The sequence below is a fragment of the Equus caballus genome, chromosome 8 (genome assembly GCF_041296265.1).
Source record: "Equus caballus isolate H_3958 breed thoroughbred chromosome 8, TB-T2T, whole genome shotgun sequence".
NCBI lineage: Eukaryota > Metazoa > Chordata > Mammalia > Perissodactyla > Equidae > Equus > Equus caballus.
Window position 1 is genome coordinate 48,174,167 of NC_091691.1, and position 243,966 is coordinate 48,418,132.

General features: G+C 38.8%; 1 protein-coding gene, 3 long non-coding RNA genes, 2 other non-coding genes and 1 pseudogene across 7 annotated transcripts; 5 read left to right on the top strand and 2 right to left on the bottom strand.

The window, feature by feature from the left end:
- Positions 1-45,729: 45,729 nt before the first annotated feature.
- On the bottom strand, positions 45,730-47,045 carry LOC100060104 (Y-box-binding protein 1 pseudogene; annotated as a pseudogene).
- A 36,944-nt stretch (positions 47,046-83,989) lies between these two features.
- Positions 83,990-225,064, bottom strand: MIB1 (MIB E3 ubiquitin protein ligase 1). Of its 2 annotated transcripts, none has more exons than XM_023647510.2 (21): positions 224,648-225,064; positions 208,964-209,135; positions 207,072-207,201; positions 194,155-194,259; positions 191,136-191,202; positions 189,598-189,802; positions 183,674-183,857; positions 176,934-177,078; positions 175,225-175,358; positions 165,366-165,473; positions 142,614-142,811; positions 139,886-140,037; positions 118,155-118,287; positions 115,268-115,354; positions 113,666-113,827; positions 110,940-111,121; positions 108,606-108,798; positions 103,956-104,034; positions 99,595-99,708; positions 91,688-91,788; positions 83,990-88,385 (listed from the first exon to the last, which is right to left on the bottom strand). In XM_023647510.2, the coding sequence occupies exons 1-21, from the start codon at positions 224,874-224,876 to the stop codon at positions 88,245-88,247; spliced, it is 3,021 nt and encodes a 1,006-aa protein (XP_023503278.1). In that variant the 5' UTR covers positions 224,877-225,064; the 3' UTR covers positions 83,990-88,244. The 2 variants fall into 2 exon arrangements, with proteins under 2 accessions (XP_023503278.1, XP_014583166.1); XM_014727680.3 differs by lacking the exon at positions 224,648-225,064 and adding an exon at positions 210,269-210,345.
- Positions 127,618-143,434, top strand: LOC102150314 (uncharacterized). The gene is made up of 4 exons (XR_002809857.2): positions 127,618-127,926; positions 128,412-128,586; positions 129,643-129,875; positions 142,607-143,434. It is a non-coding gene; the product is annotated as an uncharacterized lncRNA (long non-coding RNA).
- On the top strand, positions 130,016-130,093 carry MIR1-1 (microRNA mir-1-1). Its single transcript, NR_032875.1, has one exon. It is a non-coding gene; the product is annotated as a microRNA mir-1-1 (primary transcript).
- MIR133A (microRNA mir-133a) lies at positions 133,408-133,475 on the top strand. The gene has a single exon (NR_032878.1). It is a non-coding gene; the product is annotated as a microRNA mir-133a (primary transcript).
- On the top strand, positions 183,734-190,690 carry LOC138915263 (uncharacterized). Its single transcript, XR_011420952.1, has 3 exons — positions 183,734-183,888; positions 186,130-186,306; positions 187,546-190,690. It is a non-coding gene; the product is annotated as an uncharacterized lncRNA (long non-coding RNA).
- A 477-nt stretch (positions 225,065-225,541) lies between the features above and the next one.
- On the top strand, positions 225,542-227,888 carry LOC138915262 (uncharacterized). Its single transcript, XR_011420951.1, has 2 exons — positions 225,542-225,930; positions 227,593-227,888. It is a non-coding gene; the product is annotated as an uncharacterized lncRNA (long non-coding RNA).
- Positions 227,889-243,966: the final 16,078 nt, after the last annotated feature.

The window sequence follows — 243,966 nt, forward strand, 5'->3', positions numbered from 1 at the left end:
TTGCACTGGGTAGAATTCCCAACACTATGTTGAATGGAAGTGGTTGCAGTAAACATCCTTACCTTGTGCTCAATCTTATAGGGAAAATATTCAGTCTTTCCTTGTCAAATCTAATGTCAGCTGTAGGTATTTTATAAGTGTTCTTTACCAAGTTGAGAAAGTTCTCCTCTATTTCTATTTTTCTGAAAGTTTTTATCACAAATGAGTACAGAATTTTGTCAAATATGTCTCGATATAATCATGTTATTTTTCTTCTTCAGCTTATTAATTCAGTAGATTACAGTAGTTAATTTTGCAAATATTGAACTAGTATTGCATCCCTAAAATAAATACCACTTGGTCATGGTGTATAATTATTTTCATATATTGATGAATTCCATTTGCTAACATTTTTTTTTTAAGATTCTATTTTTCCTTTTTCTCCCCAAAACCCTGGGTACATAGTTGCATATTTTAGTTGTGGGTCCTTCTAGTTGTGGCATGTGGGATGCCGCCTCAGCATGGCTTGATGAGCGGTGCCATGTCAGCACCCAGGATCCAAACCTGTGAAACCCTGGGCTACTGAAGTGGAGCGCAAGGACCCAACCATTCCGCCACGGGGCCCATCCCTTATTAATTTTTTAATTTGTATTCATGAGGAATATTGGTCTGTAGTTTTCTTTTTTGTACTATCTTTCTTTGGTTTTGGCATCAGGGTGATACTAGCTTCAGAATATGAGTTGAGGGGGCCGGCCTGGTGGCGCAGCAGTTGGGTTTGCACCTTCCGCTTCTCAGGGGCCCGGGGTTCACAGGTTGGGATCCCGGGTGCAGACATGGCACTGCTTGGCAAAAGCCATGCTGTGGTGGGTGTCCCACGTATAGAGTAGAGGAGGATGGGCGTGGATGTTGGCTCAGGGCCGGTCTTCCTCAGCAGGGAGAGGAGGATTGGCAGTAGTTAGTTCAGGGCTAATCTTCCTCAAAAAAAAAAAAAAAATGAGTTGGGAAGGGTCCTCTCTTCTATTTTCTGGAAAAAATTGTTTAGAATTGGTGATAATTCTTTTTTTTTTTAATTTTTTTAACCCCACCCCCTCCCCCCCCCCCCCCCGCCCCCCGGTACATTGTTGTATATCTTAGTTGCAGGTCCTTCTAGCTGTGGGATGTGGGACGCCGCCTCAACGTGGCCCGATGAACGGTGCCATGTCGGCGCCCAGGATCCAAACCCTGGGCCGCCGCAGTGGAGTGCGCAAACTCAACCACTCGGCCACGGAGCCAGCCCCAATAATTCTTGTTTAAACATTCAATAGGATTCTCCAATGAAACCATCTGGGCCTAAATATTCTTTTTTGTGGGAGGACTAATTATAAATTCAATCCTGTAATAATTACAGGGCCATTGAAATGATCTGTTCTGTGATGAGTTGTGGTAGTTTGTGTTTTTCTAAGAATTAGTCATTTCATCTAAGTTGTCACAGATGTAAATTTGTGGATGTAGAATTGCTTATAGTATTCTCTATGGTCTTTTTGATGTCTTTAGGGTGTAGTGATAGCCCCTATTTCACGCCTGATACTGAAAAATTGTGTCTTCTCTCTTCTTTTCCTTGTATCTTATGCTAGAGGTTTTTCAACTTTATTGATCTTTGTAAGGAAACAGCTTTTTGTTTCATTGATTTTCTCTATTGTTTTTCTGTTTTCAATTTCATTGTTTTCTGCTCTTATGCTTACTATTTCCTTCCTTCTGTTTGTCATGGGTTTATTTTCTCTTTTTTTCCTAGTTTCTTGAGGTGGGAGCTTAGAGTATTGATTTAAGACTTTTCCTCTTTTCTAATGTAAGCATTTAATGCTATAAATTTCCCTCTCAGCACTGCTTTAGCTGTATCCCACAAATCTTGTTATATTGTATTTTCATTTTCATTCAGCTCAATATATTTTTTTATTTTCCTTGAGACTCCAAAAAAAGACTTAGCTCTTTTTGTTTGGTTTCCAAATGTTTAGAGATTCTCCTGCTACTTTTCTGGTCTTGATTCCTAGGTTGATTCCAATGTGGTCATAGACACTTTGTAGGATTTCAATTCTTTTAATTATATATATATATACTATAATATATATATATATTTATCTCTACATGTATCTTTCAATGCATCTTTACACCTATCTTCAAATGCTTCTTTACTGTATTATATATTTTGTAAATTGTGTTTACTTAAAGTGGTCTGCCAATATCCCTAAGAGCTTATTTGTGAGCATTTACAGCTTCCTATTTATCTGAAGACACTAGCCCCTTCAGACTTTTTATAAGATAAGGCTATTTTCCAGAGCAAGCAACAGAATCTTGGATGAAAAAGTCTTTTTAATCTGCTGTCTTGAAACAAAAAAAACCACCATCAGCTCTAAATGTCCATCGTTTGATGTCACATCTTCTTCTTGTACCAGGCTGCCCTCCAAATAAGAGAGAATTGGAAGGTGGCTAAGCAGAGGGATCCATGGGAAGGTTAGGGTCTTCACTTTGCTAAATATCAACCAAAGAGGGCCGTAACTCGTACCCCGACTTTCACTTCTCTATCAATCTTAAAGAGCCAAGCACAAGAAAGAACATTTAGGATCATTCTCCCAAAAAAAGCCACTAGTTTGTATGGAATGTAAAACTGAGGAAATGTCTTCCAAGAAAATTGGTTAGATCAAGGAGAGGGCTAGGGACAGGAAAAATTTCCCATTCCTTCAATTGGCTTTTCTAATTTTGGCTGCCACAATTCCATAACACAATCTGTTGAATCACTCTGGGCTCTGAAAATCCCTTGATTAAGTCTCAAGCCCAAGTGAGCCAGTCCTGCACCCCCTGTAATCTGTATTTCCAAAAGAACTTGTTTGTTAACTCCAATGAAAAACAGAAGCCTGTGCCCATACCCTTACTGGATTACTCAGAGAGAGAGGGGCACTGATTCACTTCCAAAGGCTCTGATGAGCAGGCCAGGGGTGTTTTCCCAGTAGAGACCCACCCCTCTGCCCACAGCCCCTCCCGCTTTTTCCCTCCCAGGATAAACACAAAGCAGAGACCAAGCTCCCAGCGGGATGACCTATAAGTGACCCTTGGACTGACCTAACACTCTGGTCACTCTCACCGACAGATTTGTTTATCTTGGAACCTCGGAGCCTGTGCACCCAAAAGCTTTGGCTATAGACTCCAAGTCCTCCCAAGCGAGCTGTCAGTCACAGCTTAAGTGCGCAGGACACTTGCATGATAGCCTGAGTTTATTTACCAAAACCTGATGTTTATGCTGTCCGGCAATGAGTAGGGGCCTTGGGCTGCTGAGTTTAGTAATTGGGGAGCCAACTAAACATCTCCATCAGGCATTAGCCCTCGCTCTACAGAATTATCAGTGGACCCTGATAGCACGTCCCTCCCTTGGAGACTAAAGGCCCCAGAGTGATCCAAATTTGGCATCTCCAAAGGAGGGGTCTGTGGTGAGGCCATTCCCCTAGAGCTCACTTTAGTGAAACATAAGAGGCACAGCCGCAGCTGAGGGAGAGAGGAGCTGGGGCTTCTAACCCCAGAGCATCACGCTGTGGCTTGTCTGATTGGACAACAGGCAAACTTCACTAATGATAGTGATATGATATTTCCCTAAAAAAATATCGGTGTTGTTCCTAGTTTGGGCACTGGATGGAGTGATGATCAATAAATCCAAAAACAAAGGTGTGCGTAAAAATTTTACTAAATTAGCTTTTTAAATAGACTTTATTTTTCCGGATACAATCACTTAAGGAACCCCAACTGACAGGCAGAATCCTGTACTCCTGTTCACATTTCAGCAGTAATCCCAAAAGGATTAAGCCTATTCAGAGGACTGAATTCGTTCTTACTCAGGCCCATCCCTACGGTTTCTTTAAGGACACCGTTTTCCAACGGTTAAGTAAGGCAAACACAGAGTTTAGATAAATGAAGCCAAACCAAGAAAGATGACTGGGTCGATTAGAGAAATGGGCTTTTTCTCCCTCCTGGCAGAAGATTTCAAATAGATCTGAATCTTCAAGGAATGCTTTTATTTGGTGGAGCCGATGAGGAGAGTGCGAACAGTCCCCTGAGAGGGCAGTGTAGAAAGAGGGCTCTCCTCCCCTCTCATCCCATTAAAGTCCCGCTGGTCAGTGACTGGTCAGGCCCCTCTATTATCAGCCTTGGCTTAAATAAACCTTCTGCTCTGCACCCAGCCGCCTCCCTCCAAGCTGCAGGTCCTATCCATCACTGTCACCTTTGCAGAGTGGCTGCCATGACAGTTCATGATCATTAACCAGCGCTGGTGTGCTTTGTGTTAAAGTTAAGACACATCAAACGCGGAAGCTCCGCAGTTCCCTAAAGTCACCCAAGACATGGATGCGCCAGGGCTGACTTCGGCCAACCTTGACACACAGCTTTGACAAAAGGTGAAAAGGAGCCCTGGGTAAGAATGCCTCAGTACCCCTTCTCACCAGCTCCCCAGCTCCACTCTCAGGAGCAGAAACCAGGCGCAACAGGAGCAGCGTGAGAATTGGGCTACAGAACCCGGAGGAAAAGAACGTGAGCAGAGGCGGCAGCCCCAGGGCTCCGTAAACCGCCCCCGGCCCCCCACCCCGACCCCGCGGAGAGGCTGCCCCTGCCTGCTCTCCCTACACTCTCGTCATCCGAACTGCTTCACAAACCTTCTCGCTCCTGGGCTCAGATCCCTGAAAGCCACCCAAGTGGAGCCGCATCTCTTTCCCTTTCACAAAGGTTTATCAGACACAAGTAAGCGTGCGGGGAAGGCTCTGGGGAATTCCGGGCATCTGCTGACTTTTCATGACTTCTCTCCAGGCCCACTGTTTAATTAAGACATTTGCTTTTCTTATCGTGACTTCTCTGCAACAAGGCCCAGCTTGGGGAAATGACCTTGAGAGGCAGTCTGACAAGAAAGGGGGAGCTGACTCTGCCAATCAGTATTTAAAAATTAAGCGACAAAAAGAGAGAGAAACAAACAAACCATAGCGGCCCTACTGTCAAAGCGGAGGAGTAAGCGTGCAGTTCCTGTCTCCCCTTATTCATTCGAATGGCATTTATTCAGTCCTTCCCAGGCGCCCAGCCCTGAGTTATGCCCCAGATCATAAAGAACAAAAAATGGGTTATAGCTTTTGAGGAGCTTAGTGTCTATAAAGATAGACAAATAAAATGGTTACAATGGAGACAGGCACTGGGGGAGCCAAAAATGGAGGGAGATCAGGACAAGATGCCTGAAGAAGGCCTTCCAGGGGATGTGGCTCATTGGCTGGGTCTTGAGGTATGAGCAGGAGTTCAACAGAAAAGGAGGAGGTGTGCCAGCATGTGCAAAGCACATTAATGATAGCTAGCACTGTTAAGCATGGGCTGAAATCCAGGCGGTATGCCCTGCATGCTCCAGGCCTTGCGGCAGTCAGGGGCCACAGTACTTGTAATGAGGCTGTTCTGAATTGAGATGTGCTGTAAGAGTAAAATACACAGAGGATTTCAACTGCCTAGCATGAAGAAAAGAGTGTAGAGCGTCTCAGTAGTCATCTTTATGTTGACTACATGTTAAAATGGTAATATGTTGGATGCAGTGGGTTAAATAAGATATCTTATTAAAATTAGTATTTCTTGTTCCTCTTGTTTTTTAAAGTGGTTACTGAAAAAATTTGAAATTACATACGTGGCTCCCCTTTTCTACCATCGAGGACCGACTCTCTTTAATCTTCCCAACAGCCATGTGAGTTGTGTCTCTTCATTTTTCGGATGGGAAAATGCAGCCCTGGTGAAGTTAACAGCACCTACAGCCACCGCTGGAACAGAGCAGGGAAGAGGACGTGTCCAAGGCTTCAGTCCACGTGGGCAGTTCCCAGGCTGCAGCGTGTGCTGTGGAGCTAGAAGGGCGGGGAAAGGAGCAAGAGCGAACACAGCAAAGCAGCCTCAGTGGATATATTTACATGTGTTTTTTGTTTAAAAATTCAAACAGTATCAAAGAATAGAGTGACATGTAAGGATCCTGCCACCCTGACTCATTTGCCACCATTTTCTTGGTTTCCCTGAGAGGGACTCAAGGCACAAGCATGTAGATGGTACTTGTATTATGTATATGTATGTATTACACACATAACAAGTATATATACATGTTCTTTTTACTTGTATAAAATCTCCCATCTTGTGCAAATGGTCTGGCTCCTTTTGTAACTATTTTATGTATGGAACTAATAAGATTTTGCTGAAAAAAAAGTTTCCTCTTCTTTAAAAACCCTTTTAGGGGTCAGCCTGGTGGCGTACTGGGTAAATTTGCAAGCTCCACTTTGGTGGCCTGGGGTTTGTGGGTTCGGATCCCGAGTGTGCACCTACACACCGCTCATCAAGCCATGCTGTGGCGGTGTCCCACATACAAAAATAGAGAAAGATTGGCACAAATGTTAGCTCAGCAACAATCTTCCTCACTAAAAAAAAAACTTTTAAAGCTACTTATTATATTGTCTCTGAGGCCCCTTTGTGCTCAAAACTCCTTTGACTTTGGAGTACAATTTTGTTGTTTGGTTCTGCTCTGCCAGCATATTGTTGGTCATCGGTTTGATTTATTTGATGTGAAATTCTCAGCCAAGAACAGGGCCCTTCACTCCAAGATGGCCCCCGTGGGAAAGCACGATTCCCTCTGCAGTGGGTCAGTTTAAGCTATGGAGTGGCTCCCTTGAGCATAAAATGCTCAGTTGCAGAGTTTTTCCCCTTTGTATTTATTAATACAATGGAAATCTAAACGAAATTATTTCTTTTTACTTAAAAAGAAGAATTAAGCTTCTTGCTGTTCAACCTCATGATGGCTTTTGCTTTACCCTGTGTGTTGATGCCTTTCAAATCCCAGCCCAGCCTCTTAATAGTTCAGGGGCCTTGGGTACATTCTTTAACTTTTCTCTTAGTTTCCTCACCTAGAACATGGGGATAATAATATCTGCCTCATGAGATGATGAGGAATAAGTGAAATAATAAGCGTAAAGATGCCTTGTTCAGCTCCCTGAGTAAAATAAACACCAAATAAATGTAATTTACTACAATTATTATTATTATTACTGTGCTTATATTTATTGACCTCTACTATGTGCATGACACGTAAAATGGGTAAATTTTATTGCCTATCTCATAGGACTATTTTATGGATTAAAGGAAATCATACAAATTAGGCCCTTCTGGTACCAGGGGCATGTAAGCATTCAGTATTATATTATATTCTAGTAACTTGCATCTTATAAACTATAAAAGCGTGACGTTATGTCATCCTGTATACTTACAGTATGAAATGTAAAAATGAATCATATTATCAAGCTTACATTCTTAATGTTCTTCTAAATTGTTGCTACTCTGTGGGAGTACTCTAGCACCATGTTTGACTTTTATGCTCATAAAGGTGATAGTTATATCAAATCAATTCTTCATATATCAAAGAATACACATTGCTTTCCCACGCCACTCAAAGTCCTCAAGCATAGCACCTCCTTAATTAAAACCGTCATCATAGCTGAGACCAGATCAACTCTAAACACTGTTTTACAGCAAGAGAAACCAAGGGTCTGGCTCATCTTGGGCATAATTTAGGAGTCCTTCAACAAGCTCCTCACCCCACACCTCCTTCACCACAGGCCTCTGGGCTTAGAAAAGTGGTTCTCAGACCCTGGTTCTAGTTTGTAATTGACTCTAAAACAGCCTGCTTGCGGCTGCAGTATGACAGGGCAGAAACTGGAGTAATTCAGGAAGCATCGGTGGGCCACACCAGGTCCAAGCAGGTCCTGAGAAGCCGCTGCACAGCTCGGGGGCCTGTGTATCAACCTTGCCAAGGGTCGTGTGGTGCAGAGTGGCGTTGATAACTACATCCAAAAAAAAATAATGTTTTTATTTACCAACAGGAAAACACATTACTGTATCTTCCATTCACTCTATTTTTAAAGGACAAAACTAGAGCCAAGAATCAACTGCTCCAGGTTGGGGCCTCCCCAGAGAGGGGCAGCAAGGCAGCACCACGCCTGCTGTCAGAGCCACAGGGGCTCGTGCTGGGAGGGGCCCAGGAGGACTTAGGCCCTCACCAAGGTCCAGGTGGAGTCAGTCAGCTGGGGGCCACTGGACAGTGGTTAGACAGCATTGAGGATGCTTGCCCGAAGATCTTAATAACATATTACCCTAAGAGAGGCCTAGCTCCATGGTAAGTACGACAAATGGACCTTGATGAAACTGGTAAAAGGTGGGACAAGGGGAAAGATTCTTTTCTTTTCTGTCCTCAGACTGCAGACGCAGCCAAATGAATGAACGGAGCTTCCAGCCGCAAGTGGCCGTGGGCTTGAAACTACACCCTGGGAAGTCTGAATCCAAAAGGAGAGATGCCAGGCTTCAGAATGAGTGACAAGTCTTTTCCTGACATTGTGACATCCTATTCTGGTGTCTTACCCAGTGCCATTATTTACGGAGCTGTACGTTTAAGTGTGGACTTACGTATGTTTGTACCTTTCATCCCAAAGGGATTTTCACAAATCCTAAGAGCATCCCCCTGAGGCAGGAGAGCAGAAGTGCTCATGCAGTGTCCAGTGTTAAGGTGCTGCGGTCGACCGCAGGGGCAGGGGGAGGGCAAAGGGGAGACAGTGCCCCTACTGTTGCCAAAGGGAAGCTCTGAACCTCTGCCCTTAGCAACCAGGACACAGAGGGGAGAGGTGAAAGGTCAGGAGGTGAGCATTACCTCTCCCTGGCCCCTGGTCACAGAACCATTCCTCCTACTGGGCCAGCTCAGGGAAAACGAAAGAAGCCACAAAAAGCCAGCCACGCTCACCATGACGCACTTTTGGTAGGTCTGGAAAGAGGTTTAACCATTTTGGAGGCAATTTGGCAAGGGGCTACCAGAATGTAAATATGCGTTTCTTTTGACTCAGCAGTTCTTCTGGGAATTCACTCTACTGGCATGCTCACCTAAGTGTATAAGAATATTCCCTACGGGGCCCGCCTGGTGGTGTAGTGGTTAAGTTTGCATGCTCTGCTTTGGCGTCCTGGGGTTCCCGGGTTCACATCCCGGGCGTGGCCCTACACACCGCTCTTCAGGCCACGCTGTGGCACATATGAAATAGAGGAAGATTGCCACAGCGACAGTCTTCCTCAAAAAAACAATTTTCCCTACAGCATTTTTATTTACTGTAGCATCTTTTTGTATGAGTAGAAACTAGAAACAGTCTAAACGCCTATCAATAAAAGAATAGAGTTAAATAAACTATGGTGCAGATAAATTTATGCAACTGTTACAAGGAATGGAAAAATCTGTATCGAGAGATAGGGGAAGATAATTGAGACTGTTCTAAAAACACATTCAAGACTAATAAGTCATACTCTACTACTCCTGCGGTTACACTATTTGCATGTTAATAGAAGGCAAGGGTGCCTGGAGCAAGAAGATGTGACCCTCGATGCATGGAATTTGCAGATGTCCTCAGGCAACAGGCAACAGAGAGGCAAGAAGCTGAGTGGGGATAAGACACTCCCACAGGAGGCAGGAATCCACGCAGGGGAAGGAGCCCTGCTCTGCTGACCCCTAAGTGAGGCTTCTTTGGCTTCTTTGGGGGTGTAGGACGCAAGGAGAAACTGCAGGAGCAGAGTACCAGATTAAGAATGAATTGTGATCCTGGTTCATAACACTCTCTCTTCATTGGTTCATGTACCTGCTGTTATTTGGTTAGCTATTTTTAACAATGTAATAAGCACCCTCAAACTCACCACCCAAAATAAAAGCAAGCAGCTGGACGACAACCCTCATCTAACCACATGACCCCATCCTTGCCCCTTCCTGCCCAACTGACTTCCCAATTCATGATGCCCTCACTCCCCTTTATAAATAGTTGTATTCACTCTATATGTATATTTTAGTTTATTTATTTATTTATTTATTTTTTGAGGAAGATCAGCCCTGAGTTAACATCTGCTGCCTATTCTCCTCTTTTTTTTGCCGAGGAAGACTGGCCCTGAGGTGACATCTGTGCCCATCTTCCTCTACTTTATATGTAGGGCGCCTGTCACAGCATGGCTTACCAAGCAGTGCCATGTCCGCACCTGGGATCCAAACTGGCAAACTCCGGGCTGCCGAAGCGGAACGTGGGCACTTAACTGCTGTGCCACTGGGCCGGCCCCTATATGTATATTTAAAAGTATACGCTTTTATTTTAGTTGTTTTTAATTATAAAAAAGGGTATTATGCTGTTTGTAATCTTTTGATACTTATTTCTTCCCTTAATATATGCAGATTAATTCACATCGTTATATATTGTTTATTTCATACATCTGACTGCTGTGTAACATTTATTCCTCCACCCTCCCGGTGTTTCCGGGTTTTTTCTGTTGTGAACAGTACTGTTTGATCATTTTTGTGCATACCTTTTATTGTTATTATTGTTGTGGTAGTTATTATCATGATGATGGTGATGATGAAAATGATGACAACAACAACAACAATGATGATAATGATGATGCAAGAATTACTATTTGGTCTATACCATAGAGTGGAACTGCTTGGTCATAAACTTTATAAATGTTCCCTTTTAGGAAGTAATGCCAATCAACTTTTCAAAGTGGTTGTACCAATTTACATTCTCATAGTTATGTGTTACCGATCCTTTCTTTAGATCTGCATTCTCTCCAACATTTGGTACAGTCAGACATTTTCATTTTTGCCAGTTGAAAGGATGTAAAATGGTGTCACATTGATTTGCATTTCATTGACTGCTGAGAATATGGGCTATCTCTTTATATGTATATTGGTCACATGCATTTTCGTTTCTGTGAAATGCCTGTTTTTGTCTTTTGCATACTCTTTTCGTGGGTTATTTGTGGTCTAAGTCAGTCTTGCTGGTGCCTGAAATGGAAATTCCAGGGCAAACATTTTTATTTTTATTATTTTATTTATTAACATTTCTTTTTGTCGAAGTATAATTGATATAATATTATATTAGTTTCTGGTGTACAAATAGTGATTTGATATTTTTATACATTATGAAATGATCATCATACTAAGTCCAGTTCCCATCTGTCACCATACAAAGCTATTACAATATTGTTGACTATGTTCCCTGTGCTGTGCATTACATCCCCATGATTTATTTATTTTATAACTGGAGGTTTTTACCTCTTGATCCCCTTCACCTATTTTGCCCACATGCTTACCTCCTTCCCCTCTGGCCACCATTAGTTTGTTCTCTGTATCTATGAGTGTTTCTATTTTACAATGTTTGCTCATTTTTGGCTTTTATATTCCACGTATAAGTGAAATCGTGTAGTATTTGTCTTTCTCTGTCTGACTTATTTCACTTAGCATAATACACTCTGGGTCCATCCATGTTGTTGCAAATGGCAGATTTTCATTCTTTTTCATGGCCGAGTAATATTCCAGTGTGTGTGTGTGTGTGTGTGTGTGTGTGTGTGTGTGTATAAATACCACATTTTCCTTTTTTTTCAGATTGGCACCTGGGCTAACAACTGTTGCCAATCTTTTTTTGGTTTTTTTTTTCTGCTTTATCTCCCCAAAACCCCCCTGTACACAGTTGTATATCTTAGTTGCAGGTCCTTCTAGTTGTGGGATGTGGGATGCCGCCTCAACATAGCCTGACAAGCAGTGCCATGTCCACGCCCAGGATCCAAACCCTGGGTCACTGCAGCGGAGCGTGCAAACTTAACCACTCGGCCATGGAGCCAGCCCCTAAATACCACATTTTCTTTATCCATTCGTCTATCAATGGATTCTTAGGTTGCTTCCATATCTTAGCTATTGTAAATAATGCTGAAATGAATATAGGGGTGCATATATCTCTTTGAATTACTGTTTTCATTTTCTTCAGACAAATGTCCAGAAATGGAATTGCTGGATTGTATGGTAGTTCTATTTTTAATTTTTTTAGGAACCTCCATACTGCTTTCACTAGTGGTTGTAACATTTTAAATTCCCACCAACAGTGCACAAAGCTTGCCTTTTCTCCACAGCCTTGCCAGCACTTGCTATTTCTTCTCTTTTTGATAATAGCCATTCTAACAGGTGAGAGGTGATCTTTCACTGTGGTTTTGATTTGCATTTCCCTGATGATTAGTGCTGTTGAGCATCTTTTCATGTGCCTGTTGGCCATCTGTATATCTTCTTCAGAAAAATATCTATTCAGGTCCTCTGACCTTTTTTTAATTGGATTGGTTTGTTTGTTTGTTTATTGTTTTTGGTTTTGCTGAAGAAGATTCACCCTGAGCTAACATTTGTGCCAATCTTCCTCTATTTTTTATGTGGGCCACCAGCACAGCATGGCCGCTAACAGAGTGGTGTCCACGCCCAGGAACTGAACCCAAGCCACCGAAGTGGAGGTGCCAAACTTAACCACTAGGCCATGGGGCTGGCCCAGATTGTTTGTTTTTTTGATATTGAGTTGTATGAGTTCTTCATATATTTTGGATATCAACCCCTTATTGGAGCTATCCTTTGCAAATATCTTCTCCCATTCAGTAGATTGCCTTTTCATTTTGTTGAAGGTTTCCTTCACTGTGCAAAAAGTAATAAATTTAACCAAGAAGGTGAAAGAGCTATACTCTGAAAACTATAAGACGCTGATGAAAGAAATTGAAGAAAGCACAAGCAAATGGAGAGATATACTATACTCATGGGCTGGAAGAATTAATATTATTAAAATGTCCATACTACCCAAAGCAATCTACAGATTCGATGCAATCCCTATCAAATTACCCATGGCATTTTTCACAGAACTAGAACAAATAATTCTAAAATTCATATGGAACCGCAAAAGACTCTGAATAGCCAAAGCAATCTTGAGAAAAAAGAACAAAGATGGAGGTATCACACTCCCTGATTTCACACTATATTACAAAGCTATAATAATCAAAACAGCATGGTACTGACACATAAGCAGACACATAGATCAATGGAACAGAATAGAGAGCCCAGAACTAAACCCATGTTCATATGGGAAATTAATCTACAACAAAGGAGGCAACAATATACAATGGGGAAAAGACAGTCTGTTCAATAAATGGTGTTGGGAAAACTGGACAGCTACATGCAAAAGAATGAAACTGGACCACTTTCTTACACCATAAACAAAAACAAACTCAAAATGGATTAAAGACTTAAATCATAAAACTCCTAGAAGAAAGCAAAGGCAGTAAGCTTGGACATTAGTGTAGCAATATATTTTAGATGTGTCTCCTCAGGCAAGGGCAACGGAGCCAAAGTAAACAAATGGGACTAATTAGACCAAAAAGGTTTGGCCGGGGAAACATTTTTAAACACAGCTCATTTTCACCTGCCAGGCGATGGGGCTGCAGGCACACACAGAATCCTGAGAGGCTGATTTTGATAGAGTTCGGCAAAACTCGGAGCGTGACATCCTAAGCAGCCAGAGACCCAGGAGGTGAGCAGGACCGGAGGGCAGGGACGGCCGGAAGGTTAGACCGGCTGTGTCAGACTCTTCCCCTTTCCTGCAAGTTCTTCCCCTTTCCTGCCTTGATACCTACAGCAGCAGCCAATCCCCGGCACCCTGTGCCAGGTGCTTCCCTGCACTTTCCACAGCACCCTGCCAGGAGCCCTCAGCACCTATGTGTTTGGTGTCATTTCCGGTGAAAGCAGAACAGCGAGTTCAGATTTCTACCCAAGTCATTTGGCAACCAAAGCAATAACTTTAGTTGTGCTCTCCAGCCATTAGGAAATGAATTTCTAGAGGTTTCTGAGTAGTGAGAGAAGAACAACGTACGCAGACACAAATTTTTCAATTCATACATAGGAAACTGCAGGCCCAGTTCTTTCAAGAAAATAGATGGAAATTCAAGAGGAGGTAAATAAACAGGAGCACGGATTGCACCACTCCCAAGAATGACAGCTTCCATCTCTGCTCTAGACTAAAACTTTTTTTTTGAGGAAGGTTAGCCCTGAGCTAACATCTGCTACCAATCCTCCTCTTTTTGCTGAGGAAGACTGGCCCTGAGCTAACATCCGTGCCCATCTTCCTCTACTTTATATGTGGGACGCCTACCATAGCATGCCTTGCCAAGTGGTGCCATGTCCGTACCCAGGATCCAAACCAGCAAACCCTAAGGCCGTCGAAACGGAACTGCACACTTAACCGCTGCGCCACCGGGCCGGCGCCTAGACTAAAATATTTTAAGCATCACAAATCACTCCTGCAGGCTCGTCTGCAGTTGCAGCTTATCCATGCTTCCAGGAGCCATGCAGAACCTCCCCAGAGCGGCCCTCTTTTGGATCTGAAGGGATCACTTCCTGTCCTTCCCAAGATCTCTTGTCGCAGTTGTGTCTACCAGTTGTGATCTTTCTTTTTTTTTTTTTTTTTTAGATTTTTTTTATTTTTTCGTTTTTCTCCCCAAAGCCCCCCCAGTACATAGTTGTGTATTCTTCGTTGTGAGTTCTTCCAGTTGTGGCATGTGGGACGCTGCCTCAGCGTGGTCTGATGAGCAGTGCCATGTCCGCGCCCAGGATTCGAACTAACGAAACTCTGGGCCGCCTGCAGCGGAGCGCGCGAACTTAACCACTCGGCCACGGGGCCAGCCCCCAGTTGTGATCTTTCTTTAATTATCAACTAATTTCTTCCTGATGACCTTATAGGGCTTTCTCCCCATCCCAGTCCCACAGACTCCCATTCCCATTGCTCCCCGTTTTGCCAACACCTCACATCGCCCCGTCTTCTCTGACCACAGGCAAGGTGAGGTCAGAGTGACCTGCCTTTGACTTAGCTCCTGCGCACTGGGTCACAGACAGCCTGGGAGGGACATGAACCACGGAAAGGCAAAGGGAAGGTGAGGCTGGAATTGACAAAGGAGTATTTGGTGTTCCTAACTTTAAATGGAAATCATAAAAGAAAGTGCTTTGAGTAGCAATGTGTGTGTGTATGTTTTTATTGTGGCAAAATATACATAACGTATAATTTACAATTTTAATCATTTTTAAGTGTACAGTTCCTTGGCATTAAGTACATTTACAATGTTGTGCAACCATCATCCATCTCTAGAAATTTTTCGTCATTCCAAACTGAAACTCTGTACCCATTAAACAACAACTACCCATTCTCCCGTCCCTTCAGCCCTGGCGGCCACCATTCCACTTTCTATCTCTATGAATTTGACCATTCTAGGTACCTCATATAAGTGGGATCATACAATGTCTGTCCCTCTGTGTCTGGCTTATTTCACTTAGCAAAATGTTTCCCAGAGTCACCTATGTTATAGCAGGAATGAGAACTTCATTCCTTTTTAAATCTGAATGATATCCCATTGTGCATCTATACCACATCTTGTTTTTCCATTCATCCATTGGTGGACATTTGGGTTGTTTCCACCTTTTGGCTATTGTGAACAATGCTGCTATGAACATGGGTGTACAACTATCTGTTTGATGAGTAGTATCTTTAAACATTTAAAATTATGTTTTTCTCCAATGCACAAGCTACCTTGTGCCTATCTGAAAAGCTAGTAAAAACTGACTAATGTCACCCTGTTACAATGAGATCAGTTTTAAGATAGGAGCCAAGAACTGTGCATTTTCTGGGTTCTGCATGGTTTCCATCGTGCTCAGCACCTGGGGTACATCCAGTTACTATGGTCTGCTGGGGACGCAGGCAACACACATATCACATGGGTCCCTGCCAAGGCTAGACCTCACAGATGGCCCGTGAGGCCCAGGTTATCAGTTCTTGCCATGGCCCAGCCTTATCAAAAGGTTATTTAGCCCTCATTTTGACTAGCCAAGTCCTTTATAATCATTTTTCAATAGATCTTTTCCATCATCAACAGTCATCCTCCAATATGTAGAAATGGAGCATTCGGATAAGGAAGGACCCAATACCACGTGGGGTTTATATGGAAATATGGGTGCAACCAGAGAGACCAAATTTACTTTGCTCTTTAGAAATAATGTTTCAATTTAGCTAAGCATAAATATTAAATTTGCTGTACTGTTAATGAAGCCATAGTCCCGAGGCTGGCGTGTGGCCCACTCTACCTGGGCATGGAGTTCAGAACCCACCATCCAAAAGGATGGCACAAAGATCCTGATGGCACATGAGCCTGCACAGAGTCCTCTCTCCACCCTCCTGAAACCTCCTTAGAGCTTAGAGCTCACAGTGGGAAAAGGACAATGCGGTGAGGAGTACGGCCCGTCACAGCTGATCCCCAAGAAGGTGAGCCCAGGTGACATAGCCGCTGCGCAACCTGCCATGATGACCTCATAAGACCATCCTGTCACTCAATAATGCCAACATGTGGGGCTTTCAAATTCCACTCCGCACTGCAAACTCCCAGCCTTTTACTGATCTCTGGCGTGTGAGATTATACAGAGTATTAAATTCCATTTTCTAAACTGAACATATGTTATATTTTAAGTGAAACAAATATAATACTTTGTTTAAATTTGAGTTCATAATGGTTTGCATCATTGTGAAATTTCAGTTGTACATTATTTCTTGTCTGTCACCACATAGGTGGTCCCCTTTACGCCGTGTGCCCACCCCCACCCCACTTCCCCTGGTAACCACTGAACTGTTTTCTTTGTCCATGTGCTTGAAACAAATGCAATACTTTTTAAAAGATTTTTTTTCCCTTTTTCTCCCAAAGTCTCCCAGTACATAGCTGTGTATTTTTAGTTGTGGGTCCTTCTAGTTGTGGCATGTGGGATGCCACCTCAGCATGGCTTGATGAGTGGTGCCATGTCCAAGCCCAAGATTCAAACTGGCGAAACCCTGGGACGCTGAAGCAGAGCACACGAACGCAACCACTCGGCCATGGGCCAGCCCCTGTAATACATTTTATTTGAATCATTTTTAACATATAAAAACCCCTTGCATTTGTGATCATATTAATTTTTACGCCACGTATATTACCTTATGCATTTTACATGTATAAACTATTTCACAAATTTAAGAATGAGTTTGCATGCATTAGCTGTACTGGTCCTCTTATTTTTCCATTTTTTGGCCACAATATTCCCATTACACATTTCCATATCATACATTGAACTAGTGAATTTTCTTGTTAATTCTATTTACACATCTCTGCCCTAAGGAACAAGGCAACAGAAGTTAGTAAGCAGGTGACAAAAAGTTCACTTATACAAAAATTATAACACATTCTTAATTCACTATCTGAAACAGAAACTGAAAAGACAATATAAGATTGTTACTTCGTAATGGAGAATCTGCACTTTGCAGATTATGAGTGACCAAATTTCAATAACCTCATTTAGTACACTCATTTTTTCGTTAAGCATCTATTCAGTGTCTTTTATGCATGAGGTCCTGAAGCTGCTGAGATGAGTAAGGACCCTGCCCCAAGGAATCTCACTGTCAAGTGATTCTATATGCCAGCAGTTGGCAAACTTCAGCCCACAGGCCAAATCCAGCTCGCATCTTGGTTTTGTAAATACATTTTATTGGAACTCGGTCATACTCATTAGTTTACATATTGTCTGTGATTCCTTTCCTGCTACAATGGCAGGGGAGAGTAGCTACAACAAAGACCATATGGCCCAGAAGCATAAAATATTTACTATCTAGCCCTTTACAAAAAATGTTTGCCAACCCTTGCTCTTGAGGAAGGAACCAACTATGGATACGCGAAATTTTAGAAAGTTCTGAGAAGACTTGGCCCCGCTCCCAAATGCTCTGAGAACTGAGAGAAGATGCTCTTTCTACTCAAAGTGTCGTCCACAGACTCAACTTCCTCTGGGAATTTAGAAATGCAGAATCTCAGGTGTCACTCCAGAACTACTGAATCAGAATCTGCAATTGAAAAAACTCCCATTTGGGATTCATCTATACATTAAACGATTCATATATACATGAAAGTTTGATCAGCACTGTTTGTGTTAGTCAGGGTTCTCCAGAGAAACAAGATCAACAGGATGTATGTATTTATAGAGAGAGAGATTTATTTTAAGGAATTGGCTCATGTGATTTTGTGGGCTGGCAAGTCTGAAATCTGCAGGCAGGCATGCTGGCAGGCTGGAAATTCCAGCAAGAGCCAATGTTGCAGTGTTGAGTTGAAGGCAGTCTGCAGACAGGATTCCTTCTTTTTCTAGGGACCTCAATCATTTCTCCTTAGGTTTTCAACTGATTGGATGAGGCCCACCAACATTATGGAGGGAAATCTGCTTAATTCAAAGCCTACTGATTCTAATGTTAATCACATCTAAAGAAAGTCTTCATAGCAACGTCTGGACTGGTGTTTGACCAAACAACTGGGCACCATACCCTAGCCGAGTTGACACATAAAATCAAGTAGCACACTTTTCTAGGTGGAAAACTTAAAGGTCAGAGAGAAACAGGGGTAGACTCATGACCAACATGTGAAATTGGTGAAAGTGGGTCTTCTGTAATTGTCAAATATCCTGTCTTAGAATCTACCTCAGGCATGCATGTCTCCTCCTAGGCCCCATACCAAGTACCTCATGAGGTAGAAAGAGATTAACTCTGAATCTACACCATCCAATACCATAGCCACCAACCACATGTGGCTATTGAGTGCTGGACATGTAGCTAGGCCAAAATGAGATGTGCTATAAGTATAAAATACACACCAAATTTAAAAGACAGTATTAAAAAAATCTCAACAATTTTTATATCAATTATATGCTGAAATGATAATATTTTAGGTATACTGGGTTAAATAAAATAGATTATTAACATTAATTTCACCGATTTCTTTTTTACTCTTTTTTATTGTTGCTGTTTTATTTTATTTATTTATTTTTTGGAAGATTAGCCCTGAGCTAATATCTGCTGCCAATCCTCCTCTTTTTGCTGAGGGAGATTGGTCCTGAGCTAACATCGTGCCCATCTTCCTCTGCTTTCCATGTGGGACGCCTACCACAGCATGGCTTGCCAAGTGGTGCCATGTCCGCACTCGGGATTCGAACCGGCAAACCCCAGGCCACCGAAGTAGAATGTGCGAACTTAAGCACTGCGCCACCAGGCCAGCCCCTCTTTTTTACTTTTTTTCATGTGACTACTGGAAATGTTTAAAGTATATACGTGATTCACGTGATATTTCTATGGCCAGAACTGCTCTAGACCCTTGCTACTTGTTACGGACTGAGTCGTGCCCCCCAATTCGTGTGTTGAAGCCCTGACCCCAGCATGGCTGTATTTGGAGACAGTGGCTGAAAGAACTGATTACAGTTAAATGAGATCAGATGGATGGGGCCCTGATTCAATAGAACTAGTGTTCTTAGAAGAAGAGGAAGAGACCTCAGGGACGTGGGTGCACAGAGAAAAGGCCATGTGAGGACACAGTGAGAAGACAGCTATACACAAGCCGAGGAGAGAGTTCTTACCAGAAACCAAACCCTGCCAACATGTTGATCTTGGACTTCCAGTGTCCAGAACCGTGAGAAAATACACTTCTGTTGTTTAAGCCACCCAGTCCATGGTATTTTGTTACAGCAACCCTAGCAGACTAATACACCCTCAAAGTGTGGTCCACGCATGGACCAGCAGCAGCAGCATCACCTGGGAGTTTGTTAGAAATGTGGAATCCCAAACCCCACCCAGACCACTGGCACCAGAATCTGCATCTTCACAAGGTCCCTGGGTGCTTTGAGGAGCCCTGCTCTGGAACACAGGCCAGCTTTCAAGACGATGGAGGACGTTTGTCAGGGATTTCTCAAAAGGAAGAAGAAAGGATATGGGAGAGGCGTATGGTGGGCTGGAGAAGTGGGAAAGCTTTGTCTGGTGGCCTCTATCTCCTCATCGGTAGCTCACATTGGGGAAGAGCCCTAGAATTCAAATATGCAGCCCAGGGAGCTTTTCTTTTCCTGATCCTAATGATTAGAATCACTGCTGTTTAGAGCTGGAGGTGAGCCTTCAGAATTACCTAGTTCACATCCTTGAGGGGGGCACTATGGCTGATCCAAGGCCATCAGTAGAGATGAGAATCAGGCCTACTCACTCCCGATCTAAAGCACTTTGCTACTGTTTAATTTAAGGCAGCATGAAAATCCTAACAGTCACAATTCCAAGAGCCCCACGGGTTGAGATATTTTTTTTTTCAATTCAGAGAAGCCAGTCCTGAGCTGGCCTTGGGAAAGGAGAGAAAACAAGCCAAGTCCCGTGGACCTGAGGGGTGATCGCACAGTCTAATATCAACCACATGTTCTCTGCATGTCTGATAGGGTTCCGCACTTCTCGCTGCAAGTTTTCTACTAAAGGTTACCATATGCCGTAGGAATGTTTCACCACCACGAACTGGCCATATAAGCTGAGAGCTTTAAATTACTGCATAGGCGGAGCGAGTTAATCTATGCCTTGATTATCTGCGTGTCTGGCTATCTAAAGACATCCCTGGCACGGAGTTGTAACTCATGACTGACTTGCTAATTTGAAATATAGATGCGTGCATCCCTTCAAACCCCCTCCTTGTACACACACACACTCAGAGATGCATTACCGTGGAGCTTGCAAATGGATTGAATGTAGTCTCAACTCTGTCCTCCATTAATTCCTATAGATATATTGCTGCCCCGGATGGGGAATAACCACACAGTTGAAAGTCACAGAGGGGAAGCTTGTAGAAGGGGAAAGAGGGTAGAGAAGATGTTGGAAAGGGGCAAATGAGAAGTAGGTGAAAAGTAAATAGCTATGGCTTCGGTGGAAGACTATTGCTGCCTCGAAGCTGGGCTGAAAGGAGGTTTTAGAGTGGGCACAATTAGATTCAGATCTCAGCTTTGCCTCTTGGTGAGTGAGTGAACCTGGGCGAATCATTTAATCTCTTAGTCTCAGTTTACTCACCTGTAAGAATAGGAATAAGACTTTTCTTGTGGATGTTTTTCAAGAATTAAATGAGAAGATATATAGAAAATGCACATGTTAGGGTCTCAGTCAATGTTGATTTTCTTTCTTTCCTTTCATCCTTCCTTCTCTTATCGAAACTGAGATGTTTTCCACACACAATGCTGGCAAGATGAGGTTCTTTTCTCCCGCCCAGTAAAAGGAGAGATTATGGACAGACACATACAACGAGATGGTCTTCAGGGACATTGATTGCTTTGCTTTGATTGTTTATTGAGCTACTCAATATTTTTCGGTCATCAGAGAACACAATTACCACAAGTAGTAAACAATGGAGATCTGTTAATAAAAAATAAAAGTAGCAAAGAGAACAATAATAATATAATCATTGCTTTACACCAAAAATGTAGCTAGTGATCTTTGTAGCTGAAAGTTTTGTGTACTTCATACGGACATCTCAAGGTCTGGCTATTTCTGTTGACATAAATCTAGAAGGTAGCACTTGCAGAGACCTTTAGAACAGGCAGGAATTGTTGTTGTTGTTTTGTGAGGGAGATTGTCGCTGAGCTAACATCTGGGCCATTCTTCCTCCATTTTGTATGTGGGACACTACCACACGTGGCTTGACGAGTGTGTAGGTCCATGCCAGGGGTCCAAACCTGTGAACCCCGTGATGCTGAAGCGGAGTGCACAAACTTAACTGCTGTGCCACCAGACCAGCCCCAGCAGCAGGAGATTTTTTTGAAATCTTAATATATTTTTAGACTGTCCTTGACAAACATGCTCTGTCCAGGTATAGCATATTCAAATATTGCTCTATTATTTCAGGTGTCAAGGACACTTAGATGAGAAATATAGTCCCTCCCTGCATGACCATGCTGGTTCTTGGTCAGCTTTGTGGCTCTCTGAGTGGAGGATAGTCCAACTGGACCAAGAGCCATAGCCAGGGCCAGAGGAGGAACGCTGGCCTGTCAGCCCACCCCTGGATTTTGGGGCCTGGGAATCCAGAGGCTTTCTCTGGGGAGCTGGAGACAATAAAGAACCCAACTGAAATCTACACATGCCTCTTTCCATCTGTTTCTGCCAATTTGTCTCTATATCATCAGAAAAGAAAAGTAATACTTACTATTTTTTGGGCCCTAAACTATGTGCCAGAAATATGTTAATTAATTCAACACTCAAAATAATCCTATGAGGTAGGAAATATGGTGTCCGTACATAGGTTAAAAATTGGGAGAGGTTAATTAACTTGCCCAAGTTCACCCAGGAGCAAATGGTGAACTGGGAATTGAATTCAAGTTTGGCAAGATGCTGCTGCTTCCCAGATCAGAGGCATTTCCTCAGCTCCTTAGAGTTTTAGTTTATACCTGTTTTACAAACTTATTATACTTTCCTGTTATCTCCTTTTCCTTCAGATAAGAAAACATCCAGGGTGCTTTTCAAAAAGGTGTCAACACCTTCACCTAAATCATAAATGACTACTCTCTTTTAGCTAAGAAACTTTGGTGATCACATTCCATTTTGTAAACATTCTTGCATTTTTTTAATACCTACATTTCATCCTCTTTCTTTCACTTCTCTAGTCTCACAAAGCTGCTGCCTTGGCCACCATCTGCCATAAATTTATTCATTTATTTGAATGTCCATTGAGGGTCTGCTCTGAATCAGGCACACTGTCCTTCTCCACAAAGACAAATGTTAATAAGTTCCCAGCCTCAAGGTGCTCCCAGTCTAGTGGGGACAACAGTCATGCAGGTAGCCACTATTATACACTTTTATGCACTTACAGTCAAAGCTGGAGAAACACAGAGGACCCAGCGATGGCATCAGCTTGGCAGCATTGGCCAGTGGCTAACATTTCAGTTGGTTCCTAATGGTTGAAAAGGTGATGGCCAGGTATACGGTAGGGAGCGTGCATTTCGGTAGGAGCAACAATGAAAAGGCATGATCGGGCCTGGTGTATTTCAAGAATTGCCTGTGGACTTTGGGATAGGGGAGCAGAGGTGCATAGGTGATGGGAGAGGAGTTAGGAGAAGAAGTCCGGGACAGGTATGGCAGGCCTCATGTCCTTCGCTCGGGAGTCTAGACTCTATACTGTGGGTGAGGAAGTACCACAGAGCTTTTACAAGGGGAGTAACTTGGTGAGATTCTTCTTTTAGGAAGATCCCCTGGCTGCAGGGAGAGCTCTTGCCAAGAAGAGAGAGACTCACGAGAGGGAAACTAATAACATGGCTAAGCAGCAGTCCAGATGCAAGAGGTGTTTGGTTAAAGGGAATGGAGATGGGGACCATGTTTGAACACATTTCTGAGTTAGCATTGACAGGATGGAGAGTAGCCTGAACGTGAAGGATTTGGGAGCTGAGCTCAGGCCGACTCTGACATGTCCTACTCGGGAGTCTGGTGGATGGTGACAATATTAAATGAAGTGAGGCATCCATAGGAAGAGAAAGTTTGAAGGATTGGGGAATAGGGTAAGGAGTGTAAAATATAAAAGAAAAAATTTAAGTATTGATGCCTGGGTCATACTCCCAGGATTCTGATTTAATTTGTCTCAGGTGTAGTGTAGACATTGGGATATGTTATTTAATCTCTCTAGGTAATTCTAATGAGAACCCAAGTTGAGAACCACTGTTATGAAGAGATAGGACTGAAAAAGAGAAGACAGAATTCTCAGAAACACCACAATTTAATTGGCAAGAAGGATAGCCCAAGTGTCTATTAATAGGGTATTGATCAAATGAACTGTGTGATTGAAAACTCAGCCCCAGGTTCCAGGTAGGACGCAATGAGTACACTCCACCCTGTCTCTCCCACTGAACGCAGCTGTAAACCTGGGCAGAAGGCACGGGGCAGCAACCGGAGGAGTCTGCAAAGTAAATAGTGGCAGATGGATTGGGAAGGAAGACTAGAGTTCAAAGTAGCTCTGAACCAACAGTGAGCTCACCTCATTGTTAGCTTCGGTGCGGCCCAGTCGAAACACAAAGTGGCCTGAAACTGGACGTGGACTCCAGGAGAAACCCTCGGGTTCTGGCTCAAAGGACAGGAAAGGGGTCTCCTATTGCTCAAAGAGAAAGGGAGAGATCTCCTGGGTTTTTTGTTTGTTTGTTTTTCTTCTCGATGGAGGACTGAAAAGGGGACCCCAGGAACCAGAAAGTGCCAGGGACATAGCAGCGAGGAAGGAGCTTGGGAAAGTGACCTGATAAAGGTGTCTATAAATCCCTAGGCTCACCCCTAAGTGGCACAGTGTGAATCTGACGCCAAACAGTATACCAAAAGCTCTGAGAGGGAACCACAAACTGTAGACCACCACCCACGTCCCACTCTGGCCACCAGGTGGCACACATGCAAGACAGATCTGAATAGTGTTGCAAAGACTTTGAAAGTAGAATGGGCCCTGAAACCACAACTCATAAAAGGCTGGTTGGAAGCTGCAGCCTGAACCCAACTGGGTCAACTGCTTACTAAAGCAAAAAATCAACATTTGCCATAGGATTTAAATAAGACCTAGAGACTCATGATCCAACAAGTAAGGACAAACTTTCTTTAAATGAATGGAAGATAGACAGTCGTAGCAAAGAAATAGAAAATATAAAGAAAAGTAAAACAGAAGTTTTACAACTGAAAAATACAGTAACTGAAATTTTGAAACTCACTGATGGCTCAGTGACAGGATAGAGATGTCAGAGGAAAGAATCATAGAACATGAAGATAGATCAATAGAATTCTCCAATCCAAACAACAGAAAGAATAAAGATTTGGGGAAAAAATAAATAAGCCTCAGGAACTTGAGGGACAATACCAAAAGACCTAACATTTGCATCATCAGAGTTGCAGAAGAAGAGAAGAAAAGGTGCAGTGCAGAAAAAAATTGAAGAAATAATGACTAAAAACTTTCCAAATTTGACAAAACACATAAAACTTACAGAGTTGAGAAGCTCAGCAAATCATAAACAGGATGAGCTCCAAAAAAATCCAGGTCCAGAACATTATCATCAAACTACTTAAAATTAAAGACAAAAATGAAATCTCACAGACAACCAGAGAGAAACATTCGACTTATAGGGAACAATGATCCAGACAACGGCAGGCATCTCATCAGGAATCGTGGAAGCCAGAAGGAAGCAGAACAGCATTTAAAGATACTGAAAGGACAGAATTGTCAACCCAGAATTCTATATCCAGCAAAAATATATTTGAGGAGTGCAGTGAAATAAAGTTCTTCTCAAAACAAAGAAAGTAAAATTTGTTGCCAGCAGACCTGTTCTAGAAGTAACTTCTTCAAACAGCAGGGCAACGTCTGCCAAGTTCCAGGCAGAAACTTGGAACACCAGGAATGAAGGAGGACTAACAGAGATGCTGAATGGATGGGCACATATCACAGCCCTTCTTCTCTGAAGTTCTTTAAACTCTGCTTGATGGCTGAAAACTGAAAATATAACACTGTTTGATACAATGTATGTAGGTGTAATACATAAGACAATTACAAATGAAGGTGGGAGAGTAAAGGCCCTTTGTGATAAGCTTTCTGCATTTTGCTTGAAGTGGTAAAATATCATGAAAAGGTAAAGATGTATTTTGTAATTCCTAGAGCAACCACTGAAGAGATACAGTAAAATAAATAAATAAATAAGTAAGTAAGTAAGTAAATAAATAAATAAATAAAATAGAATAGAATACTGAGAAGATTCAAATAACCCAAAAGAAAGCATGAGATGGGAAACAGAGGAATACAAAACAGAAGAACAAATAGAAAATAAAATGATAGGCTTAAATCCAAACATATAAATAATTACATTAAATGCAAATAGTCTAAACAAGTCAATTGAGATTGGCAGAATGGATTTTTTAAATGACCGAATTACATGCTGTTTTATAAGAAACTCACTTATAGCATACGAAGGTTGAATGTAAAAGGATGTAGCATCTATCCTGGAGAAATGAAAACTTATGTCCACGTGAAAACCTGTAAATGAATGGTGATAGCAGCATTATTCATAACAGCCCCGAACTGGAAACCCAAATGTCCTCCAAACAGTGAATGGTTAAACAAACTATGGTGCATCCATACTCGGCAAGTAAAAGGAATGAGCTATTGATACACGCAACAACTTGGATAGGTCTCAAGGGAAATGCGCTGAGTGAATAGAGCCAATCTCTAGAGGTTACATACTATACAATTTCATTTATAGAGCACTCTCGAAATGACAAAATTATAGAGATAGAGACAGATTAGTAGTAACCAGGGGTTAGGGAGTGGGATGCGAGAGAGGTGGCTTTGGCTATAAAAGAGTAGCATAAAGCATATTTGCGACGGAGCAGCTTTGTATCTTGACTGTGGTGGTCATTACATGAATCTGCATATGATAAAATTTCATGGAACATACACACACCCATATGAGTGCATTTTAAATGGTGAAATCTGAATAAGGTCAACAGATTATATCAATGTCAATTTTCCAGTTGTCATTGTACTATAGTAATGCAAGATTGCAGGATGTTACCATTGGGTGGAACTGGGTTAAGTTTATTAATTTGCTAGCTGCCATAACAAAGTGCCACAGACCAGGTGGCTTAAACAAAGGAAAATTAATGGCTCCTCATTCCAGAGGCTAGACATTGAAATCAAGATGCCAACAGAGTTGGTTCCTTCTGAGGGCTGTGAGGGAGAATCTGTCCCAGGTCTCTCTCCTTGGCTTATATGGCTGTCTTCTCTCTCTGTTGTTGCATCACCTTCCCTCTGTGTCCAGATTTCTCCCTTCTATAAGGACACCAGTCATGCTGGATGACCACTCTAATGATCTCACTTGAACTTGATTATTTCTGCAAAGATCCTATCTCTAGATCCTCACATTCTGTGGTACTGAGGGTTGGGACTTCAACATATGAATTTTGGAGGGGACACAATTCAACCCATAATAGGTATATGGATCTTTCTGTGCTATTTCTTACAACTGCATCTGAATCCACAATTATTTCAAAATAAAAAGGTTTTAAAAAGAGGAAAAAGATTGAAAGAACTGAATTCATACAAAGTGTTCTCTGACCATAATGGGCTTAGTCTAAAATCAATAACAGAAAAATAATAGAAAATCTACAAATGCTTGGAAATTAAAGAGTATACTCCTATATAACCCTTTGATCAAGAGGAAGTCTCAGGGAAAATAAAAAAATATATTGAACTGCCTGATAATAAACCTACAGTATATCAAATTTTGTGGGAGGCAACCAAAGCAGTGCTTAGAGGGAAATTTATAGCATTCAAGGCTTATATTAAATAAACTATGTTACATCTAAACTGTGGAATATCATCTAGATGTTAAAATACTGAAGATATAGAAGGAACTCTAGGATGTATTATTAGATGTGAAACTGTAAAAAATTATATATAGCATGCTATTTTTGGTGGGAAAAGAGGGAGAAAATCAGAATAACTCAATCTGCTTGTTTCCGCATAAAGAAACACTGGCAGGCTACACGATGAACTAATTAAAGTCATTATCTACATGGGCGGAGGAAGATGAGGCAGATGGGGCAGAGGGAGGAGTAAGATTTCTCAATGTACACCTTGTTAATTGCTTTCCCTTTTTAAAAAAATTGTGGTAAAATTCACATAACATAAAATTAACCATTTCAAAGTGTACAACTCGGTAGCATTTAGTACATTCATAATGTTATGCAACCATCACTTTATCAAATTCCAAAACTTTTCATCACCCCAAAAGAAAACCCTGTACCCATTAAGCAGTCACTCCCCGTACCCCCTTGCCTCCAGGCCCTGGTAACCACCAAACTGCTTTTATCTCAATGGATTTACCTATTCTGGATATTTAATGTAAGTGGAATCATACAATATTTGGTTTTTTTGTGTCTAGCTTCTTTCATTTAGCATAATGTTTTCAAGGTTCATCCACATTGTAGCATGTATCAATACTCCGTTCCTTTTTATGACCAAATGATATTCCGCTGTATGTATATATCACATTTTGTTTATCCATTCAGCTGTTAATGGCTCTTTTGGCTACTGGGAGTAACGCTGCCATGAACATTCATGTACAAGTATCTGTGTGAGTCCCTGCTCTCAATTCTTTTGAGTATAGATCTAGGAGTGGCATTGCAGGGTTGTATGGCAATTCTATGTTTAACACTTTGAGGAACCACCAAACTGTTGTTTTCCACAGTGGCTGCACCATTTTACATTCCCACATCAATGTACTAGTCTTCCAATTTCTCCATATCTTTGTCAGCACTTGTTATTTTCTGTATTTTTCATTACAGCCATCCTAGTAGGTGTAAAGTGCTATCTCGTGTTTTTGATTTGCATTTTGCTAATGACTCACAATGTTGAGCAGCTTCTCATGTGCTCATTGATCATCTGTATACCTCCTTAGGTATCTTTTTTTGTGTGTGTGTGAATCCTATGAATATGTTATCCATTTGAAACAAAAAAAAATCAATTTTACAAGGAAAAAGAGTCAAGATCAGAAAAGAAGGAGAAACTAGACCATTATGGTAGGTGGAATAATGGCCCCCAAAGATGTCCACATTCTAATTCCTGAAACCTGTGAATATGTTACCTTATGTGGCAGAAGGGACTTTGCAGACGTGATTAGGTTAAGGATCCTAAAATGCGGAGATTATCCTGGATTGTTGGTGGGCCTGATGTAACCACAAGGGACCTTACGAGAGTGAGGCAAGAGGTCAGAGTCAGAAAAGGAGATATGACGATGGAAGTAGAGATCAGAGAGAGACAGAGAGACTTGAAGATGCTATCCTGTGGGCCTTGAAGATGAAGGAAGGGATCCGTGAGCCAAGGAATGCAGGCAGCTTCGAGAAGCTGGAAAAGGCAAGGAAATAGATTCTCCCCTAGGGCCTGCAGAAGGAACACAGCCCTGCTGAGACCCTGATTTTAAGACTTCTAACTCCAGAATTATAAGATAATAAATCTGTGTCATTTCATGCCACTGAGTTTGTGGTAATTTGTTACAGCAGCAATAGGAAACTAACACAACCACAAAGGTCCTGTTCCCTCCAGAACAAAGTATTGCCTAATGACCTTCTCATCAGTGCTTCACTCTCAGGAAGCACAGCTGAGTCTCATATGTTTTCTAAATCCTAGAGGGGGGAAGCGAACCACAGAGGGCAAAGTTGCTTTGTCCTGTGAGGTGTGAAAGATGTTGGTGGCAAAGCACCCCAAGATCTGTCTCCTACACATCCTCAGAGGGAATGCTGAGCTCTAACTCTTGTTGGATAAATGTACATGACAGCAAGGACCCCAAAAGTCTTGTAAAAGATGTAAGAGATCATTACCCTTCACAGAGATTGAGCAAGATCTGCAGGAACCAAAGCCAAGGGACTTCTTTTTATCCCCAGTGGCAGTGTTATCACCTTCAGGTGGGAGCTGCAAGACTAAGAAGTTTGAAAGCAGCCCTCCGTTTCATTCCACCTCCCTACCCCTCTCCCAGAGCTCAGCTGTAACTGGCAGCACCTGCCCATCCACAGGTCATTCATCAGCTGAAATGTCTGCATGTGGTTTTGCTTCACGTCTATCCTCTTTCAAAACCCTAAATATGCTTCGCATCTAATGCATCTAATATGTTGGCTTCGTGCAGTTGGCCCACAGAGGTGACTCCGTGTGATAAATGACCCAATAGTGGGCTGGGTGGCAAGTCCAAATAGCTGATGGCCTATAAATTTCTTCCACCTCTTTCTTCTTCAGATGGATGAGGATACCACCGTCACTATTACCACCTTCACAGAAAAGACAGCTCTGGATCAAGGCCAGCTATGACCTAAAATCCACTTAAAACTCATTGAAGAAGCACTTGAAGAATGTGGATCTATGACCAGGGGATAGGCCTGAATAAAACAACGTAATATTTCTTAGAACCCAAAAAACAATGGTTACTATTTAAAGAGGGGAACTACTCAGTATAGCCCTAAGGAAACTTACTCTCCAGAGTGTGGAATTTCGTTATTGATAAAAACAATAAGACTATCTATTGGGCACCTGCTGCAGTAAACCTGTGGTTGTCTTGCTAGCATGAATTACACCTCCTTCCAGGCACGAAGTTTGGGTAGGATTTACCCAAATCTACCAAATTTACACCCGTAGCTCAAAGTGTGAGCCCTGATTGGTCAGAGCCAATCTGTTATTTCATGCCCCTTGTCACGGTGACAAGCACCCAATGCAGACCTGAGCCAATGAGCAAGTGGCATTTCACAGCCACTGGTTCAGGATGTGACAGCACATGACCAAATACAGCTTCCTTAGAAGGGAGCCCAGGAGTTTTGATCCGTGGTCGGGGGAGAGACATCCTCTCTTTCTTTCTGACTACGACAAACAGCATGCAGTCTGGCACAGCGAGGGTACCCATCTTGCAGGAAGGAGGGAGGCAGTCTGGCATGAGGCCAACATCTTGAAGGACCTTTGTGACATGATTGGGCAACTGGATTAAAACAACCCTGAAGGCTGCCCTCCGGGTTTTCAATGACCCAAAGCAATAAACTCCCTTGTTATTTAGACCAGTGCATGTCAGGGGTTTTTCTGTTTACAACTGACCGCATCTTAGCTCACGCACCCACTGTATGTCAGGTGCTGTGTGGGGCGCTTTCACATGTTCTGTCTCAATTAATCTTCACCATGGCCCCGTGATGGAGGTTTTACTGTCCCCTTTTTACAGATGTTGGGTGTGCTATCCAACTTCAAAGGGCTGATGAGTGGTGGAGCCAGGTCTGCCCATCCCCCAGACTTCTGCATTCCACCCCGCTCTCTTGGCTCCAGCCAGAAGACCTGCAGGCACAGGGCTTAGGGGAGACTCCCCAGCACCGCCCTCTGCAATAATTCTACAGATGAGCTCCAGAAGAGATTGTTCCTATTTTCACACCAGCAGCTGTATTTCATATCTGGCATCTTGTTTCAGTAGTTGAATATTTCTGATGAGTGTTGATGAATTACTGCAAAAATGGTAGTTAATACATCCTTCCTTACAGAGGCGCCACAGAAAGATCTAAAAGAGCTCTCAATGGCATTTTAGGGAGCAGAACCTAACTCCAAGATTCCCAAAGTAACCCTCTGTCTAATATGAGTGTATCCAACCTTAAATCTAGATCTGCTACATAAGAAGTCACTTAAAATTGTTTTCCCATTTGAAAGTTGGGAGTTAATGACATGACTCTACTTCAAACTCAGAAAGGTCGGTGAGTAGGAGCAGACTTTGAGAAAAGTAACTTGAATAGAAGCTAAGGGCTCTGTTCTTTGCAACATCAGACTCTGAAATAACACTACGTGCACGATGAGATGAGCACTTCTTCCAATGGGGCTGATCCTGTCCCTGGGTTGTTTAGCCAGAGTTCCCAATGGAAACACAAATAAACAAAAAATTCCCTCTGCAAAATGCACACATGTATGTATAATTCCTTGAATAACATTCAAGGGGCTTTTCAGCCTGAATGGGAAGGAAAGGGCTTCAGAGGCTGTTGATCCAAACCTAACGTCCACTGCTAAGACAGCCCGGCTCCCACGTGGCCACCTCCAGTGATGGGAGACACGCCGTATTCATGATGACCAATACTTCTGTCAGACATTTTCATCTGGTCCCAAGTGCTCCGTATGATGAACCCAAATCCGTATCTCCATAAGAAACAGGCTTTGAAGTTAGTCAGACCGGAGTTCAAATGACTGTTCACCAGTTCCTCCCGGGTGACCTGGGGCAGTTGCTCAATCCCTCCGAGCCCCAGGCTCCTCAGCTATAAAAATGGAGCTGGTAACGCCTACTTCCGATCATTAATATAAGGTTCAAAAGAGAGATGGTGCATAAAGCGCATGGCAACTTTTCCTGGCACAGAGGCAGCCTCCACAAGCTATAGCTATTATTAACTAGCACGGAGAGCACCCTGAGGCTATTGAGTGGGGTTGCCAGATGTAACAAACAGAAATACAGGAAACCCAATGAAATTTGAATTTCAGATAAACAACCAATAATTTTTTTATTTTAAGTGTGTTCCATGTAATATTTGGCAAATACTTACACTAAAATATTATTGTTCATCTGAAATTCAAATTTCACTGGACATCTGTTTATCTGGCAACCCTACTACTGAGCCAGTGGGACCATCGAGGTTGAAGCAGGGATGGGACAACGAGGGAAAAAATCATGACGTCAGAGAGGGGAGGATACAAAAGAACCAGGGATGTGGCAGCAAACCCATAAACTATGTGCAGAGGCACTCACCTGAGGGTACCTGTTGCCTGATGTGGAACCAGCCCCAGTTGCTTAAATGCACGCTCAGCCATATGTGGAAGTCCATAATTCACAATGGTTCATTTCCTCTCCCTTTGAAAATTTTTATTCTTTTTTTGAAGAAGAAGATTAGCCCTGAGCTAACATCTGCCACCAATCCTCCTCTTTTTGCTGGGGAAGACTGGCCCTGAGCTAACATACGTGCCCATCTTCCTCCACTTTATATGTGGGACACCCACCACAGCATGGCTTGCCAAGTGGTGCCATGTCCACACCTGGGATCTGAACCAGCAGACCCCAGGCCACCAAAGAGGAATGTGCAAACTTAACCGCTGCACCCCCAGGCCAGTCCCTAAAGATTTTTATTCTTGTAAAAAATCAACCTTAATTATCACCACTTATGTTGGATCACTATATAACTTACTATTTATAACTCTTATATTAAGGAAACTCCAGCACAAAAACTTATCAAGTGTCTACTTTTTCCAGATCCTTTCATCAAACCTTTCAAATATTTATCAGGCACATAACTCATCTCACCTATAGTGGTCATGGTGGAGGATACAGACTGAGGCTAAAACAGGACCTCCATGTTCAAGGGCTCCACTCATTGTCTACTGCAATGGTCTCCAACATTTTTTTTTTTAATCATTTTCCCCATCAGTTAAAAAAAAATTGAGCAGATGGGAGCATACCTCCCCCTTTGCTCCAATCCCAGTCTGGAAGCCATTGGGCTAGCAGATAAGAAAGATCTGTAAGCAAATAATTTGCAGACAATGTGGTAAGTCCTGTAACAGGATATAACTGGGATGTTAAAAGAACAGAGAAGAAGGAGTGGGGAGCTCTGCTGGAGGAGAAGGAGGAAGGCCCCATGAAGGAGGGGACCTCTGGGTGAGCCTTGAAGGGTGAGCAAGGCTTTGCCAGAAGACTTGGGGACAGGGGATGCTTTTCAGGCAAAGAAAACAGCCTTTTTGAAAACACATGAGTATGAAAAAGGATCATGTACTCAGAGGACCAGGAGCAGCTGGGTATGGTTTAAGCATAGAGTGTAGCTGGCAAAAGAAGAGTTAAATGCAGTGAGAAGAATGGGTTCCAGAGCATGCAGTGTAGACGAAGGCTAGGAAACAATGCAAACCTGGACTGTGAAACGATATGCTCACATCTACACATTAGAAGGATCGCTCTGATAGAGATGAGAAAATTCTAAATGAAATCTGAGAAAATGGAACTAAAACAGTATATTACATAATAGGTTATTATGTCCAAATAGCATGTATCCTAGGATTACTTAGATGGTTTAATATTCGAAAATTTATTAACATGGAAACAGATTACTTTTTAATAAAGAAATATTCACTGCAATAGATACTAAAAATCTGTTCAATAGATTTCCAACTTGGAAAACTAGGACACTCTTACACAATAAAGAGTATCTAGCATAAACACACAGCCAATATTATATTAAAAGTATTTCCATTAGGGGCCGGTCCTGTGGCGCAGTGGTTAAGTGTGCACTTTCCGCTTTGGTGGGCTGGGGTTCGCCGGTTCAGATCCCGTGTGTGGACGTGGCCCTGCTTGGCACACCATGCTGTGGTGGGTGTCCCACGTATAAAGTAGAGGAAGATGGGCACAGATGTTAGCTTAGGGCCAGTCTTCCTCAGCAAAAAGAGGAGGATTGGCCGCAGATGTTAGCTCAGGGCTAATCTTCCTCAAAAAAAATAAAAAACAAATTAAAAAAAGTATTTCCATTAAAGTCAGAAATAAAACAAAAATACCAAATAGTAGCATTAACATGTCACATTCTGCTAAAAATTCTAGTCGATGCAAACGACATTAAACAAAAACAAGGGCTCATAGCTCGTAAGTGGAAAAGCTGGGCCTTAAACTCAGAGTCTTCCCACCTAACCACTCCAGCCTGCCTCATAAATAGACCCACCCTAGGAGCTGTGAGGATGCAGAGAAGCTTAAGGCCATGGCCTCCAAAACTTAAAATACAGGTTGGGCAAATATGGACACATCAAAGGGTAAGAAACAGTACAGTTCACTGAATGCCACTAGGCGCTTAGCCTCACACCTGGTACCTTGAGAGCGCACATCCATCCATTCATTCACTCACCAACAAAGATTTCCTGAGCACCTACGATGTGCCAGGCATGGCGCTGGGCACTGGTGGAGAGTCTGAACAACATGGTCTCCACCATGTCATTGAGTCTGGGAAGGAGAATCAGACAGAAAACCTACATAGATAGAAACTAATTACAAATTGAAGTAATAGAGAGGGAAAGAACAGGATGTGATGAGAGAATGCGAGAGGGGATGTATTTTGGGCCCAGGCGATACAGGGATGTCAGGGGACTCCTCTCCGAGGTAGCTCCATTTGAGAAGGGAGTCCTAAAGGATGTGTGAGAGCCAGCCAAGGGAGGAGCAGGAGAGAGCAGAGGGGCCTGAGAGAAGGGGAGGAGCAGGAGAGTGCAGGGTCAAGGAAGGCAGGGAGAGAGGGGGTCAAAGGGCAAGAGACCAGCCTGCCAAATGTGCCACTCAGCTGGAGACTGGAGAGTGCCCCTAAATGTGGCCGCTCGGACGTCCCAGAGACTGGACTAGAGCAGTTTCAGAGGTGAAGCACGTCTGGAACTGGAGTTCCTGGCCTCATCAGAAAAGCTATTACAGGGGATACTGAAAGGAGGTGTGGAAACTCCAAAAAAGACAGCAGGAGCAGGGGGCACCCCTCGAGGAGGGGAGAGGGCGTCATGATTCAGATCAAGTAAGGTGACACCAGCTCAGCCCCATTCAGTGAACCCCGGCCATCCACCCCTGTCTTGGTCGCCTAGAGACCAAGTCCCAGGCCAAGACCTTTGGCGTGGGGCCTTGAAATAGGCATCTGAGTCTACACAGACAGAAAACTCTTCACAAGTCTTAACACATCAGTCAGACGGTCAGAAACCTAGAGTCTGCACCCTGATGTCTCCTGGCGATGACAGCACAGCATCAGGTGTTGCACCCCCGCACTTTTTTCAACCAGCTGCAGCAGTTGGCACTGTGCGAGAGGGCTCCAAACCCACCCCGTCCCCACCTCGGAGGCCCCATCTGGGCTCCATCCCACTCACTCCTGGGTAATTCTGAGTCCGTATTTGAAATCAATGTGGACTTCGTTGCGGGCATGGTCTGGGGCTTCAGTAACAATCTCTGGCAACAATTTGTGTTCTCTCCTGGTCCTCAATCCTGGAGTTGTGGAGACCTTTGGATTTCAATACCTTAAAGAGACCCAGCCTGTGTGCCCTTGAGCAAGATTCCTGTGTGAGGGGCCGGCCCAGAGGCAGAGCAGTTAAGTGCGCACATTCCTCTTCGGTGGCCCGGTTGGGATCCTGGGTGTGGACATGGCACCGCTTGGCAAGCCATGCTGTGGTAAGTGTCCCACATATAAAGTAGAGGAAGATGGGCACGGATGTCAGCTCAGGGCCAGTCTTCCTCAGCAAAAAGAGGAGGATTGGCAGCAGTTAGCTCAGGGCTAGTCTTCCTCAAAAAAAAAAAAAAAAAGATTCCTGTGTGAGAAACAGCCGCAGGATGTACCTTAAGAGAGGCAGTCACTACAGAAAAATACCCACCTCCTCCCCTCAGTAGCTGCACTTCACTGGGGCCAGAAGATCACCTTGACATTTCAGGTGGAGGAAGCGGGATGACGGGAGGCAGAACGATGAGCGATGAGCAGGCAAAGGAGGCCAGAAGCCACTGGAGAATGGCACTTATCTGCGATTTTGCACAGGTGATTAGGTTTGGGCCGGCTCTGTCTGCGTGGGTGTCGGATCCCAGTGCCAGACTCTCTCCTCTTGCAGGACAGTTGGAATAATGAATGAGCTGACACCTGGAGCCTTGGTGACAGCCCTTCAGAAGGAAGTAGGGGAAGCAGGCTGCCACCCGTAGAAAGGAGCCTGGGTGACAGACACCTTTTCAGAGAATTACCAGCACCAACGAGCGGTCAACCACCTTTCCCAGAGAAGGCCTCGAACCCTGGAACTGGGAGGCTGGGGAGAGGCAGGGAAACCGGAGGCCCCTCATGAATTACGAGCTGGAAAGGCTCCCCACTCCCCAGCCCTTTCCCCTTCAGACACTGGCCCCATTGTTAACCAGCCGTTTGGCAGTTACTCTAAAGTGGCTAAAATTTGGCACATCCTCCAAGGCCTTTCCTGGTCAGATCAGGTGACCGTTCCCCTCGACGTGCAGAGAAAGAAAGGATTACCTGCCACCTCCCCTCCCCCTCGGAGGCAGGTGAGAGTAAATCCAGTTAACTGACCAGGCTGTCAGTTAGTTTACAAATAAAACAGAAGCTATAAAAGCCACCTTTGTTCAACTGAGGCAGCCATCCTGGCGGGGAGGTCAGATTAGCAATTTGTCCTTTGTCAGAGGATCAGCAGAGCTTCATTGTTTTCATGTTTATTTATCAGTTTGCATCTTCTAGTAGTTTCAGCCTAACTCAAGGCCCAGCTCTGGTGTCCCGGCTCTTTTCATCTCCTCGGCCAACGGGCTGACAAAGCTGGATTAGAACACACCCACCATGAAACGCATGCGGACCCCCTACCTTTCCTTCTGCCCAGGTTCAAACCCCCTGGCCTTCCCTGGGCTGCGAAGCAGAAATTACAGCCCTGGCAGGGGAGAGAAGAGGTGGTTCATCCAGACAAAGGGGCCCTTCTCCTCACCTGTAAACGTGCCATGTCCGACACAGACCTCCACACTCCACTGACGCTGCATCGACGCTGCGGGATACATGCAGTCCTACTTTTGATGCCAGTTGGTCCTGGGGTGGTTGCACAGATCTCACCACGCCTGGGGGTTTCCTTTTGATTTTGCCGTGGTTATGAAGGATTTGAGAGGGGTGGGGATGACCTCCACAAAGCTGACAGTGTGCTGGACACAGTTATCTGGAGGGGCTGACCAACTGTTATCGCATTCCTCCCAGAAGAAGATGATGTATTAAGACCTAACAGTACACGATGCTCTACAGGGAGAACTATGCATCTCAGTACCTGCTTACCTAGGATACTTTGGCCTAAGACTTTAGCTCACTCCTTTGCTTTAAAAAATATATTTTATTTATTTTAAAGCTCTATTATTTTTTCAAAGGTGCAAAGTTATTTTTCCATATAAAAGCATATGTAGGGCCAAATTTCATGAAATAAAATAAGCAAACTGTTCTCTCACATTGACCACCCCCCCACCCCCACCCAGGGTATCACAGAGGAGTGCTCTGGCTCTGTGGGACACAGTTCGAAACTTCTGGATTAAATAAGGGGGTCTCCATGCCTTCCTCCAGCTCTCACAGGTCAGGCTAGTCCTTCCTCTGTCCATTTTCCCCACCTGCCACGCATCCCACCAGATAGCAATCCTGGTCTTCCTAACTCCTTCTTTAGATTTTCTAAGCATCACCAGACATTCCGGAAAGACTTCTTTCAAAATTTTCATCATGTCACCTCTCCACCTTTGGTAAGACATTCAAAGGCCCTCACAACTTGGCCTCACCTTATTATTTCAGTTTTGTCTTTCACTGACCCCTAAACAAAACTTTCGCCTCCTGCTGGTCTTAACCACTCACCTGCCTTAAGCGCACTTGCCGAGACCTACCTCCTTGTCTCTGTTCAGGGCCACCCTCACGCTGAGGACGTCGGCTTGTCCACTTGCCACCAGCCCCAGATCACTTCAGCATCTACAGCCCAGCCCACGGACTCCTCAGACTCTTGCTGCTCTGTGGCATTCCACAACCACTCTGTGTGCTGATGGTGGCTCACGGTGTAGCGCGTGTTTGGGGATCCGGGACTGTATATTCATATTCTGTGGGGCTTTATCTGTGGAATCCTGTGTTGATGGTATATCCCTCCAGATCCATTTTGCATTTGCTTCTCCCAAGTGCCCCACGGGTAATATCACTATTTTTGCATTAATCTGTTGGCTTGGTGGGGGAGGCTCCTGGGCCACATATTAATATCTGTTCAACCCCAAACCCTTGTGAAGGGCCTATTGTTATGGATTCTCACAAGACACAGCTGATTATACCCTGATTCAGGCCAAATTCCCCTGTCGTCTTACTTTGCTGGCAGGTTAATTCAATTCCTCTTCAATTCCCTCTTCAATTCCACCCTTTCACTGAGAGTGTGGCCCTTTGAGTGTCCCAGATCCATGTAGGTCTCGGATCCCCTCCAACCCTTGAGCATTAGAAGCCATGTTTTTAGGTTAGGGAGACCACCAGCCCCCTATCCCCAGGAGAGCCCAACATCAACTCAAATGTCCCCCACTTTGTCTTTCAGATTCCTCTTCTTTTTGGACCTTGGGAATTTCCTTTATGTTTTTATGAGCTCACTTATGCCATTTACAATATTTCTGTTATATTTTATCCAGAATTTTCAAGTGTTTTGTAGTGAGAGGGGGGCAGAATTCAGACTGTTAAATTTGCAATATTTGTGTGATTGTTTCTTCAACTGGAGTGTAAATTCCCACATTATTTTCTGTATTATACACATAGCATCTAAAACTGTGCCAAACGCATATCAAATGATCAACAAACATTTGATGAATGAATGACACTCATGCTATCCCTTTATAGAAAGATGGCTCTGCTATAGAGTCATCAGGATCAACCCTGACTCTCCTACTAACCAGCTGTATGATCTTGGGCAAATTACTTCTCTGAACCTCAGTTTTGTCATGTGCAAAATGGAGACAGTCCCTATCTTACATGGGAGTCAGGAGGATTAATGTATTTCATGCAAGTGCCTGGCCAGCACTCAGTTATAATGTGGGCCTGGAGGACACACTCTGAATGTTTCCTACTTAGTGATAAGGGTTAAGTCTGATACATAAAAAAATCCTTCTGGTATTCGTTGTAAAAGTCTTGCCAACACTTGTGGCTCTAGACTGGAACCAAAGAAACAAACACTTATGGAGGGCCTACTAAGAGCCATCATACATATTTTTAAATTCCCTCCAAAACCTGATCAATCAAGTGTTATTCTTTTTCTTTTCAGAGAACTTCAGTGGGGTAAATGACTTTCTAGGCTTGCCCAGTAAGGCAGAAAGGAGCGTGGAAGCCCAGATCACCACCAAATCTCCTGTGCCATCCGAAACTTCCCCCAACCCCAGGCAACCTAGCCTTCACAAAGGCCAGGCTCCCTGAGGCATCCAAGCATCCTGAAGATCTCGAAAGCTGTGGCTGAGATGTTGAGATGGTTGTCTCAGCTTGCACTTCTCTCCAAGATGTTGGCAAGGTATTTTGCCATCCATGATAGGAGACGAGAGGTTGTGGAAGCAGAAAAAAAAAAAATAGGGGTCTGAGTTTCCCTCCAAACCCAGATTAAAAAGAAAGTTAGCTACAAGAATTACTGTACCATATTTGTGATTAACCGCATTAATATGAGAAGACGTATTAGCAATCTGGTTAAGAGCAAGTCTTCAGATGCAGGCGACCCTGAGTTTGAATCCTGGCTCTACCACTTATTAGCAGAATTATCTAAGTGAGTTACTGAACCTTAGTTTCCTTACCTATAAAATGAGTCTAAGGATATTCATCTCACAAGGTTGTTGTAAGGATTTAAATAATAACATATGTGAGATGCTCTTACTAGTACCCAACACTTAGTAAGCATTCAATAAATGGTAGCTATAATACTGATAACAATAATAGATAACATAAGAAATTTAAAGAACTTTACATACACTAACTCATAAGTCACTATGAAACATCCCTATGAAATAAAGACTATTACCTCTGTTTTACAAATGAAATACTGAGGCACAGAGAGGTCAGGCAACTTTCCCAAGGTAACAAAACTAGTAAGCAGCAGAGATAGAATGTAAAGCCAGGTAGTCACCTGCAGAGTCCAGGCTATGCTGTGTTGCCTCTCAGTTCTCTTGTTGCTGTTATTATCATTGTCATTATCAGTGTTGATATCCTTCAATGGTGTTGAAACTGGGGAGGCAGAGACAGATATAAGCCAGCAAAGAAAACAAGAGCTCTAAGTCCATCCGCTGGGTGTCATCAGACTAAGCCAGGAGACCATAGTAATGGGATGAAAGTCTGGACACACCCAGCCAAGCCTCTCAGAGAGTTCAGAGCCTCTAAAGCTGGGAGGCCTCTACCCACCCATAAATTATATCTGTGCTCTAAAAAAGCTGAAACAGGCTCCAGACTTCAGGAAGACGGCAGAACAGTCCCCAAGTATTTGTGAGCAAATGTACGTGTTAGGTATTATGTTAAGTACCAAGTGAGGTTTCCAAAGGCATTTAACTAGAAGGAGAACCTTAGAGGGGAAACATGCCATCACCCGTGAAAAGTTAGTGCCTAGAGAGAACTTCTTGGCGAAGACAGGGTTAAGCTGGCATTCAGCACAGGGGGACAGCAGACCAGTAAGCATGTTCGGATGGGCGCTTGGTAGTTTCCTTTTGAGCTGCCATCTCATTGCTTCATTGGTTCACAGAATGGTCCACTCAAGGCAGCAGGAGAATTACCCAAGATCTGCCCTGGGTCAACAGAGTCACCTGGTCTGAGACACATCAAATTCCTCACTTCCTTAAGAACATCACTGGGAGACACTAAGGTGAAAGGTTGATTTGGAAATAACTACGTTCCTGGCCCTGGAGTTTTTTGACAAGATGGATTCAGGAAAAATAAATTAATCTGTGCAGCAGGGTCAGCTGTGGGACTACGAAAGAATGCTGGCCTTCATTGCAGGAAGGGAAAGTGCTCAAAAGCCACTCCAATGAGGGCTCAGGGCTTCAGGAAGCACTGTGTCTTGGCCTCTGCCCCTCCCCACCCCTGTCGTTAAACCGGGAGGGGCGGGAAGGTGGCCCCTTGGTTTTCTCTTCTGTACTGTGTTAGACAGTGAATATTCTTGTTTACTCGCATAAGGAAATCTTGGTCCTATTTTAGTGGAGAAAGAATTAAGATTGGAAATATTTTGTTTCAGTAGAACTGAATCCAAATACATCTTGGGAAATTCTAAAATTCAGCTTGGAGGAAATGGATTAAAATTATACTTGATTAAAGCAAGAAAGTCAAAAAAATAGTAATAATTTAAAGTCCAAGAACTAGCTCCTTTCCCTTTCCTCTGAACTGAGAAAGGTTCCAGGAAATGTGGGAAATGTTCATGTGCAACCAATGTATTTTTCTATGTTATAACTATGTTTTCACTCCTTTAGGACTGGGTTATTATCACCAGGTATTTTCAAACTCGACACTAGAAAACAGGAAGCATATTCAAGGAAAAAGCAAATCAACTGCTTCTCTGGAATCAAGATGTCCTCAGAACGCTTAGCCCTACAGCCAAAGGAACTGTGGGTAGGATGACCACGTTCTGTCGTCTGGCAGTGGGACAGAAGAGTGAAGCAATGTCATTGTCCTACCAGCTGCGTCTACACTTTTCCCTGGAATCTTCAGTAGAGACCAGAAACCCCAGAGAAAAGAAAGGAAACTCAGATGGAACAATTAAAAATGTTCTAAGCGAAGGGCTTGGAGAAGCTAACTCATTTTTTTTGGAAAAATCATTAGTACGCCAAGACAGAAAGTGTAATCCCTAAAATGCATCTGAATTATTAACTTAGTAGGATTAAAGAAAAAAATATTTATTTTGTTTCTCATTCAAATTTAGTAAATTACCCGTCAGATTACAAAGCAGGCTCCCGAACCTGAAGGAGTTGAGTGGATAAAAAGCTAGATGGGAGTGTGTGGGCTGTGTTTGAAAGGTTCTCTCAGCTGGCTAAATGTGCTGCTCCCCAGGGAAGGAGAGGACAGGAAGCCACAGCAACCCCGTGGCCCAGGATTTTCCCAAGTGTACAACACAGCTCAATGCGAATGACAGAGCGGGGCCGACAAGAAGCTGCAATTGCACCGATATATCTCATTGGTTCTTTTTTTCATTGAGATATAATTTACATACATTAAATTTACTCTTTTTGTGTACAGTTCTGTGACTTTTGCCAAATCTATATAGTCATATGACCATTCCCATAATAAAAAATATAGTACAGTTCCATCAATCCAAAATACTTCCCCAGACCCCCTTGTAGTCAACCACTCTTTCCTCCTCCCCAGCCTCTGGCAACCACTAATCTGTATTCTGTCCATATGTTTTACCCTTTTCAGATTGTCGGATCAATGGAATCATACAGCACACAGATTTTTTTTTTTTTTTTTTTTTTGGTGATTGGCACCTGAGCTAACATCTGTTGTCAATCTTCTTTTTTTTCTTCTTTCTCCCCAAAGCCCCCCAGGACATAGTTGTATATTCTACTTGGAGGTCCTTCTAGTTGTGCTATATGGGATGCCCCCTCAGTGTGGCTTGATGAGCAGTGCCATGTCCGCGCCCAAGATCTGAACTGGTGAAACCCTGGGCTGCTGAAGTGGAGCCCTCAAACTTAACCACTCAGCTGCCTGGCCGGCGCCAGGCACATAGCTTTTAAAGGCTGGCTTTTTTCACTTAGCATGAAGCTCTTGAAATTCATTCTGTTATTGCGCATATCAGGAGTTCATTTCTTTTTCTTGCTGAGGAGTATTCCATGGTATGGATGTACCACAGTCTGTATAACCATTCACCAGTTGAAGAACATTTGAGGTTTTTTTCAGTTCAGGGCAATCACAAATCAAGCTGTTATAAACATTTCCATAAAGATTTTGTGTGAACATAAGTTTTCACTTCACCCAGGTAAATACCTAGAAGTGTGATTGCTGGGTTGTATGGTAAACATAAGTTTCACTTTATGAGAAACTGCAAAACTGTTTCCCAAAGTGGCTGCATTGTTTTGCATTCTCCCCAGCGATGTATGAAAGTTCCAGTTGCCTTTGCATCCTCACCAGCAGTTGGTACTGTCAGGGTTTTTTGTTTTGTTTCGTTTTCTAATTTTAGCCATTAATAATAGGCGTGATATCTCATTGTGGTTTTAATTTGCATTTCCCTAATAACTAATGATGATGAGCATCTTTTCATGTGCTCATTCGCCATTGTGTATCTTCTTTGGTAAAGTGTTAAAATCTTTTGCCCATTTTTTAATTGGTTTGTTTGCTTGTTTTCTTATAATTGAATTTTGAGGCTTTGGAATATTCTGGATACAAGTCCTTTATCAGACATGTGACTAACAATATTTTTTCCCAGCCTGTGGCTTTTCTTTTTATTCTCTAAACTGTTGAACAAAGATCTTTTTAATTCAAGTTACACTAACTTATGATACAATTCATATAAGGTGTGTGGTTTGGGCTTGCTCTACTATGTTCATGACAAAGACTGGAAGAGTTGGTCAGCACAAGTGGCAGTGGCAAGTTGTTCTCTTTTGGGAGCACTGTCTTGCTCCCGTTACACCCTAAGAGGCAGCACACCCCCTGATACATAGTGGACACTCAACAAAGAGTTATTGAATGAATGATTGAACGAAGTATGGGGCCAACCTCGGGAGTGTAACGGGAGATAGAGGTGGAGAGGGAGGCAGGAGGCGGAACTTAATTACCAGGCTAAGAATTTTAAACCTTATCCTGTAGGCAGTTGGGAGACCCTGAAGGGTTTCAAACAAGGAAGTAATGAAATAGGATTTGCATGTTTTGAAATATCATACTGGAAGTAGCATAGAAAATGGATAAGAAGAAGAGTGACACTAGTAGTGAGACTAATGAGGAAATCACGGAAATTTTCCAAGTAAGAGATGATGAACAGCTGAAAACAGCAGAGACAGGCAGCAAGGGCAGACACAAGGGAGAGTGAATCAACGGGATTCATTTTGTCCCAACATGACATGAATTTGAAAACTTCTGACCAACTCATAGCATTATGAGAAAGAATGGAGGCCCAAATATGCATCATATAATTCTTCCTCCCAGACCCCATGAAAACTTAGACACACCGCCTCCTAATTATCCCCCCATTAGTCTTCACAGCCAAGTCGCCTTTCTAAAAAAGTGTCAACTTGCTTTTTCCACTTCCTCATCTTCATTTTACGCCTCTTGAACTTGATGTGTAAATAAATCAAAATTTACCTTGACTCAGAAGCCCAAGTATGTTCTGCTAGGATAACAATATTATTGAAATTAAGTAGGTAATTTAATGATCCATGTAGGATAGATTGAACACGAATAGATGAAACAAGAAATCCCCTCTTTTTACGCTGCCCAATCAAATCCTATAATCACTTCTCCCTGCCCTTATCGGCTTGCTCAACGATTGTTTAAATGCACACAAACCTTGACATTTGAAGTGTCAGGGCTCAGGGCACATGCGGTAGGGATGTTGCCTTGCAGATGTCAGCTCTCAGTGGACTCTAAGAAAGCAACAGAAAGTGTCAGGAAGTGGATATTGCTCATAAAATATCTTATGCTAGGACTGTAGGAAATCTTTAGGGGGACAATTATTGTATTTCCAATTTAAGTGTCTTTGAGCCAATGCCTTTGACACTAGTCTTTTTCTGCCAGCTGTTGAGACCTCGTTCACTATCAAGATAACAGCGAAGGAGTCTAGTCCTGGCTCTGCTATTCATAACTCTGAGAAGTTACTTAATCCCTCTGGCCCCAGTGTCCTCACCTACAGCTGGGATTAGAGTCGAACTAGATCATTGCTAAGGTTCCTGATTAAATGAGATTCTGGTTATAAACTTCGGAGGAAACACCCTAATTTATAACCATTGATCTTAGTGAATTGGGGCAATAAATGTCTCTCTAAAGATTTAAAAGAATGAATGCTCCTTTAATGTGCCAGTGGGGCAAATCAATACTTTTATTGATCCATTTACAACTAATCATCCAGAACAAAGAAAAAAAATCTGGTGTCTGTTAACAAAGTCACCATTTTAAATGTATATTTGTACATTTTAAATGTAAATGCATCCAAATGTATATTTGCCTGCCAGCCACAGCTAAACAGTTGCTACTTAAAAGCCAAACAAAAGAACACTATTTACTCTGAAATTCTCTTCAGCCATCATACCACCTCTATCACTTACTTAATAAAATTTCCAAAATCCCCTCTAAAAGAAACTTCAACACACACACACACACACATATACATACAACTGTTTTAGAACTTGGAGACATATAAACTATGTAACTTTTTTTCCTCACAATAATCTCCAATGAAGAATTGTTTTATAGGGTCTGTTAACTTTCCAGATTGTAGAGATATGATTTCTAGAGACATAATCATTAGAACAAAATCCCATTACAGCAACTCAGCTATAATTATGTAGATATAGATATCTAGATAGGTATAGTATATACAGATACAGTTGCGTAGACTTAGTAATAATAAGATTTCACCAGTCCTCGGCAGACAAAATCCAGGACCTGAACATTTATTTGACCTTAAAATGACATGGAGAAAAAAATTTAGTGTTATCAATGTCATACAGAGACATAAAACATTAAAAATTGTTATACATTCAAATCTGTTCACTTTTTTCTCCTTTATTATTTCCAGGTTTCCAAATTTCCTTTAAAAATTTTTCCCAACTTTAAAATTATATGTATATTCTACAAAATTTTCTTCTAATACTTTAATTTTTTAACTTTTTTTTTACAATTATTTAAGACCTTTATTAACAGGTGCTTGCAGTTTGTTGACTTTTTTGAAAAAATCAAGTTGTAAACTTTTATTGCAAATTAAAAATGAGGTTCTTAAAAATCTCAACTTGACTAGATATGAAACAATTTAAAAACCTTTGAAGGTGTATTGAGAAAAACCAGGCTTTTTTTAAAAAAAAAAAAAAAACACGTTTGTCATTACCAAAAAGAGACATCTTTAGGTAAAAATAATAAAAACCCCATGCTGCACAGATAATGCAGATAGTTCTCGTTATCTGGTCAACAGGCAAAAAGCAAGCACTTAAGGTCTTCAGCTCCAATCTTTTGTTCATTTCTTATTGCTGTAATTTCATATTCATTTCTTCTGCTTGGATGACTAAACCGGACGATGGTAGAGATGGTAAGCAGGCATTTACTCAGCCCCACCCTGCTCAGCCTGGGGAGCGGACGAATTCTCAACTGGTGGATCGGCTGCATTTGTCTCTTTGCCATCTTGTGGTTTAGGGTTTTCTGGGCGTCTGCGTCGGTAATTGAAGTTGCGGCGGTGCCAACGTTGAGGTGACTGCTGACCTTGGGTCTCATCTCCTTGATTTTCCTTATCTTCATTGCCAGCCTCTCTGGGCTGTCTTTGGCCAGGAGTGCCCCTGCGGAATCGTGGTCTATAACCCCGATACATATTCTGCCTCACTGGTCTACCTTGTTCTCCTGCACCCTGGTTGTCAGCACCCTCCATCACTTCTTGCATGGGAGGGTTGGAATACTGTGGTCGACGCCCATAGAGTCTCCGCATGTAGTAAGGTGGGAACCGTTGCCTGTGGTAGGGCCACCGCTGTTGGGCCTGGCCTTCGGGAGCGCTCTCCGATCCCTCATTCTTTTCCCCACTCTCACTATTCTGGTAATTCTGCTGGTAATTGCGTGGAGGACCCCTGCGACGTGGATAGCGTCTATAATGGTTACGGTCTGCTGCATATTTACTGCCTTGCACTGGAACTCCACCAGGGCCTGTAACATTTGCTGCCTCCGCACCCTTTTCTCCTTCAACAACATCAAACTCCACAGTCTTTCCATCTCCTACACTGCGAAGGTACTTCCTGGGGTTATTCTTCTTTACGGCAGTCTGCTGTACAAATACATCTTCCGTGGTGTCATTCCTGTTGATGAAACCATATCCGTTTCTTACATTGAACCATCTCACTGTTCCCAAAACCTTCGTTGCGATGACCTTCTTGTCCCCGCCGGCAGGCGCCGCCGATGTGAGGCCGCCCGGGCCGCCGCTCCCTGCGCCGCTGCTGGGGTGCCCGGCTTGGTGTCTGCAGCGCTGAGGCCGGGGGCGGCGGGAGGCCGCTGGGTCTCGGCCTCGCTGCTCACGGTTGCGGTGATGGCGACTGGGGCCGGCTGCGGCAGCTGCGGCTCCTCCCGGGGTGTGATGGTAACTAGGCCGGCGGCGGCAGTGGGGCTGCTCAGGGCTCTCTGGGGTCCGCTTTCCGCTCCCGCTACCGATCAAACTCTAACTTTTTTTTTAAGATTGGCACCTGAGCTAACAATTGTTGCCCATCTTTTTTTTTTTCTGCTTTTTCTCCCCAAATCCCCCCAGTACATAGTTGCATATTTTAGTTGTGGGCTCTTCTAGTTGTGGCATGTGGGATGCTGCCTCAGCATGGCCTGATGAGCAGTGCCATGTCCCCGCGCAGGATCAGAACAAGCGAAACCCTGGGCCACCAAGGCAGAGCACGCGAAATTAACCACTTGGTCACGGGGTCGGCCCCTAATTTCTTTTTTTACACTTAAATAATTGTATCTAGAGCTTATTTCTGTACATAATGTAAGAAAGAAGTATAACTTTTTTCCCATATGGAAATTGTTAGTATGCTAGCATTATTTATTAAGTAAATCACTGTTTCCCCACTGAATTGAAATATTACTTTTATGATGTATCAAGTTGCTGTATATTCTTTGGGCTATTTCTGAACTCTATCCATTGCAACTGAGCCAAATATATTTTTTGCAGTATTGCTTATATTTATAAGAACTAGAAAAAATTGGTAGAAGAGTGGATAAATAAATTATGGAACATCCGTATCACAGAATGTTATTTACCTAGGAAAAAGGATGAGTTTATAAATATTGGTCTGAACAGATAGCCATGCATACTATGCTTTCTTTTAATAAGCAATTTCCAGAGTAATGATTTGAGAGCCAGACCCCGCTATAATTGAATTTATTCGCCAGAAAAGTGTTTACATCAATCATTTCAGAGATTGATGATGGGGAAAAGAAAGAATATTAACTTTACAGATATCCGAATTGCTTAATTTGTTGAAATAAGCAAATGTGAACTTTTGTAATTTAAAAATCCAGTAACAAAATTTTTAAAAATCCTTGTTTGTCTATGTGTTACAGGCTTTCTTATTTATTTGCATCACTAAAATTAAGTAGAGGCACAAAACCCAGAGACAGCAGTTATTCTCAGGTGAACATGAGCCCACAGGAACAAATCACTAGACATCTGAGGTGAACTTCCTTAATTGACAAAGATTAAGCTAAATAGTATATACCATGCAAAGTAGAATTGAAGCAAGTGGATTGAGAATTTTAAATATGTGTTATATACAAGAAGATATTGAATTATGTTACAATCAAAAAGTAAGAATTAAAAGTCATAAGAAAACAAGCAGAAAAGTTAAATATGAAATACACAAAAACTGAAATAAGGAACATAATAGATAGAAAAAAATAACAGAAGAAGAAAATTAGAGGAAATTTACCAGCAGGCAACAGGAAAGGATGCAGACACATTAAAAGAAAAGCTAAGCTATTTGAGGGATAGACAGTACATCAGTGTCTAATAAGAGTCCCAGAAGGATGGAAGTTATTTTAATGAAAAGCAGGAAATATGTAGAGAAATGATGAAGATAAATACTAGAATTTTTTTTAAAAATTAACTCTCACCAATCAAAAGACAGAGATTCTAAGATCATATTTTAAAAATAAGATCAAAAAATATGTTGGCTATAAAAGAAACATTTAAAACAAAAAGACACAGAAACATTGAAAAATAAAAATGTAGAGGCACATATAAATTAAATATGAATCAAGAGAAAACTGAGGTAGCCATATTAATACTAAGAAAATACAATGTAAGGGAAAAAAAATCAGAAGAGAAAAAGGAGAGTAATATATACTGAAAACAAGGAGAAGGAAAAGAAGATATAACCACTAAAAACATAAACACACCTGACAATACAACCTTAAAATACATAAAGGAATAACTGACAGTACTGTAAGGAAGAATAGACAAATCAACAATTATAGTTGGAAATTTTAGCAGAGAACTCTCAGGAATTAATAGATGAAGCAAAAAGAAAATAGGAAGACATATGGAAGACTGGAATAGTAGAGTTACCAACTTCAAGCTATGAGATATATCAGAACTCTGCATTCAACAAACAGTAAAACGCATCTTTTTCTTTTTAAAAAAATTTTTTTTATTTGAGGTAACATTGGCTTATAACATTCTATAAATTTCAGGTGTCCACGATTATATTTTAATTTCTGTGTAGACTATGTCATGTTCACTACCCAAAGACTAATTACCATCCATCACAGTACCCATGTGCCCTTTTACTCCTTTTACCCTCCCCGCTTCCCCCTTCCCCTCTGGTAACCACTAATTTAATCTCTATATCTATGTGTTTCATTGTTGTTGTTATTGTTGTTGTTGTTTTTATCCTGCACTTATGAGTGAAATCATATGGTATTTGGCTTTCTCCATCTGACTTATTTCACTTAGCATGATACCCTCAAGCTCCATCCATGTTGTCACAAATGGCACAATTTCATTGTTTTTACGTCTTTATCCATTCATCCATTGATGGGCACTTAGGTTGTTTCCAAGTCTTGGAGAGATGAACATAGGGATGCAAATATCTCTTTGAATTGGTGTTTTCTGTTCTTTGGATAAATATCCAAGAATGGAATAGCTGGATCACATGGTAGTTCTGTTTTTAATTTTCTGAGCAATCTCCATACTGGTTTCCATAGTGGCTGCACCAGTTTCCATTCCCACCAGCAGTGGATGAGGGTTCTCTTTTCTCCACATCCTCTCCAACATTTGTTATTTCTTGTCTTGTTAATTATAGCCATTCTGACAGGCAGGAGGTGATATCTCATTGCAGTTTTTATTTGCATTTCCCTAATAATTAGTGATGTTGAATATCTTTTCATGTGCCTGTTAGCCATCTGTATATGTTGTTTGGAAAAATATCTGTTCAAATCCCTTGCCCATTTTTTAATTGGGTTGTCTGTTTTTTTGTTGTTGAGTTATATGAGTTCTTTATATATTTTGGATATTAACCCCTTATCAGATATATGATTTGCAAATATCTTTTCCCAATTGTTAGGTCATCTTTTCGTTTTGTTGATAGTTTCCTTTGCCTTGCAGCAGCTTTTTAGTTTGCTGTAGTCCTATTCATTTATTTTTTCTTTTGTTTCCCTTGCTTGAGGAGACATGGTATTCAAAAAGATACTGCTAGGGGGCTGGCCCCATGGTGTAGTGGTTAAACTTTGGCACACTCTGCTTTGATGGCCCGGATTCACAGGTTTGGATCCCAGGCAGGGACCTAACCCACTCATCAGCCATGCTGTGGTGATAATTCACATATAAAGTGGAGTAAGATTATTAGCTCAGGGCTAATCTTCCTCAACCAAAACAAGAGGAAGATTACCAACAGATGTTGGCTCAGGGCTAATCTTCCTCAGCAAAAATAAATTAAAAGAAAAAAAAAGATACTACTAAGACCAATGTCAAAGAGCACACTGCCTATGTTTCCTTCTAGGAGTTTTATGGTTTCAGGTCTTACATTCAAGTCTTTAATCCATTTTGAATTAATTTTTGTGCATGGTATAAGATAATGGTCTACTTTCATTCTTTTGCATGTGGCTGCCCAGTTTTCCTAACACCATTTATTGGAGAAACTTTCTTTTCTCCATTGCATGTTCCTGGCTCCTGTGTCAAAAATTAGCTGTCCAAGGGGTTGGCCCCATAGCCTAGTGATTAAGTTCAGCATGCTCCCCTCCAGTGGCCTAGGTTCAGTTCCCTGGTGTGGACCTACACCACTCATTGGTGACCATGCTCTGGTAGCAACCCACACACAAAATAGAGGAAGATTGGCACAGATGTTAGCTCAGGGTGAATCTCCCTTGGCAAAAAATATATATATATTAGCTGTCCATGGATGTATGGGTTTATTTCTGGGCTCTCAGTTCTGTTCCATTGATCTGTGAGTCTGTTTTCCTGCCAGTACCATGCTGTTTTGATTACTATAGCTTTGTAGTATATTTTGAAATCAGGGAATGTGATTCCTCCAGCTTTGTTCTTTTTTCTCAGGATTGCTTTAGCAATTCGGAGTCTCGTGTTTTTCCACATAAATTTTAGAATTATTCATTCTATTTCTGAGAAAAATGTCACTGGGACTTTGATAGGAATTGCACTGAATCTGTATATTGCTTTAGGAAGTATAGACATTTTAACAATGTTAATTCTTCCAATCCTTGAGCATGGAATATCTTTTCATTTCTTTGTGTCTTCCTTGATTTCTTTCAACAATATTTTATAATTTGCAGTGCACAGGACTTTCACCTCCTTTGTTAAATTTATTTCTAGGTATTTTATTCTTTTTTTTTTTTTTTTTTGAGGAAGATTATCCCTGAGCTAACATCTGCTGCCAATCCTCCTCTTTTTGCTGAGGAAGACTGGCCCCGAGCTAACATCCGTGCCCATCTTCCTCCACTTTATATGTGGGATGCCTACCACAGCACGGCTTGCCAAGCGGTGCCATGTCTGCACCCCAGATCTGAACCGGTGAACCCCAAGCTGCTGAAGAGGAACTCGAGAACTTAATTGCTGCGCCACCAGGCCGGCCCCAATGGGATTGTATTCTTAATTTATCTTTCTGCTATTTCACTGTTAGTGTTTAGAAATGAAACTGACTTTCGTGTGTTGATTTTGTGCCCTGAAACTTTACTGTATTCATTTACTATTTCTAATAGTTTTTGGCAGATTGTTTGGGATTTTCTATATATAGAAACATGTCATCTGCGGGCCAGCCCAGTGGCTCAGAGGTTAAGTTTGGTGGCCCGGGGTTTGCCGGTTCGGATCCCAGGTATGGACCTACACGCCACTTGTCAAGCCATGCTGTGGCAGGCATCCCACATATAAAGCAGAGGAAGATGAGCACAGATGTTAGATCAGGGCCAGTCTTCATCAGCAAAAAGAGGAAGATTGGCGGCAGATGTTAGCTCAGGGCTAATCTTCCTCAAAAAAAAAATCACGACATCTGCAAACAGTGACAGTTTTAGTTTTTCCTTTCCAACTTGGATCCATTTTATTTCTTTTCCTTGACCAATTGCTGTAGCCAGGATTCCAATACTATGTTAAATAAGAGTGGCAAAAGTGGGCATCCTCGTCTTTTTCCTGTTCTTAGAGGGATAGATTTCAGTTTTTCACCATTGAGTATGATGTTAGCTGGAAACACGTCCTTTTCATGTCCATGTGGAATATTTACCAAAAAAGGCCATTTGTTAGACCATAAATATGGCCTCAATAATTCTGTCTACTGCCATAATAAAGTTAGAAATCAAAAACAATATAGTTTCTCAAAAATACTATTTGTAGTGAAACCAAAAAGCATATTATAATACTATGTTTTGTAACTAAATAGCATTTTAAATAACACGATTTTTAAAAAACTAAATATTTAAAATTTAATAACAGAGCACTATATGTCGAATTGTGGTGAATACAGCAAAAGAAGTGCTAGAGGGAAATCTATATTTTTAAACACATTTATAAGAAAATGAGAAAGATTATAGGAAAATGAGATAAGAATTCAACTCAAAATATTGGGGAAAGCATAGTAGAAAAAATTCAAAAGAGCAAAAAGGAAGGAAATTATACTAAAGATAAGGGCAGAAATCAATGAAATGGAGAACAAAAATAAGAGAAACTTAACAAAACTAAAGGTCATTTTCTTCTAAGATTAGTAACACAGCAAACCTCTTGCAGGATTGATGAAGGAAAAAGAATATTCAAATGAAGAAAATATTAGAACTGAAAAGGATAGTTAACTGTAAACATTATAGATTGGAAAATAATAATAAAAGAGTATTATGAACAACTATACACTAATAAATTTTAGACCAAAATGAAATGGATAAATTCTGAGGGAAAAAAATGACAAAACTGGTGTAAGAAAAAGTAGAAAATTTGAATAAGCCAATAAATAGTAAAGAAATTGATGAGATAATTAAAAACCTTCCCTCACAAAAAGAATGTACCCTAAATTATTTACAGATAAAGTTTACCAAACTTGGTACAGTTGTTCCTAAATTATATAAGTTGTAGCAGAAAATTGAAAAAAAAGTGACAGCTTCCTGGTTCATTTTATGAGACCAGTATAATCTTAATTTCAATATGAGATAAAGACATGAAAAGAAAATTATAGGCCTCTTTCACTTATGAATGTAGTTGTAAAAATATTAAAACAATAGCTAATGGAATCCTAATCAAATATGGTTTATTCCAAGAATACTAGGATGGTTCATTATATGAAAATCTATCAAATTAATTCGCCTCATTAATAGGCAACAAGAGGCAAATTGCATTATCTCAAATGATGCAAGGAGAAGCTTCTGATAAAATTCACCACTCATGCTTTTTTTAAGTCCTAGAAAACTAGGAATAGAAGGAAACTTTCTTAACTTTGTAAAGGTCATATACCAAAGCCTTCAGTAAACATTATATTGAAGAGAGAAATTTTAGATGCATTAAGACAAAAGCAAGATAAGGATGCCGACTATCACTATGTCTGTCGAAGATTACAGTGGAGATCCTGCCCAACTTTACAAGAACAAAAAAGAGGGGTACAAATGAAAAGAGAAGATATAAAAAATAGCATTATTTACAGATGATATCATCGTCTATGTAGAAAAACTAACAGAACAATCAACCGAACCATTAGAACTAATTAGAGAGCTCAGCAAAGTTATAGTATAAAAATGTAATTTATATACATTGATAGCATTGTTCTACACCAGGAATTCAAAAACTAAGACCCTGTGGGCCCGATCCCCCCAAGGCCTGTTTTTATAAGGCTCCATACGCTAAGAAGGATTTTTATAGTTTTAAAAGTTTGTGAAAAACTAAAGAGCATTCAACAGAGATCTTATGTGACTACAAAGCCTAAAATATTTACTATCTGACCCTTTACAGATAAAGTGTGCCTCTCTCTGGTCTAAACCAATGACAACCAACTAGAAGACCTCACTTTTAAAAATAGAGTACTATTCACAATAGCAACAAAAATCATAAAATATCTAAGAAGAAACTAAATCAAGAATCCACAAGTCCTCTGCAGAAAAAATTTTTTAACTCTAATAAGGAGTGTATACAATGATCTGAATTAATGGGAAGATATTCCATGTGCTTGGATGGATTGCCTGAATTTGCCCCAAATTAATCTACAAATTCAGTGCAATTCCAATGGGGCTTTTTAAGGAATTCAATAAACTTATTCAGAAATTTTTATGGAAGAAGTGTCCACAAAAATAGCTCAGTGGATTTATAAAAGATGGAAAGGGGGCTGCTCTAGTATGTATTAAGATATATTTAAATGTGATGATGAAAGCCGTGTGATAATGTATGCATGAACAGACAAACCGATCAATGGAACAGAATTAGAGACTTCAGAGATAGACTCACACATATGTGGGAACTTAACATATGATTAAGGTGGCACCACAAATCAATGGGGGAAAAGTCTGATTGCTCAGTAGATGCCTAGGGAAAACTTGCTCACTCTAGGGAGAAAAAGCCCACCATACAGCACAAATGAAAGTGGACTCAAGATAATTACCAACCTAGGTATAAAAAGTAAAACTGTAAAGTCAACAGAGGAAAATATGGGAGAAAATCTTTGTGACCTAGAAGCAGAGGGCTTCTTAAAGAAAACTTCAAAAACATGAGCTATCAGGCAACAACAACAACAAAATCAACTTAATTACATCAAAATTAGGCATATCTGCTGAACAAAAGACACTACAGACAAAGCCAAAAGAAAGGTAAAATGGGAGAAGATACTTGCAATGTCTAAAACCAACAAAGGATAAATATCTGTGTATGTGCGTGAGACGATACAAGAGGGGAATGTGGAAAAAAGGGAAGAATTAGATAATAAAACAAGAGCTAGGCCTACCACAAACCGCTGGTGAAAACGTGACGTGAACCGAGAGTTATAATTAACCTCACTCTCTGCATCTGAGGTCCGTGGAGAAAAAACATATTTCACCAAATCTGAGACACTTTTTGATTGTAAGATGTCCCATTATTTTATGTCATTAAGAAAGGAAAACTACCAAATAAACCATAACACAATGCTTTCTTATCACGCAAAATTTTATTTTCTACCTTTGCAAGTGCTTTTCCACTAACTTGGAGAGTTGTTTTATTTATTTATTTATTTATTTATTTATTTATTTTGAGAGACATTAGCCCTGAGCTAACTGCTGCCAATCCTCCTCTTTTTGCTGAGGAAGACTGGCCCTGAGCTAACATCCATGCCTATCTTCCTCTACTTTATACGTGGGACGCCTACCACAGCATGGCTTGCCAAGCAGTGCCATGTCCACACCTGAGATCTGAACCAGCGAACCCTGGGCCGCTGAAGTGGAACATGTGAACTTAACCGCTGCACCACCAGGCTGGCCATGGAAAGTTTTTTAATATTATCTTTGTCATATATAAAAAGAAAGAAATATTAGTAAAATAAGTTGGTTAAAGTAGTCCTAAAACATTGTTATATTCAGAATCCAACTCTTCTGGATTACTTTTTAATTCAGACTCATCAATGCTCAAGCCGTTGCATGCAGTTCCATCCTCATCAAGAATGTTAGTGATGCAAATTTTCTTCTAAGAGGAACCAAATGAAATTGCTGACATTTGACTGTGACCAAAAAATGGAAATTTCATATGTCTCAACCTAATAAATGAGTGCTCCTTTATCTCCAGCATTTTCTTCCAAGCGTCTGATATCCATTCTGCAAGTTTTGATGCTAGCACTCTCTCGTTGTCCCCAAAAGATACCAAAGGAAGGTTTTCGTTAGACAATGATCAGGATATTACTTTTTACAGTGGTTCTTAAATACCTTTTGGAATGGAAACATCAAGAGATTGTAGTTGTCCAGTCATGTCACCAAGAACAATATCCAAGGTCATCCATGCACAGGCAAGGAAAACTCTGTCACAACCACCAGCTGGCCAAGAATGATTGAAAGATGTCCTATGGATTATGAGTGGGGTTCTAACTTTAGACATGTTGAAATGGAGGAGATCCATCTTAGAGTTGATGAATAGTAAAGTATTAATAATCAACAAATAGAAATAAATAGATAATATGGATGAATAATAATAAATTTTTAAAGCATTCAGTAGAAGTTTTAAGCATGGTGGATGCTGTCAGTGCTCACCCATTACCCCCTGCACTCCACTTTCCAGCACATCTCTTGCTGTACCCTACACCCAGTCTGTGCCTGCTCACGGGGCAGGGCAAAGATTGTGGGGAGATAATAACCCTGGGAGCAGCTTTCAGCCAAAGATGGATGAGAGTTAGAGGACAAATACCTCAGCTTTCTCGCCCTTCAAGGCAGTGACTCTGAGGCTGGTTCTTTATCATCTCCCAGAGATCCCAGGGGGCTTGAGGTCCTGCTGCCCAAAGCAGTACCTGCTCAGACTCACCCTAGAGTGGCTTCCTCCTCTTCCCTCTATCCCTTCTGCACTCTCTAACTGATGCTTCCTGAGATGTCCCCCCAAATAAACTACTTGCACTCAAATCCTAGTTTTAGTGTCTGCTTCTAGGGAGGGGCAACCTAAGACAGTGAGCAAATCTCATTCAAGAACCTCGTAGGGTTCAGCCACCATCTGACACAAAATGTTCATGAGCATAGCCTCCCCTCCCCCCACAAAGAGATCTCTTTCCTGGGATTTGAACCTGAAAGTTGCCTCCTCCTGTGTTCTCCCTGCAGTCCATGCCCATTCTCCCCTTTGACTTCTCAGCTTCACCCCTCCCCTTCCCATTCCACCACTCCACCTTCCCATCCCTCCTCTTTATAAACACAACTCTGCTTCTTTTCCCTCTAGTAACTCCAAGAACTGCATTGTGGGATGCAATGAGCAGAAAATTCTCTATACAGAGCCTGACCCCCTGTGGTGGAGAAGAAGTGTGTTCACAATATTAAATTAAATATTTAATATAATTAAATAATATTAAATGAACAAGTAATTTTACTCCTAAGACACTCATGTTTAATGGTCAACATACATCAGAGATGTTCAGAATGTCTCCAAAGGCAGGAAAAGTTTGCAAGTAACCTGCTAGCAAGCAAATCTCCTTAAGTGGTCAAGTAGAATTATCAGAAGGTATGGAGATACAAAGACGTCGAAAAGCAGTGGAGAGATATAGCAATGGACAACAACCATATGTAAAGATGTTCAGCATCACTAAAAATTCAGGAAAGGCACATCAAACCTAATGAGGTGTGGTATTAGTCATCTCAGACTGCCATATCAAAATACCACTGACTGAGCGGCTTATCAGCAATATTTATTTCTCACAGTTCTGGAGGCTGGAAGTCCAAGATCAGGATGCCAGCATGGTCAGGCTCTGTGAGGGCCCTTTTCCAGGTTGTTGACGGCTGCCTTCTTTATCCTCACATGATGGAAACAGCAAGCTAGCTCTCTGGTCTCTTCCTATAAAGGACAGTAATCCCATTCATGAGGGCTCCACCCTCATGACCCGATTACCTTCCAAAGCCCCATCTCCAAATACTAGCACATTGGGATTCGAATTTCAACATGTGCATTTGGGAGGAACAGAAACACTCAGTCCGTAGCAGGTATCACCTCAAACCCCCTAGGGCAGCTACTATGAAAAAAACAGAAAATGGTAAATGTTGGCAAGGACATGGAGAAATTGGAACCCTCGTGCACTGTTGGTATGAGTCTAAGATGGTGTAGTTGCTATGGAAAACAGTATGATGGTTCCTCAAAAAAGTAAAAATAGAACTACCTTATGATCCAGCAATCCCACTTCTGGGTACCCAAAAGAACTGAAAACAGGAACTAGAAACAGATACTCGTATACTCATGTTCATAGCAGTATTATTCACAACAGCTAAAATGTGAAAGCAAGACAAATGTCCATCAAGGGAGGAATGGATAAATGAAATGTAGTGTATCCACACAGTGGAATATTATTCAGCCATAAAAAGGACAGAAATCCTATTACATGCTACAACGTGGATGAAGCTTGAGGACATTATACTAAGTGAAATAGCCAATACAGAGGGACAAATACTGCATGATCCCACTTACACGAGGCATCTAAAATAGCCAAACCCAGAGAAACAGAGAGCAGAATGGTTGCCAGGGGCTGAGAGGAGGGGGAAGCAGGGAGCTGCTATTTAATGGGTACAGAGCTTCAGGTTTGCAAGATGAAAACTTCTGAAGACTGCAGAACAGTGTGATATACTTAACACTACTGAACCGTACCCTTAAAAACGGTTAAGACGGTAAATTTTATGTTATATGTATTTTACCACAATTAAAAATAAAACTAAAAAATGCAATGACACCTTTTGAACTGAAAGAAAAGGACCTGAAAAGTTAAAATATTTCTTACCCTCTTTTCTGCAATTCTGCCTTAATATTGATAAACAGGAAATGTAGTCAGTGAGCCCCTGAGACACTCTGTGCAAGCTCTGCCCCAGCCCTGGGTCTCGGTCTAAAGCAGTAAGAAAGCTCAGAGAGCACAGAAGCTCTTCCGAGCAGAGACTATTTCTTCTGCCTGCTTCGTGCTCCCTGCAGCCCTGATCATTTATACACACTTGGGGTTAATAAAGGTAACAGGGGCTATTTTGCTTTTTCTTCTACTAGAAGAGGAATAACTCACAGAAAGAGCGACTCTGGCAAACACATTTGGTTAGAAAGCTCTTATTAAAATACAAAATTAAAGCAAATATCTTTTTTGTTGTAATGATCCAGTAATATAAAAGGCCACAAAATTAAAAGCACACAATGGCTTATTGCTGCACCTAAACCAAGACCCGATGTTTATTGAATTATTAAATAAGCAATTATGATAACCTACGATATTAAAGACGGAGTTGTGTTGCTGAAGACCAAGGCATTGTTCTCAGGGGAACCGCCCCAGAGGAGGGCCCTCGCCAGCTTTGTGCCGGCACAAATGGATCCGGCCACACAGATGAGCTTGTCCACAAGTGCCATATTCAACAAAAGAACAACTTGTATTTATTCCCAAAATTTTGTTAAAAAAAAATAATAAACATCTTTGCATTTCCATCCCACCAGGGAATAGAGTTTTAATGAACACACGGACCAACTAGGTGACATCTTTATCAGCCCTCATAAACCTTGATTGAACACACAGCGATAAGGCCTGTTTAAACTGTCCTCCTCCTGATAACAGGCCTGGAGTCAGCGCGGCCTTAGCAACGGGCCAAAAGAGGCCTCTCCAAAACCCAGAGAGCAGCCCGGTAGGCACAGGGAGCCACAAGCCCCGAAAGCTCTGGGCGGCTGTTTTCCTTGGGGGTGAGGGTAGGGCGGTGGGTAGGTGGGTGCAGGCCCTTCCTCCTGGTTTTCTTGGAAAGAGATTTTCTTCAGAACCAGCTTTGGCCCCCGGGGGTGAGGGAGACCCTGGAGAGAAAGGGGTGCTTTAAGCCCTAGTGACCTTTAGCGTTTTCATCTGCAAACACAGAGAACGCCAGAGGAGTGGTTTTAGAGGCTTTGGGAACGGCCAGCTCTGGTTTTCTTTCCACGAGCATCATAAATGAGTGAAAGGTACAGACATCTGAAAAGAACAGGGAGCCATGGGATTTTTCTAACAAGCTTTCAGTCTGATTCCTGTAGCCTTTTCCTTTTAGGCTGTAGCACATCCAATCACTACTCGCTTCTTCAAAGCCCATCCCCTTGCCCTCCACCTTTCCCAATCCAGGGCCCACAGCGCCCCCCACAGGCTTCGGCAGCCAGCGCCGTCAGTGGGGGAGGCTATAATTCTGCGAAACACTGGAGGCTGGCGTCAGCAGCCACAGCCAGAGGAGGACATTCATCCTGGAGGCAGGCTGAAGATCCACCTCACGTGGGGTGGTGGAAAATGCTCCGAGCTGGGCTTCACAGCCCCTGGTTCCAGTCCCAGGCTTCTCCCACTATCTGGCAGTCCTTGGGTACATCTTCTAACTATTCTGGACCTCCCTGTCTTCAGTCGAAAAAAGAGACAGTTGGACTGAAAGATCTTTCAGGTCTATAATTAAATGATTCCATTAAAAAGCATTTTCCCATATTCCCCTAGGCATCCCTCTCCCCCAGCTTTTGATAAAATTTAGTGACCGCAGTGGGTTATCTTACAGGTCAGGACAAAGCATACACTCGGTTATTTCCTGCATCTCTAAGATAGAGGTTTTTCACAATAACCTCCAACACACGGATGACAATAAAATTTCCCCTCTGCGCCCTCCATCCCCCACATGGGACATGCCTCCACTGAGGGCAAAGTCAGGCCCCTAAGATGCCTTCCTGAAGGCCAGTAACCTCGAGCTTTGGCAGAACAGTAGTGGAAGGAAGTTTTACAACTGGGAAATTCCACTGTCCCACGGAAAACACCTGGCCTCTGCGATGTCCAGGGACTTACATCTTCAGATGAGTTTGCAAAAGAACTTAAGCTCTTTTGACCCAGGAAGTAAATAGGAAGCAAGGGCATCTCTAGAAAAACTGGGTTTTAAGATAATACCCTGTCTTGTGAGCTATACCCAGCACGTGCTCCATGCCAGCAATTTCCTTTGAACAACTTACAGGGAATTTTACGTTTGTAAAGCGGTTTCCCAACACTTTGCCAAAAGTCTACATCCCCACAAGACTATGGTTAATATTATTGACAATTTTTTATAAAGGAAAGATCTCATGTACACAAATAAAAAGCAAGCAAAGTGACAAAACTAATAAATACAGTTGTCCCCCCTCATCCATGGTTTTGCTTTCCATGGTTTCAGTTACCCATGGTAAACCATCGTCTGAAAATATTCGATGGAAAATTCCAGAAATAAACACTTCATAAGTTTTAAAGTGCATGATGAAATCTCACGTCGTCCTGCCCCATCCAGCCAGGGACATGAATCACCCCTTTGTCCAGGGGATCCACGCTGTAAAAGCTACCCAACCGTTAGTCACTTAGTAGCCCTCTCTGTTATCAGATGTACTGTACTGAGGCAAAGATTCTGGTTTTATTGGTGACAATTTTACATACATCAGTACACTGTATATTTTTCAAACCCAAAGCTAGCGCATGAGATGTGATGACCATGGATGTGCTTTTGAGGGCAATGCAGCAGAATAACTGAAACGCCAGCTCCCTGGGGCAGTCTCAAGTAGTCACCAAACCTACAGGAGTTCCTGGGAAGCTCCCAGAGGAGAGAGGACACCTGGGATCCGCTCTGCAGAGCAGAGACACGGGGACAGTCAGCAAACTCCAGTACAGAGCCATCATAATGTTCATGCATCAAAATGGAAAGAAGTGGACCCCAAGGGAGGACCAGGTAATCTAATACTATTTCTTATGCTCCCCCTTGCACTCAGAAAGCATGGCTCTTTCCACACCATTTCTAGAGTTAGGGTGCTAATATAATTTATCATCCAAACAGGATATTTGAAAAGAGGACCCTATTAGTAATTACAACAGGCATCAGCTAGGATTGGCCCAGGCAAACAGGACATCCAGTCACCCTATCTACGCACCTGAAGGACCCTGGGACATTCATTCCTATCCCTTGGAAGCCATGCCTCACACAACTCAACCTAGATTATTTTTCCAGATTTTCCTCTTCTTTATGAAAATTCAATATGTCCAGCTCTGGACTATTATGATTTTTATTCCTTCCTTCCTTCAGCGAATATTTATTGATCCCCTACAACATGGCAGGCACGGTGGTATCTACTGTGCCCTCGAGGAGCTTGTAGTATAGTGATGCATAGATTGGGATTAGGATCCTTGCTCCACCATGAACACAACGCCTAGCTTCCCTGAGCCTCAAGTTTCCTAATCCATCAAATGGGGATAATAAAGTAACTACCACTTACGCTTGTTGTGAGGATTAAATGAGTCTGTGCAGGTACAGTGCCCGGCAAAGAGGAAGTGGTATGTAAGTGTTACTGTACTCAACAGGAACCACCCGTTTCTGACCTAACCACTTCGTTTATATTGCTCTTTCTCCCTATACACATAACACAGCCCGCAAAACACTCCCTTCGTTCACTCAGCTCAGTCAGTGGATGCAGGACACTGGGGAAGACACAGGAAGCCTAAGAATGTAAATCTCACAGTGAATGGAGGAGGGAAGACATTCATGATTGGAAATGAAAACAACCACATGAGCATTAAAAAGTCAGTGCTTAAACACATGAAATAAAAGAGAAAAAATCACTGCTTAGTAATTCTGACTACATATGAGAATCATATGAAGAGGTTTTTTTAAGAAGCAAGGACTCTACCACTTACCAACTAAATGAGACTTTCTAGGGGTAAGCAAATAACTCGGAACACTGATAAAAGAAGCGCTTCAGCGGCCAGTGAGTGGGGCATGGATAAGCTGTGAAGCTTTTGCAAGACTCAATAGGACAGTCTCAGTTAAGACCTTTTTTTTTTTAAAGATTGGCACCTGAGCTAACAACTTGCCATTCTCTTTTTTTTTCCTGCTTTTTCTCCCCAAATCCCCCCAGTACATAGTTGCATATTCTAGTTGTAGGTCCTTCTAGTTGTGGCACGTGGGACGCTGCCTCAGCGTGGCTTGACAAGAGGTCCCATGTCTGTGCCCAGGATCCGAACCAGCGAAGCCCTGGGCCAGGGAAGTGGAGCGCCCAAACTTAACCACTCGGCCACAGGGCTGGCTCCCCAGTTAAGATTTTTTGAGAGTTCACTGTTCCCCTGTTGTACCAAGAGCTCCATGGGTTGTTTGGGTCCACGATTCATGGAGGAAGGACTTGAGCTAGGACTGTGAAGGATGGTCGAATTCAGAAAGAGGAAAAGAAGCAGGGCTCTCCATGACGCAAAGGAGACAATTTTAGTAGTGGAGGTGGAGGGTGGTGAATCTTTGGACTGCGGACAAATCGAAGAACGAACAACTTTGAAAGTAAAGCAAAAAGTTTTATGTGTAGTTCGCATGTCCTCTGTAGCCTGTAAGTATTACTAAAAAGGAGCATTCATCCAAAAAAGGGAAAATTTTTATCTTAAACTACAAAATGTATGGCTTCCTAAACATAAACATGCAGGCCAGCCTAAGCTCCCACTTCACGGGGCTTCGTGTGAGCGACTATATTCACAACACAAGCTACAGTGAAACCCCATGGAAAGTAAAGCAGGAGTAGAGCTGAGTCCATTTCTGCCACTTTGCCCTTCCTATCTCCTGACCTCTGCTGTGATCCCTACGACACCAGCAGCGAGTTCTCAGGGATCAGCCTGGAAGCAGCACTTTGGAATCTTAAATGTGACTTTTAGATAAACAAGAATAAAAGAAGAACAATCAGAGAGTGAGACAGAGAGATGGAGATTATTAGATTTTAAGTTACAAAAATAAAATAAAAACATGGCCTCATGCAATGCAGACTCTCTCTCTCTAAGAGAAGTTATATGAACTAGGGTGTTAGTTAGAAATGGAACAACTGAGAGAAAGCCAAGATTAAACAGGCAGGAAATAAACCCATCATGTCACACCATAGGATTTTTAAGATAAAAATTCTTCATTCAGCTTTATTCCAGGGAAACCCAAATCTCCCTCCTCGTCCCCTACACGAGACTGAATTAGACAGGTAGGCATTTCCTGATTTGTTAGACAACTACTTTCCGGGCACCTACAACGTGTAAGACCGTATTCAAGGCAAGGGGTGGAGAGGAGCCCAGCATATGCCACCTATGAGACACTCTTTCAGTTAGAGATTGCATTTCTTCTACTATCTTCTGTTGCAGTCAATTTTTTCATATCGTCTCACTTTGATTAAAGTACTCAGTGCAATCACTCATGTACTGTGCAATCACTCATGTACTGTGCAAAGTCTACGCCAATTCATAGATCACTTGAAGCCTCTATCCATAAATAACACTGGAATTTCACATCACAGACCAAGTGTCTCTACATGATCCTCACAGCAACCTTATGAATTAACCATCACCATCATCGCCACTGGACTATAGGAAGACAGGTTAAGTGGATGACTGAAGGCCAGTGGTAAATTTAGCACAAAGTTCCAATTCTAAATCTCATTTCTTCCCACTAAATTATTGCATTCTGCCTCTTTGGGGGAGTACTTAAATTTCTCTCATGTTGGGGTGAGCAAGATAGAGAAAGAAGCCATATTTCAGAAAGTTCATTTTGTTACCATTTGTTGGCTTCCACTGACGTCTCTCACACCAGTGCTAACAATGTGAGCTATCTGAAAACTTTATCTCTGCTTTCATGCACTCCTTCTCTCCTTGCTAATGTGGAGGATTGTGTCCGCTCTGCTGGCTAATCTCTAATACTCCCGCTGCCCGGGGGCGGACCCTGCAGAGGTGACCCGTCACCTCTCCCCACACAATGACGAATTGTCCCAGAAGTGTGATGGACCAATTTCAGGAGCCAAAAGAACAAAAACCCAGTGAATTTAGTAATCCTGCAACCACAACAAAAAAAAGCAAACTCCAAGTATTATCAAGGGTCAGGCCCAGGCGTGGAGACACTCCAGACTCTTTGGTGCGTTGGAATTCCCATTGAGACCTTCAGCCGTCCTCGCTGGGGTTTCAGTCTGTAATGTCTTACAGATTTCAGGGCTGGCCTCTGACAGCTCTGACATATCTGAACTAAGGCTAACCTCAGCTCGTTACTCGAAAGCCTGATAAGTTATACTATACCTGTCAAAGCCTTTCTCTGCTGAGATTCTCTCCCCTTCTCCGATGGGGCAGCAAAAAAGAAGAAGAAGAAGAAAATGTATCTTCTTCATTTGAGTGTCATTACCTCCTATGCGTATTATAATTGCTGTTATATTATTCCAAATCCTAAATCGTAACAAAAAGAAAATGCAGACCGCTTAGTTGAGGGGAAAACATATCAACTCAATTTCCTCCAACTTTACAAGACTTGTTGGCCTCTCTTAGAATATAAATTCCAGATTTGAGCTGGGTGGGAGAGAAAAGAAGCAATGTCCACATTGTCAAGAAATGAGACATATCAATTTGCCCCTCCAAAAATTTGACAGGTTCTCTCTAATATTCCCCACAGTGGAAGTCATTCCTGCAGATTGTCACCCTTCGTCACCCATGAGAGGTGACAGCAAATGCTCACCCCAAACACCATCCTCATGGCTCTGCACATTGGTGGCCTGAGACAATATCTAGTAAGGAGTCCAGAAGAGATCAGTACGAAGGCCCTGGAAGAAAGAAAGAACCCACTTCTCCACTCATCTCTCCCCAGTCCTGACTAGTGAAGAGATTTTACTTTAGACTATGGAACATTTAGGAAATTAAACACTCACCCAGGCCCAGTCAGGCAGTTCAATAATCATTCATGAGTCAGATCAGTAAAGACTTTTGGAAAAGGAATACACCATGAAAAAACTAAAATCATAAACAAATTTCTACCCTTTGCTAACTATCTGCTGTTATAAGACCTTGAAAAGATATTTTTCATCTTTTTGTCACAATTCCTTACCTATAAAAAAGAGGGAAGCCCACACTTTCCTTTCAAGAGTACTGAAACAGGAAGTAATTTTAAAACACCATCACAAGAATTGCATAAGTGTCATATCACAATGATACCACAAATGGTTTATTTCTCAGCAAATAAAATTACCCCCGCTAGACAAATACAATCACAAAAAGAGACCTGTAAAGAGTGCTTTCAGGTTAGGTCAGCGCAGATATACTGCTGTGCCAGGGACGTGGGACTCCAGAAGACATCCCTGCCCTCCAGAAGCTTCGTCCCAAGATACCTCACTTGCCTAAGAATTTTTGTTTCTTACGTGAATACATTCTCATTTTAAAATATAAATTAAAACTTTTTTATTTTTCTTCTTCTCCCCAAAGCCACCTAGTACATGGTTGTATATTCTAGTTGTGGGTCCTTCTAGTTCCGCTACGTGGGACGCCACCTCAGCATGGCTTGATGAGCAGTGCTAGGTCCATGCCCAGGATCTGAACCGGCAAAACCCTGGGTGCCCGAAGTGGAGCACGTGAACTTAACCACTGACCAGGGCTGGGCCCAACAAAAATGTTTTCTAAAGCACCCCTTTTGCCCCTCCCTCCTACTCCCGCCTCTATTCTTCCCAGCCTACCTGCCTTCCCAAATGGAGTCCCCTTAGCTATTTGCTGTGTGCCCTGCTGGGCCACGTCCGGGGCATTTATTTGCAAGAGTGTATATACTATCCAACTTATAAATATACAATTTCTTTCTCAAGGATGAAAGTATGTGACCTGAGGCACTTAAATATTAATGTGAACCGCTGGATAAGAATTTAATCTCTGCAGCTGGCTTGTACACAGTAGAACTTTACACAGTAGAACTAACTCCAGGTTAATTACAAAAGAAATCTGAACTAGAGTTAACTCGCAATTATCCGGGGACTCCTTTTCCAGTCTGGGAACTCCTGAGCCTGCTCTGCTTTTCCAACTCGACTTTGGTACCCACGTTTTAGCCATTTTACCTCTCACCAGACCTGGCCCAGAAACTGTTACATACTGTGAGTATAACAGTTATTACTTATTACCCCTTTCATCAGTGCATTCAAAAGCAGAGAATTTGGAAATTATTTTTTCTCTGATTGTCTAAAATAAGTTTTGAATTGGCCTGCAAATTCTACTGACTCACACCCCGCGGCACCTTGCCTCCGCTGCCCACGAACACCACAGACAGTCAAGGTTTGGCTTTGGTTGAGATTTATAGGGGAACATGTCTGAATTTCCCTCTCTACCCGGGTCTGCTAATGTCCAGTTGGCTGACGTTCAGGGCAAGGTGCCAAGCCTATATTTTGGGGAAGGATCATCCAGAGAGATAGGGGCGGATGTGATTTGGCGGCCATGTGAGATCTGGCGTGTGATTTTACGTGCTGAGGGGTTGTGTTTCTGAAACCCGGTACATGCACTTAGAAGGCTGTCCATCATCATCGCAGAACAGCCAGATGGTGCCGACTTGGCACCAGAGGCATCCTGAATGTCTTTTTAAAATAATATTTTAGTGAGAGGCCCAGGAAGTGCTTAATGGAGTGGCACTGTGATACTAGTGTTAAACTGATCCTGGCATTTCATAGGAAATTAGGATATTTTCCTGTTTCTGACAATCAGAAAGAATTCTGGTAAGACGTAAGCTACATTTTATAATTGTTTTCACTTATTCAGTGAAAACAATGGCAAGCACATATTTTGAAATAAAACAATATTTCTTGGGCAAATAAAAATGAAGAGGAGAAAAGAAATTCCTGTTAGAACTTTGCCTTCATGCTGCTTTTCTTCCTTTCTTATATGATTCACAAGTGGGGAAGAAGAACATTTTTTACCACTCCTCTGAACAAAGCTGTCTTGCCTGCTGCTTGAAAATCCTTTTAGGAATATTTTAAACCCCAGGTTTGGGATTTCTGACTTGTGATGATAGATTCTGGCAGCAGGTTTTTGGAAGATGTATCTCTGTACCGCCGGACAGTGAAAGCCCAGCGCTTCCTTTAGCCAAGTATGCTATTATTTTGCTGTCATCAGAACAGATGCCCGTGTATCACTCAAGAGAATAATGGGGTCCCACATATTTTTTAAAGGATCCAAGTAAAGCACCTGGGATCAGTTTTACAGGAAAAAGTCAGCAAATATGCAGCAAGTGTGGCCCTTTGTCCCTTAAAATCATCAAGTGCCTTACAAGTTCAAGAGGGGTCGATGAAGTGTGTGGTTTGTCTTCTGATTTTGGACGAGGAGTCTGGTTAGGAAAAGTAACGCCTTCCCATCGGGAGATCGCCTTCCTGAGGGCTGAATTTCCTCCTGTCAAAAGAAGGGGGCAAACTCACAACCTCAAAATCCTCTTCATATCCAGAATTCTCAGGCTGCCAGCGGAGTGTACCCTCGTTGGCCTTTATCCCAGCAGCAGAGTTATCAGAAGATCAGTGGGCGAAGGAGGAGTGAAACGAGACGGCAGCGTGTTTTCGGGGGCACCATTCACTTCACCCCGTGTCTCGTCCACACGGAGCCCAGCCTGGTTCAGAGAAGTTGGTTTGGGGAAACAGACACAAGGCTGACACCACAAGGTCATGTTTTTTTAAACAATGACAAGTCATTCCAGGTGTATGTTTGTAGCATTTTAACCAACTGGTAACTATTTTCCCTCTTCTTCTTCAATACGTAAGTTACTAAAATAATTTCTTTGACTAAAAATAATAAATAACAATAGGTATCTCTCACCCTGTTGTGGGGATTAAATGAGGTAATAATGTATGGAACCCCCTTAACATGGTGACTGGCCAGAGTAAATGACGAATAAACTAAACGTTAGCTATTGTTGGGCTGGTGACAACTCACTTCTGCATATTCCCTTTAACTCACTAAGCAATTTCACGTCTTTGTTCCCTTAATCCAGTCTTTCAACACATATTTAATGAATGCCTCCTATGATGTGCCGGGCTCTGCTCTGAGCCCTGAGAATACAAGAGTGAACAGGGAGGCAAGGCCCTGCTCTCACAAAATTTATGCCTGATTGGAGGAGAAAAGTAGTAAACGAGAAAATACGGTAGGGTGAGGGGATCGGGGTAGGTCGGGCTGAGATTTGCTGTGGTATGTGGAGGCATTGGGGAAGGCCTCACTAGGAAGGAGGCATTTGAGCAGATGTCTGAAAGAAGTGAAGGGAGTGAGCTCTGTGGAATCCACGGGAAGGGCATTCCTGATGGAGGGAACAGCAAATGTAAAGGCTCTGAGGCAGGAAGCTGCTTGACATGTTCAAGAAAGAGACAGGAGGCCCTCGGGCTACAGTCAGGTGGGGGATAGTGAGAAACAGGGGAGAGAGGACGCGTGGGGCTGGAGCATGGAGTGTGGAGGGATTTTGTTTTTCTGAGCGAGATGCAGAGCCTTTGGAGGGTCCTAAGCACAGAAGACACTTGATCTAATTTCCATGTTAAACAGCTCATTCCAGCAGTAATGTGAAGAACGGACTGAAACGGAGCAGGGGCATAGGGCAGACAACTAGGGAGGACATTGTCAATCCGGGAGGGAGAGGCTGGCTGGGTCCAGGTTAGCAGTGGAAGCAAGGAAAAGAGGTCCAATTCTAGATGCATCTTCAAAGGAGAGCCCACAGGATTGGCTGATGGGTCGGAGTTAAGGAAGGAGAAAAAGAGAGAAGTCAAGGATGACTGACACTGAGGTTTGGGTCTGCCAATGGGACAGTAAATTTGCCCTTTACCAAGATGGGTAAAACCCCCCTGTCAGGCAGGTATCACGAACATGCCCATTTTACAGATGAGGAAGCTGAGACACAGAGAGGTTACCTGACTAGCCCCAGACAAAGGGATCCTCAGTGACTTAAGACATAGACAAGGACCCAGCAAATGGCAGAGCCTCATAAGCTCAGACTTTAAATTAAATTAGCAAAACAAAATATTTTTTAAATTGTTTCATAAAAATCAGGTAATGCTATTTTATTTCTGAAGCCTGCTCATCGCTGTTAGATGCCCACCCCCATGCCAGCAGGGAAGATGACTTCCCGGAAGTCTTGGCACTTCCGGTTCTCCTCGCAGGGCCACTCTTCCCTCGTGGAAAAGGAATTAACGGAGCTCCGCCTAAAAATACCAAACCAGCTCCTGGATCCCGGTACAAGCCACGGCTGCTGGAGCCCCAGCGTTAGGATAAGAGACGAAAAGTTAACAGCTCGGGAGCTTGCAGAGACTGCAGGGGCAAATGCAGAGACCGCAGGGGTGTGTCCGGGTGAAGAAACCCACAGGGACAGGAATTGGGAGACAGAGAAGAGAACCTGCGCGAACAGAGAACAAATTCATCAACTGAACGACTGAACGACTCATCAACCGAACCATGCGGTGAATTGTGTTACCATCCCCCATTTCCAGAGGAAGAAAGCAGGGCCGGGGGAGGTGAGGGGACTTGGCCAGGCCTCCCTTGGCCCATGAAGGCAGAGCCAGCACTAAAGCAAGGCCGGGCTGAGACTCAAGTCTGCTATTCCCATGTTTCTACGCTGCCTCCCAGGATGGAAACAGGACGAGTGAAGGAGGGAAGTCCCCAGACGCAGCATGACTGCTTGCATTAAGGGATACTGAGCTTTATCCAGCTCCAAGTGCCCCCAAACCTCGTAACCTCACAAAGTAAGAAATTTAGGGGGCGGGGTAGGGGATCAGAAACTAGATTTGAACTGCCATCTTGTCAAAAACCAAAGTTCCTAACCAGTTTACTGGAGAAGGAAAGTTGCTTCAAATACGGGCTGCAGAGTATCAAGAGCCCATTAGCAAGGTTGGAGGAACTCCATTAGAATTTCTTCAGGAGATAACTCTACCTTCTCCACCCAGTTAGGGAGTCTCCAGTCTACTTAGGAGGAAGCTGCCAAGAGGTTTGATCATCAGAGAGGAGACAGAACCACATCAATCAAGTAAGTATTTATTCAGTGCTGACATGACCAGAACTGTGATAGGCCAGCAAGAAATCCTGGTCCCTGTCACCAATTTGTTTATAATCTGGCTAAACAGAGATGGACTCACATAAAATGCTTTGTAAGCAATCTGCTAAGATTTAACCAAAGGCTAGCCCAGAATGGGTACTTAACAAAGAGTTGTTTCGGGAATTGTTTGTTCAAACTTGTAGGAGCTCAGATAGAGGAGAGATCCGAGGGCCTTGGAGCTGCTGGGAAGGCTCCATGGCTTGGGGTTGGAATGTGAGATGTGTGCTGGATGGAGATGGTTTTAGGCAAGGGAAAAGTATGAGCAAAGCTTTTATCACTACTGAGTCCTGGGGAAAGTGGATCATTGACCCAAGACGGCTGTCCGTTCTTAGGTCTCAGTTGTACACTCACTTCTGTTGTGCGGTGGACATCCCCTGATCTTCCTTACTGATGCAATGACCCATGGCCAAAAAACTGGACTTTATCCACAGCAGAACCTGCCATACTTGGTGGGTATCAGGAAATCCTGTGACTTGTCTGCCTACAGTTAGAGAGGTCCTGTCACTAGATGGAGAAGCTGTCCTTGTTAGCAGCAGGATACGAGTGTTTCTTTGCTATAACCTGGCACATACCCTTTGAGCTGTGGGTAAGGCTGGGGTGTGAGTTAGTTCTCTAAGGATGTATACAGGGGCATTCACCCTAAAGCTAAAGTAACTTAAGCTACAGGGCTGTCACTAGACAGGTCCCTTCCAAGCCTGGGAAGGGTCCAGGAGTGTGTTCATATGGTCACATTATTTGTAAAATATGCAAAAGTGATACATTTTAACCGCAATCAGTTCTGACCACTTTGTGTTTCCACTCCCACTTTTCTTTTGCTTCTCTGTGCCAGGTGGCTATGGGGTAGCCCCCCCGCTTTTGAGAAGAGGCAGGTGAGGCTACACTGAGGATGCATTTATTTGGAATTAGTTGGCTACATTGATGTGGCTTGCAGGTACTTCTGTGTATATCTAAGCTATTGCTAAGCCACCCTGGCATAGACATGGCTTCCAGAAATACTCTCTCTCTCTCCCCACCTGGTGGTGTGATGGGAAGAGGCAGGGCGACCGCGGGTATGGCAACATGCTTTGTCCTATGGCGCCTGGCACCTGAAGTACATGGGTCACAGAAGAGAAAAGAGGTTTGAAATGAATGCAGCCAGAAGCTGGCCTGCGAAAACTCCTTCCAGACCTCAGACATGTAAATGATAAGCCAAAGATTCAGTTCTCATTAACACCTAGTCAAAATGGACATTCACTCCTGTCAAGATAGGGGGGTGGGGGAGGAGCACTAGATGTGTCAGGGAGTTCCTCAATAAAAATACGCCTTTCTTCCTGGATTTGGAGCTGTTTGTAGTCTTTTTTCTAATTATTTTCTCATTCTAAATAAACATTTACTCAAATGTCTACATTTGTATTTGTGATTTTCTATTGTTTTTCTACAGGGAGTATAAGCTACAAGCCCCACAAAATCTCAATCCACCTCTTGAATGCCTGTAGTAGCTTCTATACCTGAAAATCACTCTTGCCGGGACTGTGGGAGACACTGATTCTGTCTCTGGTGGAGAGGCAGTGTGTCAACAATGGTTGGGGTCACGGACTCCAGGGCCAGACCGCCAGGGTTCAAATGCCAGGTACAGCATGAACCAGGGAGCCTTAGAAGGCACTTCATAGGTCTTAAATATATTATTATTGCTTTAGATACGTCAATTCCTGTTCTAAATACTTATTCAGATATAATGATTGCAAGATACAGAATTATAAGAAACAATTTGTAACCATATTTTATGTAGAGTAATTTTTAACTAAAACACTACATTAAAAGTAAAGAATGAACTGAGACTTTGTGCTCATTGCATTTGTTTCACACTACATGGTAGCATGAGGATAGAGTGCAGGTGTCAGGTGAATTCAGCCCGAAAAAAGCAGCGTGATAGAGAGAGAAGAGTCGATGTGAAGGTCAGAGGTCCGTTCAAGAATAGAATGATCCTCTTAGCTGCAGCGCTAAGCCGCAGAGGGGTTAAGGGCACCAACAGGTCTGCAATTCACTGAGAGGGTTTTACTGACCCCTCGTGGGAGAGAGAGGTTGGTGCATCCAATGAAGATCCCAGTTTGGAGAACTTCTCTCCCTACAATCCTTTAGGGAAAAATTTAAGGAGGAGGGTGAGAGGTACGTTACTAACTGCCCCGGTTCTTCCCATTCAACTTGAAACTCATTTACGACTACTTCTCACATCAGCTTTTTCCCTGACACCCTTCAGAGCTCTCATCAAAGGCAGGAGTCGTGTGATATCAAGAATATGGCCTTTGGTTGTTTAAAGAAAGGGATGGAGGAAGGAAAGGAGGAATGGGGGGGAGGAAAGATTAAAAAAAAAAAAGACCAATTTTGGATCCTAGCACAGCCACTAACTAAATGAAAAACTATGAGCTATTTGTTTAGCCTCTCCTAGCCTCTCCATCCTCATGGGAAAAATGAAACTCATAACCCTAGTGACTGAATCAGATGATACGTGTAAAGTGCCTGTGTGTAGCACACAGTAGGAGCTAAATAAGTGTTTATGTTGCTATCATTAAACATAATGATGTCATATTTATTCATTATCCTGATGTTCATTAGACAGTTACTTCACCTTCCTGTATAGAGCATCTTTTAAAAAGAGAGAGAAAAAATTAGAAGTTTCTCTTAAATGAAATTTCCTCATTTGAGACCAAGTTTGACACAGTCTCTGACAATACACACAGTTCTTGTCTAGGAAGCTTGGCTTCCCTTGTGCAAGCAGAATTCCAGAGGAGGGAGGGGATTGGAGGTGGGCACAGAGCACAGCACCTCCCTCCCTCCGCCCCCCCCCCCAGGTGGAGCCAGCAGGACGATCTTGGGCTCTCCTGTGTGTCTTCCCATAGGAAATGCCTGAGATCCCACTCAGAAGTAAATGCTCTTTGCCATGACAGGAAGGAGACAATTCCTATTTTCCCAGCCTGAAGTTGTAGGTTCTTAATGTTTTGGAATAGGAAGCCCTCAGCATTCCTGGGAGGATGGGCTGTCCCAAGCAGGGAGGTAGTAAGACGGAGGAGGTGGGCATTGGATGAGCACATAAGCTAACTTACTTTTCCCCATGGAAGGTACCATGGGCTGGGGGATGCCTCCTCACTCTTCTTTCCCTTTATTCCCAGAGGAGGGGAGACTGGGGCTGAAGGATAACAGACACTGAATTAAACTGAAGAGACTGGGTTAGAAGAAACCAACCTGCCTGGCTTGGAATAACGTGGCCAGACCCCTGGAATTATTCTCACAACTGTCCAGGCAACCCTGACCTCCAATTCGTCCAGCCAGGGCAGCCCAGAACCATGACTTTCTAGGCCACTCTCCCAAGGTCCCTATGCCCCACAATCACAGCTTCTCTTACTTTTCCTTTCTTTGTCTCCCCCTACACATCAACAGAAAAAAAATATCTTCTTCTATATGGTAAGGTATTAAAAGTCATTATTATTAAAATGTGAGAGGTTAGGTGGAGACCTCATGCACAGTATGCATATTTATGTTTTAAAAAAGAAAGGGGGTACTGATTTATACATGTGTGTATTTCCTAATATTAAAAAAAATGGAGGGTAAATAAACCAAATATTATTTATAGATGAATGGAGGGTGGAAGGGACAGGAATACAAGCCAGACCTCTTTGAATATATCTTATTTTGTAGAACTAACTTTGGAACAATGTACATATTTTATCTAATTTAAAATGAAATTAGATACATTAATGGATAAAGCAATTCCTAATATCCAAAAGTAAATCTGTGTACCCAGTTGGCAACATAACTACACAGAAAGAGCTGTTCTAAGGGACTTAAAAACAGTTATCTGACTAAATATCCACAGTGGAATACACCCTAATTATAAAAAGAACTGCAAAAAATTTTTTTAACTGTTTTCAGAAAATCATATTGTTGGGGATAACATTAATATTGTTATTGTGCAATAAATCAGATACATTTTTAAATGGTTGAAAAGAGATGTAGATATAAAATCAATGAAGCTAAATAAATAGCCAGTAGTCCTGAATTTGAATTGGAAGATTCAGTTTGAACTCATGGTATATTTTTTCTTAAAAATATTCCTAGCTCTTTCCACTGAAAAGACCAAAAACAATGACCAACCCCAAAGCATTGACACCCCCAACACCCAAATTGTGGCCTATTTATGCCATTTCTCACTAAACAGATCAGGACTCCTTGGAGAAATGTTCCATTCCAAATCAGTGCCGAAAATGTACAAGACGAGACTGGAAATCTTGTCATTTCAGAAAGCGAGGAAGCTCTCAAAGATGAACAGGTCTGTGTCAACAGCACTCAGGAGCCAATGTGAATAACTTCCCACTGTTCAAATATGGGACAATCGGAGTATCAATGAAGACAATAACTGTAAGATATTAAAACATATAAAATATATTTAAATCCATGAATTTATAATATTTATAAAAAACTTTTTGATCATCTTTGGAAAATGCTAAGGACTAACTCATTAGTCAATTAAACCAGAAATAACTACTCCTTGACTTTCTTCAGCAGATCTTACAAGTAAATATACCAGGTTGAAGCAAAGCCTTGCTTCACTGTAACAACTTTGGAGGAGAGGTACCATCTGATGGCTGGGAAGAGAGGGGAACCAAATAAATCCTAGTTAACAGGTTGGGCAGGTTAAGATGATGCTTTGAGTCTCACAAACTTTCCATTTCCTTCTGAGGAGCCTTGGCAGGCAGGGACTCTGCATGATACTTGTGGGGGTCACTAATATTCTTTTCTTTTTTTAAAACTGAAATATAATTCACATACCATAAAATTCACCACTCTAAAGTGGACTGTTTGGTGGTTTTTAGTATACTCACAGAGTTGTGCAACCCTCATCACTATCTAATTCCACAAGTTTTCATCACCCCAAAAGGAAACACTGTACCTGTTCTCAGTTATTCCCCATTTGCCCCTCCCCCAAGTCACTGGCAATCACTGAAATCTATTCTCTGTCTCCTCGGATTTGCCTATTCTGGACACTTTATTTACAGTCATGTGTTGCTTAACACCAGGGATACCTTCTGAGAAATGCATCCTCAGGCAGTCTCATCATTGTGTGAACATCGTAGAGTGTACTTACACAAACCTAGGTGGTATAGCCTACCACACACTTAGGTTATACGGTACTAATCTTATGCAACCACCGTTGTATATGCGGTCAGTCGTTGACCAAAACTGTTTGCAGCACACGACTGTAAATGGAATCAAACAATACATGGTTTTTTGTGTCTGGCAGTTTCTCAAAAGGATAAAACATAGTTACCATATGACTCAGCAATTCCAACCTAGTTAGATACCCAAGACAATTGGAAACATATATGCTTGTTTGCCCTATGTATATCTTCTCTAGTGAGGTTTCTGTTGAGATCTTCTGCCCATTTTTAAATTGGGTTCTTTGTTTTCTTACTGTTGAGTTTTAGGAGTTCTTTGTGCATTTAGGATACAAGCTCTTTATAAGATGTGTGTTTTCCAAATATTTTCTCCCAGTCTGTAGCTTATCTTTTCATTTTTTAAAGTGTCTTTCACAAAGTAGTTTTTAATTTCTAAAGATTTTATCTTTTTTCCTTTTTCTCCCCAAAGCCCCCCAGAACATAGTTGTATGTTCTTTGTTGTGGGTCCTTCTAGTTGTGGCATGTGGGACGCTGCCTCAGCGTGGTTTGATGAGCAGTGCCATGTCTGTGCCTAGGATTCGAACCAACGAAACACTGGGCCACCTGCAGCGGAGCGCGCGAACTTAACCACTCGGCCACAGGGCCAGTCCCGTAGTTTTTCATTTTAATGAAGTCCAATTTGTCAATCGTTTCTTTCATGCATCATGCTTTTGGTGTTGTATCTAAAAATTCATAACTAAAACCAAGGCCACCTAGTTTCTCTCCTGTGTTATCTACTAGAAGTTTTACAGTTTGGCATTTCATATTTAGGTCTATTAACCATTCTGAGGTAATTTTTGTGAAAAGTGTAAGGTCTGTGTCTAGAATTTTTTTTCCTGCATGTGTATGCCCAGTTGTTTCTGCACCATTTCTTACAAAACTGCCCTTTCTGCTTTTCATTATTTTTGTTCCTTTGTCAAAGATCTGTTGACTATATCTGTGTGGGTCTATTTCTGGGCTCTCTATTCTGTTCCATTGATCTATTTTTCTATTCTTTTGCCAATATCACACTGCCTTGATTACTTTAGCTTTGTTAATATGTCTTGAAGTCAGGTAGTGTGCATCCTGTAACTTTGTTCTTCTCCAGTATTGGGTTGGCTATTTTGGGTCTTTTGCCTTTCTGTATAAAACTTAGTATGAATTTGTTGACATCCATAAAATAACCTGCTGGGATTTTGTTTGTAACTGCACTGAATCTATAAATGAAGTTGGGAAGAAGTGACATCCTAACAATGCTGAGCTCTTCTATCTATGGACATGGAATATCCTTGATTTATTTAGATCTTTTTTTATTTCTTTCATCAAAGTTTTATAGTCTTCCTCATATAGATCCTGTACATGTTTTGTTATATTTATACCAAAGTATTTCAATTTTTTTGGTGCTAATTCAAATGGTATTGTTTCTAATTTCAAACTCCACTTTTTCACTTTTGATACATAGAAAAGCAGTTAACTTTTGTATATTAACTTTATATCTTTCAACCTCGCTATAATCACTTACTAGTTCCAGGACTGTTCCTGTCAATTCTTTAGGAATTTCTACATAGACAACCATGTCATCTCCAAACAGTTTTATTTCTCCCTTCCCAATCTGTATACTTTTATTTTGTTTTCTTGTCTTATTGCATTAGCTAGGACTTTAGTAAAATGATGAATAGGAGTGGTGAAAGGGGACATCTTTGCCTCATTCCCAACTACAGGGGGAAAGCATCCAGTTTCTCACTATTGAGGGTGAAGTTAGCTGTCGGATTTTTCTAGATGTTCTTTATCAAGGGGAGGTTCCTGTCTCTTCCTAGTTTGCTGAGTTTTCATCATGACTAGGTTTATTAAAAAAATCCTAAGTAGAGACTTTGTCAAATGCTTTTTCTCAATCTCTTGATATGGTCATATAATTTTTCTTCTTTAGCATATTGATGTGATGGATTACATCAACAGATGTTCAAATGTTGAACCAGGCTTACATACCTGGAATAAACCCTACTTGCTCATATTTTTTTATACATTGTTGGATTCAATTTGCTAATGTTTTTTGTTTTTTTACTTTTTATTGATATTATGATAGTTTACAACCTTGTGAAATTTCAGTTGTACATTATTATTTGTCAGTCATTGTAGGTGCACCACTTCACCCTATGTGCCCACCCCCTAATCCCCCTTTCCCCTGGTAACCACTAATCTGTTCTCTTTGTCCAATAATTTGCTAATGTTTTGTTGAGGATTTTTGCATCTGTGTTCATGAGAGATATTGGCCTGAAGTTCCCCTTTCTTGTAATATCTTTGTCTGGTTTTCATATTAGGATAATATTGGTTCTGCTTTTATTTTCTGGAAGAGATTGTAGAGAATTGGTGTACTTTCTCTCTTAAATGCTTGTTAGAATCACCAGTAAGTCCATCTGGGCCCATTGCTTTCTGTTTTGAAAGGTTATTGATTATTGATTCAATTTCTTTCATAGATATAGGCCTATTTAGATTATCTATTTCCTTTTTGTGTGAGTTTTGGTAGATTGTGTCTTTCAAGGAATTGGTCCATTTCATCCAAGTTATCAAGTTTGTGGGCATAGAGTTGTTTATTATCCTTTTAATGTCCCTGGCATCTGTAGTGATGGCACCTCTTTCATTTCTGATATTAGTAATATGTGTCTTTTTTCTTAATCTGGCTAGAGGTTTATCAATTTTATTGATCTTTTCAAAGAATCACCTACTGGTTTCCTTGATTTTTCTCTATTAACTTCCTGCTTTCAATTTCATTGATTTCTAATTTTTATTATTTTTCTTTTAATTACTTTGGATTTAATTTGTTCTTCTTTTTCTAGTTTCCTAAGATGGAAGCTTAGAGTAATCATTTTAGGTCTTCTTTTCTAATGTATACGTTCAATGCTATAAATTTCCCTCTAAGAGCTGCTTTCACTGTATCCCACAAATTTTGTTAAGTTGTGTTTTCATTTTCGTTCAGTTTGAAATATCTTTTAACGTCTCTAGAGACTTCTTTGACCCATGTTACTTAGAAGTGTGTTGTTTAATCTCCAAGAACTTTGGGGTTTTCCAGCTATCTTTCTGTCCAGTCTATTGACGAGCCCATCAAAGGCATTCTTCATTTCTGATAGAGTTTTTTATTTCCAGCATTTACTTTTGATTCTTTTTTAGAGTTCCCATCTCTCTTCTTACATTGTTCACTTTTTCCATTAGAGCCCTTGGCTAGGAGTTAACCCGTGTCACTGTGTGCTGTGGCTGTAGCAGAGGCTGAAATTTTCTCTGGTGTCCTTATTTTTGTCTCCCCTATTGTCTTTGGGTTTCCCTAGAGACTTCTTATCAAATAAGGTCTGAGATATGCCATCCTTTCAGTAGTAATCCTGTTAGTATACAGAAGCCCTATTGATGTGGTGGTAAGAAAGCCTTCTATAGTTCTATGGTTAGGTCCAAATCTTTTGGTGAGCTGTCACCTTCACAAGTGCTTCTCAGCATTTTTCCCCCCTAAGTGAGACAGGAAGGCTACAAGGGGGCTGGAGTTGGGTATCTGTCTTCCCTCAAGTAGAAGCCTAGAGTGTGCTGGAGTTGAGTATTTTGTCAGTCAAGCTCTGACAAAACAGTTTCCGTTAAAGGTAGGCCTTGTTAAGGTGAACAGAATGCTCTTCTCCAACAGAACGGCTACTTTTCCCTTTCTCCTGTTAGAAGCACAAGCAAATTTTTTTGTCTTCACTGTGAGAACCTCGTAGGTCTCCTGATAGTAAAACTTACAAAAGTATGCCCTGTGCACCCCCTCCCGCCCGGAGGTTTTAACCCTCACATTTGTCCTGAGCATCCAGCAATTCATCAAGTACAGTTTACGGTTTCCTACCCTTGTACTGGTTATAGCATGGGTTTCAGTCCTGGGCTTCTGCTCCAGTAAGCTGTGATTCTCTGTATCTGCCTGTCACTGTCTACAACTTTTGGAGCAGTGGTTTGCCTGTGACCTCAGTTCTCTGATAGATCAAATAAGAGTTGTTAGCTTTCACCTTGTTCATCTTTTGTCTTATTGTGAGGACAGGGGTGTTAGCTTCCAATCTCCTTACATGCCAGACCAGAAACCAGAAGTCCAAACCTGTTTATAAAGGCTAATAACTATCAAGGTAAAATGGAGACAAGATTAAAGTGCAAAAGGGCAGGGCTGGCCCCGTGGCCGAGTGGTTAAGTTCGCGTGCTCCGCTGCAGGCGGCCCAGTGTTTCATTGGTTCGAATCCTGGGCGCGGACATGGCACTGCTCATCAAACCACACTGAGGCAGCGTCCCACATGCCACAACTAGAAGGACTCACAAGGAAGAATATACAACTATGTACCGGGGGGCTTTGGGGAGAAAAAGGAAAAAATAAAATCTTAAAAAAATAAAAAGTGCACAAGGGCTGTCACAGGGAGACCAGATAGAACGCTTCTGAAATTACCCAGTTGCTGGTAAGCCCCTGACAAAAGCAGTGGGAGTGGAGATGAGGAGTAGATTCAAGAGATATTTCCAAAGAAACAATAAGAGGATCCAGCAAATAACTAGAGGTGATAAAAGTAGTCAAATATGACTGAAGTTTCTAGTTTAAGGAACTGGGTAATAATACTATTAATTAACACAAGTATATTGGAAATAGTGAATTTAAGGTTGGGACATGTCAGGTTTGAGGTGCCTGGATATCTATTCAAATATGCCCAAAGGAAGTGGGAAATAAGAATCTGGTATCAAATCAGAAATCTTTCAAACATATAGACGATAATCTAGCCATAGCAATGGTGAGATCATCAATATAGAATATGAAGGTGAATAAGGAACAGCATGTAACATACCAGCATTTTTATAGATTAAGGATATCATTACCTTCTTCTAAAAACAGTCAAAATTTTGAGCCAATTATTTCCTTTGAGATTTATCCCCACATTCATAAACTAGGAACTGCCTACATATACCACTTCCGTTAATTTGGGTGGATTTAAGTTAACCTCTCAATGAAATCAAATCATTTCTCTAAATCTGTTGAGAACATTTTCTCTATATGTAGAATAGTTAGTAACACAAGCCCAAATTCCCATCTAAACCTGTAGTGGGCAGAATAATACCCCCTGCCCCCAGAGATGACCATTTCCTAATCCCTGGAACGTACGAATATGTTATGTTACATGGCAAAGGGAACTAAGGTTGCAGGTGGAATTAAGGTTGCTTACTAACTAAAATTAAAGAGATCATCATGGATTATCCAGGTGGACCCAATGCTATAAGAAGCGTCCTTAAAAATGGAGAAGTGGGGGCCGGGCTGGCCCAGAGGTGGAGCAGTTAAGTGCACACATTCCGCTCCGGCAGCCTGGGGTTCGCTGGTTCAGATCCCGGGTGCGGACATGGCACCGCTTGGCAAGCCATGCTGTGGTAGGCGTCCCACACGTTAGCTCAGGGCTAATCTTCCTCAAGTAAATAAATAAATAAAAAGTAAAAATTAAAAAAATGGAAAAGTGGAAGAGACAATGTCAGAATGATGCAATGTGAGACTCAACTGGCCAGTGCTGGCCCTGAAGATGCAAGGGGCCAAGGAACATAAGCTGCCTCTACAAACTAGAAAGAGCAAAGAAATGGATTCTCCCCAAGAGCATCCAGAAAGGAACACAGCCCTGACGACAACTTGATTTTAGCCCAGGGAGACTCACACCAGACTTCGGACCTCCAGAAACGCAGGCTCATAAATTTCTATTGTCTTAAGCTACTCTGTTCATGGTAACCTCAAGCAGCAATAGGAAACTAATACAGCACTCTTGTACCCTAACATATATATTAAGAGCATTTAATCTTTCTGAACTTCAGTCTTTCTTCAGTATGATTTGACCATGGTCAGTAGCCAACGGCTCTCTGGTTTTACTGTTTTTCTATGTTTCCAATTAAATCAGGGTTAACTTCACCTATAAAAGCTTTGCCCAAACTGTACGTCAATGCTCTACTCAAGATATTAATTAGTGTTCTGTGGAAATAAGGGAGAGGAAGGGTGGGTAACACTCTTAAATATGAGAGAAACAATTTACATTGACTTAAAAATCTGCCTTTCAGAAAGCTGCCGTATCTGAGAATGCAAGCGCCTGATATGAAGGGGCACCTAGAGCATGAACACATCATTTCTGATTAGGGCAGCACTGACTTGTCTCATGGATATGTCATCACTCATTCTATCTTACAAGCCTGTCGCTGCTCTGCAATGCACCGTGAAAAGTTTTCATTCTAAGTTTGGGAAATGATACACTATAAGCCTAACAAACAATTTTAACTTCTGTAAAAGATGAATAACAGCCAATGATAAGAAATGTAAATCAGATTTTCTAAAATGGCTTTATTTTAAAAACCTATACAGAGTTTTGATTTCTAAAAAATATTGCCATGAAATAGCTAATTATACAGTAACAGAAATAAACTCCCAAAATACAGCTAATTAGAAGTTATCCAAACATAAATTCACAATTTTGAAGCTGGAATACATATGCTTTTTTCAAATAACAATTAAAAAAGATTGTTTCAGATGATCTTCCTCTTAAACATCCGATACATATACTTAATCTTTTGAACTAAAACTAGACAACCTCTCAATAACTTCACAAATAAATGCTTTTATTAACTTGGAAAACAACCCCCAAAGCATTCAATTATTGATTTAGTCACAAAACTCTAATAAAGCCAAACAAATCATTGCTTTAAAATGTATACCTCTTGAAAATGAAATCTACATCTGAGTTGTGAAGAATAAACTTTTTATAGAAAAGTTGAGTCTTCCTGGCTAGTGGATTTATTTCCTAATAAACTTATCCTATTCAGACTCCTTTCTCAACATATCCTAATCCTGAAAGAGTGTGAGGTGTTAAAATATGAACAGCTTCTTTGGCCCTTTAGATGCACGTGCCGTCACTGTAAACAAGCGCAATGAGAACCTTCTGCAGGCGGCATCTATGTCTTACACGGAGGGGGAGATGTATGTTCTTCTTTCTCAAAGACATGATAATTTCCTTCCCAATAATAAAAGATTTGATGTGCAGAGATTTGTCTCCAACCACCTTAAGAATCAAAATTCATGTATATGTTTATAACAAATAGTTTCAAAACATCAGAGAAAAGCATTATACAATGCTACTACATCAAAGGTTTTATTAATGGTAAATGTTTGCATTTATTTTTAAAAGCTTAGCTCTTGCTGAACACTTTTTTTAACAAAAGCTAATAAGCAAGAATCATTTGCCCTACAAAAACTATATTGACAAACAAGACTTTAAATTTATTCAAACGAAAGGTAAAAACACTAGAATAATACAAAGCAAAACACTGCTATGAGTCGAACTGCTTTCTATCACTGAATATACTACATTTAGTAGACACAAGCATACTGAACTGAACAGAAAAACAATGTTGTGGATTCAGTCTAAGGAAGACTAGCATTAAGAATGACATGCAATTCGTGATTTCCTTAAAAAAAAATTTTATAACCAAATCATGAGAACAAAAGGTCATTTTTTATTAGAGGGGAAGATAATCTGTTTACCAAACAGCTCCTCCTTTCATACTAAAATGGCAAACTGGATGAACTCTATCTCCTCCTCCAGATGCTACTTATACATGACTTTGCACGAAGACTCAACATACGGTTCCTGTTCTCGTAACAGTGTCATGGCCACAAATAATCAGTTTTTTAAAAAAAAATATGACATGCAAATCTAGAGAATTTCTTTTAAAGAATTACCCAAACCCAGCTCATACGCAGTCCCATTATTACACAAGCTAAGCAATACAACTTGTAAAGGTGTGTGTGACAACATGCGCACTCAAGACCACCTTCTCCAAAGTCCTAGTGCTGCTGCCAAGTTAACGATTCTTTCAAGGCACTGAAGACTCATGTAGATGGATTTTCCAAAATATAACTAACAACTGCTAAACTCTTAAAAAGCCCTGAGTCAGAACTTTCAATAGCTTCCTGAAATTATAGATTTCAGACAAAACGGACATTTGTTTATTTTATAGAAATCACAAGACCATTTTGCTTTTTGGAGCAAAAAAGTTATGTTTATGAAACAAATCAACTATGACTGTGCAGGAAAAGTAAAACACTCAGCAATATTCTTTCTTACACATTTTGTACGTGTCAATTATAACTTGTAGTTACGGATTTAGGCACCAAATTCATGTGGCAGGTCACCTTCCTGTACCTGCTGCTTCAAGTTCAACAAAATAAAAATCTCAATTTTAACCTCAGGTTTCCATCTCCTCCTTAGTCACAAAAATGAATAAATGCTGGAAAAGTAATACTCTGAAAGAAAAGGAGGTAGAAAACGCCAGTGTAGCCACTTACAATTTTAATTCATCAGCTCCACTATCTAGTTCATATTTTTATACTCTAGAGTCTCCCACTACTAACCATTTATCAGTAAACTGAGGCTCAATCTAAAGGATTTGCCCCCTCACTGTAGCAAAGCAATGTACACATGAGACAGCATTAAATAGTTTTTCCTCAAATTTAATGTTTTAAGGGTGTACAACTGTAGTTATTCATACTGTTATAGTTGTTTACATATATGTTAAAGTTCCAAGGCCATATATGATTATCAAGTAATATCAGTAAGCATTCCTATCATAATATTCAAGCAAATAAAACTAGGCTGTGTTTTTGAGAAAAAATATTTTGAAACAGTTACAAGTAGACTTAAAGATAACTGACATTTTCGACAACAAGGCACACATAATTTGTGAAAATCGATTACCTTCCCAATTTAGTACAAATTCAAAGCTAACCTAATTCTGTTATTTAAAATGTGTTTCTCCCTTCTGGCTCAAAAAATAACAAACCCTTCCAATTAACAGATATTTAAAACCTACTCAATTATGATCAATGATAATTGGCAAAGTGGGAAGAAACTCTGTCATCCCCCTGAATTTTAGGAACTTGATGTTTACCATGACTTTAGATCTTGCAAACACAAACTATTAAGATAATTTAGGTGTTTCTTGATTTATATTTAATCAAAATTCTATTCCATTGGGGGAAGCAGGAAAAGGGAGTAGTTGTTTAATGGGTATACAGTTATAAGTTTGCAAGATAAGAAACTTCTGGAGACCTGTTTTACAACAACGTGAATATACTTTAACACTACTGAAGTGGACACTTAAAAACGGTGGTTAAAATGGTAAAATTCATGTTATGTGTTTTTATCACAAGAAATTCTATTCCAAAATTCAACTTTTACACAAATTATTACTGTAAAATATTTCAGACACTCTGAGAAGATAAGTGCTTTTCTTTTTGGATTTTTTTTTAAGAAAGCCGCATTAAAAATCTGTAATTTAGAAAGCAATTGTCAATTAAAGTAGACTAAAAATGGGCTGAAAGAGCCTTTTTATTGTTCAATTAAATATAATCTCCACTTAATGCTCTGATGAAATCTACACAATCCCCTTTTTCCCTCTAAACTCAAACACTGACTTTTCTTTCCTACTTGCTGCAACCCCCCACTATTTTCCCTATCCTACTCCATCACCATTCTCTTAGTTCATAAGTTTAACTAATTCCCAGTCCAAAAGGGTCCAAAATTCATAAACAAAGAACAGCAATTGGGCAACACATAAGTAGGCTGTGTATGTCTCCTACATAAAAATGGCGCAGCCTTGAGATCTGAATTGGACAAATCTTAAGCAGCATGCACTTCATATGCAAAAATGTTCTCACAAGCTAAAGCCACCAAAGATATAAATTTAAGAAAGTTATTTTCAACATTATCAATTAATTTTATGCCTCAGTAGCTAGCTGGTCAATTTGCAACATTTAAATTTACAAATAACCAAGCATAATTCAGCCAGCTAAACTGAAGACTTGTCTAATATAATATTCCTATACTAATACCAAATGATCTTCTCTTAAAAAACTTTCTTGCTCCCAACAAAAACATGTATATAGTATAAGCAGTAAGAATGTTAAATTATGTGAAGAAAAACGATTAGAATAGCACCATCTGGTAAGTAGTGTATACGTTTTGGGTAACAAAACTAGCAATCTTAGAAGAATCAAGGAGAAAATGTGGTAGGAGTGAGAAGCACAGAGAGGGAATTCAAATACTACTTAATGACAACTATTCTGAAATAGTAGGAAGAAATGTATCAGTACCTTTGAATTCCTTCTTTTTGACTAGAAATTACGTCAAATATACAATGGCTGCATGATCAATTCTGTATGTGCTAAGATGCTGACCATTTTTTTCGATGTTGTGTATCTAGCCCCTGAAGCCCCATAAATAACGTTTTTGAACAAATACATGTTAGTTTTGTCTTCTTAAATGATTCTACAAAAAGTAAAAGCTCTTTTGAGGCATCATTAAAGAAATGGTAATGAGAAGGAAATATACCTAATTGGGAAAATACTGCTGAGAGACACAGAGGTAGCAGTTTCACAGAGTTAGAGGAGAGTTCCAAACAAGTACGTTCTTAATCTTATTCTCTCTCACAAACCCAAAATAAATTCAAAATAATTTTTCAGGTGCTTGAAAATATCAATAGAGAAACATTTTTTATTCATTAAACAAATTTCAAAGTGGTACAAATACAGAAAATCCACAAGTACATAGCACTATAATTATAGTGACTTTATGACGTTTTCATAGTTTATAAGTTAGTATATTTTTAATATGGAGGAAACAAACTAGTCTGGAAGGTGAAACTGCCTATTAGGGACATAAGTTTTAGCACTACAGCTCAGAAGACAAATAAAAAGGATTTAAGTACAGTAGAGCTCTGGACCATATAATTCTCTGGTTGCCCAGATGACACATGAGTCAGCCAGGTGCTCCTTCCTTACCAGGTGATCTAGTGGAAAAGAGATGGGTGGCCTACAGCCTGGAAGAAAAGGAAAATCCTGACTTACACTGTTTTCAAATCTGAAAGAAGAGTGTGTTTGTCTTTTTATGTGAACATCATCAGTCAGATGTTCTTTCTTTTTATAACTTCAAAATATGGCTTAAAAAATAGCCTCAGTGACTCTTTATTAGACAACTGAGTAAAGTCAATATAAATTTTCAAATTTAAAATTTGTAAAAATTTTACTGTTCTAAATGACGCTACTCAGCTGAACATAGACATGAAATTACTGAGACTACAAAGTCAGCCAGCAAAATTCACCACTGTTTTCATCAGGACTTGCAAGGGCAGCAGCCAGTAAACAGTGAACAGCCAGAAACTCCTGTTAGGAGAGTAGAGACTTTGTACTTTCAAATTTAGTTGTTGTAGCAGAAAAACTGAAACAAGAACCAGATTCAAAGGGGGAAAAAAACTACAAAAAAGATAACTATCCTTAGGAGTAAGCTTATACACAGTATATAGTAGACACTATTGTAAACAGCTGATTATTTTTATAATCTAGCAGCAATGAACCCCAAAACATTTCTTTACGTGTATATTGATCCTAGACACTGTAAGATTACCCATTCAAAGGAGACAGAATGATTAGATGCTCTAGAGTCCAACTTTGAGTAAGAAAAAAAAGAATCTACAGGTAACCAGACATATTTCTGTAAATGTCCTGGTCACTCTTTCTAAAGTAAGCATTTATTACTAGGTTATTTACTATGTCTTAGATACTGTTGGCAGTTTAAATAATATCCTCATCTGTAGGTATAAAGAGAGACTCTTCTTTACAGTTAAGCCTTACTATTTGAGAGAGTGGAAGCAAGGCTACGAGGAAGGTAGAATCAGTAACACTGTCAGAATTAACAGGTGTGGAGAAGAAAGGATTGCTGCCTTTGGACCATACACTATCCTTCTCAGATCACGGGGTACTATTCAGTACATGAGAAAAGCTAAGTGGAACCTCAGAGGCCCAAATAGGGCAATATCATTTCACCGGTCAGATTAGACCTGGATAAGCAACCACAGTGAAAACTGAGGTACACTTTCACAGATGTTGTCTTAAAGGCTGGCTGAACAAAACAGTGTATGAATTAACATTAGAAAGGGAACTGTTAATGGTCAGTTAATAGGTACTCTTTTATTGGATACTTTCCCCTCCTTCAGTTCCCCACTATGATTGTTTATTTTTCCTTTTCATGTCTATCAGTTATTTTGAAACTGGCAATTTGATTTAAGTTAAGTAATCTTCCTTTTAAATCTAGAAAATGGGCTAAATGTAAAGTCATCCTACGCTTCTATTTACTCTAAGAATTCAGAAACAATCATTTAAATAACTTCATGTTATCTTAAAAAGGGAACCCTCTCTTTAATACTCCCTTAACGATGTAGAACTTGTATTATAATTTAATTACTGAATATATGTGACATGATGGTTTGACCTGCCCCTTCCAGGTGAAGCACGACTTTTCTGAGGACCTGCGTCAGCGCACTGCAAAATCATGATAGACTAAAGGAGAGCTGATCCTAAGGAAGTGTATCTTTGGAGGTCTAACAAATTTAAAACTATAATAAAGACAAAAATAACAGGAGATCCTTAAAGGATTTTCCCTCTTAGAAGACAAAAGTAAATCACCTATGAATTACATAGATTTGATGTCTCACATTAAAGAAGAAAAAAAGAAAAATCCACAGCTTCAAATGCTGTTTTGTAGAGTTTTTCAATTCTGGTACATTTACAGTCTAATTATACTCTAGCAAAGAAACTATGATATTAAAAATTCATTAGAACCTCCGACTAGCTTCAAAGCTTACTAAGATCTCATGACCAAACGCTTTAGCTAACAAAACACACTGAGTTTCTTAGTTAATACAAAAGAATCCTTCGTTCAATGGCCTTGCGACAAATAGGACATTCGCTCATTCGGTCACCGCAGAGCTGGCACGTTCCATGGCCACAGAGGAATATCATATTCTTCAGACGATCCAAACACACAGGGCACATTGTCTGGAATGTGATAACAAATAAAGTTATACATGCTGAGACATTTTATACTTTGAAAGCGTAACATGACAACTCTAACGTCATCAATTTTCTTTTGTCGTAGTCAAATAATCTTTTGCTGCTTTAAAAAAATTTCTTAAATTTTTAAATAGTTAAAATGTCATCCCTATAAAATAGAAATATTGGTTGTACTGTCATGACAATATAAAAAGGCACTACATAAAATAAATACCATATAGAACAAAATGCAAATACAAAAGCTAACAGGAAATGGGTGAAAAAAGCTCCATTCAGTCTGATTCAGATTCTTCAAATCTAGGTACTACGTTCTTGTGTGAAATTAACACAATGTATCAGGTCCATGGGCAGGGGGAAGCACAGAGATGTTGCTCAGAACATGCCAAACACTAGCTAGATGTGACACAAGCTCTGTCCTATGATCAGCCCTACTTTTAAGAAAAAGAGGAAACTGAGGCAGAGTGGGGTTAAAAACTTGCCCACAGTAAGCCATAATGCAAACTCAGGTCATGTGGCCCCAGAGCTCTCGCTTTTAAACATTATGCTGCACTGCATTACTATCAACGTAGATCCCCTCAGTGAAAAACAATCAGCCTTCATTACATATTAATAAATGTCACTTCATGAACTCAGAAGAATTTTAAAGTTATGTCAGGTACACTTCTGTGAAAACACTCTAGGAAATCATGTGTTTATTCACAAAATACATTTTATATTTATGAAAACATTTTATCTTAATATATCATAATAGTTCATTCTGAATTATACTTTTCCCAAATAACACAGAAATGAAATAATTAAACAAAAATGTCTCAGTTAATAAACTAGGCCTAAAATATGAAAATGTAGTTACCAACTTTGACAATACCAGAGATCATTGTGAAAAAGAAACAAAAAAAGGAATTGTAGTCTAACTTGTTAACCCTACTCTTTCAAGGTAAATTGAAGGTAATTTTCAAATTTATTTATCTAAAAGTTTTGAGAAGAAAAGCTGAAAAGAAATATTTGTTTAATTTTAACAAGCCAAATCAGCTTTTTACTGTCATTAAAATAGTTCGTTTTCCATTAAATTTTTCAAAGTTCTATGTAGTTAATAACTCTGATTTCCAAAAGTAAACAAATCTGTGCAGTCTGGGTTGTTTTTTTGAGATTAATATATCTTCAATAGCACACAAGATTAATTTTTGTCTGTTAAAGAGACATTGGGGTAATAGAAAGATTGGAGATTTAGAATAAAAAAAAAGAGAGTTATTCAGATGCTTTCTCTTGGTAACCTTGAAGGAGTCCCTGCAAGAAATCCTATCATTCCCCAGAAAATGAGTTTTGTTATAACTGTTTAAATACTTTACAGCGATAAAATGCGGTAACAAAGATTATTTAAGGAAGAAGAAATTTCTTTAGAATGGTAAACTTTGGATATAAGTAGGCTGAATTATTCTTTTAGGATCCAAAATAGGGCTCAATAAGTGTCATTATTCATTATAAGAACAATTTTAATTGACAATTAGGAGATAAATGCTTTTCACAGAAGCTGTGTTCAAAAATCAGTTTTACCTTTCTATAAGTGTTTTATGGGAAAGGAACTGAGATTCTAAAGAGCTTCAAAATTTTAAAAATGTTTTATTTTACATCAGAATGAGCTAAATATGTTCCTATTTTAATATTCCTACATTAAGAATTTGTAAATCCAAATTTATCTTAACTTATTCACTATATAACAAGTATTACTAGCTGCTGGATTTCAAAAGAAAAACTGGCCCAATCATAGAGTTTTCATCTTTTCAGATAGGTTTGTTTAAATTCCTAATGAATATACACATTTAATTCGAAATTAGTTATCACAAGGGTCATTAGTTATCCTGGGTTGCTATCTATTGACTATATTGCCTTCTTATAAATTCAGATAGAAAAGACAAGAGTGATGACTCTGACAACTGCATGGCAACATCGACGTGACTGCCAAACGCGAGAAATAACACCCTTTGCTGCTCAATCCTGTAAATTAAGCCAGATTTCATTGCTGGGTGAAATGACAAGGTAAAGGAAAAAAAAGACTTTCCTACCATATATCTCCAAGTTTTAGCTAACTTCTTTATTTTATTGTTACTTTTATTAGATATTGAGTAGATATAAAAGAGTACTTGTGTTGGTATGTATAAGATATAAAGAACAATATAAGCACCATTCAGTTTAAAGTGTGGAATGCTACCCTTTCTTTTGAAGCTCCTCTACACTATACTCCTTCCCAATCCCTTCCATCCACCCCTCCCTGATAACCCCTATTCTGAATTTTGCATTTCTCTTTCTGTTCCTTTTCTTTGTGGTGTGCATGTATATATACTTACACTGTTGACCACAGGTAACTGAAACCAAGGTATGCTTTTCTCCTTTTTATTGAAGTAGCACATCTATACAGAAATGTGCACAAATCATAAGTATACAGTTTAATAAAAGTCCAGAAACTGATCAAATGCATGTAATTGACACGTGGATCAAGAAATGGAGTATCAGTACTCTAGAAATTTCCCTCATGTCCCTTCTCAGCCATCCCAGCCAAGAAAAACATTACCCTTGATTTTAAACAGCATCTGTATGATTTTTTCCCCCAAGTGTTTGTCCTCAAACAATATCCTATTTAGTTTTACTAGATAATGACAAACTTTTCCAAAGTGTTTTTACTAATGTATATTCTCGCCAGCATTGCATGAGTTATGGGTTGCTATGTATTCTGCCTGAACACTCAATACTGACAGTTTTAAACAGTGAGTTTTTCCCTCAATCTGGCAAGGGGTAAAAAGGCATCTCATTGTGGTTTCAATTTTCATTTCCTTTTTTTCCCTGCTTTTTCTCCCCCAAGTCCACCCAGTACATAGTTGTATATTTTGGCTGTGGGTTCTTCTAGTTGTAGCATGTGAGACGCATCCCCAACATGGCCCAATGAGTAGTGCCATGTCTGTGCCCAGGATCCAAACCGGCGAAACCCCAGGCTGCTGAAGTGGAGTGTGCGAACTCAATCACTCGGGCACGGGGTCCGCTCCTAATTTTCATTTCTTGATACTAATGTGGTTAAGCATTTTCTCATGTTTATTGGTCACTTCTGTGTTTCCTATTTTAGCAAGTGTCTGATTAAATCTTTTGATCAGATTTTACCTATTGCAAATATTAAAATCCTGCAGGTGATACACTAATATGAACCACAGTCACACCAGAAAACACTCACAGTTTTACAGAAAAATATGAAATGCCATTCTTAGAATCATTGTCTATCATAAAGAAATTGTGATTACCTGCTCCTTAATGTCCTGTAACTGCTGCTGCAACTTTTGTACATCTGCATTGACATTGGTATTATCCTTGTCTTTTTGTAACACTGGAATATTTCCACTTGCTATAATATAGATAAAAATTTTTAATGTTATGACAATGATTATTTCTAAAATTATTACTTTTTTAATTTAAAAAACACAATACTATTATTAGAATCCCCCTAAAAAAATTTTCCTGTGTAGACAGACGACAGATATGGTAGTGACACTCAAGTTATACTCCTTCATTTATAATCTTCAAAAGCAAACAGGTTTGCAATTAATTTCTAAATATATTTAACTCAGCTAGATAGCTATCTACACACAGACTTTTGGGTTTCCAAGGCTCTACTTGCTTCCTCTGGCAACTTCATGAATACATTTTATGCTTGTTTTCTCTGTTCCTAAATTGTACAAACCCAGGAAGGTAAACAGCACAGCATTTCAGCCAGTTTTGGCAGCAAGTCTCTCAGATGATGACCACGAGAACACACAAAAACCTAGCCTCCTTCCTTTATGCCTGGCTCTCTTTGTTGTTACTGCTCTGAGATGAGAATCTCCATGAAAGAAAGGCCAGACCAGTCCTCTGCTAAATGGAGGGATGCTATTTATTTCACTTTTTCTACTCTCTAGATTCTTGGTCTTTAACTCTAGTTAATCTGTCCCTGGGAATTTTACTCTGCTCTACTGGTAATAAAGACAAACGGGCCTGGGCAGAAGTGGCTATGCTAATTTTCTTGCTCATCTGTGCACAGAACAAACAAATCAAAGATACCATCCAGCTTATGTCTGGTGCAAAGACGAAAAATTCTTTTACACAGCTGTACTATGCAAAAGGTTGAACATAAACAATTCACTTTTCACCTTTCCATTTGTTCACTGGGTCACACTGCAGTTTACAGTTACTCTGTCCCAAATAATTACTATTCCATAAAATATTTAAAAACACTAGGTAAACCTGCTACATAGAGGAATGGGTAAATGCTTGTGTAAACCAAAAAGATAATTTGTAATATGATGTTCCCCCAAGATACACTAAATTTTATCTTAAAAACAGACAGCAGGAGAGTGACATCTGCATCATGGTGGAGTGAGCCGTTTCCTTAGTCTCTCCCCACTAAGATACAATGAAAAGGACATTCATTAACCAACAGAGGACATCCACACAGCACAATGCACGTCTGAGAGATCCACAAAGCCATGCATCTGAAAGTGGAGGTACTGGAGCCCCCAGGAAGCAGTGGAGGGAGGTAAGCAGATCTCCTTCTCCTCCCCAGCAGCAGCAATCTATGGTATGAGACTTCACGCAGCAGCCAAGATGTGATGGGGAGAAAGGCAGCCCTCTGTGGGAACACTTTCACTCTTGGAGTTGCTTCCTAGCCTGCGGGAATGCTCCACACTGAGGTGGCTCAGTTATCATGGGGGTACCTCCACCAAGTCGAACAGCCCAGGCGGACCACCAGTGAGTGCAAAGCAGGAACACAGGAGGGAAAGAAAGCGTGCCCTCCCCTAATCTTGGTGCACCAGACTGGCCAGTCAGTCAGGGCAGGGGATCCGCGCCAGAGACCCTGAGTTTGCGTATCTGTGCAAACACAGAAAGCCCTATCACTACAACTTCCTACAGACGGGGACAGCTACCAGGAGACACGGCAAGCTCAGAAAATACAGCTCCTGCCCCACCCCCCAGTGGTGGCAGGTGGAATCTGTGACCAGATACTACCACTATGCAGCAGCAAAGGTCCACCCCATCAAACACCATGAAGAAATACATTAACACTCCACAGCAGAAGGAAAATGACAAGTGTCCAGAAACCAATCCTGAAGTCACAGAAATTTACAATCTAAATGACAGAGAATTCAAAATAGTTATCATAAAGAAACTCAACAAGCTACAGGAAAACTCACACAGACAGTTCAATGAGCTCAGGAATAAAATTGATGAGCAGAGGGAATTCCTCACAAAAGAGATTGAAACTAAAAAAAAAAAAAAACAGAAATGCTGGAGATGAAGAACACAATGAATGAGAAAAGAAGAATCTGGAATCCTTAAAAAACAGAGCTGACAGGGGCTGGCCCCGTATCTGAGTGGTTAAGTTCGCACGCTCCGCTGCAGGAGGCCCAGTGTTTCGTGGTTCGAATCCTGGGTGCGGACATGGCACTGCTCATCAAACCAGGCTGAGGCAGCGTCCCACATGCCACAACTAGAAGGACCCACAACGAAGAATATACAACTATGTACCGGGGGGCTTTGGGGAGAAAAAGGAAAAAAATAAAAAGAAAATCTTTAAAAAAAAAATAGAGCTGACATTATGGAGGACAGAACTAGTAATTTAGAGGACAGAAATAGAGAACTGCTTCAGGCGGAGGAGAGAGAACTAAGACTAAAAAGAAATGAAGAAATTCTCTGAGAAATATCTTACTCAACTAGGGAATGCAACATAAGGATTATATGGAAGAACAGAGGGAAAAAGCAGCAGAGAGCTTGTTCAAAGAAATAATAGCTGAGAATTACATGTAAATGAAGTATATAGAACTCCTAATTACATCAATGTAAAATGACCTTCTCCAAGGCATATATTAGTAAAACTAGCAAAATTCAATAACAAAGAAAAAATATTAAGGGCAGCAAAGCAGAAGAAAATAACCTACAAAGGAATCCCTGTCAGGCTGTTAGCTGATTTCTCATCAGAAACCTTACAGGCAAGGAGAGAGTGGAATGATAATTCAAAATACTGAAAGACAGAAACTTTCAGCCAAGAACAATCTATCCAGTGAAACTATCCTTCAGATATGATTGGAGAAACAAAAACTTTCCCAGATAAACAAAAACTGAGGGAGTTCATTACCACAAGACCTGCCCCCGACAAGAAATGATCAAGAAGGCCTTCATAACTGAAAAAAAAGAAAACATTTACAAAGTCTTGAGCAAGGAGATAAACAGACAAAATCAGAAAATTGCAGCTCTCTATAAGAACAGGTTAGCAAATAATTATAACATTAAAGATAAAGGGAAGGAAAACAACAAAAATAACTATCATGACTTCATTTTAATCACAAACTCACAACACAAAACAGAGTAAGATGCGACAACAACTTAGATGGGGAAGAGGAAAGTGATGGAAACTACTTAGTCTAAGGAGATAAGAAGCTATCAGAAAATGGACTATCTCATCTATGAGATCTTTTATACAAAGCTTACAGTAACCACTAAACAAAAAATCAGAATAGAGACACAAATGATAAATAAAGAGAAAAGTGAGAAAACCATCATAGAAAATCACCAAACTGAAATGGCAGTCAGAAATACACGGGAAGAGAAACAAGGGAAATACAGAACAACTGGGAGAGAAGAGATAAAATGGCAGTATCCAGCCCTCATCTATCAGTAATCACTCTAAATGTAAATGGATTGAATTCTCCAATCAAAAGACACAGACTGGCAGGATGGACTAAAGAACACAACTTAACAATATGCTGCCTCCAGGAAACATATCTCAGCTCTAAAGACAAACACAGGCTCAGAGTGAGGGGGTGGAAGACAATACTCCAAGTAAACGGCAAACAAAAGAAAGCAGGTGTTACCATGCTTATATCACATAAACTAGACTTCAAGATAAAAAAGGCAGTGAGAGACAAAGAGGGGCAGTATATAATGATAAAAGGGACAGTCCACCAAGAGGACATAACAGTTAGGAATATCTATGCACATAACACAGGAGCACCAAAGTACATAAAGCAACTATTAACAGACCTAAAGGGAGAAATTAACAGCAACGCAATAATAGTAGAGGGCCTCAAAATCCCACTTACATTAATGGATAGATCATCCAGACAGAAAGTCAACAAGGAAACAGTGGAATTAAACAAAAAACTAGACCAGAGGGACTTAACAGATATATAAAGAGCACTCCATTCAAAATCAGCAGAATACACATTCTTCTCAAGTGCACATGGAACAGTCTCAAAGATAGACCATGTGTTGGGAAACAAGGCAAGTTTCAATCAATTTAAGATGACACCTTTATCATTATCAAGCATCTTTTCCAACCATAATGTTATGAAACTAGAAACCAACTACAAGAAAAAAGCTGGGAAAGTGACAAATACGTGGAGACTAAACAACATGCTACTGAACAACCAATGGATCAGGGAAGAAATTAAAGGAGAAATAAAAAAATATCTGGAGACAAACGAAAAAGAAAATACACATACCAACTCATATGTGATGCAGCAGAAGCAGTCCTAAGAGGGAAATTCATTGCAATACAAGCCTACTTTAACAAACAAGAAAAATCTCAAGTTAGCAATCTTAAACTACACCTAACACAACCAGAAAAAGAAGAACAAACAAAGCCCAAAGTCAGCAGAAGGGGGAACATAATAAACATTAGAGCAGAAATAAATGAAATTGAACCAAAATACAGAAGAAAGGGTCAATGAAACTAAGAGCTGGTTCTTTAAGAAGATAAAATTGACAAACCCTTAGCCAGACTCACTAAGAAAAAAAGAGAGAAGGCTCAAATAAATAAAAATTAGAAATGAAAGAGGAGAAATTACAATGGATACCACAGAAATACAAAGTATTATAATAGAATACTATGAAAAACTACATGCCAACAAATTGGACAATCTATAAGAAATGGATAAATTCTTAGACTCATACAACCTCCCAAAACTGAATGAGGAAGAAATAAAAGAATCTGTATAGACCAATCACAAGAAAAGAGACTGAAACAGTAATCAGGGGCCAGTCAGGTGGCGCAGTGGTTAAGTGCGCACGTTCCACTTTGGCAGCCGGGGGTTCACTGGTTTGGATCCTGGGTGCAGACATGGCACCACTTGGCAAGCCATGTTGTGGCAGGCATCCCACATATAAAGTAGAGGAAGATGGGCATGGATGTTAGCTCAGGGCCAGTCTTCCTCAGCAAAAAGAGGAGGATAGGCAGAAGGCTAATCTTCCTCAAAAAAAAAGAAAGAAACAGTAATCAAAAACCTCCCCCCCAAAAAAGTCCAGGACCAGTTGGCTTCTCTGGAGAATTCTACCAAATATTCAAAGAAGATTTAATACCTATCCTTCTTAAACTGTTACAAAAAATTGAGGAAAATGGAACACTTTCTAACTTACTCTATGAGGCGAAGATCACCCTGATACCAAAGCCAGACAAGGACAACACAAAGAAGGAAAATTACAGGCCAATACTGCTAATGAACATAGATGCAAAAATCCTCAACAAAATATGGGCAAACTGAATACAGCAATACATTAAAAGGATCATACACTATGATCAAATGGGATTTATACCAGGGATGCAGGGATGGTTCAACATCTGTGAATCAATCAATATGATACACCACATTAACAAATGAGGAATAAAAATCACGTGATCATCTCAATAGATGCAGATAAGGCATTTGACAGGATTCAACATCCATTTATGATAAAAACTCTCAATACAACGGGGATAGAAGGAAAGTACCTCAACACAATAAAGGCCATATATGACGAACCCCCAGCTAACACCATACTCAACAGGGAAAAACTGAAAGCCATCCTTCAGAGAACAGGAACAAAACAAGCATGCCCACTCTCACCACTCTTATTCAACACAGTACTGAAGGTTTTGGCCAGAGCAATTAGGAAAGAAAAAGAAATAAAAGGTATCCAAACTGGCAAGGAAGAAGTGAAACTCTTGCTGTTTGCAGGCAACATGATTCTACATATAGCAAACCCTAAAGAATCCACTGGAAAACTGTTAGAAATAATCAACTACAGCTAAGTTGCAGGGTACAAAATCAACTTAAAAACTCAGTTGCATTTCAATACTCTAATAATGAGCTAACAGAAAGAGAACTAAAGAATACAATCCCATTTACAATCACAACAAAAAGAATAAAATATCCGGGAATAAATTTAACCAAGCCGAGGTGACAGACCTACACAATAAAAATGAAAAGACATTATTGAAAGAAATTGATGATGACATAAAGAAATGGAAAGATATTCCATGCACATGGATTGGAAGAATAAACATAGTTAAAATGTCCATACTACCTAAAGCAACCTACAGATTCAATGCAATCCAAATCAGAATCCCAATGACATTCTTCACGGAAATAGAACAAAGAATCCTAAATTCATATGGAACAACAAAAGACCCCAAATAGCTGAAGTACTCCTGAGAAAAAAGAACAAAGCTGGAGGCATCACAATCCCTGAATTCAAAATATACTACAAAGCTATAGCAATCAAAACAGCATGGTACTGGTACAAAAACAGACACATAGATCAATGGAACATAGAACCGAAAGCCCAGAAATAAAACCACACATCTACAGACAGCTAATCTTTGACAAAGGTGCCAAAAACATCCAATGGAGAAAGGAAAGTCTCTTCAATAAATGGTGTTGGGAAAACTGGACAGTCATATGCAAAAGAATGAAAGCAGACCATTATATTACACCATACACAAAAAATTAATCCAAAATGGATAAAGACTTGAAGGTAAGATGTGAAACCATAAAACTCCTAGAAGAAAATACAGGCAGCACACTCTTTGACGCTGGTCTTAGAAGCATCTTTTCGCATAGCATGTCTATTCAGGCAAGGGAAACAAAAGAAAAAATAAACAAATGGGACTACATCAGAATAAAGAGCTTTTGTGAGGCAAAGGAAACCAGGAACAAAACGAAAAGACAACCCACCAACTGGGAGAAAACATTTGCAAACCATATATCTAACAAGGGGTTAACCTCCAAAATACATAAAGAATTCACACAACTCAACGACAACAAAACAAACAATCTGATCAAAAAATTGGCAGAGGACATGAACAGACATTTTTCTAAAGCAGATACAAAGATGGCTAAAAGGCAGATGAAAAGAGGTTCAACATTACTAACCATTAGGAAAATGCAAACCACAATGAGATATCACCTTACACCTGTTAAGAGTGACTACAATTACCAAGACAAAAAATAACAAATGTTGGAGAGGATGTGGAGAAAAGGGAAGCCTCATACACTGCTGGTGGGAATGCAAACTGGTGCAGCCATTATGGAAAACAGTATGAAGATTTCTCAAAAAATTAAAAATAGAAATACCATACCCAGCTATCCCACTACTGGGTATTTATCCAAAGAATTTGAAAACAATAATTCAAAGAGACTTATGCACCCCTATGTTCACTGCAGCATTACTCACAACAGCCAAGATGCGGAAGCAACCCAAGTGCCCATCGACTGATGAATGGATAAAGAAGATGTAGTGTGTGTATATACATACAATGGAATACTACTCAGTCATAGAATAAGACTAAATCACCCCATTTGCAACAACCTGGATGGACCTTGAGGGTATTATGTTAAGTGAAATAAGCCAGAGAAAGACAAACACTGTTATCATTTCACATGTGAAAGACAGATAAACACATGAACAAAGAGAACAGATTGGTGGTTACCAGAGGGGAAGGGGTTAGGGGTGGACAAAAAGGGTAAAAAGGCATATATATATATGGTGACTGATAAATAATAATGTACACCTGAAATTTCAGAATGTTATAAACTTTTTAATACCTCAATAAAATATTCTAAAAATAAAGAAAAAAACAGCAAATTTTCTTTAAGCAAGAATATAACAATATTCTTTATATCATGCATGCAAGTTTCTTAAAAGACCAATGTTTAAGGTTCTATAATCATATTGAAAACTAAAAAAAATATAATTTCAGGTTTCTTGTACATAACAAGAGCAAAACCATACCTGTTCCTCTGTAGATTCAAGTCACATACCTTATGTTACAAGGCAATAGTGTACTACACTTAAGAAGAGATGTGCCTGAAAGTCCCAAGAAGAAAGCAAAGTGTGAAAATGCCTAAGAAAATCTACTTACAGATATCATCAGTGGCATCTTCTGAACTTTTCCCTCCACAGCACATAATGAAAGGCACTCTTCGTTCAACTACTGCCCGACACTGCACACACTTTTTCATCAGATTAGCACAGTCTGGAAAATAGCAACAAGGACACTTCTTATGAGAGAAAACATGAATAAGAGGGTCGCCTCTCTCTGCTCATTTTTACAACTTAAATTTAACACTGAGATAAACATTAAGTTATATCAATAAACAATTCTACCTTCTTCAAATGTTATCAAACAAAGAATTCTCCATTGGTAGTCTCTAGAATAAAGAGCCCATCATTATGAAAATAATGACATTTTCTAATACATTGGAATAAATTGTGAAAGGGGGCTTCTCTGTTTTTTTTTTTATAAGTAACATCATAAATATTTCAAGATGTTAAGGCTTGACAATAAAGGAGGGAGATACCTTTCATAAATTTTAACTAACACTAGAACTATAAGATTGCTCACATGATAATTTTGTAAAAATACTTCCTACTGTAAATAGCTTATCTCTAAAATTCCTAAAATATGTTGAACAATTGTCTTCCTTCTCTATCAAATTGATGTAATCTAACAAGCAAATTGCTTAGTGACTACTTTTTTAATGTAGTGATCAGGAAAATATAATTTTATCATAGCAGACTCTTTTCTAATACCTGTATATCAGTAGAATGCTCTCCCATTCCAAGAAGAAAAATCTAGGCACAATTATAGATTATTGATTGTTAATACATTCATGCATCACTTAACAACAGGGATATGTTCTGAGAAATGCATCATCAGGCGATTTCACCACTGTACAAACATCATAGAGAGCACTGAAGGGGAACAAAATTGGCCACCCCAAAATGCGTCTCTTTAACATGAGGATTATTTTAGGCTGATTATTTTTAAGAAACAAAACACTCAATGTTTTCTTGTTATGCTCTCTTAACTGCCTGAAAGAATTCAGATATAAAAACCTACCTTAGGAAGTGAGTTATCACCTTAGCATAACATGAACTAGGTGGTAGACAGGGAGGAACATAGAAAAGCCCGTTTGTTGGGCTCCCTTCTGTGTTCTTCTGTTTGCGTGTGGCCAAACAAACTTGTTTACCAAACCTTTGCTCCTTTTCACCTACCTGTGAATTGCCTTCCTTCCTTTTGAAGTCCCTGACTCTCCCGATCCCCAATATCTTCCTTTGTCTTTAGATGAGGATGGTATTTAAGATGAGGGCTTTGGCCATTTAGCCCAGTTACTCGGTTTTCCTGGGTTTCTCCCACGTGTATATGTTATTAAACTTTTGTTTGTTTTTCTCCTGTTAATCTGCCTCATGTCAATTTAATTCTTAGATCAGCCAGAAGAACTTAGAAGGGTAGAGGAAAATTTCTTCCTCCTCTACAGTGCTTACACAAACTGAGATGACACCGAGGCTAATGTTATGGTACTAATCTTATGGGACCACTGTCGTATACACAGTCCATCACTGATCTAAATGCCGTTATGTGGTACATGACTATACTACATCTAAAGTTGTTAATTAATTATAAAACAACACATGGTATACGTCAACATACTCTTTCCAATCAGCATTTATTAGGAAAGTATACTCCACATCTTAGGCTATGTACCAAGTGTCTGTCATTTCAAAAACAGAAAAAATAACAAAAACTGCGGCAGGATATCCAGGGATAACTTATAACAAGAAAGTAAACTTTAACAAAGCACAAAACCACTGGTGTGGACAAGGTGGGGCACATGGTTAAAAGTGCTTATGCTGGTGGATAGAGAATGGTTATCAAGGTTGATCTCATGCCAAGGCCTAAAGAGAGAAGGGTTTGATACTGGCCTATGAACGGTGTACTAGGTAGGAGATAATGCTAGTAGAAACCTGGTTTGGGATTTGCCTTCGATCTAGGGGCAGATTTTTTTCCTTAAATTTAAAGGATTAATTTAATTGCCTCAATACATAACCACAATTACCTCAAATTCTTATCACTAAGTTAGGTTGTTGTATACTTTCTATAAAATCTTTCTTCAGTCCCTCCAAAAAGGATACAGACTCTCCTCCTTCAACCTGTCAAGGCACTCTATACTATTCGAGGCTCCAACACTCCGTTTAACATTGCTGGGACGTGGGCACTAATTGCTTTACTGCATACTCCTTAAGGGAGGGACATTTTCCACCTCAATTTCATCTTCCCTAGCAAGTAAATATTTAACAACATGTCTGTGAAATGGAGAAAACAATCTACTTCTTAGGGTTGTTGTGAAGATAAATGAGGAAAGACGCAAACAGAGATTAAAATGCCTGGTACGAGTTAAGAGCTCAGTAAAAGTTAGCTGTTGCTCTTGCTACATTTTAAAGCAAAGACAATGTAAAAACTTTGGAAAACTCCTGGGGAAAATACTACCTTAAGGCTCTAGAATCTGTGTTATCAACAACTAATTATAATTAGCTTTCACGTCTCTTTAGGTGTCACTTTGGTCTATAACAGGGGTCAGCAAACTACAGCCTGCAGGCCAAACCAAACCGAAGCAGTCGCCTGTTTTTGTAAACAAAGTTAATGGAAAACAGTCTGGCCCATCTGTTTACATATTGTCTATGGTTGTTTTTGCACTACAATGGCAGAGTTGAGTAGTTACTACAGAAACCGCAGGACGCACATAGCCAAAAATATTTATTATTTGACCCGTTATAAAAAAGTTTGCTAGGGGGTGGCCCTGTGGCCAAGTTCCTGCACTCCACCTCAGCGGCCCAGGGCTCTGTCAGTTTGGATCCAGGGCACAGACCTAGCACCACTCATCAAGCCATGCTGAGGTGGTGTCCCAGGCAGCAGAACTAGAAGGACCTACAAATAGAATATACAACTATGTACTGGGGGAACTTTGGGGAGAAGAAGAAAAAAAAACTTGCTAAGTCCTGGTCTATGAAAACTCAAATAATCAAGCTCTTTTTACTTAAGATAGATTTCTCTCTCTCCGTGCCCTCTGACAGTTGATAACAGCCATTATACCAGTCTTTGGTAAACAGAAACAGTTAACTAATGACAGAATGTTACAGCAGAAAACCTTGATCCTTTCTTTAGTTGATGAATGCCTGTCAGAATGAAAAAAAACACCAAGGCTTAAAGCAAATCTATGCCAATAAGAGTCATCTGTCATACAATTTGTATCTTACATTAGTCAGATAAATATCAACACCTACTGACTGGACTTTGCTACAGTAGGAAACACCATGCTTTACCTTGTGCCCATTGAATAAGTAAGGTGTAAGTTGTTTAAAATTCTTCACTGACAAATGTAGAAAGCAAAGGGGGGGCTGGCCCCATGGCCGAGTGGTTAAGTTCATGCGCTCTGCTGCAGGCGGCCCAGTGTTTCGTTGGTTCAAATCCTGGGCGCGGACATGGCACTGCTCATCAAATCACTCTGAGGCAGCCCACATGCCACAACTACAAGGACCCACAACGAAGAATATATGACTATGTACTGGGGGGCTTTGGGGAGAAAAAGGAAAGAATAAAATCTTTTAAAAAAAAAAAAAGCAAAGGGAAGAGGAGAATATTAATATTGAACAGTGTATAAACTTAAAAAGAACAAGGGGGATATATACAAGCAAAGTTTAAAACATCTCAAACTTCAATATTATCCTCACAAAGAAAAGATTTCTATAAACTCTTTTTTTAAAGATTTTTTCTTTTTTTCCTTTTTCTCCCCAAAGTCCCCTGGTACATAGTTGTATATTCTTCGTTGTGGGTCCTTCTAGTTGTGGCATGTGGGACGCTGCCTTGGCGCGGCTTGATGCCACATCTGTGCCCAGGATTCAAACCAACGAAACACTGGGCTGCCTGCAGCAGAGCGCATGAACTAACCACTCGACCACAGGGCCAGCCCCTATAAGCTTTCTTGACATAGACGTTAAGAAAGGTTAAGGTGGCCAGAAATTATAGCCCCAAATGGTTGCTGTGGGTGCCTTAGCAGTGGGGAAAGTATGCGAGAGAGGAATATTAAGGTGAAGACAAACAAAACGTGCTAATTTTATATGTGAAAAAAAAGCTAGACTAAATGTCTCAACATTTGTTTTTGGAAATAAATTTCTACTGTGTGTGAGAAGAGATCTTTTGTGCTAACACAAACGAAATAAAAATTCGAGCTGGTAGAACACAGCATATTCCGTCTTCTCTAATGCTCAGTGGCAAGGAGGAAAACAGGTGACATTCTAGCACAGAGAAAGAAATGGAAGGCACTAGAGACCCATCAACTTTTTTGTTTATGAGTTATCAAACACAAAAAAATTCAAAGATATAATTTGTTTCACTTCCTATTTTTACCATAATACTGAGGAAGTTTTATATAGGCTACTTACTCTCACAAGCACACATGTGTCCACATGGTTGAAAAAGAACAGCTGCTTTCTTGTCAGAGCATACCACACATTCTTCAATCTACAAAAAAGAGGTTACAGCACACGCATGAACTTCTACCGATAAATCTAGTAACTTCCACAGTTCCTTTTGTTTCCAAATATATTTCCTCTGTAAGGAAACTCTCCCAGGCACGGAGGAACGTGCCTAGGCACACACAGTGCTCCATCCTTTACTCTCTCGGTTCCTCATTTTCACATCTTTATAGACCCTAGTTTAACAGGTTCGATTTCCACTTTACTCTCGCTATCTGTCCTAAAGAACAACAGAGAAAAACTCCATTTCCTCTGAGGTCAGGAAGACCAAACTAGACTTCAATTTTCTTTTTTTTTTCCCCGAAAATACCTTTGAGAAAAAAATAAAAAGAACAAACAACTAAGATAGATTTCTAATGTTAATAAAAATCTAGCCAGGTTAGTCAGATTGCTAAAGCCCAAAGGGAATTTTTCTGTTTACCCACATTTAAGGAACTCTACCTAACACATCCTTTTCAGGACTTGGTCAGTTCTCCCACGCTGAGTGGAGCCCAAAGCTTTGGACTATTCTTTCTCCCTGATCTCTAAAGCCACAAGTCTTCCACAACCTATTCACAATTTCCCTCGATTTTACCTCCTCTTCATCTCCAATTAATCTGAGTTTTGAGTGTGTAACTATTTCTTAGCCTTGGCTCTGGCTCCTTTCACCCCTACTCCACCACACTGCCCTTGGTTTCACATGCATCTTTTGCCTATTCTTCTCTCTGTTAACACACATTCACATTTACCCATATCTGGCATCATTTAATATTACTGTTCAGAAATGATGACTACCACTCACCCATAACTTCACCTAAACAACCAAATACTGCACCCGCTTTCTCTCCATGGACTTTCCCAACTTATACCTTGTTACCCACACAGAATTTACATAGTTGTTGTAACAGTGGAAAGCAGTTAAGACATAGGTGGTCAGAATCTTTACATTCCTGGATTCAAATTCTAGCTCCAATACTAACAACTTACCTAACGTTGTTCGGCCACAGCTTTTTTTTAATCTGAGCATTAAAGAACAATCCCTCTTCACAGGATAGTAATAAGTAAATTAAAAGATAGAGAAGTTAAGTGGCCCTAATTCAGGTATACCCTTGAACAATTCTAAATATGAGATAGTAAGGGCATAACTCAACTAAGACATAGTAATACGGAGGAGGAGAAAGAGTTTTGAGAAATATTTAAGACGACTTGGTAACTAACAAAATGTGGGAAACGGTGAAAAAAATCTAATAAGATATCTGAAAGTTTCTAACTTGACTGTTGATTCAAAACAGTTGAAAGAAACAAATTTCAGTTTCCTACAGCTTCCAGGGCTCACAACCAGGGTGTCCTTTCCAACTCTACGATGACACATGCAGGCTTCAGTCCTATTCAAGGTCAGACGACAAGGAAGGGAGTGGTTCCCTTCAGTATACCAATCTACCCCCAGACTGCAAACACGAAGAAGTACGCCACCAGAATGGCGGGTGGGGAACAGAAAGAGGAAGACCTTGGAAATGGGCAGCTAAGGGATCTGAGGTAGGTACCCTAATTTTTCACAGCTCCCAACAAACACTTTCCTCTCTCATAAAGGAGATTGGGTAGGGCTGAGGACCACGGCTAAGTTGCAAAGGTATGTCAGTCAGCTATGTGGCTGGTTAAGTAAGCTAAAGAAAAAAGGAGGCACAATCTGGGTGAAAAAAGAAATGAAAATGCCAAATGTTAGCAACTAGAGAGATGGACAAAAGTCTCAAGAGCAATGACGGCAGGGAGGTGAAACTCTGACTGATGTAGCTACATACAAGAAGCATTTCCATATAAATATTTTAGGAACTGTATGTGCTAAGTACTGGTCAAAGATTAAAATGTGACAATGAAAAAAATGTAAATTAGATATTATATGTAAAGTGTTTAGCTCAATGTGTAATATAAAATTAGTGTCAAATACATTATAATTTTCTTCTCTCTATATAATGGTATGCTGGTTTTTAAAATGATTCCCAATTCAATTGTCTATGTATCTGAATTGTTTATAAAGAGTTCAAAATAACCTAGCAAATCAATCTAATAATCATTTACTTACCCATTCCCTTATTTTACATATATATGAAATAGTACATATATATATATATAAAATCTTCCTAACCAGAACATTTTCCCCCTTTTGGGTTTGTTCCTTAGATTATAGTCCCAGAAGCGGAATTACTATATCAAAGCATGTTTATTGTAAAGGTTTGTATATATATTATCAGGATAGTCTCTCAAAAACATGAACCCATTTACTGAACTCACTATCCAACAGTGTTAAGAGAGTACCCATTTCCCACTTTCCTGGCTAGTATTTTTTAAAATTTGTTTTTGCTGATTCGACAAGAATGGTTAATAATAATTCATAGTTTTCTTATTTGTATTTCTTTATTTGCTAAAGAGACCAAGCTTGTTTATTATTCTCCCTCCCTCCAAATACTAATTCTTTAATTAGTTTTATCTTCAGTGAAGATGTTCATTATCTTTTAACCACTTGGGGTCGCTATTTCTTTATATTCAAAGGCTCTGCAACCAAGCTGGCCAATCTGTTTGGTGGATATGTTAGTTTTTGTACTTTCCTACAGGTTTGAAAATCCCATAATTTAAAAAAACAAGTGAAAGCTTACTAATTCTTGGAATTCAGAACTTGTCCAAAAAGGAATGACAGCATATTCCTTCCCCTCTACCTCCCTGTTCCATCAACCCTCTCTTGATATTGCTTTTAATTTTCTCTGTGTATCATAACACAGGGGAAAGAACAGGGACTTAAGAGTCACGAGAACTGCACTGAAGACTCAACTATCAGTATACTTCTTTGAGTTTCACTTTTTCCAATTGTAAATACCTAGAGCTGGACTAGATGATCAATAACGGCCAGCTCATATCTGAGACTCCGCTTTTGAAAACCTAGGGCTCTGAACTCACTTTACATCTCTCTGAAAGGACCAAAAACATTCTATATGGCAGAGCAGCTTTTAATCTAAATCACAGTTGCCAAGAGATTGCAAACTTTTAGCAAGGAATTATCATATACATCTCTGTCTTGACTACAAAACAAGTGCTCAATAAAGGTTTGTTGAAATAGGGCTTAATCTAACAAAAAGTTTCAAGCACAACAGCAGAATACACAGTCCAATCCAAAAACAAGAGAAGGCTTATATTTTTTTCTTTCAGATTCTCTCCCAAACTGTTAAACTTTGTAAGCAGGGAACTAAAGCAAATTATGAATACCAAGTAGAATGATCCAAATTAATTTATTAAGTGGGACTGAGACAGATATAATGCATATAAAATACCAACACAGTGCCTGGCATACAGTAAGTGCTGTTAGTCCATCCTCTTCAGCTTCACAAATAGACTAAACAGCTACACACACACTACTACTCCAGTAGCTCTCATCTAAAAATAACTTCCTTGTACTTTTTCCTGCACCAATACTTTTACCAAAGATATATTCATTTGGATCATAAAAAGCATCCAATCTTAGAAGATTCCCTACGAAAATGTAAGACGCACTGGCAAGATAACACCTTTTAAGTCACTGCCAGCTAATTCACTACGAGAATTAGTGCCAGCTCCTTTCTGATTAAGGAAGGCTAATGAACAGCTTAGGCAACATCAAGAAAAAAATGAAAAGAATAAAAAGAAGGGAATGAAAAAAACAGTATAAACTTGATAAATGAAACCAAACAAAAGCAACATATCTTTTGGTTTAAGCTAGTCATCTTGAGAGAAATCATTTGTAAAAGACTTAAATCTCACTCTACACATACACATGTGTGCACGTTAAACAACTGAAAAAGGAAACCAACTACTTCAGTGAACCAAAATGAGTCAGACGGTATAGTTATGATAAAGCACCCAGTCACATGGAAAAAGAATGAAACCAGAAGCCCAGAAAAGAATAACACTTCTCAAAAAGCAAAAGGAGTCAGATGAAGTAAGATCAGAGTGGATTCAGAACTCAGCCATCACTGAGTGCAAGACGATTAGACTTTCTTTGCCTCCTGGTGGGACTTAACATAAAATGAGTAGCATCTTCTGTGAAGTTTTTTGGCCAAAAACACGTAAGCTGACCCTAATCAAGCCATCAGATCTAACTTCCAGTTTATAGGAAACATGGATGATAGAGAATCAAATAAAACAATGTCACGATAAAAACAATCAAATAAATCCAGAACGTGTGACATTCTACAAGAAAAAATCAGCTGGTCTTTTACAAAAATCAGTGCAGTACAACACAGTCCATGCACTCAAAAAAGGTGAAATACACAAGCAACTACATTACAAAATGGAATTAAATACATCTTTCGGTTATAAGAGGCTTTGATAGCAAAATAGCAGACTGCGTTTATTTTTAACTACTATAGTTTACATATAAGAAGTAAACTCATAATTGGTCTCTTGATAAATGTATAAATTATACATTCCTATATTTAATCATTCTTAAGAAGAACAAAATTAAACAGATACATGGCATCATATAATCTTATCATTAACTGTAGTCTCAAAGAACATCATAAAATGACAAAATATTATATAAAAATATATTACCTTTGTCCTGGACTGAACTTGTTCTTTACAGATGAGACATTTCTTGACTCGTGGAGAACATAAAGAACAGGTGGCAATATGTCCACATGGGCCAAAAAGAGTATCTCTCTTCATATCTGAGCACACCATACACTCTTCCAAGGTCTCAGAATCATTACTAATCATAGAAGGACTTCGAGAACCCACCTGACCACTAGTAAAAGAAAATAATTCTAATCAAGCCTTCAGAATATTTGTTACAAATTCATTAATTAAAATATTTTTAAAAACATGTAGAACATCAATATTATATGCAAAAACAGCTTTAGTTAGGTCAAAATATTAAGATTTGGCACCAGCCCCATGGCATGATGGTTAAGTTCAGCACACTCTGCTTCAGCGGACTGAGCTCACAGGTTCAGATCCTAGGTGTGGACCTACACCACTCATCAGCCATGCTGTGGCGGCAACCCACATATAAAGTGGAGGAAGACTGGCTAATCTTCCTCAAGCAAGAAAAGAGGAAGACTGGTAACAGATGTTGGCTCAGCAGTAATCTTCCTCACAAAAAAAAAAATTAATAAAATAAAATAAAAATTAATCTTTAACATCTGTATATGAAACACTGTATACTATTTTTTTTATTTATAAACATTTCTGCTTCTTTAGGTACTTCTAATACTATTCAAATTTCAAACTGAACAAATCCTCACCCAGTGGAAAACGGTGGATCTTCTTCTGACAAAGAAATCAAAAACACTAGGTGAAAAAAATTTAACATAAACACAGTTTCACTCTATATAGAACCAGCTGAGGAAGGCACAGGAATCAAACAAAATCCTAATCAGAGTCCACGTTAGTTATCCTAACTACAGACAGAATGAAGCATCATCAGAGTTCACAACTGACAAATAGGGCACTTTGGAAAATATGTCACTGCAGCTGCTGTTTTGACATTTCTTTAAGTGTATCCTTAAAGAGCATAAAATTCTATTATAGAAAGACAGAATGCATCTATAAATATATAGATACAAGACAAAGAAATACATATAAATGACCAACTACTGTTAGAGAAAAGGAATACTCCATTTCTACTACGATCTTTAGAAATTCATGAACACGTGCGTGCACACACACACACACAAAGCAGTTTCATCTTAGAGGCCAGTGCTAAAGTTATTACTACAGTAATTATAGTGCCTTGTATCTATCTATTTTTAGATGCATTCTGTCTTTTTGTAGTAGAACTTTATTCTCCTTAAGAATAAACTTAAAGGGGCTGGCCCCGTGGCCGAGTGGTTAAGTTCGCGCGCTCCGCTGCAGGCGGCCCAGTGTTTCGTTAGTTCGAATCCTGGGCGCGGACATGGCACTGCTCATCAGACCACGCTGAGGCAGCGTCCCACATGCCACAACTAGAAGAACCCACATCGAAGAATACACAACTATGTACCGGGGAGCTTTGGGGAGAAAAAGGAAAAAATAAAATCTTTAAAAAAAAAAAAAAGAATAAACTTAAAGAAATGTATATACCTCATTGTATTAATTTCTCTATAACATAGCTCTATGCATGGATTCCAAAGAAATGTCATTTCATCACTATCCATAAACTATAAGAGAGGCAAAGGGCACAAAGGTCAAGGGACAACTACTGAAATGTTCAATGACTAGAACCAGGTATATAGAGCAATAATAGTTGTACAGTACCATCTGGGTGAAAAAGAAATGAGACTTACCTTTTTGTATGTCTATAATATCTCATAATAAGAAATTTAGTTGTATTATAAATAATAATTAAAGTCAATGACACATTTTACTTTTAGAAAAGAAGACAAGTGTGAAATGATCATTTTTAGAGAAAACATCAGGAATTGGTTCATTCATTTGTTCATTCTTTCAGTCCTTCATAGATATTTATGAAGTGTCTGTCAGGCACTGTGCAAGGTGCTAGAATTATTACACAGTTTGTGTGAGATATACCCTGTTGGTGAGCATGTAGACTGCCGCTCTTTGAAAGAGTCTATTAAAATTTTAAATATACATATAATCACAGCAATTTCACTGGTGAGACTTTTCTTACAGATAAATTTCTCTAACATATACAAGTACTGGAAGATAGACTAGTTTAGAAAAGTTTCTTAGAATTTATTACGCATAAAGCGTGATATTTAATAATGTAAAGAATACAACACGAAATAAGAGACATGCTGCCTGTAGGGAAATTTTTAAGAAAGAAAGAGTCAACACAAAGATAGAAGAGGAAAGACAAAGACATTTTCAAGTAATTAAGTTCTCCATTATGAAACCACACGATATTTTACACATAGACTATTAAGTTTTATGATAAATAATACAAACCTGACTTTTTCTTTATGACACTTTGCCAGTGCTTTGCAGAGACTTGGATCAGGACAGAGATCAAGTGGAGATTGACCCTTCTTATTTCGAATGCTAAGGTCAGCACCATTAGCAGCCAAGAAACACGCAATAGATGCTGCACTCTTCTTCTCCGCTCCCTGGGTACCAAGTCCCATTATTAACTGAAATCAAATGAAGTCAGTCATTATTTTCCCCTTAGGAATCTGTTGTCAATTCTTACCACCAAATATACATGTATGTGTCTGTATGTTTGTATAGAGACAGTCACGTGCTGCTTAATGACAGGGAAATGCATCGTCGTGAGAAATGTGGTGTTAAGCAATTTCCTCGTTCTGTGAACGTCACAGAGTGCACTTACACAAATCTAGGTGGTATAGCCTATTACCACATTGGCTATATGGTACTAATCTTATAGGACCACAATACATGCAGTCTGGTCCGTAGTTGACCAAAACATCATTATGCAGTACATGACTATAAATATATGAGCGTGTGTGTATTATATATAAAAACACATGTCTGGGAAGAACTTACAGACTATATAGATGTGGTGGACATTTGAGTTGCAGTCCTAATAGCCATTGCCCCTTCTCTTCCCTCCCTCTAATCTTCTCAGGCACGTAGTTTGAGGACTGACCGGTTCTCCAGTTTTAGAGGTGGACCAAAGATGACTCAAATCAGTCAGACATCCACCTCATCTATGTGATTAGTTCAGGGATGACACATAACCCAAATCAGGTCAATTTAAGGCCAATAAAACTCAGGAACAGGACTTCTGATTGAGATATTGAGGAAACACTCCCTTTTCTAGCCAATTTGGCTCTGGAGCTGCTAGCAACCAACTTGGAGCAATAAGGGGAGAGACACCGAGGAAAGAACCATGCCTAAGAATTAACCAAGAGATGGTGAATGAGACAAACCAGGCTCTGATAGCATCCAAGCTACTGATTTAAATATCTTACTTGAAAATAGTCATAATAATTGTTAACATTTATGGAGCACCTACAATGGACTGAGAACTGTTTTAAGCACTTTCCATGAATTAACTGATTTAATCTTTACAACCTTATGGAGGTAGTTACTCCCCTCCTGTCATTTTAAAATGAGAAAAATGAGACACACATGAGTTAGAGAATTTATCCACGGTCACAGAGAAAGGCAGCAATTCTCAAATACTTGAGTCTTAGAACCCCTTTACATTCTTAAAAATGATTCTAAAACTCATATGGAGAGGTGAAGGACTTACAATAGTCAAACAACTTCGAAAAAGAAGAAAATTGGAGGACTTTACTAATTCACCTCAACATTTATCATAAAGCTACAGTGATCACAACAGTGGGCTGGCGTTACATAGCTAAAGACATAGCCCAATAGAAGAGAATATGGAATCCGGAAAGACACACATGGTTAACTGATTTTGGATAAAAGTGCAACAGGCAATTCAGTAGAAAAAGACAGTCTTTTCAACAAACTGTACTGGAATAACTGGATATCCACAAGCAAAAGAAAAAAAAAGAACTTTGATCCGTACCTCATACTATATATACAAAAATTAACTCAAAATGAATCATTGACCTAAACCTAACAACTAACAACTTTACAAACTTCTAGTACAAAACAGGAGAAAACCCTAGCAACCTTGGGTTTGGCAAAGATTTCTCAGATAGGACAAAGAAAGCACAAACAATGAAAGAAAAAAACTGATAAATTAGATCATCAAAATTAACAACTTCTGCACTTCCAAAAACACTGTTAAAAGAATGAAAAGACAAGCTATAGACTGGGAGAAAATACATGCATATCACATTTCTGATAAAGAATTTGTATTAAGATTATATAAAGAACTCTCAAAACTCAATGGTAAGAAAACAGCTCAACAAAATAATGAACAAAAGATTTGAACAGGTCCAGCCCAATTGCATAGTGGTTAAGTTCACGCACTCCGTTTCAGCGGCCCAAGGTCCACCAGTTGAGATCCTAGGCACCGACCTACACACCACTCATCAAGACGTGCTGTGGTGGCATCCCACATACAAAATAGAGTACGACTGGCACAGGTGTTAGCTCAGGGGCCAATCCTCCTCAAAGAAAAAGATTTGAACAGACACTTCATCAAATACGTGTGAGTGGCAAACAAGCAAATGAAAAGATGTTCAATATCAGTAATCATAAGGGAAATGCAAATTAAAACCACAATAAGATACCACAACATCTATCTGAATGGCTAAAGTTAAAAGAACCATGAAACAACTTTTGGTAAGAATGTAAAGCAATACGTGACTAGTATTTAGTTCATAAACTAAATTTCTACCTATGTAGCTCTGATAAAATATTTTATCAGGTGCCGGCCCACGGCCAAGTGGTTAAGTTCCCGCGCTCCACCTCAGTGGCCCAGGGTTTCGCTGGTTTGGATCCTGGGCGTGGACATGGCACCACTCATCAGGCCAAGTTGAGGCAGCGTCCCAGGTGCCACAACTAGAAGGACCCACACCTAAGAATATACAACTATGTACGGGGGGGGAGGATTTGGGGAGAAGACGGAGGAACAAAAAAAAAGGAAGACTGGCCACAGTTGTTAGCTCAGGTGTCAATCTTTATTAAAAAACTATATATTTTATCAGATGCAGGTTAAATTAGCATAAATATAAGATCTTGCATTAAAAGATGCTTCTGCTAGTACTGAATCAAAGATTATCTTTACTCACTGTGTTTTTGGATGGCTCCCAGGCAGCATCAACCTTCCCCACATCTTGCATATCTTGAAGTTGACGTAGCTGAGACAAGGTGTGATGCCTCAGAGCTTCATGCAAAGGAGTATCCCCATCCTTATCCTGAATATCTAATTTGGCACCTGCACGGACCAAAAGCTAAAAGAGAAACACATCTCATTTTGCTAAAGTATTTACGTCCACAAGAAATTACAATGTATCTACAGTAACAGTGAGAGTCCTGGACCTAGCTGAAGGAGCTGCCACTAAAGCTAATTATTTTTATAAATTTGCTTCCCACTACTCTATACCCCTGTGGTTCCTTACAAATAGTGATAAGCCCTGGGTTATTCAAATATTGAGAGAACAGAAAGAAATGAGAACCAATATGTTGCTTAATTTACCTACTCTAAGATCAAGATAACTGGGGGAAATTTAGGACAATTTATTTCACCCTTTAATTTTAGATACGTGAGTTGGGATATTTTAAGTACTTCCAACAGGACCAAACCATAATGTTCAAAATTATTCTATTATGTAAACAAACAAGCAAAAATTATTTATTCTATTCTCTTTGGTCAACTTTCTACAAATATGGTCACATAAGGAAAGTCCAAAAACCAGAGAGAAATGAAGAGTTTTTAACGAGAGGAATTTTAAATACAATAAATGTGGAGTGTCTGGTAAACTACAACCTCTTACATAAAATGCATAACTTATATGTTTCAATAGCTATTTTAAGTAGTAAATATAACTTTATTTAAGACTTTGCTAATGGTGCTTTAACAATTTCCCTAATCCTTTCTACAAATGCTATCAGAGTTTTAGAAAAACATCGTACAAAGAAACCAATCTCAAGCATATGCTCTTACGTGTCTTGGCAAATTACCTTCCCTTTTTTTTTTCACTTTGTTCTAAAAAGTTTACATAAACTGTCACTCTAGGGCAGTGTTTCTCAAATTAGAACGTCCATCAGAATTACCTGGGGGTCTTGTTAAACCACAGATTGCTAATTCCCACCCTGGAGGTTCTGACTTGGCTGGTCTGAGGTAGGGCCCAAGAATTTATTTTCGACCAACGGCCCAGGTGATGCTGATGCTGCTGGTTTGGCCTCCAAACTTTAAGAATCTCTATACTACAAAAAAATTTTAAACAGATAATCTTTCAAATATTTTGTCTGGAGAAACCAGATTAGTAAAATAAAAATATCTATTTCAGCTTTGCTGGAATCTGCAGCAAATGTCCAGCCAAACCTTTTAATTATAGCTCACTCTCACTTATACAAATTAAAGAGGGAATGTACTTTTTAAAAACTATTTTACATGTTACTTTGAAATTTTCTGATTTAATATTCCGGGATTTCACAAGTCTGGAAACAAAATTATAAAGACTGAATATCAGAGTTTTAAGATGTTCCCTATTTTAATTAAAAATCTTTGCCAAATTGATACCAAATATTAGCCCAAAATCATAACTTTTACATCTAACTATGCCTTGTGAGAAATCTAACAATGCATCACTTAAATTTTCAAGACATTCTAGAACCTGTCTGCTTAAAATACAACTGCAAGCTAAGAGCCCTGTTAGTGAACACTTTACCCTCACGATCTGGGTGTGCTGTCGTTCCACAGCAAGGTGGAGGGCAGTTTGTTGGTTCACATTCTGGATATCCAGGTTTGCATTACCCTGAAGAAGAAGTTGTTTACATAGTTAAAATTTGACAACAGTGAAAAACATTAAAACTGTAACTATTTGTGAAGAATAAATAATATTGGACACTGCTGACCACTTTCCTCTCCTCTGGCTGCTGGGACATTGTTCTCACATGGTCACAGTGGAGGGCAATACAGGAAGAACTGGATGGGGCAGCAAACTTTCTGAAGTAGAACAGCAAGTTTAAAACAATGATTTTTATTGTGGAGACTCCATCCAAGAACAGTTAAAGGACAAAGTGCCGCACGGAGTCAGAGTTTCCTTTCAATCTCTACTACAGAGCAATGGAGATAATTAGTTCCTTTTAACCATAAAGATTTCCTGAGAAGTTATATTAATGAGTCTCCAAATTGGATTTAGATTTATATTAGTAACCTAATAAGGTCACTTCCTTTTGTTGCATAATTGAGCTCTTCCTCATTCTGTGAAAAGGAACTTTGCTTGAGGGTGACAAGAAGTCAATGCTTAATTAGTATGTAAAGATACTTACTAAAGGAAGAGCAGAAAATCCCATTAGGGTCCTGGGATAGCCAAAGGACTACAAGGGAACATGATGCCAAGGACAGAGAAAAGGACTGAGAGGCAAAAGCACTGAGCTTAGAATCTTGGGACCTGGCTTCAAGTGCTGTCACTTAACGAGCTTTGTCAACTTAAGCAAGCACTATACCATTTTATGCCTATTTCCTCAGCTCCAAAATGGTAATAGTACAACCTATTTTACAGGATCAATGTGAGGATTAAGAAAAGTAACATGTAAGACTGCCTAGCACAATGTCAAGTATAATTAAAAAAAAGTGAAATTAAGAAAAGGGCTACAGATTCAGAAGATAAACTTCATCATTCTGTTTCCGTCTTAGACCATTCATGCCCTGTGATTACAGTCTGACACTCACCCACCTGTGCCAGGGCACAGGTAGGGCTGAAGTTCTGGTAACGCCACAACATATTCTGGAAGATGGGAGTGTCAGGTTTCTGTTTACTATTTATGTTTCTTTGAGTGAGATCATGAGGTACTTAGCTTGTTTTCTTATCATGTTTGCTCTCATTTAAATGCAGAAAGCGAGGGATTTCCTTTTTAAGCTTGCTGAACTTTTCCATCATTAACATTTTTCAAAGGAGCATTCATGGTATGGACGTACATAATTTGTTTATCCAGGCACTGGTTGATGAGCATTTGGCTTGCTTCCAGTTTGGAGCTATTATAAATAAAGCTAACTATAAATATTTAGTTTTTGTGTGGAAATTTGTCCTCAGTTCTCTTAGGTACATACCTAGAAGTGGGATTGCTAGGTCACATAGTGAATACATGTTTAACTTTAAAAGAAAACTTTATAAGAAACTGCCAAATTGTTTTTCAAAGTGTCTGCTTTAAAAAACACCAGCAATGTCTGTGAATTCTAATTGCTCCACCTCCTCATCAACACTTGGTTTTCAGGCCCTGTAGTTGATGATCAGTAGTGTTTCATTGTAGCTGTTATTTACATTTCCCTAATGACATATGGAAATTTAAGCAAGGTCACAGGATACATGGTCAATATACCCAAAAAAACTGTATTTCCATATAGTAGTAATATACAATTAGAAATTGAAATTTAAAACAATTTACAGTATCATCAAAAAAATTAAAGATAAATCTAATATGTGCAAAAACAAACTACCAAAAGACTTTTTAATAGAAACTAATAATCTGATTCTAAAATATGGAAATTCGAAAGATCTAGAATATTAAAGTAATTCTGAGAAAGAACAATCAAGTTGGAAGACTTCCTCTAACTGATCTGGAGACTTACCACAAAGCAACAATCACCCAGACAGCGTGGTATTGGCTTAAGGTTAGTTATTTGGATTTTGGATGAAAAGGAATTTATCATAATTAACAATACATCTAATAAAAATAATTTTAATAATAAAGGCTTAAAACGGCAGGTGAAATGTGGTTTTAACTTTTGAACAATTCCTTTAAATTTCTGTAGTTTATGGAGTGTCTATCTTATGATCCAGGACTTAGTTACAAATAATGTACTATCCACTAAATTTTTCTGCTGTTTCATCTTCTTAACTAGACTGTAAGTTCCTTGGAGTCAGGGATCACGGATAATTCTTTGGTACCTTCAGTGCTTCTACGTGGCATATGCTTGACTGAAGCATTTTAAAAGTTTTCTGAATATACTAAAACATCATCATAAAACTGCAATAAATAGGTTCCCCAAAAACCCAACTGCATAAAAATGCAGTCATCTTATTTCTGAGATAAATAAAATGACTAAAGTGAGCCTGTGCTGCTTTCCAACCACAGATTCCAGAGGTCCATCAGTAGTCATGAACTGAACCCCCAGATCCTGGCTACAGCCTGGTGTTACCTGATGGCAACAGGCCACACCAGCTTAGATATCAACATGACAGTTCTTAGTCCTGTGGCTGACTGATACTTCCACAACAGTGACAACGATTTGGGGAATCCCTTTTAGTTGATGCCAATTTCATTGCACCAATCCAGGAAGACTGTGCAGAGGCAATTCTGAGCTGACGTATTCACCCTCACACACACACACACACACACACACACACACACACACACACACTCTCTCTCTCTCTCTCTCTCCCGCCTCCCTTTATTTAAGAGCCAGTGTTAGGGAGAAGACTGAATATGCACTATATCTGAATTTGCATCATCATGGGATTTTACTGTAACCTACTAATAGGTAGTTGATGAAGTAATAAATGAATGGCAATGGTCCAAAATTGTTAAAAATTATTGAACTGCTTTTCCTACCTGATGTACCAACAGTTCAGCCACTTCTACATGATTATTAAGGGCAGCCAGATGCAAGGCAGTATAACCATCATCTTTCTTCTCATCCACAATCCATGGTCTTGGTAATTTAGATAGTAAAACACGCATTGCACTGAAAATCAAATTTACATTATTTTGATATTTACATAATTTGATATTTAATTTAATATTTTATTTTCCTTGGAAAAAATATTCAAAAGGAACTTCTGCAATCAAATGAAAATATACTTCTTTAAAGAAAAGTATGCCCTTAGAGACAAACAGAAATTCAATTTTTCTAAATCTCAAATGCACAACTTTTTGATATTTTAAGACGTAAACAAAATATCACTATTTGGAGAATAGCAGAAAAATAGAATGAGAGTGCTATAAAGGGGAAATATTATGAGAGGGGGGAAAAAAAACCAAAGGAGAAAAAAAATACCCTAAAAAGGACACAATTTTAGCTTTGTAGAATCTCTCAGGTTCAATTTGAATAGTATATATTAATAAAAGAGTTAATGAAGAACAACCAGGTAACAACAATAACATAGTAGGAAAAACAGTGATAAGACAAATTTTATGTAGCTGGGAAATTATCACGAATTCTGCAGAATTAAAAATCTGATATATGTAATTTAGTAGTGCCAAATCCAGTTGATAGCAAAACACACAAAACAATCATTATAATCTAATATTTAAGAATTGGTAATGAAGTATTTTCAAAGCCAAAAAGACAAAGTAATCCTAAAGAGCACTAAAGATTAAACCATAAAGGAAGAGGGGAACTAATTATCAAGAAATGATGCTTCTTAAAGAAAAAGCTACCCCATCCCACAAAAAGAAAAGGGAAATTAGAAGCAACTTTTCTTAACAGAAAGGTTCTATGTGGAAAACCCATAATACAATTTGGAAAAAAGCTCCCTTAATATATTCCACCAGTTGTTTTTTTTAAGACTGAGACCTAAGGTAATTGCTCTTATAAAGAATGTCGGACTTGGCAAGGACAGCGCTGATAAATATATTAGACACTGAATCTTCCCCCATACCTAAAGAAGGGAAGTAAACACAGAAAAGCTTTTAAAATTGTTCCAATAGTAAAAAAGGTAAGTAAAAAAAGGGCAAGAAATACGAGTAAGATACATATTGAGATAGTTTTTCCTAAGGTGATATATAAGAGAGAGAAAAATTTGAATAGAGAAATGTTATAAATGTACGGAGAAACAGCCTGAAGATGCAGAATGTGTGTAAAGGAAACCATTTAAGTCTCTAAAATATTATTGACACTATGGCCCAACATGACACAGAATATGTTTCCTTAATGGAAGTGGTCTATGAATCCCATGTAGGAGTCCAAAAAGCCTGAGAACAGGCTTTGGAGTATCCAAGAACCTCTAAAATTGTACTCAAATTTGGGAGTTTATAGTTTTTTGGGGGTTTTTTTTTCCCCAAGGAAGATTAGCCCTGAGCTAACATCTGCTGCCAATCCTCCTCTGTTTAGCTGAGGAAGACTGGCCCTGAGCTAACATTCCATGTGGGACACCTACCACAGCATGGCTTGCCAAATGGTGCCATGTCCGCACCTGGGATCCAAACCGGCGAACCCCGGGCTGCCGAAGCAGAATGTGCACACTTAACTGCTGTGCCACCGGGCCGGCCCCAAGGGAGTTTATAGTTTTTATCAGGTTTTTAAACAGGTTTGTGATCCAAAGTATACTGGAAATCTCAGCCTAAAGACACCTTTCAGTGATTGTTACTAAAGTTACAATCATTGTTTAGGGGTGACAGACTTCTTTGGAAATCAATGGAAAGCTATGGGCTCTTCCCCAGAGAAACGCATGCAAAAATCTTTACCTACAATTCTGAGGACGTCTACAAACCCCTAAATCCCATTCATGAACCTCATACAAAGCTAAGGTTTCCTGCTTTAGTTCGTTTTCAGTAATTCTAAGGATTCTAATCCTCCTCATTCAGTAGATTAAAATAAAATACTAGACCTTATGTAGACTTTGTTTCAGATTTTTTTTTTTAAAGATTGGCACCTGAGCTAACAACTGTTGGCAATCTTCTCTTTTTTTTCTTCTTCTCCCCAAAACCCCCCACTACATAGTTGTATATTCTAGTTGTGAGTCCTCTGGCTGTGCTACGTGGGACGCCACCTCAGCATGGCCTGATGAGCGGTGCCACGTCTGTGCCCAGGATCCAAACCAGCAAAACCCTGGACCGCTGAAGCGGAGCGCCCAAACTTAACCAGTGGGCCTCGGGGCCGGTCTCTATTTCAGATTCTTAAAGGGGAAACGTGCTGGCCCAAGATTATACTAGTGAATGTTTGGCTAGGACATAATCATGACGCTAATGCCATACATTATCGATTATCCTACACATTTGGCCACGTGAAAAACAGAATATATAGGAGTTTTACAATTCTTTTGGAGAGTTTTGAAGATGTAAGCACTAAATCATGTGAAAAAAGTTTTATTAAAAACAAAATGTAATCATTAAAAATAATGTAAACATAGGTTATTGATTTAAAGAAAAATTGTGATATAACTTTGTTGAAAGAAATGGTGGTAACAGAGGATGTTAATAATTTTAAATCTTCACTTTCTGTGACATGAAATCAGTAGATAATGCCTACAACTGATAAATTAAGAAACTGTTGGATAAGCTGCAAGTTATTTGGCGGGTGGAGGAGGACAGAGATGAAGAGGGATAAAGCAGAAGACAGCTCTCTTTCATTACAAGCTTTGTGGGACTATTTGACTCAGCTACGTATATGTATTAGTTTCATAAAAAAAATTTAAGTTAAAACACTAAGATAATATTTGAGCTTACTATTTAAATCTTTTTAATTTACAACTTTACTTCTTGTAGCCAACATATATAAATGTTACACTAAGTTTTAAATTAGAAAGTGGGTCCATGCTAATTTCATCGTTGTTTTTTTTTTTAAGTCACATTACTGAATAGATATTCCTTAGAAGTTGGGTCTTATGGAACCATGTTTCCCACTGTCTTCTATTCCAGTTTCAGAAGTACATTCCCACATTACACTGCCAACACCTCAAAGGAAGGACAGAGAGAGAGGAGCGATTCCTCCTCTGAGTATAAGCTGTCTGTTGAGATGGAGCCATCACTTACTTGTTCTTCTGGTCTTGCACTTCACAAGTGAACAGGGGAAAAGCTAGGGAAAGCTGAAGTCCCTCAGAAAGAAGAGCCAATGGATCAGAAAGTTACTAATGCATTTAAATAGAAACAGATATGTATTCTTGAAAGCTTGTTGCCTCTCTGTTCTCTCATTACTTCATGTCTTTGCTTTTTCTTCTCAGTACAATAACTGAACTGTCAGAACAAGGGAAAGGTAGTAATTTCAGGCTACTGTTGGAAGTGACAAAATAATCCTAATTCACTTCTAGATCACAATCTACAAAGTAAATCAAATCCTAATATTAAACTACAAAATTCAGATTTACGGAGAGCAAGTTTTCATTTCAGCACAAATTTATTCTGTTAATTAGTCCTACTTACAGAAACATGGTAAATTATACAATAGAATAACCATATTAAAATCTTTGTTGTTCTTGAAATCCTGAGAGATTAAGATATCATAAAAATAAGAATTAAAAGATATGTGGCATTAGTTAATCCAAATGCCTCATTTTAAACTAATTAAGTAAATTATATTACTAGCAAAGTGTTTTAAAGACAAATGGTAATTTCTGATTTCTCACAGAAACAGTGTTATTTTGGCAGATGAGGTGAATACATCAGACAACAGTTAATTAGTAAGTAAAAGATAGAGATACCAACTAGAGAAGAAGAGATTTATAGAAGAGGAGACTCAGAAGTCCAATTAGGATAAAAATTAAAAATAACAGAAATCACCAGGATGAAATTACAATAAAAAAAATGAAAATTGTCTTTTTCTGGAAAACAATGACTAGTTAAAAAAAAAAATGAGTGAAGAAATAGTTTGTATGAAGCCTGGAGAAAGAATGAGAAAAAGAATTTATCAGTGTATCAGCAGCATCATCCACAGAGAAAGTTCTCTGAGAAGCACTCCCAGTATTCTGATCTGCCCCCTAGTAAAATCAGTAAAATGCTATCAGCTTTCAGTACATCATCATATGGAAAGTCACCACAGGGTGATGACATTGTCTATTAAGATCATCCAACCAAGCATCTTGCTCACCAATCATTTTCCAATTTTAATTTAGCTTTTCACAGATTTCTTTTTTCTCCCAGTAGGGGGGAAAAAACCCCTGCTGATCAGCTGGTATGAGTACTATAATCCATTTCACATAGTATTTCTTTCTGTAAATAGCAACTTGGCATTCTGATTTATACATCAATCTCCTACAAGTCAATTAATGTTAGTCATCTCAAGTCTAATTACTTCTGGACCTACAAAGCTGAAGTCCATATCCTGGCCCTGTAAAGCCCCAACTACACAATCATAACATTTCTATCTCATATCTCTAACTGCAACAAATGGTCGTGATTCATATCTAGTATCAAAACTTCCATAGAAGTCTCTATAAAATACAAGGTTGCTGTAAGAATTAAATGATATAACGTAGGTAAAACATTTTATTACAGAGTCTAAAACTCTTCAATATAAAGTGTTAGGACAACTCTAAGATTATAACCTACATAGTACAAATCCCCATTTTTTCCTTTCCTCTTCCTATATTCTCGATTTTGGTTATTCTTATTACCATTTAACCGGTCACCCAAGTCAGAAACCTGGGAATCATTTAGACCCTTTCCTCCCTTTTTACTCCCACATTCAATTTGTCCTGTTGATTTTCCCTGTTAAGACTAAAACTACTCTTTTCCATGGACCCCAATACTCTGCAGATAGGCTTTCATTACCTTTCCTCTGGACATTTGTAACAGCCCCTTCCACATCTATCCTCTGTACCCTCCTCCACACAAATCTAACCACTTCACAATTTCCACAAACTCAAAATTATCAGCATTCAAATAAAAAAGGCTTCCCTTTAAATAACTAAATCCTTTTAAGACTGGTCTTGATAAAAATTATTCTAAAATATACTCTCTTGCCTTAATATACTTATAAAAGAACATGAGACTAAACAACATTTTATTGATAACTCAATTACAGCAAAATCAACTCCTGATTAATTGGTATAAATTGTGGAGAAACACTTCAGATAGGCCCAAATCAAAATGAATGCAAAAGTCAACTGTCAATAGCCAGGAGTGAGCTGATTAATTTTTGTTGTTGCTGTTTGTAAAGAAACTTTTTATTTTAGAACTGTTTTAGATTTACAGAAAATTGTGAAGGTAGTACAGAGTTCTTCACTCGTATTGTTACCATTTTACATGAGGACGGTACGTTTGTTACAATTAATGAACCAGCACTGACTGTGATTAACTATAATCCATACTTCACTCCTATTTCCTTAGTTTTTATTTAATGTTCTTTTTCCACTCCAGAATACCACATTACGTTTAGTTGTCAAGTCTCCTTAGGCTCCCCCTAGCTGTGACAGTTTCTCAGACTCTCCTCGTTTTTGATGACTTTGACAACATTGAGAAGTACTAATCAGGGATTTTGTAGAATGTTCCTCAGGTGGAATCTGTCTGATGTTTTTCCCATGATTACTCTGGGATTATGAGTTTTGGGGAAGAAGGTCATAAAGGTAAAGTGCCATTTCATCACATCACATCAAGGGTGCACACTATCAATGTGACTTATCGCTCTCGATGTTGACCTTGATCACCTGGCTGAGGTAGTGTTTGTCAGGCTTCTCCACTGTGAAGATACTCTTTTACCCCCTTTCTATACTACGGAACCAGCCTATATACTCTTTGGAAGGAAGTCACTATGCACAGCCTACACTTAAGGAGTGGAAAGTTATGCTCCATTTCCTTGAGGGTGGAGTACCTACATAAACTATTTAGAATTCTTCTATACTGGAGATTTGGGGTAGATTAATTTCAACAGAGGACTACAATGCTCTCATCTTAATTAGAAAGCCACTAATTAATGTTCATTCCTGACCCCCTCCCCCTCCCACAGAAACCAACCAAACAAAAACAAATAATACAAGGCCTCAAAAAAAGAGCCAGTCTTTGGGCCCAGCCCGCAAGGTGAGCTAAGGACAAGTTAAAAAGAACAGTCCCTAGGCCCCTCACCCTCATGTCAAGAGCAGCTCTGAGTGGCTTGTCTCCTTTCTTCCCATGGGATAGACATGATAGAACCACGAAGGCCAGTTGCAGGCTGTTCCCCACAGCACCTCAGTTAATTAAGAGGAATCTGTTGTTATCCTGCAAGCACAGAGGCTCACAGAGTTGCTGGGATGAGGGTATTACCAGTTCAATAAATCAATCATTGTATTAAGCCAACAGACTCTCACCTATGGAACACAGTATATGACATTCGGAGATATTTTCCCTAATGCTCAAACACGCTTCTTTATTTCTCAATCTGGTTGTTTTCCAAGAGGGTAAGGACATGGATGGTTTAAAGATAAGATCTTACTACCAGTTAAGCAGGCATTTGTGAATAGTGCCAAAGAAGCATTAAGTTCCGGAACAACTAATAGTGGTGCCTAGTATAATCCCTGGCACATGGTAACACTCAAACGTTTGCTGAATGATGAACAAATGAGTTCTGAGAAGCAGAGGGGACAGGCAGCTGTCTGCATTGGTATGTAATAGTCAAATGGCACTGGGTCCATTTTTAGGGCCTGCAATGCTTTGCAACTTTTCTTCAGAGACAGGCAACATTTTTCCAAACAAACCATACTGTAGAGGCCTTACATATTACTATTACTTAATGGAAAAAAAAAAACAAATAGAATAGCACTATAGCACATATTAGGTGTTCAATAAATGCTTATTAAGTTAATGAACAATCCCTCAAATAACAGTTAAAACATGCTGGTTCAGAATCCAGAAAGGAACTTATAAAGAAAGTCGACCAATCCCAAGTAGAAGTTCTTTTGGGCGTGCTAAAAGCAGGTTAGTACGTAACAGGTCTGAACACGTTTTTGTTCAATACACACCCCTATCTGAATGGATGCAGACAAGAAGTCTACGAGGGTATATACCAAAACACTATCCATGGTAATCACTTTCATAAATTAATACGGACGCTTTTTTCTCTCAATGAAAAAGATACAGTGAATAGACATTACTTATGTTCTTTTAATTCTTTTTTGTTGTGCTTTTCTTTTTTTCCCCAAAAACTCTTTTTTTGACAGATAGCATAATTAAAAGGTCCATTAGTTTAGCCTAAATTCATTTAACAGAACTTTGGGAATGTAGTTGAACTTAGCTCAAAATGACAATACAGGGTGCAGAAGAGTTGCACAGGTGAATACTCGATCATTTTTAAACCAAAGACAATTAAAATTATCTCTTAAATGACCAGCCAGTCCTTATTTTTCCTTCTATGCTCTAGGCTAGGGAAACCCATTTTGCTTATCTTTATATCCCCTTTGTATACCTAGTATAAGAAGCTCAGGTTTTGTTGCATGGAACAAACGAAGCACAATCAAATGAATAATCATCTTTCCGAATATACCCAGGCAAGGATATTAGCAACATAACTGTATTTTTTTTTAAAAGATTTTATTTTTTCCTTTTTCTCCCCAAAGCCCCCCGTACATAGCTGTTTTGTATATTCTTCGTTGTGGGTCCTTCTAGTTGTGGCATGTGGGACGCTGCCTCAGCGTGGTCTGATGAGCAGTGCCATGTCCGCGCCCAGGATTCGAACCAACGAAACACTGGGCCGCCTGCAGCGGAGCGCGCGAACTTAACCACTCGGCCACGGAGCCAGCCCCAACATAACTGTATTTTTGATGTCTGCTCCAGTCCCCAAGAGTGGTAACTCCCTAACTGAGTTCATCATTACAAACTAGAGCAGCAGCATGGCACGGTGGTGAATAGCTAGGAAGCTGAAGGCAAACTACGTGGGTTCAGACTCTGGCAACAGCAAACTGAATGGCTAGGGACTTAAGCAGGTTACTTAACTTCTACGCCTCAGTTTTCTCATCTATGAAATGCGAGAAGAATCACAAATCTTAGCTCATAGCGTTGTTATAAAAATTCAAAAGGGCTAGAAGAGTGCATGGCACTTAATATATTATATAAGTGCTGGGGGGAAAAACAAAAAAAACCTCTCACTGCTACAAAATGGTCAGCAAATATGGGGGAATTTAGAAACCTGAAAATTAACCTATCTACACTCTGAGACGTGTCATCTTCTCACAATATGCGTAAAATTATTTCAATATCTAGGAAAGTTGGTTCTTTAAAACTGCCAAATATCTAAAGCATTCTTTGTGTCACCGTTTTAAAATAGCTAGCCAAAATAATTAAACTGCTATGGTATTAAAGGCTGAAGACAAAAAGGACATCAAAGACAAATTTCCCTTGTAGGAGAATGAGCTTAGAAAGCTGATAATGGTTTTTCTTGATTCTTAACTGAATGAATACTTAAGAGAATATATTTGCCTTAAGAACCAGGCATACAGTTGGTTTCTCTTGGGCACTTTCTAGCTTTGTAAGATCTTAAATTGTATCTTCACAAGTTTGTTGGATTTGACGTGATATTTTTTCTCCTTGGTTAAAAAAATTTCAATATTAAAATTTATTGTAAATACGCTATTAAAATTTAGAGCAAAAGTATTCTTCCTTTGAGACATACACTGTGGCAAAGTTATAGATAGGTTAATGACAATTTTAGTCTGTGGTAAAGTGTGAAATGATCATGCCTAAACGCTGTTTCAGAAAATTAAAGAATAATGACATGTAGAAGAGGGGGAAAACCACTTCACATTTGAAAATGAAATACAATAATAAAACGCATTTTAATAGTTATATATAAAGTTTCAATATAAAAGTACACAATTTCTCAAAAGTCTCCAGAGTGTTTTTCACCTAAGCACTAAAAAAAATTAACTAAAATTGACACCAAATTACAAGTTTTAAGTAGCATTTCAAGATTTCATTTACATGCTACTGTCTTCTTCCTTAATGATTTCCACCTTTAATATACAGGTTCTACTTACCATTTCTACATATTTTTCAATCAAATATTATTCACTGAACTTAAAAAGCGTGTACAGCAACAACTAGCTCTAAAGATAACACTACAAAATCCCTTCAGGCCTTTATCTATGTAAAATAGCATTATCCATAATATTTTTTACCAAGAAAGAATCAGCTTATGAAATATATTTTGGCAATGGAGGGATTTTACTTGTTCCTATCTGTGTAAAGACTGTCTTGCTACTAGCCAGGATGATTTTTCCCTCTTTCCTTTTTTCTCTGCAGTGCTTCTAAGTATACTGACAGCCGCATCAGGCTTTCCTAGTCTCGGCGCAAGCTCAGTGAAAATCTGGGAAATGTAAGTGGAAACATGAGAGACCGCTTTATTTGGCAGTGCTTTAAAAAAAAAAAAAAAAAAAAGGGCAGGACAAATGGCAAAGCAGTGTTTGGACCGCAGGATGAACAATCAATAGGCAGAAAGCAAGATAGAGGCTTCCTCAGCTTTTGGATCGACAATCGACAGCTGAGAGACTATTTTTTGCTATGGTTGACTAAATATGGTCAGGGAAGAGAGAGGCACAAGAGAGCCTGTTTGCCTGGGAGTGCATGTTTCAAATGCTTAGCTGCCTATAAAGCTGTAACAGTTTAGCCTGTGGCCACTGAGGGAAGAATATAAGTTAAGCTCTGTAGTGACCATGTGGAAGTCCTGACCTTGCTTGCAGACTTGACCTCTGGATATGACAAGGTAGCTTCAATATAGATCTACCATTTAATCCTGGAAATTAAAAACCAAAACAATCTCAGAGCAAGAAAGATGCAGACTATTTCCTGAGAAGTCAGAAGAACCCAATGTGCTCTGGTGGGCGAAGGGAAACAGGGTGAATGTTGAGTTACTTGGGGGAGTGAGGTGCGTTTTGTTCTTTGGTTTGTCTTTTTTAGATTATAAAATTAACTTCCTCTGAAACTTTTCCCCTCTTCTGAAGCATTTCATCTGAAAAATAAGTGAGGTTCATTTTCTTGGTCATTGTAGCAACCTTCCTTGGTTGCTTAACTTTCTATACAGCAGATATAAGGTACTCATACCTGTGCAATTAATATGACATTCCAAATCAAATGGCCAACGTTGATTCAATTCTATTGTAGTGCTTTTTTAAGAGTAAGGGAAGGGAGAGGGAAAGATGGCTGATTTATTTTTGTCTGCTCATTTGTTTTTCAAATCTATCTTAAAAGGTAAGGTTCTGTGATCATGATACTTCCCCCTCACTTCCCCCGGCTCATGAAAAGAAGTGCTGAATCAGCGAACAGAGTGAAGAAACAATCAAGATGAGATGGCTGCTGCTGATGTGACTCTCTGGGTCACTCTCTCTCTCCCTGCTGCAAATGCTGCATGACACTAAGCTTACAGGTAACAGAGCAGAAGGCCTGTACTTTTAAGGATGCTTACGACTTCCTGCATGCTTATCTATTATTGACTCGATATGTGTTTTTATTGTTAAATTAAATTCTATCTGGGCATAGCCTAATTTCACACTTCAAGCAGAGAGCTTACGTAGCGTAAAAAGGAATGTTGTTCAAGTATCACAGCTGATAACTCTGCATCTCAAAAATGCACAAATCCCTTACTGTCATTTACATTATTAAAGATTTAGCCTTTATTGTTTCAGATTAAATGGTGATTTTGCATCCCTCATAAATCACATCCTGCTCCCAAAGCATGCCATCTTTTAAAAACTATTAACTGTCTATTTCAAGCTTTAGTCAACCAAGAAACTTGGCAGATCTCAAAATACTTTTTAATGCTTACTCTTAGTTGGCCACAAAAATAAATCAGAATGTACATGGTGAAACTCTAACGCTGCACTGCTGGAACTGCTCTAGTCCTGGGCTGTCCAGTGCTACGTTCTGATTTGCTCTCTATGAGCTGCACTAGCTTTTTACCACAGGCTGCAGAAATTTCCCTGCCTTTTTTCCCCTCCTTTCCCAAATCTGAACATTTCTTACAGTATCCTTTTAAATTAACCTTTTAATATCACAATAATTAAAGGCGATATACCAACTATAATTTCTTTTCATGCTGAACAATCAAGCTAAAATCCAAGTACTCATAGGCTAACACTTTTCAGTTCTTTTAAGTGAGATTTTGGAAAAGTTCTCTGTCCTGGTAGTTACCCTTTATATTAAAAAAATTAAAGAACTAAACTTACCAAAATTAGATATTTATACATTTATTTGAATTTACAATTAACCTAAACAGAAGCACCAAAGTGCAAAATTCAGGTTAAGTAACTAATAAAGACAAAGGAAACAACAAAGAAGTTTTCAAATGATCATGAGTTCTTATCTGTGACCTTAAAAAAACTAACAAAAAATTCATCATCTTTAAAAATTCACTTAACTCACACTCTAAGATATCTAGTTTGTAAAAAGAATTTTCACTGAATTAATTACTATCTATTTGTAGGTTTCAGAAGCAAATTACAAAATATGAAGAAATTTGCTCTGACGACTATCAAGATACACTACACCGGTCTTACCAATTTCTGAAACACACTGCAAAACTCCACCGATTCTACGAATCTCTTGCAAAAAGAACCAAACCAGGACAAAGTTCAACAGATAACTGGTCACTGTTTAGAAGTATATGTCCACCAAGAACAAGGAACCATAAATGGCACTAATAATGTCATGCTTCAGGTAAATCTGTCATCAAGTTTAGTCTTTGACAGTCTCTGCAAATGATCTACCATTGTTCTACATCTGTAAGCTGAATGTTTTACTAACAAATGGGAAAATAAAACATATCATGTTTTTACAGCTAAGAACTTAGTAATACCTACTCAGAGTACATACTTCTTTATGTACCCATATGAACATACAATGCTATGGAATGTAAAGAAGTATGTATTTTTGGTAGGCAATAAACTGCCAGGAGGGAACTAAACTGCCCCTGCTTCTTTCTAGGTGAATGACCTTCATATGAGAAATTAACCTAGCATCAAAGAGACGACCTTTGGTAATACTAACACCATTAAATGTACCTTCTACTTACAGATGGAAACTAAATGTCACTAAGATTTACATTTTGTGAAGAAAGAGAGTTCTACTGACATAGATTTAAAATCATCACGAAACTCCTTTTAAATCTTTTAAGTTTAAAACATACTACATTTTACATTTTTAAATTAAGCACTCATGATTAAAATTTGAACACAAAGGAGAAAACAGTATTACTAGCACAAAAGAATGAGGGATACACATGACCTATCTTCTGTTTCCACAATTTGACCTTAATTTAATTATGTCATATTAGTAGGGTCGACTGATCTGTTAAGAAAAACAAGATATAACAAAAGCTGACCTCATTTACATTTTTACAGCTATTGACATTTTGATAAATTTATCATTTAATAATATTAGAGGAATTTCTGAAGCAAGTTTTGTAAAACGGTTTTCTTTTTCGAAAGCTATATGTCATAATTCTAAGACTATCTTTTAAGTAAAATTCCACTCCCAAAGAAAAAAGAAAAGTGGTCCTTGTCCTCTTCAAGTTTATCAGATCCTTAACCCAGTCTCCACTTTAAATGCTAAGTTAGTACTTAGAATAAATTAAAACATAAGATTGACGCATGAAAAATGAAAAAATTTGGGCCACAGCTATAAGTCAACAGGGCATGTTGGTAACAGACTGGCAAATATTTTTTTAAAATTTAATTTATTATCTATATTATCCTTGAATTTACTTTCTCCAAAGGGGACACACAAAATGAAAACACTATAGTCAAGAAATCAATTTACACAGATAAAATAACCATCTTTTATTGGTATTATGCAACTACAATTCAATTTTTATAAATGTGATAGATCCACTATTTATAGTATGTTAGAAATATCAAAATACTTTTTATACAAAATTTATTTTGTATAACATTTATATATTAATAAAATTATACATAATAGATACTAGCAACAACTTATAAGCAGTATCTGTTTTAAGCTATGATAGACTTAGAAAATACAAATTCTAATAATAATATTCATATATCCTAATCATTTCTTACTAAAAGTATTATTTCAACTGGAATATTTAAATGTGTGTAAAAAGCATAATCATTTTTAAAATTTTTTGTGTCACAAGTTGAATAGAAATGGCTAGAAGGTTAACTATAGTTACTTTTCTCTCTGTTTAATAAGATAACTAGATAGTTAACTGTCAAAAGATGATTTTCATTTTATCAGCAAATTATAAAGAATGAGAGAATGACTATTAGATATGGTAGCATATAAATTATTGTATGTTTACAGAAATTATAAAAAGCTCATTATTTAAAAATTGTATATTTTCAAAGAAAAAATTAGTTCAAAGCTTAACTCACTGAAGCATAGCCGTTTTCTTTTTGGTCATCCACAAACAGAATGGGAATGCTTCATATTCCATTCAAGTTTAACTGTACATGCCCTAAATACCAAAATCTGAAAATACATATCTCAAAAGCAGAGATTCCTCTATAAAACTACTCAAAGGGTATTACTATACCCATGTTTTATAATGAACAATTATATTCGTTATTCTATAGGTATAAAGGTTTTTAATAATTACTTTAAAATACCTCAGCGCCTAAGAATCCTGTGGCTATAATATTAAGAGTATATAATCCTTAGAAAAACAAATGACAGCATCTGTTATTCATTTAAAAAAAAATAAAATTCTCTACTGACTCTAGTGTTTACAAGTTTAATTTAACACATCTAAGAGTACTTTCAATCACTCCAAAATGTCACACCCATCACTTAGATCAGCTGTTCATTTTTAACTGAGTACATATTAAACCCTGGGCATCTGCTGACACTGGTGTAACTCAAACATTTCAATGTCTCTCTGACAGGGATAACAGATGCTGACATTATCAAATGCTGTACTATTTTTTTTTCCATGGCCTCTCCTTGCCCCGATATGGCCAGTATACGAAACTGAAGTGCTATCCAAAAGGACACTTGAGCAACTGGATCTGCTAAACAGCTCCCCTGTAACTAGTAAAAATAGAAGCCAGTTTTACTGCTATCTTCAGCACTTAAGTCCAGGCAATTTAACACCTGCTTCACTTCTATTAGAATAAATGATGGAAAGAACTGTAGTTACATTAATTTCACCAATAGCAAGATACTTACCAACCAACAGATGCAGAATATACTTAATATGAGAATTGTTTGAATACTGCCTGAATTAGTGTTGACCTTCTCCCAGTTTAGTTCCAAACAGTAACTATTTCTTTACTCTTTACATTTCACTGGGAGCATTTACCTTATAGGCAAACTATAATTTCTCAAACTTTTATTTTAAGCAAGTATATTTCAGAAGAAATCCCTTCTCAATATTGAAATGCAACACTGAAATCACATAATAACAAAAACCTGCTATACTGAGTTTTAATGGCAGATTTTAACATTCAAATTCATGGATTGTAGCTAACCACCACAAGTCCATGTATTATTAAGCTGAGAATGAGAAGTAACTAAGCAATCTGTACCCAAAATGACAGAGAATTCAGTCAATGAAATAGATCTTTAAAGGGTTAAATTACTAACCGATGATTACTAACACTACATAAGCAAAAACAAAGAAAAAGAAGCTGGCACACATCGTAGTTCCTTTCAACACAAGTCCAAGGAATACACTGACTACACGTGTGATCTATTTATAAACCAAAGGGCAGAGGTACTTTCTTAAGGCCACTCATATTCCTCCACCCCCTGTCAGCAACTTGCTATTAGTCCTCAAGTAAAACACCAAAAAAAGCAGCAGCGGTAGAAAAGTATGACTAGCAGTACTCTTCCCTAACCTATTAGCTTATTTACTTGGTTTACTGCCTTGAGATAAATGGAAAACATCACTCTGAAACACATCAAGGTCTATTTGTTCCTTTAAATGTTGTTGGTTTTGAAACAGGTTTACTGTCTACATTTAAGAATTAAGCAAAGGTGTCCAAAAAAAGGATGTACATTGATAATTCTTTAATGCATTAACAATGTATTAAATGGTAAAGACTTCTGCACTATTAGAGTAGGAAACAGTAGGAAAAGTGTGTTTAAAATAGAAAATTTTACATTCAATGACTGAAGTACCAATACGAGAATCTCTAACATTAGTAGATGGTCCATAATCATAATTTTACAAATAAAATGCATTTTAACTGTTCTGGATCCCAAAGTGGCAGCACTGCAATGCTTTGCTAGAGCTGGTAAAATGGAACCAAATCGCCTCTTCAATGGATTTGGTCCCCTTCAACCAGCTGTAGCTATGCATTGATTACTACAGGACAACCAAGCGTTTGCATTTCCGAATATCAATCGGACATCAACTAATTTCAACTTATTTAAATTATTCAGACTGTGGTTTAAATCAAATAATTTGTTCCTGTTAATTCTACTTGGAAGAGTCATTATGGTCAACAATGTTTATAAAAAGCTTTATGAAAAATATGTGGATAACTTAAGGATTTCAAATAAAACAATTATACTTATATATGGTCTCTTGGTATTAAATTTCTTATCCTTTAGAAAAGAAATGGTAATGAAATCTAGACTATGCCACATAATAATAATAATAAAAAACTTCCTCGAAAGGAAGAAAATATCTGGGAAGATCACCTGAAACCATAACGGGAATGCCACAGTGTGGTTCACATGGACATGTGCATATTTTAAATTTAAAGAAAAATATAACATTATATAAAATAATACCCTAGAAACGTTGGGTCACTATCTTTCATAGGATTGGCTTTAATTTTACTGCTATTTACCTGAATATTGATGGGTAAAGTGAAAAAGGAGATGATAACGCAGAATATCTTGTAAAGAGACAAACAGTAAGTATCTAATTTTTCTAAACCTGAACCAAAAGTTTTTAATCCTCAAAAAACAAAGAAAATGCTAAGCACTGCTACTTTTTACTCGTGTAGATATTTTAGCTCTCCATCCTTGTTTCCATCAGTTGTAAAATGAAGACGTCTTCTTTTTTTTTTTTAAAGATTGGCCCTGAGCTAACATCAGCTGTCAATCTTCTTCTTCTTCTCCTTCTCCCCAAAGTCCCGCAATACATACTTGTATATTCTAGTTGTAGGTGCTTCTAGTTGTGGCATGTGGGACGCCGCCTCAGCATGGCTTGATGAACAGTGCTAGGTCTGTGCCCAGGATCCAAACTGCCAAAACCCTGGGCCGCCAAAGCAGAGCACACAAACTTAACCAGTCGGCCACGGGGCTGGCCCCTGAAGATCTCTTCTAATAATAACATTCTACGACTCTCCTCACTCTGTCTTCTTTGTCCTTCACAAAAAAATATATACACACAAGCCTCTCTCTCAGTGGAGAGAAATGAAGGAAGAGGAAAAAGAAAAGTGATCCAACATCCCCCTAATTTTCTTACTGACTGCAATAAAACTACAGATATGTAATGTTCTTTAATAGAGACAAACATTCAGAATTAACGAAGGGTTACTGATGGCAAGTAGTATTAGAAACCCGGATGTTCACACAATCCTCAACTTCTGACCACTCTTCTATTTTAAAGCAAAAACCATCCCCTAAAAGAATGTGGGCAAAAGAAGTTATATGTAAAAAAAATCTTATCACTTCATTCAAGTTAATAGGCCACTTTGCTCATATTAATTACATCTCAGTCACATTCAATATATTTATATATTACAGGGTACATAGTGTTTGAGAGTAGATGTATGTATGTATGAACACATATGAGAGAAAACGGACATACTACAAGTATTCTATCATTTAATAGACTCTGAGCTACTTTTTACAGACAGTCACAGACTGCATAACAACATTTTGGTCAACAATGGACTGCACATATGACAGTGGTCCCATAAGATTAGTATCAAATAACCTAGGGGTATGAGGCTACCTCATCTAGGTTTGTGTTAAGTACACTCTTATGATGTTCACACAATGAAATCACTGAATGACACCCCCTTCATTAAACAACACACATGACCATAAAGCACTCAGCATGTTCAGAGTTTATAAGAAAAGGGAAACATTAAACACCAAGATATGGTCCAGATTATCAAATCTTCCTATATTCAACACTGTCTCATTTACCAGACTATATTTCAGAATTTAAAAAGTTAAAGGTATCATAACATTCTAGAGGGAAAATATGAGTTGCTCACATATTCAGCAAGATTTAGTAGGTGTCTTTTGGGAACAGACAGATAAGAAAGAAAAAATGCCTGTGAAGTTATCCTAGCACTAACCTGAAATCATAACACGTATATCACATCATGTGGTTGACTCATATTTTACTGTTACTTTTCACATTTAATTTATATTAAAGAAAAATTTGTAAATAACATTATATAAAGTAACTTTATAATATTATCAGCACCTCCAAAATACCTATCAATTGTTTTTTGCCAGCTCTGCAGACAACAATGCTAATTTATTTTCATTTTAGAGCTTAGAGGGAGCTCTAAAAACTAAAAGGCAGCTAAAAGTGCAACATCCTCACAAAAAGTATCTGCGTAATGTGCTGATTAATGCTAATCCAAAGATATTTAGTTTTCATTTTTAACAATAGAAATGATTTCTGCTATTCATTTAAATCTGAAATTTTACCCATATACAAAAAGAAAAAATAATATGGCTAAACTCTAGGGAAAACATCCCTATAAATATCAACTATCAGAATACGCAAACAGCATTGTTCTTAGTTAAGATTTCTTAAAATAAAAAAAAAAAAGCTACTATATTAAAACATTGTAACTGCATTCTAAAATGCTCCAAACTTTATAAAGCATGACCAAAGCACTCAGTGTCTCATAGCAAAAACATAATTCTCTTCCACAATTCTGAAAGAAAAGAAATGGCTTATAACTTCTTTTCTCTTAATGTTTTTATTTCACTTACTGTCATATTATGAGGAAATATCAAGATTAGCTTTGAAATCTGGAATCCATATTCACCTGCAGCTTTGAAATCTAGATCTCAAAGTATATTCTTGAAAAATATAGGCTATCTAGAAATATTTTTGATGACCAGGAAAACTACATTTTCTTTTAGAAAAGCATATTCAATAATTATTAACTCTACTGTGTTATTGACTTATTGCTGAAGAATTATTATTAACTAAAAGAAAAGCTAGGGAATAGAATAATACTTAAATTCCACATGTGTACACATGCACATACAAATTTTGGAAATTTCTCCAAATTACTAACCATAATAAATCAAAACAATTACACATAAATATTTGTGCTGGTATTAAATTATACTCACAATAATGTAAATAATTTATTGTAGAAAAAATATACACATTCTAATTAAAAAAACCCTCAAAAATAGCTAAGAATCATACTAACTAAAGTGCCATCAACTGCAATTAAAACTGACTATACATAAAGTCAACTAAGCCAAGAATCCTGAAGAAGTATAACTGCCACACAAAACAAAGCTCACAAACAACAAATTAAAATGCTACAATTCAAGGTCATAGGCTAAGTTACATAAATTATAAAATGTTTATAACAAAGGAGAAAATGTTAGCACATCTGTTAATTATATTCAATATTTTATCTAAAAATGCTAAGTTCATCAGGTTCTGGAAATAATAATGTACTATATCTGGTTTTCTCAAATAAGTGTTAAGGGCAAACACTTTTTTTAAAATTCTGAGTACACCAAAAACGGTTCCTTCTGTCTTATGACATTACTAGTCAGCACAAGGAAAGAAGAGCCAATTTTAAGAATAAGAAATTTGATAAGCAAAAAAGAACTCAAAACAACCCAACCTGTAATTACAACTGATATAAAAGTTGTGTCATCTTCTGATACTCTTTAGTGTCCAATTAAAATCACATTCTCTATCTGGCAAGCTACATAAAATGTCTTAAGGAAATAGGAACAAAGAAGTCATGTAGCTTTAAACTAAAGCACCACTTTGTTGTAGAATGAATTTTTTTTTTTAAATATCACACAACACCAATTACCTGGTTGGAGGAGTCACTGTTATAAATTTTCAGAGGAATTCTCAAGAAGTGAAGAAACCGAAGTAGTGTATTTTCTCCTCCTTGTATACACTTAGCATTATTAAATATACTGTGCCTACTCCCAAAAAAGTGAAACAATCCAAAATATTTGAAAGTTACTCATTTCCTAAACATTCCAATTTTCAGCATATCTTAAACTTTATAATTTAATACCGTAACCTAAATAAATTCCCTCAATAAAATCTCTTTCTGACCATTCTAATCTGAAGTAATCGCTCTGTTTGAACTAAGAGTTTTTCTACAGAACTTATTTTGTAATTTATCATAAATATTCTTGTGATAACTAACACTGTGCTATCAAATTAAGACTAACACTTACTCAGTCCCTACTGGAGTGAAAGCATTGTGGGAAATATACAGATGAATACGAGGGCCCACAATTTTAAAAGAAACATAAAAAGGCACATACTAAGTAAGGTACAGCACAAAGTAGATTATAAGTGCAATAAAACAAGAACACAGACAAGGAAGTACAGGGCAGAAAGAAAATAATTTCAGTGATGAGATCTAGGAGTTGTGGAAGAAAGATGGTTAAGATAAAGGGGATAAGGACATCCTGATGAAAGAAAATGCTCAAATAAATGAGAGAAGAAAGCTGACAGACTATTTTAGGAAAAGAGTGTAGTGTAATGTAGCTAAAGGGCAAGGTGGGCAGAGAGCTTTTAATTAGTGGGAGATAAAGTTAGGAAGACAGGCACAGAACACACCAGAAGTGGGTCTGAATGCGAAGTCAAGGTGCACAGATTTTATTCCACGTACAATAGGAAGCGACTGAAGATTTTGAAACAGGAGAGGGGAGCTATTAGATCTGCGCTTTTAGAATGACAATTTGGGAATTGCATGAAAGTTAAATCAGAGATAAGACTGAAATCAGGGAGAACAATTAGAAAGATACTGTAATGGTCCGGGTAAAAGTGGTGAGTGCTTAGGTCAGCAACAATGGAAATAGAAACGGAATGGGTTGAAAAGACTTGTAGAATAAATGGAATTTTAGAACTAACTGGAAGTTCAGAATTAGTGACAGAGTAGTCCAAGATAACCCTAAACAAAGAAGCAGCAAGGGGAGTGATGTATTAATACATTCTTACTTAAATCATTCACTGTCATGTGTTTCAGTCTTGCCTCACATATAGACCATAATACAGGAAAGGCAATATAAAGTGGTTAAGAACCACGATTCTAAAGTCAGACAGGCCTAGCTCAAGTTCCAGCTACTCTGCTAGTCAACTGTGTGATCTTGTCTAAGTCAAGTCATCTCTTTGTAAGCCTCACATTGTCATCTATAAAATGAGGATATTAACACCTACCTCAAAAAGCTGTTCAAAGGATTAAATGAGATAATGCATGTTAACCACTTAGTAGAGGCCTGGCATGTGTTAAGTGCTATCGCCATCATCATCATCAACTTCTATTTGAAAAGCAGGGCACATATAATACTGTTTTCTCTCCTTCATAATGTCAGTACGAAGTGTTCAAATATTTGTAATTCGAAAAACAAATCAAGACATAATCTAAAATATGGTCATTTATTTCATCCTACATTATATACCCATTTTTATGGGTACCAACAAGCAATAGCAATAAAATCCTTTTGTTCTCTGTGCCCACCCTCTAGTGGTGATCCTAAGAAGTTAAAAAGTAGCAAAAAGTCAGAAGGAAACATGATAGAAAAATGCAATATAGGAGCAAAGAATAAGATTCATGGTGACTATAGTTAATAATACTGTATTGTCTATTGCACGTTTGAAAGTTGCGAAGAGAACAGATCTTAAAAGTTCTCAACACACACAGAAGATCTCTACGTGCGGTGATGGACTTATCGTGGTGATCATTTTGCAATATATACATATATCGAATCATTATGTTGTATATCTGAAACTAATATAATGTTATATCTCAACTATAAAAAATTCAAGATAAACTATCAAAATAAACTTCAAAGTGAACAATTCCTTCATTCGAGATATGTAGGATTGATTGAACAGAAGACATCTAATGCAGAATTTTCTAAAATGCTTCTCAAGATAGTTATTCTAAAACATTCATTCACAGAAAGTTCTAGCTTAAGCAAAGCTAAGATTTTCCTTTTCTGTGGGACTCTGCAGATATTTTATGAATTCTGTGACTTCCCAAAAGTCTTTCTCAAACTTCAACCATCAAATACTTTTTTCCGTACACCACCTATTATTATATCAACAGTTGGAGAACATCTACACTAAAGTATAGATAACTAATTATATTAATAAAGAATTAGATAATTTAATAGTTACTTAGCAGCAAGTTAAAAAAAATAATTACTATGCAAATGGATAACATGATTAGAGTGCACCCTGAGAATGATTTTGAAGAAACATAAAACTGAAGTTTAATTAAATCTTTAGAATATAAGCGAGTATTTCTGATACTTTATATCCATATTTAACATATATTTAAATAGCCATTTCATAATACTTGATTACTTTAACAGTGAGAAATATCATCATATAAAACTAATCTATTTAATGAAGACACAATTTTCACAGACCTTAAAATGACTTAAAATACCTAAGATAGCCAAAATTATTTCCTCATCAGTATCAGAAAAAGAGAACCAGCAAGAGGAAAATATTTTTAAATTGCATATAAAATAGTAAAAGGTGACATCTTTACCTGGGATTTCCTCTTAGTGCAGCGTGGTGTAGAGCATTAAATCCATTGTTGTTTGTAATGGTAACATCTGCTCCAGCTTCCAGAAGAACTGCCAGGATGTCATCACGTTTCTTACTTATTGCATCATGAAGAGGGGTATCACCTTCAGAATCCTTTGTGGGTTTTTTTAAGTTTAAAGAGACTTTCATTAGTTCTTCTTCAATCAATCATCACATATAACATTAATACTTATACTGAATTACTAAACAAAGAAACAAAAACAGAAGCTGTATCCAACACCATCAATAAAACATGCTGTGTGTCAAATTAAAAAAATGCAGGTGGGCCAGCCCCGAGGCCGAGTGGTTAAGTTCATGTGCTCTACTTTAGTGGCCCAGGATTTCATCGGTTCAGATCCTGGGCGTGCACCTAGCACCACTCATCAAGCCATGCTGGGGTGGCATCCCACATAGCACAACCAGAGGCACTCACAACTAGGACATACAACTATGTAGTGGGGGGCTTTGCGGAGAAGGAAAAAAAAAAAAAGATTGGCAATAGTCGTCAGCTCAGGTGCCAAGCTTTAAAAAAAAATTTTAAATAAAAACATGCAGGCAAGAAACAGCCTCATTATAGTAAATAAACTCATACTCAATCTAGATGGAGATCACAATAAACAAAGAAATATCAAAAAAGCACTCTCAAACATAATTCAGCAAATAACAAAACTTAATGATATGGAAAAGCTGCCCCCAAAAGTTCGTTAGTTTAAAATGGTCTGCTATACCATATTCCTACCATTAATTTCTGTACCCGGAAGTTCCATACCAAACTACACCAGTCTCAGGGCCCCACAGCAATGAGTCAGTGGTTCTCAACCTCGGCTGTGCTGTAGAATCTGCTGGGGAGCTCTTAAAAACCCTGATACCCAGGCTGTTCTTCAGACTAACTAAACCAGAATCTCTAGGGGTGAGACCCACACATCAGTATTTTTCAGAGCTCCCCAGCTGAATATATCGTGTAGCCATGGCCGAGAATCATTAATCTAAATGTTTTCAAAGGGCAGGAAAGTAGCTAGTTACCTCAAAGTAAAACCAAATGTAGAAGAAAATTTGGCAGTCTCAGTCTGCCTTTTTTTCAAGATGACTACTTTTTTTTCATTAATCAACTGATTTAGAAATAAGCTGTTAATCATTATCAGTCATCTACACAAATGGATAATTGAGATCTCATTTTTCATAGTTTCATAAATACTATTTTCAAGCCATATATAGCCTAACCTTTGGTGTATACCACGGTGGCCAAATCCAGCCTGACATCTATCTTTGCAAATAGTTTTATTGGAATACAGCCACACTTATTCATTTATGTATAATCAATGGCTGCTTTCATGCTACAATGGCAATAATGCATAGCTGTGATAGAAATCATATGAAAACCTAAAATATTATCTGGCCCTTTACAGAAAAAGTTTGCCAACTTTGCAAACTTTTGCAAAAGATTTTGCAAAAAAAAAGTTTGCATATATTCATCCACCCATGTAAGAAATTCCTAATGCATGTTCAATCCAACAATCCACCTACTTTCCTACTATCTGGTGGCACTAACAATTTCACAGACTCCCATTTGAGACGGACTCTTAACATGGTTGGAATAAACTTCTACAAGCTCTGATCTGTCCTGCCTTTTGGTCCCCACAGTAGCTATTCAAAACCTTTATCACTCTTCTCAATTACCCTTTCTATATCTACCACTCTCCATTCAATCTCAACAGATGACTATGCCTCCCATTTCAGACCAAAAAAAAGTCAGCAGGTATAAATTCCCTCCCTCTCAACAGATTAGCACCCCCAAGTTCCTCCTCCGTCCTCCAACTCTGCCATCCACTTAAAAGCTGGCAGTTCCAAAATGGCTGAACCTCAGAAATTCTAGTCTGTAATAACCATCTAGCCGAACAAAATCTCCAATTCTTTCAGTTCTTCTCAAACCCTCAGTCCTCAGTTGTTCTTCTTCATTACTTTTCTAAGAACTATCCAGTTTAATTCACCTGGTTGCTAAAACTTTGGATGGAAAGAATCACTTCTTAGAGGACTCTTGCTTCAAAAAGTAGACCCTAGGGGCTGGCCCCGTGGCCGAGTGGTTAAGTTCCTGCGCTCCGCTGCAGGCGGCCCAGTGTTTCGTTGGTTCGAATCCTGGGCGCGGACATGGCACTGCTCATCAAACCACGCTGAGGCAGCGTCCCGCATGCCACAACTAGAAGGACCCACAACAAAGAATATACAACTATGTACCGGGGGGCTTTGGGGAGAAAAAGGAAAAAATAAAATCTTAAAAAAAAAAAGAAAGTAGACCCTAGTGTAAATCAACCGTAAAACACTACATATTTTCCAAACAGGAAATCTTCCAAGACTAGACTAATGACTAGATCAAGACTCTAAGATAAATTAAGCTACAATTAAAATAATTTAGACAGTTATGAAGTAACTATCATGAAATGCAGCCAATTACACTTCAAGGCCCCATCCCCATTCCCCAAAATAAAACTGATCTACCGACACTTTCTTAAAAAAGGCTTTTCTAAGAAGGAATAGCTGCCAATTTTATTACGTTCTACACCTTTCGTATCATTTACTATGGCTGTATGAAAAAGAACTGATAACAAAGAAATGCTTCCCACAGAACCTAGTACTTCCCTTTAATAGGACTCTAGCAATACCTGTGGAACATATTTTTTTTTTAAAGGTTTTACCTGAAGACTGGGATGACAGCCAAAATCCAATAAAGTCTTCACAACTTGAAGATGGCCTTTATTGACAGCAATATGAAGCGGTGTCTGTCGGCGCTTGTTGCGAGCATTCAAGTCAGCGCTGCCTCGGTGTAGGACCTCTATCACAGCCCCTTCATCTCCAAAGGCTGCGTGATGAACGGCTCTATCTCCATCTTTATCCTAAACATCAGCATTTAAACCTGACTTAGTGAATATTTTAGAAAGAAAAATAAACTTGAAGCTATAATTCACCAAGAATCAGAGTAATGTGAGAAAAGGAAACAAAATGGAACCAAGAAAATAATTAGAAATTCACTTGAATAGCAATTAACTCCAAAGATAAATGATGAACCTGGATCAATATATCACATCACACCTATATTGGACCAATAGTTTTATCAGAAGTAGTTCAATTCCTCATTACTCCTACTTTATCAGCCATGACAGTAAGTTAACGTTAGGAAAATGTTAAATTATGATACAACTGTATAAACTTTTTTCCATTTAAAAAAATTTCACGAAGAATTTTTACATTATATACCCTTTTTTATATTCTTCCATACTCCATTTCCAATTTTAACATCCAGAAGTAAGCCTGCTCTAAGATTCTCTCCAGAGCCGTGGTTCTGAACCCACGGTCCCAGGCCCTGGTGGACTCTAGTTCTTGCAAGTGGTCTGAAAATCCACATGGTACTTGGAATTATTTGAATTACTTTTCAAAGATAACACAGATAACCACTGCTGTGATTAAATACATTTAATGTGTTTAAATACATTAAAACAAACAGTTGCTGATTTCAAAATAGTTTTTGGTCTTGGCATATTTTCTCAAACAGATATTAAAAGTAAAGCCACTCATACAGGAGTCCACAACGATTTGACAACCATTCTTGAAAAGGTAGGAAACCACGATTTGGCAGTACTTCCACCTTACGAATATTTCAGCTAAACCAAGTTAGGAGTTTTCTTACCTGTCAACCTTGAGCATAAAGAAACTGGCAAACTATCACATGAAAGATTTAAGATTCAACTCGTGTGCCTCTGAGCAGCAAAAGATTTTGCAAAAAAAGTTTGCATATATTCATCCACCCAATATCCCAGAAAAACAAACTTTTCACACACACACAAAAATTTGTTTTTTTCTTTGTGTGTGTGTGTATCTTAACCTCTTTAGTAACACATTTCAATATTTCAGAACCTTAGATTTAAGAAGATCTTCCTAATCCCCAAACCAGATTTATTTTCTGTTTCACTTTTTTTTTTTGGTGAAGAAGACTGACCTTGAGCTAACATGTGTGCCAATCTTCCTCTATTTTATATGTGGGACGCCACCACAGCACGACTTGATGAGCAGTGTGTAGGTCCGTGCTCAGGATCTGAAACCGAAAACCCTAGGCCATGGAAGCAGAGCTGCAAACTTAACCACTATGCGACTCGGCTGGCCCTTCTGTTACAATTTTTAAGCCTAACTAGAGTACTCCTTCTGTTAAGAAAGGGATCCTCGGGCCTGGCGCCGTGGCCGAGTGGTTAAGTTTGTGTGCTCCGCTTCGGTGGCCCAGGTTTTCACTGGTTGGATCCTGGACACGGACATGGCACCGCTCATCAGGCCACGCTGAGGCAGCGTCCCACATGCCATAACTAGAAGCACCCACAACTAAAAATACACAACTATGTACCAGGGGGCTTTGGGGAGAAAAAGGAAAAGTAAAATCTTAAGAAAAAAAAAAAGGGATCCTCAATCCACTAGCACTCACTGAATGCAAACAGGAATGATGTATGAAGTGTATCATGCATTTACTGTTATTAGAAAACTGCTACTGAAACACTTTTATGCAGGTCCTGCAACAATTTACTTATGTTTAAAAAACCCTGCAAAATTTAAAACCCTAATATATATGTCAAAAGTAAATACACAAGAAAAACTTAAAGATTCTGGAAAATACATACACACACTAAAAAACAAATTTATTTCCAGGTTTTCCTTCTAAATTAGAAAACCTCAGTTGCACAAAGCCTTTAACTGACAGGTTTTGTTGTTTTCTTTTGAATTCATCTTAAGTATTCCAAATAAACCTAAAACATATAGCTCATGATTCTGTCTGATACTGGCACCAGATGAGATGTTGAGGGACAACGTTATAGCTGACCTCCAAAAGGTTACCTAAAGGAGATTTGTGAAGAGGCCTCAAACTAAATCTAAAACGGATCTCCAAAACCTGCTCTTGTTCCAGTCTTCCCCATCTTAGCTGGCAGAACCACAGACCACATGGTCAACAAGAACAGTTTCCGCAAGTCAAGCTCACCTGCTTCCTTTCCCTGCGCCCCTCTATGCAAGCACCAAATTCTGTGGCTTTTACTCCTCAATTTATGCTCATCTCTCTTCTCTTCACCAGTTCCACCACTAACTCCTTCAGGCCTTCATTCTCACCCACCTGACCTATTGAGCTCACCCTAACTCCAGCTTATTGTTTTTTTCCTGCTTTTTCCTCCCCTAGTATATAGCTGTATATTTTTTTTAGTTGTGGCACATGGGATGCCACTTCAACATGACCTGATGAGTGGTGCCATGTCCACGCCCAGGATCCAAACCGGGAAAACCTCGGGCCGCCGGAGCTGAGTGCACGAACTTAACCACTCGGCCACAGGGCCGGCCCCGTCCGCCAGTTTATTCTTATCTCAATCTATTCTTCACACAAAACACAGAATTCTCTCTATAAAACACAAAATTTATGTTTAAAACTCTTTGATGTAACTCTACTATATAGAACAAACCTATTTTAAAACCTACTTCTGTGGACCATTCCAGACTCATCTGCTGCCATGGTTCCTTCACATAAAAAACTCTAACTTATCAACTGATTTTACCCTGTATGTTCATATGCTGCTCTCCAGACTTCAATGCTCTTATTTTTTATCTTGTTGGCTTGAAAATACACATCCTTAAAAACTCAGCTGAAGAAATCCCTCTCCTATGAAATGCGAAGCAAGTTGACAACAGTGACTCCATTTTGTACCCTGGACTCCATCTTGTTAAAAACATGAAATTGTGCTGACCCTGCTCACTTGGCAAAAGGGAGTTATTTGCTGAGAAAGGGCTTTCTGAAGGACTGTCCAAAAATATACCTTTTCTGGTGGCAACAAAATGTCCTTGAGTAAGCCAATGACCTGTAACATAAATCTACCCTCCCTAAAACAACTGAGGCGACTGGTCTGGGCTCTCCTTTTTGCTAATAAAGACTCCAGACTTTTACTCCTCAACGGGATACTTTTCTGGCTGCTGAAGGAACCTGCGTTCCCCAAATTGCAATTCTAAGACCCCGAATAAATGCTCTCCTTTTGTTCTGCAGTTGCTGCGTTTTGCTAAGCTGATAGAAACTTCCCTGACTCTCACAAAATTAATTTCTCTCTCCTTCTATTATCCACTTCTCACATTCCAGAATAATTTACTTCCAAGTCTGCCATTTTTTACTGTGACCTTCTTGGCATGTACAACTGTGACTTAATCATCTTTATTCTCAGGACACACCACAGTGCCTACTAACTAGTAAGAACAAAAATGGGTATTGAATTAGATCCTTAATATGCCTTAACAACAAGCATGTTTCTTTTTAATGAGTTTTTTATTGTGGTAAAATACAAATAACATGAAATTTATCATCTTAACCATTTTTAAGTGTACAGTTAAGTGGTATTAATTAAGCACATTCATATTGTTGTGCACCTATCATCACCATCCATCTCCAGAACTCTTTTCATCTTGAAAAACTAAAACTCTATACACATTACACTGTAACTCCCCATTCTCCCGATCCTCAGCCCCTAGAAACCATCATTCTACTTTCTGTCTCTATGATTTTTGACTACTCTAGGTACTTCACGTAATTGGAATCATACAGTACTTATCTCTTTTTTTTTATTTTTGGAGGAAGATTAGCCCTGAGCTAACATCTGTGCCCATCTTCCTCTACTTTATATGTGGGACGCCTACCACAGCATGGCGTGCCAAGCCCGCACCCAGGATCTGAACTTACGAAACCCAGGCCACTGAGAAGCAGTACGTGCGAACTTAACCGCTGCACCACCGGGCCAGTCCGAGTACTTGTATTTTTGCGATTGGCTTATTTCACTTAGCACTAAGTCCTCAAGGTTCATCCACACTCTAGCATGAGTCAGAACGTCCTCCTTTTTTAAGGTTGAGTAATATGCTATTGTACGTATATATCACATTTTGCTTAGCCATTCATGCACTGATGGACACTGGGGTTGTTTCCAAGTTTTAGCTACTGTGAATAATGCTGCTATGAATATGGGTGTACAAATATTTCTTCAACACCCCACTTTCAATTATTTTGGGTATATACCCAGAAATGGAACTGTTGCATCTATTTTTAATTTTTTTGACAAACCACCATACTGTTCTCCACAGCAGCTGTACATTTTACATTCCCACCAACAGCACAAAACGTTCCAATTTCTCCACATCCTAGCCAACACGTATTTTCTGTTTTTTTGATATAGCCATCCTAAAGGGGATGAGACGGTATCTCATTGTGGGTTTTTTCTTTTTTTTTTACTTTTTGTTGAGATTATAATAGCTTACAACCTGGTGAAATTTCACTTGTACATTATTATTTGTCAGTCGTGTTACAGGTGCACCACTTCACCCTTTGTGCCCACTCCCCACCCTCCCTTTCCCCTGGTAACCACTAATCTGTTCTCTTTGTCTACTTAAATTCCACTTATGAATGAAGTCATGCAGAGATTGTCTTACTCTATCTGGCTTATTTCACTTAACATAACACCTTCAAGATCCAGCCATGTGGTTGTGAATGGGATGCTTTTATCCTTTTTCATGGCTGAGTAATATTCCACTGTGTATATATATACCATTTCTTCTTTATCCAATCATCTATTGATAGGCACTTAGGTTGCTTCCACGTCTTGGCTACTGTAAATAATACTGCAATGAACATAGGGGTGCATGGGACATTTGGAACTGCTGACTTTAAGCTCTTTGGATAGATACCCAATAGTGGGATGGCTGGGTCATATGGTATTTCTATTTTTAATTTTTTGAGAAATCTCCATACTGATTTCCATAGTGACTGCACCAGTTTGCATTCCCAGCAGCAGTATATGAGGGTTCCTTTTTCTCCACAACCTCTCCTACATTTGTTACTTTTTGTTTTGGTTATTTTTTCCGTTCTAACAGGTGTAAGGTGATATCTTAGTGTAGTTTTGATTTGCGTTTCCCTGATGGTCAGTGATGATGAACATCTTTTCACGTGTCTACTGGCCATCCATATATCTTCTTTGGAGAAACGTCTGTTCATGTCCCCTGCCCATTTTTTGATCAGGTTGTTTTTTTGTTGAGTTGTGTGAGTTCTTTATATATTATGGAGATTAACCCTTTGTCAGATATATGACTTGCAAATATTTTTTCCCAATTGGTGGATTGTTTTTTTGTTTCAATCCTGTTTTCTCTTGCCTTGAAGAAGCTCCTTAGTCTGATGAAGTCCCATTTGTTTATTCTTTCTATTGTTTCCCTTGTCTGAGAAGACGTGGTGTCCGAAAAGATCCTTTTGATACTGACATCAAAGAGTGTACTGCCTATATTTTCTTCTAGAAGCCTTATGGTTTCATGTCTTATCTTTAGGTCTTTGATCCATTTTGAGTTTATTTTTGTGAATGGTGAAAAAGGTCAATTTTCATTTTTTTACATGTGGCTGTCCAGTTTTCCCAGCACCATTTGTTGAAGAGACTTTCTTTTCTCCATTGTAGGCCCTCAGCTCTTCTGTCGAAGATAAGCTGTCCATAGGTGTGTAGTTTTATTTCTGGCCTTTCAATTCTGTTCCATTGATCTGTGCACCTGTTTTTGAACCAGTACCAGGCTGTTTTGATTATTGTAGCTTTGTAGTATGTTTTGAAGTCAGGGATTGTGATGCCTCCAGATTTGTTCTTTTTTCTCAGGATTGTTTCAGCAATTCGGGGTCTTTTGTTGCCCCATATGAATTTTAGGATTCTTTGTTTTATTTCTGTAAAGAATGTCATTGGGATTCTGATTGAGATAGCATTGAATCTGTAGATTGCTTTAGTTGTTATGGACATTTTAACTTTGATTATTCTTCCAATCCATGTGCATGGAATGTCTTTTCATCTCTTTATGTCGTCCATCAATTTCTTTCAGGAAACTCTTATAGTTTTCGTTGTATAGCTCTTTCACCTCCTTGGTTAAATTTACCCCAAGGTATTTTATTCTTTTTGTTGCCATTGTGAATGAGATTGTGTTCTTGAGTTTTTTTTCTTAGTTCGTTGTTAGAATATAGAAATGCTACTGATTTATGTAAGTTGATTTTATACCCTGCAACTTTGCTGTAGCTGTTGATTATTTCTCATAGTTTTCCAATGGATTCTTTGGGGTTTTCTATACATAAGATCATGTCATCTGCGAACAGCGAGAGTTTCACTTCCTCATTGCCTATTTGGATTCCTTTTATTTCTTTTTCCTGCCTAACTGCTCTGGCCAAAACCTCCAGTACTATGTTGAATAAGAGTGGTGAGAGTGGACACCCTTCTCTTGTTCCTGTTCTCAGAGGGATGGCTTTCAGTTTTTCCCCATTGAGTATGATGTTGGCTGTGGGTTTGTCATATATGGCCTTTATTACGTTGAGGTACTTTCCTTCTATACCCATTCTGTTGAGAGCTTTTATCATAAATGGATGTTGGATCTTGTCAAAAGCTTTTGCATCTATTGTGATGATCATGTGGTTTTTGTTTCTCATTTTGTTAATGTACTGTATCACGTTGATTGACTTGCAGATGTTGAACCATCCCTGTGTCCCTGGTATAAATCCCACTTGATCATGGTGTATGATCTTTTTAACTTATTGCTGTACTCATTTTGCCAGAATTTCGTCGAGGATTTTTGCATATATGTTCATCAGTGATATTGGCCTGGAGTTCTCCTTCTTTGTGTTGTCCTTGTCTGGTTTGGGGGTCAGCCATAGAATGTATTAGGAAGTGCTCCATCTTCCTCAATTTTCTGGAATAGTTTGAGAAGGATAGGTATTAAATCTTCTTTGAATGTTTGGTAGAATTCTCCAGAGAAGCCATCTGGTCCTGGACTTTCATTTTGGGGGAGGTTTTTGATTACTGTTTCAATTTCTTTACTTGTGATTGGTCTATTCAGATTCTCTAGTTCTTCCTGCTTCAGTTTTGGGAGGTTGTAAGAGTCTAAGAATTTATCCATTTCTTCTAGGTTGTCCAATTTGTTGGCATATAGTTTTTCATAGTATTCTCTTATAATCTTTTGTATCTCTGTAGTATCCACTGTGATTTCTCCTCTTTCATTTCTAATTTTATTTGTCTTCTCTCTTTTTTTCTTAGTGAGCCCAGCTAGGGGTTTCTCAATTTTGTTTATTTTCTCAAAGAACGAACCCTTTGTTTCATTTATCCTTTCTACTGTCTTTTTTTTGTTTCAATTTCATTTATTTCTGCTCTGATTTTTATTATTTCCCTCCTTCTACTGACTTTGGGCTTTGTTTGTTCTTCTTTTTCTAATTCTGTCAGGTGCCATTTGAGATTGCGTAACTGACATTTTTCTTGTTTATTGAGGTGATCCTGTATTCCAATGAATTTCCCTCTTAGGAGTGCTTTTGCTGTGTCCCAAATTAGTTGGTATGGCGTGTTTTCGTTTTCATTTGTCTCCAGATAATACTTGATCTCTTCTTTAATTTCTTCAATGATCCACTGGTTGTTCAGTAGCATGTTGTTTAATCTCCACATTTTTGGCCCTTTCCCAGCTTTATTCTTGTAGTTGACTTCTAGTTTCATAGCACTATGGTCAGAAAACAGCTTGATATTATTTCAACCCTCTTAAACTTGTTGAGGCTTCCTTTGTTTCCCAAGATATGGTCTATCCTTGAAGAATGTTCCATGTGCACTTGAGAAGAATGTGTAACCTGCTGTTTTGGGATGGAGTGTTCTATGTATATCTGTTAAGTCCATCTGGTCTAGTTTTTCATTTAATTCTGCAGTTTCCTTGTTGACTTTCTGTCTGGATGATCTATCCATTGGGGTTAGTGGGGTGTTGAGGTCCCCTACTCTTATTGTATTGTTGTTGATGTCTCCTTTTAGTTTTATTAACAGTTGCTTTAAATACTTTGGTGCTCCTGTGTTGGGTGCATATATATTCATAAGTGTTATGTCTTCTTGGTGGAGAATCCCTTTTATCACTATAAACTAACCCTCTTTGTCTATCTGTTTTGCCTTGAAGTCTGCTTTGTCTGATGTAAGTATGCCAACACCTGCTTTCTTATGTTCATTATTAGCTTGGAGCATCGTCTTCCATCCCTTCACTCTGAGTCTGTGTTTTTCTTTGGGGCTGAGGTGTGTTTCCTGGAGGCAGCATATCGTTGGATCTTGATTTTAATCCATCCTGCCACTCAGTGTCTTTTGATTGGAGAGTTCAATCCATTTACATTTAGAGTAATTATTGAAATGTGGGGGCCTAATGCTGCCATTTTATCGCTTGTTTTCTGGTTCTCTTACATTTCTTTTGTTTCTCATCCCATGATTTTTGGACTACCAATTCAGGTAGGTAGTTTTCTATACTGGCTTTCTTCTTATTTGTAATTTGTGTCTTTATTCTTGTTATTTGTTTAGTGGTTACTATGTGGTTTGTATAAAACATCTCATAGATGAGATAGTCCATTTTCTGATAGCCTCTTATTTCCTTAGATTAAGCTGTTCCATCCCTTTCCTCTTCCCCTTCTAGGTTGTTCTTGCCAGGTATTTTTTTTTCTTCCTTCTTGTGTTGTAAGTTTGTGGTTAAAATGACAAGATTATATTTATTCTTGGTATTTCCCTTCCTTTTATCTTTAATGTTATAATTAGCCTTTGCTAACCTGTTCTGATGGAGAGCTGCAAGTTTCTGCTTTTCTCTTTCTACTTATCTCCTTTGCTTTAGGTTTTGTAACCCCTTTCCTTTTGTTGTTTTTTCAGGTATGAGGGTCTTGTTGAGCATTTCTTGTAGGGGATGTCTTGTGGTGATGAATTCCCTTAACTTTTGTCTATCTGGGCAGGTTTTTATTTCTCCATCATGTCTGAAAGATATTTTCACTGGATAGAGTATTCTTGGCTGCAAGTTTTTGTCCTTCAGAGTTTTGAAGATATCATTCCACTCTCTTCTAGCCTGGAAGGTATCTGCTGAGAAATCTGCTGACAGCCTTATGGGGGTTCCTTTGTAGGTTATTTTCTTCTGCCTTGCTGCCCTTAGTATTTTCTCTTTGTCATTGACTTTTGAAAGCTTCACTACTATATGCCTTGGGGTTGGTCTTTATACATTGATAAAAGTTTGGAGATCTGTTAGCTTCTGTCACATGGAATTCCATCTCTCTCCCCAGGTTTGGGAAGTTCTCAGCCATTATTTCTTTGAACGGCTTTCTGCCCCCTTCTCCTTCTCTTCTCCTTCTGGGATACATAAAATCCTTATGTTGCCTTTCCTAATTGAGTCGGATATTTCTTGCAGAGTTTCTTCATTTCTTTTTAGTCTTAGTTCTCTCTCCTCCTCTATTTGCAGCAATTCTATATTCCTATCCTCAAAATTGCTAATTCCGTCTTCTATATTATCGACTCTACTGTTTAGAGAATGCAGATTTTTCTTAATCTCCTCCATTGTGTTCTTCATCTCCAACATTTCTGACTGGTTCTTCTTTATAGTATCAAGCTCTTTTGCGACATAGCTCCTGAACTCGCAGAGTTGTCTATCTGTATTCTCTTTTAACTCATTGAGTTTTTTAATGATGGCTATTTTGAATTCATTGTCATTTAGTTTACAGACTTCAGTGTCTTTGGGATTGTTTTCTGGGTACTTGTCATTTTCCTTCTGTTCTGGAGATTTAGTATATTTTTTCATACTGCTTGATGGCATGGATTTGTGCCTCCGCATAGAGACAGAGTTTGGTTACTGCTTCCCCTTGCTCCTACTTGGGGGGGGGGGGGGGGCAGCAGCTATGTAATCTGCACCAACCAGGATCCCTGTCAGCTGTTCCTCACCGAGGCTGGGCCCCTCCTCGTGATCACAGTGGCCCTGTGGGGTCTCTCACCAGCTGTGGGGACAATCGCAAGGGGGCCTCCGGTTGCTGGTGCCTACTCTCACAGACTGCCTAAACACACTCCCTCCTTAGGGTCTGCAGCGGTGTTATGGGCTTTCACAGCAGCCAGGCGCAGGTTCACCTAGACTCGCAGCTCTGCCACCATCAGGGCCCACAAGATCTCACTTGTCCACTATGGGCCGCAGCAGAGCTATGGGTACCTACTGAAGTCTGTGGTTAGCTCACCCAGCTGTGCCACTTCTGCCCCAGGGCCTTCTAGCCTTATGAGTGCTGGGCTGGGCCTCTCCACTACCAGTGAGCAGAGGTTTTCCCTGTGGCTGCTGTGGGACTGCAGATTTTCTCCCTGGACCAAGGAGCAGTCAGGCTGGGGCTCCAAATTGTCACTACCCACTCGTGCAGTCCCTCTGGGTGTCCCTTGCCCCCTCCGGGCTGCAGCAGGGCTGTGAGTGTTAAATGCAGCCAAGGGTTGCTCAGCTGGCAACACCCCTTTTTGCCCCAGGGCTTCTCAGCCTTCTGATTGCTGGGCAGGACCTCTCCACTAATGCGTGGCAGAGGCTTTCCCTGCAGCTGCTGTGGGACCATGGATTTTCCCCTTGTAACAGGAAGCAGTCAGGCTGGGGTTCCAGATTGTCACCGCCCACTTACGCCATCCCAGTGCATCACCCTTGCCTCCTTGGGGCCGCAGCAGGGCTTTGTTTGTTAGATGCCCCTTGCCTCCTTAGGGCCGCAGCAGGGCTTTGTTTGTTAGATGCAGCCAGCAGGTTGCTCAGCTGGCCAGGGCTCTTTCGCCCCAGAGCCTCACAGCGGTCTGATGCTGGGCACAGCCTCTCTGCTCCGGTCGAGTAGAGGCTTTCCCTGAGACTGCTGTGGGACTTTGGATTTTGCCCCTGGAGCGAGGAGCAGTCTCACTGGGGCTCCAACTTGTCACCGCCCACTCACATGGTCCCTCTGGGTCGCCCCTGCCCCCTCCTGGTCGCAACAGGGCTTTGTTTGTTAGATGCAGCAGGCACGTTGCTCAGCCAGCCAGGCCCCTTTTGCCCCAGGGCCTCCCAGCTGTCTGATTGCTGGGCGGGGCCTCTCAGCTAAGGCCAAGTAGAGGCTTTCCCTGCAGCTGCCGTGGGACCATGGATTTTCCCACTGGGCTAAGGAGCAGTTGCAGGTGGCTTAGCGCTACAGTCACCTGTTTCCAGAGTCACCCCACCAATGCATACACATGCTCCCCCGTGGTGCCGTGGCAATGCTATGGATGTGTCAGCCAGTAGAAAGTCACTTGCAGGTACTAGGCTGTCTGCGGGTCAGAGATTTTTCACCTATCTCCACCTCCTCCTGGGGGTAAGTCCGTACACCTTCCAATGTATAGCAGCGCGGGTCTCTCAGGCATCCTGAGATGCTGTGTGGATATCCTTTGTTGACTGATGAATGTCCAATTAGCTGTAGTTTGAAGGGGGAGAGACAGAGAAAACTGCTCACACTGCCATGTTGCTGATGTCTCCTCTGTGTCTCATTGTGGTTCTGATTTGCATTTCCCTAATGATTTGTGATGTTTAGCATCTTTTCAGCTTATGGTCCATCCCTATATCTTCTTTGGAGAAATAACTATTCAAGTCCTTTGCCTATTTTTGAATTGGGTTGGTTTGTTGTTGTTGAGTTTTAAGAGTTCTCTATAGATTTTGAATATCAATCCACTATTAGATATCGGACTTGCCAATGTTTTCTCCCATTTTGTAGGTTGCCTTTTCATGATGGATAGTATCCTTTGGTGCAAAGAAGTTTTTAATTTTCATAAAGTTCAATTTGTCTATTTCTTCTTTTGTTGCCTGTGCCTTCACTGTCATACCCAACAAATCATTGCCAAATTGAATGTCAGGAGCTTTCCCCTATGTTTTCTTGTAAGAGTTTTATACTTGTAGCTCTTAAATTTAGGCCCCTTAATCTATTTTGTGTTAATTTTTGCATACAATGTTAGGGAAGGGTCTAACTTCATTCTTTTCTACCTGAATATCCAGTTTTGCCAGCATCATTTGTTGAAGAGACTGTTCAACAGTTCAACATTTGTTCAACTGTCCAACTCTTCAACATTTGCCAAGTCCCCATCAAATGGTCTTGGGGCTCTTGCCAAAAATCATTTGACTGCATATGCAAAGGTTTATTTCCAGACTCTAGTCTATTCCACTCAGATTTGTGTGTCTATCTTTATGCCAGTACAACAATGCTTTGATTACAGTAGCTTTGTAGTAAGTTTTGAAATCTACAAAACTACTGAAGAAGAGTTAGTCTTCTAAATTTGTTGTTTTCCAAGATGGTTTTGACTATTAGGTACCTTGAGATGACATACTGAAACCTAAGAGGGATTTTTCTATTTCTGCAAAAAATATTGCTGGAATTTTGATAGGAAATTGCAGTGAATATGGAGATCACTTTGGCTAGTACTGACATCTTAATATAAATTCTTCCAAACCATGCACATGGGATATGTTTCCATTTACTTATGTCTTCTTTAATTTCTTTCAGTAATGATTGGTAGTATTCATTGTACAAGTCTTTCACCTTCTTGGTTAAATTAATTCCTGAGTATTATATTCTTCTTGATGCTATTGTAAATGAAGTTATTTTCTTAACATCCTCTACAGATTGCTGTCAGTGTAGAGAAATGCAACTGACTTTTTTGTGTTGACTTTGTATCCTGCTATTTTGCTGAATTTAATTAGTTTTAAAAGTTTTTCATGTAATCTTGCTTTTCTACTTAGAGATCATTTTATTTCTTCCTTTCCAATGTAGATGATTTTATTTCTTTTCCTTGCCTAATTGCTCTGGCTAGGACTTCCAATACTATGTTGAATATAAGCAGAAAAACAGGCATTCTTGCCTTGTTTCTGATCGCAGAGAAAAAGCTTTCAGTCTTTCACCATTAAATATAATGTTCACTGTTGGTTTTCCATATATAGCTTTCATTATGTTGAGGTAGTTTCCTTCTATTCCTAGTTTGCTGGGTTGTTTTTTGTTTACTTGGGTTTTTTTTTTTCTTTTGGCTGAAGATGATTTGCCAAAAGCTAACATCTCTTACCAATCTTCCTCTTTTTGCTTAAGGAAGATGCGCCCTGAGCTAACATCCATGCCAATCTTCCTCCATTTTGTATGTGGGTCACTGCCACAGCATGGCCGCCACCAAGTACGTAAATTCAGGCCTGGGAACTGAACCCAGGCCGCCAAGGGGGAGTGTGCTGAACTTAACTGCTAGGCCATGGGGCCAGCCCCTGCTGAGTATTTCTATCATAAAAGGGTGTTGAAGTTTATCAAATGCTTTTTCTCCATCAATTGAGATGGTCATGTGGTTTTTTCCCCTTCGTTCTGTTAATGTGGTGTATCACACTATTGACTTTTGTATGCTGAACCTTTGCATTCCAGGAATCAATCCCACTTGGTTATGGTGAATAATATTTTTTGATACGCTGCTGAATTTGGTATGTTAGTATTTTGTTCATAAAGGATATTGATCTGTAGTTTTCTTTTCTTAGAGTGTCTTTGTCTGGCTGTGATATCAGGATGATACTGGCCTCATAGAATGAGTTAGGAAGTGTTCTCTCCTCTTCAATATTTTGGAACAGTTTGTGAAGGATTGGTGTTAGTTCTTTAAATGGTAGAATTCACCACTGAACTCATCAGGTCTAGGGCTTTTCTTCATGAGGAGATTTTTTTTTATTACTGATTCAATCTTCTTACTAGTTACAGGTCTGTTCAGATTTCCTTTATTTTCATGATTCAGTCTTAGATGGTTTTGTGTTTCTAAGTATTTGTCCATTTCATCTCTGTTATCCAATCTGTTGACATACAACTGTTTACAGTACTATCTCATAACCCTTTTCATTTCTGTAGAATTGGTAGTAATGTCTTCACTTTCATTTCTGATTTTAGTAACCTGAATTTTCTTTTTTCTCAGTCCATCTAGTTAAACATTTGTCAATTATTTGATCAAAGAACTAATATTTTCTCTATTGCTTTTCATAGTCTTGACTTTGTTTATCCCTGATTGAATGTTTATTATCTCGTTCATTATGCTTTCTATGTGTTTAGAAACTTTTTTCTACTTCCTTAATTTGTAAAGTTAGGTTGTTGATTTGAGAACTTTTTATTAAATATAAGCATTTATAGCTACAAACTTCCCCCTTAACACTGATTTCACTGCATCCCATGGGTTTTAGAATGTTGTGATTGTTTTGATTCATCTCTAAGTATTGTCTAATTTCCCTTGTGACTTCTTTAATTCACTGGTTGACTAAGAGTCTGTTATTTAATTTCCACAAATTTGTGAATTTCCAGTTTTCCTTATATTATTGATTTCTAACTTCATCACACTGCAGTCAGAGAAGATACTGTGCATGATAGCCACCTTTTTATATCCATTGAGATGTAATTTGTCACCTATCATATAGCCTATCCTGAAGAATGTCCCAGGTGCACTTGAGAAGAATGTGTTTTCTGTTGAGTAGAACATTCTGTATGTCCGTTACCTCTAGGTGGCTTATTGCATTGTTCGAGTCCTCTATGTCTTTACTTCTCTTCTGTCTGGTTGTTCCATCCATTAACAAGAGCAGGATGTTGAAATCTTCAACAACCATTATTGCAGAAGCTATTTCTCCCTTCAATTCTGTCAATTTTTGTTTCATATATTTTTACGGTCTATTATTATCTATGTAAATGTTTATAATTATTATACCTTTTGGCTGGATTGAACCTTCTATTAATAACGCCCTTCCTTGTCTCTTATAACCTTTCTGATTTAAAGTTTATTTTGTGTAAAATTAGTATAGCTGCCCCTGCTCTCTTTTGGTTACTACTTGCATAGAATACTTTTTTCCATCCTTTCACTTTAAATCTATTGGGGTCTTTGCATCTAAAGTGAATCTCCTATAAACAGTATATATTTAGGACATTTTTTAAAAAATCCATTCTGTCATTCTCTATCTTTTGTAGAGTTTAATCCATTTACATGTAATTACTGATAAGGAAGAACTTCTATCATTTAGCTATTGTTTTCTATATGCCACATAGTTTTTTTTGTCTTTCATTTCCTACATTACTGTCTCTTGTATTTAGTTGATTTTTTGTAGTGAAATATTTTAATTCCCTTCTCATTTCCTTTTGTGTATACTCTCTAACTATTTTCTTTGTGGTCACCATAGGGATTACATTTAACTTCCTAAAGTTATAGCACTCTAATTTGAATTTATGCCAGCTTAACTTCAACAACATACAAAAACTCTACTCATTTACAGCTCCATCCCACTACCCCTTTCAGTTACTAATGTCACAAAACTACATCTTTGTACACTGTGTCCCCAAAAACACAAACTAATCCATCAGTCTCTTAAATTACGTAGAAACAAAATGTGGAGTTACAAACCAAAGTTAAAATAAAACTAGATTTTAGACTAATAATTTTTTAAGGCATTAGTCTCTTAGATCATGTAGGAAACAAAAGTAGAATTATATACCATTGTTAAAATAATGCTATCTTTTATAATTGCCCAAGTAATTTACCTTTGCTGAGATTTCTTCAAATGGTTTCAAGATACTGTCTAATATCCTTTCATTTCAACCTGCAGCACTCTCTCTAAGATTTCTTGCAAGGAAGGTCTAGTGGTAACAAACTCCCTCAGCTTTTGTCTAGGAATGTCTTAATTTCTCCCTCACTTTTGAAGGACAGTTTTGCTAGATATAGGATTCTTGGTTGATAGGTTTTTTTCCTTTTAGCACTTTGATTATATCAGTCCACCATCTTCCGGCCCCCAAAGTTTCTGATAAGAAATTGGTTGAAAATCTTAAGAGGATCCCTTGTAAGTGATAGGTTACCTTTCTCTTGCCACTTTCAAGATTCTCTCTGTCTTTTGGAAGTCTGATTATAATGTATTCCAGTATGGGTCTCTTTGAGTTCATCTTATATGGAATTCACTGCACTTTTCAGGTGCTTATATTCATGTCTTTCATCAAATTTGGGGAGTTTTGGGCCATAGTTTCTTCAAATAATCTCTCTGCCTCTTCCTCTCTTTCTCTTTTATGCTTCTAGGACTCCTCGAACATGTATGGTAGTCTGCTTGACAGTTTCCCACAGGTCCCGTAGGCTCTCACCATTTTTCTTCCATCTTTTTTCCCTTCTGTTCCTCTGACTGAATAATTTTCACTGTCCTATCTTCCAGTTCACCGGTTCTTTCTTCTGCCTGGTTAAATGTATCTTTGAATTCCACCATGAATGTTTTATTTAAGTTCTTGTACTTTTCAGCTTTAGAATTTGTTTTTCATTTCTTTCTACATGTTGTATGTCTTCACGGATATTCCCATTTTGTTCACACATCATTTTCTTGACTTTCTACACATCTTAATTTAGCTCTTTGAGCATCTTTCAGACAACTGTTTTAGTGTCTTTGTCTAGTAGCTCTGCCATCTGGTTTTTCTCAGGTACAGTTTCTTTAGGTTTATTTTTTTTCTTTGAATAAGCCATATTTTCCTGGAATTTTTGCATGCTTTGTGATTTTTTTGTTGAAAATGGGACATCTGAATCTAATAACATGGTAACTCTGGAAATCAGATTCTTTCCTTCCCACAGGGTTTGCTGTTTTTTGTTTTGTTTTTGACAGATTTAGGCTGTCTTCGTGCTTACAGCCTGAGGTGTAAACTTAATGTCTTCTCGGGTCTTTTCTGAGCCTGTACTCTTCCTTGGGCACGTGCAGTGACTTTCTAATTTCTCTCATACATGCAGTTGCTTTTGAATGTCCTAGTTTTTAATGCCAAGCTCCCAAAAGGAGAAAAACAGAAAAATGGGAGGGCAAAGGGAAAAGGGCACAGACCCTTAAATCCTCTGGAAGTCACTTCAGCTGATGAGGAAGGGCTTGCAACAATGGGAGGGTGGAACTATGGTTGCCCATCTCTGTGTCTGCACCTCCATGATCAGAAGCAGCAATAAGCGATCAGAAAGTAGATCTCAATATTTGTAGAACAGGGTTCTTATTGCCCAACCTGTCTCCTGCAAGCTGGTCCAGGAACACATACTTAGTTGCCTGCCACTGGGCTGGAGGGTGATATGGGTAGCATCTGCTGAGCTAAGAGGTGAAATTGACCAAAAGTAACCATAATCAACCTCCAAACCTTCCCATGAAAGTAGCAATTCTTCAATAGAATTCAAAGTTCTAAAACAGTTATATCAAAATGATTCTGCCAGAGCAGTTGTTGTCTAGCTGGGGAGACAAATTCCTAGTACCTCCTACTTCACCATCTTCCCAGAACCCTCTCAGTAACCATCACGATTTTTAACATCAATGCAATTAAACATTTCCTGAACCTGCTGACATTTTCAATAAATTAGTACAACTATTTTATTATTCCCAAATATAATATGTAATACTGTACTCCATCTTATTTTCCTTAAAATTTGTTCAATTAATCAAGACGCTGGTATTTTGATCATATTAAAACCTCAACAGGATTGTCTGAAAATGGTATATTCTAGTTCATCCATTCATTCATTCCTTCAGTGAGTATTTATTAGATGCCTACTATGAGCTCAGACTGTTCTAGATACTAGGAGTACAACAATGGACAAAATAAAGTTCATGCCCTCATAGTTTACATTGTAGTGGGGGAGACAGAATATTATAAGCAAAATAAGTAAATAAATAGTAAATGTAAGGCAGTAAAAAGTGCCAAGGAAAAAGTACAGCAAGGAAGGACTAGGTAAGACAGCCAAGCATGGCCTCCCAGGGAAGGTTTGAGTAAATATCTGAAAGAAGTGAGAAAGCCAGGAGTATATCTGGGGTAAGAGAAGTGTGAAGACCAGGGTGGTGGCAGCAGGAAGGGTGAAAACTGTTTAAATTTTAGATATATTGTAAAGAGACAACTTGATTTAATGATGGATTCGAGGAAGAATGTGAAAAGAAAAAAGGAATCAATGATGATTCTTAAGACCCAACCTGAGCAACTAGAAGAATTTATTGATAATGAAAGACTGTAAAACTATCACGTTATCTTTTAAAACTTGACCTTTTTTGTTTGGGCAATCTCAGATTTTAGTCTGCCTTCCTTTTGTAAAAGGCAACTTAAAGACTGTTTCGTGGATCTTATAAACAGAATCTTTCTTTGACATGCCATGTTTTTAATAGTTCCAGTTTTGGGGGGAAGGGGAGTATGGGGGTAAGGAAGTGGGGAAATCTCTAGTCACAACCTGAATTAATAACCCTAGAAACTATGTATACCAATTCCTGGAGCCATTTTATTATTCTGAGTCCTTGCTTGTTGTTTGTTTTTTTTTGTTTGTTTTTCAGATTGGCACCTAAGCTAACATCTGTTGCAGATCTTTTTTTTTTCCTGCTGCTGCTTCTCCCCAAAGCCCCCCAGCACATAGTTGTATATTCTAGTTGTAGGTCCTTCTGGTTGTGCTATGTGGGATGCCACCTCAGCATGGCCTGATGAGTGGTGCCATGTCGGTGTCCAGGAAGAAAACCGGCACAACCCTGGGCCACCGAAGCAGAGCATGCGAACTTAACCACTTGGCCATGGGGCTGGCCCCTACTTGCTTGGTTTTAAGAAAATAATTTCCTTAAACTGACCAGTCCTGAAGGCTACTTGCCCTCTCCTTCTCGGTTTTACAATTAAATAAAATGTTCCTAGCTTTGTTTTCACTAACTAGATAAGCAGAATCACACAGAAATAGCATCCGTTTCTTGAGAAACTGTACTAACTTCCACCAGCTGGAAAGAAATGTTTAATAAGAAACGTCAACCAAAAGTAGTAACACAACCTTAAATTCCCATGGTGGTGTATACTATAAATGGTATCTTAATTATTGCCCTTACTCCACATCCTAGCCATTTAAGTTATTATCATAGATGAGGAAACTAAGGCTTATATTAAACTTTTCATGCAATATCATTTTAGACAGCAACAATACCATTAAAACTTGATTTTCTGGCAAAGTCTAGTATTGTTCCCTACTATTAATCCTCTCCATTTGAAATACTTTTCATTGAGGCCAGCCTGGTGGCGCAGCGGTTAACTGCGCACATTCTGCTTCAGCGGCCTGGGGTTCACTGGTTCAGATCCCAACTGCAGACATGGCACTGCTTGTCAAGCCATGCTGTGGTAGGCGTCCCACATATAAAGCAGAGGAAGATGGGCACAGATGTTAGCTCAGGGCCAGTCTTCCTCAGCAAAAAGAGGAGGATTGGCAGCAGATGTTAGCTCAGGGCTAATCTTCCTCAAAAAAAACAAAACAAAACAGTTTTCATTAACCTTAAAAGATCAAACCACCCATGGGGCTGGCCCCGTGGCCAAGTGGTTAAGGTCATGCGCTCAGCTGCAGGCGGCCCACTGTTTCGTTGGTTCGAATCCTGGGCGTGGACATGGCACTGCTCATCAAACCACGCTGAGGCAGCGTCCCACATGCCACAACAAGAAGGACCCACAATGAAGAATATACAACTATGTACCTGGGGGCTTTGGGGAGAAAAAGGAGGGGGGGGGAGATCAAACCACCCCAAGTTTCCTACCACCTTCAGTATATATCTGTACTGTATAGGAAAACTTATTGTAAAGGACACACTCTTTAAAACTGGTCTTGCACTCAATCCTCCACACCCTTACTATTATACTTTATTAGTAAGAAAAAGATACTAAGTCCCTGGAGGATCTAAAATTAGCTCATCTATAGCAATATGACTAAGTCCTCGTAGTCCTATACATTAAGGAGTAAACAGAAAGTAATCCTGTTGTACTCATTAGGTCATACATGGAGACAACCAACATTCCAAAATAGCTGAGTTTTCCCTAAGAAATAGGAAAAAAGTGTAACCTTATCACATAGTCAAAAGGTATGATATATACTAAATAATTTAGTTTGATAACAGCCTAAGTCAAGTGAAAAAAATCTGCAGCAGTCATCTATACTAGGGGCCAATAAACTTTTCTGTGAAGGGCTGGAAAGTAAATATTTTAAGCTTTACAAGCCATACAGACTCTTATCATAACCACACAACTACTCAATTCTGCAGCTGTAGCATGAAAGCAGCCATACGCAATAAACGAATGAATAGGTGTGTTGTGTTCCAATAATACTTAACAATACAAACGGAGAGCTGGATTTGGCCTGCGGGCTATAATTTGCAAACCATGATTCCATACTATCTTGAGCCCACTTCCTAATGCAGATGAAAGCAATGAAAGGTTACAGAATGAGATAACTAAAGAACAAAATATACTATTCTCTTTATTCTTCAGCTAACCTCAAAAATTTTAATAAAATTAGAATTTTAAAAATCAGTGTTAATCATTGTTTTTAGGTGTGTTAAAGATATAACAAAGTTTTTAAAAGGAGCATTTATCATTTTGGGATACATACTGAAATATTTACAGATGAAATAATATCACATCTGGATCTGCTTCAAAATAGTGCAGTGGAGGGAGTGGGAGGTATGGAGGTACACATAAGACAAAACTGGTCATGAAAGATAATTGAAGTAGGTTAATGAGTACATAGGATTCATTATACTATTCTACTTTTATAAATGTTTAAAATGTCCAATAAAAAATTAATAAACTGGCTAATGATGAATCACAAATTTAAGTGCATCTTAAAATTAACCATTTTCTCCATCTTTTAAACTGAGGTTTCTTGACTTTGGCCTTATTGACATTTGGAGCCAGATAATGCTTTGTTGTGGGAGCTGTGCTGTGCACTGTAGGATGCTTAGTATCATCCTTAGTTTCTACCCCCTAGATGCCAGTAGTACTCTCCCTGCCCCTCCCTGACCAGTTGTGACAGTCAAAAATGTCTCCAGACATCTTACAAATTAAATCTGCCTCCAATGGTTTTTAAAACAGAAAATACATGAAATGGAAATCCAAATAAGGACGTATGGTAGAGGTCCACATGTATCTCACTGCTCTAGTAACAGACATAGCTTTGGAACTGAAAGATAAATTATTTACAAACGCCTAGCCACCTCAGTCTTACTATGTTTATAGAATCAACTAATCATTTGTTTTGTATTTGAGTTCAAGTAAGGAAAAAGGAAACCTACTCTTAAAAGCCAACTTCGTTCCCATCCCGAAGCTGCATCCCTATTCTGCAGAGCTTCTCATGTGAACAAGAAGTCTTTAGAAACACAAATTTATAGATACTCTCATAGTGCCAGGTTTACTAATTAAATTCTGAATCAGAAAGCATACTTTTTTAAAAAAAATTAGGCAAAAAGAAATTTAGTTTTTCAGCCTCTTGCCTTATTAGCTACAATCAGCAGCACTGTGATATTTTAGCAGTTGTTGCTATTGCAGTTTCTGGATTCATTAAATTAAAAATTAGATATTCAACTCAGGGAATTTCACTCCATTTCTCCAGACAAGACTAAAACAATAGCAAAATAAACTAATTGCCTGCCATTTACAAAATACCAAATTTAAGTTAAGTCTTTCTTGCATTACCAAAAAACTTTATAACACATGCTGGGTTCCCAAATTCACAACCAAGAAAGATGTCACTTAAAAATTACTACTGTAAAAGCAAAATCAAATTACATAATCTCATTCATAAAGACATCCAAGTAATAAAACTGTCACACAGTTTATAGATGTCTAATGTGCTAATTTAAAACTTAGGCAAAATTTCTAGAATTTCAACATCAAAGATGACTTATTTACACCTACATCACCAATGGCTCTGTACTAGCTATCCAACAGCTCAAAATACAATTAGAGAAGAAAAAAGCAAAAATAAGATACGACTTCTCTTTTCCAATAGGTGTCTTTAAAATTTTTTAATTAGTAAAAACAGGTTGGCCCACCAATTTTCTCTCAGAAATTCAAGTCCTTATATTAAGCTTCCTCAGATAGGAGCGTCATTTGGACAAAATTACAACATTCTGCCTAGTCTAAATTTGATCAAATTTGACTTATTCTTAAGTAATCTTGCACTAGACTAAAACAAATGTAATTCTAATACATATTTTAGGTAACGCGGTTACAGTTAACTACAACAAAGGAAGCCATCCTTCACACCACTCACAGATTCTCCACTGAAATTCCCGTGATAGTAAAAAGCAGTTATTTCCCTTTAATAAGAATATACTCTAAATTAAATTAAGCTTATATACACATATAGAGCAATAAACATGCAGTGTAAAATCTTCACATTAAGGTCAAGAAACAATAAGACTAAACAAATTCTTATTTACTAGTTCCCTTATGAGAAAAAAAACAAAACAAAACAAAGACAGGCCTCTGAGTGTTACAGATGAGGAAACATTCTGACTCACATGATCTATATTCCCCTTCCCTCAACTTCCCCAGTACAAATGTCAGATGAACCCAACTGGGCTCCCAACAGCATGGTGGTCCGCCAACAGTAATGGAAAACTCAACTCCTCTCTTCACTTAGGGTTATACCTAGAATACTGAAGGATCACAGAAAAATAAGAAATGCTTCAAGTTGTCTTTTGTCAAATTTTTCTTTTCAATCAGAAGAGCCTTAGGTGAGCATTAAATTTTAAGAATGAAAAAATCCATCTCATGATACAGAAGTATCATTTCTAGGACATTAATTTTTACTAAAAATATTTTTCAAGCTTAGTTTAATTACCTCTGCTTCTACATCCACATTTTGCTTCAAAAGTAACTTCAAAATGTCAACATGTCCATTCTGACTAGCAGCTTGCATTGCTGTGTGGCCAGCACACTGTCCATTTACCTAAATGAAAAAAAGGAAGGATGAAAGAATGTCACAAATTAGAAAGAGGCAATATATACACGTAGTGTGGGTTTAAATCTAGCACACTGTAAAATTCTAAGAAAATAACTTCGGCTGGGGTTCCATATAGCCTAATACAGATCACCAGAAATTGTTCTAATCTAGAGAAGGGATGTAGGCTTTTTTTTAAACAGATGTAAGTTCCATTGTTCAAAGAGCTGTGAAAGAACTCTTTAGGCAATCTGCAAAGTTGAAAAAAGAAAGAAAGGAAGGGAAAGACGGAGGGATGGACAAAGGGAAATAAGTCACATTAGTTTTATATATTTACTTCTATTTGGATTATTAAATCTCAGAGCTTATGTTTCAATGAAAAAAAGCAATGAGGTGAATGGAAAACTTTCAGAAAACATATTATCTACTGCCGTATAAATAAATTCAATTTGACAAGTATATCGAATACCAGCTGTAAGCAAAGTACCATGAAGGATCTATTAATGAGGTGTATACCTTATATACATTATATATATAAATGAGCTATATAAAATTATTCTATTTATAATAGAATTTATAAAGCAGTAAATTCCAACCTTTTCTTCACATTGGATGTTATGTAAATGCATAACTTACTCATGGACATACCCAAGGCTAAGTGCAATTTCTTAATCTCACCACATTCACTCCTATCCATAAAACCATAAAAGACGGTTAAAGATGACAGCCTGACCACACGTTTACATCCCATCCTTCCCGAGACTACCTTAAGAAGACGGTAAAATAATTTAAAACATAAAAAGCCATAAAGACAACAAGAAAAGGAGAGCTAACATTGGAAAACAAGAAAAATAACACATTTTTGAAAGAACACAAGCAAAGAAGTTTTGACTTTATAGAGACAGGGAAGACAAAGGCTGGGAACCCCAGACAAATTCAAAGCGTGGAAACACAAGCACATCAAAGGGCTGACAACAGAGGCCACAGATATAAATCTGATGTGCAATGGCCACACTCCAAGCCCACTTCTCAAATTCAAGCACAGAGTATTAGCTGCCAGGAATCAAGTCCCAAGGCAAGGAAAAGGAGGTTTCTCCCCTCACACAAGTGAATAGCCATAGAGAACAGACCCCTAACTTAATGGCATTTAGGGATCTCCAAAAGCTCTAAGACAAACACCACAACGCAAAGAAAGTCACCAAGTCCGTCCAGGAACAGAAAGCTACCAATGAGCCTTTCATTGTCTTATTCAGATAGGAACGGACAAGCAGAGAGGAGGGATGTGAGGAGGACCTCCAACACAGAAAAAGACAAAGTAAGACAAAGAATTCCAAAACAGAAAGAGAAATGACTCTGGAAGAAACAAATGGAAAGAAGAAAAGAAAACTTATGGGAGAAAAACTTCAATTAGACATATTCAAGAATTCTTTACATCTAAAACTCAAGAGAAAGATGCTACAAAAAAAACAGGAAAGCTAAACTGAAAAAAAGTTCCATTAGAAGAGCTGGAAGATGGGTAGATATGAGGCAAGAGACCATCGTTTTTCACTATTATTATGAGACTTCTTAAAAGTATAGCCTTATATTTATTTGTGGTACAATTATATCTCAAAAGAAAAAGCAAGTATACCCTTGTAAGAGTGTTTTTAAATTAAAGGATGCATTGTATTTGTTTTCATTACCTCCTGACATCTTAGTAAAACAAGGGTACAGTTTTATTTTCTTTTAAGCCTCAAACCTCAAAGATAATCAGAACTAGCAAAACAGAAAACTCACATACACATGCACACATGCTCACCCATACACAGCAAGCTAGAAAGCAGACCTAAGACTGCTGAGAAAAGCCCAAAATGACCCATTCGTCAAGGAAACTCATAAGGCTCAGAATTGATGACTGGATGTCTCTGGATATGGGAACAATGTGGCAGTGGTGCTAAACACAAAAGCACTGGCTGACAGTCTGTTTAAAAGCATTTAGATCCCTGAATTCCCCAACCTTGCAAAGCTGAGCTACTGCTCCACCCTCACACTAACGGAAACGTGAAAGTTTATTCTCTGGAAAGAGCAAAGAGTCATAGACTCTAGAAACCAGGCACTGTAAAGGGTGGGGCGAAGCACTAAAAACATAAGTTTTGTGTAAATATGACATGCTGAATGCTAAGAACCTGGACTCTCTTCCCTTAATCTGTATTCATAAGGTTGGCAGCCAGGTTTAGCAGGAGAATCAAGAGACCTTTCCAGGGAATCAGACCAGCTCAAGAGAAAAACACTCGACGATCAACAGCCAGGAGTAACCCAAGGAAACAGTCAACCGGACCACCCTACAGTGAAGTCCAGAGTTGACAAATACGCACACACGCATGCCTCCAAACAAGCCTTTTATTACCCGCTTTTATAGATGAATGAACAATCAAGGATCACTAGACATCTGATGAATGGCCTCCAACAAAAGAGACCAAAACAAACAGAAGAAAGTAAGTTAAAGAAGACAAAAACTAAGCAGGGACAATAAAACTTTAAAAAAAACCCAAAAACCAAAACCATTAATATACTCAGTGAGTAAAGCATGACATTGCATCCTTTGAATGTGAACATGATACCATAAAAAGGAAAGTGAAAAGAACAACCAAAAAAAGTTTGAAAATTCAAATTCATAACTGACAGAATAATGAAAACCTCAAAAGAAGGGTTAGAAGCTTAAGTTAAGGAGTATCCCAGAAAGGAAAAACAAAGAAAACTATTAGACCATTAGAGGAACAGTCCAAGATCAGAGAAAATAAAAGGAAGGAAAACTACCTGTGAAATAATTATAGTAACCTTCTCTCCGAATGGACAGACCCAACAGGCAGAAGAATAAGTACGTTGTTGAACTCAACAGCACCATCAATTAACTGGATATAATTGACATCTACAGACTACTTCATCCAAAAACAACAGAATATACATTTTTCTCAAGCTCACATGGAACACTCACCTAGAAATACCATATTCTGGGCCAAAAAATATACCTAAACAAATTTAAAAGAATAAAACTTATATTATGTCTGCTGTCAGATCACAATGGAATTAAACTAGAAATAAATAACAGAAAGATAACCAGAAAATTCCAACATAAGTGGAGATTAAATAACACACTTCTAAACAATACATGGGTCACAGAAGAAATCTCAAGAGAAATTTAAAAATATTTTTAGGTAAATGAAAATGAAAACACAACTTATCAGAATTTGTGGGACACAATGAAAATAGTGCTTACAGGAAAATTTACAGCATTAAATACATATATTAGAAAAGAAGAAAGATCTAAAATCAATAATCTAAATCTCCACCTTGGAAAACTACAAAAAGACAACCAAATTAAATCCAAAGCAAGCAGATGAAAAGAAATAATTAAATCAGAAATAAATGAAATTGAAAATAGGAAATCAACAGAGAAAAATCAACAAAACCAAAAGCTGGTTCTTTGAAAAGATCAATAAAACCAATAAGCCTCTAGCCAGGGTAACTAAGAAAGAAGACAGAGAAAGGACACCAATTACTAATATCAGAAATGAAAGAGGGGACACCATTACAGATCCCATGGACATTAAAAGAATAATAAGGAAGACTTTGAACAACTCTATGCCCACAAATTTGATAACCTACATGAAATGGACCAACTCCTTGAAAGACAAAATCCACCAAAACTCACACAAGAAGAAACAGACCACCTGAAAAGGCCTGTATCTATTAAAGAAATTGAATCAATAATTAATTACCTTCCAAAACAGAAAGCACCAGGCCCAGAAGGGTTCACTGGTGAATTCTACCAGATATTTAAGGAAGAATTATACCAATTCTCTAAAATCTCTTTCAGAGGACAGAAGCTGAGGGAATATTTCCTAACTTATTCTATGAGGGCAGCATTACCCTAATACCAAAGCCAGACAAAGCCATTACAAGAAAGGAAAACTATAGACCAATACGCCTCATGAACACAGACGCAAAAGTCCTCAACAAAATGTTAGCAAACTGAATCCAAAAATATATATAAAGACTTACACATCATGACCAAGTGGAATTTATCCCAGGTATGCAAGGCTGGTTTAATATTCAAAAATTAGTTAATGTAATCCATCACATCAAAAGACTAAAAAAGAAAAATCACATGATCATATAAATAGATGTGGAAAAAGTATTTTACAAAATTCAACACCCATTCATGATAAAAATTGTCAGTAAACTAGGAATAAAGGGGAACTTCCTCAACTTGATAAAGACTGTACAAAAAAGTTACAGCTAACATCATACTTAATGGTGAGAAACTTGAAGCCTTCTCACAAGAATTAGGGATAAGGCAAGCATGTCCCCTATCGCCACTCCTTTTCAACATTGTACTAGAACTCCTTGCTAATGCAGTAAGGCAAGAAAAGAAAACAAAAGTACACAGATTGGAAAGGAAGACATAAAACTGTCTTTGTGCACAGAGGACATAATCATTTATGTCAAAGATCCAAAAGAATGAACAAAAACACTCCTGGAACTAACACACAATTATAACAAGGTTGCAGGATACAAGACTCATACACAAGTGTCTAACGCTTTCGTATATACTAACAGTAAACAAGTGGAATTTAAAAATAAAAACACAATACCACAACACACCAAAAGAAACCATCAAGAAAACAAAAAGGCAATCTACTAAATGGGAGAAAATATTTGCAAATCATCTATCTAATAAGGGGTTAATATCCAAAATATATAAAGAACTCATATAACTCAACAGCAGAAAACGATTTGATCTAAAAATGGGCAGAGGATCTGAATAGACATTTTTCCAAAGAAGACATATGGATGGTGAGCATGTACATGAAAACATGCTCAACATCACTAATTATAAAATTAAATGCAAATAAAAACACAATACCATTTACATTATCACGCCAAAAAATTAAATACTTAGGTATAAATCTAACACAATATGTACAAGATCTACATGAGGAAAACTAAAAGAGTGATGAACAAAATCAAAGAACTAAATAAATGGAGAGAGACTCCATGTTCATGGACAGGAAGACTCAATATTGTCACATGTCAGTTCTTCCCAACTAGATCTATAGATTCAATGCAATCTCTACTATTCCTGGTGAGTTATTTTATGGATATCAACAAACAGATTCTAAAGACTATAGGGAAAGGCAAAAGACCTAGAGTAGCCAACCCAACAGTGAAAGAGAAGAACAAAGCTGGAGGACTGACACTACCTGACTCATCAAGACAGTGTGGTGTTGGCCAAAGACTAGACAAACAGATCAATGAAACAGAATAGAGAACCCAAAAATAGACTCAAAATATAGCTAAATGATCTCTGACAAAGAAGCAAAGACAATACAATGGAGAAAAGACAGTCTCTTCAACAAATGATGCTGGAACAACCGGACATTCACATGCAAAAAAATGACTCTAAATACAGACCTTACCTCTTTCACAAAAATTAACTCAAAATGGATCATAGACTCAATGTAAAACACAAAACTATAAACCTCCTAGAAGATAAAAGAGAAAACTTAGATGATGTTGGGTATAGTATGACTTTTTAGATACAATATCACAATCACGATGTATTAAAGAAATATAAGCCAGACTTCATTAAAATTGAACTTCTGCTCTGCAAAACAAAATAGCAAGGTAATAAGACAAGCCATGGACTAGGAAAAAATATTTGCAAAATACGTATCTGATGAAGTACTCTTATTCAAAATATACAAACAATTTTTAAAACTCAACAATAAGAAAACAATCCAATTAAAAACTGGGCCAAAGACGGGGTGGTGGGGGGGTGCGGCCCCATGGCCAAGTGGTTAAGTCCATGCACTCCACTTCGGCAGCCCAGGGTTTCACCAGTTCAGATCCTGGCCATGGACCTAGCACCACTCATCAAGCCATGATGAGGCAGCATCCCATGTAGCAGAACTAGAAAGACCTACAAGTAGAATATACAACTATGTACTGGGAGGCTTTGGGGAGAAGCAGAAAAAAAAAATGGGCCACTAAGACCCAAACAGACACCTTACCAAAGAAGACATATAGATGGCATATAAGCATATGAAAAGATGCTCCACACATCATATGTCATGAGGGAAATGCAAATTAAAACAACGAGATACTACTACCACCTATTAGAATGGCCAAAATCCAGAACACTGATAACATCAAATGCTGGCGAAGATATGGAGCAATAGGAACTCTCATATATTGCTGGTAGGAATATACAATGGTACACTTGCTTTGGAAGACAGTTTGGCAGTTTCCTAAAATACTAAATATATTCTTACTATATCATCCAGCGATCACACTCCTTGGTATTTATCCAAAGGAACTGAAAACTTAGGTCCACACAAAAACCTACATGTGGATGTTTATAGCAGCTTTATTCATAATTGTCTAAACTTGGAAGCAACCAATATGTCCTTCAGTAGGTGAATGGATAAACTGTGGTACATCCAGACAATGGAATATTAACCAACATTAAGAAGAAATGAGCTACAAAGATATGGAAGAAACTTAAATGCATACTACTAAGTGAAAGAAGCCAATCTGAAGAGGCCACATACTGTGTGATTCCAACAAGGGACATTCTGGAAAAGGCAAAACTATGGATACAATAAAAAGATCAGTGGTTGCCAGGGGTGGGGTGGAGGGAAAAGACGAATACGCAAAGCACAGAGAATTTTTAGGGCTGTGAAAATACTCTGTGTGATATTACAATGATGGATATATCTCATTACACTTTTGTCCAAACCCAAAGAATGTACAAGACCAAGAGAAAACCTTAAGGTAAACTATAATCACTTTGGGTGATTATAATGTGTTAAAGTAGGTTTATCTTTGGTAAAAAAAAAAAAAAATTCCATTCTGGTGAGTGATGCTGATAATGGCGGAGGCTATGCATATGTGGGCAGGGGGTACATGGGAAATCTCTGTAACTCTCTCAATTTTAGTTTGTAAACCTAAAACTGCTCTAAAAAAATAAAAGCTTATATATATATATATAGAAAATTTCCAGATGTGAAAAACACAACTTCCAGAATAAAAAGATAAAACATCTAAAGCAATGGATGAAAACAGATCCACACCAAGGCACATCATTGTGCAAGTTGAGAATATTGGCAAAAAAAAAGATCTGCATGCTCGAGAGAGAAAAAATTGCTCATATGTAGGATCAGGAATCAGAATGGCTTAAATCTTTTCAACAGCAATTCTGAATGCTGGCAGAAAATGGAATTATTCAGAAGGAAAACGATACCCAACCCAAAATTCTATTCCCATCTAAAATTTAATTGTAAGATTTAAAAAAAATTAGATATTAAAGGTCTATTTCCCATGAACGCTTTCTCAAAAAGCTACTAAAGACTGTACCTCACAAAAGAGAGTAAACACGGATACAAAGAGAGAATACAGAAAACAAGAAATCCAACACATGAGAGAGGGGAAGGGAACCCTCAGGATGACGGGTAAGAAGACATTCCAAATGGACATCAGGTGTAGAGGGCAACCTGCCGCGATAAATCACATCAGAAGGCAGTGAAAGCAATCTCTCTCAGACAATAAAATCAATATGCACCTGACGTGCCTGAATGTCTTGAGAGATTAGACAATTAGAAGTTTGGAGAAAAATTAATTATAACAATACAGATTACTAAGAAATGAAAAAAAACTGGGGGCCAGCCCTGGTAGTCTAGTGGTTAAGTTCGACACGCTCTACTTCAGTAGCCCAGGTTCAGCTCCCAGGCACAGACTTACACCACCCATGTGTCAGTGGCCATGCTGTGGCAGCAGCTCACACACAAAAATAGAAAGACTGGCAACAGATGTTAGCTCAGGGTGAAACTTCCTCAGCAAAAAAAAAAAAGGAGAAAGAAAAATTAATTATGGGGCCAGCCCGGTGGCGCAGAGATTAAGTTCACACGTTCCGCTTCGGCGGCCTGGGGTTTCAGGGTTCAGATCCCAGGTGCAGATATGGCACCGTTTGGTAAGTCATGCTGTGGCAGGAGTCCTACACAAAAAGAAGAGGAAGATGGGCACAGATGTTAGCTCAGGGCCAGTCTTCCTCAGCAATAAGAGGAAGACTGGCGGCAGATGTTAGCTCAGGGCTAATCTTCCTCAAAGACAAAAATAAAAAATAAATTTAAAAATAAATAAATAAATAAATTTAATTTTGTCTGGAGTTAAAAGGGACTGCTTGGGAAAAACTACAAGCGAACTTTTCGGAATGAAGGAAATGTTCTACATCTTAATAGGAGTGTGCATTACATAGGCATATGCATTTGTCAAAACTGATGCATGTATTTCACTATATGCAAACTACATATAGTGAATTATTGTTTAAAAAAGAACAATTATGAACAGCAAGGAAAACAAAAAGTTGTGTAGGAAAATACAATATAGTATCCTCCACAGCTCAGATATATAACATGCACAACTAATTCTAATCTTAACAAAATTACAACACAATATAACCACGTTAAGAAGCTAGGAGGAGTGTGTATGTGTGAAAGTGGGCTGCAGGTGGTGAAATAAAGTTGAATCCTCACTTTCACAGGGAGATATCAAAAGATAACTCCTAAAACATAAAAATCAAGAAATAACAACAGAAGTATGTTATTGGAAGATGTGGAGGTAAACATATCAAGAAAATCAGCTGAAAGAGGTGAAAATAGTTGGCTCTGAAGAATGGGAAAATAAGGTTGAGGAGGAGATGTTGTTTTCCGTAAAAAATCTAGTAAAACTATTTTTCCCTTATAATTTTTGCAATGTATGACACTGTTAAAAAATAACTAAAATAAATTAGTAGTCAAATGAAAAAAATTAAGTATAATAAAACGTAAATCTGCTTCACTGAATAAATAAGAAGTCGGACTCTATCTTTCAAACACAAAAAACATTTGGTACTCTAGTATCCGAGAAAAATTACTTGCAATCAATCAAGAAATCACTGTGCTGTGCTGCTGCAACTGCTCTCTCTCTAAGAAACCTAAAATGCCACATGAGGAATAAGATGCTTATACTTTACAATCATAGATCTGATCTTCTTCAAACTGGCTAGCATACTTACATGCAAAGGTGTGGCAACAAAAGCCCTCACAACACAGTGACAATGGCTCAAACTGCCACTCCACCCACAACCTCCTGGTGGGCACTGAACATCACATCAGTGCCAGCACGGCGGCAAAGACAACAGATGACTAAGCAAGAACCAAAATAGCCTATTCAAAATATGGCTTATGTGAATGGTAAAATTACATCAACCATTAACATTTACAAAATGCATAATCTTTAATTCATCTGCATTATAAACTATGAAATAGTCAACCTTCACAGGGAGGGGAGGGGAAAAGTTTAAATGTTTTGAAAAGAGGGATAAAAAATTGCTCATAAAAGTTTCTAAAATACATTTAAAAGACATGACAAGATGACATTTACATGAGAAAAATTCACTGAATTTCCCAAAGGGACACTAGCCACTTAAAAACCTAAATGTAAGTTTTGTCAATCATAAAATAAAAAAGGTCACAGTGTTAAAAATACAAAAACATCAATATCTTTTAGAAATGCACACTGAAAAATGATGTCTGGTGTCTTCTTTAAAACATCTCAGAAAAACAAGGAAGAATGAATAGATGAGGCACTTGTGGTAAAATCCTAATAATTCTTCAAGTATAAGGTTCATTATACTATTTTATTTTTGTGTATGCTTCAAAATAATTTTTAAAATGCTCACATCCACATCTGGTCTTTTTAGCAAATCTTCCACTTTAGCAACATCTCCATTGGCAGCAGCCTTAACTAATTCTTCATTGAGGTCACCAGATTCTTGGGTTTCAAATAATTTCTTCAAGAGTTGGGAGAGTCTTTCTGTAAAGCATCAAATAAAGCTGCTAATAGAGGAGGATCTCAAACCTTAACTACTAACAGACAAGCATTACCCATATGTCTATAACATATATTTTTTCTTTTTTATTATTTCTATCATTAATGTTATTTCTGTATTATGCTACAGAGATCACCCATACAAATTATAACTACTACCATATAAAGCTGCATTAAATTCAAGCTGATAAGTATTCTCAGTTTTATCCAATTCATGTATTTCACGGTAAAATATCAGAAAAAGTAGTTACACAGAAAGAATAATTCAAGAGTTAGAAGTCATACCAAGGGTATTACAAATGAACATACTGCAATGGGAGTATCATAATGATACAAACTTCCTTTCAGGTCTTAAGCATACCACACCAACTCTCGGAGCTCAAAGCTACAGAGCTTAGAATAAATCAACAGATCATTGATTATGATGAATAAGCTATGTAATCTCTATGATATCCAGGGAACTATTTTAGGGACAAACCCAAATTTTCAGTTGAAAAAGGGACATCCAAGTGTTAAGAACAGACTTCAAAGGTGCTAACTGATTGGTTTTGACTAAAACAAGAAAGAACCAGGGATGTATTTACATAGACCCTTTTATAACATATTTTTTCCTAAACAGCATTAATCAGTAGAGAACCTACTCAGTTCAACTCCTTAATTCTTGGGTCTACTTATTGGAGAGCAAAGAAATCACAAAGTGGGGCAGAGGACCAACACTAAGTCCACATTATTTGAGAGAAGGATATTAATCATCTTTCACTCTTTTAATTTGTATGTAGTGTTATGATGCCATCTAAACTCAAGGTAAAAATCAACACCCCCCAATTTAAACTTCAAGCATACTAGCAAATTACAGCAGGAAAGAAGAGACAGAAGCAAAGGAAGTATCAAGTAGTACAAAATAAAACTGGAGGTCACTTAATATTTTCCTTTTTTTTTTTTATTGTTTACAATTATCGTTCTATCTTCTTTTCTGGACAACAACAATATACGTACAGTAATTTGGAATTTGTTGCAAAATGAATTGAGTCTGTGTATATAAAGCTTGAGCATAGAGAGGAAAGACTTTGGGCATAAGCCCACCCAAGCATCCAGCATATTCACATCTCAACATGGTTTTCTACTCATTGTGGCATGTATAACAAAGGGAAAAAATATGGCTGATATGTAAAAATATCCAGAAAGAAAGCCATCTGCTGTCAATAATGTTGGAAATATGGAGAAAATAAAGCAGTCTAAGAAAGTGATGGTTCTTTGGCAGAAAACAAAAGCTCTAATTAAAGAGTAGAATGGTGAATTTCAGATATCTCAGATTTGATGTGGAGAAGCCCTTGAACTTTTCCAGGGCATACCTCAGCCAGAAGAAGGGTTGTTGATTGTACGAAAAAGGAAAAAAAACTTCAGTGAAATTTGAAAAGGTAGTTAACATTCAAGTGAGGTTATGTGATCTAGGAGAAAACCAAGAACACATATGACGTTACCTGTATACGAGAACCCGGAATTAGCAGGGGTTCTACTGTAAACCATATCACTTTTAAAGAAACACGACACAAAACATACCACCAGATGCATTGCTAATGGCTGATCCTGCAGATGCCACCTTGGAAACCGCTGCTGGATTATACGTCCAAGATGTTCCACAAACTTCTACCTTTAAATCACTGTCTGAATAAATCTGTTGTACTCGGCCAACTTTACCTAAAGTCTTTAAAAAAAAAATTAGATTCATGTTTCTAAGTCTAAAGTATATACCATAAAAACCAATCACTAGTTTTTACATGTTTAAAGAATTAATTTTACTTCATTCCTAATGAAAAAACTTTTAAAGGATAACCATATACAAATGGGTTATTTATTAGTTACAAACTTTAAAGAGTATCTTTAAAAAATATTTTAATAAAACTACTATACTTCCACAAGAATATACAAACAAAAATAGATCATGACAGCCTATCTTCTTCATAAAAGTTCACAAAATTTTGCTTTTTGATATTCAACCCTTCTTTTTTAACACCATAAGATCTATCTCGAGAACTCGTAACTCAAGTAGTCCAAAATCCATCATCAAACCAGCCTAAAAAAAGAAAATCAGATTTCTAAAAAAACCTATTTAAACCACAAAGGGCTCAAAGCCTACATCTACGTTTAAATCCTTTTTGGAGGCACGCCTGATTCCATAACAGAAGTGTGCAGAAACAAGATGCTTATTAAATAAACAGAATAAGCAGGGCAATCAGGTGCAGAACACAATCAGCAGGAGCAGCTCTCATCATGTGGCAGAAACTGTTCTAAGAGCTTTATATGCACTGACTCACCTGATATGTACAATCCTGAAAGTTAAGTGCTATTATTAGCCCCATTTCAAACTCAGGTTGCAAACCCATTCTCTTAAGCACAATAGAATAGCAAATAATACTAGAAAATTGGTGAAGAATAGTGATAATATCTGACTACTTCCTAACACAGAGGAGTGATTGTCCTTGACTTGTTTTTCTCTTTTGACCTCTCCATAGCATGAGACCCCAACTTCTTGAAACTATTCCCTTGATTTCTGGATGACAGTCTAATCCTTCTGCCTGGTCCTTCCTTTTCTCCACTCACTGACCTCCTTTTCTTCTTCAGATCTCTAAATCTGTTCATTCTTCCAAAATTTTATTCCTTAATTTTTTATTCTTCTTTCTTAAAAATTTAATCCACTTTGATAACTATCATCTTATTTTCAAAGACTCCAAACTATACTTCTCTAGTCCTGTTTATCCCCCTGCTCACCCCCAACACACCCCAATTTTAACTTCTCATTAAGCATTTTCACTTGGAATTTCCTGCCACCGTCTCAAATTCTATAAGAATGCATTCTTTGTTTTTTCCTCCTTAACTATTCATTATGGAAGATCTCAAACACACAAAAGTAGACAATATATATTGAATCTTCACGTACCCATCAACCAGTTTCAATAATTATCAGCTCATGGCCAATCTTATTTTCCCCTACACATTCTCGCTACATTATTTCGTCATATAAACTCTTTTTTTTAAGACATAATACTTATTACCAACCCACCCCAAATTATCAATAACTCTACAATAACATAAAATACCAGTGAGTGTTCAAATTTCCAATTGCCTCATAACTGATACATTTTTTTAGTTTAAATCAAGCTCCAAATAAAGTCTACATATATTTTTTTCTTTGCAAATTATTTGTTGAAGAAACAGGGTTATTTGTTCTATATAGTTTCTTACAATCTGAATTTTGCCAATTCACAGAGTTTAATAGGTTCATTTGTCTCTGAATTGCTAAGAAACCCTTCAAGTGTGGCTGCTAGATCCTTTTGACATGACCTAAAAATCTTTGATAGCTTCCTTGCTATCTAGCATAAGGCTCATCTTCCTGCCAAAGAGCTAGAATTAGCCATTTCTGAGGTCCACTTTCTGAGGTTCACTTCATTTCTGAGGTTCTCTTCCTGAGGCTCACTTCCTGCCAAAGAGCTAGAATTAGCTGTTTCTCCAAAGAGACTTGGTTCTTTACAGAGGGAAATTTCAAAACCATAATCTGGGCACTAAGGTTGGTTATTGTGACTGGAATGGTCATTGTTTCTAGGCCTTTTCATGAACAGAGCTAGGAAAAAGGGAGGATCTGTTTTATTTTGTTTTAAAAGGATGAAATTCTAAGTTAAAATACTTTCAATTCAAATTCAAGAGTACAGGGTTTTTACTTAACCTCTCATATTACATCTGTATCTTTTTTTTCCCGCTCTGATCATTCTGGTTCTCAAGGTCACTGAGGATAACAGAATTAGAATTACTATATAACAGTTTTTTTGTCATATTACATACACAATAATCTCAGAATAACAATTGAACCCTATTACAAACAATAAGATTCCTGAAAATCATTAAATATTTCCTTTTCTATGCAGTTCTGTAGGGTATAGTCCTCCTCTGAGGACACAAAAACAAATGACTATGTTTAAAAGTCACTTGGAATTTCCTCTCTGTACAGTTATGCCAACAGGAAACACATTTAGGTTCACTCTTTCACTTTACTTTCCACTTTAGGAGTTTCTTTTTTAAATTTAATTTTGTTATATAATTGTATAAAATATATATGTGGTTTCAAATTAAATCATAAAACAACACATATTCAAAGACATCTCCCTTCTACCTTTGTCCCCTATATCATATTGTTTTTATACACATTTTTTTAACTTTATGGTTAATCTTTCCATTGTTTGCTTTTATTAATATAAAGTTTATATTAAAACTTCATATTAAATTATATTGTCCTGATAGTTATATTTATACTTATATATTATATACTCTTATTCCCTCTTTTAAAAAAAAAAAATATATATATATATATCGTCTATTGGTTCCCTGGTACATATATTGAAATCAGTCATTCATATGTTCTTCCCCTTACCCTCTTTCTCCCCCGATATTGTGATTTAAATAACAGTATTTAGTCCCAATTAATAATTAAAAAGCAATCAAACAGCTTATTAGGGGCCAGTCCCATGGCCGAGTGGTTAAGTTCACACGCTCAGCTGCAGCGGCCCAGGGTTTCGCTGGTTCGGATCCTGGGCATGGATGTGGCACTGCTCATCTTGCCATGTTGAGGCGGTGGCCCACATGCCACAACTAGAAGGACCCACAACTAAAAATACACAACTATGTACTGGGGGGGATTTGGGGAGAAAAAGCAGAAAAAAAAAAAAATTGGCAATAGTTGTTAGCTCAGGTGCCAATCTTTAAAAAACAAAACAAAACAAAACAAAAAAAACGCAGCTTATTCAACTTTCCCTATACTCTCCATTCCCAGCCCATTTTTTGACAGTTGTACTTTATCTACATTGTGCGAGGTTATAACCATTATAGACTCTACCCTTTCCTTTCTAACCATTATTTAATCTTGGTTCAACAAAAAAATACACACTCAACAACCACCACCAGTCCTAAGCTGACGTCTCTGCCGTCACTTTGGTTCTCTGAAGCTAACTCTCCAGACTGCTCAGCAGAGGCTCATGGGAACAAGACTCTGACTTTTCACCCCTCACAGCAGCTTGTAGCCTTTACACTTGAAAGTCAGTTTGCTTATATATAAAATTCCTAGCTTACATTTTGTTTCCTTGAGAACCTTAATGAATGTTATTTCATTGTTTCCTGGCATAAAACACTGAGATCAGATTTTTTCTTAAGAGCAATCTGATTTTCTTTCCTTTATAAATAACTTGATCTTTTTTACTAGACACCCAAGTAATTTTTTCTTTTCTTGAAGGTTCAGTTATCTTACCAGAATAGGGCTCAGTATTTGGTGTTCTGGGTCAGTCTTCCCAGATATGCAATGTGTCCTTTTAATATTTAGTTTCAAATCTTAATTTCATGAAAATTTTTCTAGAATTACAAATTTTAGTATTCGTTATATTCCATTGCTTTAGTTTCTGTTACTCCTTTTTGCAAGGCCTCCTAATACACGTATATTAGATATTCTATACCTGCCACTTTCTCTCAAATACATATCTTTTTTATTTTAAAAATGTTCCTTCTTTTTATCTGTTTCTCTTAAGACATTATACGTTGTATTTATTTGCTCTGTGTTGCTTCTAGATTACCCTTCATTTCTAAAATGATCTTTTCAATTCTCTCCTAAGTTCTATCACCTCACTTCTTATTATGATTTATTTCATTCTCTCACATCTTTTATCATTTTCTTAATTTCTTTTAGCTTATTTTACATTATTAGATTTTAGTTTTCTGTGCATATTTTTCCAGTGTACTTTCATTTGTCTGTAGAGAAGTTATTCTATTCCTTATCCTTTTTTTTCAGTAAGAATTATGCATGGGGATTGAACCATGATCCCTTCCAACTTTTATTTGGACCTACTCTTTCCTTTGTCCCTATCGTCTCTATCCTATTCAATTTGGTTTCTACTCCCAGCACTTTCTCTTCAATGGAGAGCTCTGCCCTGGAAGGGAGCTTTGGCTGGTTAGTTTTGACAGTTTACAGACCCAGGCTGCTCCAGTCCCTTCAAACTTTAGCATGGACCTATTGCTCTTACCCCAGTCTGGAGTCTGCAAGAGTCCTCTCAGGTTCAGCTGTTGTGAACACACTAGCCAATGAACACTTGTTAGCTATTCTGGAGTCCTCCCATTCTCAGGTCCATCTGATGCCCCACTAATTCTCTGCTGCCATATGGACAGATGCAGACCCAGTAGCTGTCAGTGGTTTATCTCTCCTCATTCATATTTTAGGGTTTTAGGCTACTCTGTCACCTGGCTTTGTTATAGTTGCTTGTGGCTTTTTTTGGTTATGCTAACATAGTTGTTGACTGTTTCTATCAAGAGGATTTGAGGGGCTGGCCCTGTGGCCAAGTGGTTAAGTTCACATGCTCCGCTCGGCAGCCCAGGGTTTTGCTGGTTCGGATCCTGAGCACAGACGTGGCACACCTTGTTAGGCTATGCTGAGGCGGCATCCTACATGCCATAACTAGAAGGATCCACAACCAAAATATACCACTGTGTACTGGGGGAATTTGGGGAGAAAAAGCAGAGGGAAAAAAAAAAAAAAAAAAAAAGATTGGCAACAGCTGTTAGCTCAGGTGCCAATCTTTAAAAAAAAAAGGATTTGAGAAGATTCAAATCTACCCTACCACTACTGGAATCCCAGAATTTCTCTCTAGAAATTATTCAGAGGTTTTGCTTATACAATAGCTTAATATGGGAGACAGAGTACTTAGGTTTTTGAGTTCAAATTCCAGTTCAGAATCTTAGCGCTGATTTCCTCATCTTTAAAATAAGGATGCCGTTCCACCACCTACTTACAATATTCCTAAGACAAATAAAGTCTGTATATATATGTAGTTTGGGTACACATATACGTATGCATGTGTGCACATGTGTAAGTATATAGCATCTAGCACAGAACTGAGGATAACTGGACATTCAACAGATGGAAGCTGCTAAGTGGAAAAACAAAAACATCTTGTGTATGAAAAATCTTAAAAGAGGATTTATAGCTCCTATAAAACATATTGAAAGATTACACTTTAAGTAAAACCACACTATAGTGAGGCTTGAAGTATACTGAAACATTTTTTTAACTAACTTTAATATCAAAAGTAAACAAAGAGGGATTATACAGAACTTAATTTTTTGACAAAAATGATTCCAAAATACAGTCCTGAAAAACATACACAACTATCATTTATTCAATATTTAACTAAAGCAATAAAAAATAACATCAGCAGTACCTGTAAACTATGGAATGTGTTTGAACGAAAGCACCATAACAACAGAGGGTTTTTTGTTTTGTTTTGTTCACTATTGCATCTCCAAAGCCTAAAATGCATATTGTTTGTGCTAAAATATCTGCTGAGGAAGGAAGGATGGACTGATGGAGGAACAGAACAACAGGAAGGACAGGGAGGGCGGACTGGACAGGATGGGAGGGGCAGAGGGCTAAACGGGGCATGAGCTGGGGCTGGACAGGAAGAGAAGGAGGTGTTGGCCAGGACGGGGGATGAGACCACACAGCACGGGGGGGATGGGATACGAAGCGGGATGGGAGGGGAGGCACACGGGACAGGAAGGAGGCACTGACCGGGATGGGACTTGGGGGACAGGATTTGGGACTGGATGAGACGGGAGTGGGCAAAGTGGAAGGCTGAATAGGACACAGCAAGGTGGAAGGAAATGGGATACAGGGTAAGGCAAGGAGGGGAGTAACAGGATGAGACAAAAGGACAGAGGGACAGACGAAGAAAGAAAAGGATGGATGAAAAGAGGGCAAACAAATTTTTTCATTGTTGCTTAACATTTGATTAAAAATGTATTGAATGAATAAATAATTAAACTGTAGGTCTTTGGGAACAAAGCCACCTTAGAAGGCACACATTCTGAATTGCCCTTCCACATTCTGAGGTTTACAGGGGCAGGGCCCCAACTGAGGAGAGCAGCAGTGGGCCGGCACTGTTAGTGACATATAAGCATGTGGCTCCCATTCTGGGGTCAAGTACCAGGAAAGCGCCTGTACATTACATTACCTACGTTACCTTCATTACCTTACCCCATTACCTTTGCCACTAACAGCTTTATCAGAAAATATTAACTATATCTCTTTTTGAACTTTCCCAGACTAATTTAACTGAAATAAATTAGAAAATAAAAGGCATAAGTATGCCTAGCTGCCAAGAGTACAATTCTCAAGAGTATGTTAACTTACTTTCTAAAATTAAAGTACTTTTTAAAACTATAAAAGCATGGTGTAATTCTTAGTCCAAAACTATTTGATATATACTCACTGGGAGCATAGCTTCAGCCCATTCTCCATGTCCTCGCTGTAGAAGTTTAATTCTTTCCAGATCGTAACACACTTGTACGAGATCACCCACTTGAAACTGGGAGGTGCCTCCCTCTGCACCCTGAGCAGCATCCCCACTTCGGACAATGTTTGCTTTTGTGAGAACGGCAGGATTGAAGGTCCACCTGAAGATCAAAGCCAAACTCAAAATGTACGGTAAGTTTCCTGACTTTCAGCACAACATTCTCAGTTACACACTGCACGGGGAAAGCCTGATAACACATCAAAAGGGCAAAGCATTCCTTTGCGACTACATCCTCGATGATCTGTATTTCTTTTTATAATTTTATTATATAAATTTGGGAAAAGAGTGATCCACAATCTCGCCACCCTAGTAGGATATGCTTCTGTCTAGTTTTATTCTCTTACATGTTTTAAAAAATTGTTATGAAATACACACTGATTGTATCACTCTTCCTTAATTCAAATGGTCATTAACATTTAAAAGACTTTGAGAGGTCCCAACATACAAAAATCTGCTTATTAAATTCCTGTAATCATGTAAGTAAATTTTTCTTTCTAAAGGAACCACAAAGAGAAAGAAATACTTCTGACCAGTTAAGAATAAAAATCAGACACAAAAAGTCCTTTTCAGCCTTATCGATCACAGTGCCCTTCACCTTACTCCCAATATTCCAAAAACTAACTAGACCTATTATAGTGCCTGAATACAGCAGTATTTACTCAAGTTGTTTCCTCTGCCTCCTTCCCTGCCCTGGTAAAAACTGAGTCAATCTTTCAAACTTACTTCAAATGTAATTTTCTCTCTGAAGTTCTCTCTGATTTGCCCAGCTGAAATGACCACTCTTCTTTTGTACCTTCAGAATACCCTGAATACTTACCTATCACAATTACGTACAACATTTTAATACAGTTTTTTCTGGTTTTATCTATCTAAACTAAAAGAGAAACCCCTTCAAAGCAGGGGACCATGTCTTAATTCTCTTTGTAATCCTAGCTCTAATCATAGGGCCTAATACTGGATAAGTACTTAATAAATTTTTGTTGGATAAATAAAGAAAAAAATATTATTATTTTTTTTAAGATTTCATTTCTCCTTTTTCTCCCAAAGCCCCCCGGTACATAGTTGTACATTTTTAGTTGTGGTTCCTTCTAGCTGTGGCATGTGGGGTGCCGCCTCAGCATGACCTGCTGAGCGGTGCCATGTCCACGCCAAGGATCCGAACCGGTGAAACCCTGGGCTGCCGCAGCAGAGCACACAAACTTAACCACTCGGCCACAGGGCCGGCCCCAAAATATTATTTTCTATAACTCAAACGTCACATTACTGTTAAAACTATTGCCCAAGGAAGAATTTTGGTCAAAAAACATTTCTGCAAGTAATAATCCTAATTTGTGTTAACCTAACATTTCCAAACAACAAACAAGATAATATTTAATACAAAATATGTTAGTACATGCTAACCTGAACTTGTTATGTAAAGATCTGTCCCTTCGCATTAACAGCTTTATTGAGATGTAATTCACATTCCATACAATTCACTCATTTAAAATGTATAATTCAGTGGGTTTTAGTATATTCAGAGTTAACAACCAAGCACCACTATCTAATTTCATTTTCATCACTAAAGAAAGATAGCCCATAGCAATTAGCAGTCATTCCACATTCACCCCGCTCCTCAGCCCCTAACAACCAGTAATATACTTTCTGTTTCTATGGATTTGCTTATTCTGGACATTTTATATAAATAGGATCACATAATACGTGACCTTTTGTGACTGGCTTCTTTCACTCAGGATAATGTTTTGAAGATTTATCTATGTTGCAGCATATGTCAGTATATGCCATTCCTTTTTATGGTCAAAAAGTATGGATCCATCATATGGATATATCCATTTTGTTTACCCATTCATGAGTTGATAGACATTTGGGTTATTTCCATATTTTGGCTGATGCATGAATAATGCTTCTACAAACATTCACGTACAGGTTTTTTGGGCGGACACATTTTCAATTCTCTTGGGTATAAACCTATGAGTGAACACGCTGGGTCATATGGTAATTATATATTTAACATTTTGAAGAACTACCAAATGGTTTTCTAAAGCATCTAGACCACTTCACATTCCTACCCTTAATGTACAAGGGTTTGGTTCTAATTTCTCTACACTTTCAACAACACTTGTAATAATCTGACTTTTTTATTCTAGCCATTCTAGTATGTGAAATGGAATCTCATTATCGTTTTGAATTGCATTTCCCTAATAAGTAATAATGTCAAGCATCTTTTCATGACTGTTATAGAATGAACTGTCTCCCTCCAAAATTTACATATTGAAGCTCTAACTCCTAATGTGACTGTATTTGGAGACAGGGCCTTTAAGGAGGTAATTAAGGTTAAATGAGGTCGTAAAGATGGGGCACTAATCTGACAGGACTGGTGACCTCATAAGAAGAGGATGAGACATCAGAGATGTCTCTTTCTGAGCATGCACAGAGAAAAGGTCATGCGAGGACACAGTGAGAAGGCAGCCGTCTACAAGCCAGGAAGAGATCTCACCAGAAACCAACCCTGACGGCACCTTGGTGTTGGACTTCCAGCCTCCAGAACTGTGAGAAAATAAATCTCTGTTGTTTAAGACCCCCAGTCTGTGGTATTTTGTTATGGCTGCCCTAGCTTATTGGGGATCTTAGATCTTCTTTAAGAAAAATGTCTACGCTAATCCTTTGCCCATTTTTCAGTTGGATTGCCTTTTACTGATGAATTTTAAGAGTTCTTTATATATATTCTAGATACAAGTCCTTACTCAGACATATGATTTGCAAATATTTTCTCCCAATCCATCGGCTGTCTTTTCACTTTCTTAACAGTTTCCTTTGAAACACAAAATTTTTTACTTTTGATGAAGTCCAATTTATTCACTTTTTCTTTAGTTGCTTCTGCTTTGGGGGGTCATATCTAAGAAATCACTGTCTAGTTCAAGGTCACAAAGATTTATGTCTACACTTTGTTCTAAGAATTTTGTAGGTTTAACTTGCACATTTTGGTCTGTGATTCATTTTGTCTTAATATTTGTATATGGTGCATAGCAGGGACCCAATTTCATTCTTTTGCATGTTAATAATCAGTTGACTCAGCACCATTAATTGTAGCTTTATTTTTTAATTGAGTTGTAATTGACATATAACATTATATTAGTTTCAGGTATACAACATAATGATTCGATATTTGTATATACTGTCCGCACAATTTGTTGAAAAAACTATTCTTTCTCCACTGAACTGTGTTGGACCCTTGTCAAAAACCAACTGACCTTAAATGCAAGAGCTTATTTCTGGACTCTCAACTCTATTCCAGCAACTACATGTCTATTCTTCCATCAGTAATACACTGTCTTGATTGTGGTAAATCTTGAAAACAGGAACTCTGAGTCCCCCAACTTTGTTCTTCTTTTTCAAATTATTTTGGCTATTCTGGGTCCCTTGAATTTTCACATGAATTTTCGGATCAGTCTGCCAAGTTCTGTAAAAAAGGTACTACATTTTGATAGGGACTGCAACGAATCTGTTGATTAGTTTGGGGAATACTGTCATCTGCTATAGGTTAAATTACTCAAAAACATATTTTGAAATCCTAATCCCCAATACCTCTGAATGTGACCATATTTAGAAATAGGGTCTTTGCAGATGTAATCAAGTTAAAAAGAGATCATAATGGATTAGGGTGGGCCCTAAATTCAAGGACTGGTATCTTTATAAGAAGGTCATGTGAAATCAGCTTTTGATCATTTTCTAGTAAAAGATTTTAGAATTTCCATGAGCTCAATTAACTTCCTTATATGTCTCCTCAGGGTTCCTTCCTCATGGATGGTTAAGCTACAAATGTTGGGTTGATGAAAATAAACTAATGAGCTAGGAGATTGTTTATGTGGCTCTCAGTCTCAAATGATCTCCCTATGACTGTCTGAACTTGACTAATCAGAGATTGATTTGAATGCATCTGAAACTAAAATCTGTACCCAGAAAAAAACAAAGAAGAAAGTCATGTGAAGACACAGGGACACACAGGGGAGAAGGCCATGTGAAAGACAGAGGCAAAGAAATGAGTGATGCATCTACAAGCCAAGGAACACCAAAGACTGCCAGCAACCCCCAGAAGTGAGGAGAGAGGCACAGAGTGGACTCTCCCTCAGAGCCTCAAGAAAGAACCAACCTTGCCGACACCCTAACTTTTCGTGCCTCCAGAATTGCGGAACAATGAATTTCTGTTGTTTTAAGCCACCTTGTTCGTGATCATTTGTCATGGCAACCTAGGAACTAACACACCATCTAAAGAATATTGAATCATCTGATCCATAAACACGAACTATCTTTCGATTTATTTTGGTCTTCTTTAATTTCCTTCAACAATGTTTTACAGTTTTGAGTGCATAAGTCCTGCACTTCTTGGGCAAAATTTATTCTTAAGTATTTTATTCTTTGTGATACTACTGTAACAAAATTGTTTTAATTTCCTTTACAGACTGTTCATTGCTAGTGTACAGAAATACAAGTCATTTTTCTGTATTGATCTTGTATCCTGCAACTTTCCTGAATTTATTAGTTCTAATAGTTTTTCTGTGAACTCCCCGGGTTTTTCTACACACAAGATCATGTCACCTGTGACTGAGATGGTTTAACTTCTTCCTTTCATTTCTTTTTCTTGTCTAATTGCCCTGGCTAGACCCTCTAGGGCAGTGTTGCAAAGAAGTGGGGAGAACAGACATTCTTGCCTTGTTCCTGATCTTAGGGGAAAAGCACTGTCTTTCACCACTGAGTATGACAGTAGCAGTTGGTTTTTGGTAGATGTCCTTTATCAGGCTGAAAAGTTCCATTCTGTTTCTAGTTTATTTAGTGTTTTCATCACGAAAGGGTGTTGGATTTTGTCAAATGCTTTTTCTTTGTCTCTTGATATGATCATGTGTCTCCTTAAGATTTGAACACAATTAGAGCCAATTCTATACTTTGGTAAGCAACTTAATGTTAATTTTTCTTATTCTACATATAATCCCTCCCCTAAAGAACCTCAGAGAGTTAGTTTCTTTATGTACATGTCAGTAACAAAGTTTTGACAATTATTCAATTTAACTACTGCTTTTTCTTTAAAATATTGCAAACATACTAGTAAACTGGATATATTTTGGCCCTGAAGTGCAAATAAATAAAAGGCACCAACCCAGTCTCAAAGAAACTCACAACCTAGAGAGTAAATAATCATTTTAATAAATAGGAAACCTAAACAGAAGTACAGCAGAGGGAGGATGAGAGAAGAGGTTCCCAAGAATATAAGCTCAAAATAAGATGCAGAGGAGTTAAACCAGAGAAAGAGGGAGAAAAGGAGGAAAGGGTATTTCGCATGGAGAAAGTGGTATGTGCAAAGGTACAGAAGTGAGGAGACACAAGCAATTCTATGTTAGTGATAAGGATTACTGGGTGCATACATGTCTGTGACAAGGGAGAGCTGTGTTACCAAGAGATAACCCTGGAGAAAGGGACCACAGGAGTTTTAATTTTATCCTTCTCATTCAGGGTAGATTGATATGGTCCATTATGAATACACAATTTTTAGTTATACTTGAATGTAATACTAATACAACATATTCTGCTCCCTGAAGGAAAAAAAAGTGCACAGAAAATTGTATCATAAATATATTCATATAAATTCACATACATACAACACACACACACACACTCTTCTTATCATTTGCTCCACTCCACCTCACTAACATATTCTGGATTTTTATCTACTAAGAGCTAGCTTTAAGGAGACTTTGGTCATATCACATTATTTGCTTTCTTTAAGGCTCTAGAGTCTATCTACTAACTTTATTTGCCATTACTGAAAATTAAGAAATACCACCAACCTATTGCCACTTGGATACTGTACTACAATGTCATGGTCTTCATCAATGCCACAAACAGTTCCAGTTGTAGTTAAAGTCTCAAACATGCCGTCAGTCCATCCTCCATGACCATGCTGCAAAGACTGTACAATTTCTAGGTCAAGATCTATATTTACCAGGTCACCAATCTGCAATCCACCAGGATTCCTATTGCCATTCTGCTCACCTGTAATTGCAGAGAGAGTTGACAAAGAAAAAGGAAAATCAGAGCAACAACATGCAATTGCATTATTTTTAAACAAGAACGAGCTCTAGATATTTTAGTTACCACCTACCTAATCTTAAAATGTTTTGAGAATACACTGTAAGTATCAGATTCTAGAACTAGAGAGCTTTAAAAAAACAAAACAGACCAAAACAAACATCAGACTCAAAAATTGAAATAACGTGATGATTTATAACAACAAATGAACAGGAGTAGAACCTTTAAAAGATTATGTAACGCTGTATCAGAACACACAGTTCTGGGTGGTGGAAACATTTACTTTTCTGCCTGGATGACTTGTTGACTATCACTGCATCAGAGCCATGATAACTAACTAGAGAATACAACACAGAACCCTAGAATTATTTTTGTCTTTGAAGCACTTAGTACTATTTTTTACCAAATGGTTCTTCGGATTTTTACCTAAAGAGCATTTTTAAATATTTCAAAGCCCATTCCCTAGATTATTTTCAAAGCTGGTTCTGGGAAAAAGGATTCCTCATCATAAAACACTACACTGAGGGATCCAGAATGTGTATGTTAACTCTACACTTTTCTTGTGAAGGCAAGACGCAAAAAGGAAATTTTCTGAAAGCAAGAGAAATGGAAGACCTCATCAAAACCTAAGTATTTCTTCCATGCTCTCCTTTAAAAAAAGAAAACTAAGGTATGTTGCAAGAAAACAGCACTTTTTAGCAAAAAGACAAATCAAGTGATTTGGAAAGAAGAACAGAGAGTTCACATGAGAAAGGAAAGCATTCAGAGACTAAAGGCTTGAGCAGAAGAATGTGGTAAATGTTCACCATGGCAACAACAAAGAATCTATAAAATAAAGGTAGTTTTGGTTTTCTTGTTCTTTTTTTTAATGATACATGAAATTATATTTATTATATTACCTTAATCTTGGAGCTGTTCTTGTATTAAGAAGGCAATTTTACAAAAATTCTAAGGAATTCATAAGCATTAAATTCTCGGATCCTATTCTCAGTAGTGTAAGATATATAATATTGATAGTTTAAATTTTTCAACAATATAAATTTATGAAAGACAAACGTTTCAAATATATGATGACATATAAATGGCCTATCAATTCTCAAGACATGACAATTCTTTCAGAATCTAAATAAATCATTGAAAAAGAAGAAATGCTTTAAAACCAAAATAAAACCAGAAAATTATCTCTTTAAACAGCTTTAATGGTAACTAATTTTTTTTTAAGTCCAATTTAAACATTTTTCTGATTCCATGAACTCTGAGCTATTACTCAGTAATTTTCTCTAGTCTGCTAACTCACCTAGCACAGGGCAGTGATCTCTGTAGAAAGAACCTCCTTTGGCATCCTGGACACACTTCAGATCAGACTAAGAAAAAGAAAAGAAACCAGAAAAATCACTCTTGAAAACTTCAAGAATGGGTCAATACCTTAAATAAGCAAATGTTCAATCAGAACATACCCTCAGCAGAAGTCAAGAGTAGTTCTGGGTTAAGAGTCAGATTAAACATTGCTTGGAAAAGCACCCATGAAAAACTATATACTTAGGGCCAGCCCTGTGGCCGAGCAGTTAAGTTCACATGCTCCACTTCAGCGGCCCAGGGTTTCACCAAACTGGATCCTGGGCACGGACATGGCATCGCTCATCAAGCCATGCTGAGGTGGTGTCCCACATAGCAGAACTAGACAGACCTACAACTAGAATACACAACTATGTACTGGGGGCACTTTGGGGAGAAGAAGAAGGGGAAAAAAAAAAAAAGGAAGATTGGCAACAGATGTTAGCTCAGGTGCCAAGTTTTAAAAAAAAAAGAAAAGAAAAAAAAACAAACTATATACTTGATCTTCAGACAGGTCATACTTTACCTTTAGCTTTCTTTTAAAGTTCAAAATTAAAATGCCTAGGGATCAGCCCAGTGGCGTCGTGGTTAAGTTCAGCGCGCTCCACTTTGGCAGCCCAGGCTTGCAGGTTCGGATCCTGAGCACAGACCTACACCACTCATCAAGCCCTGCCACGGCACAGATGTTAGGTGAGGGCCAATCTTCCTCAAGCAAAAAGAGGACAATTGACAACAGATGTTAGCTCAGAGCCAATCTTCCTCATCAAAAAAAATGAAAGACAAAAAATTAAAATGCTTAGGGGCCAGCCTGGTAGCATAGCATTAAGTTCACATGCTCCGATTCGGCGGCCTGGGGTTCGTCAGCTTGGATCCTGGGAGTGAATTTACACACTACTTATCAAGCTACGCTGTGGCAGGTGTCCCACATATAGAGCAGAGGAAGATGGGCACAGATGTTAGCTCAGGGCCGCTCTTCCTCAGCAAAAAAGAGGAAGATCGGCAGTGGATGTTAGCTCAGGGCTAACCTTCCTCAAAAAAAAAAAGACAAAGAAAAGAAAAAATTAAAATGCCTAGATCTTTACCATTATAATATTTTCAGAAACACATGTTAAAAATAAAAGGACTGTAACAAATACCTGGTATTTAAAATGTACATAAAACATCCCATTTTAAAGATACTTTTAACAAAAAAGAGTTCAACTTATCTGATCTTTCGAATCTATGAAATATACAAGGCAAGTATTAACTCATTTTATGAAGGAAATTATCCAAAACTAAACCACTATAAAGTAGAAAAGGATAGAAACAAATCCGTTATTTGATTCCTTGTCAATTTTCTTATTTACATCAACTTGAATCCTTACTTCACCATAACTTGGTTAACTCAAGTTCCTTCCCACTTAGCTTTTATAAGGAAACCAATTATTATTTAAGTATCTGAATGGGGAGGCAGTTGTGGTATAATGCAAAGTACAAAGAATATGAACTTAGAAGAGCAACCTTGAGGTTTACTGTGAAAATTTAGAAGTATATTTACTTAAAAGTGCCTAGTAGTACCTGACACACACACACACACACACACACACACAGAACCCAACTCTTCTACAGCATTCTTCGCCACCAGAGCACTACATTTAGTTCACTCCTAGCCAAAGAGACACATGGGTCAAACTGTTTTAATGTGATACGTTAACCCAGAAATTCCACTTCTAGGAATCTGTCCTAAGGAAACACACCTGTAAATGTGTAGACACATGCAGAAAAATGCTTACTGAAACAGTGCTTGCAACAACTGAAAAAATAAAAAACCCAACCCAGATACCCATCAACAGAAATCTCATTAAATAAATAATGGCATAACCATATAGAGGAGTACTACTCAGCCATCAAAAAACAAAAAGAAAAGAACGGGATCAATTTCTATATATACTAGTCAGTAAGCACCTGGGCACATAAAGCACTAAGGCACTTGAACAAAGTTAATAATCAGTTGGAACCCTCAAGAATCCACAATTTAAAAACAGGGAGAGGCACAAAGATAATAACAAAAAACTGATAACCAACGCTATACACAATTATAAAAGTTGGCAAGTAAAGTATTTGTTTAGATTCACATGCCTGGCTTTACATATAAATGGAAGAAATTAAAGCAAAGGGACAGTGGGGTATTTTTTTCCTCTCCTAATGAGGGGCATAAAATAGCTGAAAAAAATTAAATTTAAAGAATTCTTTGAATGAGGAATATATTCAAGATGGAAAGGATGTAAAACACATTAACATTCTGGCATTGATATAATATTTAATTATATTCTATAAATTAAATAGCTGAGGTCAACATTTGAACAATGATCCATGAAGTGCAGAAACAGGGCAATCCATTGAATAAAGCACCATTATTTTCCTAAACGCTTAAGTAACTCAAAGTGTTTCTAGGATAATCCTTTTCAATTATCAACTCTACACTTTAAAAATACAGGGGAAAAAAATCTCCTTAAAAAGTAATTTCAACACTTATTGTAATTTATACTTTTATCAGCTACCAGAGCCTAGAATACAAACATACCATAAAAAATCTTATTATAATACCATTCTCAATGTCCATGCCAAGCAGCAGCCTTAGAGATGATTCTAAATCTTTTTGATAGATTTTGGTAAATAAACTCCCGACTTCCATTTATAGGGGATCAGCTCTACACAATCAATGTAGTAATCAATGTATAGTAAGTTACTCAAACATTAACTGAGGGCAAAATCATATTTACCATTAAATAAGTTTAAAGAAACGTAGTAAAAACGTAAAGTTTATTCAATTTGCACTTTACAGATTTTCCCTCCTATTGCATATCCATGATTCAGATAGCTGTACCCTGAGACAAAAGGAGATGACAAAAGAAAAAAAATTAAAAAAGATTAAGATCTACTGTTATTTCTCTTTTTTCATCCATCCAATATTTTCACCTTTTGTGGTTCTTACTACTTACCATGCCCTCAAAGCCAACTCTGTAAAGATTCTTAGCACCATTATCCCAGAGAACATACGCTGCACTATGCGGGCTCGATGCACTCCAGTCCTGAATTTCTGTTACCTGAGGGAATTTTTGGAGAAAATAATTTTTTAGAAGAGAGAGAGGAGAGGTTAGTTCTATTATATTTAAATCTTAAAAATCACTTCAGCTACGATCATGTGTAATACGATGATTAAAAATACTTATTTGCCAAATATGTCACTTCTAACATATAATGACTTACAGAGACATTTCTCCAGAATTATAAGGTAATTTCTAAAACCACTGTAGAAATTTTAAATTGGGAGCCTTAGTAATTACATTAATAGACTATCATAAAATAAACACTTCAATATGAAACTTTAAATCTTTACTCTCAAAGGGTTCCTTTAAAGAAAAGTGTATTCTTTTAAATCCATTACGTGATACAAAATCTTAAATCTTTAACCAAATACCCAAAATGATTCAAGATAAATCTGCTCTCTGATAGCTAAAAGCTGAGAAGCACAAACCTCAACAGCAGTGTTCAAAGAAGACTTGAGTGACTTTGCTCCTCTAGCAGTATCCCTTAGCTGCCCCAAAAGAGCAGACCATCCTAAGCTAAAACACTACACTTACAACAGAAACCCAAACACAATCTGTAGGCCCTATGTGCCTCCAGACTTATTCGTAAGCTCATTTGATATTTAAGAAAAAAAAAAAAAAACACCAGGGTTGCTATTGTATAAAGGCCAAGAATAAACTTCACAAAAATAACACACAACAAGCACTAAACCTGGGTATTCTCAAGTAAACTAGTTTACGGCTACAAAGGGAAAGTGGCACATATGGAACTCATTACTATTCCCCATCATGACACCTATAATCAGCCACCCTTCATAGTTACTTAGAATGCCAGACTGATGCTAAACATAATTTTTAAGGCATGACCTTAAAAACAGACAATTATTTCAAATAAGATATGATGAACCTTCCATGTTTACCTTGTAATAAAGAAAGTTTTGTAAGCTACGTACTTTATGGTGCTTTTGTAGAGATAAAAAGGTTTTATAGTTAAGATTTAATCAAACATTTGAGAAATATTTCAAGTTGTTAGCAAATGAGTCCATTTATTCTTCTTAATTGAAATAAATTATATATTATAAAAAATAACATACGTAAACCTTAAAGAATAAAAAATGAAAGGAAACCAGCGTAAGAAAAAAAATATTACCAGTATTTTTCAAGACCCCTGTGTGCCCCTTATCAATTCCATCCTCCTGCCTCCCCACATAGGTCACTACCAAACTGAATGTAGAGTCCAGCACGCCTTGCTTTGCTTCATGATTTCTACAAGTAACCACTGTATAACCTGACAAAGCAACAGTTTCTAACACTCTAAAGTGAAACATGCAATCTTGAGCAAAAAATTCCTTCTAATTCTAATACAGTCAGATCCTACTTCACTTGTTTTAAAAAATACAATGCTTGGGGCTGACCCAGAGGCACAGCAGTTAAGTTTGCACATCCCGCTTCAGCAGCCCGGGGTTCGCCAGTTCAGATCCCAGGTGTGGACCTACACATGGCTTGGCAAGCCATGCTATAGCAGGCATCCCACATATAAAGTAGAGGAAGATGGGCATGGATGTTAGCTCTGGGCCAGTCTTCCTCAGCAAAAAGAGGGGAGGACTGGCAGTAGATGTTAGCTCAGGGCTAATCTTCCTCAAAAAAAATTTTTTAAATTAAAAAAATATTTTAAAAAAAGCAACGCTAGATTAAATAAGTCTGTATTTTTAAAAGAGGGACAAAAAAACATTTGACTAACTAAAAAACAAAGACCACGCATTTTATTTAAATCAATTTCACCCTAAATTTCAAATTACTTTGGATAAAAGCAAGTTCATTAGTCAAGCTTTGAATCACTAAATGAAATTCCTTCATTTGTTAATATAATTTGACTTCTTAGTGAAGGGGAAACAAAGTGGAAGACATAAGAAAATAACTACATTAATTTTATACTTTCAATTCTGATTAAGAAATATATGCAGAATGGCTGCTAAAACCATTAGGTAAAAGGTTGCTGAGAAACTCCATAAAGGATCAAATTGACAATACCTGCATCTACTGATCAATTTTCACATCACTAATAGTAGGCTAATCAAATCAGATTTTATGTGGCTCTTGATGTGCGTGATGCAATAAAAAATATGCAGCACCACTTACGTATGCTTGCCAAAACAAAACTGAACCTCAATCTAATCAAGTCTCTACATTTAACAACTAGTGTATAAGAAATACAAGGGCTAGAGGCCCAAGTTCAGGAATACCATAAAGAATCAACGGGCCAGGGGCCAGCCCCGTGGCATGGTGGTTAAGTTTGGCGTGCTCTGCTTCGGCGGCCTGAGTTCATGGGTTGGGATCCCTGGCACGGACTGATAGCAATCCTCAGCCGTACTGTGGAGGCATCCCACATATAAAGTAGAGGAAGACTGGCACAGACGTTAGTTCAGGGCTAATCCTCCTCAGCAAAAATATCAACTGGCCAAATCAAAAGAACCTGGTTTCTTCAACAAATAAATGACTTTTTTTATTTTGAGGAAGATTAGCCCTGAGTTAACATCTGCCGCCAATCCTCCTCTTCTTGCTGAGGAAGACTGAGGAAGACATCCAGGCCCATATTCCTCTACTTTATATGTGGGACGCCTACCACCGCATGGCTTGCCAAGCAGTGCCATGTCCGCACCCGGGATCCGAACCAGGGAACCCCGGGCCGATGAAGCAGAACACGCACACTTAAGCACTGGGCCATGGAAGTGGAATGTGTGCACTTAACCGCTGTGCCACCGGGCCAGCCCCAAATGACATTTTCTTAAAATGCTGATAATTTTTTAAGTTGGGTGGGTGCATGGGAATTTGTTACAGTAATCTCTCTACTCTGGTGTTACTAGAAAACATATCTAATGTACCTACACGAGACACTTAACTGAGATACATTCAAAAGCATTTGTAAAATCAAAAACAGTCTTAAAATACTAACATAGGTAATGGTACTTAAGAAACCCTGTAGGAATACACTACACACTTCCACGATGTCTTTACGTCACGTTGGCCAGAGTCTACAGCTGACACGTTTATTTTTGTCTCTGAACACTGTTATCACCATGCAAATCATGGTTCATGTTGGCATGTGGTGGGCCACAGACTGCATCAGTACTGCAACATTAGCCTGGGTTGGTACATACCGCATAATACAGCTCGTACTAGCCACACAGTTCAACACATGTAGTAATGGGGGTTGGGTAGGGATCCTAAACCTCAGGAAAAAAAAAAAAGAAAAGAACACACTACACATTATTCACGTGGGTTATACCAGGGGATTGGGACAGAGCAGCCAGCACTGAAGGAAAAACGGGGACTTACAAACTCTCCGTTCACACGACAAACACAGACGATCAAACTTACATTTGATCTTAAATATGTGCTTAAACAATGATACCCTAAAGATGTATTATCATGTTAAGTTCCCTCACTCACAGACACATGTGCAAGAGAGTTTCATTTATTTTCTCGTTCTGTTCTTAAAATGTAACGTGTAAAAAATCGTAACAAACCAAAAATGTAATACTGATCAACCAAAGCCTCAAGAATACCTTTTTATCCCCTAAAAGTGCAAATATAACAAAATCCCAGAAAGTTCCATTTACATGGCTTCAGAATTTAACAGCAACTGCCTTCAAAAGCTGATGAAAATAATAATTTCCAACCCTCTAGCCATATAATTAACTGTGGGGAAGAAGACAAAGTTACAAAGATTTTTAGAACGAAAGTATTAAAAATTTACTTCTTGTGCACTCTTTCAAAAGAAGTTACTAGAATGTGTACTCTACCAAAGGAAAGAGCAAGCTAAGTAAGACAACGTAAGGAAACACAGAAAATATGAGATCTAGCCAGGAAAGAGGCAAAGGCATCCATCAAAGGGAGCTCCCAGGGTGAGAGCAGGGCACAAAGGGTGATCAAGGGTGATCTGTCCAAATAGCAGCCACGTGATTCACAGGCCAGACTTGGTTGAAGGCTATCTTCTCACCAAGATCCATACTGTCATTGTACCATTTGATTGACCTGAGGACACAATGCCTAAGTGAGTGTGACCCAAATTCTCAAGTGTACTTGGCTTACGGACTAGGTGATGATGAAGGTCCCGTTCTTGCCTCCATCCCCCATTCTCTGCCATCTAGATGAGCCTGAGGTCTCTCATCTCACTCCACAGAATATTCTGCTTCGACCTACTCCTGAAATTTTGAGGTGGACCATGGTAAGCCCAGAAGCAAAAAATCCATAGCAGAGATCTCATCAAGATGGCAGCGTAGGCAGACACTGAGCTCATCTCCTCCCATGAACACAACCAGGTTACGACTACTTTTGGAAAAATTACCCTGGATAGAAAACTGAAAACTGGATAAAAAGAACCCCCACAACAAGGGACAGTCCTGACTAAGGCGGAAGAGGCAGTAACTCCTGCTGGAGAGGAAAAAAGCCACCTTTGGGAGCAGCAGAGATTCTCAGCTGACCAGGCGGGAACCAGCCTAAGGTACACAGCCCTCCCTGGAGGAGTGAGGTCCAGAGCGGGGGCCGACACTGCTATAAGCATCCTTCAGACTCAGCCCAAGTGAGATGAGGGTCTTACTGTGTGGCTTCCCTGGCTATTAACTACAGCAAGGAAACCCCCAGAAAAGCTATTGGATGAAAGCTGAAAAGACCCTGGTCTTAAAGGGCTCACACACAAACTCACTCACCTCAGCAACCTAAAATCACCAGAGAGAAGGCTGACAGTCCTTTGGTGCAAAGAGACTCACCTGGTGGGCTCTGGGGGCACCTTGGTGAGAGGAGGGACCTCTCCAGAGACTGAGACATTGGTGGGGGCCATTGTTCTGACCTGGTCAAGGAGTGCTAACACAGACCCCGGTGGATGCCACTGAGATTCTGCCCTTGGCCTGTTAGCCTGGGGTCTGCCACACCCACAAGAGCACAAATTTAATCCACTTCAGCCAGGGCAGGCAGCCTGCCCTAGGGACCAGCGCCACCCAACAGCAAGGACTCAGGCTACTTTTCCGGCCTGCATTGACTGGGTGCCTTGATCCTCTACAGGTAGGTGAGCATGTCGCCTCTGTGGGGCAGGGCCTGTGTGAGGACCAGGTGAAGTGAGGGGGCATTGGTGGAGAGGTGGGGGCCTCTGCAGTGTGGTGTCAGGGTATGCTCCAGGGGGTTGGGAAGTGTGCACAGACCAGGACTGTGTTGACGGTGTGTGTGGCCCTGTGGGGGGATGAGGCTTATTAGCGGCAGAAGACCTGAGCTTCATAAACAGCCATAAAAAGGATCAGCCCCACCTTCCAAAGCCTAAAATAATTGAGTGCTCCCTGCCTAGGACTAGCCCCACTCCGCTGCACTCCTAAGAGAACTGACAACAGCCTTGTAGGCCTGAGGCCTATACCAACTGTAAGCCCCAGAGTCTAGCAACCCGCTACACTGGGTACCAACCCAATTAAGAGGAAAACTGCAACGGGAGCATGCTGATAGACTTTGTAGCCAACAGTGCTGAGGCTCCCCAAACCAGATTTACAAACAGCTGACCAGGGAAGGAAAGACTAGACTCCCTGGGTACCAGCAGTAAGAGTAACCCTGCCACAGCAGAAAGACACAAGTAGCCCATGAAAGGGTCACTCCTGCATCATTTGGACTGGCGACAAGAGGGAAGAACACTGCTGGGCCTCATAAGGCGTCTCATACATAAGGCCACTTCTCCAAGCTCAGGAGACATAGCTGACTCACCTAATACATGGAAATAAGCACAAAGAAAGAGGCATGATGAGGAGACAAAGGAATACTTTCCAAGCAAGGCAACAGGACAAAACTCCAGAAAAAGGACTAAATGAAACAGAAATAAGTGACCACTCGACAAAGAGTTCAAACAAAATCTCATAAGGATGCTCACAGATATTGGGAGAAGACTGGATGAACACAGTGAGCTCATCAGCAAAGAACTAGAAAATATAAAAAAGAACCAATCAGAAATGAAGAATACAATACTGGAAATGAAAAATTCACTAGAGGGACTCAATAACAGTAGAGGATGCAGAAGAATGGATCAGCGAGCTAGATGAAAGACTAGAGGAAATCACCCAAGCAGAACAAAGAATTAGACAGAATGAGAACAGTCTAAGGGAACTCTGGGACAATATCAAGCATGCTAACATTCAGATTATAGGTGTCCCAGAAGGAGAAGAAAAAGAGAAAGGGACAGAAAATTTATTTGAAGAAATAATAGCTGAAAATTTTCCTAACCTAAGGAAGGAAACAGACCTCCAAGTTCATGAAGCACAGAGAGCTCCAAACAAGAGAAGCCCAAAGAGGCCCACACCAAGACACATTATAATTAAAATGTCCAAAATTAAAGATGAAGAGAGAATTCTAAAAGCAGCAAGAGAAAGGCCACAAGTGACATATAAAGGGAAGCCTATAAGGCTATCAGCAGACTTCTCAGATGAGACCCTACAGGTGAGAACAGAATGGCATGAGGTATTTAAAGTACTAAAAGGAAAAAACCTACAGCCAATAATACTCTATCCATCAAGGCTATCATTCAGAATGGCAAGAGAGATAAAGAGCTTCCCAGACAAGCAAAAATTAAAGGAGTTTATCTCCAAGAAACCAGTTCTACAAAAAATGCTGAAGGGACTTATTTAAGCGGGAAAGCAATGACCACAAATAGAGATTAAAAAAATTGGCAAAAAAAAAAAAAAAACCAGGCAATAAAATCATTTGTAAAGGTAAAAATATAGTAAAGGTAGCAGATCAACTACCTGTGAAGATAAGATGAAGGTTAAAAGACAAATGTACCAAAATCACCTATTTGATTGATAAGTGGGGAATAGATAGACACACACTAAACAAGAGACTATGATTTCAAAAACATAAAATGTGGGAAGGGAGTGAAAAAGTAGAGCTTTTAGAAAGAGGTCAAGCTAAAGAGTCTATCAACTTGATACACACTGTTATATACATAGAATTTATATAGGATCCTCATGGTAATCACAAATCAGAAACATATAATAAGTAAGCAAAAAAGTAAGACAAAAGAAATCAAACATACTACTAAAGAAAGCCATCAAACCACAAGGGAAGAGAACAAGAGAAAAAGAAAGGAACAGAGACGAGCTACTAAAACACCCAGAAAAAAAAAAGTAACAAAATGGCAATAAATATATATTTATCAATAGCTACTTTAAATGTCAATGGACTAAATGCTCCAATCAAAGGCCACAGGGTGGCCAACTGGATAACAAAACAGGACCCATGTATACGCTGCATACAAGAGACACACTTCAGACCTAAAGACACTCACACACTGAAAGTGAAAGGATGGAAAAAGATATTCCATGCAAATGGCAAAGAAAAGAAAGAGGGGGTAGCAATACTTGTATCAGACAAAACAGACTTTAAAACAAAAACTGCAATAATTATTGAGACAAAGACGGCACTACATAATGATAAAGGGAACAACCCAACAAGAAAATATAACACCTATAAATATCTATGCACCCAACATAGAAGCACCTAAATATATAAAGCAATTATTAACAGACATAAGAGGAGAAATAGACAGTAACACAATAATAGTGGGGGACTTTAACACTCCACTTACACCAATGGATAGATCATCCAAACAGAAGATCAATAAGGAAACACTGGCCTTAAAGGACACATTAGACCAGATGGACTTAGCAGATATATACAGAACATTCCATCCAAAAACCACAGAATACACATTCTTTTCAAATGCACATGGAACATTCTCCAGAACTGATTACATATTACTCCACAAAACAAGTCTCAATAAATTTAAGAAGATCAAAATAACACCATGCATCTTTTCTGACCACAAAGGTATGAAACTAGAAATCAACTACAGGAGGAAAACCAGAAAAGCCACAAAAATGTGCAGATTAAATAAAACTCTACTGAATAATGATTAGGTCAATGAAGAAATCAAAGGAGAGATCAAAAAATTCCTAGAAACAAATGAAAATGAAAATACGACATGCCAAAATCTGTAGGATACAGCAAAAGCGGTTCTAAGAGGGAAGTTTATAGCAATTAAGGCCTACCTCGACAAAGAAGAAAAATCCCAAATAAACATTCTAAAAGTGCATCTAAAGGTACTGGAAAAAGAAGAACAAACAAAGCCCAAAATCAGCAGAAGGAAGGAAATAATAAAAATCAGAGCTGAAATAAATGAAATAGAGACTAAAAAAAAACAACAGAAAAAAATCAATGAAACCAGAGCTGGTTCTTTGAAAAGATAAACAAAACTGACAAACCCTTAGCTAGACTCACCCAAAAAAAAAAAAAGAGAGAAGGCTCAAATAAATAAAATCAGAAATGAAAGAGGAGAGATTACAATGGATACCTCAGAAATACAAAAGACAATAAGAAATACTATGAAAAGCTATACGCCAACAAATTGGATCATCTAGAAGAACTGGATAGATAAATTCTTAGAAACATACAACCTTCCAAAACTGGACAAAGAAGAAGTAGAGAATTTGAACAGATCAATCACCAGTAAGGACATCAAAATAGCAATCAAAAACCTCCCAAAAAATAAAAGTCCAGGACCAGATGGCTTCCTTGGTGAATTCTACCAAACATTCAAAGAAGACTTAATACCTATCCTTCTCAAACTCTTCTAAAAACTTGAAGAGGAGGGGAGGCTTCCTAACTCCTACAAAGCCAACATTATCCTGATAACAAAACTAGACAAGGACAACACACAAAAAAAATTACAGGCTATATCACTGAAGAACATCGATACAAAAATCCTCAACAAAATGCTAGCAAATCGAATACAATACATTACAAAGATCATACATCATGATCAAGTGGGTTTCCTTCCAGAGATGCAGGGATGGTTCAACATCCACAAATCTATCAACGTGATACACCACATTAACAAAATGAAGAATAAAAATCACATGATCATGTCAATAGATGCAGAGAAAGCATTTGACAAGATACAGCATCCATTTATGATAAAAACTCTAAATAAAATGGGTATAGAAGAAAAATACTTCCACACAATAAAGGCCATTTATGACAAACCCACAGCAAATATCATTCTCAACAAAGAAAAACTGAAAGCTATCCCTCTAAGAACAGGAACCAGACAAGGATGCCCACTGTCACCACTCTTATTTAACACAGTACTGGAGGTCCTAGCCAGAGCAATCAGGCAAGAAAAAGAAATAAAAGGAATCCACATTGGAAAAGAAGAAGCGAAACTATCATTCTTTGCAGACATGATTTTATATATAGAAAACCCTAAAGAATCCACTAAAAAACTTTTAGAAACAATAAATGAATACAGTCAAGTTGTGGGATATAAAAATCAATGTACAAAAATTGTGTGTCTATACACTAACAACAAAGTAGCAGAAATTAAGAACACAATCCCATTTACAATTGCAACAAAAAGAATAAAATACCTAGGAATAAACTTAACCAAAGAGGTGAAAGATCTGTACACTGAAAACTATAAAACATTGTTGAAAGCAATAGAAAACACAAAGAAATGGAAAGATATTCCACGCTCTTGGATTGGAAGAATTAACATAGTTAACATGTCCAGACTTCCTAAGGCAAGCTATAGTTTCAATGCAATCTCTATCAAAGTTCCAACAACATTTTTCACAGAAATAGAACAAAGAATCCTAAAATGTATATGGAACAACAAAAGACCCCAAATAGCCAAAGGATTCCTGAGAAAAAAGAACAAAGCTAGAGGTATCACACTCCCTGATTTCAAAATATACACAAAGCCACAGTAACCAAAACAGCATGGTACTCGCACAAAAACAGAAACACAAATCAATGGAACAGAATCGAGAGCCCAGAAATAAACCCACACATATATGGACAGCTAATATTTGACAAGGGAGCCAAGAGCATATGATGGAGAAAGGAGAGTCTCTTCAATAAATGGTGCTGGGAAAACTGGACGGCCACACGCAAAGAATGAAAGTAGACCATTACCTTACACCATGCACAAAAATCAACTCAAAATGGATTAACAACTTGAATGCAAGATCTGAAACCATGAAACTTCTGGAAGAAAACATACGCAGTATGCTCTTTGACATCAGTCTTAGCAGCATATTTTCAAGTACCACGTCTGATGGAGCAAGGGAAACGAAAGAATGAACAAATGGGACTACATCAAACTAAAAAGCTTCTGCACAGCAAAGGAAACCATCAACAAAATGAAAAGACAACCTAACAATTGGGAGAAGATATTTGCAAACCATATATTAGATAAAGGGTTAATATCCAAAATACACAAAGAACTCATACAGCTCAACAACAAAAAATCCAACAACGCAATTAAAAAATGGGCAAAAGATCTGAACAGAGATTTCTCCAAAGAAGATATACCAAAGAAGATGGCCAACAGGCATATGAAATGATGCTCAACATCATTAGCTATTGGGGAAATGCAAATCAAAACTACAATGAGGTATCACCTCACTCTGGTCAGAATGGCTGTAACTAAGAAGACAGGAAACAACAAATGTTGGAGAGGATGTGGAGAGATGCAAACCCTCATACACGGCTGGTGGGAGTGCAAACTGGTGCAGCCACTATGGAAAGCAGTATGGAGTATCCTCAGAAAATTAAGGATAGATCTACCATATGACCCACCTATCCCACTGCTGGGTATTTATCCAAACAACTTGATAATGCAAATGCATAAAGATACTTGCACCCCTATGTTCATCGCGGCATTATACACAATAGCCAAGACTTGGAAGCAACCTAGGTGCCCATCAAGGGACGAATGGATAAAGAAGATGTGGTATTTATACACAATGGAATACTACTCAGCCATAAGAAATGATGAAATCCAGCCATTTGTGACAACATGGATGGTCCTTGAGGGTATTATGCTGAGTGAAATTAGTCAGAGGGAAAAAGTCAAATACCGTATGATCTCACTCATAAGCAGAAGATAAAAACAACAAACAAACACATAGCAATGGAGACTGGACTGGTGGTTACCACAGGGGAAGGGAGGAGTGGGGAGAGCAAAAGGAGTGATTAGGCTCACATGTGAGGGGATGGACTATAATTAGTTTTTGGGTGGTGAACATGATGCAATCTACACAGAATTCGCAATATATTACGATGTACACCTGAAAGCTATATAGTGTTATAATCTAATGTTACTGCAATTAAAAAAATTAAAAATTAAAAAAAAAATCCATAGTAACCCATCACCTCGGACCATATTCCTGCCCACTGCCCAGAACTTGGCTCATACTTCTGCCCTGCCTGATATCCAGACTGTGCTGCGCCCTCAGCACACTAATGACCTTGCCCACTGACTACCCCTTTGGGGAGAAGAAATTAAAAAAAAAAAAAAAAAAGACAACTGACAACAGATGTTAGCTCAGGCAGTAATCTTTGGGGAAAAAAAAAGAATATAGGTTTCAGGAGAATAAGAACTTCATCTCTTTTGTTACTGCTACATCCCTGATGATTGAAACAAACCTGCACACAGTAAGTGTTTGACAAATATTTACTGAATTTTAAAAAAAGCAAAGGGGCCGGCCCCATGGCATAGTAGTTAAGTCTGGTGTGCTCTGCTTCAGCAGCCTGGGTTCGCAGGTTTGGATCCCAGGCACAGACCTACACCACTCGTCAAGCCATGCTGTGGCAGCGACCCACACACAAAATAGAGGAAGACTGGCACAGATGTTAGCTCAAGGCTAATCTTCCTCAAGCAAAAAAAAAAAAAAAAAAGAAAAGAAAGAGGAAGATAGGCAACAGATGTTAGCTCAGGGCAAATGTTCCTCATTGAAAAAAAAAAGCAAGTTTGCTTCCTTAATAAAAATTAAAGTACTTAAAATATAATAACTAAAATATATCTTTCAAACAATAAAACTAGATATTATTTAAAATGAGATCAATATAATAACAATACTCAATTTAGAAAACATCTATTTGAAAAAACAGTTAAAAATCTTAAATTCAAAAGAATCTATACAGCACCAAGTTGTACAAAAAAGGTTTTCAAGTTCCTGTGAAGAGTCCTTCAGACGACAGACTTGAAAATCATCATTCCTCAATGCTAAAAAACAATTTTTTCAAGAAGGTAACAGTGACACTGATAGTGATTGACATCTAAGTCTCAAATGTGAAATGTTACTCACTACATTTAGCATCTAGCATAACAGAGTATACACATTCAATATTTGTTGCCTGAATCAATGAATGAATAATCAGCAAAGGCAACATAAAATCCAACACAAATAAAACCAACAACCCACTTACCCTAATACCTCTGGCTATCCCACCCCAGTTAAACAGGCTATACAAAATTCCCCTCGGAACGACCACTATAATTGACCCCTGGACAGCTCTACACACTGCCTGAGGAGGGTCACAGAGTTAAGTGGACTAGAAACAAAGTAGCTGCCTATTACCCTTCAGAAACAGGCCTTTGAGGGAATGCAATATAAAACAAATTCAAATTAAATTTTAATATCAAGAAAGTTGAGAGCATGAGACTGCTTAGAGTGGACTGGTCCAAACAGGATGTTCACCAACGCATTCTGGGCAACCAACGGGACTATGAAGCCTAAAGGTAAAATCTACCCAACAACCTTCTGGAGGAACGCTAATATTTAAAACAGAGCAAGAACAATCTCTTTTCTTTCATGAAAAAAAAGAAACGCAGACTTTAAAAAAATTTTTTGGCAAAGGAAGAAAATGGGCCAAGAAATTCAATTATAGTAGTAATAAAAATCTCCTGAACATACAATATTCTAGAATAACATGAGGAATCAAGAAAAAAATTTTACCTTTCCTCTACGGCCATTTCCTCCATCCTGATCTTCCCACTGCCAGTCCACTCCTCGTACCACTCTGGCACCTGCAAAGATCCCTCTAGCTGTAATCTTCTTAGATTTTCTACGAGACTCTAACAGAACCCTAAAAATAAAATTATTTATTTTCAAATTTATATAAAATAGGTAACTAATTTACTTTTTAAAACAAGAGTATATAAAAGGTTATTTTGAAAATATAATATTTTCTTTGTTCTGGTTAATACTGTAGCAGTAATGTGACAGGATATAACTTTCCATATTTCCTAGGTGATGATGATGATGACAGCAGTAGTCTGAAATAATAACAGTTAATATTCACTGAGCTTCTACTATACATAAAAGCACTTACAGACATATAAAATCTGTTACACTCCTTAAGAGGAAGGTATTGTTATATTATTCATTTTACAAATGAGGAAACTGAGTCTCAAACAGGTAAATAATTTGCCCAAGGTCACAAAAGTTACACAGTAATGGAACCAACATATGAGCCCATTCTAACCACTTCAGAATCTCACTAAACTCCTCACTACTTCAGAGATGGCAAACCCAAATCCCTACAACTGTCGGGCAAGTAATATAAACGAGGGCCTTGACAGCACCACAGCAATGACAAACGGCAAATGGCACCTGACCTCAGGTTTAGGAAGACAAGAAGGAGTGGTAGGGACCTCAGTGAACTGCAGAGCATGATCCGTCTAAGGGTGCGGTGCTCCTCTGCTTCAGCCAACTGCTGCCGTGAACAAATGCAGGCCCAGTGTTCACAGTCTGCTGAGGTGTGGGCATGTGGGTTCAGAATTCGGAAACTTAGATTTTTGTGTGAAATCACCTGATTTTAAAAGCTTAGCAATGGTTCAAAAATTTAGAGCACTGTATAGGTCGAGTAAAATATATCTGTAGCCTGGATTTGACCTAACTGTCTCCAAAGTATTACACAGCTACAGAAGACTATGGACCTTGAGAAAGACTTCTACACTCAACTATCTGGACCAGCTTGGATCTCCAATGCCATCTAACCTTTATTCTTCTATATCCTTCTCATTCATAAAGTCAGAAAGATATCTCATTATTCCATTCATTTTTAGAATGTCTTTATTATACCCTAACTTTAAAAATCGTTAGCAAAAGACAAAAAAAATAACTTGTTCAAAATTACTGTTAATAAATGGCAGGACCAGGATTTGAACCGGGACAGTCTGATATCAAAACCCATTTTTCTATTACTCCTGCTGCCCCCTTACAACTGGCTAGATTCCTGGTTCTATGCATTATCCATAGCTACATGAGAAGACTCAATCACCTGAAACTCTACACCCATACTCCTCTCTCTTTGCTCCTAAGACACTTAACACATATCTCTAGATACAGTCCAAAACATCACATGACAATCACTGTTGATCAAACAATCCCGTAACCTGTAAACTCCTTAAGAATATTGTCTTATTTATCCTCAAATTTGCAGAGGTATAGTAGCTACACTATAGTCTTAATAAATGTGTCTTGATTCAATCAATGGGCCCTAGTGTTCATCTGGTAGCAATTAATAGAATAGAAGGCATAGTGAGAAGCAAATAATCAGCCTCTCTTGGGCTGCCCTTGCATTTCCAAACGTTGAGTAGTACCAAGTGTCTATATTAGAGAAAGAACAGCCCAGATTATCTTGGAATAATTCATACAGTTCCATCTTCACAGAGCTCATTTCTCGCTATATAGCAGGCCTGGTTCACATCTAGCCTGCTATCTGCTAACTCCCGACTAAACTAGCTGTCAAAAACTATTTCCTAATCCTATTCTTAAGGCTGGAGAGCATAAAAAATCTAACACACAAAAGGAATTGCAACTGAAGAAAAACTTGTCTCCCATACCGCTCACTTCCTGGTGTAGTAATTCTATAAAAGCGATGCCTTAAATGATGTTTATCTCCATGATAACAAACTGTACACAAATCATAATTTGTACACTCTGCACATTTCCATCGAATGCCAATGATTGGTTGCTGGCGGCAGGTATCACACATGGTTCCATCATGCTTGATGCCTATTAAAACAAGGATACACGCTTAGGTTAATTACAAGCATTATTTGCTTGAATATTACTTCCTAAGGGGAAAAATAAGAACACAGCATTTCACAAAGTATTTCAATAAAGTAGGAAATAATATTTCAAATGTACCATATATAGTTTAGAAACCTAGAAGTCACACGCATGCCCACATGAGCACACATGTACACAGCGTATAAATAGAGAAAACCTGAAAACCCACTCCTAACTGCCAACAGTGGTTGGAGCTGCACAGATGAGGAAGGGGAGGGTGCTTTCACCTTTTGTTCCATATACTTTTGAATTATTTAGTTTTATTTCATGCATATTACTAATTTCATAATTTTAATAAGAAAAAACAAGAGATAGCACCTTTATCCTCTCAGATTGGCACAGTTGAAAAATAATATGTCAGTGCATGTGTAGATGGCGTCAAGAGAGCCAGAAAGATACCGCTGAGAGGGAAATATAAACTGATGGAACCTCTACGGAAGGTACAACAAACTGTTTCAAATGCCTTAAAAGACTCTGTACTTGGGGCTGGCCCCGTGGCCGAGTGGTTAAGTTCGCGCGCTCGCTGCAGGCGGCCCAGTGTTTCGTTGGTTCGAATCCTGGGCGCGGACATAGCACTGCTCATCAGACCACGCTGAGGCGGCGTCCCACATGCCACAACTAGAAGAACCCACAACAAAGAATACACAACTATGTACCGGGGGGGCGTTGGGGAGAAAAAGGAAAAAATAAAATCTTAAAAAAAAAAAAAAAAAAACCTCAATAAAAAATCTTTAAAAAAAAAAAAAAAGACTCTGTACTTCCTTCAAATTTTTTAAAAGGTACATCCAAAGATACTAAATTGTGTGTAGTAAAAATAAAAACTTAACCTAACTGATGTCAAAAATATGGGGCTATTTATGTATAAACTATGATAATCCATAGAGGAAAAATCTACGCAGTTACTAAATTATGTTGTAGAAGAAATGTTACTGACATGGTGAACTACATTCTTCTTTTATAAAGTAGCTTACAAAGAATTACAGTATGCCATTTTGGTAAATACATACACAATACATAGAATATATGTGCACAGAAAAACTGGAAAGATAATCCCCAAAATGTGCTGATGGGCTTACCCGTAGTGGTTTTCCAAGTTTTCTACACTGACTGTGGATTAATTCTAGGAAGCAGCTGGGTGAGTTGGGGCACTTAATATGCAGTATAAGCATCGGAGATGCTGGTATGTGTCACATAACTAAAATAAAAGCTAAAATAACAAAAACATGAGAGACTCTAAGCAAATAGTTATAGAAACCAACTTTCAACTAGTTACTTTAGCAATAGGGTATGTAACCGCTACTTAGAAGTTTTTATTTCTTTTAACCCTTACACTAAAAGCTATTCCATGCTTATAAAAAGAAAATACATACCTTATCTATGTACACTACTCACTGCCACATGCCTGAAGTGAGAGTCTAATCTGTTTTCCCACGGGAAAGCACCATGACCAAAAACACCATAATTAATATCAAATAGCAGTAACAGTGAATGTCCACACAATGGTTAAGTTTCTGAACAAGGTCTAAAATAGGTCTCCTATGTCATCACAAAAGGTAAAACACTCTAAGCGAATCGGTATCCGCTGTGCACTGGGAGGTTCATCCTCAGTGATCTGCACAGCTCTTCAAATGAGAGCTGATGAAAGGGGAAGGGAAACGCACCCCAGACTCGCCCGCGGACCAAAGCGAGAGAAAGGCCAGTTTTCAGCTATTCCTCTTTTTATATATTTTTCATCTCTAAGTTCATTCTCCACAAAGTGCAATGATAGCAACATTCATGAGTTCATAATCTGAGTACAGGCTTTCTTTAAAAGGAAGCTTTTAAACACACAATGATAACTGTTAAAAAAAAAAGAAAGAAAGAAAGAAAAAACAAAAAACCTTTTATGATTCATGGTTTTAAAAGAATACTTCAGGAAAACCATTAATGCACACAAAAGCACATCCAAATCCTTTCTCGGTTCTCATAGTTCCAATGCCAACTAAGCTACTGAACAGCTGTGAAACAGACTAATACCGAGAAGTGGAGAAAGTAAACAAAGCAGCCCACGCCACGACCCAGATGAGCACGGCGGCATGGGGGCATCTTTAATGAGAAGGCAATTAACTTTAAAACAAAAAGTTTTAAACTTTAAAACAAAAGTTGATATTTAAAGAAAACAAAGCAGGAGAAAGGGCATTAAATAAACAAGGCCAACATTTTACTGATCTCTTACATTGGTAGCATTTTCGTTTCCCCTACTACGTCCACCAATTCTTTCTCATCTAAAACATTCCCTCCCAGTCTAAACTTCCTTAGCAACGGCAAGAGTTACTTGGTAAAATTTTCATTTCATAAAATTTAATTCCCTAACTAAACCCATTAGTGCTTTTTCTCCTTCCTATAGAATACCATATCACCCTAGAGAGTTAAGGCTCTTTCCCTTCACTAAGCTTGATGAAGACATCTGCCACCATTAAATGAACCATCTGATGATAGCTTTTGACTCACTCTACTAACACTCAAATGACCATCTGCTCCTCGTTTTAATGGCATCTCGCCTAAATTCTATAACGTACAGAATTTACATAGCTTAAGTCTTTTTGTTGGAAAATTTAATGAGAACAGTAAAACATGCTAGTCAAGATCAATAACCACACATTCTTAAGAAAGCCATGAAAACAGCTCCAACTCACAAGGCACTGATTTATTTAAGTAAAACGTTAAATTTCTAGATAGAAAAGAGGACCGAAAGACAGAACTAAAGCTCTCACTACAAGCAGTTCACTCTATGAAGCACTTCAACACGGAACAAGAACATCTAAATTATCACTTTGTGTAACAGCAAAAGAAAAAGTAAACAATATAACTGTTTATTAACAGGAGAACGGAAACATGTATTAGGTATACAATGGAATACCTAAAAGGAATGTTCAACAGCCACATAACTGAACCATCACGCTGAATTTTTTAATTATAGAAGGATACACAATGTTGCAAAGTACCATATATTGTTTTCAGATATATAAAAACAACATAAATGTAAAAAAAAAAACCATAGTAATAATAATTTCTAGATAGTGGTTACTTTAGGAGAGGAAGGAAGGGAATGAAATTGGGAAGAAGTACACAGAGTATTTCAAATATATTAGTAATGCTTTATTTCTAGATGGGTTCACAGGTATTTATTAATCAAGGATCTACTTGGGAATCTTAAATACTATGTAATAAATTTTTTTAAACATTTTTAAAATAAAAAATAAACATCCCTAGTAGACTAGCATGGTGCCCCAATTAAAAGATTTCACCTAACATTAAAAAATAATTCACAAGTCATTAACCAGTATTTAAACTAAATTACTTATTATGGCCTAACTGTTTGTTGATATCACTCAACCAACCAAGAAATCCTATTTCTGATTTATGGATTCATTCAACTTTAACCCTAAATCAGTGTGACAAAAAGTTTACAGAGATTAAAGAGGACTAACCAACTAAAGTATGCATCTTATTCTCCTGGAACCATCAGACTACATACTGGTTTAGAAATGGTCTCAAGTGTAATTAAAATTCCTAATGAGGGTGAGGCCTTTGTGACCTGCCAGCTGGTTGGTATTCCACATTCCCTACTCTTGAGAAATACTAAATTAATGAAAATATGTTTGTTATTACTAATAATCCTAGCCACTACTCATTAATATCAAGCCTGGTACTAATACATTTTATTTACATTCACATACACTTTATTTAACCTTCCTAACAATACTTTTAAAAAGTAGGCATTATTATCTCGATTAAGGATGAAGAAACTGAGGCTCAGAGAAGTAACTTGCCTACAGTCACACGACATGAGTAAGTGGCAGGCCAAACTTCAAACCCAAGTGGGGCTGATGACAAAGCTTGGCTTCTCACGCTCTTCACTTTACCAGGGTTTTCTTCCTACTTAACTCTGATCTTATTTGAAAAATAACTGCATATCCAGGGCATCATATTCCCCATTCAACCTACTAAACTCAAAATATAAGTCATTAAACTCTATTCAAATATTCAAATAAATCTCAGATATATTTTAAAAATTGAAAAGATTATCTATTTTTAATTAATTTCAATAGTGTAGTAGAGTGGAACACCATCTACTTCCAACCAACTCTTGTTATGATTAAGAAAATGTGTTGAAGGCATCTCACCCAAAATCTACAACTCCCTGCATCATACCTTTTCTGTTGGACAAGTTTATTCTCTTCTCTATTTTTGCAGCCTCTGCTATTCTACTGTATTACAAGCTTGCTTAATAAAATTGCAATCGCACCCCACACAGTCCAAACAAAAGAAACAAATCGTCAAATTAGGCATACAATGGGCAATTTTAGTATCATTTGTTATTTTCAGCACTTGTTACATAGGGGTAGAAAATCAATGAAGTCAAACAAAATTAAGAATTTTATCCACTTTAACTTTTTTTCCTGATAACTGAACTCATTTCATTTTAGAAGCAAAACATCTGTCTACGTACCTTGACCTAATCCAACTTCATTTTACAGGTAAAGAATTAAGGCTCAAAGAAACTAATGTTATAACAAGGGGGGATGGGAGAGTGCTGACAAACCGGGATTTGAACCTCCACCATCAACTTGTGAAATCTTGGGCAAATTAGTCCACTTCTCAAGGCCCGTTTTCTGATCAGTAAAATGAAGGCTATTGAATAACTTATGTGTGTGTGTGAGGAAGACTGGCCCTGATCTAACATCTGTGCCAATCTTCCTCTATTTTACGTAGGATGCCATCTCAGCATGGCTTGATGAGTGGTGCTAGGTCCGTGCCCAGGACCTGAACCTGCGAACCCCAGGCCACCAAAGCAGAGTGCACGGACTTAACCACTCGGCCACGGGGCTGGTCCCTCAAATAACATTTTTATGAGGATTAAATGAGATAAAGTATCTAAAACATTTATCGTCGTGCCTGACACACGACTGGAGCTCAATAAACGTTAATCCATCCTCCTAGTTAACAGGCCCACTTGATATAATCTAGAATGAACAAATACCTGGATTTCCCTAGTAAACTAGTGCATTGTCCACTACTCCATGAAAAGAGACTGGGGGAGAGGGAAGAGCAAGGCACCATAATGTAAAATATTACAACCACCAGCTTTTATGATTTATATCACTAGCCTGCAAAACTTCCAAAATTCAAATAATGATTTTAATATCAAAAAGTTTCCAGTCTATTTCTTGCTTTTTTAGGAACAAAATTATCATCAAGAAGATAAATCCACCCCTGGAGAAAACCAAATACTCATATCACGGGTGTGCTTAGAGAATGTAAACTAATTCTAACCAAAGCAAGTATCTACAAAAGCAAATATCCTTGGGCCAGCCCAGTGGCATAGTGGTTAAGTTCACGCACTCTGCTTCAGCAGCCTGGGGTTCGCAGGTTCCGATCCCAGGTGCGGACCCACACACTACTCATCAAGCCATGCTGTGGTGGCATCCCACATACAAAATAGAGGAAGACTGGCACAGATGTTAGCTCAGCAACAATCTTCTTCAAGCAAAAAGAGGAAGATAGACAACAGATGTTAGCTCAGGGCCAATCTTCCTCACCAAAAAAAGAAGGAAAAAAAAGTAAATGTGCTTAAAAAAAAAGTATTCCAAAAATAAAGGTCTGGACTATCTGCTGTGTTCCATTATCTCCTCCACTAATTTAAACCCCACCTTACCTTAGTTGAGTTCTACAAGTTCATTTATAAGCCAGTTGTTTAGAATTCAGAACCCATTTTCCCTCAGGAACAAAGTTTTAAAGATAACTAAGTACCAGACTATTTCACAAGAACCTATTTACTCTTCATAGAGCTAATCTATGAGCATATAAAGATAAAAATTGTTGCTGTGTTCCTACTTTCACCTGAGGAGATGGTTCAACTGTAATCCAGATATGATGGTAAAAGAGGCAAGCTACATAGCATGGGGACATATGAAAATATGCGAGTAAAGAAATGAGTTAAGGTGAATAAGGAGAATAATCTTAAAAAGTCATTTTCCTACAGGTGCTTAAAATGCATAAGCTCCTGCTTGGTAACTTAGAGTAATGGTTTCCAAAGTGAGGTACATGATGGGGATACAGAAGATGATCCTTTGAAATACAAGAGAAAATAACATAAGTCCACAATCTCTCATCTATAATTCCAAGATCCTAAAATTCTGGTTTTTTGTAAATTAGCAGCAAACTCACTTAGTGGTATAGACTATATGCAGTACGTAATCTTTATTTATCTCCTTATTATAATTATTGCTATGCTTCACTGCAGAAACATTAATGTATTTGATTACAAAGTGCTGCTGTGAGCCTGAAAGTGGGTATTATATACTATGTGGCAAACATACAATATTGGAGTTTTAAACCCAAAAGTTTATAAACTCAGTCCCAAGCATTCTGAATAAAGAGCTGTGGACTTCCATTAAAACATTTGCTTTTATATTTACTTTTTTCTAAAAATCTAAGAATGAAATTAGATTTCACTCATTATAAATGAGTCAGTTGACACTAGCACCCTCAGTAGGTCCCTATAACAAATCACACGTCACACATGGAGCACAAGGTGTACAGAGGGTGAGTGGAATTGACAGCATGAGGGCCTAACCCCACTGCTCACCTCTGGCACATTAACACATGTTACAGCTTTTCTGTGCCTGGTTAATCAGATTTGCGGGGTGTATCCTAATGATACAAAACCACATGTTGTTATAATCTTAAGACAAAGTGCTTAAGAGTCAAAATTAAGAATGAGTTCCAGCGCCAGCCTGGTGGCCCAGTGCTTAAGTGCTCACGTTCCACTTTGGCGGCCCAGAGTTCACCGGTTCAGATCCCGGCTGTGGACATGGCACCACTTGGTAAGCCATGCTGTGGTAGGCGCCCCACATATAAAGTGGAGGAAGATGGGCACGGATGTTAGCTCAGGGCCAGTCTTCCTCAGCAAAAAGAGGAGGATTGGCAGCAGATGTTAGCTCAGGGATAATCTTCCTCAAAAAAAAAAAAAAAGAATGAGTTCCATATTTTTCTTTTACAAAATAATAATGTTCCAAAATTGCACACATTTTCTGCGATGAAAAGTAGTTGTTCGTGGCATGCTGTTTATAAGATTTTTTTTAATTATACCCATTTAATCTGTCCCCAGGTAAAGATGATGCTTGACAATAAATGAGAAAATAAATGCTGTCCAAAACAAACTAGAGTGAGCAACGTGAAAATCGAAGCTTGGAGATGTTTCCATCATTATACAGTCTTTAGTGCTGAAGTGAAGGGTATCACCAATAAACTCGCACATCTGCACCCTTAAAAGAAAATACTTCCTACTTCACTTTAAATTCAGAGGATTTTGAATTTATTTATTCAAAACATAAAAATGAAACACCTTCCAATTCATTTGTAAGAAATGATTAGCATCAGAAAAAATGAAAAATTATCAGCTAAATTTCAGTGAAAATTTTTACTTAACGGGTAAATGGGATAGAAAAATAAGATTGAGATTTGGTAAAAACACTGCATTAGTTAAGGGTTCAGTCAGGAGACAGAAACCACACCAATCCACCACCTCTAGAAATAGAGAAACAATGAAAAAAATGAGATTGTTACAATGTAAGAGGCTTAAAGGAACGATCCCACAGGGTTGGGATCCAGATCTGTAAGGCAGGGTTGTGACTGGCTGGTGCTGGTGTTGCTGTAGGGAGGAGAAGCCGGTGGCACATGGATGCTGCTTCTGGTAGTATTGGAAATAAGCAAACTGGAATCAAATACTGACACTGAAATCCTGCTGAGTGAGATGATACTGACAGGAAGAGCAAACAAAACAGGAAAGAACAAGTCCTTTCTCCCCTCCAGCCTTCCAGTCTCCTTCTAGCCTCCCCTATTGGCAGAGCCAACAGGGCTCCAGCTAGCAAATGAGAAATATCCTGTGCAGAGTCGCAACCCAGCCTCACAGGGCAGAGTACTGAGGGCGGGTTTGAAGCCAAGAGACAACAGCTTAAGTAACCAGCATACATACACCAGAAACACACCTCTTCCCTTTGGATCTACTATCTATCTTTGTTAGGTCTCCTAAAAGGTATAGCATCCAACAAAATCAAGAATGGAAACAAACGGAATTTAGAATTAGACTTGATTTACTAACATATTAAGCCAAGATTTTCAAAAACAATGAAGAAAAGTCACATTGCTCTTTTTAAAAAAGAATATTTTGATGAGAAGCAAAATACCAAAATACCTCCCTGAAGGTTAGATCCTTTCAGTCCTAGTGTTTATTCTTTTTCTACATATATTTGTCCATAAATAATTTTTAGTCTTCTTTAAAATTTACACAAAAAACATAGCATTATCTACAGTGTCCTGGTGAAACCTATTTTTTCACTCAACATATATTTGGTAAATATAAGCTAATTCTTTCACTTTAACTGCTAATATTTTATCATATGAGACCCATGTAACATAATATACTCATTACTCTACATATAAAGTTTGAGTAGTTACCAAATTATTGCTTTTATAAAAATACTGTAATGAATTTCTGTATACATATCTATGGATGTGTGAGTGAGAGCTTACGGAACACGAACTCGTAGAATTTTCTCAGTTGCAGGATATGCGCATTTCCAAAGTTTACAAGACGTTGCCAAACTGCTTCTCAAAGTGGTTATACCAATTTACAATCCCACCAATAACTTGAGAGCTCTGATTTCCCCATATTCTTTGTCAATACATACTATTTTTAGATGTCTAATTTTTGTCAATCTGATTGGAGTGAAAGATATCTTTTTTTAATTTGTTTTTCCCAGATTAGCTGTGAGTTAGCTGTGTGAATAGTTATTAGCTCTTTGCTATTAACATCAAATCAAATTTTCAAAGCTAGAGGAAAATTTATATTTAAATTGATCTAATCCATTTATTTTACAGTTAAAGCAAAAAGCCATCTAGCTGGCTTCTAAGTTCTAATTGAAAGTTTTCTCCCACATCAGGTAATGTAATTATCTATGTTGCCCCTGACCACACACATACAAACATAGATATTTAATAGGCCAATTTTTCTCATAAAACAAAAAAAGCTGGATAAAAGAGGTAAGATTTCAGTGATTTGAATATTGGGTAAGATCTGATAGTTTGGTATAAGATAAGATAAGACAATGTCATATCTTCTGCCAAGGGCAGAGCCTGGCTCCCAGAGTGTGGGACGACTGGGACTTTGAGCCGCTGTTTGGAACAAAGAAAACATAAAAGATTAAGAACCCCAACAAAATAAAAAAACAATACCACGATAGTAAAGGCTGACCAGCTGGAGCTGGAGAATCTCACAGCCTCATGTGCAGTCCAATTACTTGCTTTGATAGCAAAAACTCTTTCACAAGACTGATATGTTCTCTAAAGGAGGCTAAATATAATTATATATAATAAACTACCTATCACATATTGTATACACAAACAGAAAAACCACTTATGTCCAACAACAGTGTTACATTAAATTAATCAAATAACAATACTACAGACTAGCATAAGTTACTTAAATTGCTTAAATTGGTGAGGCTTCTGAACTATCCTATACCATACCACAAATGGAGACAGAATGAGAGAGAGGGAAAAGCATCCCTACATCTGCCATTCACCAGTTTTATGACTGGACAAGTTTCTTAATCTTGCAGTTTTCTTTCATCTGTTTTAAGATAATACTATCTAACCTCAAATCAAATGAATCAAAAGCTCTTTGAAAAGAGCATTTTATTCAGAAAATATTCATTCAGAGCCATGACTTTGCTAGAAAACGGAGATATAAGGATCACTCACTCATACACATACACGCCTTCCTCAAACTAACAACATAGTGTAAAAGATAATCACAACACAGCATACCGGTGGTAACAGACAGAAGCACAGAGTGCAATGGGATCACACTGTTTAGCAATTAAAGAAAGTAGAGGAAAGACTCTGGTGGGTAGCCATATGGAAAGACATCTGAAAAAATATATGTCTAATCCAACCAGAGGGATAAAGCAGCATAGAACCAGAAATATATATTAAAATAGTATTTTATTTGCAAACAAATACATACATTAGAAAGCTAATTCATCTTCCTTTATTTCAGATGTACACACTCTTCTCTTCTCCCTGCCTAATAATGTCAATCTCGATAATGGAAGACAGGTATTACTGACAAACAATGAAGGCTTGGAATCAGCTGAAGGGAAAAGGAGACAGCAGAGAGCCTGGGCATCTCACGTGACAAGCAGTCAGCATCCTCCTATGAAGTATGTCCATGCGCCAGCAACATCTGCATCACCTAGGAGCTTGTTAGAACTAATCTCACTGAATCCCATACCGACTGAATCAGCATCTGCATTTCTAAAGGTCCCCAGGAAACCTGCGTGCTTACTAAAGTTTGACAAGTACTGATATAGGGGTTACTAGTTGACTTCTTGAGGTCCTCAGTTCAACCAAGCTGCAATCTACAGGAAGTATTAAAACTAGATGGACTTTCATGATTTAAAACATTGTTTTAGCGGATGGTGATAAAAAGGGAAAGACATTTTAAATAAGTCTTTAAAATAGGTAGAATCTGTAGGAAAACCAAATTTTCTCCACAAGTGCCATTAGTAAGAAAAATCTCACAATATTTCATCCTTTCCAGGTCTGGCATCCTATTCCCCAAACATTGTTCCCACAAGTCCTGTTTTTCCCTAAGGCTCTGTCCCCTAATAATATTCTTTTCTCCTGTAGCTCTAGAAATAAACCAGAAAAGAAGCAGAAGGCCCCAGTAAGCAAAAGCTAAGGGTTATTAAGTCATTTCATTTTGTATCCAGGGTGAGCACTTTTAGGCCTTCAGTTGAGCACTGACATCTGAGCAGTCTGTCTACATGTGAGCTAAGCAGCACTCTTGGCTAGGGGGTAGAAGAAAAGGACGAAGAGCTGCCCGCAAAATAGCCTGGACCAAAAATCCTGAAAGCTGGTTTTGAATAAACCTAATCACCTATACCTCTAACTTTTTGTTATCCATACCCAGGAGTGTGGAAAGCACCTCAATTAGAAACCCAAATTCATTTTCTCCACTCTTTCTCTGGGAACAATACAACACGGTAGTCAAGTGACCACAAAACAAGCATTAAAGTAAAAACCCATTTCTCCCCAAATCCTATAAAATCAATACCTAAAAGATAAAAGGTCAACTATACCTAATTGATAACAAACTTCAGAAAATTAACTCCAAACTAATTCAACAATAACATATATATATTTCCACAATCTTCTTGCTCACTACAAATTGGCCAAATGCATCTGCATACAAAACAGAAGTTGTACCATTCAAATATATACTAAATGCTCCTCCTCTCAAGGTTTGACTATTCGAGACCATAAACTCAAACTTATCATGTGTCACCTGAAGAAAAAAATAAAGATTACACGCCAAAATATCACACCCTCATATACAACCCTCAGACAAAATCTCCAACATGCAGTAAGGGAAAGACTCACAATGGCCCAACCACTCCAGAATCCTTAACTTGCAGAAAAGTTTCACAGAATTTATTTTAAAGGTCACCTATTTCTTAATTCCCAAACATACTGCAATAAATTTTCTGTTCATATAATGCGGGTATAAGTAAGGAACAAAGAATGAATAGTCAAAGACAATCTCAGTTGCCCTTCTGGTAAATACCATAAGACTTTTTCAAATTAAATATAAATATGTCAAGCACATAAAAAGGCATAAAAATATAACACACCTATGCACCCACCACCCAGTTTAAAACATAAAACACTACCAAAATAGTTATAGCCCCTGGGGTACTTCCACCAACTGCACTCCACCTCATTCAACATAAAGATATCCACTCCCTTGAATTTGGCATTTATCGCTACTTTTTTGGTATACTTTAACCACACATGTACATATCCCTAAACCAATGAGCATCAATTGGGGGCAATTTTGTCCACACAGAGGATATCTGGCAATGTCTGGAAATATTCTGAGTTATCATAACTGCAACTAGTGGGTAGAGGGCAGGGACGCGAGCCTACAAAGCACAGAACAGCCCCTACACCAAAGAATTATTAAATCAGCCCAAAATAACAAGAATGCCAAAGCTGACAAACCCTGCCCCCAAAAATAAGCAGTATTGTTCTGCACTTTAACACACCATAGGTTTTCTTTTTCAAGAAACGTTATTTTCCTGCTTTATTTGCTTATCATTAATTTTCTCTTCTGTACAGAACTCTATTGTATAAATGCACACAGCTCGTTTATCCATTCTCCTGTCATATACATTTAAGTTTTTTCCAATTTTTTGCTTTTGCATACAACACTGCTGTGAGTATTCTTATCTAAGCCTCTAATGCTCAATGAGAGATTCTCTCTAGGGCAGTAGTTTTCAAAATGTGCTTCTTGAACCCCTAGGGTTGTCGCCAAGACCCTTTCAGGGGCTTTATGAGGTTAAAGTATTTTCATAATAATACCAAGATACTGTTTGCCTTTTTCACGTTGGCATAGCACTGACGGTACAAAGCAATAGTAAATGAAATGCTAATGATTTAGTCAAGTTAACACTCTCATTAATGAGACATGAGTAGCCTGTACCTCCTGATATAATGCACTAAGAAGGGCAAAACATTACATCTATGATATTCTTGCCCAAAATACATAATCCGAATTCAATTACAAGGAAACATTACACAATTCCAATTTGAGGAATATTCTATAAAATTATTGGTCAGTGTCAAGGTCATGAAAGACTGAGAAACTGGCCCAGATTAGAGGAGACTAAATGAATCTAAATGCAATGTGTGATCCTAGATTGGATCCTGGATCAGAAAAAGGACATCAGTGGAACAACTGGTGAAATCTGAATAAGGTCTGTAGATTAGTTAATAATATTATATTAGTGTTATTTTTCTAGTTTTAATAACTGTATTTTTTAACGTGTTAACATTTAAACAAAGTGGGTGAAGAGAAAAAGGGAACTCTTTTTAGAAGTTTTGTAATTTTTTGTAAGCCTGAAATTATTTCCAAATGAAAGGTTAAATTTTTTATTCTACCTATTAGGTAAATAAATTCAAGTATTGTATATAATAAAAATGTTTACTAAATATTGAGAATGTAATAAAATACCATGGACATTAACTATTAAATATTTTGAAGAAAAAAGGTAAGAAAAGGAAAACATTGAAAGTAGTAGTATAGTTCTAGGGCAAAATCAGAGCCAGGAGCTTGTGATTTGTTCAATACTTTAAAAAAAAAAAAAACACTGAAGAAATTAAGCCACAGAAATTAAAATATATGTCAACAAGCATTTCATAAGAAAGCTAGCTATCCTACATCTAGAAATGCTTTTAATATGTTTGCTAAAAGAAGTTGATGAAAGAAGATGAACAAGACTAACTGCTACACACAAATTAAATAATCTGAAAAATTATCTTGTAAACTAAGATTTTAAAACAGTTCCCTGTGAAAAACACCTGCTTTTATATAAGATAAAGAAACTTTATATGACAGATAAACTCCATACTACAAAACATATAAACATTAATATCCGTTCAAAAATCCCTGTGCTACAGGATATGTTACACTTTACCTTTACCCTGGAAAGATATTTAAATTTCCCCATAAACCTACAATTACTGATCCCAAGATGCCTCCAAATTATTGAGCTGTCGTCAAACGTTAGCTTGAGCTAACATGATGAAATTTTAAGTGTGCAGAAAAAGGTATATGCCTCATACATTGTTGCTAGGAATGTAAATCGGTAAAAAAAATGTCTTCCAGGGCAATGAGTCAACATCTATCAAAACGTTAAATATGTGTACCCTTTCATGCAACAATTGCATGTCAGAAGTACTCAGCATATCCGCACAAGGATGTATGTACAAAGATTTATTCTCTGCATCATTATGAATAAGAAGACCTGAAACAATATAAACGACCATCAACAAAGCACTGGTTAAATAAATTACTGCATCCAGTCACTGGAATACTATGCAGCTATGAAAGAATAAGATAGACCTATACGTGCTAACGTGGAACAATCACCAATATGTATTGTTAAGAAACAAAACTGCAGAAGAGAATATAATTTATTACCATTTGTGCTTTAAAAGGGTAGTAGATTTCCAGTATGTTAATATATATGCTTGCAATGAACAGAGTATTCTGTAAGAATACCCAAGAAACTGTTAACAACAGCTGCCCCCTTTTTGCACCGTTCAATCTTTTCTTTTGGTCCTGCTCATACATCCTTCTCAGTGTTTAAAAAGCCAAGTAAGAAACACAATCCTATCAATTGTCTACCCAAAAGGTGACTTGGCTTGTGTTAACTTCCTTTTTATTGTTAACAATAACTACGTACCAACTTCAGGATTTGCCTCAGAAGTAGCTTACTTATGCATTCTGAAAAGTATCACATTTTAAATTTGAACTATTTTCCAGTGAACAGAGTATCAAGGATAAATCTATGTGAAAATGAATTCGATTAAAATAAATGAGATCTTTATTTTGTGAGAGTAAGCCTTCAGGTTATCATATTATATAAAAATTCCGGAGTCAATAATAAACACCCTTGAAATTTTATGAATCAAGGACAGTGACTCACTGCTGTGTTAATGGATAAGTCTCTGACCATCTTACAAATGAAATGAGACGTTAACAACAACAACAAAAATATCAGGTGTCCCCATGCCTATCTTCCACTTGGAAAAAGTATTTAACACAAAGAAATGGTTCAACAGCTTATAGACTGTTTTTCCCTCTACTGGTAATAAAGATAGAAAATGATACAACTCAGATGAAAAATCATTCCACAGGGTCCCAAGTAGCATTCGGCTACTGAACTTCAAGTCTTTCCATGTGTTAGAGGAGGAGGGGGAAAAAAGGTATCTCAACAAACCGAGCGGTACGAAAGGCCCCTCGGCAATTGTAACCGGTCAACTAAACACCATATGGCAAGGCAAGCCTCCCTTCAGAAGTTATCACTTAGAGGCTGATTAATTTCAATAGCCTATTAGACAGGCCTCTCCAGACCCCTTCCCTGGGGGGGGGGGAAGGATGGGGGGAGGAAGGGGAGGAGGGGGGGAGGAAAGAGGGGAGGAAAGAGGGGAGGGGGGAGGAGGGAGGGGAGGAGGGAGGGGAGGAGGGGGGAGGAGAGGAGGAGGGGGACCTTCTGTTGTCTACCCGCCGCTTTGTGCCTTCCAGACTTGAAAGCATCCTGATGATGGTACTGCCGTCGTTTCCCTTGGGGATGGGGAGGGGGAGGGGGGTGGTCCTTTTAGGCAAGCTTTTGTGTACCAGACATTGAACCTAAAATTCCCTTTGGCTCGTTCCCTCTCCGCTTACTCCAGCCGGGTGCTGCGGGCGAGGCATTCCACCGCAGGGTTCTCCTCGGCTGCCCACCCCGGCCTCGCCCCTCCCCCCACGCGCGCAGGCCCCGGGCCAGGTGGCCGCGGCTTACCGGTGGGCGCGCTGTCCAGGATGCGCAGGTCGTAGGCCCCGGAGCAGCGGTAGTTGGCGGCGGTGCCGTTGTCCCACACCACCACCACCTCCTCGGGGCTCTCGAAGCTCCGCACCGTGCCCACATGGCCCTCGCCGCCGTCCTGCTTCCCCCACTTCCAGTCCGGGCCGCGCACTACCCGGGCCCCGACCCCTTCCACCATCACCCGGTTATTCCGGGAATTACTCATTGGGGCCCGAGCGGAGGGCGCCGCCGCCGCCGCCGCCGCCGCTGCCGCCGGGGGGCCCGTGAGGGAGTTGGGCCCGGGCCGGACTCTCGGCGCCGGCGGGGGCGGCAGCGAGCCCCGGGGAACGTGGGAATAACTCACGGGGGCGGCGGCGCGGTCCCCGCCGAGCCCGCAGCCGCTCCCCAGCCGCCGCCGCCGCCGCCGCCGCGCCCCCTGCTCGGACTGGAGGCCGGACCGCAGCGCCGCGGAGGCGGAGGCGGCGGAGGCGGCGGCGACGGTGGGCTGGCAGGGGGGAGGGGGCCGTGGGCGGGGACTCCCCCGCTTCCTCCGGGCTCCCCGGCCGGGCTACAGCGACGGCCGCCAGGAAACCACGCTCTCCCCCGGCCGGGAGCGCGGGGAGCGCAGGGGGCCCGGGGAGGCTACCCCGGGGGGGACGGCGAGGGCCGCGGGAAGCAAGCTTAACTGCCGGCCTTTTCTCTCCCCGGGCCCGTCGCTCCGGGGTGGGCGCCCGAGCGCCGGCGCCGCCGCCTCCCCCGTGGGCAGCGGTGGTACCTCCCGGCGTCCGACCAGCGCCCGGGCCCAGGGGCCCCCTTCTCTCTGCCCCCGCGCACGCCGCCGCGCTCCGCCCCGCCACAGAGTCCCCGCCGGGCGAGAGCGGCTCCACATCCGGGTACTGCCGCACCCAAGGCCGGAGCAGCACCTTCTCTGAGTGCCTAGCAGGGGGATCCTCAGCAACAGTAGGGTGGGAATGGTTTTGCAGAGCCGCGCGACCCGGGAAAGAAAGGAGAGGAAAAGCGATGCCTAAGCGTCTCTCCAGGGCCCAGGGACAGTGCGCCTGCGCGCGGGCCGGAAAAAAGCGGGTAGACGCCCATCCCCAGTCTCCGGCGATGGAGGGGCGGCTCCAGGAGCTGTCGCCTACCGTTGGTGCGGCGCACCCCATTGGCTGTAAGGAAAGGGGTGGGGCAAGGAATTCCGTCAGGCCAGCCTGGAGGTGGAGCTGGAGGAAGTGAGGATGAGGATGCGACCCAGGCTGCTGAAACTGGGGAGCTATGATGAGGTCAGTCTTTCATTAAGTTCTAGTGTACTTGGGTGTACTAAGTGTGAATTTGGGATTCCTTGTTGTTTTAGTCTTCTATTTTAACGGGGCTGGGAATAGGACACATGACTGCATAGATTAAAGGCAACCTGTATTTTTGTATGCATAAATTAAAAACATTTCAAATCAGAGTGGATGATTAGTGATGTTTTTAAGCTGAGCAGAATGGTACTGAATGATATATGTCTTGCCTTCTTGCGGAATCAGGATGGTAAGTAGACTCCAAATAACGCCAGCTCCTAAGAAAGAGTTTACAAGTATCTTGCCTGTTGATAAGTCCCTCACCCACGACAAAATTCTGTCCCAATCGCAAAATACAACCTTGAAAGAAAAATAAGAGGACTGTAAGAGTGGTTTCTGGCTGTTATTATTTAAATGACATTATGGTATGTACGATTTAAGACCGTTGTGTCAAAGCCCAGCATGGATGCGTTGTTAGTACAATGTTGCTTTTCCTGAGTCAAGGTAGGGAGAAGACTCCAATAGAATCGAATAATCAAGAGGAAAGAAAGGAGGTATAAAAGGAAACCAATGAATTATTATGTAGTGAAATAAATAAAATGTCCTTAATTTTTTTTGTAAATAAAAGTAACAGGAAAGTACCAATATGGAGTCCCAAAGGCCAAAGAGAGCTAATTTTAGAAATTAAATGGTTAAAATATGTGCTCAAAATAGACCAACCAAATTTCCAGTCTGTTTCAGACATTTTCGTCCTGGAAATTTTAAATGTGCTATTGCCAGAGCTACTCAACTGCAACTGTTCAGTTAAGGGCACTGTTACGTATTCCTGCTCTGCCAACTGTTTCTTCTCTCTCTGGGATTTTTTCTGGTTTTCTTCTTTCATTGTTAACCAGTTAAACTGATCACATGAATTAATAAGCTAATAAAAAGATTTTAGAAAAAAATACAGCCACTTCGCAAGTTATACTTGTGGTTGGTTTTGTGAAGTAAGTTAACTCAAGTAAAGGCCAACTGAAATGTTAAACTCCATAGTGTGACCTTGCATTTTACATCAAACACAGTGTATTAATAATGGCTTTCCATTATTTTAGTTGTGTTTAATTGTTTTTATCCTACCCAGGAAGTTTTATACTTACTCAGATATAGCCTAATATATAATATATATAGACTTATTCTTAATACCAGCGATTAGTTGTGACTTTGAATTTTATTTACCCTTAAAAAGGAAAAGGCTCTTAAGAGGTGATCTAGCCCAGTGGTTTTCTTTTCTTTTCTCCCCCACTCCAAACCCTCTATTCTTGCCCTGTACTTATGATCTACAAAGGGAGATAGGTGCATGAAGCAATATAGCAAGGCAGGAGCCTGCCTATAGTCTTTCCTTCCTCCTACCTTTGCAGGGGCTCTACAGAAACTCATCAAAACCTTTAGAGTACCACTGGGCACAAGCATGAAAACCTCAAATTATCCCAATCCCCATATTTGATAAGAAAATGAGGTCAGGACTGATTACGTAACTTGTCCAGGATTACAGAGGAAGTTAAGACATAGAGCTAAAAATGATAACCCACCTAATTCTGGATGTATTTCTCTATATTAAACACTCTCTTATCCATGCATCCCCTTACTAAATACATTGTGAATTTTTTTTTTTTTTTGAGGAAGATTAGCCCTGAGCTAACATCTGCTGCCAATCCTCTTTTTGCTGAGGAAGACTGGCCCTGAGCTCACATCCGTGCCCATCTTCCTCTACTTTATATGTGGGACACCTACCACAGCATGGCTTCCCAAGCAGTGCCATGTCTGCATCTGGGATCCAAACCGGCGAACCCCCAGCCGCCAAAGTGGAATGTGCAAACTTAACCGCTGCGCCACGGGGCAGGCCCCTTACGTTGTGAATTTATAACACTATCATGTTGCTAAGACTGTTTCAAGGCCATTAAATCACTACAGTTTGCCAATGGTCTCTAAATGTTTTTGATCGTACATCCTTTCAGTACATAATTTTTGAACACCTAATATATGTACTTATTAATGTATCAATTATATATGTGTACTACCATATTATATATGTAATAAAACATACTCAAAAATAGAAATTATAAGAGGATAAGATAAAAAATATATAGAAAACTTTCATACCTTCATCACTCCAATAGATCATCTGCATCCCTACATGTTTAAATTGGTATTCTCCAAAGTAGACACACCCCACTTTGGAGACAACTGTGTCATACATGTGTCTGTCATGTTTAGAACTCAGTCATTTTGCACAGGTGTTTGCTTATCTGCCCATTTGTTCAGAAAAATTTAGAATCATTCAAAACTCGTAAGATTTTTATTCCAACCATAAGGAAGATAAAATAAATCCTTGTTCCATAAATGAAGTAGTGTTTCTATTCACCTACTATTCTACCACTGTGAATGAATTTGTGGCTCCTTTACAGTCTACAAAATATTTATAATATTTGGAGAGTAACTTTATTAGAGTAACACTATTTGCTATAACAGACAGACCCCCAAACACATAAAGGCTTAGATACAATTTTTGTTTCCCATTCATATAATAGCCTAACGCTTTCCTCCACATGGTGATTCAGAGACTCATGCTGTTGTTCCACCATCCCCTAAAGTTATCCAAGTCTAACTTAAGAAAGAAGGACAAAGTGTAGAGGAGGGCATACTCACTTCTCAAAAGTCTTGGCCCCCAAAATAGCATATATCACTCAGTCGCATTTCATCATCTAGAATTCAGCCCCATCTAACTGAAAGGGAGGAAAAATGTAGCTTCACTGGGTGCCCGAGAAGAAAAGTGTATCATCAGCTAGTGTCCACTGAGGAAAACAGAGATCACTCTAACTATTCAAACAGAAGGAATTTAATACAGCAAATTGTTTGCATAAGTGTTAGAAGGGCTGCAGAAGCAAAAAGAGATTAATGACTACTGTAAAACACTATCCCCCAGGGCTAAAGGAGCAAAAGAGGAAATGATGTTACCCAGGACCCATGATCACTGTGCCATTGAGGCTGCTGATGTTGGAACTGCTGCTGTTTTGCAGTATGCCAGGAGCCCACACTCACACTGAAGCTGCAGTGGACCAGGAGCCTAAAGTTGCCTACCATTGTCACTACCACTGCCAAAGTCAGGGCTCCATGAGTGCAGGGCACACTCTGCCATTGCAGCCCCTGTAACTGCCCTGCCTGATTAGGAACCCAGAAGCTGCTAAAAGCTCCATCAGAAGCAGGAAACAAAAAATGGCTCCTCCTCTCATCGGTTGGTCTCCCATTAGTCTCTAATAACAGGAATAGTCTACGCTTTGGGGCACTCAACACTATTCTCACCATTCTACCATATGTAAACTTCCACATAACAAACAACATCATGCATCTGCCTAACAGGATACAACTATTCCACTTAAAATGAAGATACCTTCACACCTCCGTGAAAAGAGAAGGCACAAAGTCCCAACCGTTACCATATCCATATCTGGGAGATAATTCCACTTCTAGTTCACCCACAATCCCTCCTGGATACTCTGTAACTTACATTATAAAATTAACAACCACCAACAAAGTTAACAGACATTTTGCTAGACTGACCAAGAAAAAAGAGAGAAGACTCAACCACCCACCCACACTCCTTATGTAAAATAGTAGGGTCCATCGACTGATGAATGGATAAAGAGAATGTGGTGTATATATATACAATGGAATATTATTCAGCCATTAAAAAAGAATTAAATCTTGCTATTTGCAACAACATGGATGGACCTTGAAGGCATTATGCTAAGTGAAATAAGTCAAAGAAAAACAACACTTTATGATCTCACTTATATATAGAAGCTTAAAAAAAAGCTCATAGATACAGAAAATAGATTGGGTGGTTGCCAGAAGTGGGGATTATTGCTGGGGCAGGGAGGGGGAATGGGTGAAGGGAGTCAAAAGGTACAAACTTCCAGTTATAAATAAGTCATGGAGATTCTTAAAAGTTCTCATCATAAGAATAAAAAAGTTTATAAGTATGTATGGTGACAGATGTTAACTAGACTTACTGTGGTAATCATTTTGCAATATATACAAGTATCAAATCATTATATCGTACAACTGAAACTAATATAATATCAATTATACCTCAACAAGAAAAATAGGGAAATAAGAAAAATAATTGGTTTTATACATAACAAGTGTTGCATGTTGAATTATGGCCTCCAAAAATCTATGTTGAAGTCCTAACCACTCCACCCGTACCCATGAATATGACCTTATTTGAAAAAAGAGTTTTTGTAGATGCAATCAAGTTAAGATGAGGTCATACTGGCATAGAGTGGGCCCTAAATCCAATAGCTGGTGTCCTTACAAGGAGATTTGGACACTCAGAGATATGGTAAAGAAGCCCATTTGACAATGGAGGCAGAGATTGGAGTGATGCCCCTGTAAGAATGCCAAGAATTGCCAGCAACCATCAGAAACTAGGAAGAAGCTAGGAAGGATTCTTCCCTGGAGCCTTCAAAGAGCACGGCCCTGCCAACACCTTGATTTTGAATTTCTAGCCTCCAGAACTGTGAAAGAATAAATTTCTGTTGTTTTAATCCACCAAATTTGTGGTAATTTCTTACAGAAGCCCTAGGAAACTAATACCAGAAAGGAACAAAATCAGCATAGCCAAGTGTCAGTCTCCACTTCCAATTGAGTGGAAATATTTCAGTGTCCCCTGGTGGAACCATTCCTCGTTTAGGAAATAAGTTCTTTAAACCAGTAAAACACAAAGTTGTAGAAATAAGAATCAAAAATTTTTTCTAAGGTGGTTATTAATGTAATAGTGAAAAGAGCCATGTCGACCCCTTGATTCCTGAACCTATTAATTCTGACTATGGGAGCACCATATATTGGTCACATGTTCAAAGCAGTTATCTCAGTTGGTATTCTAATGGTCAGCCATTTAGTTTCAACCACAACTCAGGAGCAAACAGGAGCTATTTCACAAAGGCAAAATATTTATTGACAGAAGAGAGCATAATTGTGCACTAAAACCCTAGAGTTTTACACTGGGATTCTATTATCAACATTTGACAGAGGATCCATATAGTATCTCCATCTGTCACAGATACTTAACAACATTGGCTCTGCTGGGTCATATGGCCCACACAGCAGCGAAACTTGCCCTGCAGCTTGGGCCTGCTGCAGAGTTTTCTCTTGCTTTGAGACTGACTCAAAACTGGCTTATAGAACAGACCAGTACAAATGTGATATATCTTGCCTCTAAAATCCAAAGATGCCCAAGTGTTTTACCTTTTTCTTAGCAGTTAAAGGGGCAACTTGCCTTTTATTTTAGAGAAGGTATTCTGATATGCCCCATACCGCTAGACTCCTGGCAACTTCACCAAAGGGATAAGACTTAAATTTTCTTGGAGATTATCTCCCACTCACTGGCATGCATATATCTTACTAAGGCTCTAGAGTTCTTAACACTTCTGGCCCACCAAGTCAAATCAATATAAGGTCATCACTATAATGGACAAGCATGATGCCCGGTAGGATGGTAAGACAATCAAGGTCTCTATAAATTGAATTATGACAGCAGTAGACTTTACATAGTCCTGAGGAAAGACCTTGAAGTTATTCTGCTGCTCCTGCTAGGTGAAAGCAATGTTTGTGATGATACTTGTCAAGTGACACTGAGAAAAAAGCACTTGCCAGAATAATAGCCACAGTAGGTGGAGCTGCATATTGATATGCTCCATTAAATAAGTGCCACATCTAAAACAGTAGCTGCAATTGAGTCACTACCTGATTAAGTTTACAATGATACGCAAAAGCCAGCTTCCTTTGCAGGCTAAACAGAAGTTAAACAGGGAGGTGATAGAAATCACCATCTCTGCATGTTCAAGTCTTTGGTGGTGGCACTAATCCCTGCAGTTCCCCCATGGATGTGGTTTTGCTTTGGGTTTATTGTTTCGGTAAGAAGGGCAGTTACAGGACTTCCATTTGGACTTTCTTACTACTATGTCTTACTCCATACATCAGGGAGCCAATATGCATATTCTTCCAGTTGCTAAGAATGTCTATTCCAACTATGCATTCAGAAACTAGGGAACTAACTGTGGTTATCATTATAGAACGTACTAGAGCCAAAACTGGATTAACCATGTGACCTCCGTAAGGTACCGCTCTGACCAATGGATTCCAGTGGCTTCTTGGGTGCCCACAAGGATTGGCGTACTCACAGCTGGTATATAGGAATTCCTAAAAAAGAAATGTCCCTTTCCCTAGTGCCCATTCACTCTGGAAAATGGCTACTGGTACCTTTTGGGGAGAAAAAAAGGGGGAGTGAGAGTTATTGGATAAATTTTTGACTGTGTCACAGGGTCCTTTCTCATGAAGACCCAGCCTCCTCTTCATTCAAGGACCTGTGAAATGGCTTACATCCATACACTGGATGAAAAGCCACGGCACTTCACTGTGGTGACCTAACAGGTCTCTGATGACCAGAGCTAGAGTTTTTCTGATTGTATAGATCAAAAATTTCTTAAGATGCCCATCTATTTAATTCACTGTGGTTAATAGCCACCACCAAAGATCTGTGTGAGTTAAAACAACTGCCTGCCACTCTGGTTTTACTGCCCATGTTAGCAACTGTATTCATCTAGTCTCTGGTGGTTAAGCACTGACACCTGGCCTCTGTTACTCTGGCTTGAAATCAAGGAACCTGTTTCAATGATGAAATCGCCCACCATCATCTCTGACCTGTAGATGGCAGCCGTCAGTGAGATTTTTAAAGACACTGGCTATCCTCTCATCACTGCATTTCTCAATATCTTAGTGAAGAGTGTGTCCTTTGGGACAATTTTTCCTGCTCCCGAAGCTTTTGGGTTCCTTCCTTGAAATTATATCAGGGAAGTTTTGGCATCTCAACCTACTGAAAGTAACCCACCATTAAGTCCAGTTTTCAGTCAACTGACCTGCTGCTTGAGCTACACATTGTATAGAAAAACTCTGGTAAGTGCTCCCATGTTGATAAATTCAACCCAGTCCAATGTTAAGTTCTGTTCTTTCTTGTCTGGCACTTGTAGAATCCATTCCCACACATATTCTCAGGTCTCTGACAAGACAAATTTGCAAAACCTTGAAATTTGGGGGTCCATAATCTATCTTCTCCCAGGTCAGACAAGGAACCACTTCAGATTAATTCACTACAGGATCTTCAATCAAGGGAAGCCTAGTCTCCTCAGACATGGGGAACAGGAGTGTTTTGGTTGGCAAAAAAAGCTCAGGGGAATGAAATACTACTTTTCAATAAAAGTGAACAAAGTTAATGCACACAAGAATTTGGATGGATCTCAAGGGCATTATCTCAAAGAGTTACATACTGTATAGTTCTATATATATAAACATTCTTGAAGTGACAAAATTATAGTGATAGAGAACCATTGGTTGCCAGGGGTTAGAAGTGAGGAAAGGGTGTGACTATTAAAGGGTAACACAAGAGTTTCTTTGTGGTGATGGAACAGTTCTGAATCCTGGTTGTGGAGATAGTTACTTGAATCCACACGTACGATAGAATTTCATAGAATTCTGCACCCCCACCCCCAAAAAAAGAGTGCATATAAAGACTAGTGAAATCTGAATAAGATCTGTACCTGAGTTAGTAATATTGTACCAATGTTAGTTTCCTACTTCTTACAAGGTACTATGGTTATGTTAAGTATTATCATTGGAGAAAACTGGGCAAAGTGTACACGGGAACTCTATATTATTTTTGCAACTTACTATGAGTCAAACTATTTTAAACTAAGAAGTTAGTGAAAAAAAAAAGAAACAAAGAAAAGAAGAATCTAAGGGAGATACCGGGGGTTCAAGTTTCTCAGATTTGTCTGAATCTACCTAAATGTCTTCATTCTAAGTCTCAGGGTCCCACTTTTTCCCAATCTATGCCCCAACTTTTACAGAGAAGAGATTCTAGGTCCTCACTGATATCATTGCACTGATGAGTTAACCAACCCTGGTACTTCCTTGCTTCTCTGCTTCTAGATTTCTTTTTTCTTTTCTTTTTTTTTTTAATATTTTTTATTTTTTTCCTCCCCAAAGCCCCCCAGCACATAGTTGCACATTCTTGGTTGTGGGTCCCTCTAGTTGTGGCATGCAGGATGCCGCCTCAGCATTGCCGGATGAGCGGTGCCATGTCCATGCCCAGGATCCAAACCTGCGAAACCCTGGGCCTCAGCAGTGGAGGGCGCGAACTTAACCACTCGGCCACCGGGCCAGCCCCTAGATTTCTTTTATATGAGATAATAAATATCCTTCTTTAGTTGTTTTTGTAACTTGAAGCTGAAAGCAATCCTAACATTCAAATTCTTGACTCATAATTAAATACATTACTTAAATTTACTCGAGTGACTTCCATCCTCTTCCTTTCTAAAATCAGTTTTTCTAAACAATTAAAACAACATTATATTGAAGCCAGTCTGGTGGCGTAGCAGTTAAGTTGGCACACTCTGCTTCGGCAGCCTGGGGTTCACAGGTTCAGATCCCAGGCGTGGACCTAGCACTTCTCGTCAAGCCACACTGTGGTGGCGGCCCACATAAAGTAGAGGAAAATTGGCACAGATGTTGGCTCAGCAACAATCTTCCTCAAGGCAAAAAGGGGAAGATTGGCAACAGATGATAGCTCAGGGCCAATGTTCCTCACAAACAAACAAACAATGTTATATTAGTTGGGACCTTTTTATGTCAAAGGAGAGAAAACTCAACTCAAATTGGCTTAACCAAAAGAAGAAATCTATTGGATTATATAACTGAAAAAAACAGAAGTTCTAGATTAATGTGTGTATTAACTTAGGAGCTCAAACAACATCTTTCGGATTCAGTTTTTTTCCAAATCACATTTCTCCCTTTCCTTTTCTTGGCCTCCTCTGTAGTCATCAAGTGGCCTCAAGCTCCTGGCTTCAATCACCCTTACTGCTAGAAGTTCCAGCAAAAAAAGAGTCCCCCTCCCTCAAGAGTCCCAGCAAAAGTCTCCTTGTGACACAATGACTCTGAATGGATCATATACCATCCTTGAATCAAACTCTAGGTTTCATTCATTTCAAAGGCCTGGGTTCCATGTCACTCTTAAGTTGGGTGTGGTGTCAGCTTTACCCAAAGCACTTAGTCCAAGAAGAGAAGCAAGGACAGCAGCGCAAAGAAAGTGGAATAAATGCTCAAGAAAGAAATGCTTGGGGAAAAGAACACTAATGATTATGCTGGAATGTATCTTGCAGAGTTTAAACAGAAATTGTTTGAATTCTGAGATTCAAACACATTTAGTGGAAATCATCTGACGTTTTAGATGGTGTCAGCCTCTGAAATAGAAAAAACATGGTGGAATGAAATGAGCACTGAAGGCAGAAGACTTTGGTTCTAGCTTAACACTGAGGCTTGGTAGCTCTGTGGGTTTTAGTAAACCCCCTAACTTCTCTGGTCCCAGTTGCCTCACATGTATGACAAAGGAGTTAATAATATTTGTACATATAATGGTTCTTGGTTCATTTTTTAATATATACTAACATGCTTAGGTCTGAGAATTGCCAAGGGTTGCTGTCTGAGGACTCACAGAAAACATTTGTGTGACCCAACTTGTCAGAAATGAAAGCATATTAGGGGTCATAATCTTTGACCTGTGTGGCACGCTGGCTCTTGAAGGCACTCTGCCCATAAGTAGGAATAATATCAGCCTCTCCCCACTCGCGACCTGTCAGAACCTGTCTGTGGGAGCTGAGGCAAGTTCACATCATCCTCACAGATTTGTAGCAGCACCTCAAATCCCAACCAACAAATAGCACTTCTTGTCCTTTGTCCCCCCAAATCAAATTTACCAACAGTGAGAACTTGAGAGATACACCAAGACTCTTGTGAAATCTGAGACTTGCTTGGTTTTTCCCCAGGAAGACTTTACACAGCAATTTCACCTTCCTGTTGGCATGGAGTCATACACTCAACATAAATTCCAGCAACTCCTCATGTTACCATGGACTCTTTTGAGTGTTTTCAGGCATTCCATCACAGAAAAAGATGCAAACTGGCAGGGAGTACAAAAATAATTCCTAGTGCTGAAATGTATAAACTTTCTTCTCTGTTACTTCTCTATCTACAATATCTACCACAATTATAACATTTCAGTGGAATATTCTATTGGGAAGATGAAAAAGTTCTAGAGATGGATAGTGGTGATGGTTGCATACCAATCTGAATGTAGTTAATGCCACTGAACTGTACACTTAAAAATGGTTAAAATGATAAACTTTATGTTCTGTATGTTATGCCACAATAAAAAAAAGGAACAAGAATTACAATATGATCCAGCAATTCAACTCCTAGGTATATACTCAAAGGAATTGAAAGCAGGCACTCAAACAAATATTTGTATGACAGTGTTCATTGTGGCATTATTCACAATAGCCAAAATGTGAAAACATCCCAAGTGTTTATCAACACATGAATGGATAAACAAAATGTGGTATATACATAAAATGGAATATTTAGCCACAAAAAGAAGTGAAGTTCTGATGCTACAACATGGATGAACTTTGAAGACATTATAGTAAGTGAAATATGCCAGACAGAAAAGGATAAATATTGTATGATTCCACTTATATGAGGTGTCTATAATAGAAATTCATGGAGACAACAAGTAGATTAGAGGCTACAAGAGGGGTTGGTGGAGGGGGAATGAGTTATTGCTCAATGGTTAGAGAGTTTCTGTTTGGGGTGGTGAAAAAGTTTTGAAAATAGACGTGGTGATGGTTGCACAACACTGTGATTGTAATTAATGTCACTGAATTTTACACTTAAAAATAGTTAAAGTGACATTTTGTTATGTGTATTTTACCACAATTTAAAAAAATGTATAGCATAATATACTAAAAACTATTGAATTCTACACTTCAAACAGGTGCATTGTACAGTATGTTAATTATGCCTCAGTAAAGCTGTTTTTAAAAACAAGACAGTGATTGTCTGAATGAATAAAAAGTAAGTAAAAAACATGATCCAACTATATGCTGTCTACAAGAGATTTACTTTTGAATCAAAGATACAGATAGGTTGAAAAGTGAAAGGATAGAAAAATATATTCCATGTGTATTAGTTCCCTATGACAAATTACCACAAACTGAGTGGCTGGAAACAATGGAATTTATTCTCTTGCAGTTCTGGAGATCAGAATTCCAAAATAAAGGTGTCAGCCAGGTTAGTTCCTTCTGGAGACTGAGGGAGAATCCATCCCATGCCTCTCCTAGCTTCTGGTTCTTACTGGCATCCTCAGCATTCCATGGCTTGTGGATGCATCACTCCAATCTCTGCATCCATCTTCATATTGCCTTCTTCTCTGTGTCTCTGAAATATCCATTTCCTTTCTCTTATAAGGACACCTGTCAGTGGATTTAAGGCCCACCCTAAAACTAAGATTATCTCATCTCAAGACCCTTAATTATATCTGCAACAAAGACCCTATTCCAAATAAGATCACATTCACGTGTATCAGGGGTTAAGACTTAGACATATCTATGTGTAGTTACAATTCAACCCACTACAACATGCAAACAGTAACCAAAAGAGAGCTGGGATAGCTAAACTAATGGCAGACAAAATAAACTTTAAATAAAAAGTTGTTACAAAAGACAAAGAAAGACATTATATATTGATAAGAAGGTCAATCCATCAAGAAGATACAACAATTATAAACATACATCTACCTAACATCAGAACCCCCAAAATATATGAAGCAAAAACTGGCAGAATTGAAGGATAACTAGTTCTACAATATGCCAGTTCAGTAATGGATAGAACCACCACACAGAAGATCAATAAGGAAACAGAAGACTCAGACAACACTATAAGCCAACTAGACCTAACACACATATATAAAACACTCCAGTCAACCACAACAGAATAGACATTCTTCTCAACTGCACATGGAAATTTCTCCAGAACAGACCATACATTAGGCCACAAAACAAGTCTCAATAAATGTAAAAAGATTGAAATCATACAAAGTATCTTATCTGGCCACAATAGAATGAAACCAGAAATCAATAACAGAAGGAGGGCAAGCCTGATAGCGCAGCAGTTAAGCGCGCATGTTCCGCTTCGGCGGCCCGGGGTTCGCTGGTTCAGATCCCGGGTGCAGACATGGCACCACGTGGCAAGCCATGCTGTGGCAGGCGTCCCACATATAAAGTAGAGGAAGATGGGCACAGATGTTAGCTCAGGGCCAGTCTTCCTCAGCAAAAAGAGGAGGCTTGGCAGCAGATGTTAGTTCAGGGCTAATCTTCCTCAAAAAAAAATAAAAATAACAGAAGGAAACTTGGAAAATTCACAAATATGTGGAAATTAAACATACTCTTAAGCAAGCTGTGGACCAAAGAAAATTCAAGAGATTAGAAAATAATATAAGATGAATGAAAATGAAAACACAACATATCAAAACTCATGGATTATAGCGAAAGCAGTGCTCAGAGAGAAATTTATAGCTGAAAATTCTTACATCGAAAAAGAAGGAAGAGGGGCCGGCCCCGTGGCTGAGGGGTTACAGGTCCAAGTGCTCTGCTTTGGTGGCCCAGGGTTCATGGGTTCAGATCCTGGGCGCAGACCTACTCCTCTCATCAGCCATGCCGTGGAGGCATCCCATGTACACAGCAGGGGGAGATGGCACAGTTGTTAGCTCAGGGCTAATCTTCTTCAAGCAAAAAAAAAAAAAAAAAAAAAGAGGAAGACTGGCAACAGATATTAGCTTAGGGCAAATCTTCCTCACAAAAAAAGAAGAAGAAAGATGGGCCAGCCCCATGGTGTAGTTGTTAAAGTTCCAAGTGCTCTGCTTTGGCAGCCCGGGGTTTGTGAGTTCAGGTCCCTGGTGCAGACCTACTCCACTCCTCAGCCATGCTGTGGAGGCATCCCACATAAAAAATCGGGGAAGACTGGCACAGGTGTTAGCTCAGAGCTAATCTTCCTCAAAAAAAAAAGAAGAGGGGCTGGCCCTGTGGCATAGTGGTTGAGTTCAGTCTGCTTCGCTTTGGCAGCCCGGGTTTGTAGGTTCAGATCCAGGATGCAGACCTACACCAATCATCAGCCATACTGTGGCAGCAACCCACATACAAAGTAGAGGAAGACTGGCACAGATGTTAGCTCAGGGCTAATCTTCCTCAAGCAAAAAAAGAGGAAGATTGGCAATAGATGTTAGTTCAGGGTGAATCTTCCTCAGGAAAACAAATAAGGTAGAAGAAGAAAGATTCCCAAATCAATAACCTAATTGTATACCTAAAGGAACTAGAAAAAGAAGAGCAAGTTAAACTCAAAGCTGGCAGAAGGAAGGAACTAATAAAGATTAGAGCAGAGATAAATGAAATAGAGAATAGAAAAACAATAGAATCAATGAAACCAAAAGTTGATTCTTTGAAAACATCAACAAAATGGATAAACTTTTAGCTAGACTGACTAAGAAAAACAGAGAGAAGATGCAAATGCTAAAATCAGATTGAAAGTAAGGTCATTACTGCAGACCTTACAGAAATAAAAAGGATTATAAGAGAATACTGTGAACAACTGTATGCCAACAAATTAGATAACCTAAATGAAATGGACACATTCCTAGACAAACACATACTACCAAAACCAACTCAGGAAGAAATAGGAAAATTTGAACAGACCTGTAACAAGAGATTGAATCAGTAATCAAAAACCTTCCCCCTAAAAAAAGTCTAGGACCAGAAGCCTTCACTGGTGAGTTCTACCAAACATTTAAAGAAGAATTAACACCAATGCTTCTCAAACTCCTCCAAAAACTGAAAGAGGAGGAAGCACTTCCTAACTCATTCTATGACACTGGCATTACCCTGATACCAAAGCCAGACAAAACCAACCCAGGAAAGAGAAACTTGAGATCCATATCCCTTATGAACATAGATGAAAAAAATCCTCAACAAAATACTAGCAAACCTAACCCAGCAGCACAGTGAGAGGATTATACATCATGAGCAAATGGGATTTAAAAACCAGACTGCAAGGGTGGTTCCGCACATGAAAATCAGTGAATGCACTATACCATGTTACCAGAATGAAAGGGACAAATATATGACTTGTCTACAATGGGTACATTTACGTGTAAACAAGCTATTTGGGGATTAAGAGGGCAGGGTGTTTTCACAGATGTCAAGGTCGCCCAAAATATTTCTCTTTTCAACTAAATATGATCAGAAAAGCTGTATTTTGCATGAAGGGGAATTATACTGAAGTTCTATTAAGACAATTTTGACCTCAGCCTTTTCAGTTGAAACCCATATGATAGTTTCCCTCCTTCCCTCCCTCTCTCCCTTTCTTCCTTTCTTCCTGTATATCGTTCTGTCTTAAACAGAGTATGTATTTGGCTTTCTCCTGGGGAAGGAAGAAGAGGAAGCATCAACTTTATGTTCCTCCAATTGGATTATAGTCTGTAAATTAATCCTTTCCACAGGAAGGTGTTCCCAAATTACTCCAGTTACCTTGGAGGAAGCAGGCTAATTTATCTCCCTATTATGGATACTTACCTGGCTGCCATACCCTGAATCTAATAAACAGAAATTAACCTTGAGGGAAGCTGTAAGCAGATTTTTGCTCAAGACTCCAATGATAAGTCTAAACAGTACAGATGGGAAGTAGGGGCCGGGGACCACACTCATCTCTCCCCTCGACCACTTCTTAAGCCTTCAAGGAATTCATCTTGCTTCTTCCCTAGGCCTCCAGAGGGGTCCCACACGTACACTCCTCTTCCCAACATGATTTTTTGCCTGTACTTGATCCCTTCCTTATTTTAACTCCTTTTCTCATTCTGAAGTCTCTGGCCTCAGTTCCTAGGGTACAGTGCTCCTCCCAAAGAAATCAATCAGTTGGAAGTCAGATTGTTAGTGCTAACATTGGGCTTTGTTAGTATTTGGGATTGTTAGTGCTAAAAATAGGGCTACAATTAGCACAATGATAAGTATTAGAACTGAGGAGTTTGGGGTCATAGTTTTATTACACAGATTTATTAATAAATAATTTGGTGACATCTGCAATTTTTTATAACAATCCATATAGAACTATAATATATATATATTTTTAATTGAATGTAACCTAATTTTTTTTGTTTCTTTAAGTATATTTCTTGTGATTTTCAGTCCTGGCATACTCTGTAAGTATAAATCTTTCTATCCTCTGCCTGACTTCTGTTGCTGATTTGCCATAGAATTGAGGAGGTTAAGGATATAAGGTGTTTTCTATTACAGAAAGGATTTTGCTTTATCTAAAAATGAAAGACAAAACCCCAGAAACATTGCTAATTAAGAGGTTTAATTCCTCCTAAAAACTCTCAGGGAGTCTACATAAAAGCGTTATACTCTGAACTCATCTTTAAGTTGATGTAAATACAGATAGGTACAGAAACAACTATAGGTATGTGTATATACATGGGTTAGTATATGTAGATGTGTTACCTAGCTCTGTCAGCTGAGAGGGTGATAACACAATGACACCCCAGTGGCAAGAACCACACCTAGCACCCAGGTCTTGGTTTCTAAATACCATTTCTCAATACAAGGAACCAGGGGACATTACGCAAAATTTGTGAAGAAGTCTTCCTCTTTAAAACTTGTCTTTCATTACATCTTAGAATGTTTTGGCCTTTCTTACTTTTAGCTATATGTTTTTCATGTGATTTACTCCTTTACAATCAGCTTTGTAATTTTTTTTAAAAAATTACTTCGTACTGTTTGAAAAGTAATACATTTTCATTCTGACCATTAAAAAAAGAAATATAAAGGGGCTGGCCCCGTGGCCGAGCGGTTAAGTTCGTGCGCTCCGCTGCAGGCGGCCCAGTGTTTCGTTAGTTTGAATCCTGGGCGCGGACATGGCACTGCTCATCAGACCACGCTGAGGCAGCGTCCCACATGCCACAACTAGAAGAACCCACAACGAAGAATACACAACTATGTACCGGGGGGCTTTGGGGAGAAAAAGGAAAAAATAAAATCTTTAAAAAAAAAAAAAGAAATATAAAGAAAAAAACCCAAAAATCTCTCAATGGGTTTCTTAATTTTGAATATTGATCAAAAGACCTGAAATCTTTCACTTATTTAAAACATTCCTATGATAAATACATTGGTAGGCAAAAATGAGTCATTGATATTTATTAATCTTTGAATGTTTTTGTAGGACCTTTTTATATTCTCTATTAGTTTTCTAAAGCTGCATAACAAATTACCGCAAATTTAGTAGCTTAAAACAACACATCTATCATCTAACATTTTCTGTGGGTCTGGGGTCCAGGGACAACTCAGCTGGGTCTTCTACTCAGGGTCTCACAAAGCTGCAGCCAAGATGTTGGCCAGGCTATGTTTTCATCTGGAGGCTTGATTGGGGACATCTGCTTCCAAGCTCATTATTGGCAGATTCATTTCCTTGCAGTTGCAGGACTGAGGGCCCCGTGTTTTTGCTCGTTGTTAGCTAATGGCCGCCCACAAGTCCTAGAGGCCATCACTAGTTCCCTGCTATGTGACCCTCTCCATGGGCAGTTTGTATGGCCATCTGCTTCCTCAAGGCAGGCAGGAGAGCTCCAGTGTGCTAAGCTGGACTCAGATAAGGTAATGTAATCACAGGAGTGGTGACATCTCATCACTTTTACTATATTCTTCTGGTTAGAAGTAAGTCACAAGTCCTACCTGCACTAAGGGGAAGGGATTATACAAAGGCATGAACACCCCAATAGTTCACTGGGGGTCATGTTAGGGTCTGAGCTCTCATTTCCCCATCTAAATTGGAAGTAATAGTTTTTGTCTTAAGGAACATTGTGAATGTTCTTCTAACAGAAAAGAAACTTGGACATCTTCCATCTCAACCACCTTATTTTATAGAAAGGAATTGAAACTAAGAAAGAGTAAATGATTTCTCTAAGTTTGGCAGATGGAGTTCAGAGTTGTATACTCCCAGGTTAGCCCACTTTCTACACACCGTGATGCCTATGAGGTAACTGATTTTATTTTATGGTATTTTCACTTTAAATTTAAGCAAAATGAAATATACATTTATTGGTAGGCAGGGCAGAAGACAGGGCCAGGCATTATAAAGAAAGTCGCATGTAAATTGTCAAGGATGGCAACCCCCATGTGCATTTGTGTTCTGAGTGTGCTCAAGTACAAGAGCCAGTGACTGAAAGAGAATTACTCACCTTGAGGGGAGGCTAGCACATACATTATTTCAGTTAGTCACTACCAACAACTCTATAAAGTCAAAATTATTCTACGGATGAAAAAAAACAGGCTCAGTGAAGGTAACAGTTATTCTGGGTACTGGCAACCATCAAGTTGCAGTAAACAAATCAAAGCCTTGCTCACTTCCAGCCCATCCCATTTCCCTATCACTAATTTACATCATTAATTTACAGTCTTGTGAAATTTTTCATAGTCTATACAGCCCTTACCTTTTTCCTTTCGACTAAGTCTTGCTACTCTTGGGGCTTCTTGGTGGGATGAGCTCATGATAACATTGTTAAATCTTCTAACCCTTTTAGATGCCTATAAGTATCTCCTGGCTTTAGTCATGTTGCCATAAATAAGCCTAGGAGAACCTACTTCATAAATGGTTTCTTGGCCGTATACTAGGTGACTGTGAATTTCCGTGAGTCTGTTAAGTTCAAGACATTAGTGAACCAAAAACAGGTTTTTAAAATTTTTGAATCCCAGTTCCTACTCTTGATCTTCTCATTTATTTTCGGGATCCACTTCTCATTTAAGGCATACTTAGCTACTAAAAAGATTTACAGAAATTTAAAGTACGAATGTCTCCACTATTGAATGTTTATAGAATACATTTTCTCTTCTGATAGTCTTTGGGGCAACACATCTTCCTGGGTGAATGTAGGATTTTTCACTAGGTAGTGCATTCTCCTAACATATCTTGGGCATTAACTCCTCAAATGTTTAAAACCCAAACTGCTAGTTTACAGGAAGGATTAACTGAGACCCGCCGCTGTGCGGAATCGTTCAAGGTCACTGGGGC

Coding starts and splice junctions, on each gene's coding strand:
- MIB1 (XM_023647510.2), bottom strand. CDS start 224,876: ATGAGTAATTCCCGGAATAACCGGGTGATGGTGGAAGGGGTCGGGGCC. Junction 183,858..189,597: donor CAGTATCCAAGTGGCAATAG/GTTGGTGGTATT, acceptor TTTGATCTTCAG/GTGGACCTTCAATCCTGCCG. Junction 104,035..108,605: donor AAGTTCAGTCCAGGACAAAG/GTAATATATTTT, acceptor TCTTTTTTGTAG/ATTGAAGAATGTGTGGTATG.